This window comes from Podarcis gaigeae, assembly GCF_964106915.1.
Source record: "Podarcis gaigeae genome assembly, chromosome: 2".
Lineage (NCBI taxonomy): Eukaryota > Metazoa > Chordata > Lepidosauria > Squamata > Lacertidae > Podarcis > Podarcis gaigeae.
The window spans coordinates 98,813,100-99,101,457 of NC_139679.1; the positions used below are offsets into that span (position 1 = coordinate 98,813,100).

Below are 288,358 nucleotides of genomic sequence, written 5' to 3' on the forward strand. Positions count from 1 at the left end.
TCCTATTTACTGAGATTGTACATGTGTTTTCTTGCTCTTGGTGCAGGTATGAAGTCGAGCTAGAAAACCTTAAAGAAGAGTATGTGAAAACTGTTGGAGAGGCAAAGAAAGAAAAGGTTTTGATATAATCTTTGATAATAATATTGCTTTAGCAAATTAGGCTTCTCAGTGAATAAATACATCTTTTTTGTTTTCTGCAGACACTGTTAGCTACTCAGCTGGAAATGGAGAAAATGAAAGTTGAGCAGGAAAAGAAGAAAGCAATTTTTGTACAAGAAACTGCAAGAGAAAAGGTGCTTGTTCATGTTAACCACTTTTCATAGTTCTTGGAGACAAAGCAAGCCTTAAATGAGCACACGAAGCAGTCGTCAGGCAAGATGGTAGTTTTCTGGGATCTCCAGTTCTGTGTTTCACTCTTGATATGGCCATACACTATATACAATATAAATTCTGGTTTAGTTGTCTGTAATAACAACACAACTGTTGTTGTTGTTATTTGTATACTACCCTTCATCTAAAGGTCCCAGGGTGGTTCACAATAGAAATTGTCATGGCAGTGGGCCACAACCTCTTATTTTGTGGGCTTTATACTTCCTTCTGCCCTGCCCTGAACCTTCCCTTTCCCTTGGGTTTCCCATTGGCCTTCAATCCTGAGAATATTCCCTCATTTTAGTTCGCTCTTGGACACCTTTGGGGATGCTCCATTTGTTTGTACTTAACTTGAGGATAGTGAAGAAGTCTTTATGTTATATATACAATGTAAATTCCTACACTGACAAAAAATAACAAGCATGCTGCTCTTTCATCAGCAGTGTGTCTGATGCTAACATGACATTAGGGTTTCATTCTGCTCTGTGTGATTACTAAATGAAGTTACTTTGTTTCAAATAACCAGCAAGTTCTGTAGATGATGTGACTTTGGAAGTTGAAAGAGCAGAGTAAGCAGTGCTATCAAGTCCATTTTGTTACTTAATTTATTAAAGTTACAAATGAATTGCATAACAGGAGATCTTGTGTTTGTCATGTTTTTGTCATCTTCTTAGTGAGTATTTCAGAGTAGGTAAATTCTTTGCACTAATATATACATAATATTTATATATAGTTATTCTCTTTGGATATTGTACATTTTCTCTTAGGAGCGTAAATTATACACTTCTTCAACAATGGAAACTGTCTCAAGCACTCCAACTCTGTCACGCTCAAGCTCAATAAGTGGGGTTGATATGGCAGGACTCCAGGCATCCTTTGTATCCCAGGTATCGTTCCATGTATCATTTGACCTTTATTTGCCCCTTCAGTGTCTTTTTTTATTAATATCATTGTGCTGTCTTAATTTTTTTCTTGAATCGAGCAAAACCTCACTGCTAAAATGAGAGCAGGTAGTTTGAAGTAGTTTCACCAGTTCATGTGACGCTATAGGGCAACACATAGAAGGTTAATATATTTTATATTTGCTGGTAATTAGAAAATTAACTTGCTCCTCTTTGCCTATGCGGTACGTTTTGGCTCTCATGAGGAAATTCCACCTTGGATGAAATCTGACGAGAGCTTAATTGACAGGTCTTGGGTATAGCCTTTTATCAATATCAGAAGATGAAATTATTTAAATGTGGTATTTTCTTTCTGGAACATTACTTCTACAAACCACTGAATATATATATTTGCTAACAAAAATTGCAAAGACCATTTTTTAAATATATACATGAAATGCTTTCCAAACATTTCAGTCCTCACAGCAACCCTGTGATGGTGATTAGGATGCTAGATATTGAATGGCCAGAAGTTATCTCATGAACTTCATGGCTGAGCAGGGTTTCGAATCTCCTTGATCCACCATACCAAACTGGCTGTCTTCACTTGCAAGCGCTGTTTAAACAAACAAACAATTGTAGTGTCAATCTTGAAAGTTGTATCATTCTTTAGGTACAAAATAGTAACTTGCATGCTGCTAAGTATTCAGTTTCATGGGTGTATCACAATTTTTATTGCAGGATGACCAACATGATCATTCCTTTGGTTCAGTGTCTACAAGTGGGAACAATCTATACGACGCAATGAGAATGGGAGCAGGCTCAAGCATTATTGAAAACCTACAGTCACAATTAAAATTGCGAGAGGGCGAGATTTCTCACCTACAGGTAACCTGTGTTGACCTGTGTATCTAAACATCAGTAGGAATAGGTGTTCCATATGTGTGATATGCATACTTGATAGACTGGTGTGATCAGTTCATTTTTATGGGCTTGTTTTGCCAGAGTTCAGTCTTCGGCCTAATATATCCAGTATTGTCAGTCCACTGGGGGATCCCCCCAGAGCAAATTCTAGAGGGTTCCCCAACCTCCAAAAAAATTGGGAGCATACCAGGGCTAGCAACAGGATGAGAGGAGCCCGGAAAAGTCTTGTGTGAACACAGACACTTTGATCGCTGTAGAACAAATTATAGAAATGGTTCAGAAACATTTTAGTGGGTAGTTCCAACACGTGGCACAGTAAGAAAAATATAGTGCAATGTTTCTGTCCATCTGCTGTGTAATACTGCAGTAACTTGGAGGAAGTAACTACTGTAAGAGGTTAGCTACCATAACAGGTGTTCGTAAGTTCTTCTATTTTTCAGGCTCATGAGCTGCTGTAATACCTTCTAGTTAGCAGAGTTTCAATTCTCTTATTTTGTCCTCTGAATCCAAATCCTTGTGTATTGATGCTACATCAGAACAAGAGATGGAACTTCGTAATTTATTGTAGGTGCACAATAAATGTATATGCCACAGTTATAATTTGAAACCTTGTGTTGCTTTTGCTTTGTAGGAATGGTTTACCTTAATCCCTTCATTTTATTTGTGTGCTGCTTTTCCACAAAAGAAATCATGCTCATAGTGGCAGAAACAGGGATGCTTTTCAAACAAACACAACAAAACCAGATTCACAATAACGTAGCAAAACAGCAACATAGCAACCATTTCATAACAACGTAACAAAACGAGCAAGAATAATAACACAAAAAAACCACACATTGCAGTAGCATAAAATAAAGCAACATGCAGCACTCAATGGCAAAAATAACAAGAGAGCTTCACAGTTTTACCTTAGTCCTAGAAACACCTATTCCATGATGTAGATCACAGTCCCTCTTCTGCAGCAATTTCTTATAAGGCTTTCAAGGACAAGGGGTGGGGTATCTGGAAACGCCACTTCTATGCATTATTCCTGTGAATACCAGAATACTCGTAATATGGGACATAAGCTTGCAGGCTTAACACTCCTGGTTAATTTTAATGGAAACAGAATTAGTAACTTGGTAGAATTTTAACTGTCAAATCTTTGTTACCTTAGCTGGAAATCGGAAACCTTGAAAGAACTCGGTCGGTAATGGCAGAAGAGCTGGTAAGGCTGACAAATCAAAATGATGACTTAGAAGAAAAAGTAAAGGAGATTCCCAAGCTACGTGCACAGCTAAGGGTAGGTAGCTTGTTTCTACGATGATATCTGAAATGTATTCAGCAGCGTCTGTAAATATGTCCCTGCTGTACATGTAAAGTGAAATCCTTTATTACAAAGTACAGCGAAAAGCAGTGCTTGCATTCCTAAACATACTAATAAATAATTCTCACTGAACACTACAAGAGTTACTTCTAAGTAAACCAGGTTAGGAACCTGCAGCTAATGCAAAATGCAGTTTTTAGAGTCCTTAATGGGACATGCAACTTTGCACATATTACACCAGTGTTGATTTTGACTTATAAAGGCTTATGTGACTCAGGATCCGAATACCCCACAATGATCTTTTGAGGCCCTTCTCTATGTGTCTTCTATGAAGGAGGGTGGCAATGCATGAATTGGCCTTTTTGGTGGCTTCTCATCTGCGGAATGCTCTCCCTGGTGTCGTCATTAACAGCTTTGGACACCAGGCTAAGGCTATAATGTTTTACCAGATTTTAGGTGGCTAATTTTGGATCATACCTTTGTATGATTCTTGCCTCTGTTGTGGTGCTCATCTTTTAGTGGGCTGGACTTTGATAGTACTGCTGGATGAACTTAGGGGAGCGGGTGAAAGAACACTTCAATAAATTTTGTTTGCTTTATTTTGCTTCTTGTCAAAACTGATTTTAGCTGTTTGTGTATTTTACGTTGTTGAAAGTTGCCTTGAGACTTTTGTGTGTGTTTGTGAAGCGGCGAATAAATGCAGTAACTGTGTGTGGTTGGTATTGTTTTGGCTACATAAAGATTGGCACTCAAGAGAATTGACTTTTCTTTTAGTATATTCTATCTTGACATTCTAAAAAGTGTCTTAACAGCTCTTTTATAAATTTGGAGAGCAAGTCATCAATTATTGGGCTGTGTTGTTTCAGGATTTGGATCAGAGGTACAATACCATTCTCCAGATGTATGGTGAGAAAGCAGAAGAAGCAGAAGAACTGAGGTTGGACCTTGAAGATGTGAAAAATATGTACAAGACTCAGATTGATGAACTTCTAAAACAAAGGCATAGTTAATTATTGCTGAAGTTGCAGCTTGCAAACGACGTTGCATTAAACTGTAGAAATGTTTATGTAAATGCAGATGAGTTGTAAAGAATTTGTACTATAGGATGATTATACTATAGAGGGTTCGTACGTTGGCAAGAATGTTATGCTTTTGTGATGGCCAACTATCAGCAATTAAATTATTTGTTAATATTTAAATTTTTATATCCATAGCTGAATGTTAATTAAAAGGCAGACCATTTTGTTGTCAATATAGTAAGTTGCAAATTAGTTTGCATAATGCTGATCATTCAGCAGCAGGAGCTTTTTAATTGCAGTTGCCTCACGGGGATGTAGCTGAATAATTTCACTGACAGTTTTTCATGGATATCCTAATGCTAATTCATTTCTATCAAAATTAATATTTGGCAGAAAAAATATATTGATTTTTAAAATATAAATACCGATAGCAAATAATTGCTATCTGAAATACAAGGCTTAGAATGCCTTTTAAGACTTTTTTAAAACCACCACCACCACCAATTAATATTTGGATTTATTCTGTAGTGTCCTAACCAGGGTACTGGTGCCCACAAAGCAAGATAACTGCCTTTGCAGCCAACAATACAGGGTGACATTTAAAGTCTGGAAATCGGTATTGTATGGTAATAGCAACCAAGCTCCCTCTTATACAATAGATAACAATTCTACTGTTTCTTAAATGTTTGGCTGCATTCCAAAGCATAATCCACTGCCATATAGAAGTGGGCTGCCTAGCAGCTTCAATGGCTTTTAACTGTAGCAAAAGAAAAGAAGCAACATTTGCCTAAAAATCAGCAGTACTCTGGGGGATTAAAAGGAGCATGGTGTTTAAAAGTTTACATGTTGAAATGGTTGCACCTCTTCCTGTCATAGCCTAATTCTCACCATGTGTGTGAGTGCACTTTATTTTCAAAAGTGAATAAACGTCTTCCAGATGTTTCAAATGAATTCCAGTAGTTTAGAAACTATCTTTAGAAGGTGTTTGACAGAACATAAAAAAGGAATAGCATCTTGAGTTGCCTTCCCAACTATTTAGCCTAAGCGAGACAGAAAACTCCCTAGTATCAGCCACATTCATAGGAGGACCTTTACATTATTGTGCTTTCTTAAAGTCATACTTTGTATGACACCTATAATGGGCCATTTCTGTTAAACTGACCTTAAGCTGTTAAAATGTTCAGAAAAATATGTGGCGTTGCTGCATTTATTTAGGATTTTAAAAGGTTTCCTCACAGGAATTGGAATTTTCATAGCTGAATTTACATGAAATTTTTAGTCTGATAAATAGATAAAATTTACGCATCCTGTCATGTTGGTATACAAGACATATTTTCCTGAACCAATTATCTACAGAGCTTTCATCAAGCATAAGGTGCGTGGAAATTCTAAGATTTTATTTGATACTTTGACATTGTATCAACCACCTACCCTTAATTGCTTACCTTTGGTCCATGCCTATTTGGAAATCATGTGCTATAACCTCCTGAGATCATACCACCATGTAATAGGAAATGGGAGTCTTACACTGTTGGTCTGCCTGAGGAAAGCTAGTGTGTCAGGGAGAGAGCATCTACTGTAGGCTTTCCCCTGACATATTAGGATTCTTCCTGATCCACTAATTTTCTGTGTGCAGGATTTCTTTTTTTGTTATGTGACAGAACATTTAATGAAGCAGTTCCTCCCCTATATTCTGAACTGCTACATTATCAGGAGGATTGTATCACTTTAATCTAATGATGGATATTTAAAGCATGCAATAATCTTCCTGATAAGAGACTAAATTACAGTCTAGTGTGCGAATTCTTTGATTCAAAAAGAGGTTTGCATAATAGTTGATACTTACACAAACAAGCAAATGATGGCTGCTGACAGCAGAACTTACCAAGTGTTATTTTCCAAGAAGGCACTGCATATTAGTACTTAAAGCCAATGCAAAATACAAATTGGAATGCTCCTGAAAACTCAATTTAAGACCTGAGAAACTTAAGTGCATGCTACTTTCATAATTTATATTTGGAATAAATTATCTCTGCATTTGAACTGGAGAATACAACCCCTGACTAGAACTTAGGTGTTTGCACTGGGAACAAAAAAGCTTAAGTCTTGCACCCAAAATTTTGCATCTTTTAGACATGCTGCCTCTTCATGTTTAATGCAAGTATTGGTTATGTAGCCCATGTTCCACCATAAAACCTACAGACTTCCTTGTTCCTTTGCAGCCCTTTATCAATTTACCAACTAATGACAATTGGAAAGTGGGGGGGAAAATACTTTTTGCAAGTGAGGTCTGTGAAATTTAGGCTCTCAAACTCTTGAAACTCAAATGCAGTTTTCAAAAGCAACCAGACACTGGACATTTGTTTGCTCAGGACTTCTGGAAGCGCACCTGTATATTTCCCCTCCCTAATCTGCCAACATGCAAGAGCAGTGGGCTTCACAATGTTGGTGCGGAAAGCAGAACTACAAGAGAGAATTCCCTAGTAGACTGCAGAAGGAGACCTTGGTTTCTCAATGCATTGCTAGGCCCTCTTAATACTTTGTGGGAGTAAGTTAAGATCTCTAGTTAATAACTGGAAGAACAGTGCCAGTATATACAGTTGTTTAAATCTTCATTTCAGCTGTGTTAATATGGTTTGCCCTCTTAAGAATTGTTACATTTTTATAAAGGGCTGTAAAGTAGTTTAAATAAAGTATGTAGATGAATAATGTCATGGGAGTTAAGCTGTTAATGTAATGTAAATAATTTAAATATGTTTGACTCTTGGCCTGAGTAAAGTATTTGAGTTACCAGTGTTTTATATTTTTCTTAAATACAAAAATGCATCCTGGTGGTTGAGATGTTGATAATAATAGCTTCCAAACAAAGAAGCAGTGGCAGAACGTAAAGTGAGTTCAACGCCTTGCGAGCCAATTTGCTGAAGGCTTCACCCAGCGGTGAGGATGTGACGTAATACATGAACACAGGTTTACCCATATCAGAGCCAGACCTTATTGGCATCTGCCTATCTTGAGAGACAATGGCATGCACCTCCGGGGGTGAAGTGAAACCACCGTGTAGCAGCACCAAAGTGATCTCCCTGGCCTGAAAACCTGAGCAGTGTATGGAGGTCCTGGGCTGCCCAGACAACAAGAAGCACCACCCCTCAGTCTTGCTGATGTGATCCAAAGGAAAGCAAAGAAATATGTTTGGCACCTGCTTGGCTGCAGGAGTTGCCGGAAGCAAGGGCAATCAGCTGCCCTGTTCTCTTTCAGCATGAGGGGAAGGCAGCCCCTCGCAATCGGCTGCCCTGGTCTCCCTCACAGTGAAGGAAGGCAGCTCAGATCAGCAGCGTTATCAGCTGAGATCATCGTGCAATATCGGAGGTGCCATGAAATTGGCTGCCCTGCTTCACCCTCACCCCCCTGCATGAGGAGCGATATATTGCTGCATATTGCTGGGTCAATACCGTTTATCATGGTGTGATTTCAAAACCGATTTTGGTCAATATATTGAAAAATAACAGCACTAAAATAGACCATAAAATTTGTACAAAAATGACAAAAATTAGTTGAGGCAAGGGATGGAGCTGTGCACCCCCGGGTACATTCTGCAGACCCCTACACCAGTGTGGCGTAGTGGTTAAGTGCGACAGACGCATGTCTCTGCTCCTCCACATGCAGCTGCTGGGTGACCTTGGGCCAGTCACACTTCTCTGAAGTCTCTCAGCCCCACTCACCTCACAGAGTGTTTGTTGTGCAGGAGGAAGGGAAAGGAGAACGTTAGCCGCTTTGAGACTCCTTCGGGTAGGGATAAAGAAGAAGAAGAAGAGTTTGGATTTGATATCCCGCCTTTCACTCCCCTTCAGGAGTCCCAAAGCGGCTAACATTCTCCTTTCCCTTCCTCCCCCACAACAAACACTCTGTGAGGTGAGTGGGGCTGAGAGACTTCAGAGAAGTGTGACTGGCCCAAGGTCACCCAGCAGCTGCATGTGGAGGAGCGGAGACGCGAACCCGGTTTCCCCAGATTATGTGACTACCGCTCTTAACCACTACACCACACTGGCTCCAAGCGAGATATCAAATCCAAACTCCTCCTCTTCTAATTGGGAACCACTGCTCTAGACCAAAATAGTTGGGGACCCTGGACCTACACTCACTGGAAGACCTCAGGCATGTCTTTCCCTGATATTCCTGGAGGTGCCAGGGATTGAACATGGGACAAGGTGCATGCAAAGTGCATGCTCTACAACTGAGCTATAGCTCCTAATGCATTGCATGCTATCGGGTGGGGGGTCTTAAAGGCACATAAAAGTAATGAAAGCCGTTTCTGTGTTATACTCTTAAAAACAAATAGACTTCACTTCATTCACTCTCAGAAGTGCATATATCTCCCAGAATATATTGTTAATAGGCTTTTGCAGTTATTTTACCTTGTTTACAAAACGCCAAGCAGGAGCACAAGTGATTGCTTTGCTACTACAATATAGCTCTTCCTGGGAAACATCAGATGACATTTACATTTTTGAAATGCATTTTAAGATTAGGAAAACGTGTCTAGTAAACAATTACAGTCGTACTACATTCTTAATGTAGTTGCAAAACACCAGAATCTTGTTTTGAAAGATCACAAACTTCCTACGGTGCAATTTTTAATCTTTAGTTTAAAGATTATAGTGTTTAGCTGAAGCAGAAACAAGGAAATGGGTTCAAGACTTTGAGGAAAGAGAACAATGTGTTTGGACTGGTTTCACTTCCTAGCATTGGAAGGAAAAGAGGTTTTCCTGTGCTTGCAGAAACAGCAATATGCTGAAAGCCTTGTCAACAGGCTTTGCCTTGATTAATAGGTTTCCCACCAAGAATTTTCTATATGCATTTTGAAGAGAATTTTTTTTGCTTTTGGTACAAAGGGAGCCATAATTATAAGTGAACCTTTATGACTTAGCATCACTACAATTTTTAAAATGTGTTTAGAAATAATGCCCATTATGTTAATGAACATAACTCTAAAATAAATATTTAAACCCTAGTTACCCAGGTTCTAGCACAACACTTTGAATCACACTGTTTGATTGTCTCATTTTACAGCTATCACTTCTCTGTTTCCCAGTACTGTGGTGCTGTTAAAATTACTGGTACAAGCAAGCACAGTGCTGATAACACCAAGGTTGTAGGTTTGGTCCCCTTATAGGACAGCTGCATATTCCTGCATTGCAGGGGGTTGGACTAGATGATCCTTAGGATCCCTCCCAACTACAATTCTATGAAGCCAATGTTTTAATTTGCAAAAATTAATTTGTTTCAAGATCCCCAAATGCAATGGGCTAATAGACTCAAAGTCCTACACCAGTAACTTCTTTCTTGCATCTCCTTCCCTCTTTTTTGTATCAGCCTTCTCAGAAGCAACAGTTCAGTGAAACTCCCAAAGGTAACATACGTTTCGACTTGAGGCGAAGGAAAGACACGAAGACCCTACTTTGGTGGAATCTAAACACATATGACGCGGGTGGCGCTGTGGGTTAAACCACAGAGCCTAGGACTTGCCGATCAGAAGGTCGGCAGTTCAAATCCCCGCAACGGGGTGAGCTCCCGTTGCTCGGTCCCTGCTCCTGCCAACCTAGCAGTTCAAAAGCACATCAAAGTGCAAGTAGATAAATAGGTACCGCTCCAACGGGAAGGTAAATGGCGTTTCTGTGTTCTGTCTTGTTCGCCAGAAGTGGCTTAGTCATGCTGGCCACATGACCCGGAAGTTGTACGCCGGCTCCCTTGGCCAATAAAGCAAGATGAGTGCCGAAACCCCAGTTGGCCACGACTGGACCTAATGGTCAGGGGTCCCCTTTACCTTTACACACACATTTTTAAAAAACGCTTTTTAAAAGAAGTTTTGAAAAAAGCCATTGAAGTTTGCATAGCTCACTCTCGCCTTCTCGTGTCACATTTGGATACAGTATTGCACTTTACAACACATTTAAAAAGTCTTCTTGGCAGCTGTGTAGCTGAGGACTTTGTGTGGCATTAACTTTGGTTGAAGAGATCTAGATCTGGAGATCTCTAGAACATCTGGAAAGGCCCTCTGCCGGGTAATAGTTTGACTGATCGAGATTCAAGGTTATATGTATATGTATATATGTATTTATATAGCTATGAATTTATATTGCCCTGAATCTCGATGCCAGGCGCGCCTTGAGTCAGGAGGACCCCTTTCGCGAGCTGAAAGCGGCTGCTTTCCCACCCCCTGCGACCAATTCAGTGGTGGATGTGACAGGTGGGTGCTCTGGGCACCCGGGAACTGTAGCACCCTCGCTAGTCTGCTCCCTTCGCCTCCCAGGCTGTCCGCGAGAGGCGCCTTAGTCCCCACCTGGCTCTTCTCCTCGCCTTGGTCGTCTCCAAAAGGTGGCGCAGGCGGCGGCGCGCTCCGGGCCTGGCGCCAAGCCGCTGGGTTTCCGGAGGGCAGAGCCTGCGCCTTGTGCTGGCCCCTCCTTCCTTCCTTCCCTCCCTCCTCCGCTGGCCGCCGCCGCTTCGCGCTCCCCCTTCGGCGCCGGTGGAGGGGAGCTCCACACAGGCGCGGCAGCGGCGTTGGCTTTGGCACCGGCTCCCGGGAGGCACAAGCTGCGAGGCGGCGCGCAGGCCTGGGTCGGAGAGCGCGCCACGCCGCGCCTGGCTTCGCTTCGGGGCGTCTCCGGGGCTGGAGGTGCAACGAGGACGGGGCTCCTTGGCGCGCAGTCTCCTCGCGTCGGTTTGGAGTTTTCCTCAGGCAGCAGGCATAAGAGTTTCTGGTTTCTCTCTCCCCATCCCAACCCCCTTTTTTGTGAGTGTGGCTTTCTTCCCTCCTTTCTTGAGTGCAGGTGCCGCCTCTCTGCAAATAAAATCTCTGGAGAGAGAACCGGGCGGATGGAAGATGGGGCTTAGCTCAATGCGATCCTATCGGGCATGGATCTAGCTGTGCATATTGACCTGGGAGCAAATCCCATTGAGCTCCGCTCTTTATAGTCCAGCGGCCCAAATGAAAGACCGCCCCGGCACTTTTCTCCAAATGACTTCTTTTCCCTTGCAGCCTGAAGGTCTGGGGCTGCCTTTGCAAGCTTTTCAGCACAACCCCTTCCTCTGTCCTCCACATTTTGGGCGACAGCTCCCATCATCCCTGATCATTAGCTATGCTGGCTGGGGTGGGGCTGGTCGGAGTTGTAGTCCCAATATCTGGAAGACCCTCGGTTGACTCCCTTGCTTTTTCCATGCTGCAGCGAAGCCTAAATCAGGGAAGCAACTGTTTCTGCTTGTCGCTGCCTTCATTTCCCTTCCCTTCCTCTGTTGTCTTCAGGTCCTTATACTTTGTAGGTCTTCCTCTCTCCCTGTTCCATATCTCTGACTGCCTGATGTTTCCGCTTGGATACATCAACATTATTGTTATCCTTCTTGTTTGCATGGCACAGCACAAGAGATTCCTGATCTTGGGGAGCTTTTAGTCCAAAATTTGAAACAAGGAAGGAAGCAGGCAGGAGCAATACATGTGATTGTTTAAGTTTCATGTGTTTATGCTTGGCCAAAGGGTTCCTAACTATGTTAAGGCATGGGAACTAGGGGAATGCGCCAAAGGCTTTGTGGAAAAAAGGTGTGTTTTGAAAAGGGATGTGAATGAACTAAGAGAGGGGTCAATACACAGGTATTCTGGGATCCCAGCAATAAGAGGCAGCAAGAGAAAAAAAGTCGGGCTGTGGAATCTGTAGCTCTTTATGTGCAGACCATATCTACTAGATCCAGATTATTCTACGGTGTTGTTTGAAAGATTCCTGCATTGCAGAAGGTTGGACTTAGATGACCATCATGGTCTCTTCCAACTCTGTGATTCTATGTTTCTGTATTCTGCATATGCTCAGAAACACTTTTCTTTATTGTTACAGGTATGAACCCTGGCACTGAAAAATATTGTGACAATGAGCCCTGGTGCAAATTAAGTCCTGTTTGAAAGCTCTGCAGCAGGCAGGGAGGCTGACAGCATCTTTCTCTCTACCTTCCCATTCCTAAGGACCCAGAGCCATTAACCACAGAGGTAAGGTTTGTCAGGTGTCTTCCAGCATAAATGTACATAAGTATCAAAATCCAAGAAGATACAGAGTTGCTGTACTTGATTATGTTTTTCGTGGAGACAGAATATAATGCCAACCCTTTAGCGAAGTTTTGCATTCATAAAACTTTCAGGAGAAGGAAGTTCGGTTTCCAAAAGCTCAAAAATGTCCAGATTATGGTGGAGAGAATTGCGTTAGGCATTGCAGTCAATAATAAACGGTATGCATTGAAGTCAATATATACTTTACTCCAGAAACTACTTGTGTGGTCCTTTTTCTTCCTCTTAGTACATTTACAATGTATTAGTGGGCCATAGACACTTTTTTTTGGATGAATAGCTGTGGCCAACTGGTATGTATTAATTTGGAAAGGAAAAGAGCATGCTCTGAAATTTTTAGCACAGGAAAGGCATAACTGAATACGCACTCTTCTTTAAGAGCAGAGGAAGTACGCGGTGGAGCTGCAGGCACTGAAACAGTTCAGCCAGTAGCTAGAGCACAGAGCTTGGAAATCTCACAGTGAGAGATGAACGGTTTGAACGGAGGTGCAAGTGAATAATTGTACTACGTGGCAGTGGCCAAGAGAGCCCAAGTAACTGTCCAGCTGAGCTTTTTGGGGTTGTGAAAGGGTTGTTCGGTTTGAACTTGTCTTCAGATACAGTCATACCTCATGTTATGTCCGTTTCATGTTACGTTCTTTCAGGTTACGTCCTGTGGTGACCCGGAAGTACCGGAAAGGGTTACTTCCGGGTTTTGTTGCTTGCGCATGCGCAGAAGCACAAAATGACATCCTGCGCAGAAGCGGCGAATCGCAACCCGCGTGTGTGCAGATGCACCGCTGCGGGTTGTGTTCTTTTCATGTTGCAAGCGGGCCTCCGGATTGGATCCCCTTTGCAACCAGAGGTACCACTGTATGTATAGGGTGGTACCCTTGACCTAAGTTGTTGGGTACTTTGTGCCATAGTACAAGAACCCTAAGAATCATAGCATCATAGAGTTGGAAGGGACCCCAAGGGTTAACTTGTCCAACCCTCTGCAATGCAGGAATCTCAGCTAAAGGACCCATGACAGATGATCATCCAACCTCTGCTTAAAAGCCTCCTAGGAAGGAGAGTCCACCACCTCCCGAGGGAGACTGTTCCACTGTCAAGCAGCTCTTACCTTCAGAAAGTTCTTCCCGATTTTTAGTTGGAGTCTCATTTCTTGTAACTAGAAGCCATTGGAACGAGTCCTTCTCCCCCCCCCCCTCGGAGCAGGAGGAAACAAGCCCTTAAAATATTAGAAGATGGCTATCATATTTCCTCTCAGTCTCCTCTTCTCTAGGCTAAACACATCCAGCTCCTTCAACCGTTCCTCATAAGGCTTGGATTCCAGACCCTTGATCATATGCACACATTCCAACTTGTTAATACCCTTCTTAAATCACGGCACCCAGAGCTGGACACTACTCCAGGTGTGGTCTGGCCAAGGCAGAACAGAATGTTACAAGCAGCAACCATTTTAGGCATGTCTAGTTGATGCTCATCTGCTGACGCATGGGCCCTTTTTGACCCAGAAGACAGAGGAATGGGGGCAGGGTAGAGGTGTAATGGGGCGTAACAGGCTTATGCATTGACACACGTGGGGACCAGGAATGGAATCCCTGCTCAAAATGGCACATTGTCTGTACTATTATTTCCCTTGATCTGGACACCATATTTCTGTTGATGCAGCCTAGATTAGCATTGCCTTCAACCTGGCCCAGTAGAAAAAGGTGATCCTCCATGTGGATGATCATCTTTATGGCTTTACGTTTCCATATTAAATTCCCACTTTTTCTTACATGTTGCTTTAGCTATGGTATGATTATGTTCCCATTTACAGTGGTACCTCGGGTTAAGTACTTAATTCGTTCCGGAGGTCCGTACTTAACCTGAAACTGTTCTTAACCTGAAGCACCACTTTAGTTAATGGGGCCTCCTCCCGCTGCTGCGCCGCCAGAGCACAATTTCTGTTTTCATCCTGAAGCAAAGTTCTTAATTTGAAGCACTATTTCTGGGTTAGCGGAATCTGTAACCTGAAGCGTATGTAACCTGAAGCATATGTAACCCGAGGTACCACTGTATTTGCATACACGAGAAACATTTCAAAAACTACTGGGGCAGTGGAAAGTTGTTTCAGAACTGCCTCTCACCCCTTGACTTTTAAGAGGTTCTCAGGGACAGAGTTTGAACCATGAAAGCACTAAGCGCAAAATCCCATGAATTCCACATACACAAAAGGCAATGTGGCTATCTGATCAGGCATTTTCTGCCCTCCGTTTGTTTTGGTTTCCATTCTTTTCTTGGATGCAGAGGAAGCAAATCCCTCGAGAGTCCCGCATGGTTTCCTGACTTGAGTTCCCAGGCATCTCTTGGGAACAAGACTTTGCCTTCGCCTATTGGCTCCGCATCTGCGACAGCGATAAATGCTATACGAACACATGTTTATGCCAAGAGGAGAGTCTTTCTTGCCAAGAGATCTATAGCTGCAAACACACATACACAGACTTTAGGTTTATGGTTGAAATTTAATCAATTAACTGAAGTCGTAGGTATGCCATTCTTAAACCGTTTTTCTGTGTGTTTGCTTTAGGTTTTCCAGATTGCCATGTTAATGCTGCTTGCATTTGGAGTCCTACTTCAAGAAATCTTGGCCAGGACCCAAGGTGAAAGTCTTACTGATGGCAGCAACATTCCACGAGTGCCATTGTATAGCTATGGAAACATCAACTTGCCCGAAGAACATATCCCATACTTTTTGCACAATAACCAGCCCTTTGCCACAGCCTGCAAGAACGATCTTCATTGCCCATATAAAGTAAATACTCCTCTTTTTTTTTTTTTTTTACTGGAGCCTAATGCCGATTTGTTGTGTTCTTAGAATCAAAGAGGTTGAAGGTGATGATAACTGGCTTCTTTTCCAGAAACCATGATGGTGATGATTCCAGACTCCGTGTTAGGTCACTGCCTTTGTTGGGCTATCTAAAATTTCACAAAATAGTGTGCAAGCTTTCAAGTTCTCCATAACGCTTAATCAGGCTTGGTGTTAAAAAAATGTAAGGTGCCAGAAGAGGGCGTGGGAAGAGAAAGAAATACATTTGACGGGTGCCCAAGTTATCTGTGTCTGCATCTGGTAAGAATATTAGCATGGAGTGTGCAGGGAGGTAGCATCAGTCCGAGCCAACAATCAGGGTTGACATCTGGAGGGCACCAGGTTGGGAAAGGCTGCTCTAGAGCCTTTAATCTGATAGATACTTCCATGTGTGTTTAATTTCCTCCGTATTCTCTTCGGCTGCTGCTAACAACATACTTGTTTATCCAAGCCTACCCAGATACATAGGGATGTGGGTGGCGCTGTGGGTTAAACCACAGAGCCTAGGACTTGCCGATCAGAAGGTCGGCGGTTCGAATCCCCACGATGGGGTGAGCTCCCGTTGCTCGGTCCCTGCTTCTGCCAACCTAGCAGTTCAAAAGCACATCAAAGTGCAAGTAGATAAATAGGTACCGCTCCGGTGGGAAAGTAAACGGCGTTTCCGTGTGCTGCTCTGGTTCACCAGAAGCAGCTTAGTCATGCTGGCCACATGACCCGGAAGCTGTATGCCGGCTCCCTCAGCCAATAAAGCGAGATGAGCACCGCAACCCCAGAGTCGGTCACGACTGGACCTAGTGCTCAGGGGTCTCTTTACCTTTACCTTTTACCCAGATACATAGAATGCTGCTGTGTTTTTAATTTATTTCTGGTTTTAACTTTTAGAACGCTTTGATTGCTTTTTCTGACAATCTTAACTGTTTTTTTTAATAGTCTTTATTGATTTAAATAACGCACATATACAAAATATTTGCGAAGGATTTACAATCTCATATTGCAATTATATAAAATCATATTGTACCAACCATACCATATTAGCAGAACTCGAGTGATACCTGTAAATAAAACACATAACAAATATCGCTTTTGGAGTAAATAGGGACAATACTAAAGAATATGAAACTGTGCAACAAAAAGAAGGGCAGTATAAACAGTACAATGAGAATGATCGCAAGTCTCGTTTTGTCAGAAGTCTTTTTATTTAAGTGTTTATTAAGATGTTAATAGGAAGATAATGTATGTAAATTAGTTTCTGTTCTTCTCATCTTTTTCTCCTGCAATTTCTTCTCCTTTTTCTTTCTCAATTGTTTTTCTTTCTTGATAATCTTAACTGTTTTATTCTTTTCATAAACTACCGTATTTTTTGCTCTGTAAGACTCACTTTTTCCCTCCTAAAAAGTAAGGGGAAATGTGTGTGCGTCTTATGGAGTGAATGCAGGCTGCGCAGCTATCCCAGAAGCCAGAACAGCAAGAGGGATTGCTTCTTTCACTGAGCAGCTATCCCTCTTGCTGTTCTGGCTTCTGCGATTCAGAATTTTTTTTTTCTTGTTTTCCTCCTCCAAAAACTAGGTGCGTCTTGTGGTCTGGTGCGTCTTATACAGCGAAAAATACGGTACTTTGAGGTTTCCTACAGTCAAGCGGTATATAGATGTTATGAAATAAACACCTTGATTGACTTACAGCATGTCCATGTGTAGAACTGGAGGCTCAAATCTTTAGAGCTAAAAAGTACATGCAGGTTATTTGTAGATCACACGTGCATTTTTGCAAGCTTGCTCGTTCGGCAACATGGCACCAACATCCAAAACAAATTTGGCATTTTCCTGTGTTTCCAGAAATACTTGAAGAAATTGAAAGCCTGTTGGGGTTATGAGAAATCATGCAAGCCTGAAAACCGTTTTGGATATCCGAAATGTGATTATGCTGAGATTGGATGGTAAGCGTACATTCCATGCCCCCGTGCTTCCTGCAAACTCAGGCCCAGGCCCAGGCCAAACCCAACATTCAGTTGCATATAGAGAACTTCTGCTGGTACAGTATTTATTTATTTTGGTACATGAAACAAGACCCAAAGCCTCCCAATTTATATGCTGCCATTTGTTTTTCCAGAACCACAGGTTCTGTTAACATGTACCAGGGATATAGTAGCGCAACATTTTAATTAGTATATAGATAGATGGATAGATATAGATATGCATATGGGGTCATGAAGAGTCGGACACGACTAAATGACTGAACAACAACATATACATATGTGTGTGTGTCTGTGTGTGTGTGTGTGTGCGTGCGCATAATACTTCTAACATCTCCACTACTGATCTATTCCCATCCCAAATGCCAAGCAGGCGCCCCTGTGCCTTCTTGCAGATCAGTTAAGTGCTACCCTTTTTGTGCATAGGCAGAATATGTGAAAGCTCGCTCTTCTTCGTTGTTACACTCAGTAAACCTAGCTTATAAGGTTGTGCAGCAGCATTTATTAACCCATAGACTGAGTTTATTCCCATAGTTAAAGCTTGATGTTTTCTCAAATGGACACACTTGCATTATTTCACCATGTAAGGGCAAACACCATTGAGGAGGCCCAGCATGTATTCTGGAAGCAAGCTGATTTTGGTTATATTAAGGAGAGGATGAATGAAGTGAAGACTCACTGCAGACCTCAGGCAATGGTAAGCATGCTTGTATGCATTCAGAGAAAGTTGTTTCCTGATGCTATGCTCCACTTCCCTCCCCCCCAATTCTTCTTCTTTTCTCATTTTCTTATAGGAAGATTCTTCACTTCAATGTTCTCGTTACCTCCAGTATTGCAGAGCAACAAATCTATACATTGATTTAAGAAACCCCAAAAGAAACCATGAGAGGTACGTACCTTACTTACATTTCAACAGGAGAAACAGACACACTTGTTGTTGTTTAGTCATTTAGTCGTGTCCGAGTCTTCATGACCCCATGGACCAGAGCACGCCAGGCACGCCTGTCTTCCACTGCTTCCCGCAGTTTGGTCAAACTCATGCTGGTAGCTTCGAGAACACTGTCCAACCATCTTGTCCTCTGTCGTCCCCTTCTCCTTGTGCCCTCAATCTTTCCCAACATCAGGGTCTTTTCCGGGGAGTCTTCTCTTCTCATGAGGTGGCCAAAGTACTGGAGCCCCAGCTTCAGGGATCTGTCCTTCCAGTGAGCACTCAGGGCTGATTTCCTTAAGAATGGATGCGTTTGATCTTCTTGCAGTCCATGGGACTCTCAAGAGTCTCCTCCAGCACCAAAGGCAACAGACACACTAAATATCAATTCTGCTCATCTATAGAAAACTTCTATTTTTTAAAATACTTCTCCAATAGTCATTAACAGATATATGCCTGGACTCAGAAATCTGCATAGGTTTAATCATCCAAGAATGATGTCTAGAAATCTCTTCTTTCTTTTTTTTTTTTTACTTTTTAAAGAATCATTTGCTGGCCCTCATGATTGTAGAACAGACATGGGGAACCTTGCGCTCTCCAGGGGTTGCTGAACTACAGTGCTATAGCAGGTTCTGCAAACATCTTTCTGAATTTGGAAAAACACAGTTATTTTCTAGTTGGCTGATTTTATTCAGTACTTGCTTTAATTCATGAAGCATGCTTTTGTTCATAAGTTTGTTTCGGTTTTATGTTCATACCGTCAAAAGTGTGTCTATATATAGTCATTGTATGACCGTTACGCTTATTTCTCGAGACCCTTAAAACATTTGCAGCTGTGTTGATTGAACTGTAGGCTGGATGCATGTTGAAGCAACGACATCACCATTTTGGTTCACTCGAGACACTTCAGGGATCCATGCAACCCATGTTTCCAGTGTATCACATGCAGTGCAATCCTGCGCTTGCTTAGAAGTCAGTCCCACGATATTCATTGGGGGTCTTATATGGAAGTCATGGTGTTTAGGATTGTAGCCTTTGACTGCAAGCTTGTGCTCAGTGATCTGGCAGTGAGCTTCATTGAATACCACAGAGTTTAATTTTGAGTAAGCATGCTCGTTGTACAGAGTGACAAGTTAAAGCGTGATGGTGAATCAATGCCTTGATGTACATCATTAATCAAGAGAGTGCTCACAAGGTAGTCCATTTTAGAACTGACACTTGATTTCAACTTCTGCTAATAATGTTTCCCCTCTTTAAATAGATTCAACGAAGACTTCTTCCAGAAGGGTGAAATTGGAGGCCACTGCAATTTAGACATTCAAACTTTCCTTGCTGAAGGGCAGCGGAAGAGCCCTTTACAGTCTTGGTAAGATTTGTAGCTGTATGCTCTTTCTTGTTTCTCTACGATAGACATCTTTGTAGAAAAGCTCAGCTCCCAGTACTGTGCTCAGTTGCGTACTCCCCTTCTCTCCCACCAGGCACACCCACCTAGGAGGCCCCCCAATTTTCAATGCGGGGGCCAGGCCCCCTCAGTGTTCCACAGCCAGGCAGGCCCCATTGGGCCCTCCCATGGCACTGCAGGCTGTGTTGGGCCCTCCTGTGGGCCCTATACCACCGTGAGATGCATGATGTCATGCACACTTGCCAGGCCTAGCCCCCCATGTTGGGCAGAACCCGGTGTGCCTGTCTCCCACCACATGTCACAGCAGTAGTTAGGGGTGCAGTTGTTTTTTAAGGAAGAAACAGGCTTCTGTGATGGTGGAGCAAAGGGACAATGACTGAGGTGGTGGTTATTCTAGTCTAGAATGTTAGCAACAAAAAGCAGGTCATTGTGGCTGCATTACATTCTTATCTATGGGAACCGTTGTTTTTTAACATGAAAATCCGCCGGTAATAGGGAAACCTGGGAATTGATGTGGCCTGTTTTGTATAGCCTGTATCAAGGGTGGGGAACCTTTGGTCCGTGAGGTGTTGCTCCCAGGTCCACAAAATCGAGTGTTATGAGAGAGGGAGAAAAACTTCCCTACTTTCTACTTTCCTCATGCCATGTGTTCTTCTGTCATGTTACCTCCTGCTCATCAAACTAAAAAGTCCCAAATGCTGCAGCGGTTCTTCTTAGTGGGGTTGCTCCATCGCTTAGATGATTTTGGTCGCTATTTCCTGGACCTTTTCCAACTGTATAATATCCTTTTTGGGGCAAGACAATCGGATTCCAATCAATTCCTTCCCTAATAATCCCTAGATTTTCCTTTTTCATAGCCACCATGCACTGAGTCAGCATCTTCACTGAGCTTTCTGCTACAACCCATAACTTGATCAGTCCCCACCAATTCAAGCGCCGTGTGTGTATAATCATCATCATCATCATCATCATCATAATTTATTATTTATACCCCACCCATCTGGCTGAGTTTCCCCAGCCACTCTGGGCGGCTCCCAATCAAATGTTAAAAACAGTACAGCATTAAATATTAAAAACTTCCCTGAACAGGGCTGCCTTCAGATGTCTTTTAAAGATAGGATAGCTGCTTATTTCCTTCACATCTGAAGGGAGGGTGTTCCACAGGGTGGTCGCCACTACCGAGAAGGCCCTCTGCCTGGTTCCCTGTAACCTCACTTCTCGCAATGAGGGAACCGCCAGAAGGCCCTGGGCGCTGGATCTCAGTGTCCGTGTATTAAGATTTACAGGCCATTCACTCCATTCGGAAACATGCTTTTGGAGCTCTTCGTCGTTCTAACTACCGTGAACAGTTTGCTGTTGTCAGCAAACATGGCCACCTCACTGCTAACCCCAACTCTAGCTAATTTATGAACAAATTAAAAAAATCCCTTTCTCTATTTAGAGAACTGCCAGTTCATACCTCCTGCTACTGAAACAATACCTGATCCAGAAGAGAACCCTCTCCTCTTAGTTATCATCTTCTAGAAATATATCTTGCAGGGCTCAAGTTCCATTAGCTGAGCCCAGTACAAATGGTATTACGTCATGGAGGAGACTTGCTAGGCTGTTAAATGGATCATGCTAATTGGTCTTGTACCTGCAGTCATGAATAACTTGTGTCTTCGCTGAGATGCCTTTAAAATCATGGTCAGTGCACTTGACATGAGCGTAGATATATTCAAATTAACTGGATATTGGAAACACACGGACAGAGAGATTCTCTCTCTTGAAACTTTCCCCAGCTCTTGATTTATAGATCAAAGATGCAGCTTGCTCCTGAGATCAAAGGCAGAGTTTAACCTTTTGAAGCCTTACTGAAGAAGCTTCAGTTACAATTAAAAATAATTTTAATTGTCAAACTTTTTCTAACTTCACCAGCATTGTGAAGAGAAGTCTGCATGGTGCATTGCTTAAATTATTGTTTTTGGATATGGGTGGTGTTTTTTTTAAATAATTTTTTGCAGCTTCTATTAAATAACTGTAATTACAGGTTTGCGGAGCTCCAGACATATACGGAACTGAACTCCAGGCCTATGGAAGATGGCAGTTGTGATGTTATTATTGACAAGCCAACTTATTTCATGAAGCTTGATGCAGGTACAAGCCAGTGTGGTTTTTGTATGTGCAGATCTGTACGACTCCTGGCAGTCTGTCAGGATGATATGTTTGGAGGTGGTCATGTAAAGGTCATTTATATGCACAGCATTCTGCATGTATTGCATTATCTTGTAGCATGCTCCAGCAAATTGGATATTGCCCCAGCACACTTAAAGGTAAAAGGACCCCTGACCATTAGGTCCAGTCGTGGACGACTCTGGGGTTGCGGCGCTCATCTCGCTTTATTGGCCGAGGGAGCCGGCATACAGCTTCCGGGTCATGTAGCCAGCATGACTAAGCCGCTTCTGGCGAACCAGAGCAGCGCATGGAAACGCTGTTTACCTTCCCGCCGGAGCGGTACCTATTTATCTACTTGCACTTTGACGTGCTTTCGAACTGCTAGGTTGGCAGGAGCAGGGACCGAGCAACGGGAGCTCACCCCGTCGCAGGGATTCGAACTGCTGACCTTCTGATCGGCAAGTCCTAGGCTCTGTGGTTTAACCCACAGCGCCACCTGCATCCCCCAGCACACTTACGGGCAGGCTAAAAGCCAATTATGATATATTCTGTGTGCATAGGCAGCTTACACATGACCATAGGACTTCTATGCATGCCACATGCAGGCTGAAGTCGATGTGGACAAGAACTGCCTGCCATCCCTGCTATAAGTTATTTTGAACTTCTTTTTTAAGTTTCTTAAATTCTAAACTATTTGTGAAGCTACAGAGCTCGGTTCAAAGACTGTTCTCAGTCAGCCCTGGCATTCTGGTCAACTTGGTTCAGTCTTGATGATTTGAATGGAGCTCTTTGCTCTTTAAAACTCAGAAGCAGGGCTGTGTTTTCAAAGTCTTGTTTTTCCTGAGTTTGCAGCAGCACTCTGAGTGAGAACAGTTAAAAGCAAGGGTTCCTGTCCAAGGACATAGAAACGTTTGAAATAAATAAATGGAATAAATCTGGAACAGAGGTGTCGCAGCAATTTTCTTTTTTAACATCTGGGCTGCACCAGTGTTCTTGCACTTCAGTGCTGTAGCCCTTTTCGTTTGCAAAGGGCTTTGCAGTCTTTGTTTGCGCTGGCCTCCTCAAGCAAATGGGATTGGTAGAATTTCCTTTCTCCACTTCCACCAGAAAGAATGGTTCCCAGGGCCATTTAGAGAGACTGGCAGAGGTGGTTCTTGAGCCTGTGGTTTCTAGACCCAAGTCACAGTCTTTGGCATGTACTTGCCGCTTCACCATTCCAGCCTCATGATTAGATGTAAACTGCATGCCGCTCAGGAGATGCATGGTTTAATCTCTCATGGTTTTCTGTTTTAATGAAATGCAGTGTATGTGTATGTGTTGCCAATTTGAATTCAACATTATTCAGGGCTCCCCCCCCCAACTCCATTTCACTTTTCCAGATAAAAACAACCCCATCATGGTTGTTTGCCTTGTGGAGGTCTGTGGGGTAAGTGGTATTGGTAAGGAAACACAGACAATTTGGAGATACAATCAAGACCTGCATAAATTGCGGGGGGGGGGGGGGGGGAGTTTGATCCTTTTATGGCATCTCTTAAATTTCTATCATGTCACCACTTTTGCAACCTTTCCTCATAGGATAGTTGCTGTATTCCCTTGATCATTTTGGTTGCCCTTCTGCATGTACAGTCTTAGTGAGGTTTGTTTCTGGGTTTGTGGCCTGATCTTTTCAGATGTTGCAGATAATTGTCTCACGCAGGTAATGTTGATATGCACACACACACACATATATATACTGTATCTTATGATGGATCTTATACTGTATCTTATCTGTATCAACCATGAAGATCCACAGGGATGGAAGAACAGAATAAAAACTGTTTTAATGTATTAATAGCCAGAAAAGCTCACAAAATCCAAATGGGCAAAGACTCATCCTTGCAAATAAGACTCTGAATGTGACACTCATATTCATCTTAGGTCTTTTGCATTCATAGAAACAGTCTTAAATGCTAAAGATGGCCCTGGTGTAAAATTCTTCCAGTGAAGTGAGGAGAAAGTGTTAAGAGGTTTTGAAATGAGAAACCATGACAAGGTTCGTTTTTCTTTCTTCTCCCAGGTGTTAACATGTACCACCATTTCTGTGATTTTGTCAATCTTTACATCACTCAGCACATTACCAACTCGTTCAGCACAGACACCAACATTGTCATGTGGGATACCGTGAGTAAGATCTTCTGTTCACAACACGCTGGTGTTCATAGGTGTAGTGTATTCACTGTCTGAGGTAAACCACAGTATTAGCAAGGAGCATATTTACTCCTACCTGTGCCAGATGCTCTGTGCATAGACTGGTATAAACCATTGTCACTAGCAAGCTGGATTAAGTGAACTATCCTTCCAACAGGGTTGTATAGGAGGGATACAGTCAGTGTTCAAAATTAGCCAGATGCCAGGCGCGTTTTGCACCTGGCTGTGGACCACTTTGCGACCAAGTGAAAATGCCTGGGTGCCAGGATGGCTCCTGCCATCTCCACCACCGGGGGATCATTGGATCCTGACCGTTTCCACACACTAATACCCCACCCTGTAGAATTCTATCAGCTTTATTTTATCTGCACCATTGGAATGAGTTTCTGGAACCAAATTGCTTTTTCTGTGCCGCAGGAGCAGGAATCACCATTAGGAAAAAGAGGTAGGAATAGGCCAATATATACGTGGACAGTCCCAGGATCAAGTGGCTTTTCTTCTTTTAAGTTCTCAAAGCTCTTAAGATACCTCAAGGTTGCCATCTGAATAGCCAGATGTTTAACTGTCAACCACAGTCATTTGAAAAATAAGACTCAAGAGCCATCTTGTTCCAAAATGGCGACTAGACATTTCGTTTTGGCAACTTTAGCCTTGGTTTTAGGAGCCATTTGATGCCTAGTTTATATAGCTTATATATCAGCCGGAGTGGGTGGCTGCCTTCTGTCTTAGCACTTGAACGTGACTTCCTTATGGAGGCTTCTCTTTTTTTCCTTTTTTTTGGGTACAATTTTATTAAGCTTTTCTATTTTACCTTTTAGAATATTCATTTAAACAACCTTAAAATATTAATGACTTCCTTCTTCTCCTTCCATGGTTCAGTTTTCATGCCGTAGATCAGGCTTCCTCTACCTCGGCCCTCCAGATGTTTTTGGCCTACAACTCCCAGGGTCCCTAGCTAGCAGGACCAGTGGGATGATGGGAATTGTAGTCTCAAAACATCTGGAGGGCCAAATTTGAGGAAGCCTGCCATAGATCCCTGCATATTTTATATAAACTAAACCCTTCAGTATTCCATTTTTACATCCATCAAAACTTATTTACACTGTTGAATTTATCTTAACGCTGCCAACGTTTTCAAATGTACACAATTTTCACCCATATATTCATTAAACGTTTTCCAATCTTCTTTAAATATATATTCTTATTGTTCTCTTAGTCACTTTCCACCCCCCAGCCCCAGCCCCTGTTTTCAACACCACCATTTCCCTCCCACAAAAAATAAAATAAAATAAATCTCTTAGGTTGTAAATATACTACAAATAGATGCACTTGATGATTACTAGCACATTTTTCGTACCTACGGGACCGCCTCTCCTGGTATGCCCCGTGGAGGACCTCAGGGTCCACAAATATCAATACTTTGGAGGTCCCAAGCTGCAAGGTGGTTAGATTGGTCTCAACTAGGGCCAGGGCCTTTTCAGTACTGGCCCCGACTTGGTGGAATGCTCTGTCACAAGAGACCAGGGCCCTGCGGGGTTTGACATCTTTCCACAGGGCCTGCAAGACGGAGCTGTTCCGCCTGGCCTTTGGTTTGGACTCAGTCTGACCCTTACGTTTCCGTCCCCTGATGGTTCTGATTTATGGGCTACTATTAAAATGAGGCTTCATTTTAAATTGTATTTTATTGGTGTTAGCTGCCCTGAGCCCAGCTCTGGCCGGGGAGGGGAAGGTATAAATAAAAAAAATATTATTATTATTTTCTACCCACGAGTCACTAGTTTGACAATGTTTTAAAGACTGTGTGTGTATATTTCTATGTAAAATCATTATGTGAATATCCTGCAGGAAATCACTGCATGAAAGACTGGAGTTTCCTGTTTTTCTTGTGTTATGCTCCCTGTCTCTCGCCCTCCTCCTGTCACCAACTGATGCTTAAAATAACTGTGTCCCTGCCACCTACTGGACAGTTCAAGGAACTGCCTACACCGTTTTGCCAGGCCTACCAATAGACTTCAGGGTTCTTTGCCACCCGCGTTTGCTGGATATTTTCTTTACAAGCCTGCTTATAGCAGATTTTATGCCACTGTAAGAAAAGGATGCTGGACTAGATGGACTTATTGGCCAGTTCCAGCAGACTGTTCTTATGTTTTTTTCTCCCCTCTGTACTGAAGCTGCCTGGTCTACCCATGTCTTTTCCCTATAAAATACATATCTAATTGCAGCTCCCACCAGCCCTAGCCAGCATGGCCTATGGTCATGGTAGCTGGCAGCCAACAATATCTGGAGAGCCACAGTGTAGCTACTCCAGTATTTGGAAAACCAGCAGAACCTGCAGTAGAAGCAACAGGGAACTGATGCTTTATTTGCTAATGATGCAGATCTTTGGCATGGAAAGTGGTGCTCCTGGGTGGAATCTACACACGTATAAAAAAAAAAAGCTGTGAAAATGTGTGTTTTTTAAAAAACAACAACGTTTTGAAAAATACATTGAAATTGCCATAGTGCACTGTCGCCATCTGGTGTCACATTTGTATATTGAACTTTACAACACACTTAAAAACATTTTATTTTGCACCTGTATATCAGAGTCCCTGGTTTCATCCCTACCCAGTCCAGCTATACTTAGGGCTCTCCGTTCTAGGACAGTCAACCGCATATGGCTTGGGTTCCCACCTCACTACCTTTTCTTGGGAAGCGGCACTGTTTAAGAATGTATGCTGCTTCCCCGCAGTCACTCTGAAATTCTGTAATGCCATTCTGATCGGCAAAAGAGATGCATTTAATTCCTTGCATTGCCAGATGGTGGTGCCAAGTAACTGCTTAAACTTGCAGAACAGAGGCAGCGAGGCTTTTCCCCCCTTTATGTAATGCATGTAGCTTTTGGCTCTTGCAAAATTACAGTTCTTACTAAATGTTACTTTCTTTATAAGTGAGTGAAACAAAGCAGGAACTCAGTGGGGGGAAATGTACCCAGTATGTTTCCCAACAAACAAACAAATATGACAAGGTGTACAATGTGTGTGTGTGTTTGGTGGGCTAGGGATCATTTTACAACCCAAGAGCCACATTCCTTTCTGGGTAATCTTCCGAGGGCCAGAGTGCCTGGGGAGGGGGAGGCCAGAGGCAAATGCGGGCAGAGCAATGAAAAGGATGATCAATGTCCCCACTTTTCAAATTTTGTATGAGCCTCAATTTAAGGTTCAGAGTCACCCTTGTTATAGCAGTTGAAAAAGTTTCCCACTGTGTGGTCTAAATTGAGATATTTAATTCTTTATTCCAATCCTCCCTCAGCACCTGTATGTCAAATCGGTTTGCTAATAACAAAGATTTATATATGTTGATGGCTGTTTTTTGTTGTTGCGTAAGAATCAATCAACTGCTTCAATATCTCGGGGGTCTCTGAGGCTGTAAAAGCTGCTGGTCCGTAGGTGGCAGTTAGCAAGTGTTTTATCTGAAGATATTGCCATTGAACATTTGTAGGTAATCTGTATTTGTCTCTTAAGATGGAATATGTATATAAAAAAATCATCCTCTTTGTTTATCAGCTGGTCTAACGTTAATATACCCAAATTCAAAGTTTGGATCTACCCTTTAATTTTGGGAAACGAAAGAGCACGATGCTGGTGATTACAGACTGTTCAATACTATGCATACTTTCTTGGGAGTAAGTTCCATAGGGCTTGGTGGGGATGCTCTCTATTAAAAGAATGGGGAATGTGTGGTCCTCCAGAGGTTGGTGGACTCCAGTACTATCTGGAGGGCCACAGGTTGCCCTGCCCTGCCCTGCTCAGTTGTTTACGATTCTAGCCTTAAGGCAGGAGCATTATAGATAAGCCTGAAAGCTGTGAAAATAATGATCAGTCGTTTCTCACTAAAACCTCACTTGTGCTTCCATATGTTTTTGTTTTTTCACAGAGTGCCTATGGATACGGAGACCTGTTCAGCGAAACGTGGAAGGCATTTACAGACTACGAAATAATACATTTGAAATCCTACGATTCAAAGAGAGTGAGGAATATTTTGCTTTTTTAAAAAAACCACAAACAAACTGAGGGCTGTACCCAGAAGTCAGTGCTTTTGGTTCAGTTTTGTGACCATGTTACCAAATACGTATGGGTCCTTAAGCTACAGCTGAACCACCCTTGCTGTAGAGCAGGGACATCCGACTCCCAATGCACTGCGATCTACTCACAGTATAAAAAAAAACTGGTTGTGATCTACCCATTGTTGTTGAGAGAGGGGGAGGGGATCAGTGAGGGGCCAGAGATCTACCAGGGTCTACCAGGAACACTCCACGATCTACCAGTAGATCATGATCTACCTGTTGGACAAGCCTGCCGTAGAGGGTTTTAAGATTTTCATTCATACTATAAGGTTACACTGCACGGTCCACTTCCGCAGGTGAGAGAAAAGTACCTTGCAGCAGACCTGTTGCACACACACAGGTTTACGTTCATGGTTTTGCATAGGATTAAGTAGGAGATTCAGTAATCCGGACAGAGGAGCACTAAAGGATTCTGCACATTTTATGCTTTCTCAATTTGCCTTTCGTTAAGAGAAATAAATACAAAGGACACTAAAGAATGACTTCTAACCTCCTTTCAAAGAGTGTGGTTTTAACAGCCGTTACCCTGCCTAATTCTAGGCACGTAGTCGTGAGTGTGCTGCGCATATGAGCATAGGCTCAGGACCTCTCAAACCTTTGCACGTCTGTGCTCCAGGAAAGTGTGAGAGGGGCTCCACTGCCATCCAGGGGCAAGCTGCCATTGTTTTCCATTGTGTCTGCTGCGCTTAATTCCCCCTTCCCCTTTTGTTTCATGTAGCCCCATCGGGAAAGTTTTCACCTTGCCCCCCCTCCCATTACAAAGTTTCCTCATCTTACCCTCTCGGGTCTTTGTGTCAGATGCTGTTTCTGTTTCAGTCATTTGTTCAGTGCTTAACGCAAGGGAGTGCTCAGATTGGTGCTGTGATCTGGCTTCTGTTGCAGTATTAATAGGTCCTGCTTTATATTCACCTCTTTTAATTATATATCAGGAGTTCTGCTGTAACTTGTTAATGATCTCCTTTTTCAGGTATGCTTCAAAGAAGCAGTTTTTACACTGTTGCCTCGAATGAGGTACGGCTTATTTTATAATACACCATTGGTGAGTAAATACATTGGGTTCCACACCCACCCACCTTTTTTTTAATAAAAAAAATAAGAAATTTTGAATAAGATTTGTGAGCTTCTTAAATAGATATGTTCAATAAGAAAGGACTTCAATGCCTAAAAGCTTTGTTTGGAGGTGGGGGACGGTTTGTTACTAGCAAAAAAATATTAAAATTTGAGCACGTGGGTGCATTTTATTCCTATATGTCTGTTGTGATTTCAGATATCCAGCTGTCATGGTACAGGATTATTCAGAGCCTTTTCCCAGCATGTGCTGCACAGATTAAATGTCACACAAGAAGGACCCAAGGTATTAGTGATGCTCTGTGCCGTTCTGTAAGAATCGTGAATGAAGCTTGAGTTTGCATGCGCCCTCTCTCTTGCTTCGGATCGTGCTCACAGCTTGAGAAGTTCTCTTTTCCGATGCCCACAGTCCTGAGTTTCATTGTAGTTTTGAGCACTCCTGTTTCCACTGACTTGCATATCTTCCTGACGAATGAAAGCTCCCTTGCAATAGCGAAGGGAATACAAATAATTTAAATACTGAAGGAGATGCCTCTTGCCTGCAGTACTTCTGTGCTCCCTGTGGCATCTTGTACATGCAGGGTGATAAATGTACACCAGCTCTCTCGCTGTAGCGAATTCTATCTCTTTATGAAGACAGGAGGCATTGCTCGGAACCCTTGAGCCATTTCCGCAGTTGCGTGGTTTGCTTGGTGCTGCCAGAACAAGTTTTCTAGCAGCAACAAGCCCAGCAGAGCAGCCCAGTAAACCCTTGGCTAAATCAGGGAGTGACATTTGCTTTTCGTCCAATATCTGAATCCACAGGAAGATGCTGGCTCCATTAGAACTAAAGCTGTAAGTGTGTGTGTGTGTGTGTGTGTGTGTGTGTGTGTGTGTTCACAGGGTGTATACTGGGGGGCGGGAATCAATTTGGCTGCTTTTGAGTTCTTTAAAATATTTTCTGGAGAATATACTACATGCTTATCACAAGGGACTGTTGTTTTCGAGCTGTGTGCAACCATTTGGCCCTGATTTCCTGCTGGTATTACTAGGTGTCATGCAGTTAAACCTTTGTAATTCTTTCTTCTTCTTCTTTTTTTTACACAATTTACCCCCGATGGTTCGATGGATTTTTAAATTGGGAAGGGAAATAATAACCTTGTTAGGTGGGCTAACACCTCCCCCCCGCACCCCAATAATTCATCAACATATAAAGCATACTGTGTCTGTCTGTGTGACTTCCACTTTTTCAGATACTGCAGTGGTTTGTGGTCACGTGGGCCATTTTCTCTTGAATAAAACAAAGGGGTTTGGAAACCTTTGCTGCTGGTAGTGCTATCAAGTTCTCTGTGGTTTCATTGGGAGTTGAGGGACTTGATCAAGTCCATAAGGGGACTCTTAAATGACTTGCTAGTTGTTGGTTGCAAATACTGCTTTCGGGGAAGGAGGATCGACAGAAAGTGCACATTAGAACAATCCATTTTCAAGAATGTGCCTCTCTCCTGTGTGTGATATAAACGAGGTGATTAAAAGGAAAAGACATTTTAATCACTCTGCTAATTGTTTTTACATCAAGGGCACTAATTTATTCATTGTCCGTCAGCTGGTCTTTCTCCTCCCCAGCTTGCAAATGGATTCATTTTGCTACTTTTTGTTTTGCTTGTTCCCCAACAGGATGGGAAAATCAGAGTTACGATACTCGCCCGGAGTACAGAATACAGGAAGATATTAAACCAAAATGAGGTTAGATTATTTTCTGTTGAGTAAAGGCTTCCAAAGAGCAGTGGGCACAAGGAAGTCGTGGTTGGGTACAGGAAATGGGTGGGAAATAAAAACAGCAATTATCATGCAGAAATGTTGCTTTCCCCCCTCCCTCCCTCCCTCCCTCCCTCCCTAGCTTGCCAACGCTTTGAAAACACTGCCGTTATTTGAAGTCCGAATAGTGAACTACAAATACAAGTAAGTACACCTGCAAGGCGTAGCAGATCTGCAGCTGTTCCTAACTTGAGTTTCACCTTTCTGCACCTGCATGACGGGTTGTGGCCCATGGTGGTTTTGCACTAGCGGAAAGAGCTTAAGCTCGCTTCAGATGATGCACTCAATTTTGTCAGAGGAGTTAATTTTGAGGGAGCACAGAGGGCTACAGGAGAACAGTGAAAATGGCCTGCCCCACCTTGCCATAAGGAGAACTGCCTCTTCTGCTCGTGTAAAGCCATTACTGGATACAGACCAATTTCCTGTAAGTAAATGCTGTTGAAATCTTTGGAATGTTTGCAATCCCAGACATAGTTAGACGAGAGAGTAATTCCCACTGAACGTATTATTAGGACTTGCAAACATGCATAAGTGTACGCTGTTAAGGGTCAATAAAGAGAACAATAGAACATTTCCCCCCTTCCAGCCTCAGTGCTTTGTGGAAGGGCAGGGCCACGGCCACAACTGCAGCCCTATTGCTCCCGGTGACTTGGGCAGAAAAGGGGCGGTGAGAGGATTGTCAGCCCCTGGATGGGACCAATAGGGTTTCAGGATCCAGGGCTGTCTCAGCCTTGCCCTTGCCCCTTCCTCTGACTCCTGGCAGCAGCCCACCTGATCACATGTCCCGCAGAATGAACAAAGGAACACCTCTGCTCTGCCTAATCCAGAGCTTTTCTTGTTGGTGACACACTTTTTAGACTTGCATCATTTCGCGACATGGTAATTTAGTTCTCCTAGCGATCTGGAGCTTAAACTAATCCAGCCCCGGGAGGAGGGCAGGGAGTGTTTGTGTGACACACCTGCACACTGCAGCCGACACACTAACATGTCGCGACACACAGTTTGGAAAGTTCTGGCCTAATCTAGTCTCCCCCGCCCCTCACCCAACCCAACATGGAGGGCAGGTCGGATTGCTCTGCAGATTGCCCTCTGAAGTACAGTGGTACCTCAGGTTAAGAACTTAATTCGTTCTGGAGGTCCGTTCTTAACCTGAAACTGTTCTTAACCTGAAGCACCACTTTAGCTAATGGGGCCTCCTGCTGCTGCTGTGCCGCCGGAGCACAATTTCTGTTCTCATCCTGAAGCAAAGTTCTTAACCCGAGGTAATATTTCTGGGAGAGCGGAGTCTGTATCCTGAAGCGTATGTAACCTGAGGTACCACTGTACAAGTTTGAAAACTATGAATGAGCTGTACATTACTGATCTTGAGGCTAATAATGGATTTGAGTTTGAGTAACATTTGTTTTTAATAATGTACATTTCTTTTTTTTAAAAAAAAGACCAGGCGCTGAAGCAGTTTACTGGGTGCATTTACATGGCAACCTTTTAATTTATCCAGTGCAACAATATGCTCTTCTAAGATCTTGAGCATCACCAGGAATTTTATTCCGGTGTATAGCTTATTTCCTCACCCCATAAGAGATCCTTGACCTATCTGAATGATGATCTGTTGTGCTATTCACACATACCCATGTTAGAGTCATTCTTATTATACGTTTTCTCTAGGGAGCTCGAATTTAAGGAGCAGCTGAAAATCACGCACAATTCTGATATATTCATTGGGATGCATGGAGCAGGACTCACCCACCTTCTCTTTCTGCCAGACTGGGCTGTCATCTTTGAACTGTAAGCCTCCATGTGCTCATGTGTTTAATAGCTCCTTTTTTGTATTTGCATGAAAATTGGGCTGCCGTGTCCTGATCCGAAGAAGGGCTTATAAACCATGCTTTTAAGCAAACGCATGTCACAGAGGGTGAGATGGCGCCTCTGTATTTCTGTCAGAGCAGATATTGAACTTCCCTCGGTCATACAGTTAGAAGAAGCATTCCTTGATGTGTACCAGGTGGAGTGTGACAACTCTGTTCATTGGCCAACTTGTTTGGGCAGAGGTTGGCAGCTGGAAACCTCCACGTTAAACCCAGCCAGCAATGTGGAATGCCCCGGTGGCAAAATGAATTAGAGAAATAAAATCATAGAGAGCCGAACAAGTCCTTAAAAACTTATAGTTTAACTCCTTGCCCAAGACCTGTTGATATGAACCCACAGAAGTTCTATAAATATTTCTGCCAGTGTGGTGTAGTGGTTAAGAGCGGTAGTCTTGTAATCTGGGGAACCGGGTTCACGTCTCCGCTCCTCCACATGCAGCTGCTGGGTGACCTTGGGCCAGTCACACTTCTCTGAAGTCTCTCAGCCCCACTCACCTCACAGAGTGTTTGTTGTGGGGGAGGAAGGGAAAGGAGAATGTTAGCCGCTTTGAGACTCCTTTGGGTAGTGATAAAGCGGGATATCAAATCCAAACACTTCTTCTTCACTGTATCAATCTCTCTAAAGTTTTCTTCATGAGGATATGGTTCTTGGATTACTGCTTGTTGCTCTAAAACTGTATGGCAGGTCTACATTTCCCTCCTTGCCATCTTATCTTTAAAGCCATTGCTTCCAGCTGAATTTCACCTTACTAATAGGAAAGGGTCTTTATTATTTGAAAATAATCCTCCATGGTATAGAAGCCAGGCACAATGAAGTGTGCCATCAGGGTTTTTTTTTTTTTTTTTTTTTGAGTCCTACGATAGGGGTAGCTGAACCCTAGATTTGGAGGTTCTTTAAAGCCCAGTTTTATCTAAATGATTGTCCTACGAACTGTAACTTCCATGTTACCAGGCACGTACGCATGTCCTTGACCTCTGAGCTGTATGTTAGTAAGTTCAAAGTTACTGTATTAATTTACAAAGCTTGGATCCAGGTTATGTTAAGGACCACCCAGTCCTTTGTGTCCCTCCCCAGTCACTGAGATCTTGAGGGTGTGGGTGTGTGTTACTGGCCCCCATGCTCAGGTGCATGGCTTGTCTCCACTGTGGGCCTGATTCTTTGGAACGCTTTCCTGGCTGAGATTAGGCAGCCCGCTCCTTCCTCGGTTGAACAAAGCCCTTTCTTCAGCAGGCATTTTAAGGATGTTTTCTGGGGGTTTTGTATGAACCATCATATTTTATCCATTGCATGCTTTTTTTGATTTTTATATACACTGCTTAGCGACTTTGGTTCATAAGTGGTATATAAATAGCTCAAATAACTAGATAGCATGTTTCCAAGCCCACCCAAAAAAAGTCTGAATCAAAAGTTGGGGGCGGGGAGAGAGAGAGACAGCTTGAGTGCATTCCTTAATGCTTGCTGCAGGAAATGCTAGAGCAAAACCCAAGTATCAAGGGGATTTGCTTCCTTGGCTCTCTCTGTAAGGTAAAGGTAAAGGACCCCTGAATGGTCAAGTCCAATCAAAGGCGACTATGGGGTTGTGGCGCTCATTTCACTTTCAGGCTGAGGGAGCCAGCGTTTGTCCTCAGACAGCTTTCCAGGTCATGTGGCCAGCAGGACTAAACCGGTTCTGGCACAACGGAACACTGTGACGGAAACCAGAGCTCACAGAAACACTGTTTACCTTCCCGCCGGAGCGGTACCTATTTATCTACTTGCACTGACGTGCTTTCAAATTGCTAGGTTAGCAGGAGCTGGGAGAGAGCACTCCGTCATGGGGATTCGAACCGCCAACCTTCCGACAGGAAGCCCAAGAGGCTCAGTGGTTAGACCACAGCGTCAACCTGGCTCTCTCTGTAGCAAGAGCTGTAGCAGGGGAAGCCGCAGCCTGTCCATTTCCAATTGCTAGTAGAATGATTACCTTTCTGTTTCCTGCAGGAGAAGAGCAGGCGCTAAAGAGAACCATTGCGCCTTTTGTTAATGAATCCCCATCATTTCCTCTCCAGGTACAACTGTGAAGACGAGCGCTGCTACTTAGACCTTGCAAGGCTGAGAGGCGTCCATTACATCACCTGGCAAAAGAAGGACAAAGTGTTCCCTCAGGATGAGGTATTGGGTGGGATGCAAAGGTGTTTTGGTTCTGTGTTGTTGTTGTTGTTGTTACTTTAAAAATGTTTTAGCCATCTCAGTTCTTCCACATGAAATATGATTCTTCTGCTTCAGCCCAAATTAAATTCTCTGCTCTGATTAAAGGATCATTTTATGTGAATAGCTGGAGGAGGGAGAGAAATGAAATTAATTGGCCATTAGTTCAGACTATCAATAGCAGTGCTGTTAGGTGTTTTCTTACTGACGCTGCTGCTTTAGGGAGGATCGATAAATCAGCGGTTATGAATTAAAATGCGTGCTCAATTTGCTGCTTGTTTTCCAGGGGAAAAGAGCTGACTTGTTTTGCTTCCTTAAAACCATTTTAACTCCCTTTTCTTCAGGGGCATCATCCAACACTGGGAAAACACCCAAAGTTTACAAATTACTCCTTCGACGTGGAAGAATTCGTCCGCCTGGTGCTTTCGGCGGCTGATCATGTATCGCAGCATTCCAAATGGCCGTTTAGGAGAAAACGCGATGAATTCTAGATTAACTGCCTAATTTCACAGGGTATTTTAAATACAGCAGCGTTATAAAATGTCAGTTGTTCTGATACACAATTATAATTTTTTTTTCTCTCGGGAGGAAAAGTGTTAAAAGGATTGGTAGTTGCATATCATGGTTCCCACCCTCACACTGTTATTTCTGTGTGTGTCGGCGGCGGCGGCCCCACCCAATAATGTTCTCACTCTCAATTCCTTTCCTAATTTTACTTGAGAAATTTGCATTTTGCAAGGTGTATTTATTAAGATGACTAATATTTGCACTACTTCCCTCCCTATTTATTTTAGGGGTTTTGCCCCCATTGCTAAAAAGAAGGGTGAAGTTACAAATAAGTGCAGTGGGTCCATTTTCCTTCTCTCTGCTTCTTCTTCTTTTTTTAAGACTTCCAGGTTGAAACCATACTTGGGATTAAGTCCCATTTAACTCATTGAGACTTACTTCAGAGTAGACTTGTATAGCATCACACTCCTGTTTTTGCAAGGCACTCCACAGCACCAAGAGAGACCGTGGAAAGAGAACTCAGCTGAATCTGGGAGGCCAAACTATACATTACAAACAACGTGGTTTTTAAATGCGTGCTTAAACTAAGCACAAGGCCACCAGGGGGCAAGCAGTGGCTCGGGTGAGTAAGTGGATTTTTAGTAGGAACCCAGTGCAGGGCCCTGATCCAGATTAGGAACCCTCTGGCTGCTTTTTCTTCAGAATAAAAGTGGTTACCTAAAGCATGCTTTTAGGAAAAACTGTGTTTATCATAACATGTCGTTTGGCCCTGATGTATTTCTCACTCCTGCAGGTTTTTAAGCAACCCTAATCTGCTTCCTCATCTTTTCGGTTCTGTTACTTTGTTGTTGTTGTTTAGTTGTTTAGTCATGTCCGACTCTTCGTGACCCCATGGACCAGAGCACGCCAGGCCCTCCTGTCTTCCACTGCCTCCCACAGTTTGGTCAAACTCATGCTGGTAGCTTCGAGAACACTGTCCAACCATCTCGTCCTCTGTCGTCCCCTTCTCCTTGTGCCCTCCATCTTTCCTAACATCAGGGTCTTTTCCAGGGACTCTTCTCTTCTCATGAGGTGGCCAAAGTATTGGAGCCTCAGCTTCAGGATCTGTCCTTCCAGTGAGCACTCAGGGCTGATTTCCTTAAGAATGGAGAGATTTGATCTTCTTGCAGTCCATGGGACTCTCAAGAGTCTCCTCCAGCACCATAATTCGAAAGCATCAATTCTTCGGCGATCAGTGTCTACCCATTTCAAAGTTAAGATGAGTTATGTACAAACTGAATTAACTTGGGGCAGGGAGTGAGGTGCAGTCATGGGGCAAATGCCAAATTGCTGCGTCCCCACCAAGAAACCTTGTAATTCAGAACTGCTGAGCTTGATGGGAAGACATTTCCGGGCAAGGAAGTTGGGTATGTCATTGTTTTTCTTGGTAGTGCCTTTATTTTAAACTGTCCCGCTGTTAGGTATGAAAACTATGGCTTAATACATGAAGTATGTTTGTCTCCAAAGCTTTAAAATAATTTAACTTTTCGTAATTCATGCTTGCACTATAATAATGCCTTGAAAGAAATATAACCATGAGTACATGTCTTCACACAATTGCTTTCAAGCAGCTCCTGTTGACTTAATCAGATACAGTCATACCTTGGGTTGAAGTTGCTTCAGGTTGAGCATTTTTGAGTTGCGCTCCACAGCAACCCGGAAGTAACGGAATGTGTTACTTCCGGGTTTCGCCACTTGCGCATGCGCAGACGCTCAAAATGAAATCACGCGCATGCGCAGAAGCAGCGAATCGCGACCCACAGATGCAGGTTGCTTTCGCTTCTGGATGCGAACGGGGCTCCGGAGCAGATCCCGTTCGCATCCAGAGGTACCACTGTATATCTGGTTGAATGCTTGTGAGCCAAGTCCTTATGTGAATCACTGTTATGCCGCAGATTGTAGCGGATTCTCACTTGTGTGTACCAACCCATTGCCCTTGCCAGCTGCGCTTCTATGCCATGGTTCTCCCTCTCTGACATACGTTACATTTCAGCCCGTTCTTAGCTGCAGACATGGCAAGTACCTGGTCAGTGTTCCTTAGCATGTTGCACTAGCAAGCTCAAAGAAGAGCAAGACAAATAGGGCGAATGACAGCAGAAGTGGTTTGTTCCTCACTCGTTTTGCAACTTTTGTCATATAGCTCTGCACTATAACAAAACAGATACTGTTTGTCTCAGTGGGTTGGCTCCAAGTGCATGGGGCAGGCTGGAGGATGCTGAGCTCTTCACCTCATCCCTGCATGGCTCCCCCAGTCCTCCTGAATTCCTCTCCTCAGGTAGCCCTGCTAAATGGGGCTGCAGCATAGGAACTAAGAAAAAGGAAGACTGCCAAAATGAGGTAGAGGCAAGCTGCCAATTTACTTTGGTTTGTGTCCTTTATTTTCCTAGTTTAGGCAAGACTTGCCCCTCTTGTGGTCTTCTGATTTGTCTCGTTAACTGCACTGTTATCCCTCTAGATTTACGTGCCCTTTCTAACTTTTCCCAGAGGCACAGGTGTTTCTCTGTTGTCACAAACGCAGCCAAGAGTCTTGTGCCTAAAAAGATTTTATTTTGGCATAAGTTTTGTGGACTCTACGGTCACTTCCAGACTATCATTATTTTATGAGTGGGGTTCAGTTGCACTCTGATGAATTCATTAAGGTGGGTTTGCTGCTCTTTTGCACCTTTTTAAAAATAAAGAAGGTATATCTGCAGTAAGGAAAGTGAAGGAAATTGCAGTGGAAAACACAGGACAACAATTGTTAGATGCAGTGCTGTATAACCTACCTGAAAACAGATAAGAATGAATGGATGCTCGATAAACAGAGCATCCCAGTCCACAAAAGCATATAGCATAATAAAATTTGTAAGTCTTTAGGATGCCAGAAGACTATTGTTTTCTAACAATTAAGTACATTCTGTTTGGGCCTCTTGTTGCAATAGTTTTACCTAATTGCCAGGTTTCCAAAGAGATCTGACCTTAACTTTACATACGCTCTAATTTGCAATACAATCCCCCCCAACACATATTTTATTGTGAGTTTTTCATTATGCACTGCGGTGTTACAGTGCTGCACCGGCTACTTGTAGCCTAGGAGAGGAGGCTGGTTTAAGGAGATCCCTCAGCACAGAGCTGCTGAGTACTGAGTTGTGTGTAGTGTCCTGGGGGCTAAATACAGCTAGCTGTCAATCACATCATTAGTATAGTTGTCCCTTCAGGATCGAAATACTGTACGGCACGTAACTTGATTTACAGAGCAACCCTGTGCATGTCTACTCAGGAGTAAGGCCCATGAGCTTCAATGTGGGACTTACTCTCAGGTAAGCGGACATAGGGTTGTGGCCCTATGCTACTTTTGTGTGCACAAAAATAGGAGCACAAAACACCCCTCCCCCCAAGAAAGTTATGTTGGTGCAAACGTGCATATGATTTGAGTTTCTGAAGTGAGTTGATCAGGAGATATTGCAGCCCAGAATCAGGGCATTGAGGAAGAGAATGGTATGCAGAATCAGGAAGGAGAGTTTTATAGTAAATGTAAATACTTGAGTGGTATGTACCTGACAACCATGGCTATTACTGACATCCATTTTCTAACAATCATGAGCTAATTTATATACTGTAGGGCCTATTTGCCATCCTGCCTATGGAGGATGAAGAGAATGAATTATTGTAAGAGTAGCTTACACATAGGTCTCTCGTGACTTCAAGTATTGCAGAGGTTGAGCTACAGATCTCTGAAACGTATTTGTCTTCTCCTTGGACCAGGACAGTTGATTAAGAACTTGAAAGGAAGTGTAAAAGTGTATTTTTTTGCATATGGGAAAAAAAAACTTTCTGAAATGCACTGGTTTTTTAAATAAATATATATATATATTGCATTGATCTGTAAGCTTCATTTTTTAAAAAGCAAATTTGTACCATTAATTGTTGGGGGATGGTGGGAGTTTGAGTTCATCTCTGTCTGCAGGGCCACCCTGCAGAGTTGCCTATTTCTAAGGACTTCACTTGCTAGCCTTTGAAGTAGCAATAAATAATGAGCTGCAATGAGAATAAAAACAGGGTAGCATTCAGTTTTTCATGTGTTGGAAGTTTTGTTTGGATGAATTACTGGAGAAGGATGCTGGAAAATGGGTTAAGCATATCTGTGTGTTTAATTAAACACTAAATGCAAAGGATAAGTATTGCCATGCACTTAAGAGTTAAATGGACCACTCTGCCATAGTTTAGAATAGGGGTAAGTCAACCTTTTTATATCTACCGCCCACTAATGCATCTTTATTGATGGTAAAATTTCTCAGTGCTCGATGGAAGGAGGATTCAGCTTGTGCCGTAGAACCCCCTACCATCCACCTAGAACCCTGAAACGCCCACTAGTGGGCGGTAGGGACCAGGTTGACAACCCCTGGTTTAGAAGGATAGATATTTTACAGGGTTATTTTTGCAAAATCATTTACTGTCATGAACAAAGGGCATGGCACTTAATGCACATCTCATTCCAGTGGCGAACTCAATTCCTTGGGAATTGACTCAGTGATGCTTTGGTTAATAATAATAATAATAATATTTCTACCCTGCCTATCTGGCTGGGTTTCACCAGCCACTCTGGGTGGCTTCCAGCAAAATCTATAAAGATAATAAATATCTGCTCTACATCTACAAATATCAATGGTGTCTCTGCTCCAGTGGATTATCTGATGTCAAAATTAGTTCATTTCATCTACAGGGATATTCATGCGCTGCAGTCATGCCTGGAGTGCATGCATCACACTGCATGGTGTGCTGAGTTACCGCATTTGAAGAGAGAAAGGATAGCTTTGGGATTCCACTATGTTAAGGACTGTAAGAATACCTCTTCACCCAGTAGTCTCTGCTGAGGCCAATAGGATGCTTTGCATGTGGCGCTGAACCACTACACAGAATTCTACTTCATATGTTTACACAATCCCCACATAGAAGGAAGGCATAGGAACTGGAAGAGTTAATGTACATATAGATTGCGGTGTGTGCCATCATAACTGCATGGGCGCATGTTGGCACGCCACCGTTAACCACGTTCCCAACCCGTGTACATGGCAGTGATCCAGATATACATAGGATCATGGCTAAGGTATGGTCTACATGCATAAGATAGTGTTCCTTATGTGGAAGTCCCATCTATGCAAATGTTTTGTGATATGTAAACCAATCTGAATCTTTGAGGAATGGAATAGCTCATTTTTTAATTGGTTAGAAGAGGTCATAATGCATTCCAAAAGCAGTGTCCTTGGTTGTCCTGCACAACTTCTGAACAATTCAAATGAACAGAAAGTATTATTCCATGACATTGTCTAATAATCCTTTTGTTTCTTGTTGCTGAAATTTGACTGTTAAATTTTTACTCTGGTTTTGAAATAAAGTTAAATGTTTTATGGTACTTTTCTGTCTCTTGGTTGTGGCATTTAGGATATCTTCTGCTAATGACTCGCTAACTTTTTTGAAATGTCTACAAAGTGTTATTCCGTGAAATAATTTCTCTTTCCTCACTGTAAACCCTGAAATACATCATCTTTTTAATTAAAAAATAATGAATTGATGAGTAAGAAATTTCCAACCGTTGACAGCTTTTCTTTCCAATTTCCAGCTACTTCTAAATCATAGAGGTTAGGACAGTAGGTGGAGCTAGAATACTGTCAAATATCACATCTGTATGTCCAGCATCTTCAAGGAATGAAATTCGGGAGCGAAAAAGCATGCTGTAGAAGCATTAGTAGCTATTCATTCAGTTATTAACTAGCTGGTCATATAGTTCATTTGATGTATTTCAGATTTATGCCCCACCTTTTAACCATCTAGGTCCTCAGGGCGTCTTAGAAGCATAATTTTAAAACTGTAACATACCAAGAATATCAACCAACCGAACAAGATAACAGATTAAATAGCACATTGTAATGTATTTAACGGCAGATTAAAATGCTAGTTTTAATTGGAACTGTCCCTGTGAACAGATGTTCAGGGCTGATAGCCTTGTTACACGCAACTTCTGTACATCTCTTGATTCTCAGGTAGCAAGACTTTCCAAACAATGCCTCAGACCCATGACATACATTTAAAGCACACCCAGCACCCAGTTAATTACCTGACTTTCCCTAAAGAATTCTGGGACTGTATTTAGTTCAGGGTGCTTTGGATTGTAGCTGTGTGTATGTGTGAGAGAACTATAGCTCACAGTATTTTTTTTGGGGGGGGGGGAGTAATATGCTTTGGATACGTGTCACATGCTTTGAATGTTTGAGAGCCCATGTTTACCTTTGTTAAAATAGCTCAACATTCACCTGTGTAGAGGTGCTGTAATAACATTAATCTTAATGTAGCAATCCTAAACATATTGACCACTGAAAACAAAAAACCTGCTTCCAAGTAAACACGCATTATGCTTTTAGAGCAGTGTCAGGGAACTGCCATCGGAGCCAGAGGCGGAGGGAAGGCTCCGGAGGGATGCCGGAGAGGGTCCCAGTAGGGAGAGAGGCAGCCCATCTGCTGGGGAAGGAAATCAGCGTAACACCAGTGGAGAAGGGGGGCAGAAGGGGGAATTGGAGAGGAGGCTCCAGGACTCCTCACCGGAGACCAGCGGGGAGAGCACGGGTACTCCGCTGCCCACACCCTCCCTGCGCAGAAGACTTCCGCGCAGGGAGAGTAGGAGGAGATTTGGCGTCAAAGAACTTCTTTGCTGGAAGAAGTTCAAGAAACGCCCACTGACGGATTCTGCCAGCGATTGAGACAGCCATGGGTGAAAGGCTGTCCAGACAGAAAGGGTTCAACCAGGCAACCTAGCCAGGAGTGGCGGCAACTTACGCACGAGCAACCCCTAGAACCATTACAAGCAGTTTTCAGATAAATTCTTTTCCCCAAGTGTCAGACAACCTGACTGACCTGTGAGCCAAGTGGTGGCTGTTCATTACATGGCTTCTCCTCATAGCCAGATTAAGGGCAGGCAGGTTTGGCCTACGTAACATGTTAGCATTCCATTCCTGTTAGCATTTCCCTCCTCCGTTGCTGATGTGTGACTGTTACATCACATGTCTGTATTTACTTTTTAGGCTTGGAAAGCCTGAGAATGGAAGCTAGCCTTTTCTCTTCCTCTCTGTTGTGTTTTTGTACTTTTTACTTTCTGTTCAGCTCTCGGAGCTGAAGGGAGAGGATGCCATGATCGCTTTGTCCTGTATATACTGATTAATAAAAGCTTAGAATGAGCACACCCATCTCCACTTGGTTTCCGCTAAACTCTGCTGGGTGTGCGTGCACATAGGCAGCTGCTATGTGTCGCTGGAGCGTGCTGGGGCTGATGTTTTATGGATGTCCCGGAGCTGTGCAACTTCAGGAAGATACCTGGAGAGGTTTGTCTCATCTTGGGGGGTTTGTGTAGCCCCCGGCGTATTTTGACATAACATAGTCCCCCAAAGCAACTGCATTGTTTAAAACAACTTGGGTCCAGGATACCTCAGGGAGCTACTGAACCCTTATAGGTAAAAGGTAAAGGCCCCCTGGATGGTTAAGTCCAGTCAAAGGCTACTGGTGTTGCTGCGCACATCTCGCTTTCAGGCCGAGGGAGCCGGCATTTGTCCACAGACAGCTTTCTGGGTCATGTGGCCAGCATGACTAAATCACTTCTGGCACAATGGAACATCGTGATGGAAACCAGAGCGCATGGAAATGCCTTTTACCTTCCCGCTGCAGTGGTACCTATTTATCTACTTGCACTGGTGTGCTTTCTAACTGATAGGTTGGAAGGAGTTGGGACAGAGCAATGGGAGCTCACCCCGTTGCATGGATTCAAACCACCAACCTTCTGATCAGCAAGCCCAAGAGGCTCAAGAGCAAGCTGGTTCCCAGAGTTGGTGAGGCTCGTTTGACAACAACAAGAAATCAATCTTTAGTGTCATTGGTCCAGTCCTGCGGCATACCCTGCTACTAGAGATTCAGCAGGCGCCTTCTGTTCCAACTTTTAAACGCCTGTCGAAATCCCTTCTGTTCTGCAGGCCTATGCAGACAATTCAGACTACATCACCCACAATGGTCTAGTGCTGTTTGTTTTTGGTTTCCTTTTGCTTTTAACTTTTTATGATTTTATTGTCTGGGTTTAGGTTTTTATATTGTTGCGATATATATTTATGATACAGGAGTATTTAATTTTTTTATATATAAATAAAGCATCGGTTGGTTAGCTACCATCTGGATTTGGCCCTCAAGCAGGGACAGGGAACCTGTGAATCTCCAGACGTCTTTGGACTACAACTCGCATCATATTTGACACTTACTATGCTTACTGGGGCTGATGGGGTTAGAGAGTCCAACAATGGGTTTTCCTTCACCTGCATAGTCCCACAGGGTGCCTTGCGGACCAGACCAAAAAGGGTGTCCAGCCACTAGTACTGGCTCTCAACAGGGTAAACTCTTTGGCCAATGGGGGCTATGCAGCTTCATGTGATTCCTCCATTGCTGGATTGGGCCTCCAGAAAAAGAATTACAGCCAATCATCAGATCAGAGTAGATCCTTTACAATTAATGGATGTGACTACCATTATTTCCAGTGGGTTAGCTTGCGTACAGGACTAGCATTGGGTGTAGGCCGAGGGAATTTCATATTTGAATGCTCTTGTCTTTCATATTTAAAACTCCCTGTGCATTCAAAATGAGCATGTTGCAAAGATTTGTTTCGGAACCTTCCTGACATGCCAGCTTTGTATGTGCAATGAATTTTTTATTGGGCCAGGGGAACAGCTGAACATCTGGTATCTCACCTAGAGTCTGCAGTGGAATAATCCAGCAACAGAGACATCAGATGGGGCTTCTGATCATGAGTACTGCAGTTCTTAAAGGGGCTTAAGCATCCTTTGTGAACCACCTCCATCTCCCTCATGAGGTCCTTGTCAGTCAATGAAAACCAAACAGCTGAAGTACCAATCAAAACCCCAAGCCCCAGTATGGTGTATTATGTTGGTGAATGTGTGTCCTGGCTGGCACCAGACTATGGAAACGTGTTTAAATTCTCTGCTTAGCCACGAAACTCTCAGGAATGCCTTGGGGGGCATGCAACAGTCAGCCTAGCCTACCTCACAGGGTGTTGTGAGGATAAAATAGGACACACTCTGCAAACTCCCATTTCCTGCTGCATCCTATTGAAACCCAGTCTGTGCTTGGAAAGGTTACACGATGTGATTCCTTGACAATTCAAGTGGCCTGTTTCTTTGGAGTGATTCCCTTGGGTTATTTTTCAGGAAAGAGTGAAAGTTTGGTGTGTCCTGAACATGCTTTTCAATTAAACAGAAAGTAGAGAGAAAGAACACGGGTGAGAGGGACACGGGTGGCGCTGTGGGTAAAACCTCAGCGCCTAGGACTTGCCGATCGCATGGTCGGCGGTTCGAATCCCCGTGGCAGGGTGCGCTCCAGTCGTTCAGTCCCAGCGCCTGCCAACCTAGCAGTTCGAAAGCACCCCCGGGTGCAAGTAGATAAATAGGGACCGCTTACTAGCGGGAAGGTAAATGGTGTTTCCGTGTGCTGCGCTGGCTCGCCAGATGCAGCTTGTCACGCTGGCCACGTGACCCGGAAGTGTCTTCGGACAGCGCTGGCCCCCGGCCTCTTAAGTGAGATGGGCGCACAACCCTAGAGTCGGACACGACTGGCCCGTATGGGCAGGGGTACCTTTACCTTTACCTAGAGAGAAAGAACAAACAGGTGTTTTTCCAGGTTCTTTGTTAAGGGGTACTACCTGCCCAGCAAAAGAACAAATCCAAAGTTCTAAAAATGTATAAAGTGAATTTAATAGGCAACACTCTTCCTCAAGTTATTCTACTATCAAATGATAGCCTGGGAGATGACAACAAACACTATTCTCTACAGCAGTAAAAATTGCTACAGGATTATAGAATATATTGCAAATTTTGATGGAAATGCTGTGAAAATACATTGGAGTGTTTTGACCATCATATTTGATGTTCTCAGTTGAACCTGTCTTTGACTATATCCAAAGCAGCATTATCCAAATAGCCAGGTTATCAGCTTTAGCCGGTCTCTGCTGTTAGGCTGAATGGGGACTGGCTTTGATTTTTCTGAGTATCTAAGCATTAAGACACACCTAAGGTAACTTGGGGCAGTTGCCAGAACCGAAAGGAATAGAAGTGAGCTCTCCTTTTCATGGCAACAATTTTACAAAGCAAAACGAATTTTTGAAGAAGGCAGTTTGAATATATTTAGTCTTTTGCATTACTCAAGCTTGGTAGATGGGGAAAGCCTGCAGTAGAGAGGGAAGAAAAAGTGAAATCATTAGTAATGAAATGGATTTGCATAGACAGATATCAAGCCTTCATTCGCAGTTGCATAGAACCCAGATTGGTAGAAAATAGCCTTCAAGCAAAAAGTGAATGTTTCTAGAGGAAAGTCAAATGGAAGTCAAGAAATGAGAGAAAGAAAGGAAAAGCACCTGTGTGTGATGGAACTGACTGGACTTTGCATTATCATAAGGGGAAGAGTTGAGCATTGTATGTTAGCAAGGATGACACCAGAGCTCTCCCCACCCCCTGGAGAGTACTGTAATGGCATCTGGGGAGTTGGGATCCATCATTATGTCCAGTTTTTCTATAAAAAATTAGACTTGTTGTGCATTGTTTGCACGGTTTCTTCCCAGACTAGCACCAGGTGCGAATGGCATACCACATTTCCCCAGAACTTGATATAATTTAGGGTGAAGGCTGATGTAATGTAAAAGGAGGACTTGGAACAGATTCTTCAACTGTGATGTGAGCCTGTTTTCTACCTGGATTCTAGTTCAAAGGATGGATGTATATACCAGGGAGTTTAATGCTAATATAGCCATCAGATATACCCCACCTGGGAAGGCTAAAAGTCTTTTATAATTTTTAAATTAAAAGGAGTTTTATTAACTTTTTTTAAAAAAGGAAATGTCTTGGAATAGAAAAACTGGTGCCGTGTGTGTGTGTGTTGCCTAAGTGACATCACAGGTGCTGGCCAATCAGCACTACACACAGCCAGTTTCTGCTACAAACCTGCAGAACAGAGATATTTTTGCATTTTTTTTTTGAATGCCTTCCTTTAATGCAAGAGAGGAAACTTGGATTGGAATAAACGGATAAAAAATGGTTGCATCATCAGGTTGCACTTCTCGTTATTACATTCACCAACCATGTACAGCAAAATCCCGTACAAGTACGCTCTGAAGTGAGTTCGGTTGAGTTAAATGCAGCTTATGAACAGGGAAGTGTTATAAGCTTTGAGCCTTAAGGATGCCATCACTCATACATGGGCCAAATGCTCATATAGACTCATGCAACACCTTCACAACACCTTCCAACGCATAGGCCTGCCAGCAGTTTGTTCCCTCTTGACACTGGAAACCAGCATAACAGAGATGACAGTAGATGTAATGCAAAGAGTGTGACTGGGATGTGGAAGCAGGTAACACCTCTAATACAAAGCACCCCCCCACCATAATTTTAAACACAGTTAAATCACATGGTCCCCCCTCCCCAGAATGCTGGGAACTGCCGTTTACCCCTCACAGCACCTTTAACAAACTACTATTCCCCAGACACTTTGGGGGAAGCCCTGTGCTTTTCATATATGGCTCAGATGCGACCAGAGTCTCTCCAGTCCTTCACAGTCGCAAGTATGATGTAAAGTCACTTTGTGCTGCATAACCTTGACGTTTCAGATGCCACCTGTTCCTCTCCCGCCCACCTCAGGCAGGCTAGATGGCTGCCACAGGGCCCAATCCCAGTTTCACCGGGCTCCAGAAATCACGAGGCTGTCCCAGAAACCAAGTTTCCGTGACACTGTCCTTTCCTGCCACTCTTCATGCGGGAACAGAGCGCTGCCTCCACTTCTTCTGACAGGGCATGCATCTTTAGCCAAGCTTCTGCACACCCTGACGCTGTGTGGCTGCCTGGATGGCTGATTCTGGCAAGGCCCATTGGGTGCTCAGCCTAGCTGGAGATTCCACCCACTTTAATCAGAGCTGCTTAATATTCTTATTACTATTTTTCACTGGGCTCCGAACGCCGCAGGCTAGAAAGCAGAGGTGCCGCCTGCTGGCGGAAGGACGCGCCTGTCACCCTCTGATGATCACAGCTTGAATTGTTTGTCTTTTTGCAGAGCAGGTTAAATAGATTAGCAGGCAACAAGCAGCAGCTAACCTCTTGCAGGCTGTTCTTCGATGAGAGAGATCATTATGGCTGGGACGAGGAGCTTTGCGCAGACTGGGTGTGCATGGAAATGTTTTCATTTATGGAGGGATGTGATTCTTGATGCTGTAATAATTCTGTCCGTTGTCAAAGTCGCCCCAACTGCATTTCTTTGGTTTACAGTGCTACGATTTCATTGAAGGGAAGCAGCAATTGGCCGCGCCGGAAGGGACAAACATCTTAGGTGTTTTATTTTATGTAAAATGCTGCTCTGTCAATTTCAAGGCACTTTCCAGTGAATCGAGAACATGACGAAGGAAAAACCCGGCAGTGTAGTAGGGCACAGCCCTACCAAGGAGAATCGCAAGCAACAATTTAAAAGCCTCATATTGCGAAACGCTTAAAGCCCCAACTCTTTCATGAAACGTCAAAGTTAAACATCAGACAAAATAGCCGCAGCGGTAATCAAAGCACCACGAGCGCAATTTTAAAGTGTGAATAAAAATGTGTTTGTTATTTATGCATTTCTGAGTATCTGTACTTTCACCCTTTCCAAGGCATTTGCATGGCTCTTGTTGCAAGGTACTCCCTCTGAAGAAATAAAACAATAGCATAAAAATGGAAACAGGCTCAGAAGATAAAAAAACAAAACATTATGACATGAGAGTTTCCCCACAGGCATGGGCAACCTTTGGGCTGTCAAGGGATGCATTGCATCTGGAGCAAGCTGTGTGGGGCCAAGGGAAGGGTCCGAGTCAAAAGGGGAGACACAAAGAGGACCGCCTCAGCTGATGATCTGAGCAGACGTGGAAGTGGCTCCTCCAACAAATGGGCCATGTTTCCATTCCTTACCATTGACAGCAACTGTATCTCAAGTAAACAATCCTTTGGCAAGGTACTCAGAGCGGAAAGGCCACCTCATAAGACTATTCAGCCTTCCCCAATCTGGTCTTCTCCACATGTTTTGGACTACAATGCACACCATCCCTGAACACTGGAGACCTCTAGAAGGCAGCAGGAAGGTTGGCTTAACTAGTGTGTCAGCCATGATATTGCTACTATCGATGAGGCAGATCTCAAGAGCGCTATGTAATGCTGGTTCAAGGCCCTGGCATGGAGATTTTCTTCACCACCTTGAAGATCCCAGATGCTTGCCCTGGTTTTAATTTTACTAAAATCTGCTGCGATAAAAAGATTAGAGCTGCCAGTTCTTTGCAGGATTCCTCACCTGCCTCTTCATTGACTTTTCAGTGTGACTAAACGTATTTGTGATTAAAGCTTTGGTTACTACTCCGTGGTAGAAGGCAAAGCCTTCTTTGATGCTTCCTTCTTCAGACCCAAAATAGCTTTTATATTTGCCCCTTACTGATTAAAATCATCCCACCATTAATCAACTCGAGCTTTAGTTGACCAACCTTCAGATTTATACGCCTTAAATGTTGCAGCCCTACAAATACGAGGACGTCAAAGGCATTGTACACTAGTTCTTTGTGGTGACTGGGTAATGCTCAGGTGAGCTAGGATCCAAGGCTTCTTGCCAGAGTTCCTTAACCTGCCATCCAAACAGCCATGCCGCAGATATTTTGCCCTGGACAGGAGAAGAAAGAAAAGCAGGCTGGCTCCGATTGAAGAGCTGTGAGACTTTTTGCACAGACACAGGCAGCAGGAGGCGAAGCTGTGAGTGATCATTAATGCAGGCAAGGCTGCTTTTGTTTCCTACTCAGTCGGGTCATAGGTGGCGTCATAGCCTGCTTCCTGAAGTGCATTAGAGAAATGGAAAGGTACTGAGGAGATCTGAACAAAGGGAAGGCTCTTTAACTGAACTGTGATGCAGCCAAATAAAGCAGCGGTGGGCAGAAAGAGGATTGACATCCTTTGGTAGAGCTCCAGGTGGTTCTCAGTAGATCAGTGTGGGTTTCTGACATGCAATTGTTTCACAATAGCAGCATCTAAAAAGTAGTAATAGGAGTAGTATTAGTAGTAGTAATGGACAGCTGATAAGAAGAGTTGGTAGGGAGTAGACTTTGGAATGAAATAGTTTGTGAGATTGGTTCTGGCTCCAATCACCAATTTGTGGACTGCCTACCTGGCTGAGTCACTGTTTGGCACCTAGTTCTAGCTGATTGGACCCCACCTGGAGTTAAGAACATAAGAATTGTTCTGCTAGATTGGGCCAATGGCCTGTCTAGTTTCAGCATCCTGGCCAAGCAGATACACGTTTCCCACAGGTGAAGAAACCCTTGCAAAGTAGATTCTGCAAGTGAGGTCTGAACATCCCGGTCTTAGCGCCATTCAAATCAAATGTGTTGTGGTAAGAGGACACAATGTTTGTACCCCAAAACCTAAGGCTATAGTGATGTGACAGATTGCACAAAGGTGAGCAGGGGATGCTGGTAGAATTGCATGACTCCAATGACCACATAGGGGCTGTTGACCAAACAGAGAATCGGTCCTCAGATTTCTAAGTCCAAGTGGAGGAACTTATAGTATCTAGAATTAGCTGTGTATTTGGATGGACTCCAAAGTTTCCTGTTGCCATTTGTTTCATTTGAAAGAGACAAAGTTCTTCTTGTGATATATGCTTTCTCAAAAGAGCCTTACCTGCCGCTTTAGTCTGTTGCCTTTTCTGTGTCAGGTGGAGACTGTTTTATTTGCCCAAGGATATTTACTGGTAGTTCTCGCTGCTGCTGATTTAATTAACTTTGTATTCTGCCCTATACCAGTAGATTTCAGGACAGTTTATTGTTTGTAACACTGATCTCATCTCCCACACCATCTATTTTTTTCTTAGCTGCTCCTCTTTAGTTGTTTTGTTTTTACTGCTGTTTCATTGTGTGTTGGATCCTTTTTAGCCATTTGGAGAGTCTTTGAAAAGCGGATTAGAAATTGTCCTGTTAAATAAATGAGAGCTACTCATAGGAGAAGGAGAAAATAGAAGTCATGCTTAATTATTAAGTGCCCGTTTGGAATGGCAGCCAAGGAGGACTGTCTTTCTGGTGATTATTTTTAAAACATTTGCAGGAAGACAGGCAACATTGCATGGGTTGAAGAGGCTGTAACTTCTGCTTGGCCATGGGTTTTCCTCAAATATTCAGCTTTGAATGAGGAATCTGGAAACCCCTTTCAGTAGTCTTCTTGCCCACCCCCTTCTTTGTGCAGCATTAAGTTATAGTCTCAGCTGGAGAAGTGGGCAGCAGCATAGAGCCCTCTTGGATCAGGCCCAAGGTCCACCTAGTCCAGCGTCCTGTTCCCCCAGTGGTCAACCAGAAGCCCAAGTGCTATCTCCATTTGTGATTCCCAGCAGCTGGTATTCATCTAGCCCTATTCTCCACTAATTTGTCTAACCCTCAAGTTGCCAGTTCAGCAGCCGTCACTGCATCCTCTGGCCACTAATTCCGCTGCTTATCTATGTGATGTGTGAACAAGCATTTCCTTTGGCCTGACCTGAATCCTTCCAGCATTCATCTTCACTGGATGAATAAGGTCTCTGCATGGCTGGGGTAGAATTGATTTCATTCAGCAGGGCGGTTGGTTATATATAGAAAACAAAGGGCTGAGTCAGACATAGTGCATATTTTTTGCAGGGTTTTTGTTGTTGTTGTTGTTTCAAGCCACAAAACACCTGCAGAAGGAAATATTGCATGGAACCTGCAAGTTTATCTAGACAGCTCTGTAAGCAGGATTCCAGATTCCCATTATTCATGAAACGGAACTCCAGAAAAAGTAGCCCAAAATTCATTTTTGTGTGTAGAAGGACTCAAAGCATACTTTTTAAATTCTTGGAGTATGAAAATTACATCGTCGCAGGCCCAAAGTTTCCTTCTCACTAACCTCCTTTACATGCAGGGTTGTACTAAACCTTTCTTATAATTTATTTACCATGGTGTTAAGTTACTTTAAAATACCAGATCTGCCCTATCGGCCCTTTTACATCTCTTTCCTTTGATGCATCATTATTCATTATTAAAGAGGCCTGGATCCTACTTGACTTTTTCAAGCTTTCCTCTCCCCTTGTAGTTTAATGCTGTCACTGGGAATTTGCATAGTAATGTTAAAAGCATTTTGGCAAGCAACAAGTCCTGCTGGTTAGTAATGGTCTCCTTCCTTTAACCTATCTGGTCCTGGTGCTCCCACACATATCTCCTGTTAGAAATGATACATCATCAGGGGCCTTTGAGCACATCTCTCTCTCTCTCTCTCTCTCTCTCTCTCTCTCTCTCTCATCGTAACAACTATACACTTGCAAAGGGGTACCTATGGGATGCTCTAGCCTTGAAAAACTCCATGGTGAATGCTTAACCTCATGTTATGTTCATTTGCAGCTCAGTGGTGAAGCATCTGCCTTGCAGACGGACGGTCCCAAGTCCAATCCTTGAGCATCACCAGGTAGAGCTTGGACCCGGGGCCAGCAAGGTTGACCAGCCATGGGCCAGATCACTCCCACAGAGATTGTCCGTGGGCTGGACTGGTGCAACACAACACTGGAAATTGCGTCTGTGCATGTCCGCGGCACCAGAAATCACGTCTGCACATGCCCAGACGTCAAAAATTGTACCTGCGCAGAAGTGATTTCCAGCATCTGGACATGTGCAGATACAATTTCTGGTATCTGTGCATGTGCAGATGTGATTTCTGGCACTGCTTGGCGAGTCCCCGCATTGTGCCGCACCGGTTTAGTGCAGCGCACGGAGGACTCGCTGAGCGGCCGGCTCAGTTCAGGGGCGGCTTGTGGGCCGGTAAAACAGTCTTTGTGGGCTGTATCTGGCCCATGGGCCACACGTTGCCGACCCCTGGCTTGGACTGTCCCCTGTCTGGCATCTTGAAGACTTGCTGCCACTAAGTGTAGACAATATTCAGATTGACCAGTGGCCTGAGTCAATATAAAGCAGCTTCCTATCTTCCATCCATTTTGATGATAAACATCCAAGTCCACAGAATGCTTCCCATCTTTGCTGGGATTTCCCTGCTGTTGTTTTCTTTGTTCCCAAACATGAGCTGCTTGTGCTTTACAGGCTGCTCCTGGGATTCCTCCAAGTTTCAGAGTGTCTTGCTGAAGAGCAAAGAGAAGGACCGTTCTGTGGGAGATTAGCAGCCAACCCTAACACTCTTGCTAGATAGCAGGAGAAGTTCACAGAGCCGTATTGCTGATAGGCAGATACTCAGACCATAGATATACTATTTGTAGAGTGGGCTCTGTGTGATGTCATTTCCCTTGCTCTTCTGGAGAGGAAGGAGCAGCTTCTATCCCCGTAAGGGACAGCTGCATATTTCTGCATTGCAGATGGTTGGGCTAGAAGATCCTCAGGGCCCCTTCCAAACAACTCTGATTCTATGAGAGATGAGCATATAGTACTTCCTGTCTCTCTCTTCTTGTGATGAGCCATGAGGGCAGGTGTGCCGTGTGCTTGCTCCATCTCAGGGAGGTGCCTGAAACTGGTTATATTGACAGCTGGTTATACTTTCAAACTGCCAACCTAGCAGTTCGAAAGCACACCAGTGCAAGTAGATAAATAGGTACCGCTGTGGCGGGAAGGTAAACGGCGTTTCTGTGTGCTCTGGTTTCTGTCATGGTGTTCCATTGCACCTGAAGTGGCTTAGTCATGCTGGTCACATGGGCCGGAAAGCTGTCTGCGGATAAACGCCAGCTCCCTCGGCCTGAAAGCGAGATGAGCGTTGCAACCCCATAGTCGCCTTTGACTGGACTTAACCATCCAGGGGTCCTTTACCTTTTATTTACCTATATTTACAGCATATAAATATACTGTATTTTGTCCACATAGTTTTTACTGCCACTGTTGCTATGAGCCAATGCACAATTATCAAGTAAGCAAACTTATTTTAAAACTTAGTTTTACAAATTGTTGCCTGATTCTTTGTTAGGTGGGGAAGTCAGCTTTCTTCTGTATTTCTGCTGTATTGTTTTTAACACGTGATTGGAAGCTGCCCAGAGTGGCTGGGGAAATTCAGCCAGATGGGTGGGGTATAAATAATAAATCATCATCATCATCTTCATTAGCTAGACTTGTTCAGAACAAGGTTTTATAGCCTAATTCCTTTGCTATTAATTTTGCTGCCATTAAAAAAAAAAACTTCTCTATACAGAATTGCCTTCAAACAGCTTAGGGATTGGATAACTGCATACCCTCCAACATTTCTCCAGTGAAAATAGTGACATCCTAAGGAAAAGTGGGACATTCTGGGATCAAATCAGAAACCAGGACAGCTTCTCTAAATCAGGGACGCCCCTGGAAAAGAGGGACACTTGGAGGGTCTGCAATCCTTGGTCAACAACACTCTTAACCTTCCCTCTTTCTGTGGATCAATAACAGTTTAAGCATGAGTGTTTGGAAATCTCTCCTCCTTAATGCTTGTAAAGTGGACCAGGATCTTTTCAGTGGAAGGCATAGTTATCAGGGTATTAAAAGCATTGTTTTGCTATAATTAATTACTCGGTAAGATAATAAGCATCATCTGAAAGGAGGAGTGGGGGAGAAATGCTGAATGTATGTCTTGTCAAATCTGAGAGCAGTGCATTAGCATAATGCTGGGATTTCACTTAGCAATCCAGGTTGTCTGTTGAAGAAGAAGAAGAAGAAGAAGAATAAGAGTTTGGATTTGATATCCCACTTTATCACTACCCGAAGAAGTCTCAAAGCGCCTAACATTCGCCTTTCCCTTCCTCCCCCACAACAAGCACTCTGTGAGGTGAGTGGGGCTGAGAGACTTCAAAGAAGTGTGACTGGCCCAAGGTCACCCTGCGGATGCATGTGGAAGAGCGGAGACGCGAACCCAGTTCCCCAGATTACGAGACTACCGCTCTTAACCACTACACCACACTGGCTCACAGTGTTGAGCACTATGGCTACATTCATGTCTAACAACTTCCCCCTAACTCTTAAGTTCCACATTATATTGGAGCTTTAACATGGCATAAAAGCCACTTCTGGAAGTACAGTAGAATATAAAGCGGATATATTCATGTGATTTGCTTCCAGAAAAACCCCTGTTTGCAAAGAATATGGAAGTAAGTGCTAAACTTGTGCTGCATTCCACTGTAATTCTGGAAGTGGCTGTGAGAAAGCTCAGATAGAATGTGGAAATTACCTGGTAGGGAAACATAGGCGCCGACTCCATGGGGCCTGAGGGGGCCCGAGCCCCCTCAAAAATTCGTTTGGGGGGCTCTGCCCCCCCAATAATTTAACAAAATTATTAGTTATATTATGCTTTGTAAAATCACAAAATTATGTTGCTATTTTTTATTTTCCTTGTTTGACGATAGTTACCTTTTAAAATACATTCAGTAATGAGTTAAAACAAAGCCACTCCCGATCTAGAGAGGGGGTGGGGTTGCGGGCTCTTGACCCATCAACAATCTCGCGGGGCTGGCGTCAGCCCCGCGAGAAGCGGGGATTCCCCCTAGCTCATTAATATTCACCGCCCATGGCGGCAGCCAATCGGCTGCCGCAAAGGGCGGGCCCTCACAGGTTCACTTAAGGTCGGGGTAGCCCGGGGCTCGCCCCTTTCGTTCCCCCAGCAGCAGCGGTTTGGAGGTCTTGGCCCCCCCCAATATTTTTTATAAGTCGGTATGGGCCCCCGCCCCCCAATATTTTTTATAAGTCAGCGCCCCTGTAGGGAAACGATGTGAGCATGGAATAAACTGCTGTGTGAATGCAGCCTGTGGTTGCATGAGGAACAGAGCTGGCTTTCCTCCAGCGCATAACTTGAAAACTCCACCGGAGACACACATGTAAGAAGGTTTCCAAACTGGATCTGAATCCCCTTACAATTTGCTTCATCTCCTCCCCGTTTTCCCCACTCCGAGAAGAAAGATCTAGTGCCAGAATCCTAGGCAGAATATTAAGCATTTCATTAAAATACTGCTAAGTAAATGCAGAGGGGCACAGATGCTCCGAAACCTCCTTCCAATGCCCTTGGTTACAATATTGCCTTTGATATGATCCGCTCAGCATTTTTAGCATTCAACCCTCAGACAAAAAAATGGGAATACGAGACCTTTTAATTCGGGCTTCAAAGACAACACTTCGGAATGTTATGTAATAAATCAATCATTACTACACTTAATAACCTTAATGCTTTTCTTTGAAGTGAGGAATCCAGGAGAGAGTTTTGAAACACACAAAAAGAGAAGGGGGTGTTATATCATTCTGGTCATTTGATGTAAAGCTGTTTCATCGATCAGATCAGAAGAAGTATTTGAAACTAGCTGTAGGTAACAGCAGCAATTCCTGAACGCTGGAGAAAATGTGAAAATCTACCTATGCTCTAGAACCCGGATCAACAGAGAGTTCAGCATTATCACATCCAGGGGGCGTCCAGACTGTTGCAGTTTAGAAGGCAGGTTTTCAAGTTGTATACTGTAAATTTAAATCAATGCAATTAAAATGGTTTAAGGTGCTCGGTTGCCTTAAGGGCAACACTTTTTGAAGAAAGAAACAAACATTTTGCAGTTAGGAAAGTGACAGGGAAAAGCATTGAAATGGAATGACTAAAGGAAAATTGAAACTGATGTGGAGACCATCTGCTTTTCATATTTCTTGACTTGTATCACTGGAATCACCACTACAGGGTCACTCAAAGTGAGAGCTGCTCCATTTGCAAATAAAATAAAAAAGTGTTCTTTGCTGTTCACCCAGTAGTACCCTTTAATTACTGGATTTTGTTTTGTTACCACCGGAGGCCGTAGAAAAGGATGCAGAGCAGCAGGGTTAGGGGGAGCCCTGCTTTGTTCCTTGATCCCAAGGCATTATTTTCTACCACTTCTGTATTGCTTTGATAAAGTTTGGATAGCGTGCTTATAGACTTCTTCCCCAATTGATACGTTTTCAATTAAAAATCCCCATTCTAAGCAATCAAAGGCTTTATAAGCATTTGTCATTACCAATACTATGAGACTGCTAGTTTGCTTACTGTGATACGTAGACTATATTAAGGACTCACTGAATGGGATTAGAAATTCACTGGTCTAGTATAACCCCAATTTGATGAAAGTGAATACTTGAGGAGATAATTTGATCTAACTGTTTTGGCAGTATTGAAGTAAAAAATGTTTTTATCTTGATTTGATAATGTAATAGGGTGGTAAGAGTCCATGTACATTAAATCCTGGCCAGCTTTGGGAATAACTACAGTGGCACCTCAGGTTAAGTAATTAATTCGTTCTGTAGGTCCGTTCTTAACCTGAAACTGTTCTTAACCTGAAGCACCACTTTAGCTAATGGGGCCTCCTGCTGCTGCCGTGCCGCCGGAGCACAATTTCTGTTCTCATCCTGAAGCAAAGTTCTTAAGCTCTTTCTGGGTTAGTGGAGTCTGTAACCTGAAGCGTATGTAACCTGAAGCGTGTGTAACCCGAGGTACCACTGTATTATGCCCGAAGAACATTCTTACTATTATTATTATTAAAGAAGGGCCTGCAGGATCAGACCAGTGGCCCATCTAGTTCAGCATCCTATTCTGACAGAGGCCAACCAGATGTCTATGGAAAGCCCACAAGTAGGATCTGAGTGCAACAGCATTTTCCTCTCCTGCAGTTTTTGGTAACTGGTATTCAGAAGTGTTAGTGCCTCTGATCATGACTTGCAGACAAATTCATGGAGGTTGTGGGCTCTCCCTCCTTGGAGGTTTCCAAGTAGAGGTTGGATGGCCATCTTTCTTGGATGCTTTAGCTGAGATTCTTGCATTGCAAGGGATTAGACTGGATGCCCCTCAAGGTCCCTTCCAACTCTGTGATTCTATGATTGATCCCAATACCGATCCTTGGGAGACTCCGCTTTCCGCTTCTCTCCATTTGGAGGAGTGTCCGTTTATTTCTACTCTTTGCTTCCTGTTCCTTAAACTAATCTCTGCTCCCCAAGAGGACCTTGTTGGGAATCTGAATACATGCAGCTACTCACACAGAGTCAATTAAGGTTTGGCAGACAGCTAAAAGGTTATGTGAAGGAGTAAGTCTGCCTGGTGATACAGAGGCATGGAGACAGCTCCATGATTGGTCAAGCTCTCTCAAGGGAGTGATAATGCCCTACTAACTGTTAGTTCAGTGTGTCAGTGTAGGAGTTGTGAGTCGTGTATGAGAGAGCAAGCTAAAGATCCGTGTTCTGTTCTGTTCCTGTAAATAGTCCACTGTATATAATAAGCACCTAACTACAAATTCCTGGTTCCTGCTTCGTCCATCCTGTCTGCAGCCAAGTTGCCAATTGCTTCCATGGATTCTGTGTTTACTCTGCTAGGTCTGGCTAAGGTCCTGCAACTAGTCGGAAAGTTGCGAAACACCAAATAGGTTTTGCCAATAGACCTCGCCTCTTATTTCATGACTGTTAAGCTCATTCAGGAGCCTCGGGGAGGTATTCGTCAAAAGCTTTTGCAAAGCCCAGGGACACTATGTCAACTGGATCACCTCTCTCTCTATGCTTGTTGACACTTGCAAATATCTCTAATAGGTTAGTGAGGCAGGACTTACACTTGTAGAAGCCATGCTGGTTCTTTTTCAGCAAAGCTTTTTCTTTCATATTTTTTGTTCTTTTATCTTTAACAATACTTTTCACCCTCTGGGGCAGATGTTTAGCTAACTAACCTGTAACATCCAGCATCCTTTGTGGATGCCTTTTTAAAAATTGCTGTTACACTGGCTACTTTCTCATTCTCAGGTATGGAGGTTTATCTTAGCAGCAACTTTAATATTTTTTGTTAATAATAATAATAATAATAATAATAATAATAATAATAATAATTTTTATTTATACCCTGCCCTCCCCAACCAAGGCTGGGCTCAGGATGGCTAACAAGCAATAATAAAAACAAGTTGAATGAATACAACTTAAAAACAAGATTAAAATACAACATTAAAATATTGAAACATTAAATATTAAAATGCAGCCTCATCACAGGAGGAGAAAGGAAAAAGAAAAAAGAAAGAGGGGGAGGGAATCAAACTGGCTCCAAGCCAAAGGCCAGGTGGAACAACTCTGTCTTACAGGCCCTGTGGAAAGAAATCAGATCCTGCAGGGCCCTGGTCTCATGAGGCAGAGCGTTCCACCAGGCCGGAGCCAGTGTTGAAAAGGCCCTGGCTCTGGTTGAGGCTAATCTGACCTCCTTAGGGCCCAGGACCTCTAGAGTGTTGCTATTTATGGACCTTGAGGCTCTCCGTGGGGCATACCGGGAGAGGCGGTCCCGTAGGTACGAGGGTCCTAGACCGTGAAGATAAGTAGTATCTTATAAATAGTAGATAAGCTATTTCACAAATGACTTCTCTGAGAACACAAGGGTGGATGCCACCCAGACCCACCAATTCACCAGTTTTCAGTTTGTCTAGTAGTGATGTATGGCATAGTATAATAGAGCCTTCTGCTGCACCCCTTTTCCAATGCTGAAAACAGTTTTTGAGGCAGAGTGTTTTCCCCCAAAGCAAATTGCAATACGGACCTGGGGTCTGTTGTTCAAAAGGAAAGGGGGGGGGGAATCGAAAAAGAAAAGAAAATCTTTCTGAGCGTGCACAAGCCCTTGAGTGTGCGCTTAAAGCCATCCTTTGGATCCCAGCTTTTGTGCAAAAGCATTCTGCAGCTTTTAAAAGGCCTGTTTGATCGGCCATGTACATTTTCAATGAATATTTACTTGGGGTGGGGGTTGGGGTGGGAAAGGAAATCTGTGGCTAGTTTGTAATGCTATAAGCATTAATTTCCTGGGGTTAATTAAAAGATAATGTCATTGAAATTGAAGATTGCAACTTAGTAACAGGCTCCAGCCCTGAGATTAATGCAACAGGAATAAGCAAAGGATTTGCAGAAAATTAATGCAGAGGAAAACAGCTTGTTCTCTGAAACACTGAGCTTGGTGCAAGCCACAACGGAGGCTGTGTGATAGCAAAAGAAAGAGGAACAAAAAAGAGGGATGGGAGAAGAAACACAGGCTGCAATCCTAACACTAATTACCTAGGAGGTAATTCAGTTGGACTTGACATAGTTAGGACTGCAGCTTTAGTTTAAAGGGGAGGTGGTGGTGGAAATGCTGTTTCTCTAACATTTTATTTTATTCTGTGAACTGCCCTGAGCTCTTATGATGAAAGGCGGTATATAAATCTAATAAACAACAGCAACAACAGCAGCATGTTTTGCCCAAGATTTTCCTGGCTTTTTACTTGGCAATGAAACGTTCCATTAATATCAGATGGTTTCAGTTGCTAACCACTTGAATATAACTCCATCAAACTTCTTTATTCCAGGACTGGCCCTTCTATGCAGCGCATGTTCCAGCCAGGCAAAAACACTGGGGATGCAAAGCAAGGCTAGTAAAGGGTCTGCCCTGGGGAGACATAGAGGCATGGAAGACTGTGTTTGCCTCCCCAGGTCTGAGGTTCCCCATGCGTGCTTTCAGCTGCCACAAGCACCTTGTTGTTCTTGCTGCAATGGATTAACACTGCGACAACCTGGTTATGGTGTTTCTGGCTGCTGAAAGTTGGTGAGTTATGAGTTCTTTGTGGTGTAAATGGGCATTGTTGTCTTGGAAGATATTTAGTAGGGCCAATTCTGGGGTGATGTCCAGACACTGGAGAGACCTGTCAGGAGTAAGCATGGACCAATGGTACCAAATAGCATGGGAAACAGCCCTACTAGAAAAATTAACCAATAAACTGAAACTGACACGGGGACAAACAGAAGAAGACGCCTTTACCCCGGTATGGCTCCCCTTTATCACATACACAGTCCAACAAGACAACGACAATAATCCACCAACAGCATACAAATCAATGTGGCTAACCTGATCCAAAACACCCACCCACCCCACTCACACACGAAAACAAAGATCACCACAGCCAATCACAAACAACCAACCACACCCTAGGCCAACCCCAACCTCTCTCGCCACCAAAGGAACACAAGTGAACAGCACAAGCAACGCTGACACCAAACCCTACATACATTAAGCATAACAGCAACATCGCCCCCCGACCCCACCCCCACCCATCTTCCCTCCCTCCACCCCCTTTTTCCCCTCTCCTCCCCCAATGTCTCAACAAATGAAACGGATTTGTAAAAATGTTACATGGAAAAAATATGAGAGACATTACACTTACTTCTGTAAAACAAGAAAATCTTTAATAATAATAAAAAAACATTTTTAAAAAACCACTGCGACAACCTTCTGGAAACTATTTCACAATATTTGCATGCTGCTTTTCAGCCGTAATGTTTCTCAAAGCACTTCCCAATAATGAATCCAGTTTTATAAGCAAGTGATATATAAGTATACAAGTTGTAAAAGGTAAAGGTAAAGGTACCCCTGCCCATACGGGCCAGTCTTGACAGACTCTGGGGTTGTGCGCCCATCTCACTCAAGAGGCCAGGGGCCAGCGCTGTCCGAAGACACTTCCGGGTCACGTGGCCAGCGTGACATCGCTGCTCTGGCAAGCCAGAGCTGCACACGGAAACGCCGTTTACCTTCCCGCTGGTAAGCGGTCCCTATTTATCTACTTGCACCCGGAGGTGCTTTCGAACTGCTAGGTTGGCAGGCGCTGGGACCGAGCAGCGGGAGCGCACCGCGCCGCAGGGATTCGAACCGCCGACCTTTTGATCGGCAAGTCCTAGGCGCTGAGGCTTTAACCCACAGCGCCACCTGCGTCCCATACAAGTTGTACAAGTGACAATAAAGTATTTCAATATAGCCCTTAACAGCAACATACCTGGAATACCAGGAGCTGAAGTGGGATCAAGCAATGGAACTAGGGAGTCCTGGCTCTGCTCCCCTGAAAGATGGTGGCAACTAAGAGGCGTGAACTTGGGTTGCCATATTTAGAAAAGCAAAAAAGAGGATGCTATGATGTCTCTCATTTTAAATACCCCTACTATATGTAGGCTGTAGAAGCTACAATATATTGCTGAGTGGGGTAGGAGAAGAGAAGAGGAAAGCAGATCTTCAACCACCAGTTACGCCTCTGTCTCACCCAGAAAGTATAGCCAGAGACATTTTGGCCAATTTTTAAAAATCCACCTGGACAGAAATTTTACCCCTGCAAAGGAGGATGTGTCCTGGAATAAGAGGACACATGGAAACCCTGGACATTCTAATAGACAATGCACAGGGAAAGTTCACTTGCTTAGCAAACATAGGAGCAGAACTGCCAAGTTCAGAGGTGGCGGCATAGAAAACCTCGTTTCATCTAGTTTGCTTTGGTTCCAATCTGATGATATGAAACAAAAGTAAGAGAGGCTTTTGTGCTTAGGAATGCACCAGTACTCATTTTTTTATAATTATACTTTTCACGTTGGTTCTTATGAAAGTATGTAGATTGCACTCCAGCTCAAGAACTTTAAACTTGTGAGAGTCTGAATTGGTGTGTGCGTGTGGGGTGGAAGGATCAGTGCTTGCAATGATCCTTCTAATGTAATCATATGAGCTAGAAACTTTTAAAAACAAAAAATTGAAACCTGAGATTAATTCTAACTCAAGATCCTCACTTATATTCTAACTCAAGAATCGTGAACATGTAAGATTTTTAATTGTGTGTATTGACCACTGGGGGTCTTGAGGTGTTTTTTGTGGGGGGGGGGTTTGTATACAGTGGTACCTCAGGTTACATATGCTTCAGGTTACATACGCTTCAGGTTACAGACTCTGCTAACCCAGAAATATTACCTCGGGTTAAGAACTTTGCTTCAGGATGAGAACAGTAATCGTGCTCCGGCGGCGCGGCAGCAGCAGGAGGACCCATTAGCTAAAGTGGTGCTTCAGGTTAAGAACAGTTTCAGGTTAAGAACAGACCTCTGGAATGAATTAAGTACTTAACCCGAGGTACCACTATATAAGAGATAACTGTAATTTTGTGTGTCCAGCTACATTTAACGAAATGCGAAGACTAATGAAATGCTAGCTACCAGAAACAGCAACAGACTGCCTCATTTTAAGTTCTTAACTAAGATCTCTAGAATTTACTCATGTGCTGGATCTGATGAATGGCTGTATTTAATGAGTTCATGTGTGGTCATTCTCTGTGTGTGACTCATGCCTTGTTTAGTCCCTTGGGATTTTACAATTTTGCAAACTAATGTCTGTACTTAAAGGTATTTTTTGCAGATGCTCTTCCTTTAAAAGGTTGTATTAAGGAGGAAAAAATCACTTGGCATTAAGGTTTGGATTGTGTGATGAATATTTTAATAGTTAAACATCTAGTAAGAGAGAAGAGATGAGGGTTAATGTGGTAAATAAATCTCTTTGTGGCTTTTAATGTGCAAAAATGGACAGTGGTGGTTTTAAAAACTTTCGGCAAGTGCTTAGATCTGTACTCTAGTACCCTCCATATATGTTGCCAGGAATGCTGTAACTTTTAAAAAGTTGCTGCAGGAAAGTCCTGTAGGAACTTTTCACTCTTTGCTTTAGCCAAAGTGGTGCCCTTCAAATGTTGTTCTCCATTAGTCGTGCTGGTTGCAACTGACGGGAAATGGAGTCCAACAGTATTGGTTTTAGGAATGGGCATACAGTGGTACCTTAGATTACATACGCTTCAGGTTACAGTCTCCGCTAACCCAGAAATAGTACCTCGGGTTAAGAACTTTGCTTCAGGAAGAGAACAGAAATCGTGCTCCCGCGGCGCGGCAGCAGCAGGAGGCCCCATTAGCTAAAGCGGTGCTTCAGGTTAAGAACAGTTTCAGGTTAAGTACGGACCTCCGGAACAAATTAAGTACTTAACCTGAGGTACCACTGTACATCCAGGCCCTGTCATGAAATGTCTTTGGACAAAAAAAATAAAAATAAAATGCAACGACGGGCACAATTCTGTCAGAATTACCATCATTATTTTTTGAAATTCCATATATTTTGTTGGGAGATTGTTAAGCACATGCTAAATTTTGTGCTTAGAAGTGTTCAAATGTATCCAGGCATTGGACTGCAGAGCATGCAAGAGGGAAGAGTGGAGATGAGCATGCTAACTCTCACCATCGATGAGTTTGAGGGCAGCCATCTTCAGTGAGAAGCCTACTTGTGGTGTCTTTCCCACATGGCATAGAAATCTGAGTGTTCTGTTTTGTACCAAAAGTTGGGCAGCGCCCCCACTGTGGAGCAGTAGCAAGATTCCAGGGGGTTCCAGGTGCTCCCCCAGCATCTATGTTCCTCTGAGAATCAAGACGTGGCAGACACTGCCGTCGCTTCAGGAAATTGTGAGGTAGGTAAGACATAGAGACAGAGAAAGAAGGTGGCCCAGGGTGACACAGTGGGCTTGATGGCTGAGCAGGGATTTGAATCCAGGTCTCCTAAGCCCTTGCCTTGCTCTCATAAAGGTCTGGGGCCTTCTACCACCAGAGAACCTAAATGGTTAAATGTTCCTCCCTCCCAACCACCATTAATGAATGATAAACTGCTGCTCTCTCCATTAGCTGCATCCAGGGAGACATTGAACAGTCTTTCCGGTTTGCTCTTTCATGTGGGTGTCATGTTGACTGAGAATAACTCATGCAGTTTCATTACGTTCTGTATAGTTTTGGGACCCTCCCTGGAGGAACTGACTAAACCCTGAACAGATGTAGAAGATTAAGATTAAATGCAGGATTAATAGCAAGATAGTGATCTGGAAGAGGGAGGGGGGAATGAAATGGGTGACAACTGGTTTTGTCACATGGCCGGACGATTATATAATACCATTTGATGTTGTACTTAGAATCTGTAAAAGTTCATAGGGAAATGAGATTAAATAATGGCAATATGGTGGATGGGGGTGAGGTGGGGGCTCTTTGTCTAATATCTCAATCACAGAAGAGCTTGTTCTGCAAAGGGGCATATTTAAAACGGTCTGCCTTCCAATAGCGCTTATTCCCTCCCTTTCAGTGGAGTTGCAGTATTTTTTTGTACACGAGGTAATTGAGAGCGGCTTTTGATCCCTGGCTGTTCTCATTATGCATCTCCCTTAAGAAAGGAAGATTGGAAATAATCTTACTTTAAACCAAGCGGCTTTAATCACCCAGGACAGAGAGACCAAAACTGCGCAGAGGGGACAAAAAGCAGATATGAGAATCCTCTAATCTTAGGTTTAGTTGTAATGAAATTGTCCGGGATAAGAAGGGAAGCAGATGGATCCTGATTAATTTCTCACCAGCTCCCCAGCCCCCTGCCCTGCCATACATGGCTCTTGACATCCAGCAGCAACAAGTGTGGCAAATGAATGACCCACAAGCATCCGGAGCACGGATGCTATTGCTGCGATGATACGGCATATTTCATTGGTACATCGGATATTTAACTCTCAAGCGCGAGACTGTACTTACTTATCCTTTGCATTTAGTCATTAATTAAACATCCAGTTGCAGACATAGCTAAACCCCTTTCCGGTGTCTTTCCCCAGTTGTTCATCAAAGCTGGACTTTAATAAACTGAATGAAAAATTGAGTGCTGCCATCTTTGCTTCTCGCTGTGGTTCATTATTTATTGCTAGCTACTCAAAGGCTATCGAGAAGAGAGGTGGCTCCCCCATCTGCTCTCGGCAGTATTTTGTTTTATAGGTAATGGACAAGGTGTTAATAAAAGGTGGTCTGGGAACCTGTGGTCCTTCAGATATTGTTTGGCTCCAACTCCCATGAGCCCCTGCCAGATTGGCCAGTGGTCAGGAATGATGGGAGTTGTAGTCCAATGACTACATGGTGGAGAGGCTACAGCTTCCTCACCATGGATGGAAGAGGTTAGGCAAGGTTGGCCTGAGATCTAACAGAACCTGGGTGGGCTTGAACCACCAACCTTCTGGTTAACAGCCAGATGCACTGAGCCACTGATGACAAGGTTGGTGCCAGGCAGGTCCCCTCAGGGAGATCATTCCATCAGAAGGCACATGACCATGACAGTGTGGCTAAATGGGCAGCCCCATATTGTGTTCATGTTGTTCCTACACTTGAGAGAGCTACTCATGGAAGTAGATTGCTGGGTCTCCCTGGGCAGTGCATCCCATAACCTGGAGGCTGCTGCCAGGAAGGCCTATTCCCTCATCCCTGAGGGAATGAGGGCAACGTTTTCCCTGCCATTTGGGTCTTCTGGCAGGGGGACGTGGAATGGATTCTTTCTTTGTGACTGCAGTGTATCCTTTCATTTTGTGGTTTGAATCACCCTTGTTATTCATGCTGTGCACTGCTTTAGGTACTCGGATGAGAAAAGCACTTAATGGGTGCATTTTATAGAGAAACGTAAACAATAAAGATGTGTGTCTGTTTTGAGGAGCAAAGGAAATAGAGGTTATGACAATAGGGGGCAAATATGCACCTACGCAGTTACACTTATTGAGGCTTTTGTCAATTCTAGGTATTTTTTCTTATGTTGTGATATAACACTGCAGTCCAAATGTAAGAACTGTTGCGTTGATCCATTAATGTTGGAATATGTCCAGCCAAGAGTAACCATGTTGAAGCCAGGATATGATGCAGATGGGCATAAGGGCAAGGATGCTTTGTTCCGTTATCTGAATCATCACACCTGGGTGTCCCAGTTATGCCTCTTACAAGCAAGGAAGAAAACTGTTCTGATAGGAACAAATGGGGTGGGATGCTCAATGTAACGGAGGAACGTCTGTTGATTTCAGTTAGGCTTACAGCATGTAGTTGAATTATTTTTGGGGAAAAGTATAGTTCAAACCTTTTGAATTCTGCCCCTCTGTTCTTAATTAATCAGCCCCTGCTAGTCCTGGCAGATTATTATGCTGTTCATTAGCATTCAGTGAGGCTACAGGAGTCGGGCTTCTGAATAAAATGCCATACAAAAGAGAAAGGATGCTTTTTAGAATCTCCTTTGTTTAGTTGTTTCTTAATTGGCAATTCTTTAATAATTATTGTTTACTTATGATCTGCGTCATTTCATTTAGCAAAGAGAAAAGCAAAATAGAGGCAGTAATGAGTATTATGATCACTCTAACCTTCTTGAAAATAATACCAATAATAATCCCCATCCCTGCAATATGCATGTACACTCTACATTGGGAGCAAAGCAACAGAACTTGCAATAAGTTACCCGTGTGTGTGTGTGTGTGTGTGTGCGTGTGTAGACAGAAAAGCAACATGTTCTTTCTTCTCACTGGTTCCTACTGGCTGGTAAAGTAAATTGCTTCCTTTCAGCTCTTCCTTCCTTCTTCTCCAAGTTTATTTAGTTCAAGCTGATTAGTATGAGATAGTCTGTGTTCGTGCATCCATCTTGGTCACATGTACCTAGAATGGCTTTGCTTACCTCAGTTATAAAACTTAATCTTCCTTTATCCTTTCCACTAGCAGCCTTACCAGACTATTTCTCTCTACACATCGCTACAATACAGTTACCAAACTCCAACACTATATGCCTGCCTTTATATATGGACAGTTACAATCTGTGTTTAGAAAAAGTGGGGGATTCAGAGTAGAATGGTAGCCATTTTGTCAAAGGTGGAGTCCTTTTCCTTTACCTATACAAAAATGAATGTAGGTTGGTGCTTGGTGTTGACCCTGAAACTGTTTCTGACACCTGGCTCCCTGGGCCTGATTCCTGTTTGGGTCCACAATCCCTTTAAAACATGGCAAGGATTTTAGGGAAAGGGAATTGAAGAAGCTCAGCAAGTGAAAAGCGCCTTCCCTTAAATTTAGAGTAAAATTCTGCTAAATTGGGGGCCCTGTGAAGTAAGGAGAAGGGGGAAACAAGCTAAGAGGAAGGCACATTTGGCAAACCCTCAACGTGATCAACTCTTGCCCAGAAACCTATGTCCCCACTGTGGAAGGACGTGTGGATCCAGAATTGGCCTCCACAATCACTTATGGACATACTGTTAAGACCATATTCATGGAAGACCATCTTACTCGGCTAGGAGTGATTGCCAAAGGGAAGAAGAATGTTTCAAGAGGATTCGTTGGCAGAGGCTCCAACTGCCAGTAGTTGGTGCAAATATGCAAAAAGACTCAGTGCCTATTGATGCTATCATGTCTTGAGTGTGCCAGGCATCCAGTGACCCACTTCTCCTTGAACCATGACCCTTGTAAAACCTGTGTGCCTTGAAACATATATTCCAGTGGAGAATATGACTCTGAAGACTCATGCTCTCAATATCAATACACCGCTTGCTAAAAGATGGTGCGCATGACAACGCAAAAGATGCACTTAAGAATAATTTGACAGCTGCATAGATAGTATTGACATAGCGTCTGGGCTCTGATGTTAAGAACACTGAACTATCTAATATTGCGCCATTACTTCATGTCTCGTGTACCCTGTGGTTAGAATAGTCTACAAACCCCTTTTAAAATCCGAAGCATATATGATTGTAAGTGACAGAAGATCAACAACGAACAGCAGCAACAGTCTGCCTCTTTTTCAGTTTTGGACTTCCCAAACCATGATTTATGCACCAGTCGTAATGGTGCAGAGAAAGGTGTGCCAATATGGACGCGATTGCTGTGTTGCGTTTGAGCTATTATCCCATGGAACAGTACAGTGGTACCTCAGGTTAAGAACTTAATTTGCTCTGGAGGTCTGTTCTTAACCTGAAACTGTTCTTAACCTGAAACACAACTTTAGCTAATGGGGCCTCCTGCTGCCACTGCGCCGCCACTGCACGATTTCTGTTCTCATCCTGAGGCAAAGTTCTTAACCCGAGGTATTATTTCTGGGTTAGTGGAGTCTGTAACCTGAAGCATATGTAACCTGAAGCGTATGTAATCCGAGGTACCACTGTATCAGGAAATAGGTTCACATGGTGAAAATCAGGAATGGAGAACCCTCTTCAGTCCTAAATCCTCATGTCTTTAGTGCAAATACTGAAGGGAGGTTCTAAGAGTGTTCAGCAGTTGCCTCCCTGTGATCATGAACCTTGCATTATCATAGGGACACAAGAAGAGCCTCCTGGATCAGGCCCCTGACCCATCTAGTACAGCATCCTATTGTCACAGTGGTACCAACCAGATGTGTGTGAGAAAGCCACAAGCAGGATCTGAGAGAAAAGCCCTCTCCCTTCCTGCAGAAATAGAAGCAACTGGTATTAAGAAACATGGTGACTCCAACTCTGGAGGTAAAACACAGCTACCAGGGTTAGTGGCCATTAATGGCCTCATCCTCCATGAATTTGTCTAATTCTGCTTTAAACCCACCCAAGTTGGTAGCCATCAATGCCTCTTTTGGGGCTCAATTTCATAGTTTAAGCATGCACTGTGTGAAAAAGCACATACCGTATTGGCCTGAATATAAACCACACCTTTCCCCCCCAAATTCCGACCTTGAAAAGTTAAAAGTGCGGCATAAATTCATGACCTTACAAAAATCGGCTTTCACGATATCACTGCTGAAACAGACATATAGTAAAATGGAACAAAAAATATTTTCTTGCCAATTTGTGAGCTTGAGACTGTTCATTTTCCAGTAAGTGCCTACGGAATTGTAGAAAGTGAATAGCAATTTGTGATTTTAGCGATTGTACGGTAACTTTTGTGGGCTTGCACGATCAAAGGTTTAAATTGGCTCAGAGTTACAATTCTACCGACCGCAGATTTTCAGCCTGTAACCCAATTTTAAGGGAGCAGCTTATATTCGGGTATTGTCTTTTCCCCCCTTTCTCCCTTGAAGTTTAAAGGTGAGGCTTATTTGTGGGTGCAGCTTATATTCGGGCCAATACATTACTTTTCTCTGTCCCCAATCCTCCAAATGTTCAATTTCACGGGATGCCAGAATTCAGAATAGCATTTATTGTGTTAGTACATAAACCACAGGCCACAGCAGAGTAAAGCAACAACATACAGGACAATCACAACTTTCAGAATGGTGAAGCGATCACAATTAAATTTAGTATATAAGAATTAGTAATAAAATATCTGCATGCCCTTGATGTAAACAAAGCTTGACTTGTAAAGCAAATGAACATCACTAAAACAAAAATCAGATAAAAACTTGATGGGTGGCATGAACAGATTTTATCGGGATACAATCACGCTGCAGTCACTTCATTGTCATTCCCTTGAGCAACCAATAACCGAACGGGGAAGCATTCTATCTGGCTTGCGCTATGTTATTCTGTTTAAAGATTGTTTCACTGCTTTTTATTCTGTATTCAAGGCTGCTACTTAAGAAAAGCATTGAACCTCTCTCCACCAGCGTTACTGCCACTGAATCCTAAGGAACTCCTGCATTTGGCAAAACAGATGCCTTGTAAAGGATTAGTCCCATTAACAGAGAACATGTCTATCAGTGGTATTAGCAAAAATACCGAAATGGAACTTCCAAGTCCAGAGGCACTATACCCCTAAATTCCAGGCATTGAGGAAAAACAACCAGGGAGGTCTGTTACCTGCATGTTAGGCTTGTAATCTTCTCGTAGGTATTTGGCTGTCCAGTGCTAAAGGATGGGGGACTAGTGGGCCCCTTGGTCTGATCCATCAGGATTTTTTTTAATGCTCTCTGTCATCCGTGGCAGATATATACACTGTTTTTAATTATTTTATGTGTAGATTGCCTTGGCATGGTGGTTTAAGTGGCAATTAATAATAATTATATACATGTGTCTGGGATATTCGAGCCAGGTTTATCCAGCCCATCCTATATAAGTTCCCTGGGTGTTCAGAACAACACAACATCTCCCTATTACTACAGGACAAAAGCCCAGAAGACACATATTCAGTCTCCAGATTCTGCACTGCCATGATAGATACTCCTCAAAGGATGGTCTATGCTACAAATCAGTCCTAAAATGAAGGCCCATATTGTTAGATCTGTATCATTGAAGCCTCACTCCATATACGGTGGTACCTCGGGCTACAAATGCTTCGGGTTATGTGTTTTCAGGTTGCGGACCGTGGGAAACCCGGAAGTACTGGAAAGGGTTACTTCCGGGTTTCACCGCTCACACATGAGCAGAAGCCCCAAATTGCATCACGTGCATGCGCAGATGCAGGTTACGAAAGCTGCGGGTTGCAGACGTGCCTCCGTCACGGATTACGTCCGCAACCTGAGGTTCCACTGTAGCTATTTTAACTGGTCTTTTAAAATTCTTCTTATTAGTTTTTATTCACCCATTATTTATGCTTAATCAAGTATTCTATGTATATGTTTTAATCTACGGTTGGTTCTTGCTCCCATTTATTTAATAATTATTCGCTTAGATTCATACTGTTATGCTGTTTATTTAGATGTTTTGCTTATGCTAGTCTGGGACTGAATAAAGTAAATTAATTCATTCATGTGTCTGGGGAAGGGAGCAGATTGGTTTCAGGAGTGCTCTGCTCTGCCTTCTTGCCTGTACTGCCATTTGAGTCATTCTTTCTGCCTGAACACAACCCAGTGCCCAGAAGTGGAGCAGCACAGGTAGGGTAAGGGAAGTGACAGCATGGGGTGGGAACGGCTATGGAGGGAGAAACGGTACCCTGATCAATTGAGTCCCTTCTTCCTAAGTTCTCTCTCTCTCTCTCTCTCTCTCTCTCTCTCTCTCTCTCTCTCATGCTCTTGTTAATTCCCAGGCTCCAGCATGGAACTGAGCAGCCGGGGGGACATCAAATGATGTAAAACTGTTTAGAAAGAGGGGAAACACTATTCTTGCCAATCTGCTCCCTCTTCTCAAGCAATTTGCAAATTTCAAGTACACGGATCTGGACTGCAAACATATTGCTTCAGTTCTGATAGCACTGTGATTTTTTAAAAAACAGGTAGCAACCCTATAAATGCTGCAAAATCTTTATTTTTGAATTTACCATTTAAGGTTTAAGATTGGGCAACACACTCAGACTTCTGCCATGCAAGCTTGACTTTTGCTATCAAATCCAAGCTATCCAATGGTTAACAGAGAGAGTCGCAAATGCAGAAAATAACTTATACAGCAATCATGGGTTGGGATCAGTAAAAGAACATATCACCATCAGAGGTAAAGTTAATAAAACTGAAGGGTATTTAGAATAAAAATAACACAATTACTACAGTGAGTCATCAGCATATAATGTCCTCAATTAAAATCAGATTAGATGACGCTGGAGAAAATTTCATGCAGGGCTGCAGTCCTGTGCACTCTTATGCAACTCAAAGTGGGACTTAGCATCTGAGTAAACATTCTAGTCTTATTTTCAAAGGACACCCTACAATGTATCTATCGCCTATGACGGAGAAGGGGCAACAGCTGTTGCTGGAATACAATTCCCATCATCCCCACTGGCCAGTGGCTGGGTCTGATGGGCGATGTAGTCCAACAACAATGGGAGGGCACCAGGTCCCCCACACCTGCCCTACACTATATAGTTTCAAGGCAGCTTACATGAAAATAACAAATGCCAAACAATAACCAAGAAAGGGAACCCTGAAAATTGCCACTAAAAGATTAAAGAGGATCCACCTGAACATGTGTTTAGGATTTGGGCTGCAATTCTAAATACACACATAATTGGTAAAGACCCACCTAAATCCATGTGCCTTCCTGGCCTTCCTAATGGAGCTTTGAACAGTTTTAAGTTACAATCCTTAAGCTCACCAACTTGTAAGTAAATTTCTATTGAAACCAACCAGGTATTGATTTCAGTGAAGCTCAATTCCAAATCTATTGGTGAGACGAGGGAGGGAAATTATACAGGGGAGGTAGCAGCACCTTTCAGCCTGGGTACTCCTAGCAACATACTGTTGGATGCCACCCCAATCTCCAAGTAGTGTGAGATGCCAGGGCTTCCAGGCGCTTACCCAATGTTTGGTTTCCTCAGAATGAGGGACAGCGGAGACTGCCTTGTCTTTAGGACATATGGTTTATTTACACATATATACAACCCAAGTTTAGGATAGAGGGGCTCACAGAATCAACACTCCAAAAGTTCTTGCTTCTACCAGTGACAGCCTTAGATTCTAGCAGAAATCAAGCATCTCTTTCTCTCTCTCTCTCCTGGCTGCTCTCAAGCTCTCTCACACAGGTTTCTCTCAGTACCACCCATGTGCCCTCTGGCACAGGGCAACTTCTTTCGTTATAGTAACAATAGTCCCTAAGTCCATTAATGCCAAAGCAATTGCCTGACTAGTTCAACAACAGAAACTTCCATTAGATTTTAACCCTTGCTGGATCCACGACTCCAGGGATTAGTAACTCTGGGATCAAGCCATCAGACTAACCAAACTCACAACATTATATATTTCTTTATCTGACAACAGAAGAGCGCTATAGGCTCATCATGTCCAGTCCTCACAGTGGCCAACCAGAACCCCACAAGCAAGAGATGAGTCCCAGACACTGCCATTTCAAGGCCTGATCCTCACCCCACAGTTCCCTCCCTCGGACTGGACGATCACGGTGACATAGCCACGTGGGTACGCCTGGGGGGGGGGGAGTAGCCTAAGTGGCCGTCCGCGTGGGGTAGAGGAAGATGAGTGACAGCGCCCGGAAAGGGGGCGGGCAGCCCTCGCCCTCCGCCGCCCTATCAGGGCCGCCCGCCTCGCAGCTCCTTGAAACAAGCGAAGGAGAGGCGGCTGGGAAAGCCAAGGAGCCTCGCGGTAGTTTCCAAAGCGCGCTGGTGGCGCTCTCCGGCCGCCGCTCCCTTGCCAGCAGAGCCGCGCTGGGAGTCTCGTGAAGACGCGTGACCCCGTCGAACTTTCCGTCGGGTTTCATTATCCCTCCTGCGTTCCCCACCCTCCAGGCTTGAGGTTTTTTTCTCTTTCTCTTCCACGGATCTTTCTTGCGGGTTCCTCGGAGCCTCGGCTGCTGGCTCAGCTTTCATTCCAGCTCCCCTCCACCCGGCGGGCGCAGGTGGCTCTGCCTGCCTGCGTGTCTCCTGGCCCCGTGAGGAGACATCGCCGGTGGCACATAGCGGTTTCCTAATACTGGAGAAAGAGCGCGGCTTTGGATGGGGCGATCGGCGCGCTTGCCTTGCCTCCGGCGGAGCGGCTAGCCTAGATCCCGGCTCATCTTTGCTGCTGCGCGCCAGGTAAGGTTTGCCGACGCTGCGCTCTCTAGGGCGCACGAGGAAGGAGCTTTTTTTCTTCCCGCCAGAGGGAGGAAAGCGAGCGCCAATCTCCGGGGTATCTATCTATCTATCTATCTATCTATCTATCTATCTATCTATCTATCTATCATCTATCTATCTATCTTTGGTGGTGGTGGGGCTGTGCAGTGCAGCCGGCCGTTGGTTGTCTTGCTCGGCGTAACCTGTGCAGGGAGAAAAGATCGGACGGAGCCGGTGACAGAGAGATCGCCTTCCGCTCAGTTATCCGCTTCCCACAACCAGGTCCGCTACGCAACCTGCTTCTTCCCGATCCTTAGGTGCCGGGAAAGTGGAAATTCGAAACCACGCTCGTGCCGTGGGGAGCGAGGCGGTGAGGAAGTGAAGCGCGCGTGATGCGAGCTGGAAAGCACCAGCAGCAAACGTGTATGAGCGCGGGGGGGGGGGAGGGCGTGGAGTGGCGCCCTTAGGTGATCAGGCTCTGGACTGAAAGGGGTATTTTTTTCTCCCCTGGTTTAGATGGTTATGTGTATTACGTCGCTTACTTCAAAATGCCCTGCTGCACTTGCAGGCCTTCCGCAAACTGGGGCTCTGGACTTCTGTCCCGACGGCATCGCTATTTGCGCTTGGGCGTAAAAAGAGGGAACTTTTGTCGGTTTTTTGAGTCGTGGGAGCGCTCAAACTAGCCTTCCAAGCAAGGGGATGCGAGCAACTCTTACGTTTTGCCTAAGCATGACCGTCTGCCCATCAGGTAGAGCGCTGTAAACTTGACCTATATTAATACTGTAATCCTGTGTGTGTGCGCGCGCGCACACACACGTACTTACCTGGGAGTAAGCCCCATTGAAAAGGGTGAGACATGCCACGTATTTCCGAGGAAGCGCGCACATGGTTGCTCTGTTGTTTTCCCTTTCGCGATTCCAGAGGCTTGAGAGGATTAAATATCTGAGGCGCCGGAGCGCCGGCAGACTTGGTTAGTTTTGGGGACCAGTACTCTGTCGGGTGGCGCATTTGGAGACAAAGCTTCATTCAGAAGTTAATTCCACAAAGTTCAGTGGCACTTGCTCTCCAGGCAAGAGCGCGCGGAAAATAGCAATTCTTCCTAGGGGATTGGATAGTTGCTTGTGGGCAGGTGTGACTGGCAGCTACCCCCCCCCTCTCTCTTTCTTTGTGTGTGTGGGTTGTGTTGTGTTGGATTCTGGGGCCAGATGTAGGAAGCCGTGGGGGTTGTTTTTAAACCTCGAGCTTGGAATAGTTGCTGGAGAGCAGAAGCTGGCGGAGCCAGCCACAGCCGAAGTGGACCTCTTTGTGGGAGAGCCTGGCCAAGCAGCTGCCCATGGGCACTGGGAGGCCGGGAGAGCGTTTGTGCCTCGGCTCTCTGGGAGCCATGTGGCTGGCTAACTGTGATGCCCAGCCAAGTCCTGGCAGGCCAGCGCCTCTTCTGTCGTAGGAAGGGTTTACCGTGCTGATCTCAGTCTGTTTGGAAAGCCAACGCGCCGCATTGCACTAGATCGGAGCGGTGAGACCCGGAGCATGTGCAGAGTGCACTTGATCGCGCGGAACCATTACCGGCCCTCCCACGCGCGGCCGGAATAACGAGCCAAGGTGTTTCCAGTTTACGCAGAGTGCGAGCGCCTTCTGGAGGGGCCTGGGGAAATGATCTGGAGCGCAGCACTTCCGAAAGCGCGACCGTGTTTGTCCGGGAGGCGCGCGCGGGCAAAAAGACCTATCTTCGCTGCCACCTCCCTTGTGCAGTTCCTAGTCTGCTCGAGACGGGGGTGTAAAATAAAGTCTCCTTTGTCCGTTCAGCGACGAAGCGTGGCAAGCCTGTAAAGGAGTGAGGATCCATCAGCGAGAGAGACAGAAAGATGGATGATGTGTCCTCTCTTGTTGGTCGAGATCGGGGTGCGGAGTAACCGGCAGGCTCTGCTCTTCCCATCCTCTGTCACCTTTCCCTCCCTCTACCGCCGCATACGGTCTCATTTCTTGCCTGAAACCTGAAACCTATCCAGGGTAAGTGGAGGTGTGAAGGAGGTGCGTCGAGAGGCAAAGACCCCCCCCGAAAGAGTGAAATAAAACTTTTTTTGGATTCTCCTTTCGCCGCCTGCAGCGCACGAAGTGGGTCTCCTGCTGTTATGCTCCTTTATCCGCAGACAGCCCCAGCCAAGCGTGGTTATTATGGCTGATCACAGGAGATAAAGTGCGTGTTCATTCATTTTATCGGCGAAGAACTGTGCTTTAACAGGAGATCGTTTTAGAAATGTAGTACATGAGACGGAGGTGAGTGTAGAGTTCCCTTCTGTGTGGGTGCGGAGAGAGAAGCCTTCCCGTTTAGTCTTTCCATTTTGTAAGTTAATCACAGCTGAAAAACAGAATAAAACCCACCCACCCGGGCAACTTTTTAGGTGTATGCACATCAAAACTATAGGTTTTTTCTCAAGGGGGAGCAAGACAAATTGTACTGCGTTGCTGCGAGAGATGTATTAAGGGACAACTTCCCTTAACATAAGTAACATCTGGAACCACTAGCCCCAGTTTATTGTGACAGTGACTGATGTCATCATGCCACTAAAGCCTGCTTGCTACCTGGCCTGCGTGAAATAAATTCTGCATGCATCCGTTGGCATTATTTGCAAACTGTGTATTACAACCTGGGAGTAGAATGACTTAAAACGGCAATGTTATGCATACTTACCTGTGAGTAAGCCCAATTTAACATAGTGAGCTATCTAGCTGGAGCAGTGGAAGTGTTGGGAGACAAGAGAGGGTGAGAGAGTGTATGTGTAAATCAGAGCAGCGTATCAAACTAATTGCTAGAAAGTCCAAGCCACAGATATATAGAGACCTGATCAGCCCTCACTTTTGTATTAGCAGTCCGGTACCCTGATCAGCCCTCACTTTTGTATTAGCAGTCCGCTACCCTGACATTAACATGTTTAACTGTGTTAACCTTTGCTTAACGGTAAGTGCAGGTGTCTGTGGCTAGGAAAGCATTTCCTGTCCATCATACTCCTTAGTTTTCAGGTAGCCAGCTGAGATGTTGTGGGCTGCTTGCTCCCCCCCCCCCGATTCCATACGCTGTAAAAATAAATAACCCACGACAGCGTATTCCCAGTATGCCACTCAATATATTCCAAGGTGCGCACACAGTAATTGCATGCAAACCTTTGCACAGATGTGTTTTCAAATTGCTTTGACATACATTTTCCCTGGCACAAGTTGTATTTGCGTAGCTGGCATTCTCCCCACCCCCACCCCTTTGCATGTTTTGATGGGAAGTAACTGAATTCATTTGGTTTTTTTTGTTTTTTTTATAAAAAGAGCATAATGTTTTACTGATATGCTGTAGTCTTCTGGTAAACCTGTGTATATAGAGACCCATGAAAAGGGTATTCTTCTCTCTCTCTCTCAACAAATCATTCAAGAGAGGAAACAGTTACCCCTCAGCCCAGGGAACAATACGAGTGGGTCCATTGTGGCGACTTATATTTATGATGATAATATTAAGTCTAATTAAGGACAGCAACACAGTGACCATCTGGGTGTTTGCAGTCTGTCTGGTCTTTGTATGGGAAAAAAATATTGCGGCAATTCATTTTAGTATTCAAAAAATATACTTAGAATCTTGAGTTTTATCATTTTCTATTTGGAGTAGCCTTGTTTTGTCACCGCCATGTAAAAGCAGTGGTGGTTGATGCCCATTGAGACTAGTGGAGCAGAATTCAGGGAGGACAACAGTAGGCGGAACCGGAGCCAATGAGAGGCAAGGCCAACAAATTCCAGTTTTGTCCTCATCCTTTTCCTTGCTGTAACTGAGCCTAAGTAAGAAGACAGGCAGCTGAGGTTTGGTGGGGCAGTGCCTCATTTGCCCTAATGGACCAGGCCCCACTTTTACACATAGGCCAATGTGCTTGAAAGAATCCAATTTAGAGATTATTTTGTTTATACACAGCATAAGTATACTATAATATACTCCATGCTGCATCGTGATAAGTGCACTGTTAGCCCTTGCTAGAAAAATTGAAATTATGCAAACCTCTTGTTGCGACATGAACTGGCTTCAGGTGCTGAATGTCAAGATTTCTGGAATAGTTGAATTTTCAGAAACAGCACCTCCCCCCAATGAGATTTCTGGAAAGAAAGATGCTTTTACAAATGGCCCTCTTAGCAAAGCACCAGTTCAGTTTTGAAAATGAGGTTTGAAAAACTGCCCTTCTTGTTTCCACATGTTGGTTAAGATCCTGCTACTTATGGCAGAAACTCCTATGCTAACACTTTCCTTGAGGATGAGTGATGTTGAAACTGCATCCACTAGAGATTGAGCATGCGCTTGACATCATCGCCAGCCAATCAGGTGTTTCGGAAACCACGCCCTGGCCAAAGCCATATTGCAATATGCATTTGGTGGTTTTGTTCCACTCCCTGTAATTGTGACAAGTGAACAGAGAACATCTCAGTCTGAGAACAAGTTCTGAGGGCCATTCCCAGCACCACACGGCCCCCTCCACCAAACAAAAATATGCATCTGGCAATTCAGTCCCATTTACATGGAAGTATGTCCTGGGGATTTCTGTACTGCTTCTAAGTCAGTTAAAGTTATTTAATGGTAAGCAAAGTCCTAAAGGTCATGGGATCCCAAAGGATTGCCTCCTCCCAAATTAACCGGTCATCTTTGGAGATCCACTTCTGAGTCCCTTGATGTTAGGCAGATAGTGATCAAAGAGGTCCTGCTTAGTTTATATGGCATCCTCAATGTGGAACGCCTTCCCAAGATAGGTTAACCTGCAACAGAGTCTGATGTGTCTCCCAGAAAGCCTTTGTGTTTACCCAGCAGAACATCCAGCAGTCCTCTACAGATTTTACTGACTCTTCCTCTTTGATCTGGTGCTCTTGTTTTGCTGAGTTAATTCCATGCATTATATTTTGTCACTTTGTATTATGCTACCAAGCCAAGTGTAAGCTCCTTGTATGAATTCATAAGACCCTTAACGGCTTGGGTCCAGGATGTCTTAAGGACTGCCTGATTCCTTACATCCATCCCTGATCAATGGAATCTTTGAAGGAGTTTCTGCTAGTGTTTCCCAATGGCTCAGATCCACCAGGAGCTGTGTGTTTATGATTGTGAGCGCAACTCTGTGCAGCTCTCTTTCAGCTGAGATCAGACACTTCCCCCTTCTCTAGGTGCTTTAATGAAGACCTTTCTAGTCTAGCAGGCATTTTAAGTAAGTTGCATCATGCCTAATTTATTGAATTTGTTTTTACTATTGGTTTTTGTTTGTTTAAGCAACGTATTACTTGACGGATGAGTCCCCCCACCTCCCTGCCCAATCGTTCTGTGAACTGTGTGGTGACCATCTAGGACAAAAAACTGCCTATAAATATTAGAAATAAATAAATATAATTGATTTAATCAGCTATATGTTAAGCACCCTTGGGTTTTTTGTTTAAAAAAGCTGGAGGGTGGAATACCAATACCTTGGATAGAAAGAAGGAAAGTATGGCTAGATCAAAGATTCCATCTTTTGATTTAAGGGCAATCATAATTTTCCTTTTGTCACAGTGATTAGTAAAGTGGACATGTTAAATAACTAAAGATAGTTCCTGACACCATTTCAGCATCCTCTCTGATTCTGTTTATCCATGCATTTTTGTTTTGGAACTAATTAAATTGCACCAGTGCTGTCTGAGCTGTCCTATCTAACCTACGTAGTACAGAACAGATATGTATAGTGTGGCACACTACCTCAATCTCTGAGTAGTGCGAGATTCCAGGGGTTTCCAGCGTTTGTGTTTCTTTCAGAACGAGGCACAGTGGAGACTGTGGTGTCTTTAGGATATATGGTTCATTTGCACATATTTACAACCTCAGCCTAGGATGGAGGGCTTCACAGCATCAACACCCCAAGAGTGTTCTGTCTTTCCCATCTCCATATTCCAGCAGAAATCAGGCATGGCACTCTCTCTCTCTCTCTCTCTCTCTCTCTCTCTCTCTCTCTCCCTCTCTCTCTCTCTCTCTCTCTCTGCCTTTTCATCCTGCAGCTTTTGTATCAAGCTTCTAGCTCACATAACTCAACTCACCACTCTGGCCTTTTGTACTTTATTTTTAATTAGCAGACAGTGGAGGGAGGGAGTCCCACCCATTTGCACCTTGCACAGAGCCACTCCCTTTGTTATCTTAATGACCCATACTATGTGGCAGGCCCTTACCAGGCTGGCCTGGCTATTTCAGCAATTGAATCCATGCTGGAACCAGGAATTAGAAGGGAGGCTCAGGCATATAGCCTACTCCCCTTGCCAAACTCACAACCAAAGTCTGCTGAAGATAGTTTTAAAGGCTATTCCTATAGTGAAGGATCACAGTATGCTTTTACTGTATTGCATGCTTATTTTCACTGCTTTTCTCCAGTTTATTAGTTGACCCTAATATTTATCCTCCCGTTCCCCACTGTAAATTTGGAAGAAAGCTGGAGAGCAGACATTGAAGGAATGGTTCCAAATATCAGCCCAGTTGCGGTGGCCTTGGACAGGTTGCTGTCTTCCAGTGAAATGAAGAGATGGGCTGTCCTCACAAGGTTGATGGAAGCATATAATTAATTAGGACCATGAAAGAAGGCTATTGACAAGCTGGAACATGAGCAGAGCAGGGCAACCAAGGCGATCAAGGGTCTGGAAACCAAGCCTTATGAGGAACAGTTGAGGAAGTTGGGTATGTTTGGCCTGGAAAAGAGGAGACTGAGAGGAGATATGATAGCCATCTTCAAATATCCGAAGGGCTGTCACATGGAGGGTAGAGGAAGCTTGTTTCTCCTGCTTTGGAGTGTAGTACCTGAGCCAATGGCTACAAGAAAGGAGAGTCCGACTAAGCCTCAGAAAGAACTTTCTGACAGTAAGAGCTGTTTGGCAGTAGAACAGACTCCCAAGAGAGGTGGTGGACTCTCCTTCCTTGGAGGTTTCTAAGCAGAGGTTGGATGGTCATCTGTCATGGATGCTTTAGTTGAGATTCCTGCATTGCAGAGGGTTGGACAAGATGACCCATTGGGTCCCTTCCAACTCTGAGATTCTATGATTCTATATAATTCAGGGATAGGGAACCTGTGGCCCTCTAGATGTTGCTAGACTATAACAACTCCCATTGTGAAGGTCTACCTTGCAATGGTTGATGGAGCTTGTTTTTAAAAATAATAATTTGTAAGCCATTTAGAAACTTTTTTTGGCATTAAGCAGTATATACATTGAATAATAATAATAATTCCTGACCACTGACTATGGTGTCTGGGTCTGATGGGAGCTGGAGTCTAACAGCATCTGAACAGCCTATCTGATGTAAAGCTTCATAAAAACAACAATGAGCATTCTACTAAGGAAAGAAAAAAAGAGCTACTTACTCTGAACAAGGTAATACTGCTTTCAACAGTGTGGTGCCCTCTAGATTCTTTGTACTACAATTCCCATAATGCATGTGCTGGAGAGGCTGATGGGAGTTGGAAGTCCAAAACATCTTGAGGGCCCCTTGCTGTTGAAGGCTGAGACTGTTATACCAGTAGCAGAAGATATTAAAGGCTTGCCTTGCTTCCAAAACTGTTCTAGCAATTATAGTGCAACACTACATTTGCTCAATGCACTAGTACATTTCAAGGCCTGCCCCGATCCCACTCTGAGTTCATAGGAAGAAAGATACTAACGATTTTGCAGGCCACAAATTAAAGTGCATTAGACTATAATCCTATGCATGCTCCCTTGGAAGTTAAATATACCTAGAGAATTCACTACTGAAGTGAGAAGAAGACTGTTCTGTCCTCGCCCTCAAACTTTGCAGGGATCTTTTGAAAACATTTACAAACTTACTTTATCTATTCTATTATGAGCTGCCTGGGAGAAGCTCTGGCTTTGAAAAACAGCATTCTATCTGCATATTTATTATTTGCATATTTGTTGTTGATGATGTTTAGCATAACCTATGGGATCATTAGAATTGTTTAGCATTATTAAAGAGGGGTAATTTCCCATCATGCTTTACGTTGCTGCCAATTTATATATATACTGCCGATTTGTATCCTGAAATAAAATGAACCATATGGATGACTGAAATGCTGCCACTGAATTGTCCGGGAGAGAGAGAGAGAGAGAATGTATAATTCACTTTGAGTTGACATAAAATGCAAGATGTGCATGTAATGAATTACTTTAAATTAGAAAACAGTAAGCAACTGTTTAGGGAATTAGGAAATATTCAAATAAGTTGAATAGTAATGATCTTTTGATCTATTGTGGCATTAAAAAAAACACTTAGAAAATTACAAGGGCTCCTGCTGATAAAGAAATCATCAAGAGGATTTAGATTATTTTAAAAGATTTTTAATTGTGGCATACTTTTTTGGTGTTTGGATCTTGTCCCATCAGATTTATGTATCTAATATTGTTGCTTATGATACCCAATGCAGGCTAAAGTCCAATGTGTGTATGCATATGGTGGTGCAAGTCTTAGAAGGGCAGTATTGTAGCTCAGTGGCACTTTGGGAAGGTGTTGGTATGTCTGGATTAAGCCCCTTCCCTCAGCTGAAAATGTTGCAACTCACTTTGCAGTGGTGAGATAAGATTTGTAGTTTTAGCAGGTTGTGCATTCTAGAAAGATTAACTGATTAAAGTTCTTTTTTTTAAAAAAAATCATACAAATGAGCTGGCCCTTAGCGTTATGAAAGTCTGGAAGCCAAGAACAAGAAGGGCATGTTATCAGACATAAGATTATTAGGGATACACGTGGGGGTTCATTCAATAGAAGTGTTACATCTGGATTTCGGCACTGGTGACTTCAAGCTTGGATTACTGCAATGCACTCTATGTGGGGCTTCCCTTGCACGTGACCCAGAAACTGCTGTTGGCACAGAACGTGACAGGAACGAGACCTTGGGAGCATATAACACCTCTGCTCAGAGAACTGCGCTCCTTGCTGATTTTTGCACTTGTAAGAAATCAATATTTTAGTATGGCAACTTTTGTGTGTGTGGGTAAACCGTTTGGAGGTTTTACTGTAATCAAGCGGTATATAAATTTTGATAAATGTAAGCACTGTGCTATTCGTGTACAGTGGTACCTCTGGTTACGTACTTAATTCGTTCCGGAGGTCCGTTCTTAACCTGAAACTGTTCTTAACCTGAAGCACCACTTTAGCTAATGGGGCTTCCTGCTGCTGCCACGCCGCCAGAGCACGATTTCTGTTCTCATCCTGAAGCAAAGTTCTTAACCCGAGGTACTATTTCTGGGTTAGCGGAGTCTGTAACATGAAGCATATGTAACTTGAAGCGTATGTAACCTGAGGTACCACTGTATTTTATTTATGTCCAGAGGTTTCCAACGATGGCCTGGGACCAGGGGTGGGGAACCTCAAGTCTTGGTGCTAAATTTGATCCCCCTGGGAGGAGAAAACTGCAATAGAAGTATCCTGATGCAATCTAATTAAATAAGTCCCTGCCCTCTAACAGTCAGTCAGCATTCCGGGGACCCTGTATACACTCAGGATGCTTCCAGACTCTCACTACTGTCAGGTGGAATTCAATCACAAACCTGCAAATTCAGGTTGTACAATTAAAGTTGATTTGGTGCTCTGGTGGTGAGAGAAAGTATGGGAGAGCAACTGCTTTACACAACGTAGTATGTCTCCACACCTGAATCAGAACAAATGTTTAATCAACAGGTAATCTGAGAGCAACCTCAGTCCTCACTGGGTTGCTTTCCATGTGCTTCCCCCTTTTAGGGGTCCCCCTCTCAAATATTTTTTTGTACTTTAGCAAATCTTGGTGGTTCTCCTGAGTCTGCGGGTACATCCTCCCTTTCTGTGTATTTCCCCATTTTGGCTACAAGACACTCAGAGAATTGAGATAGCAATTAGTAAGTGCCTGTAAGTTGCAAAACATTGAATGTATTGACACTAGTAGTAACTTAAGTTTCTTCTTGTGTTATAAAGAACAAGGATATTTACATTAGGGATGGGTATTTGACCAGTCTAATGTTGACCAAATGTTGCATTTTAAAAGTATTAATATTATAACAAGGAAGATAATCTTCAACAGGTTTGATTTTTTTTTTAAAAAAATAGATATTTGTCAGTGTAAAATGATTACAATAACTAAAAAAACCATAGTTAATTATTTTATTGTATTTTATTTCCACCCTTTCTGCAAGGAGTTCAGGGTAGCACACACAGCCACTTATTTAATCCTCACAACAAATTTGTTAGGTTGGTTAGGCTGGCTTGCGGACCACAAGTTGTGGTTAACGTGTGAACCCAAATACCCTTCCTTAACCATGGCTAAGGAAGCTGCAAAAGCACAAGACAAGCGCAGCAGGAAAACAAGCCAAACTTTGGAGAAACAAACCATGGTTTATGTGATCCTCTGTGGCATTTGTTAAGCAAACCGTGGATTTGTTAAGCAAACCATGGCACAGTGCCTTTGTGGAATTGTGTTCACACAAACAAAGGCAATCCATGCTGAGGATGTGTCTCACATATGTATACTTTGCATTTGCTTTGTGTACAGGCATATGTTTGTCACGTTCTCCTTAAGAGTTCCAGCAAATCCTTGGGAAGATACTCTAGCATCTTCTCTTCTGTTTGTAGCTTTGCACTTCTTTTAAGGCATGCAGGCTGTACCATGCTGGACCATTCATGGGCCTAACGCATATTTAGCCTGTTTTATATCCTATACAGCGATACCTTGGTTCTTGAACATACTCCATTCCGAAAGTCCGTTTGACTTCCAGAAACATTCGAAAACCAAGGCATGTCTTCTGATTGGCTGCAGGAACTTCCTGCACTCAATTGGAAGCCGTGTAAGCTGCGTCAGATGTCTGGGTTCCAAAGAATGTTCGAAAACTGGAACACTTACTTCCAGGTTTTCGGCTTTCAGGAGCCAAAACATACAAGTACCAAGGCGTTTGAGAACCAAGGTACGACTATACTTTCCCCTCACTGAGGGGAAGGTAAGCTTCAGCCCTCACGTGGTAGTTCACAGAAACAGCTTCCATCTGGCTCCCTTGTGGGGCTGTACATGTGAATCTTCCTGACGTGTTGGGAGCTGCTGTAACTGAAGACTTTTGGTTCTAAGCAGGGATGCCAAGAGAATCTGTGGACATGAGGAAAGTGTTTTAACAAACATACCCCAATGCCATCCTTTATCCAGCTGCTTCTGTTCTAGGAGGGGCCCGTCCTGAATCCCAGATGGGGTTGTGGTGGTCAAATGCCTCCTGAAACATTAGAGCTGCCTCCACACTTTGTCCTCTAACTTTCTCCAGAAATGTCTGGTTGGCTTGTTTTTTAAAATGAAAGCTGCCCCTGCTGGTATGGGGTCAGTACAGCTGTACCCCTATGTTAGAGGCCCTGGTTCTACATGAACTGCTGTTTGGAAAATGCTCATGGCAGTGAAATATTCTCAAGCTGTGGTCTGAGTCCTGCCCACTAACCGTTGTGCCCTCCTGAACATGATACAGCTATAAAAGTCTTCCTGTTTGAGCAGGGCCTTGCCTGAGCATCAAGGCCTGCCTGGCTCTGGTGTATTTTTCTGTGTCTCGTGGCCTCTGGCACCTCAGCTCTGTCTCAGCTTCTGGCTCCTGTCCTGCTGCTCACTTCTATGGCTGAGATTGGACATACCTATGGGCTGTTAGCACTGCATATTCCTGGTGGTTATGCCTAGTGCATCACATTCCTGTTGGTTGCTGGAATGCCTGTGGAGACTTGCCTGTATAGAATCAGCCAATGATAGCTCAGTGGGTAGAGCATGAGACTCTTAATCTTAGGGTTGTGGGTTTGAGCCCCATGTTTCACAAAAGATTCCTGCATGCAGGGGGTTGGTCTAGATGACCCTCATAAGGTAAAGGTAAAGGGGACCCCTGACTGTTAGGTCCAGTCGCAGATGACTCTGGGGTTGTGGTGCTCATTTGCTTCACTGGCTGAGGGAGCTGGCATACAGATTCCGGGTCATGTGGCCAGCATGAGTAAGCCACTTCTGGCGAACCAGAGCAGCGCACGGAAACACCGTTTACCTTCCCACCAGAGTGGTACCTATATATCTACTTGCACTTTGACGTGCTTTCGAACTGGTAGGTTGGCAGGAGCAGGGACCGAGCAACAGGAGCTCACACCGTCATGGGGATTTGAACAACCGACCTTCTAATCAGCAAGCCCTAGGCTCTGTGGTTTAGACCACAGCACCACCTGCATCCCTAGATGACCCACATAGTCCCTTCCTATTCTTCAACCCTACAATTCTTAATGTGAGAAATTCCTCAAGGGAGGGAATGAACCTGTCTGTCTGGCCCTACCTCAAATTGACTTCTACCTCAGCTAGCGCCCTAGTTCTGTTTAGATTTCTCTTCAGGCCTAATTTTAGGCCTAAATTTGAGCAGGCAGGTATGTATTCCTGCTTTTCCCTCACAAATTTGAGGATGGGATTCTTACTGTGAAAGCAGTTCTTCGCAAATCGGGGACTTAATCTCATCTCTTGAGAGCAAACTGGGGATGGGACTTCTCTTCCTGGCAAGGAATATACACGGAAGAAAAATCCCCATTGTCTTAAGCATTTTGTTTGTCCAAAGATTGGTCACTAATGTGGAAGTGGGATGGAATAGGGGTACTAATGAACACATGTTAAAGTGATGAGCTGGAGGAAGACAGATTTGTCCAGCCCTAACTGCCATGTGATTATTTTAGCTGGAGATACCAAGGATTGGACTTGGGGACATCATCATATCAGACATGTGTCCTATCACTGGCTGAATTATGGTCTCTACCCATTTAACTGAAGTCAAGAAATGAAACGGTTCTTTGGAATAATCCACACATTTAGAACAACAACATCAAAACAGAATCTGCAGAAAGCCTTGTTGGAAAAGATGAGGAATGAAATGCTTCTTTATAATAATCCACACATTAGAACAACAACAACAACAACAGTTAGAACATAGGAGGTGATTCTCCAGAAAGCCTTGTTGGAGAAGTCATAGCAGCTTTCCTTCTGCAATAGAACTAGGGCTTTTATTTTTTGTAGTCAAGAGTATGGGATGAGAATAGAAAGTCTGAATAAATAAGTTTCAGGAAAAGATTAGATAGGATACATATTTGCAAATGAGTAGAGCGTTTGCAAAAGGAATTAAAATTGTTTGTTTGTGCATGGTCCCCGTGTCGTGTTCTGATGGAGTTAATACTTTATACCCATGTAGTTTCAGTCACAGTAGGGGTCACTTTTCAATTGGCCCCTTGCTGCTTCTCCAGTAAGGATAATATATTAATAACGTAATTTATTTAGATTTACCTCTTTTAAAAGCATGCACAATAGCTGTGAGCGGTCTGACTACAATGTTCCGTAGTGTAACAATGGGAAAATCTCAGCAGGGTGAGGTGCTAATAATATACACAGAAATTAATTCTGCTTGCCTCAAGCATTAAATAATCGGAGGTAATCGTCAAACTCACCCCTCCTGTAATACATTTAAAGAAATAATAATAATCAAGTTTTTTCTTTCTTCATCTCATTCACAATTCACAGTGTCACTTGTTCCAGTGAATTGTCACATATCTTTCAAAATCTACCAGCACTGCAGGAGTAAACAAAAATGTACCCTGAATAGTCCAACTTGCATGTGTGAAAGCCAGGGAGACCAGGGTTCAAATCCCCAGTCAGCCATGATGCTCACCTTGGTACAGTCACTATCTCTCATCAGCCTAACCTACCTCACAGAGTTGTGATGAGTATGAAATATTTGGGAGAGAACAGTGCTTTACAGCTGGAGCTCCTTCAATCAAGTGTGTGGCTTTAATACCTAGGCTATAAGGCTGTGTGTGTTACACTCCCTTGTTCACACCTTGTAATCTTCCAGTATACCCTTATGTACTTCCACCTTGTTTCGGTTCAAGGTGCTAGGAGTCAAGCCATTCTGTTCAGCGGCTAGATCCAGGCTATCATGGTGCTTGCCAGAAAGGGTTGGCCTATCTGCTGTTGGCTCAAGAGGGGTCTGCTGATAGAAGGGATCAATAATCTGATATTAGGCCCTCCAGACTCTGGTGTGACTCCTCAGTTCCAGTTGGGGTGAAGATTAGGGTGTCCCTACTTGCCTCTCAACGTATTGCCTTGCTATTTCTCTTGCTTGCCAGTCTAGCAGTGAGCCAGCTCATGTGTCCCCTCCAGCTCATTCTTTGTCTTGATACACCTCCAGACTACTAGTCCTGGCACTAGGCTCTTGCCCATGGCTCATACTACAATATACCAGTTAAACTGTGATCCTCTACACCAGCCTCCCTTAAACCTGGTTCCCTCCAGATGTTTTGGATCACAACTCCCATCATCCCTGGTCACTGACCATGCTGACTGTGGCCAAAGGACGTTGTTGTCTAAAATATCTGGAGGGTATCTGGTTGGGGAAGAGCAGATCAAGATGCTCTTGCCCAAGTCAAGGGCCACCTGTGTGCCCTGATGCATAGTATGAGGTTCTGTCTATGCTGACATCTGTATTCACTTCACTGGAGAGGGGCATCTCCATGCATACATGTTTTTGCATGTCTGAGATGCCAGGGATGTTAGCTGGAATGCTTTCCCACTGACCTGTGGTCCTTTCCCTGAAAGATGTAAGTCTTTTTCACCTATGTTGGCCTATAAAGTGTGCACATATTGATGGCACTACATAAATGGCAACAATAGGAGAATGATGCCTACAAGGAATGAAAATCACAAGTGTGACATTGCAACTTGGAGCTAGTTCCAGCTCTGGGTTTTGCAGGTACTCTGTCAAGCTGTATATATACTTGCCTGGACCCTGACAACATCTTCAAGTGCCGTTTTCCAGCTGCCCCAATGAGATGAGGTGGGTGGCTACCGAGGAGAGGAGCTGGTTGATGGTGGCACCCCAATTGTGGAAAGCCTTCCCCAGTGTCATGAGAAATGAAAGACTCAATATCTAGTAAGGGAGCAGGAAGAATAGAGGAGGGTACTCTTATCTTACTTCTGGTGGCTGAGAGAAGATCTGAGAGATTAAAGGTAAAGGGACCCCTGACCATTAGGTCCAGTCGTGACTGACTCTGGGGTTGCGGCGCTCATCTCGCTTTATTGGCCGAGGGAGCCGGCGTACAGCTTCCGCGTCATGTGGCCAGCATGACTAAGCCGCTTCTGGCAAACCAGAGCAGCGCACAGAAACGCCGTTTACCTTCCTGCTGGAGCGGTACCTATTTATCTACTTGCACTTTGTGCTTCCGAACTGCTAGGTTGGCAGGAGCAGGGACTGAGAAACAGGAGCTTACCCCGTTGCGGGGATTCGAACCACCAACCTTCTGATCGGCAAGTCCTAGGCTCTGTGGTTTAACCCACAGCGCCACCCGCGTCCCCTCTGAGAGTTTAGGCCTTATCTAATCTCAAATCTACAAATGTTTTATGTTAATGAAACAAGCAGAGAGGATTGCCTTGTCTTTGTGTGGCAGCAGAAGCTACTCTCAGAAGATGTACTGATGACCATAAACTTGGATGGCTTTAAAAGAGGATTAGACAATTTAATGGAGGATAAGCCTTTGTTCTATCTCCACTGTCAGAGGCAGTATGCCTTTGGGTCCCAGTTGTTGGGAGCTGCAAGTGAGGAGAGCTCAGGCTTCCCATAGGCATCTGTTTGGCCACTGTAAGAACAGGATGGCAGACTAGACAGGCCTTTGGCCTGGTCCAGCACAGCTCTTCCAATGTTCTTGCATTGTGGTTTCAATTGTGTTGGGTGAAGACCTTTTTATTTTCTTAGGTTCTTCAGTTTCAAAACACGTTTGAATGCTTTTTAGAACTTGGGCACTTCTGGTTGTTGCTTTTTAAAAAATCATTTTTATTGATTTTCCAATAAAAAACATCCAATTAATATATCCAATCATAATACTCCAATTAAAATAAGAAACTAAAATAGAAAAGTCCAAATTATAATTATCAATTTTTTGGAGCTCCCCACGGTCTGGATCTCTGAAGCATATCTCCACATCTCAGTCCTTCCTCTCCTCGCTGTTTCCATATTTTTCACATCTCAATTTTAACGCTTTATAATTATCTGTCCCTGAGACCACGATTCTCAATCATGTCAAACATCATATACTTTCATCCGTCGAATACAGCTTTATTAGTATATATTTTTCCAACTGCCGTTTTATCAGCGCAGCTTCCTCTGACTCCATTCCAATCCGGGATGTTGTGTAAGTCTGTTATCTGAAGTTTAATGGTGCAGCAACTCCCAATCATTAATTGTCCAAACCTTCCTTTTGAGCTTTATTGAACCAGTACCTTCCAAGGCACTTCTGGTTTATCCTGATGTTGTTTTTAACTGGTGCTTGATTTTATGTTCATGTTGCTGTATCTTTTTTAGTGGGTTTTACTTTGTTTTGTTCAAGATCTACATAGGTCAGAGAACTCACTGTGAATGCGTGGTAAAAATGCCACAAACAAACAATCAGGTGTGTGTGTGGGGGGGCTCTTCTTCCATGCAGTAGCTCACTTAATGTCCTTTTGCATCAGGGCACAATCCCCACTGCTGTCCCAGGAGAAAGATACAGAAAATGAGTGAGCTGTCAATGGCAGCTGCTGTTCCTTCATCACTCCCATTGCTTGCTGTTCACCCAGAGAAATGGAGCCATTGAGCAGGTGGTAGTGGCAAGAGGAGCAGTGGTGCACCCAGGCCATCCAGGTATTCCACAGGGAGACCCCTGCAGATCCTTAACCATGCCAAGCTGTCATTGGCCTTCTCTGGGGCAAGCTGATTGACAAGCAGATCATGTGCTTCACGTTGCCTGTGTGGCTGCAGTACATATATGGATTGTGCTAAAGAAGAGAAAAGGCAGCACATGTCTCTCCTCTGACAATTACTATATTTTTCGCTCTATAAGGTGCACTAGACCACAAGATGCACCTAGTTTTTGGAGGAGGAAAACAAGAAAAAACAATATTCTGAATCTTAGAAGCCAGAACAGCAAGAGGGATCACTGTGCAGTGAAAGCAGCAATTCCTCTTGCTGTTCTGGCTTCTGGGATAGCTGCGCAGCCTGCATTCGCTCCATAAGACGCACACACATTTCCCCTTACTTTTTAGGAGGGAAAAAGTGAGTCTTATAGAGCAAAAAATACGGTACTTGCAACCAGGGATGGGGAACCTGCAGCCCTTCAGATTCTGTCTAATTGTGACTCCCATTGTCCCTGACCATTGGCCATGCTGGTCATGGCCAACAAAAACTTGGCGGTCACAAATTCCCCACCATTCCTGCCTCCTCATATTCTTATTTGCATTTCAATTCGTGTCTGAGCAGCAGAACTGGTTCCGCCACAAATTACTTTACTACTCTTAACTATTTTGCTAGGGTTGCCATCAGTTACACGCCATGCGTCAGCCCTGCTGTTTGCCCCTAGAGTTCAGTCACAATGAGGCTCTGCTGTTTGAGTTTTAAAAGAATCCCAGTTTATTGTTTTTAATGATTCCTTTCCATTTTTGGCTTTAGATTACAAAACCCCCCAAACATCTATTTTGATTTCTGTGCCTATTTCTGTCTGTCTTCCTGTGGAAGAAAGTAGAGTTCCAGTTAGCTTTATTTTTTTTAAAAAAAGGTGTATTTATATGCAAATTTAAATGAAGATTAAAAGAGAATGACAGCAAGGGTTGGACTTATAAAAATGCCGTACTAGGTAGCAGTACCAGGATTTGATCTTGTATACATTGAATCAATACCAAATAATCCACTGATGATGATTAATGGCAATGCGTCAAAATTGCCAACCTACTTCTATTTGCGGGGGGGGGGAGGGGGGAATTCTGACTGCTTAGGGTTAGTAATATTCCTTGGAAACTTGGATCAATTTTGTCCAATAGCTTGGAGTTTGCAGATTTTTTTCATTTGCAGAATTAACACTCATAACACTTCGCCAGGTTACAGAAACTAGTGGAAATGTATTTTTGTTTTCCTTGGCACCTGAATGACTGCCTATGAGTTGAACACACACATTTCTCTCTTAAATTGGACCTTTGGTGGTGAATAAACTATGAATGCTAAGTCTAGTTTGGAACGGTAGCAGATGATGGCTATTTGTAAGAGACTGGCTTTCAGAACATTTCTCTCTCCAAAATAGGATCTTGCCCTTTTGGATTTTCCTCCCTGCCAGATAGAACCCAATTGCTCTATTGAAAATACATTTCCTCCACACAAATAACACTTTGCGGATAAAAAGTACTCTGGATTTGTTGAGAATAATCTTGCTTTGCTTATAAGCACTGGCCTCAAGTAAAAGATGTAACAAAGGACGACACATACTTTGAAATTTGCTCCTGGAATTGCTGTTTGCTTATTGTTGAGGAGGTTTAACAAAAGAGTTGCTGTTAGAGAAATGTATTTCCAGGTGACTTTACTAATAATTAGAGTTTTGCCTGTGTCAGTGGATTCTTTAATTAGCGTGCAATGGCTTTTGAAACATTACAACAACTTTGACTTTATAAATGCCAGTAACCCAATGCTAACTGCATTATTGCAAAGGGAAGCCGGAGGATATTGAGATGATGTAGTGTCTTAATCCCACAAACGGGAGTTGATTTATTTATTGATAGTGAGGACACCTTCCCGTCAGTTTATAGAATTAACAATTGATCAGTTTGTTAGGTCTAAGTCCTTCATAAGCACAGCATGTTTATTCATTATGGTCATTACCTAGCAGGAAACAGCTGAGATCACAATTAGCAATGCAAAATGTCAAAGCATCGAGCTATACTTTAATATTTCAACTTTTTTCCACTGTCCCATTCATCGCATGAAATATATTGATTTGCTCTTTGTACGAATAAGCACGGTTTTTGAGCAAAATGTTTTTATCCATTTGCAGGCAGAGACATGGCATAATTTGTTTTTCCAAATGCTCTAGCCGATGTCACAAGATGTACGGGTGCAAAACCTTCTCTGCAAATTGTATTAAGCAATGTCTTGGTCAGTGTAAAAATATGTAGATGTGTGAAATTACAGCTGATGCACAAAACCATTAGGGGAGGGAAAGGTGTGTGTGTGTGTGTGTTTGCGAGATGGCTTTCCAGCAAATGTATTCATGATTGTTTATTTGTCAATAAATGAAATTTGGTCTAAATCAGCAATGACTTAAAGCTTGATTTTCTTTTTAAACAAGAGGGTCCTAAGAGATTTCTCTCAGTGCATTTGTCTAATACATTAAAGATGATAAATAGTCATTATGACACCCGTTGAATTGAAAACACACACACACACACACACTCAAGCATCTTACAAATATGAAAGTTAAGGTCACCCTGAAAAGAAAAGGACACTTAGCAATGGCTAGGAAGAAAGAAAAAATCTGCTGAAGAAACCAAGATTCAAAGTTTACTGTTTTTCACAGTTTCTTTTACAAAGCTTAAGTATCCCAAGTGTAAAAACCAGAGCTTATTTTGATGTGCAAATATTGCAGAATCCTATAGGGCACACAGAATGAACATACTGGCTTTCAAGCAGAGCTATAGATTAGTTTAAAAATGCCTGATTGTACCTCCGTGTACCAAACCTAATGGTTTTTCTGAAAACTACATTAAGGACAAATGCTGTACTATATTTCATTTAAGAGAATATTTTATTTTATTTGAATATGCCCTTATTAAAGCCAAGAAAGAGCATCATGTTTTAATCATACAAGCTAATATGTAAGCAGAAATACATAATTCAGCCGTCTGGTGGGAAAAAAGAGAATATCTTAAAAACAAAACAAAATGACCCAGAATTTTATTAAGGTTTTGTTAGTGGCACATTCTTTTATTATGGAACTCCTTATCTTAACTAACAATTGCCGACTTATTGAAGCCATAGAAAATCAAGATAATATTGATTTTCCTTAAGAAATGAATAATAGCATTAGTCTTTAGTATGTAGATGAAGATTCCCCCCCCCCAAGCCAAAAGAGGTGGTGTACTAGCTGCTTAACGCAACAGAACTCCTTAAAGTTTGACCCCAGTTTTTGTATTTTCAAATTGAGTTTTTAGGCATCTGCATATTAGGGTTGCTACTTGTTCTGGGTGCCCCTGCCCCAAGAAAAGCCTTGTGCAGCTGCCTTAAATAAAGATGGATACTATTTCAACTAAATTCAATGTGAAACAATGCTGAAATAAATTTTAAATCAGGCTGCATGGGACATGTTAATTGGATGCTTCAACATACACATATTGGGTGGTACCCAAGTAGATATTCTCCCCCACTTTTTAGCTTCATTGAGAACTACAAGAACTGCTAACTGTTATTTTATAACTGGAAAGGTAACTACAGGTACAAACATATACACACTTACCCAGGTGGTAAGACACATTCAACTTAGGCAGGCACAGGGCTGGTACTCAACAGCTATTTCTGATACTTTGTATCATTATTTGTATCATTATGAGTTGTATTTATTGAAATGTATTAATTGTTTTGCGTTATATATATATATGTGTGTGTGTGTGTATATATATATATATATATGCTTTCGTAGATTTTCATGGGTACAGGAATGCAGGTTTTGGTGTCCTCGGGTGTCTTCCCGTGTAAAAGTTGGGGTGTCTAGGCGACGTTTCGACGAGGTCTCACTCGTCATCTTCAGGCTGGTGCTTTCGGCTTCTTGTTACTGGAACAGAGCGGGATCTCAATGTTTGAGTTCCTATAAATACTGTAGAGGGGGTGTGGTGTCTAGCCTCCAATGTTCTGGGCAGAGAGGAAGTTCCCAGGCTAGTGTGCCTTTTCTTCTTTTGTTCCTTAATTACTTGAGAGATACCTTGAGTGATTTCTTGAGTGATATCCTGAGTACCACTTAGGTGGGTCATTAGGTGTGGATTAGTTGCTAAAGTCTTTGTGTCTTGACCTCTTGAACTTTGTGAAGAGTTTTCCTGAGAAGATGGCTGTATTGCACTTAGTTGTGCTTTGGCTTGGCTTCGTGTATAGGGGCGAGCTGTGGTTTTGTGGCTTGTGTCAGCCAGATCTGTGTAGGGATTGCAGGGGGGTGCAGCATCCGGAGGTGCCACCATGGATTGGCTACTGGATGGTGTCAGTAATTCATCTGTGGAGAGGGTCTGGGTTTGGGTCTGGTGTGGTTGATTGGTGTTGGCGTTCTGTGTGCCTCTGGATCTGGTGTCAGTTTTTGTGGGGAGGGCTAATTTCCAGATGTCTGGCAAGCGGGATGTGTCGTCACGCTTGTTCATGTTGTGAGGGTGTTTCTCTATCTCGATGGCTTCCATGATTATTCTCTTGTGGTGATGTTCCGTGTTAAAGAGCAATTTGGAATCTGCAAAATTAATTTCGTGTCCTGTTTCTTTCATGTGTTGGAAAAGAGAGGAAGTTTTTTCTTCTTTTTTGACGGCATTCTTGTGTTCTGCGATACGTGCATTTATTCGTCTGTTTGTTTGTCCAATGTACGTGGCTGGGCAGACTTTGCAGGGTATTTCATAGATCCCTTGGTTTTCCAACTGGATTTTATCCTTGGGGTTTCTGAGGATATTGGCTATTTTTTGGTTGGTGCAAAAGGCTGTTTTGATATTGTGTTTATGGAGGATTTTGCTAATTTTATCTGTAGTGCCCTTGATATAAGGAAGGAGGGCCATGCCATTGTTTTCTTCTGTGTCTTGGTTTTTGGGGGGTGTTTCCTTTTGGATTAGCTTCGTAATCCTGTTTTGCTGGTATCCATTGGCAATTAACACATTTGAGAGATTCTGTAACTCAGTTGTCAAGTGGTCTTTGTCAGCCAGGCGTTTGGTTCTGGAGATGAGAGTCTTGGCTACGGAGTTTATTTGTGCAGGGTGGTGGTGTGATTGTGCATGTAAGTAGCGGTTGGTGTGTGTTTTTTTCTGGTAGATAGTGTGTCCTAGGGAGCCATCAGGTTTTTTGTAGATTAGGACGTCAAGGAAGGGAAGTTGGTTGTTGGCTTCTATTTCCATAGTGAATTGTATTTTGGGGTGTAAGTTGTTGAGATGTGTGAGGAAGCTATCCAGTTTTTCCTTCCCGTGTGGCCAAATTACAAAGGTGTCGTCAACATATCTGAGCCAAAGTTTGGGTTTGTGTTCTGACTTGTCTAAAGCATTGGTTTCAAAGTGTTCCATGTACAGGTTTGCGATGACCGGTGAGAGGGGTGATCCCATAGGTGCTCCTTCTATCTGTTTGTATCTTTGTCCATTGTGGATGAAGTACGTGTTGGTTAGGCAGTGGTTGGTCAGGTCCAAGATGTATTCGGGGGGATTGTATTTGTTTTGAATAGCTGTCAAGGCTTCATTAATGGGCACTTGTGTGAAGAGAGATACAACATCGAAGCTCACAAGTAGGTCATTAGGATGTAGGTTTTGCTTCTTTATTGTTTCTATGAACTGGAAGGAGTTTGGTACGTGTGAAGAGATGGATTCTGCATAGGGCTGAAGTTGCTTGGCGAGAAATTTAGCGAGATTTTGTAGAGGTGAGCCTATGGAGCTGACTATTGGTCTGAGTGGTGTTCCTTCTTTGTGTATCTTGGGGAGGCCGTAGAGTTTGGGGCATCTGGATGATTTTTCTCTGGGGATGATTCTTAGCTGGATTTCTTCACTGATAGGAGAGGCTTTTAAGATACACAAAGAAGGAACACCACTCAGACCATCCTGTAGAATTCTATCCATTATATTTTATCTGCACAGTCAGAATGAATTTCAGGAACCAAAAAGTCTTCTTGAAAAATACAACTTTCAAGCCGCCTGGCCCCCAAATGGCAACTAGGCAATCTCTTTTGGCTCCTTGGTTTAAGGAGCCATTTGGTGCCTCGCTTATAGATCTGAGTTTCTAACATTGTTTATATGCTACTGTGATTTTGATAGTGTTATAGTGTGGATTGTACGGTATAGATTTGTAATCTTTGTTAACTTTTAATGCTATTGTTATTGTGAGTCTCTTTGAGTTCAACACGTTGTTGGAAAAATGGAATACAGATATTAAAATCAAATCAATAAATTAGTGCTAGTGCAGCAGGACTTCCCTCTCCTCCTCCCACATGCAAGCCCCACCCCACCCCAGAATCTGCTCTGGAAGGTTGGGGGAAGTCCAAGAACAGATTTAGAGGTTGTACAGCAGGAGGAGAGAGAGAGAACCTTCTGTTGCACAAGGAGAAATCCTTGTGCTGATAGAACACCCTCCTTAATGCTTTCGTTGAATGCAACTCATTGCACACAACCCTCTTTTGTTGAGCAATAGCATCACATGTAGTTGGCTGTAATGATTAACGTAAGGCTTATTGATCTGAAAGCAGAGTTCATTTCTCTTAGACTGTGCATGATGACTGATATGTAAAGAAAATCCAGTATATTGTATTTTGCATATGTTTGCTCATTGTGTGTAAATGATTATGATCCTCCTAGACTGTGATTATACAGAGTTCTGCATGTGTTGCCAAGGTGGGGCAACCAGCACTTCCAGTTTTGTGGTTGGCATCCATCTGTCTCAGGAGACAGTGGAGGAGTCTTCACCCCTTTGGGGGTGAAGTCAAAACTGTTGGAAGGCTACAGTGCCTGCTGTGGCTGTAGAGACTGATACGAGACAAGACATGTTTTGTTGCAGCTGGGGCAGATGAGGGCATCTGATTGTGCTGCCACTGATGCTCTGCGCTCCTCTCAGTGGTCATTCCTCCTCTGGTCACTGCTAGGGATGCATGGCCTGACTGTCTGTCTCTAGGCACTGCGGTCATCTGCAAAGCATTGCCACAGGGTGAGGTTGATAGGATAACGTAAAGGTAAAGGGACCCCTGACCATTAGGTCCAGTCGTGACCGACTCTGGGGTTGTGGCGCTTATCTCACTTGATGGACCAAGGGAGCCAGCGTACAGCTTCCGGGTCATGTGGCCAGCATGACTAAGCCACTTCTGGCAAACCAGAGCAGCGCACAGAAACGCCGTTTACTTTCCCGCCGGAGTGGTACCTATTTATCTACTTGCACTTTGACGTGCTTTCGAACTGCAAGGTTGGCAGGAGTAGGGACTGAGCAACAGGAGCTCACGCCGTCGCGGGGATTCAAACTACCAACCTTCTGATCGGCAAGCCCTAGGCTCTGTGGTTTAACCCACAGGGCCACCCACGTCCCATTGATAGGATAGTGACCCTCAAATAACCCACAAATCCATGAAAAATGGTTTGCTCTTCCTATGCAATTGCAGCTCAGCATCTCCTACATGCCCACGTTTCATTGGATGCCAGGATTGGACACGCATCCCATCCATTCCGAACAAAGGAGTGGTACAAAGTGGTGCCTGGAGTGGGAGATGGGGGGAGCCAGTGTGTGGGGAAGACTGCTGCAAGCTATTCCACTTGCCTTGCCCCACCCCTCTGCCCCGGACACTTGAAATGTTGTTATTTAAATCCATATTCTTGCTCCCTCTTAATGTTTTCCTGGGGAATGATCTGCTGCATTTTTGGCAGGGAAATGCATGTATTTTAATACTTTGCATTGGCAATTGCTTTCTTATTTGCCTTGCTTGTGAGCTGCTTTGGGGACCTTCTCCGGCCAAAAGGTAGCATATAAATAAATAATAACATAACAAGCACAACACGTGCTTGAATTGTGTAAGCTAAGGAGCCAGGTTGCTGAGACGAACGCTATCAAGCTCCCCATTTCATCAGTGCTTCCGTGAGAGGCAGCAGAGTGCTCATTTTAATAGCTGGAAATCCTCTTCATGCTTTCTTAGTAGTTTCAACACACTGTAATCTAGAGCAGTCCCAGCCCAGGTTTTATTTAACACTCAGGCTCTTTCTAGCTCTCTTCCCAAGCTAGACCTGACCAGGCATCCATTAAGTACTTGCCTCATACTAAAGTTGCTGCGATAAAGCATTTCCCTGCATCCCTGAAGGCTCTCGTGCTTTCTCTAGGCTTGCCCCTTCAGACTTGGTTGAGATGAGGGTAGGAGCTGACAGGCCAACTGTTTAGGGGTTGTTCTCTCACGCCTCCTTTCCTTGTGCAGCTCCTTCACTGGGAACAAAACACAGCCCACCATATCTGCCAGCAACAGCCACAGCAGCCGGCGGGCAGCAAACTCTTGCTGTTGGCTCTGCTTCCATCGCAGCCTGCCAGGCACGGGTACCTGTCCAAGTACCAGAAATCTGAAATTGAGAACTGGCAACTGCAGGCTGCTATGTACCTCATTAGGTATTATTATTATTATTTACAGGGCTGGCCCAAGAAATGTTGACGCTTGGTGCAAAGCACAGGACGGCTCTCCGTTCCATGTACTAAAGCTGACCAAACTGGCAGTCGAATCTGATTTCAGCACTAGGGGACTGGACAGCGTCTTCTGCAGCAGCTGGGGAAAGTAGGTCAGGTTGGGTGGCACACACAGTTTTGTCCTCAGACACCTCATGAACCTCCGCATCTTCCTAACTCTGCCTAATGATAGGGCTGGCCCCCAATGTTTACATTTTGCATCCCTCTCTTCCTCCCAAAAGCTCAGGCAGCACACACAGGACTGGGTGGTGCCAAACTACTACTGTCGTGATAACGGCATTGCCGACACTTATTGGGATGGTGTGGGGGGAAATGTGCTGGTGAGAGCAGGTGGATGGGCAGGAGTGCCAGATTAACGCCACGTGTGCACCCTCACAGCCCCAACCTTGCTGCTTCCCTGCCCCCCCACATCATTTCACTTTGTGGCAGTGATATCACATACCTCTCCTCAGAACACATATCCCCCTCTTTTGTCCAGACAACAGCCCTGTGAGGTTGCTTACCCTTTCTCAACCTGACCGATCCAATTGAGCAGCAAGGCTGTGGAGGGATTTGAACGCAGGCATTCCTGGTCAGAGCTCAACACGATAGTCCCCACACCACGCTGCCTCTCTCTGCCAGTGGGATTAAGGGGCTGAATATAGCTCTGGTTGTTAGTTCCAGCACTGCTTTCCTTCTTCCTCTTTCTATTATGCTGGCACATCTCCCAGCTCTAATTTTGATTAAACATATATTTGGTGTCAGCGCAAAGAAGTAATAAACACCTGCTACTCTAATATGGATTTAGCTACAGCTGAAGCAACAGAATGGGAGTTGATGTTCTTAGTTCAGAGAAACGGAAAACTGCCAGAATCAAAGATGTAAATAGGAGCTGCTGGAAATTAATTGTAAACCTGTCAAGTCTAGTTTGTCACTCCCCCCCCCCCCCAGTTATCGGAAGCACCATTTCACAGATAATGTTAGAGAACTAATACAATAAAGGACCCCCTCTTTCTCTCCTTTCCCCCTAAATATAAAAAAATATAGCTGTACAATAAATCTGTGTAAAGCCCATGAATTGATATCTGCTTAAGGTATTGTTAAGTTGCTTCCTTTTTTAAAAATAGTTTTTATAACACTTCTTTGCTCAAATACCTTGCTGTATTTGTGGATCAGTGTTGTTGGTGAAGAATTAGAGTGGATTATTTTTTCATGAACTAGATGACATTCAGAGAAGTCAGAAAGGCGCCGTGTTCAGAACATAGTCTCTGTGACTGTTAAGAATTGGAAAATCTCTTTAAAAGCTTTACAAAAACCAAGCCTGCTTGCTTGGAGGTAAGTCTCACTGTGCTCAGTTGAGCAATAACTCCCTGGTTAAACGCGTTCAGGGTTGCAGGCTTAATATGATGCACTATTTTGCTCATTTCCCTACCAGAGCAAGGACCATGGGTTGAAGTGGGAAATGAAATATTGAAGAGGGAAGGCTTTATGGCCAGTGGCCAGGGATGATGCGTATGGTGCCAGTGGTGGCTTGTGAGGGTGTACGCATGCGGCAGTTCTGCACTTTTGGGGGATGGGGCAAGGTGACGGCAAGGTCAGGGGATCCCTGGGTTGGTGGCAACCCTGCCAGAGCACACACATCTGCGACTGCTACCAACTTGGTACTTCCCCAAAATTGCTGCAGCCTCATTTCATCCACTTACTGAGAAATGCAGCCCCACTATGGCTGGAAGAATACAGCCACTTCTGTATGGTTCAGTGACATCTGGTGGACCATGAGTTGCCTATCCCAGGCCTTAATAACTTCTTGTTGTTGCAGATATTTGTGGTTACCTACAGTTCCAGGTTTTGAATTATGGTGCTGGAGGAGACTCTTGAGAGTCCCATGGACTGCAAGGAAATCAAACCCATCCCTTCTTAAGGAAATCAGCCCTGAGTGCTCACTGGAAGGACAGATCGTGAAGCTGAGGCTCCAATACTTTGGCCACCTCATGAGAAGAGAAGACTCCCTGGAAAAGACCCTGATGTTGGGAAAGATGGAGGGCACAAGGAGAAGGGGACGACAGAGAACAAGATAGTTGGACAGTGTTCTCAAAGCTACAAACATGAGTTTGACCAAACTGCGGGAGGCAGTGGAAGACTGGAGTGCCTGGCGTGCTCTGGTCCATGGGGTCACGAAGAGTCGGACACGACTAAACAACTAAACAACAACAACACAGTTCCAGGATTTCAAGTATTCTGCCCCTCTGCTAGACTGTCAAGAGGTAGTATGCTTGCTGGAAACTGAGTTCTGTTATGCTCAGGTTCTGCATTTGGACTTCTCACACACATCTGTTTGGGCCTTGTGAGAGCAGGATGCAGAACCAGGTGGGCCATTGGCCAGCAAGCTCTTCATATGTCCTTATATAAAGAATGATGAAGTACATTGAAGCCCATCCTGTATTGCTTAGCCACCTTCTGCCTTTTGAGATATTACAGGCTTTACTACGCATTTTCAAGGCTATCTTAATCATTCAGGTCCCGTCCCCCCGCACACACAACCCAACCCCCTGGAAGCTGAATTTTATTCACAGCAGCAATTTCTCAGCTCAGATCATGGGATATCTGAAAACGGTGAATGGGGTTATCTTTAGTGGTCTTCCCTAAAAGGGTTTCCTTATAAGAACCACAGATTTGTCGCATAAGAACCTTTGTGTTCTTTTTTTATGGGCCATTTACTGGCTGAGGTCAGGTTTGGAGCTCTGTCGGATGTGAGTGTCTGCGTGAGTGAGAGCAGTTTTGGAGTCTGAATATACAAAGAAGAAGAGGTCACAGAAAGAAATGGAAAGATCTAGGGAGATCTAAGGCAGGGCAGTACAGGTGACTGGTGATTTGCTGCCCAGCATAGGAGAGCTTGCTTACCTCCACTGTCTTTCTAAATACAGTCATACCTCTACTTACGTATCCCTCTGGATGTGGAATCTTTGGGTTATGGTCGCGGCAAATTCCAGGTTTTGCCATGCGTGCATGCGCAGAAGCGCTCCTCTATGTTATTTTCAGGGTGCGAACGAAAAGAATTAAGTTTGTATCTGGAGGGTCCACTGTAGTGTCTCCAGGGCTTTCTCAATGAAAGGAAACTAAAATTTATTGCATACAACCATAACACTACTCACCATTCATATGTCAGCGTTGCACCTGGAATACTGTGTCCAATTCTGGGCACCACAATTTAAGAAGGATATTTAATACAAGCTGGAACGTGTGCAGAGGAGAGGAGAGTGACCAAGATGATAAAAGGGTCTGGAAACCAAGCCTTATGAGGAACAGTTGAGGGAATTGGGCATGTTTATCCTGGAAAAGAGGAGACTGAGAGGAGATATGATGACCATCTTCAAATATCTAATGGGTTGTTACATGGAGGATGGGGCAGGCTTGTTTTCTGCTGCTCTAGGAGCAATGGCTTCAAGTTACAAAAAAGGAGATTCCAACTAAACATCAGGAAGAACTTTCTGATAGTAAGAGCTGTTTGAAAGTGGAAGAGGCTCCCACGAAAGGTGGTGGGTGGGTTCTCCTTCCTCAGAGGTTTTTAAGCAGAGGTTGGGTGGCCGCCTGTCCTGTATGATCTAGTTGAGATTCCTGCATTGCAGCGGGTTGAACACAAAGACCCTTGGGATCCCTTCCAACTCTACAGTTCTATGATTCTATACGATAAGGTAAAAAAAAGGTAAAGGGACCCCTGACTATTAAGTCCAGTCGCGGACAACTCTGGGGTTGTGGTGCTCCTCTCGCTTTACTGGCCGAGGGAGCCGACGTTTGTCTGCAGACAGTTTTTCCGGATCGTGTGGCCAGCATGTCTAAGCCACTTCAAGTGAAACCAGAACAGTGCATGGAAACGCCGTTTACCTTCCCACCGGAGTGGTACCTATTTATCTACTTGCACTTGACGTGCTTTCGAACTGCTAGGTTGACTGAGCAATGGGAGCTCACCCTGTCGCAGGGATTCGAACCGCCAACTGCCAACCACAGAGCCTAGGACTGATCGGCAAGTCCTAGGCTCTATGGTTTAGAGCACAGCGCCACCCGCGTCCCTTCTATATGATAAAACCCATGCTGACTTCAATATAGATGGATACAAAGGATTTCCTTTTCAAAATCTCAAAAGACACGGGACAGTTGGGAACCGGAGTGTCTGAAATAAGCGGTGTCATGACAGCCACAACACAGTGTAGGTGCAAGTGTGCCTAATTCCATTTATTTCAGAGCCGTTTTGCACACCAGTATATACTGGATTGTAACCTGTCTTTTAAAGACAAGCACCTAGCAACTGATTCATCAGAGCTCTGGGTATTGTTGAACTAAAGCACTCTATTATTTCTTTTGACGATGGTAGCACATGCCAATGAGAAAGGCATTGATTATGTGCAAGTAGCTTTTATAATGATCTTGCCAAGAGGCCTCTCAAATGTAAGAGGATTTTTTTAAAAAGAGAGAGAGAGAGAAAATGAAAATCTAAAACAATTTACCTGAAGCTTCTTTTTTTACAATTATATTGCTGTTTCACATTTCATTAGCGGCCACAAGTACAGCAGAAGGTTTAACAAATTTCTCTCGCAGTCAGAGACACACAGCTCAGTTTTAATAAGAGCAAATTTTCATTCAAATAGCTTTGTTACACTAATGGTCCTTTCCTTGGTCTGCCACTTGCCTGTATTAAAATGGTACTAAAGTACCTGCACACACGTTATAAACTTTGTGTTTAAGTTGGCGATATCTGCTTCCCAAAGCTTTATTTATTTATTTATTTGCTTTAAAAAAAGAACAAAACAAAACGATGCTCTCTTGCGGAACTTGAGCGTTGAAGGGAATTCAGCAGGGAGCAGTTATAATGTGTAAGAGTTTCACTTTTGCGTTCCACTACATCAATCATTAAAGGAGACAGTGGCAGGTTAAGCGGGCCTAATTGGCTGACTTACAAGAAGAATCACCTTCTTAAAATGAGGGTTGCAGTTCATTTGCAGCATGAAATTAAAAACAAGAAAACTCGCCCACATGCTGGAGTTCCTGCTAGATGGTGAATCAGCTCCAATCTTTGTCTCTCTAAATGATACCGAGCACCAGAACCTCAACATAATATATACATATGTACATACATAATTTTATGTGTATACCACCTTTCCACAGTTCAAACCATGCTCAAGGCAGCAAACAACCTGAAAAAAAATACTGCTACATAACATAGGCACGTCCTCCTAAGGGCTGAGGCAGTTTCAGCCCTCTAATTTATTTTTGAGGGGGCCAGGCCCCTCAATATTTGGAGGGCTTCAGCTCTGCCCCCTGGCTCTTTGTGATGTTGTGTGTGCAACTTCAGAAAGTTGTGTCGGGCTCCCTCAATGCTCTAGAGAAAATGGTGCCTCTGTTATATATCAAAAGTAGTCACTGTGAATCTCACTTTTATTCATTCGTACTGCGTTCACGAGGGTTTAAAATGGGTGAGGTGGTTTTTGAAAACATAACTTGTATATTGGGTTTATATTCTTCCCTGTCTTTAAAACCAGAAAGACTTCCGATGATGCTATATTTCATTGTCAATGTGCTGTAAGACAGTAACATCAAGAACTGTCAATGCAAGACTATTTTTTTAAAAAATTGTTTTTCTCTAGGTCTGATTAACTTACAACCTGCTGCAGGGAGATTGTCAAACACCTAGAAGGCTGCAATACATAGTTGGTAGCCTGTATTTTCTTTGGTGGGCCACAGATTCTTCTGAATGGTAAAATAATGGGTTTTAACATGGATACTATTGACCATGGTCTTCTGACAAGTGGATTGTTGGTAGTATTGAAGACAGACATAAGAAAGTACCAGTTCATATGTTGCATAATCATCCCATGGGATTCAGTAGATGTCCACTGGTTTAAAAACAAAACAGAAAGCAAAAAGATTAGGCCAGAGATAGGTAATGTGGTGACCGCCAGATGTTTTTAGATCCCAACTCCTGTCAGCCCCAACCAATGTGGCTAATGACAATTGATGATGGAGTTGGCTACCCCTGGGTCAGGGAAATTCATGGAGGTTAGCTATATGGTTACTGGTCATGGTGGCGATATGAAACTACTAGTTTCCAAGAAAGTGTGCAACTGAGTACCAGTTGCTGAGGGGAAAACCATAGTTACTGCCTCTCTGTACTGTTTTTGGGCTTTCTGGAGATCCCTGGTTGCCCACTGCAGGAATAGATGGTCCATGTTTTCCATCTGTGCAGGCCTGACCTCTAGGCTGTGTATGTGGATTATTTCCAGGAAGATTTAAAATCTCCCATCTTCAACAAAAGTATCATGACTTTGTGAAAACCCCAGTCTGCGCATTATTATTGCCATGTGAAGGCAACACACAGCATATGGCTCTCTCAACTATGAAAAGTCTCCACGATGGATGATCCAGGTGGAAGCAATGAAGCTCTGTGCAAACAGACTCGATCCATGTGTTAAGGTGCTGCAAATGTGACAGCATATGTATGTGCCACAAGAGGGAGATGTTTGTAAGTACAGTAGCTTCTTTGCAGCAGCTGTATTTAAACCAGACTGAAAGTAAAAGCAGAATGATGTATGGTATTTATTATTATTATTTTTTGCATTTGCATTCATTCAGTCGACCTTCCTAACTGTAATGTTAGCACCCAAAATCCTAAAATGCCTCAGAGTATTTTAAGGCTAGATAGCAGATTTGTCCTGCTTCCTTTGTAAGAGCTAATCTTGGTTAACGTGCACCTTATCTCATGTAAAGCTAATCTTTTGCAAGATCAGGTTTGATATAGTACAGCAGTTCTGGGCTTCTCAAGGTGACCTATAAAAATGACACCGTTCATGGATGATAGGTTTATCATTAGAGATTAGCCACACAGAGCCATACTGAGTCTCTGTTATGAAAGGGACTGGACTTTTAGTTATGGGGTGCTTTGAGCTCACAATAGGGGCATAGATACAGCATCCCGTCTGGGGCTCCCACTCTTGGGGAGAGAATAATGGCTACAGGAGGGGAAACCTGTGGCCCTTAGATGTTGTTGACCTCCACGTCCCATCAGCCCCAACCAGCATGGCCAGTGGTTAGGGATGATGGGAGATGCACTTGAACACAGGTTGCCCATAGGAGCTGTAATCTGACCCAGTGAGACATGCTTTTAAAACTCAGGCTGTATAGAAAAGCTACCAAAGGTTGCATAGTGAATAATGGCTTTGCAGCTCATTTGCAAAATGTGTTGTACCTTAACTTGCGTAGACCTGCAGTCTTGAAAGGAATATGGGTTTGATCATTGTGCAGGAAACCGCAAAGAAGAAACACACAGCTTAGGACTCGGCTACATTTGCAAAGATAAAGCGCTTTATATGCGTTATAGCACTGTGAGACCAGATGGCGCTGTGGAGTCCCGTTTTTCACCAACGGGATTTCCCTGTATGAAGTTTACAACAGTATAGTTTGAGTTCCTCACTTGTAGTTTTATAAATCATTTAATGTGTCAACACGAATAGAAGTTATTAATATTGCAGTTGTTGTAATTATTATTATGACTTGAATGTAATGGAGATTAATTAAGATCTTGGAACGCAGAAATAAAGCAAATAATTAAACCATCAAATCTAGCATTCAGGGGGGCACTTTGTTTGAATTATATACTTCGGTATTTGAACGATGGGTGTTAATAACTGTATTATAAATTGGTATTGTTATAATGAGGCTATTATTGGATTGTAATTGAAAGCTAATAAAATTATTATTATTATTTAGAAAGAAGTTTACAATGTGTTTAACTGAACCGCTTCTTTGGTGTGTCTAGATCCAGCCTTATGGTGCTCTAGCTGTAAGAAGGACACCAGGGCCTAGTCTTAATAGTAGAATGTCTGGCATTTGGTGGGTGGGGCTTTGGCGTTCTGCTCTGGAGTCGGCCTCTCCCTTTGGGTATTCAGTTAATTTCATAGAGAGGCCAATGGTTATTCTTGCCTTATGATGTTGTTTTAGTTTCTCACAGATAGTTGGCCATTGTGTTACAACGATTATTATTATTATTATTATTATTATTATTATTATTACTATAGCTTTGTTTGACGTAGGCGTGAGCTGCTTACTTTGCTGAAATAAAAAGAAATTTTGATGAAAAGTGATGGAATATTCTAAACTGGGTGAGTGAGGGGATATTCCCCGTCTGACAGGAGGATTTATTTATTTATTTATTTATTAATCACCCCACCCTCCACAACACTAGCCAAGTTAGAGGCATAGCTGATGAGCGATCTCTCTCCTTTTTCCTTCGTTCCCAGATCTGTAATATCTACCTTTCACAGCATGAATTCCATAGCTTTCAAAAGTCCTGCATAATGTGTGTGTGTGGGGGGGCATACATAGTTTAGCCTTTTTTTTAAAGACAGGCTTCTATCATGAGTCTATGAAATGAAATAAACTTCCCATTGTCTGCTCAGAAAGCAGCATTTAACGACACACTACTCCTAATTCTAGAGGTTCCATGACTTGCCCAACTTTCAGCTAAAGCAGGTGAGCTAAGTGAAACTCATTCATGAATAGATTCCACTAGTCAAGATTTGTAAACTTTGTGGACTAGTGGCTCAATCCTATTCAGAAGTGAATCCTATTGAATTTAATGGCACTTACCCTCAGGATTGTAGCCTCAGTGGCCTTTGGAGTACCTTCTAATCTTTTGGCTCTTTATTGGTTCCTACCTGAGGTATGATTTTCAAATCTATTTGTCAATGTGCGGAAGTAACCCCAAAGCGACGTTTCCCTGTAGGTTTTTGTGTGTGAAATGAAACTGAATGTGCACCCAAGTGGTTTCCTATGTCTAAGAACACAGTTCCTAGTTTTCTAGACCTTCTTGAAGTTCCATTTTAAAAATAAAACTAAAATCAACTCTGCTGTCCTGCTGTCGTTGGTATACCCCCATGAAACTAATTTGAGTTGAGCTGTGTGTCACAAATACTACCTCAGAGATGGCCACAAACTATTGCATCTATCCTCTGTCTTTTTAAGGCCATGGAAACGTTTCCACTGTCTTCAGTGGGCATTGGATGAAGCCCACTGCATCTTCTTCTCTGCTAGAAAAAATGCCCTAGGGATAGCAGTATCTGCGCTATCAATATTCAGTGTCTGCCTCCTGCAGTTAAGACCCAGGGAAAAATCAATGTTCCAGTGAGCCATAATTTTTGAAAGCACCCATGTAACATTATCCATTGTTGCCCTGTCTGGTATTGGTAAACCAGAAAGAGGTAAAGATCTGCGGGAACCCTTTTCTGAATGTATTTTTAGCTACTTAACTAGGGAAAAGATTGGACGAGATTGGGTTAATCTTTTAAGTGCAATTATTTATTGATCGGGCTTTGAATCATCACACTGGTACAAATGCCCTTCTAGCCTCTTAGCTGTGTTTTGCTTTCAGTCAGTGAATTATAGAAAATGAAGAGTGACATTAAACAAACCATTTTCAGGAATAATTACCAAACTGCAGAAGATGAAGAAGTGGTAGAAATCGCCGTCAAGCCTCCTCCTCCTCCAGTTGCAGAAGATGCAGAGACTTTAGAAAGGCATTTAATTTTCAGAATAATTTTATGAAAGGATCCTCTGAAATGATAAATTATTCCTCAGCGCTAGGAAGAAAACACGTTCCCAGTGAGAGCAGTGCTTCCCCTAAAGAAATAATTTGAAAGGATTTGGGTTGAAAGAAGAGGATAAGAGAGCAGCCGTCTTCCATCATTTGATCCTATGATTTCCTCCTTTCCCCCCGTTGATAACGCTCATCATTGCCACTTAATCAATGTTTTCCTCTGCCACTGAAGAGTCCTTATTGCCCTGTGGAAAAAAATAACAACATATTGTAGCATATATTTTAAGCCCATTCCAGAAACAGGCAAGTGCCCATATTTCTCGAAAGGATGAGAAAGTCCCACTATAACACATATTTGTTATGCTTATTTAAAAAACACAAAACAACCAAGAAAGGACACGCTCTTTAGTGTCTAGCTTTTTCTGCTGAAATGTAATGTGAGGTCAATACTTAAAGGTACTTTCTGATATGCTGGTTTCTCCAGGGAAAGCCAGCATGGCGGCCTCAGTGGAGCCAGTGCTCAGTGCTTTATTAAGTGCTCTGTACTTTATTAAGGGTGGTAGTTAAGATGCTTTATAAAATCCCAGAAGTAGGTTTCATACATTAGCATTACACATCCATTTCCATCTGAAGTATAAAAGTTATCAAAGAGTATGATTATCTTGGGTCCATTGATTTCAGCGGGTCTACTCTGATAGAGCTTAGTTGGAGACAACCCAGTGATTGGTCAAAAAATCCTCAAAACAAAAGTTGACCAGTCTCTAGGGATGCCGTTAGGAATGCTTCCCTGAATTCATATGTGAAAATACTGCAGCATGCCGCCCCAATCTCTGAACATTGTGAGATTCTAGGGGTTCCAGGATTTGGTTTCCTCAGAATGAGGGACAATGGAGACTGTTGTGTCTTTATGATATATGGTTTACAGTGGTGCCTCGGGTTACAGACGCTTCAGGTTACAGACACTTCAGGTTACAGATTCCTTTAACCCAGAAATAATAACTCAGGTTAAGAATTTTGCTTCAGGATGAGAACAGAAATCGTGCTCCGGCGGCACGGCACCAGTGGGAGGCCCCATTAGCTAAGTTAAGAACAGTTTCAGGTTAAGAACAGTTTCAGGTTAAGAACAGACCTCCAGAACAAATTAAGTTCCTAACCTGAGGTACCACTGTATTTACACTTGTCTGGCTATTCTAGCAATTGGATCCTTGTTGGATCCAAGAAGGGACGCGGGTGGCGCTGTGGGTAAAAGCCTCAGCGCCTAGGGCTTACCGATCGAAAGGTCGGCGGTTCGAATCCCCGCGGCGGGGTGCGCTCCCGTTGCTCGGTCCCAGCAGTTCGAAAGCACCCTCGGGTGCAAGTAGATAAATAGGGACCGTTTTCTAGCGGGAAGGTAAACGGCATTTCCGTGTGCAGCTCTGGCTCACCAGAGCAGCAATGTCACGCTGGCCACGTGACCCGGAAGTGTCTTCGGACAGCGCTGGCCCCTGGCCTCTTGAGTGAGATGGGCGCACAACCCCAGAGTCTGGCAAGACTGGCCCGTATGGGCAGGGGTACCTTTACCTTTACCTTAGATCCAAGAATTAGAAGACATTCCCCCCAAATTCTCAAATATTTAAAATATTAGTTTGAGACGGCAGTGGCTTAAAAAGAGGCTGGTGTTAATATAAAAACACCAAGGTGAAAAACTTAGAAAGCAATGAAATTATACTCTGAACTTTTGCAACTGGGCATTATTTATGATAACAATGTTAGGCTACCATAGGAACAATATGACATAGACCCTTCACCCAGGCTTTCCATGACCCATAAGACTGGACCCTCTGTGAATTCTCTGAATTTCTGTTTTATTAACTTTTATATGTTTTTAGAGTGCTGTTTTACTAGCTTTAGGTGCAGCTTTTAATCACACTATATTGCTTTATGGACTGTACATTGTTTAGAGGTTTTGGAAACATTAAGAGGTATATAAGTGCTTTTGATTAAGTAATAAAATAATATAATATCTAGGGGGCTGAATTGTGTTTTTCTTTTGAATAGCAACAGTAGACCAAGTAGTTGCACATTCTGTTGTCAATTCATTAATTGAAATATAGATAGCCGGTGCTCTTTTTGAGGTGGTACACGCCAGTATCCTGAACTGCCACCTCTTTTCTCCTCCCTGCTACCATCTCGCCAACGCCACTCACCCGCCCACTCACGGCATCTTTGCCACTTCCTCTGCTGGTTGCCACCACTTCCCCTGGCTGCAGGCATGGCCTGCCAGAAGCGCTTGGGTGCAACCTTTTTACGATCATCAGGCACCTTCCTGGTGATTATAAAAGGGCCGAGCCAGAGCACCTTTGGGAAGCTGTGTTAGCATCCATGGAATGTGGTGGAAGTGGAAGCAGCAAAGATGTGAGGTGGGGAGGGATCAAGCAGGCGGGCTGGTAAGTGGCCGGCGGGGGATGGTAGTGGCATCCTGCCAGGGCCGGATTTAGGTTTGATGAGGCCCTAAGCTACTGAAGGTAATGGGGCCCTTTATATGTCCAGCTGTCCTTTGTCAACAACAAATTGTCACTGTTTTTGTGTGTTGAATATATGCTACATGGTGATTTATGGACCTACTAGGTATCTGAAGCCATTTGCACAAAACAAAATATGCACAAAATATGCACAAAAAATATCTGAAGCCATTTGCACAAAACAAAATATGCATTTTATCAAAGTAATTGTTGAGCTGAAATACAATTAAGAAGACGTTTATCTTATATTTTGGAAATGTACATCCAGTTCTTTTTCCTTTAATTTTTTTTGGGGCCCCCAAGAGAGTGGGGCCCCAAGCTATAGCTTGTTTAGTTTATACGGAAATCCGGCACTGCATGCTGTGTACCAGCACCTATTTTTATTGGGGTGGTGGGGGGGAACCACTGTAGCTATCTACTGTAAAAATACAAGCATTACCTTTAAAATGTAGCTATGGTCAAAATAATTAGTACAAGGGTTCCCTGCTTTTCATTCATTAAATAAGCACATAAACACTTTGGTTGAAAAAGTTTCCATTCTGGAAATGTTTAATGCATATATTTCAAGTGCTGTGTATAGACTTCTACACTAGTACAACTTTTAAAAATCACTTGTATTAAGATGAATAAGGTTTTAAAATGGGATTGTTAAGAATAAAAGGTTTTATGGACGCGCATAAATAAGAATAAAACAATGGAACCGGGGGGGGGGGGAGTGGAGGATAGTCAATTGAGTTGAGATTTATGATTTGAATTTTTGTTTGTGATTTGTGTTTTTTGTCATAAAATTAATAAATTGTATTTAAAAAGAGGAAGAAAAGGTTTCCATTCTGATTGACAGTTTCTCTGCACACAAGCCCTTCACTGGGTTTGTATCACGACTTGAGAGCAAAGAATCTCTCAGGGAATCCCTCCAATTTGACTCCATAATGAGACCCCTGTACTTCCCAAACATGTCCTCCTGCCTCTTGAAGACTGTGATAGATATACAGTGGTACCTCGGGTTAAGAACTTAATTCGTTCCAGACGTCTTGTACTTAACTTGAAACTGTTCTTAACCTGAAGCAGCACTTTAGTTAATGGGGTCTGCTGTTGCTGCCGTACCGCCAGAGCACAATTTCTGTTCTCATCCTGAAGCAAAGTTCTTAACCCGAGGTACTATTTCTGGGTTAGTGGAGTCTGTAACCTGAAGCGTATGAAACCCGAGGTACCACTGTACAGCTGAATGAACCAAAACCTCTTCTCTTACGATATGCAAATGAGGTGCTGATTTCTGGCATGGCAGCCTTAACAATGAACAGGGGCTATCAGTGTTGACTTCTCAAGTTGTCAACTTCCCATTTGTCTGTAGGATGATGAATTATAGATGTGCTTCTATGGATTAACACTTGAGTCCCCCCCCCCCAAAAAAAAGCACAAATGGAGGTTTGCAGCTTTGAGTCCCATTAACTATCTGTAGGGCCTGATTGCAATTCTGTGATCTTGCCTTTTACTGGGAGAAGATGCACTGGTTTTTGCAGGAGAAGAGGATGCACTTATTTTTGCTTGCCATCCTTATTCTCTTTGATCCCCACTTCCTATTGTTACATAAAACTACTTACTGGAGTTCTGTGTTTTAAAATGGCATATTACTACTTTAAGCACAGTTACAGATAGGTAGCCATGTTGGTCTGCCATAGTCAAAACAAAAAAATTCCTTCCAGTAGCACCTTAAAGACCAACTAAGTTAGTTCTTGGTATGAGCTTTCGTGTGCATGCACACTTCTTCAGATACTTTAAGCACATCACCTTGATGCCTCTATTGAAAGTGGCACGAAAGTTGTTGCTGATGGCAAAAGGGAAGGGGGTGTTGGCAAAGGGAGCAGAAGAGGAAGCAGGAAAACGGGGGGAAGCAGACAGTCTTTCTCTCACTGCCCCACTAAAGAGGATTTCTGGGCTGTCATCTGGAAACCTCAGAGCATACCTGCTATTTGTATGAACTGAGATATGAGTGGTGGAGCTGTTGCCAGGAGATTTGGAGTGAGATGTCAGTGATATATGGATGACACCCAGCTTTAACACTCTCTTCCATCTGGATCAAGAGCAGTGCTATTTTTCAAGAAAAAGAAGAGCCAGAACTCACCATGAACACCTCCCTTGTTCTCTTATAATGGCAATGGCACCCACTTGAGAAGTCCCGTAACTGAGTTCTGGTGAGTTCTGGCTGAAAAAAAGTCCTAATCATGAGAGAGGGTCAAGGTATTTGTTTCCTTCTCATCTTCTGGGCATTATGGCATCCACATACACCCTCCTTGTGCCTGCCAAGACATCCTGCGTATTCCCTCCCCCACCTTTTTAAGAAATGTTCGGGGCTTTTTGAGATGGCCTGCTTTTTTCTCCTTATTCCATTTGTTTTGGTGTATGTCTTGTCTGTTGCTTGGGAGTGAGGGTTCTGAACATTGGAAATTTTTCTTCTGCCGTATGGATATTTTGTGGTGCCTTCATATATTTCCATGTGTGTCCCTGGACTCAAAAAGTTTGGGGAGCCTTCCTTTACTGCACTGTGATGTTTTCCAATCTGTGTATCTGTGCATCTCTCTCCTGTCAGTAGTTTAAGACTAAACATATAGGGCCTGATTAAAACTGATGTGTCTCTCTTACATACTTGCATGTACACACCCCTTCATCATTCCTCCATGCTTTAACAATCCATCCAGGAAAACTCAAATATGATGACAATCCCCAGCCCAGATAGATTGCACATACAGTGGTTACATACGCTTCAGGCTACATACGCTTCAGGTTACAGACTCCGCTAACCCAGAAATAGTACCTTGGGTTAAGAACTTTGCTTCAGGATGAGAACAGAAATCGTGCTCCGGCGGCGTAGCAACAGCGGGAGGCCTCATTAGCTAAAGTGGTGCTTCAGGTTAAATACAGTTTCAGGTTAAGAACGGACCTCCGGAACGAATTAAGTACTTAACCCAAGATACCACTGTACAGTCCACCCAGACTGCATAGTTCCGGTGCAGTGTTTTTAAATGCTCTCCTATCTATACAAAATTTTGAATGGCACTCTAGGATACAGCTTGAAGTTAAGCTGAATAGAAGGAAAATAGCACTGAGTTTTGAAGGACAGAACTAGAGAGAGGTGTTTGAGCTTTAGGAATATCTGGTTAAATATTTGCCAGCAGGGAAGGCATTGTGCAGAGCCCTTATGAGTTCTAACATTTCAACATGCAGGCATTTCCATAAAACATACAAAGCCCTGGGCAGTTGCCTTGTCTGGTCCATTGCTAATCTGGCCTCAAACACATTGTCCGGTTTGGCAGAATTGACTTTTGAGGTTCACCCAATGCCTTTTGGCCTTCAGAACTGGGCCACGTAGATTCCTTTATTACCTAATTTACATCAGTCTCCGTGGGCTGCAGTGCCAATTTATATAGAGAAGCTAAAACGAATTTTGCTTATATGAGCACCACTTCCCTAAACCGCTGGCTGGGCTTCTATAGGGATCTGAAGGGGCTGTGGACTTGGGTAGCAGAGCTGTTGTTGAAGGCAAGGGATAGATAGAGTGGAGGGCGAAGGGACCTAAACATGAGGCCTGCAGTAATTGTGAAAGACAAATTGCTACCTTCTTCCTCCCGCCCTTAATATGTATCCTAACTGGAGTGTTTTCAGCTGCTGCTCATCCTCTGGCTTGTCTACATTGGCTTGCAGCTGCTCTCCAGTGCTTCTAATTGGGGTTGTTCTCCCCCCCCCCCCAGTCCTGCCTGGAGATGCTTAGGGATTGAACTTGCGGCCTCTGTATGCAAAGCAGATGCTCTGCTACTCTGGTGTAGTTCAGTCGGTAGAACATGAGACTCCTGATTTCACGGATATGGGTTCGAGCCCCACATTGGGCAAAAGACCCCTGCCTTGCAAGGGGTTGGACTAGTATGTTTCTGAGCACAATTCAAAGTGTTGGTGCTGACCTTTAAAGCCCTAAACTGCCTTGGTCCAATATATCTGAAGGAGCGTCTCCACCCCCATCATTCTGCCCGGACACTGAGATCCAGCACCAAGCGCCTTCTGGCGGTTCCCTCATTGCGAGAAGTGAGGTTACAGGGAATCAGGCAGAGGGCCTTCTCGGTAGTGGCGCCCGCCCTGTGGAATGCCCTCCCACCAGATGTCAAAGAAATAAACAACTATCTGACATTCAGAAGACATCTTAAGGCAGCCCTGTTCAGGGAAGTTTTTAATGTGTGACATTTTTGTGTATTTTTGATCTCTGTGGAAGCCGCCCAGAGTGACTGGGGAAACCCAGCCAGATGGGCTGGGTACAAATAATAAATTATTATTATTATTATTATTATTATTATTATTATTATTATTATTAATGACCATAGCTCGCAACGCTTCCCCTTTTTAAAAGGGAAATTCCCTTATTCCGAATAGGATTCCTTGCAAGAAAAGGGAAAAGTTGACAGCTATGTAGATGACCCTTGTGGTCCTTTCCAGCTCTACAGTTCTACAATTTTGCGGTTCCTCAGTAGCAATGCACTCGTTTTCAAAGGAGCCTTTTCACAGACCCAGACTTGTCCAGGATTATTTGCAGAGGCGATAATAGCCGTGCTGATAAAGGTACATGTAAAGGGAATCTTAAGTGGTCCAGCACTGACTGGAACATAAGCAGGGTTCCCACTGGGTGAGATTCCATGATGAAGAGTGTGCCTCTTTTAGGGAGCTTGCCATATCTTTTCTTTCTGAAACATCTCCATGACCTTATCTTAGGATAAGATGTGTGCATGCAAATATTTAAATAAAATAAAATAATTAATTAAATTAAATTTATTTTAAAAATAAATTTTAAAAATGTGCTTTCCCCCCTTGGGGTGGGGTCTGTAGAAGCTTAGCCCTTCCCTCTCCAACCACAATCTCAACAAAGTTTGCCTCCCTGAAGCTGCTATTAGTCCCCATCAGTAGCACTGGATATATTTTGTGCCCCCACCCCTTTGCTGAGTGCCTACGGAATGTGTAAAGAACATAATGTTTTCCTAAGGAAATTTACACTTTTTAACTGGTGCGGATTTAAGGTGTTGCTTGGCAAATGGGCAATTATTACGAAATCCATATTGATCACGTTTCCCGAACCAAAATGCATCGTGTGGCATCATCTTGTCTCTTCTTGACCTTCAACTGGTTTTTGCATCTGTCCTGGGATCCCTGTTTTATCTACAGGCCCTCTTGTGGCATCAGTCTAGTACTGTTTTGAAGCAACCTCAAGGATGTTTATAGTGGGGAAATAAGTCTGCTCATTTTCCTGGGCTACTTCCCAGCTGACACTCATGTGTTATTGCGCTATGCCAAGATCTTTCGCTTTTTCTCTTCCATTCACTTTGTTTATTTGATGTGCTTTCCACAAGTGTTGCCTCATCGACTTATCCCAACCAACTCCATCAGAGCATCAGTGTGTGCAGTTGCTTATTACATGGGTTCCGGACATCTACCTCAGAGATGCTGCCTTTTTTTCTGTCATTGAAACTCAGATAGGACTGTTCAGATATTGTCAGCAGACCTTCCACTGAATGGCCGACTTCAGCAGGGGGCAGAGCCAGCTGGTATGTTGCTATTGTGTATGGGACCAGTAGATGTGTCTCCACTTCCCAGTCCAATGAGCAGAGGGAGGGGCACACCTGAAAGGAGTTGTGAGCAAGGCTGATGCCATGACTCTTCCCCATTCAACCAGCCCTTTGGCGGGTGCCAAAAACCTATGCAGTTAGTCCCGTCTTGTGCTGCACACATGTTCTGCATCCATTTGTGACTGCGGCATAGGTAAAATGGCTGCCATGTGGCCAGTTGAGCATGCCGACTGCCCCCATAATGTTTGCGACCTTTTGACAGGAGAGGAGGCAGTAGGGAGAGACAAACACACACCTTCCATTTGTTTTCTGTGTATCCAGAATTCTAAATAGATGCAACCAGTGTGGGGACAACCCTGGGGCCAGGATGCCATAGACCTTATTTACAAGTTGCACAAGTTAGCAGCCATTGCGCAGGAGCCATCTAGTTGCTGCTTTGGGATCGCAGATTCCTTTCTGGCATCGCCTGTCACTGTTTTTTCTGATGGAGGCCAAAAGGTGACGTGCTGGAAGGAAATATGCCCTGTGGACTTGAGCCCAAATGGCTGTTTAATGCTTGCTAAATTTGAGTGTGCTTCCGCTGAGGATAACAGAGGCCAGCGACTCTGAGGAAGAGAGGGAATCTGTTCCCAATAATTGTATTTATTTTGGCGCGGCACATTGAAGACAATGAGCTCTGGGGCTTGGTCAGAACAGAGAACGGCTCTCTCTCTCTCTCTCTCTCTCTCTCTCTCTGTGTGTGTGTGTGTGTGTGTGTAGGCAGATGTGTGGCTGGAATGCTGTGATGCCACAGGCTTTCGTGTCGCAGAAAAGAGGATGAATTGGAGGCATCCGTGACATTGGCACATTAATATGATTAATGACACAGCTTAATTTGCATGGGTGATTCATCTGTACACAAAAGAGAATTCTCAAATTAGTGGCTTTCTGGCAAAGGCAAGTGACTTTGAAAGGATCTGTCTGAGAGGGAAGAGCAAGAAAGGAGGAATTATTATTATTATTATTATTATTATTATTATTATTATTATTATTATTGAAAAATTAAGAAAAGGAATAGTGTTGCTGTGCATTCTTCTGGATGAGATCTAATGAGATTATGACCGAAATTGGAAATATTTAATATCTTTTATCACTATAAATTATGTATGCACAATCTGCTTAGCTGCCTTCCCTCCCGTAAGGGATGACTTAATTTGACTCTAAGACAGGGATTAATATCATTTAGGCCTTTTCTCTGATTACTTTAAAAACACAGCTGAAATTATAATGAACTGCCCAAGCCAAATAGATACAGTCAGTGATGCTGTAACTTGACTGAGAAATCTCTTATGTAAGCCACAAGAGGGCACCCTTGCTACGCTAAACCCAGACATCCACATCACATGCTTGCGGTGTTTACTCTTAAAAATATATATTTTATAGAAATGCAGTTATTTAACCTGCTGTTGATTTTTCTTAAATAAAAAAACCTAATCCTCAGCCCCAGGGTTGTTTGAAACACCAGTGATCATAGAGTTTATAGTTATAGGCTGCCCCTGGGTAGCTTGCTTTCGATGCAATAAAAGAAACCAAACTTTTGTGTGTGGATTCTGTATGGAGTAATGCCTGCTATGTGCTACCAAGGCAGACAACATACAGCAGCACAGTGGGCAGATAGGTGCAAGCTGTGTTCCTTACAAGTGTATTCAGGTACCTTGAGAACAGTGCATGAGATTTTTGTTTCTGCTAAAATACAGAATGGGCTTTCCTTTCACTAGCTCAGGAATCGAACCACCACTGGTGATATCTGAACCATCCTGGAGGTGGAGGAGGGGCACAGCTCAGTTCAGGGGCAGGCAGGCTCATCTGTTTCTGCTCAATTTCAGTTTTGCTTGTGTTCGTAAATCTGTTCCATCCCAGACCTAGTCCTCTCCGTCTCAGCTGAATGTAGCATACTGCATGGCTGAGTGCTAGGCAGAACAACGTAATGTATGACCAAAGGACTTGAGGATTTCAAGTACAACTACTTTTGTACTCATGGAAAGAAGAAGAGTTTGGATTTGATATCCTGCTTTATCACTACCCGAAGAAGTCTCAAAGCACCTAACATTCTCCTTTCCCTTCCTCCCCCACAACAAACACTCTGTGAGGTGAGTGGGGCTGAGAGACTTCAAAGAAGCGTGACTGGCCCAAGGTCACCCAGCAGCTGCATGTGGAGGAGAGGAGACGCGAACCCGGTTCCCCAGATTACAAGACTACCGCTCTTAAACAAAACACCACACTGGCTCTCAAAATAGGACCCAGTAGGAAGCTCAAAATAGGACCCAGTAGTATTTGCTGTGGTAGAAAGTTGCATGCTTTTTGTGCAATACTCAGCAAGGGTACCAAGGTGGGTGGTACACAATGGAATTTATAGAGGACAGAGATAAGCCAAAGAGATAAGCCATGAAGCTGGTGGACTCTTCTTTGTTAAAGGTTTTAACAAGGGAGACAAAGCAGGTGATTTCCTACTTTGACAGAGGCTCAGGCTAGATGCCCTTTGAGATCTCTGCCAACTCTGTGACAGCGGAAAAGAAAGGTAGCCACCAAATTCAAAATAAATATGGCTTTGTCCACTATGTGCTGTGGACCAGCGACCAGGAATTACCATCAGGTTCTACAAGTGAGCTTCTCCAGGTAAACCAGCTGACCATTATTCATGGTAGAGGGCTGGCCCTACCATTGGGCAGAATGAGGTGGCTGCCTCAGGCGGCAGAGGTTGAGAGGCTGGGGAATGGTGGTGAGGTGTTAGAAGACACTGCTACGTGTCCCCTGCATGGCTAGTTTTCCAGTCTCAAATCCAGTGTCCTATCGCCAGTGTTGAAACAACGATTCAGCTGCCAGTTCTGCAGGCTTCCATATGTGCGTTGTTTGTGTGAGGGGCACCTTGCCTTTTGCCGACAAGCAAACAAGACAACACAAGATGTCTTGTGTTGCCCCAACTGGGTTAGATGTAAGCAGTTCTTAAGCGCCTTAATTCCTTGTTTCTACTCAATGGGAGTAGCCACCCATTGAGACAAGAAGTTCTGAAATCTGGTAGGAACATGCAACACTGTCTTACACTGGGCAGATCACTTGTCCTCCCCAACTAGCAGTGTCTACTCCAGCCAACATCACACCCTGTTACTGGACTCCAGCATCCATCTAGTAGACCATCTAACCATGGTTAGAGCATGGTTCTCCTAACTCCAAGGTCGTAGGTTTGATCTCTTTATGGGATGGCTGCATATTTCTGCATTGCAGGGGGTTGGACTGGATGAACCCCAGGGTCTACAATTCCATGATTCTGTGATTAGCCTGCCAGCTGATGATGAGAACTGTAGCCCAACAATAGCTGGAAGAAGAAGAGTAGAAGAAGAGTTTGGATTTGATATCCCGCTTTATCACTATCCTAAGGAGTCTCAAGGGACACGGGTGGCGCTGTAGGTTAAACCACAGAGCCTAGGACTTACTGATCAGAAGGTCTGTGCTTTGAATCCCCGTGACAGAGTGAGCTCCCGTTGCTCAGTCCCTGCTCCTGCCCACCTAGCAGTTCAAAAGCACATCAAAGTGCAAGTAGATGAATAGTTACCGCTCCGGCGGGAAGGTAAATGGCATTTCCGTGCGCTGCTCTAGTTCGCCAGAAGTGGCTTAGTCATGCTGGCCACATGACCCGGAAGCTGTACATCGGCTCCCTCGGCCAATAAAGCGAGATGAGCGCCGCAACCTCAGAGTCGGCCACGACTGGACCTAATGGTCAGGGGTCCCTTTACCTTTACCTTTAAGTAGTCTCAAAGTGGCTAACAATCTCCTTTCCCTTCCTCCCCAACAACAAACACTGTGTGAGGTGAGTGAGGCTGAGAGACTTCAGAGAAGTGTGACTAGCCCAAGCAGCAGTTGCATGTGGAGGAGCGGGGAAGCGAACCTGGTTCACCAGATTATGAGCCCACCACTCTTAAGGCAGCATGTTGGCCTTTGTATGTTCTGACTGGCAATGGCTCTCCAGAGAGAAGGCTTTTTAGGACTCAAGATAATCTGATCAGAAATGCTAAGGATAGAGCCTGAAATCTTTTGCGAGCAAAGTGTGTGCTTCAGACAGTCTGAATCATGTTGTGTTGTGTTAATTGTGTGGCCAAACCCACCAAACAAAGATGTCCAAGCAGTTCAAGGAGGATATAGCAGTTGAACCTGCTTTTGCTACAAGCTTATACTTGATTCAGAAGAGACATTATATTTGAATGATGTTGGTACACGAGGATTACAATGGCAAAAGCGAATAATGCACAGAGGTTGTGCACTCACGAGTTTACTTGTTTACTCACGAGTAGTCTTTCTTGGGCATTCAATGGGATTTATTCATTGTATGTAAATTTAGGGCCAAAGTCCAATTAAAAAAAGCCAGTCCGGTTTTTGTTTTTTTTAAAGTAGAACAAAAACAGGGATAATTAGGCCTTTAGGGATTTATAGCTAAATATCCATTACAGTTCACATTTGTTTAGCCCATTTAAAAGGGCAAACTCGGTTGGACAGCAGGTTAATGGTAAGTGAGTTTCCGTTTTTTAATTCATCACTTACTTGCCTTGATGGTTTTAAAATCTACCTGATCAGCAGCAATTTGAGGTGTTTTGTCTCCCATCCTCTGCTTGTTTCCTCTGAGCTCTTTAGAATGTTTAATTCATTTACATAAAAGTTAAGCATTAATCCATATCTTCTGTGCTCTTGTTTTAACAGCCCTCATTCTGTAATAGTTAAAAACGCAGTGTGCCTGCTTATTTCATTGATATAAATAAGGATAAGTAAGCAGTTCTTAAAAGGGAGAGGGGGAGAAGACGGGGCACTTCTTTTTAAAGAGGCGCACAAACTGGGGAACAATTTAGAATTAAATCCACATTCATAAATTCCTTAATTGGCATAGTCATCATCTTTAATTGCTCATTATAAAGGATACCATAAAATGTGATGGGAGCAAATTGTTAGCAGATGATATTATGGGGGGCTATAAAAATGCATTTTGTAATATGTAAATATTGATGGGGGGAACGTTCGGCATTTAGCGGGAAGAAATAATGTGATTTAGAAAGTGATTGTAATCAAAAACTAAACTGCAGCTCTTCAGCTATGAGCACAAGTCATTTCATTGGAGAACTGGCACCGAAATCTCATGAGCTACATTGCAACTCCATTATCTTTCTAAGGCACAAATGCACAGTTGTTTGTGAATCCCTTTGTCACCTGAATGCCCGCAGCTCTGGTAGGCATGCGATGTCAATGCAAAGGGATACAGAAAACTGTGTCACACGGTCTCTTATGTATTGAGCATGCTGCGCTGTGATCAGGCTTATCGTAAGTAGCATTCTAAATTCCCTGTAGCTGTGGTGGCCAGCCATACAGAGCAGAAGTCTCTCAAAAGTACCAGTAAGGAGAGAATCCAGTCCTCTTATCATGTGATCTCCCAAAGTTTAACTACTGGAGTACGACCTCAAATTATGGTTTGAAGCCATGGATCCAGCACATTGACTTTTCCTGTTGCCGTTAAATCAAGTTGTTGTGCATCTCTGGGTTGGGCTCATGGAAGTTGTGAATGGAGCTCCAGCTTCATATATTTCCATAGGATGGTGCCAAGGCTGTAGGGCAGACTTCCCCAACTTGGTGCCCTCCAGACACTTTGGAGGGTGGCTGCCATCAGCCCCAGCCAGCGCTAACAGCCCCAGGTTATGGACACCTGCTCTAGGGAAGGGCTGTGTTTGCAAACTGCACTGCCCCAGTAGAGTTCTTTGCTATTAAAAGGTCAGGTGTGAGCTTGTTGTTTATGCTGTGTGTTAGTCAATACAGTGGTACCTCGGGTTACATACGCTTCAGGTTATATACACTTCAGGTTACAGACTCCACTAACCCAGAAATAGTACCTCGGGTTAAGAACTTTGCTTCAGGATGAGAACAGAAATCGTGCTCTGGCAGCACGGCGACAGTGGGAGGCCCCATTAGCTAAAGTGGTGCTTCAGGTTAAGAACAGTTTCAGGTTAAGAACGGACCTCTGGAACGAATTAAGTACTTAACCGGAGGGTGGCGCTGTGGGTTAAACCACAGAGCCTAGGACTTGCCTATCAGAAGGTTGGTGGTTTGAATCCCTGCAACGGGGTGAGCTCCCGTTGCTCCGTCCCTGCTCCTGCCAACCTAGCAGTTCGAAAGCATGTCAAAGTGCAAGTAGATAAATAGGTACCGCTCCGGCGGGAAGGTAAGCGGCATTTCCGTGTGCTGCTCTGGTTCGCCAGAAGCCATTAATCCTTCTGGCCACATGACCCGGAAGCTGTACGCCGCCTCCCTCGGCCAATAAAGCGAGATGAGCGCTGCAACCCCAGAGTCGGTCACTACTGGACCTAATGGTCAGGGGTCCCTCTACCTTTACCGCTGTATTGGGCTTCCCCGAGTCACTTTGTCTGATGCAAAGGGCAGCCTCACAGATTGTTAAAAGGAAGGTTTCCCCCTGCAAAGGAAAGAGGCATTTTTAAGGCCAAGATATCTCTCCTCTCACTTTTTTTTGCCTTCCTTAGGTACCTTTATGTAATGAAAATCGAGGGGAGATGCAAAAGAGAAGAGAACTCTTCCACTTTATAATGGCAGAGGCAGATTTAGGGGAATGTGACTGGCTCCCCTGCTCAGGGTGCAGGGACTAAGGGGGCACCTTTCCACCTGCTTCCCAAAGCCTACTACAGTGGTACCTTGGGTTACATACGCTTCAGCTTACAGACTCCGCTAACCCAGAAATAGTACCTCGGGTTAAGAACTTTGCTTCAGGATGAGAACAGCAGGAGCAGGAGGTCCCATTAGCTAAAGTGGTGCTTCAGGTTAAGAACAGTTTCAGGTTAAGAATGGACCTCCAGAACAATCTAAGTTCTTAACCTGAGGTACCACTGTATGTGCTTACCTCTAGAAGAAGGCGTGAGGGCTCTAGGACCCTGCCAGAGCCTTGCGCCTCCATCCCAAATGTATTACTTAGTTATTTTGAAACATTTATCTTACTGTAACTAATTTTTAAGACTTCTGCAGCAAAAGTTTGAAACTCAATTCTTGTGGGTGAAAGAATTCATTACTACACAAGAATTGAGTTGCATACTTTTGCTGCGGAACAGTCTATTGTGTGTTACAATACACAAGCAGAATTTAAGAATGCACAGTATTTGGAGAACGGGAGTCACAAGTTTCAAATGTGCTAACTTGTGAGTAAATGTCTGTTTCAGGATCTCTATGTAATACTAAGCCAGTTCTGGCACCTGCTGTGCTATACAATAGAATATTTGCTTTCTATTGGCTTTGGAAGGAGCCAGAACATGAACATACATTATAGTGCTACAGTAGTTCTGTTGTGGGCATTATGTCTCTGAATACCAGTTGCTGGGATCACAGGTGGCGTGAGTGTTATTGTGCTCTGGTCTTTCTTTTGGGCTTCCCCTAGCCAACCAGTTGGCCGCTGTGAGAAGAGGGTGTGGGACAAGATGAGCCATTGGCTTGATCCAGAAGGCTGTTCTTAGACCAAAGGGGCACCAAGGTTATCTGAGCTGGCTGTAAAGATTTGTTGCATAAAATACATAATCAAGGTGGGCACAGATTGGCAAGAATTACCTTTTTTAAGCTGGGGGGAGTGCATGGTTGCACCCTTTTATTAACTTTGGGAATATCTTTGGGGGTTACGTGGGAGCCGGTTGAAGTTAAATCCTTCGAAGACAGAGGTCCTCTGGTTGGGACGGAGCAATATGGGATTGAGGGGGCAACTCCCATCTCTTGCGGGGGTGCAATTAGTGCCAGCATCGTCCGTTAAGAGTTTGGGTGTAATCTTCGATACCTCCCTCTCTATGGAGGCGCAGATTACAGCTATAACAAAGGCGGCATTTTTTCATCTCCGCCAAGCTAAGCAGTTGGCTCCTTATCTCTCTCGCCCTGACCTAGCCACTGTGATCCACGCGATGGTCACCTCCAGACTGGATTATTGTAACTCGCTCTACGTGGGGCTGCCCTTGAGACTGACCCAGAAACTCCAGCGGGTGCAAAATGCTGCGGCGAGACTCCTTATGGGGTCTTTGCTGCGAGATCATATTCATCCAGTACTATACAAGCTGCACTGGCTCCCGGTGGAGTACAGGATCAGGTTCAAGGTGCTGGTTTTAACCTTTAAAGCCCTATACGGCCTAGGACCCTCGTACCTACGGGACCGCCTCTCCTGGTATGTCCCACAGAGAAATTTACGGTCTGCAAATAAAAACATCCTAAAGATCCCAGGCCACAGAGAGGTTAGGCTGACCTCAACTAGAGCCAGGGCTTTCTCGGCCGCGGCTCCAATCTGGTGGAACGCTCTGTCACAAGAGACTAGGGCTCTGCGGGACCTGACATCTTTCCGCAGGGCCTGCAAGACAGAGCTGTTCCACCAGGCCTTTGGTCAGGGCACAGCCTGACCCCCTCCTCTGGCAACCTGCACAGAATTTTGCTTGATGGTTGCCATTAATTTGATTTTAATTAATTTTATAATGAATGTTTTTAGAATGTTGAACTATTTTGATTGTTGTTAGCCGCCCTGAGCCCAGCTTCGGCTGGGGAGGGCGGGATATAAATAAAATTTATTATTTTATTATTATTATTATCACTGATACAAAGCTCTTTGGGTGTATAACCGGAGTTAAAAATGAATAGGTACAAAAATTGATATTGCCAAGTCACTGACACTGTGCTGTTAAAATAAGGCCTGTAGACTTTCTTCATAGAATGTTGCTGTGGAATTTTCTTGCTCTGAAGATGTGGCACTGTGCAACAATAGTTTTACAAAGTTTTTACCGGCACCTGTCTAAGCCCTCATTAATTGCTGCCTAATTTTGTTTTTTCTCTAGACCCTGGATGTGGAGGAAAGCTTGGGATATGCAGAAATGCTTGTGCCTATTTTCAAATGGGAATTTGGATTTACTGCAGGATATGTACACTGATAAATCTGTTTAACTACAGTCAAAACCTGGAAAAGGGGCTAAGGTAAGGGGAATGCTTCATCTTTTTAATAGACTATGAGGATTCCTGGAATGTCTGATGGGTAATATTAATGACCTTCAATTGACGTTACACAGGTAACTGATTTGGGAAGGTGGAAATACATGATTTGGAATGCATTTTTTTTGGAGCGCTGTTACTCAGCTCTGATTACCTGGTTCTAAAGATTCAATCCTCCTTTTTTCAGAGTTGCTTCTTGTTCCTGAGAGATTTCTCTTCATATTCCTGGGCTACACCCAGTATCAAATTTTGAAAATACCAGTGTAAATCTAGAAATATTCTCCAAGCCCAGATATGCAGGAGCAGTACCTGGCATCCTTGGGCAGTTATCAGAGCACCTGAGGCAGACCCCAACACCAGGATCTGCTGCCCCCATGGATCCTGCTGCCTGAGGCGGTTACCTCACTTTGCCTCATGGGTGGGCTATCCCTGGAGCAACTGATGGGAGTCCTTTAATTGTTTTTCTGGCCTGTCACTCTGCTCCCAACCTAGCATCACTCTGAGGAGCTCTGGGGAAATTGAAAGGTTGGCTAGACTCAGCTGCCTAGTGTTGCCGTCCCAGCCAGGTGTGTCCAGTAGGGTCCTGACAGAGGAGGATGACCACTGGAGGACACTTTGTCCAGGTCTTCTTCCAACCTGGAGCCAGCCCTGTGCATGGACTAGTTACTCAGTGAGGGCAAGGCATTCTGCAGATGTCCAGAGGTGCTTGCACCTCCATTATGGCATTGCGTGCTGAATCCTGGTCTTAAAATGCATTGCAGAGGGGTTGAGCTCCTGTTAGCACTGTCTGAAATTATGTCCCTGGCTCCATAGAGAAAGATTGAGCAAAGCCAAAGCTGGGACTTGCTGGGATTCACAGTATTTATGTTCTCCAGTCAACTGTCTGATACTGCTTAAGAGACAGCAACCTCTTCTATCTAGGGGCCTGACCTCTCATCTCACCACCACACTCATCACAGGTTATAGTTCTGGTTCATGCCATAGAATATCTAATTCATATTGTGGCCACATTGTTGCTTGGATTTAAGCCAGTGTCCTGTTCAGCCAGAAGGTCCAGATGGCAAAGCAGCAATCTTTTGGCCGGGGTCCAGAGCAATGGTACTTTGGATGTTTTCATGCCACACAATTTCCATTCTGTCCTTTTAAAATCTCTTCCCCTCTCTCTTCCCTGTGGCATCATTTCTGTAATTTAAAATCGGTGTTGTTCAGGTTTTCTAGACCTAGGACTAGGGATAATTCAGATGAAAATGGAAACGGGAGCACAAATCCCCCATCTTTAATCGTTTGTCCCATGTCTGGACTGAAAATCAACCCAGTGAACATGATCAGTATTTGCTGCTGCTGCTGCTGCTGCTTTCAATCTGCCACTGATGTTTTTATATGTGTTGGAAGCCACCCAGACTGACTGGGGCAACCCAGCCAGATGGGCAGGGTATAAATAATAAAATTATTATTATTATTAGTGATGTGTAATTGATTGCACCCCCCCATCTGCACTGTGTTTCCTTTGCCTTGAAATGGGTTGGAATAATGTCAAAACTTATGTAATCTATGTCTCAAATTACATATATTATGCTGTTATGTAACTTGTCCACAGCAGACATCAACATAAATAGCATAATTCTTGACGGAATACAAACTGCAGCAGAAAAGAAACAGCGCTGCAAGTGATGAATTTAGGATAGAGTAGAAAATGATGCCCAACCCATAAACCCAACCACTAAAATAAAAATAAAAGTATCTCTCTACATCAGGGGTTAGGTGTCCCTCCAGGTGTTCTTGGAGTACAGCTTCCATCATCCTTGACCATTGGTTATGCTGGCTGGAATGGATGGGAGTTGGGATCCAACCGCATCAGGAGCACCACAAGTTACTCACCTCCCCCCTCTCTCTCACACACAAACCACTTTTCGTCATCTTTCATTTCCCCAGAAGATAGTGATAGCAGTGCTGGTTTGAGCTGCCTTGGCTGATCCGTTCCAGACCAGTGATTTGAATGGTCTGTTCCAAAATGTTACTTAAGAAATCCCATGTATATTATTTGTATGTGTGTGTTGTAAAGATCTCATGCTGAGCCATGCCCAGCCCTTCGAACAGAATCACACCCAGAGACCCTTCCAGCTGTGTATCTGGAGGAAGCATCAGCTGCTATTCTGAATCCCTTCTTATTATGAGACACGGCTGGTAGCGAATTGATCTTGGCTTAGGTGCAAATGTGATTCCATCCCCTTAAGTATTATGTTTTTAATAATCCATTCCAATTAATTTCCAGTCTGTCACCAGCCTTTGCAGCTTTCCCTTTTTCTTTTACATTACTCCCAAATTATATATTGTCCGTCTCACTCATTGTCTTCCTTTCCCCCACCCCTTCCCCGCTGCCTGCAGGATGAGGTCCTGTGCCAAATCAATGCTTCCGTCTCAGTGGCTGTTCCTGGCATATGTGTTAATGGTGTGCTGTAAATTGTTGTCCGCGACTAGCCACCATCCCCGGGGGCACCCAGGTAGGAGCTTTTAAACTCATTACGCGCCGCCGAGGCCAATTAATAACACTCTCTGAATGTTAGCGTCCACTTTTTAGCCATGGATAATTGATGAAGCTGTTGACACTGTGCTGCAATCGGAGCAGGAAAGGTTATGAACACATGTGTACGGAAAAAGAAAGAAAGAAAGGGATGAGTTATTGCTCAGATTTCAAAAGAGTTCATGGTAACGTTTATGTCGGGCAGTTTCCCAAGTGATTTCAAAACATCTTCCCGGTTTGGGGTGTTTTTCTTTGTTTCTCCTTTGTAACCAAAAGCAAAATAGATCTCAGTTTCGTATAGCAGAAAATAAACCCTTTTGTTACAGAAACTGAAGGTAGGTAGGGGAGAGGGGAGAAAAAATAATAATGATAGCTTACTAGTGATGTTTCACACGTTAGTTTCTTCTCCTTCATGTGATAAGCTGATTACTCTAACAAAATAAATTCCATTTTTAGAGCAGCTGTGATGGCCCTGCACAGTTGACAGGCTCTGTAGGATGTGAAAAACAGACCGGGTTTTCCCAGATGAAGAGATCAGTTATGGGAGGGGGGGGGGGGAGATGCAATACCTGGGCTAAGGAATCTTCCGAGAGAGGGTTTAGTGGGTAGGAACCTCCTGAGACCACTGGCTCACCAACCTAGGGATTTCAGCCAGAATCATATGCATGCCCAAATCTGTTGAACTGAAGACTGTGTCTCCCCACAGTGTCTCTTCTGTGGGCTGTCGGAGCTGCCAGCCTGCTGAAGCGTGCTCCCTTTCTGTAAATGAAAGCTACTTGGCTCACCTGAGAATTTGGTGTAGAAGGTTTTGGACTTTGAGCCATAAGTACTTGCCAGGCAGGACAGAACCATTTTGCTTGCTTCCCAGTTGGCGGGTTGCTGTTGCTTACCAGGAGAAGGCAGGGTTAGATGGGTGCTCTGCAAGCACACTGCCAGGAGCGCCAGATTGGCTCTGCTGGTGCATTTGCACCACACTGACCTCCCTGCTGCCATGCCACTCCTAGTAATTAACAGGGACCCCCACCTGCCAGGATGGTAGCATGGCAGCCCTGCCCCACCAGGATTTCTGTATTTCCCCTTCTGTTTGCTTGGCCTTTCCTGGGGTTCAAATCCCTGTGGACTGGTAAAGAGTGTCTTGAGCCTCACTTGAATTGCAGGGGTTGTTGTGGGAATAAACAAGACAGACTTTTCGAAGTCCTTTGTATGGTGTGTGTGTGTGTGTGTGTGTGTGTGAGAGAGAGAGAGAGAGAGAGAGAGGGGAAGTGCAATGCTCACTCCAATATTCTGAGCAGCTCTAAATTCCAAAGGTGCAACACTTTCCCAAGTACGGTTTCTTTCGGACGATGTTCACTGGAGGTTTGTTGTTGTTTGAACTTATTTGTGGAAGCACAGTAGCCACCAATAGCCTTTTCCTCCATTAATTTGTCCAATCCTCTTTTCAAGCCATCTGAGCTGATGATCACCAGTACATCTTGGTAGCGGGAGCAAATTCTATAGTTTATGTGCAGTGTGAGCAGAGCAACTGCCCTGAATCTCCCAATATTCAGCTTCATTTGGATATCTACAAGTTCTAGAGTTAAAAGGGAGAGAGAGAAGTTTTTCTTCTTTCACTTTCTCCACCCCACGCATAATTTTATACGCTGCTATCATGCTCCCTCTTTATGTGTCTTTTCTATAAACTGAAAAACAGCAACCCAAATGTTGTAGCCTTTTCTCATAGGGGAGTTGCTCCATCTCCTTGATCTTCAAAGACGTGAGTCCAGAGTGGTTGTCCTTTTTGTTTGCTAATATGGGATAAAGATGCTTTTGAATTATGGTGCTGGAGGAGACTCTTGAGAGACCCATGGACTGCAAGAAGATCAAACCGATCCATTCTGAAGGAAATCAGCCCTGAGTGCTCAATGAAGGACAGATCGTGAAGCTGAGACTCCAATACTTTGGCCACCTCATGAGAAGAGAAGACTCCCTGGAAAAGACCCGGATGTTGGGAAAGATGGAGGGCACAAGGAGAAGGGGACGACAGAGGACGAGATGGTTGGATAGTGTTCTCGAAGCTACCAGCATGAGTTTGACCAAACTGCGGGAGGCAGTGGAAGACAGAAGTGCCTGGCGTGCTCTGGTCCATGGTGTCACGAAGAGTCAGACATGACTAAACGACTAAACAACAACCAAGCGGCATGATTAGCTTAAGTCAATAAATATGTCCCTTCGAGTGATTATCTCTTTTGAAAAGCCTTTTCATGTAAGAAGGTTTCTTAGATCAGTCCATACTATTTACCTGCTTGGTCTACTATTGTCTACTCTGGCAGGCAGTGACTCTCCAGAGTCTCAGGCAGGGACTAAACCTGGGACGTCCCCCACTGGATGCTAGTTTGTGTTAACACTGAGTGCAGCCTGGGTCCCTATAACTGCATCCTTGTCATAAAAAACATGCTGATGATAAACACTCCGCCCCCCCAAGGAGGAGTGATCCTGTTCCTTGTTCTATGACATAAGGCTGTGTAGTACCTATGAATATAAGGGGACGCAGGTGGCGCTGTGGGTTAAACCACAGAGCCTAGGACTTGCTGATCAGAAGGTCAGCAGTTCAAATCCCCGTGATGGGGTGAGCTCCCGTTGCTCGGTCCCTGCTCCTGCCAACCTAGCAGTTCGAAAGAACGTCAAAATGCAAGTAGATATATAGGTACCACTCCGGCAGGAAGGTAAACAACATTTCCGTGTGCTGCTCTGGTTCGCCAGAAGCGGCTTAGTCATGCTAGCCACATGACCCGGAAGCTGTACGCTAGCTCCCTCAGCCAATAAAGCAAGATGAGTGCCGCAACCCCAGAATCAGCCACGACTGGACCTAAAGGCCAGGGGTCCTTTTACCTTCACCTATACCTATACCTTTACCTATGAATATAGCACTCTAGACCACCTTGTGACTATTTATAAGCATCACAAGTGTTACGCCGCAGCACATTTATTATTTTCTGCATTGCTACCCCATTCTTCAGCCAAAAGGGATCCCAGAGCCAACTTACAAAGGAATAATAATAATAATAATAATAATAATAATAATAATAATAATAACAATAATAATACAGCCCTTGCCCTTAGACATACAATCAAAGAGACAAGGCACAAAAGGAAAAGGGGACAGGGAAGGAGGAGGAAAAAACCAAGCCCAGGGAACAGTTCTTCACAAAGTTCTTAAAACCCAGTTCAGCTGGGTTGGAAATAGCATAGGGTAAGGAGGAGGTAAAAGCAACTTCTGTCTCAGCAGAGCCAATAGACTGGCCCTGCATCTCTTCTGTACCTCTGTTGTGGCTTATTGGAGGAGCTGCTGCCAGGCCAGCATATGAGAATTTGCATTTCTAAACCGCAGTTTGCGTTCCAGTCCAGGGTACCAACCACAGAAAGAAAACCATTTATATAAGATCATATCAACTTAAAACAGGAAAGGTCTTGACATCCTGGTTATTCTGAAAAACCTGGAAAGTTTCTCCATACGCCTAGGCAGTATGGAAGGGGTGTGCTTAGAGTGGCTGCCTGTGTAGGGACCCTTTGTTGTTACCATGGCAGCGAGAAGAATAAACAAAACTCCCAAACTTTGAGCAGTGAATATCTGCCAAACAAATGGTGGGACCAAAATAACCTATGCAAATGTATGCAAATCTGTTTCTTTAAACATTATCTCAGTTGCAGAAGTGGGGGCCCCCAGAATAATTTAGAGCTTAACTTGGCTGCTGCACAAAAACTGTAGTTTTTTCCACATTTGTCATGTTTACATATAGTTTTATGACAATTCAGCATTCAGTTAATTAGGGTGGTTTTGAGTTTTTTTTATATAAAAAAAAATCTGTACCATCTGCTTTGGTACCATTTCCAAAATCACCTCATTTAGAGGCAAGTTTCCATGTTAAAAATAAACTCTTGGGAGCCTCTGTTATTATCACATTGCAACAAAAATATATATGAAATTGCTGGCATCAATTAGCATGGGAATACCTACTACTTTATCCACAAACACTCCACAACTGGGAGCCCAGCGACATGGTGATAAGTTGCTGGCGATTTCACAAGGTGGTGATTGGTGTGTGAACAATGTCTGAATGTGTAAACTTACACGAACCGTCACTTCATGGTCTCGTTTTCCACCCCCTTTCCCCACAAAAAAGTCGATGGTGGCTATTTATTTCTTGAAAATTTCCAGCTACAGTTAATGAGCAAAATTAATTTGCATCTTTTGAGCAGGTCCGCAACCCCACAGCCCATCTTGTTAATCTCAGTTTCCACATGGTCTTCCAATTCCGTTCAGTTTGCCTTTTCTAGCATGCAAGAGAATTAGCAGTGGCAAAAACATGTTGACTTTGGAATTCGTTTCCAACCTAGGATTCAATCACGCCCCTTTAAAATTCATTCTCCATCCATTCCCAGGGGAAATACCTGTGATGGGAAGATGATGATGATGTCTTTTGTGTGCATGCAAGATGAATGCTCATTACACACAGTGCAAATTCTTTAACTTTTACCGCTCAAGTCTTTGCTTGTATGTGGGGTTGTGCTATTATTATTATTATTTTGGTAGGGTTAAGATTGATTTTTAGCCCTCTCAATAGGCACCCTCTTAATATTAAAGTGTTTGTGAAGTGACAACAACTTTATGTGAATGAAAAATAGATGACCGTAAGGTAATTGCTTCTGGAAGCCTCAAGGAATATAACAAGCAATACTTTGTTGTCGTTGTTAATTTAGTTCCTTCTGAAAAATTGAAGCAAACTTCAATTGAAGCAAACTTCCCTTGAACAAAAGGGAAGACTGATGTTTACCTGCCATTTTCTGTCTCAGAGTGTCTGCACCGTCTTGACTAAGCTGCCGTGATGTCACAGAATGTTCACAACATTCTAACTGTTCAGAATGCTGAAAGTCCATGAAACCTTTGCAAATGAGGAGCCCAGAGCCATTGGCAGACAGGAAGTGTGGGTGCTGAGCTATGAGGGAGGCTTGTGGCTAAAGGTTAAGTGAGAAGAGGCCCCAAGATCGAGAGGAGGTAAGGGACAGGGGAAGCGAGGTGGCTGAAGGAAGGGAATAGGGCAGGCTATGGACTGAGAAGCAGGGGGAAAGCAGATCACGGAGGGAAAGGGCAGGAGGCATTGTATGATGTTGGCGAGATCATTGAGGACACGGGAAGGAACTCTGAAAACTGGGGATTTTTGCACTGTGCGCCTAGAGGCAGCAAGTAAAGAGAGGTGATAGTGAAAATGTTAAAAGTCACATTTTGATTTGTATGACTGTAATTACGCAGGGCTACAGCTGTAGCAGGGCTACAGCTCCCGCTGCTCGGTCCCAGCGCCTGCCAACCTAGCAGTTCGAAAGCACCTCCGGGTGCAAGTAGATAAATAGGGACCGCTTACCAGCGGGAAGGTAAACGGCGTTTCCGTGTGCGGCTCTGGCTCGCCAGAGCAGCGATGTCATGCTGGCCACATGACCCGGAAGTGTCTCCGGACAGCGCTGGCCCCTGGCCTCTTGAGTGAGATGGGCGCACAACCCCAGAGTCTGTCAAGACTGGCCCTTACGGGCAGGGGTACCTTTACCTTTACCTTACAGGTCTCTAGTTATATGTTCTGTGGCTGCATATAGCCATACAGATGCAGCAACAGACTTGTATAGCACACTTGCTTGGTACATTGTAATTATCTTCTGAGTATTGCAGCTAATATGCGTAGTAGGGATTTCTCAGGGGTTTGCAATTAGGATTGGGGCAAACACAGTCCTGCTTTGATGGAGATAACTGTATATTACGGACCCCTGTGAAATAGTGTAGTTTAGGATCTTCTGAGAACTACTTCACAGATGGTAACTTGTAAGCAAACACAGTTTGTGACATTGCACAACTGCATTGCTGATAATGGGGTGTATTTGTTAAGGCATTAGCTGTAGCTGCCAATTTCCTGACTTTGTGGAGCTTGTCAAGATGAGATAGACTTAACTCCGCGCTTAATCTGGTGGGCTTTAAAAAAATTATAATTGAGTAGTATCTGATGAGGACTGATCCTTCTTTCTCAAAGTGTTCCAGTGTGTTAGATCAGGGCCTGAAGTGAACTCTAACTGTGTACATATCATATATTTAAAGCATATGATGTCCCTTAAAGAAACCGGGGAACTGCAGCTTTTTAAGGGTGCTTGGAATTGTAGTTCTGTGAGAGGTAAACTACAATTCCCAAAGAATCTCACAGAACCTCTCACAGAACTACAATTCCCAAGATTCTTTGGGAAAGTTATGTGCTTTAAATGTATGGTGTATGTGCAGCCCCAGTGACTGTTTCCACAACATTATGAGGCCGTTCTTCGCAGCCCCCAACACAAAATCACATAATTGGAGAGAGAGGTGTTGGGTAAGAATCCTGTTGTTGATACTCAGGTTTCAAAGCAGCGAACAGAAGGAGGGCTGCTTCAGCAAGACATAAAGGGCACATCAACAGACCTGAACCTATAGCTCAATTCTCCCTTCATCATCTAATCAAACAACCACATCATGACATTGACATCTGGAGATAGGAAATATGTGTCATTTGCAGGGCAGGGGGTGGGGGGAACTGAGCTGCAGTGAATGTCACCTTCCCATCACCCTCCCCTGACTATCTAGAAAAAGTACAAGCATTTGATTTCATAGCCTTTCTCCACCTCCTTACTACCAGTCTGAAGCTAATTTAAAGTAAGAGTTCCACGTGATAATTACACTTCTCTCTCATTTGTAAATCTAGGAGAAAATGCTGTTTCTGCTTCTCTTTTTTAAGGTGGCAATGACATTCTGCGATTTCATGTCATATTTCATGAGCAATAGCAGTCATAACCTTTATAAGGCATTTAAAACACACACACACGACTACTCTAATGTTTGTTGAGTGTTACTTTTTGATGTAGGTTGCTTGTTTTAAAGTTATGTTTTATTATCACATTTTTGAATTGCATTAGATTGTTATAAGATGTACATTTTTTGTTTCTTCAGCTTGTAAACTGCCTTGAGTATTGTAAGATAGAGAGACGGTATACAAATTAAAAATGTTGACGTTGTTGTTGTTGACTACCTGAAGTCTTTAGACTTTAGGCAGTAGAGCTCTTCTGTTACTAAATGCCGGACTAAAACCCAAGGTTCAGGGGATTAGTCTAGCCTGGACTTTGCTTTCTTGGTTGTCAAGAACCATTGTGGTTCCCAAGTTGAAAACCTTCTTTAAAGGGGAGAAGCCTTTGAGATCCCGCTAGAGGGCTCTGCAAGACTAAAAACCATTCACGGGCTGCCAAGGAGAGACAGAGCTCTCTGTCTAATGATGGAAGTCATAGCTCTGCAATTTGCTAATCAGAGTGACGGGTCCTTTGTCTTTTCATGGGTCAGACATGAATGGCGCGCAAATATGTTCTAGCCTTTTGTTACACTTAACTCCACTTATGTCTTAATGTTTTATTCAGTGTGCTCTATTTATGGGTATTATTGCCTTGCTTCCATCTCTCTCGGAGGCTGGCCACAGTGGAAGGCTAGGTCTGTAATCTCTTCAAGTAAGACAGTGAAAAGAGCACATCAGTAGAACAAAAAGGACTCTTTTAAACAATATAATATTTGGCTTGAGAATATGCATGTTGCCAAACAATACAGACATGGTGTGTGTGTGTGTGTGTGAGAGAGAGAGAGAGAGAGAGAGAGAGAGGAGGAAATTCATAGTTTTATCTTCTTTAAATACTATGGGGAACCATAATACACACAGGATAGGTTTTGACAAAGTCTTCAATTTAAATGCATAGGTATGCTTTCCTTTGGGAGCAATTCAATGTTAATTTGGTCTTTTATAATGTAAAATATAGCCCCTGGTATAGTTTCTCCATGAATGTGCACTTTACAAATGCATTCCTGTATGAATGGATTTATGTATTCAAGGGAGCTGGAAACAAATTACAGATTGGATGATTAATGTGTAGCTTTCATGGGCCAGGATTCTTAATGATCAGGAAAAGAATAACATTCCTTATAGAACAGTAGGGTGAACTTCTAAATTATCAAGCCCCAAGCAGCGAATGAATGGCCAATGCTGTTGTCCCCCTGGTGAGTGGACTGAACCAAAGTCCTACCAACCAAACCCGTACACCCCAAATAATATGATCCTATTCCATAACTGCTCCGGGGAAGCTTGGAGAAATGCAGGCCTCTTTGACTCAGTGCACATTTCATCAGTTTACATGGACAGCACTGTTATTGGAGCTTGATATCTGTAGCGACAGGGATGGGGAACCTGTGGCTCTTCAGGCTATATTGAACTCAAACTCCCATCAGCACCAGCCAACATGGTCACAGTTCCAGGACCATGAGAGCTATAGTCCAGGATCATCTGGAAGACTAGATGTTTCTTACCTCTGCTGTAATGGGAGACAGCCCTTTGATGGATATCCTATCCAGAAGTTATGTAGCAGATGTTTCTGCAGCTAAACTAAAAGCATTTATGCCTATGCACTGGCATTTCATGCATTTGTTGTTGTTTAGTCGTTTAGTCGTGTCTGACTCTTCATGACCCCATGGACCAGAGCACGCCAGGCACTCCTGTCTTCCACTGCCTCCCGCATTTTGGTCAAACTCATGTTGGTAGCTTCGAGAACACTGTCCAACCATCTCGTCCTCTGTCGTCCCCTTCTCCTTGTGCCATTAATCTTTCCCAACATCCGGGTCTTTTCCAGGGAGTCTTCTCTTCTCATGAGGTGGCCAAAGTAGTGGAGCCTCAGCTTCAGGATCTGACCTTCCAGTGAGCACTCAGGGCTGATTTCCTTAAGAATGGATAGGTTTGATCTTCTTGCAGTCCATGGGACTCTCAAGAGTCTCCTCCAGCACCAGAATTCAAAAGCATCAATTCTTCAGCCTTCTTTATGGTCCAGCTCTCACTTCCATACACCAATACTGGGAAAACCATGGCTTTAACTATATGGACCTTCATACATTTAGTCATGGAATAAAGACTAGCATGGATGGCTTGGCAGCCAATCATCAAACCTTGTAAGGTACTATAGGCCTGAAGGGCTAATGTGTTTGTTTGTGACTGGCTGGCTTGCTGGCACACAGATATGTCTTTGTAGGGTATGCCACAAAATAGTGAACATGCTAACCCAAAGGTTGCCAATTGTCAACACATTTGGATTTCTGGGTGAGCATCATGGGTGCCATCCCCTCTGCTCATTCATCTCCTTATTTCTTGATTGCTAAGCTGACTCAGGAGTCTTGGGTGAAGGACCTTCTCGAAAGCTTTTTGAAAGTCTAAATGCGCAATGTCATCCAGATCTATCTATATGCTTGTGGGCACTGTCAAAGAATTTTAATAGGTCATTGAGGCAGGACTTAGCATTACAAAAGCCATGCTCATTATACTTCACAAAGACTTATTCTGTGTGCTTGGTAATTTTATGCCTGACAGTGGTTTCCACCAGTTTTCCCAGGGCTGACTTAAGCTAACTGGTCTGTAGTTTCCACATCTAAGAGGGAAGCTACAGATCTAAGAGACGAGTTACATATTTCATTAGCAGATCACCAGTTTCACATCTGAGTTCTAGGATGGATGCCATCTGGATCTGGCTGAGTAAAATGAGATTCTCCCTTGCACATGTGGATAATTACTGGTATAGAAAAAAATGGAACTGCCTCTGCACATAAGAGATTCTTTGTGTATTTGGGGGACTAAGAAAGTTGGGTCACATCCATGGTACATGTAAGTTCAGAGTTCACCAATAGCAGGCTTAACCTCCACAACGCTCCTTAGCCTGCATTGCCAATGGCTGAGATTATGGAGATTATTGGCTACCCTTGTCCTAGAAGTAGCCCACACTTCAGAAATGACCCATTCATCACAACCCTTTCTCTCTTGTCATTTCCGCTTCTATTCCATGGATGACGTCTTTGATACAGTAGGCAATTTATAGCATTCATAGCATTTTGAGTTGGGCTCCCTTCCAATAAATTCCTGTGACATCTTCCCTTAAAGGAATTTCTTGATTTTACTGCAAGCAGCCTGTTTTGTTTCAGAAAAGTGACCAATTGGAGGGCTGTGTCTTCTTAAGGCAGGAGATTAGACATCTCATCTTGTGCTCTGCTGGGTAATCTCTTCTCATCATGCTGGAAATGATACCTGTCAGAACAGAATGGAACCAACATTTGGTATTCATTAACTTTCCAGGATAGCAATCTTTAAGAATGCTCCCAAGAAGAAAAAACAAATTATGAGCGAGAAGCTCAAGGATCAACACTTGCATTGCTTGGCATCAGACCCTTCCTTTCTCTTGTGATTTCATCTTCCATTATCCTGCTGTGCAAGATCCAAAAAGAAGTGAAGCCGGTGATGGCTGTTGTTTCTTTTTCCCATGTTTCAGCCTTCAGCTAAATTCTCTTGGAGTTCATGTGTACGTGACAGGTGTCCAATAGGAATGGAGGAAGCTATCTCATGCTGAGTCAGACTGTTGGGTCCTAATGGCCCATTACTAGCCTTTCTCAGCCTTGGACTAGATGACCCTTGGGGTCCCTTCCAACTCTACAACTCTATGATTCTATAGAGCTTGCATCATCCCTGACCACAGGCCGTGCTGACTAGGAATGATGGGAGTTGTAGTCGAACGGCACCTGGGGACCCAAGGTTGAGAAAGGCTGGTCTATGGAAATGACTGGCAGAATCCGAGACCAGGGAGAAGAGTCGGTAGAAGAAGGTTGGAAGAAATTTAAAGACTATCTACAGAAACACTGTAAAATTAAGGGATGTTAGAAGGATGCTGGAATGAAGTTATGTGGTTTTAGCAGTAATGTTACAAAGGAGTAAGTAAAAATGGATTGTTAACAGGTGAGAATGTAAAGTTACAATATATTAAGATAAATTATTGAGATAAAAATAAAGATGGAAAGGATTTGCTGAATTAACTAATTGAACTAAAACACAAAAAAGGGAGGTGTGAGGAGGTCAAGGAAACAAGCAAATGAAAGATAAGATATGGAAAGATTGACTTGTTTTTAATTGTTTTTATTTTTCTGTATTTTGTATTTTCTGTTTTCTTTTTCTTTCTTTTTGAAATTTTTTGAAATTTCAATAAATATTATTTTAAAAAAAGAAAGAGAAAGGCTGGTCTACACTGACTGGCAGCAGGTCTGCAGAATTTGAATATGGTATCTTGTGAATGTGGGATGCGGGTGGTGCTGTGGTCTAAACCACAGAGCCTAGGACTTGCCGATCAGAAGGTCATGGCAATCCCCGCAATGGGGTGAGCTCCCGTTGCTCGGTCCCAGCTCCTGCCAACCTAGCAGTCCAAAAGCACATCAGAGTGCAAGTAGATAAATAGGTACCGCTCCGGTGGGAAGGTAAACGTCGTTTCCATGTGCTGCTCTGGTTCGCCAGAAGCAGCTTAGTCATGCTGGCCACATGACCTGGAAGCTGTCTGTGGACAAAGCCCGGCTCCCTCGGCCTATAGAGCGAGATGAGTGCCACAACCCCAGAGTCATTCGCAACTGGACCTAATGGTCAAGGGTACCTTTACCTTGTGCATGCAACACAAATGTTCTACCACTGAGCTATAGCAGTCCCCAATAGTGAAGGTGAAGGGCTACTCTGGGCTGTGGGTGGGGGAAGGGCAGGTCCCTGCTCCAATGAATTTACAGTTGAATAGCAGAATTCATGCATGTGCAGTTGGGGTTAAGAAGCAAGCTTAAATATGAAGCAGATTTAAAAACAAAAACAGTATTGCTTATATGGTAGGAATTCCTCACCCACCAACCCACCACTTAAGTGTAGCTTCTGCTCCTTGGCATAGTCCACAAGAGATGCTATATCTTTCTGAATTCTGCCTTCTGTGGGCTTATCCTGTACTGGTTCCAGCTAGCCTTACTGGTATAAATAACAAGACTGTGACAGATTTAGAACAATTTGCAGTGTTTCTTAGTAAGGATCTAATGCAGTAATTATTATGTGCAGAGCTGAGCAACTTCCTCTAGCCAATTAATCTAGCCATAGAGATAGAACTCACTCAATATTTTAGTATGTCTGGGATGAGGGATGGAAGAGGCCTTTGTTTTAAATGGAATTAATCACCGAATTTGGTGGTTCCAACCAAACTGAGCTTTGCTTGCATCAAATTGCCTCTTGCATTGTGCATCTTCATGTCTGAGCCATGGATGCATATTTTTTTCAAAAGCCTAATTATATGCAAAATTATATGGAATAAATTAACATACTATAAATACAATGTTTATAAAAGAGTCAAGTCCCAAGCTGTGCCATATTTCTGCAGCATAATTTTATAAGTATACTAACACATTTATTTTTATATAGTTGTATACATCACTGTAGGCATCTGTTTGTACTAGTAACTTTAGCATCTCTATGTATATCATATGATATGTATAGTAGTGCATATAATATGCAATAATTGTTTGTATTTTTAGTAGAACTGGGGGGGGCATTACTTTTCACTGAAATCAAGGACCAAGACATTAGAAATTAGAAAACAAAAATCTGTTTGAATATGCTTGCCATTGATATTTTCTGAAAATTCAGCCCTTATCTGCAGCGAGAGCTTTTTGCTTCTTTCTTCTGTTCTCTTTGAAAGTTTGTGCTTAGCTACTGCCTGTTGACAATGCATATTTCTTTGTTTTGTCACCTCCCTCTAAAAAGCCTCTTTTGTAGGATGCTTTTCATGCGTCTTGGCCTAAGAGGGTTTTGATCGTTCGAAGGCCCTTGTTGAGTAGTAATCATCCAAGCTTTCCCCAAGCAATAAGTGCCGGCATCTCTGTAATAATGATAGTCCATCCTGCTCTCTTAGCCTTAATTGCTGAGAGCATTTTCCTCTTAACAAAATGCCAGTTGAATTGGAAGGTTTCCCCTTAGCGAGATTCAGAAGCGAAGCAGCATCCCAAGGCGGATCGTCGGTGCCTGGAAAGTTTGGCGAACTTAATTGCTTCCTCGTCCTGACCTCGCCGCTTTGGTTGTTTTGTTGCTTGAGACTGAGAAGCAGGAGAAGAGAATCAGCAGAGATTGGATTGACTTTTCCTGCCAGCCCCCTTCTTGTACTTCACATGACCCTCCTGTCCTCCATCTGAACTCTAGATGGAAGGATATTTGTGTGGTGTTTTTGTTAGCAGATGCTTTGACAGGTGTGGGGGATCCTTCTTACAATTTTTCAGCTGGGTGGGATGCTGCCAGTGAAGGTCCTGTGGAAGCTCAGAAGAAACACCAGCCTCAGCAAAATGCTGTTTATGGCAAATGAAGCTCCAGTCCCCAGACGAGGAGCCAATATAATTAGTCTGCAGCTTGCGAATAGCTCTGTTTCGCTAATGTCAAGAAGCCTTCCATTTTATCAGAATGAATCGCTTGGATGCCGGTGCCAGATGAGGTAGAATGCCATTTGCTCTGAAACATGCTCCCTTGTAGGACCTTATAATCTACCCAAGGAATGTATCTGTGACCATCAGTGGGGCAACAAATCCCAGAAATGTTCCTGCCAATTCCTCTTTTTTTTTTGCTTGCTCCAAGCACTAATTTATCTTTGCTGTTGTTGCTTATTCCTTTCAAGTGATCAGAGTAAATGGATAATAATGCTTCTATAAAGAAACACATAGGGAAGGAAGGCAGGAGCACTACAGGAGAAACACGGCAGAGGAGGAAGAAAGAAACTTACTTTCCATACCAGGGCTGGCCCTACCATTCGGCAAAGTGAATCAGCTGCCTTAGGTTGTGGATGTTGGGGCGGGCGGGCAATGGTAGATGTAGATCAGTGGCAGAGCATCAGCATCAGATGGTTGGACAGTGTTCTTAAAGCTACCAGCATGAGTTTGACTAAGGCAGTGGAAGACAGGAGTGCCTGGCGTGCTCTGGTCCATGGGGTCGCGAAGAGTCGGACACGACTAAACGACTAAACAACAACAACAACAAGAGCTGAGAAGAGAGCCTAACAAGTGAATCATTAAGTGGGGCTGTATCTGTTGGCTCAGTCACATGAAAGAGATACTAATACAAGTCTGTGCATATATAGGTCTTCATTTTGGGTGGAGTGAGTCTTTGTTTCTCAAGCTACTGACCAGAATGGACATGCTAATCTCTTCTCTAGGAAAACAACCTCAGGCCAATGAAGGCTGGAATGGAGAAGAGACAGATCTTTGCTTTTTTTTAGCTCTTGATGGAAGATATCCATAATCTAAGGTATTTTACCTATGCTGGGACCAGTATGCAGCTATCTGGATGTAACTTTGTTTGTTTCAAGTTGCTTTGGAGTAGAGTTCTGTAGTAAAGCTTTTGAACCATATTTTTGAACTGGACACATTTTATTTTAAAGAAGTCAGTTCTTATTCCTCTAATTTGCTCCCATATGTGCAATATTATTAACCTCAATATGAGGTTAATGACCTATCTGTAACTCAATATGAATAACCACTGCACTGTGCAGTGCTGAGTGACACACTGCTTTTGGAAGCTGGAAGAGCAGCAGCTCCCCAACTACACCACCCCACCAGCCGACCGCTACTGCAGTGGAAGAAGAGGTAAATCTCCTCCCCCAACATCACGGTCTTGATCCCAGATTGCTGTCTCTCAGTATGACTTTCGTTGCAACTTAGAAAACCAAAGCCTAATCATTGCACACAGGCATTTAATGTAGCATGTGGTTGTTTGTCCCTAAGTACATACACATGGGTGGCACTGTGGGTTAGACCACAGAGCCTAGGACTTGCCGATCAGAAGGTCGGTGGTTTGAATCCCCGTGATGGGGTAAGCTCCCGTTGCTTGGTCCCTGCTCCTGCCAACCTAGCAGTTTGAAAGCAAGTGCAAGTAGATAAATAGGTACCGCTCCGGTGGGAAGGTAAACGGCGTTTCCATGCGCTGCTCTGGTTCACCAGAAGCAGCTTAGTCATGCTGGTCACATGACCCGGAAGCTGTACGCCAGCTCCTCGGCCAATAAAGCGAGATAAGCGCCGCAACCCCAGAGTTGGCCACAACTGGACCTAACATTCAGGGGTCCCTTTACCTTTACATACATTGCCATCATTAACATCAAACATCTGCTACCCAACTTAGCATCATTTTAATAGCAATATTATTATTTTAGGCTGCAATCCAATGCCCACTCACCGGGGAGAAGGACCCTATGAACTCAATGGGATGTCCTCCCATATGTAAGCTTGCACGATTATGTGATTGGTCTATTCTATCTATCGGCAGAACTTTGCAACCTTAGTTTTAAGAGATCGCTGTGTTGCTGATTTTGCCTGCTTTTTGTCCTTTGATCTGTATTTCCTGCCTTTTGAGGCAGTTAGGCAGGACACTTCCACAATGAACGGGTTTGTGATACTGCAACATGCAGCAAATAAACCACAGACTGATGGGGGGGGGGGGGAAAGACAAGAGAGTATGAAAATATACTGATAAAGCAGGGGACCTTGAAAATGTTCTCTATATCAAGGATGCCGTCCAATTCTGGAGAGCTCTCTGCCACTATAAGAGCCATTCCGTGTTGTAATATTATTATTGTTATTATATATAGTTCTGGCATAAATCTCATGACTTAAACTCTCTGCACTGTGAAATGGAGATAATGTCAAGCTGATTGATAAAGTGAATAGGACATGACAGTCTGCAAGGAGGGAAAAGGGAAAATCATTTTCAGCAGAGACAGGATCTCATGATGTTGTTTAGTGCTTGATAAGCAGATTGAGAATCAGAAAATCAGATTTAAATTACCGGGTGATGAAACGAGATGGAGATAAATAGGTCTGCTCTAGTGATGGCATCTCTTCTTGACTGAAATAAGAGATTAAGGCTGCAGTCCTTATAGCCACTTACCTGGTGGGGAGACTCCTTGAATTTACTTCTGAGTTTTCATATGTAGTATTGCATAGCATGGTTGCAGTCCTATGTCACATGTGAATAAGCCCCATTGAACTAAGTGGGATTTACTTGTTAGAAGACATGCATAGGATTGCGTTGAGAACAATGTACAGTATTGTTACAGTTAAGTCACTTTCCTGGTATGTGTGTTTTCTCTTCAAGAAATTAAGTTTGAGTGCAGAACTATTCTAAAAACAACCTGCGTAAAATGCGCCAGGTTAAGAATGTATTCTGTGTCTCATACTCTGTCTGACTCTTCTGTTAAACACCCAGCCACACAAACGCACTAAAAACAAGGCATGCAATAAAATGTTGCAATATCACAGCACTTTTTCAGTGAAGAATTTAAAATGGAACTACAATGTTTTTCCCAAGCAAACAACATTCTGACCCTTTGCTCTTGCAAAACCAACGACTCACTTGATAGCAGAGTAGAAGACAGCTCTTGAGGTAGTTGACCAGAACGAAGTTCTGGTTCATAGCAGTGGCAGATGTTCTATTTGAACAGCATACCATGAAATAATGATGAAGTCTTATTTCCCACCCCCATCATGGACACAAGTTACATTCATTCATTCATTCATTCATTCATTCATTCATTCATTCATTCATTTTACATTCAGCTACCATTCTTCCATTATGGAACTTCCAGTGGTATACATGATGGCATCCCAATAGTCACCTATCTATATACAGACTAGACCAGGGGTCAGCAAACTTTTTCAGCAGGGGGCCGGTCCAATGTCCCTCAGACCTTGTGGGGGACCTTTTTTTGGGGGGGGGGAATGAACAAATTCCTATGCCCCACAAATAACCCAGAGATGCATTTTAAATAAAAGGACACATTCTACTCATGTAAAAACATGCTGATTCCTGGACCATCCATGGACCGGATTTAAAAGGCAATTGGGCTGGATCTGGCCCCTGGGCCTTAGTTTGCCTACGCATGGACTAGACCCAGACCTGCTTAGCTTCAGTAGGATGGCCTCATGTGTTTGCAGACCATAACCTGGATCTGGGATTGTTGATATTTCCTTCCCTGACCTTCTGCAACAAGGACCAAAATCTCTCTCCTCGCGATGCCACTGGATGATAACAGTTACTTTTCTTATCTATGAAGTTCTCAAAAACAAACATGTGGAAACAATGAGCCATGGAGCAAACCATGGCAGACTTCTTGCTGCCAGACCATAGCTGTCAGCTTTCCCCCTTTTTAAAGGGAAATTCCCTTATTCTGAATAGGATTCCTCGCAAGAAGAGGGAAAAGTTGACAGTTATGTGCCAGACCTTGTTGGATATCGTTCCCATTTTCCTCATGTTCCATGTCTCTTCGGCAGTCACCAACCTTTCGGGGCCTGCTGGTAGTCTGAAAATCAGAAAACTGTGATGGGCACCACAAACACCTTGCAACCAAGCTTACCCTGCAGCCTCTTCCATTGGCTACCATATAAGTCTTATTTCAAGTCAAATATCAGTAGGGCAAGGAAGGCTCCTGTGGATGCCTCTGTGGGATTCTGTGTGCCCGCGAGTGCCACTTTGGTGCCCTCTCATTTTAGACTGAGCCTGAGGGCAGGGACCATCTTAGTACTGTTGTCTGTGCACTGCTCTGACAGCCCTTTTAGGCGGCAGAGGGAGAAGTGTAAATGCCTTAAATAAATAAGTAAATTTAGACCCAGTTTTATGCCTTAAGTCTTAGCTGTGCCAGGTTTGTCACTGACTTTTCCTGATTTCTGATTGCCAGTGGCATGGCCTCATGAAAGGGTTTAATTTGACTTTTTTGAGCACCTTCTAGCTTGGTGATTCACAAAGATATAAAAAACATGAAGAGTTTTTAAGAGGTTTTAATATCAATGAAGTTTGTGCTCAGATTATGAGGCCTGCATTTTTTTATTTTTTTATTTTGAGGACCTGCTGACTTTAATTTTAAAATCCTTTAAAGGCGCAGGGAAGGGGGTAGTGGTGAGAAGGTCTCCATTTCCTTTACTTCCTGTCAGTAATACCGCTCAGTAATCACTGAGCAATCTTCTCTGATCCCCAGAATAAACTCAGCCTTGAAACTTCGTCTAGTAATCCCTGCGCTGAGCCTGAAGTCTCCTCAGAGATGGGATGTGCATATAGCCAGGTCTGAAAGACTGGAGCAGCTGTGGAAGATGTCCTGAAAGCTAGGTATGCCAAACACTGCTTCCTGTACAGTGGTACCTCAAGTTACAGACGCTTCAGGTTACAGACTCCGCTAACCCAGAAATAGTACCTTGGGATAAGAACTTTGCTTCAGGATGAGAACAGAAATCGTGCTCTGGCGGCATGGCGGCAGCGGGAGGCCCCATTAGCTAAAGTGGTACCTCAGGTTAAGAACAGTTTCAGGTTAAGAACGGACCTCTGGAACAAATTAAGTTCTTAACCCGAGGTACCACTATACAGTGCTGCAGCCATATGCAAACAGGACTATTATTATTCCTGTTATTGCCATCAATGTATTAATTACTTTCTAAGCTGACGTCTAAATGTGATTGGCACATAAAATAGTTAAAGCAGTTAAAAACACACAAAAACCAGCCAATACGTCTGAAACAAGACTAAAATGCTCATAAATGGACACTGGTGCTAAACACTCATTCGCCCAGCTGGGAATGAGCTGTGGGAACAAAAACGTTTTCAACTGTTTCTGGAAATTACAGAGAGTGTGCACCTGTCATTTGAGATTCCACATGACAGGGGGCGGCCACACTTAAAGCCCTGCTCCAAGTTACTACAGAGCTGGTTTCTGACATCTTTGAAACTTGCAGGAGAAGCTCCCATAGACCAGAGTGATGCACAGGGTTTATAAGGAAAGGGCGGCTCCCTAAGGAGCCAGGTTCTGAGCTGTATAGGGACTTACTTTCAACTTGGCCCTGTAGCGAATTGGCAGCTGGTGCAAATCCTGCAAACAAGGTATAATATGTTGGTGGTAGTTTCTCCCTTCAGCCAACCTAGCCACTGCATCTGATGCCAGCTGCAGCATCTGAATCAACCCGAAGGGTAGTCCCACTTAATGTGCATTGCATCAATTGAACCATGATGCTACCAGAGCATGAACAACTGTGGTCAAGCTATCCCAATCCAGGAACAGCTTTAGTTATTTTACCAACTGAAGACTATACTACATGCAAATTGGACTATACCATAGTAGCGCTCTTAAAGAGCCATTCTGTTTTCCCTTGATTGTTTAGTGCACAATAATAACATTAAGTCATGCATGTGATAGGGTTCCATATTTTTTTAATAGTGGCAGCCAGCCACGTTTACTTTTATATTCATCCTGGGCAGAAGATGGCAGTAGAAGAACATTCAGAAAGCAGATGCTCTGGGATTTTGTTTCGAGGTGGAATGAAGAGTTTACACCCTCATTACCCCCCCTCCAACTTTATGGGTGATTTTGTTTTTCCTTGCTCCCCCTCCACCCCAGTTTTGGCCCTGTGCATCCATACGATACCACTAATGCCTTAATTTAATAATTGTTGCGAGGATCAGAAAAACAGATATTTCTGTGTCTGTTGCTAAAGACGCAGGTGGCTGAATCATACATCGTCTATTAGAGACATGCCAGGATGCATTTCATGGGTCATACTCCAGAAATGAACAGCCTAGCCTGGTCAGAATCCTACAGGGGGTGGGGAATGGTTTCCTATCTAGGTTTATATCAAGCTGCTTCAATTAAAATGGATAGAGATTTTGTTTCCACTGAGCTCAGACAAATAATTTGATTTTTCACTTAAAAAAAAAATCCAGTAGCATACCTTCCAAGTTGACTTTGTAAATGTATTTGTCCTTCATGTGCCTTGCGTTTCTCATGTTACTTACTGGAGATCCTTCCATTTGCGACAAAATGTTACGCAGCTTTGCACAATCGCATTGCGTCGTAAAATGTTTCACAACTAAAAACGGGTCTTTTTGAAATAAAAATAATAATTTTTATTAAAGATTTTCCTCGTTTACAAAAGCACATACATTGTCTCTTTCTTCTGGTTGTTTTTTCTACAGATCAGTTACATTTGTTGTGAGACACTGGACCACATTCTAGACCATTGGGTGGGGTTAATTTCATAGCCTATGTCGTCCTCCCATTGTTTTTTGATTTCATCAAGGGGGTTTGTGGGGCCTTGGAGCAGTGTTTTGTGTATTATGGATACCATCCCCTTGCCATGTCCCATTGTTGTTAGGAAAAAGTTTCTGAAGGTGGTCAAGGGCCTAGTGGCTGTTGATTTTACTACTGGGTTGCTTAAGAAGGCATGTAGTTAAAAAGGTAAAGGACCCCTGACAGTTAAGTCCAGTTGCAAACGACTCTGGGGTTGTGGTGCTCATCTCGCTTTACAGGCCGAGGGAGCCAGCATTTGTCCGCAGACAGTTTTTCCAGGTCATGTGGCATGACTAAGCTACTTCTGGCGCAACGGAACACCGAAACCAGAGCAGCACACGGAAACGCCATCTACCTTCCCACCGGAGTAGTACCTATTTATCTACTTGCCTTCTGATTGGCAAGCCCAAGAGGCTCAGTACTTTACTGAGCTACCCATGTCCTTTAAGTGCATCAGTGTAGCCTACTGTAAAAAGGGAATAGTCATATCCATTGCACATCACACTTTTGACTTTGGTCCTCCTGTCTGCCACTGGCCTGTGCCCCTCTGCGAAAGGTTCCTCATAAGGAAACTGCTAGGTTGACAGGAGCTGGGACCAAGCAACGGGAGCATACCCCGTCGCAGGGGTTCGAACCACCAACCTTCTGATTGGCAAGCTCAAGAGGCTCAGTGGTTTAGACCACAGCGCCACTCATTTGGGTGTCACCTAATTTGTTTGCTTTGTCAATATGGGTTATTTTTGTAGAAGTCTGCTAGGCGACTTGCCAGGTTTTTATCTGAAGATTTTATGCTGTATCGTGGAATAGTGAGTGGTGAGCTGGGGGATTAGTGGGGATGGGGTTGGGGACAGTTCACCACCTTCTTCCTTCCTTGCTGTAAGCATGGTCTGTGTGAACCTGTTTAGTGTTGTGGGGATTTTCCTTAATTTGTTTTGAAGGAAAGTGTATTCTGTGGTGGGAGTGTTTTTGATTATGTCTCTCTACAACTGTACCCATTGTTTTGTCTCATCTTCTATACAGTGGAACCTTTACTCACATACAGAATCTGTTCCAGAGGTCCGTTTGTGAGTTGATCTGGGTCACTGGGAGAAGCGCCGTTCTGCACATGCGCATTCAGCGACAGCCCCGTTCTACGCATGCGTAGACGGCGGCAGCTGCTTCTGTGCGTGCACGAATCGTGGCAAACCCGGTATTTCCTTCCGGGTTTGCCGCGGTCATGAGTTGGATTGTTCGCAAGTAGGGGTGGTGGTAAGTCAGGGTTCTATTGTAATGTATGGGATTATGTCGCGTACTTGCTGCATGATGTAGTATAGTTCTATGTTGGGGATTCCCCGTCTTCCTTCTGAGTTGGGGTATTCAGGTTTCTTGGGCTTATTCTTGGCTTTTTGTGTGAGAAGATAAACGAGTGTAGTTTTTTTCTACTATTTGCGGGGTTGGGTTGGTGGAATCCAGATTGGAAGGGTTTGGAATAAGTAGGTTAATTTTGAGAAGGTCATTATATTGATCGTGGTTATTCTCTTTTTTAAAAAAAATAATATTTATTGCTTTTAAGGATTACAAAGAAGGAAAAGAAAAGAAAAAAAGAAAAAAGAGAAAAAAGACAATACAATACAATATATAGACAATACAAACACAACCTAAACCCAATAAGCTAAACACATTAAACAAAACAAAACAAAACCCAATCCCTAACCCTAACCCTAAATGAAAAAAACAAAACAAAAACAATTTAAAAACATACATCACATCTTTTCCATACTCTATCTTTCATTCCCTTGTTTCCTCGACCTCCTCTCACCTCCCTTTTTGTATTCCACTTCTGTTAATTGTTTCAGCAAATCCTTTCCATCATTCTCTATTTTTATCATATTATAAATAACATATTTTTTAACCTTATTTTCCATTAAAACTAAAATACTTATATATGCTTAACTCCTTATAACATTTCTGCTAAGGCCATAAAATATCATTCCACCATTTTTCTATCATTAATTTTACAATATTTCTATATATAAACTTTAGATTTTCCAATCTTCTTCCACCATCTCTTCTCCCTGGTCTCAGATTCTGCCAGTCCTTTCCGTCAATTCCATATAGTCCATCCACCTGGAGATCTTATGTCCGATGCTCTTAACTCTTTTCCAGGTCCCTTCTGCAGGTCTTCTTCATATTCTTTAATGCTAAGGAGCAAATCTCGGGAAAACTCCAACCTAACAATACTTTTATTCCTTCTGGACAGGTCAGCCAAATTTCCATAGTTGATGCTGAGATCCATAGAGTATTTCCGGACATGTTTCAAGATTCCTCCAAATCCAAAGGCCCCCAAAACTTCAATCTCCTCCAGACCCAAGTCCATGTTCCAGAAGTCAGTTAATCCCTGCATAGAGGGATCTTTCCAACTTTCCTTCTTCAATCCGAGCCGGGATCCAATCCTCAAAATCTGACTTTTTCTAGATTCAATCATAAACGGCCTCAACTTGTAGTCATCAATTTGCTTCTGTAAGACTAAGGATCCCGCTTGTATTGCTTTAGGTGCTTTCTCCTTCTCCTCCACAATTTGTCCTGCCAAAATAGATTCCTGTACCAAGTCCTGAAATATTTCTGGGTTGGTGCTCACTTTTTGTCCCAAGTTAGTCACTTTCTGTTCCAAGTTATCAATTTTAAAAGTCATGTCATCGGTCTTCTTATGAAGCTGTTCCAGCGAATAGCTTATCTTACATAATACAGTCACAATTGCTTCTCCTGTCAACATTTTTAAATGGTCCAAGGTCAATCTCTGGTTCTCACAATTCCTTATCTTGCAGCTGGTGATTCCTCAGTTACACTCCTGTAACAGTATCAAAAGCTCCCTCTAGAGGGAAACAGTTTCCACTTGTATCAATCCTTTCAAACACAACTCAAACCATAAAAATAGTTTTAATTTTAAGTTACTTTTCCTCCTTTTTAAACGCAGAAGAGGACAATGGAAACAGTATCTTTCTTTTATTTAGCTAGCTGTCAAATATGTTCTGTTCGCAATTAATGAACTCTTTCTGGCAGCCCGTTTCCAGGCTCAGAGCAGTGGTAATTTGATTTTTCACTCTCTCCTGCAGGCTCTCTAGGTCCAAAATTTCCCCCCTATTCTCCTGCTTCCAAGGGGGGTTTTGTAATTTTAACCGATGGAGATTTAATCCTTTGCCAAAAACTTTCAAAGACTTTAGCTTGTAACGTCTTTGCTTCAATCTATTTACAAAAGCGGAAGGCGGACTTCCTGTTTAAGACCTTCCCGCTTCGGTGCCAAATTAAAGTATTTAAAATCCAATTTTTCGTTCTACTCACGGGTAGTTGTTTGAAGTCCAATTGTCCACAGGAAAAAGTCAGCGCTCTCCGGCAACAGCAATGCGGCTTCACTCTGTGAAAGAAGCAGTCAATTTGAAGCACCGCGCCACTCACCCCACGTCGCTCCGGATCCCCAAAACAGGGTTTCCCCGCGAGTAGGGGAGGCGCAAAAGGTGCTAGCTGAATCCCAGGTTCACAAGCTTCTTCCGCTTGTGATTTCAGTGGGTCTCCGCCTTCGCCGTGGCGGTCAGACCCTGCTTTCCACGGAGCAAGTTCCTCCCGATCGGAGGAGCTCCGCCATTGCCGGAGGCGCCAACCCGGAAGTCTGTTCTCAGTTCCATGTCCCTCAGGTTCAATTTTGTTTTTGGACCTTAGTCATCATGTTGTGTGTGTGTGTTGCAATCTCTTTGCCGTTCATCATCTTCCTGGTTGGTGCTATCTCTATTGTCTTGGTGGTCTTGGTTTGGGATGGGGTGTTGTGGTTTGGCATTAAGGTGGTAGTGGTTCTTGGGTATTGTGGAATTTTAGGGGTGTACAGGCGTTGATTGGTGGCTTTTTTCAGAGCATCGGGTTAGGCAGCCATTTTCTTTTTGTCTGGGCTGTGATTTAGTGATTTATTGTTCTCCTGTGGCGGTGGCGGTGGCAGCGGTAAGTTGGTGTGCGACAAGTGGCGGCGGCTCTGCTTCATTATTTGTTTAGCTTCGTAGGCCTCTGGACTCCGGAGCTTTGTTGGAGCACTCTTGGTCCCAGTGGGATCGGGATCATCTGGGGGGAAGGCTCTGCACAGCCTCTTTGCTTGTCATTTTGGGCTCCCCAGGCTCCCCTTTGATCGTGGTGGTGGCAATGATGGTGGCGCAGGGACCAGCCAAGCAGCTTGGTTGGTGCTGGTGGTCCCTAGGAGTTCGGTGCAGCTGTGGCACTTACCATCTTGAAACACGGGTGTTTTATACTGATGGTTTTGCAGTAGTTGTGTTGTAGATCTGGAGTTCTCAGCTATAAAGTACTAGCTTTGAAATGATGGCTTTGTAAGCCTCTGAAGTTAACAATCCATTAAGATGAAAGCTGGGGAGTTCACAATGAAGCTATATTTTCCGGCATCCTGCAGAATCCACAGAACAGTAGGGGAGAGATTGGTACAGTAAAGGCCATCGCCCCACTTACATCAAAAGCTCCCAGTTTCATGAAGGTTAAAATTCAGAGGATTATGTCAAATCTTGGCATTACACACTGACATAGAATTGGAACATATGAAGCTGTCTTGTACAAAGTCAGAACATTAGTCCATTCTAGGTTGGGGTAGCTGATGTAGTATTCTCCAGTTGTTATGGATCACAGCTTTCACCACTCCTGATCCCAGGTCATGCCGCTTGGGGCTGATGGGAGTTGTAGTCTGAAACATCTGGAGGGCACTGTAGACTGTGACTGGAAGCAGCTCTCCATGTTTCCCAACAGAGGTCTTTCCTAGTCTTGCATTGTGTGAACTCCTGGCCAGTTGGCTCAGTTGGATTGAGCATGGTGCCAATAGCGGCAAGGTTGTGAATTCGATCCCCATACAGGCCACCTGCATTGTAGGAGGTTGGACTAGATGGCCCTTGGGACCCTTCCAAGTCTACAGTTCTGTAGTTTTATTATTATTTTAAAAAAGGAATCACAAGAGATTGAACCTAGGACCAAAGCATGTGCTGTATCCCTGAGCTATTAGATAAGGAAATCGACAAACATTGGTGCCATCTATGTGTTAGCATACTTCCGTTCCTTCTAAAAAGGGAGCAAGCTGTTGTGAGTCACAAAGTCTGCGTACTTCCGGCTCACAGGAAGTTTCTGTTTTGTAAATAGCTTTTGTTTCTCTCCGTTGCCTCAACACGCAGGCAGGCAGTCATGTTATTCCTTTGTTCTGACCAACGCTGAATAAATCTGTAAGATATGCTCTCCTGGGTGAATCTTTCGCTGTGGAAGCTCTGCGAAAAGGGCGTTCATGAGTCCTGAAATGTGGACAGCTATTTCTGAGGCTCTTGTTGCTAATTGACTGATACTGTATCTATGGGAGATTGATGGATCGTCCTGAGGCGACGTGGAGGCATGATGGCCTATGTCTCCCTGGCAGTATCCCAACACTATGCAGGTGATCAGCTGTTTGCAGTGATCATATGAGAGACAACTTGCCACACCCTCAAGCTGCAAGTATTCGATGTACTGCCTGCATTGCCTTTGTGACTATGAAAACTGTATGTGCATCTGGTTATACATGAGACTGCACGTGTAGATCAAGGCCAGGCCTGGTTAAACATAGGGCTCAAGAATCCTCTTACTCTTCAGCTGCTTCATAGTTGTAGCCTGGGGAGGTCAACAGGCTCCAGGCATTTAATTGCTTGCTTTTGTTCATTTACTCCTTCTTGTTAGTGCTTTACTTTTTCATCCTCACTTCAATCTTTTGACATATAAACCACCTTTTAAGTATTATATGCATGAAGGGGTTTTCACATGGTTTCAGGGGAGCAGGACATCACTGTTGGTCTTGCCCCCCAACCCTACATTTGTGGAGTACACATGACCATCTGCAGGGAGAAGGTCTAATATGTGAGCCTCTACATTGCTTGATCATGGTTCCAGGTCTTATGGTAGTCTATATGCATAGATGTCCATGTGTTTACCTATGAAGACATCTGTCCCTAATGTGTGGTTGTGAGGATGGGGCTGGTGGAAACTGTGTAATGTTAGGAGCAGGGCTTGGTGTGGCCTAGTAATTGTGTGAAGACCTCTTCATGGATGCAACACATGGATGTCATCCTTGTTTTGCAGGCTGGAGGTGAATACACTTCTCAGGACCATCCAGCTGAACTTTCAGCATGGTATTAGTGGGGAAAATAAGGGAAACAGGTGGCACTGTGGTCTAAACCACTGAACCTCTTGGGATTGTCGATCAGAAGGTTGGTGGTTCAAATCCGGGCAACGAGGTGAGCTCCTGTTGCTCTATCCCAGCTTCTGCCAAGCTAGCAGTTCAAAAGCACATCAGTGCAAGCAGATAAATAGGTGCCACTGTGATGGGAAGGTAAACGGCATTTCCGTGTGCTCTAGCACTCATTATGGTGTGCCGTTGCACCAGAAGTGGTTTAGTTATGCTGGCCACATGACGCTGAAAGCAGTCTGTGGACAAACGCCAGCTCCCTCAGCCTGAAAGCAAGAGGAGCGCTACACACCATTAGCTACCTTTGACTGGACTTAACCATCCAGGGGTCCTTTACCTTTTACCTTTTAGTGGGGAAAATAGCTTTGGGTCAGGAAATCTGATGATACAGCTCAGATTTCTGTTGCAGTGGTAATTCATCCCCAGTTTCACCAGGTAGTTTTGGAACAACTATATTTTTGGTAATGCTAGATATTTTCTTGGATAGAGCAAGTTGGCTATCAGTTGCTGGGAGTCCCAGGCAGGGAGAGTGCTGCTTTTGGACTTTCCACAGGCATCTGGTTGGTCACTGTGAGAACAGGATGCAGCACTTGGTGGGCCATTGGTCTGATCCAGCAGGAATGCTCTTAGGGGTTTGTACAGTGGTACCTCAGGTTAAGTACTTAATTCGTTCTGGAGGTCCATTCTTAACCCAAACTGTTCTTAACCTGAAGCACCACTTTAGCTAATGGGGCCTCCCGCTGCTGCTGCGCCGCCGGAACAAGATTTCTGTTCTCATCCTGAAGCAAAGTTCTTAACCTGAGGTGCTTTTTCTGAGTTAGCGGAGTCTGTAACCTGAAGCGTATGTAACCCGAGGTACCAATGCAATGGGAAAGTAAAACTGACAGAGACCAGGATGAACAGCAAGCAGACATTAACCAGAGCAAGAGATGCTCAAGGGCGATTTTTAAACCTCACATGTGAAAATGCCCTGAGTCCCAGTTTCTACCACCTGCTGCGAGGATTGGTGCAGGCAAATGGGTTTCTAAGACTCCCCCAGGCCTAACATTTCACCCATGGGATCTTCTTATTTCTTCAGATGGCAAGGCAAGTATCACTTCAGCAGGAGGACACCGGGAGGAATTAGCAGATTTGTGGGGCAGATCCCACTGGATAGGAAGTTGGATTTAATTCAGATTCCTAACTACAGCCTGCTTCCTAGTGCCCTCCATATGTTTTGAGGCCACATTGGCCTGGGTTGGTGGGAGTTTTAGTCCAAAGTATAGGGAGAGCACCAGGTTTGGGGGAGGCTGCTGTAGAGCCTGCTGGTTTCTGCCCTCCAGTTTCATGGCAAAATAGGCTGGGCTTCATTATGTGAACCTGTCTCACAGGCTGTCTGGCAGGACAGCAATAACAAATAAAAATAGTGATAATGTTACAAAACTCTTTTTGCGAGAATTTATTGATGTGCAAGAACGTTCTTTGGGCTACATAAATTACCCTGCACTTCACCGTGGAAAGTTGAGCTGTTTGGTATTTAAGACTGTTTGAACTGTCTAGCTCTTCTGATTAATTTAATAAATCCAAAGGTAGAAAGGTGTAAAACACACACACGCACACACTGTTTTGGAAGGGAATGGAGAGAGAGAGAGAGAGAGAGAGAGAGAGAGAGAGAGAATCTCTTTATTAAGATTAATTGTGTCATCCAGCTAAGATAACTTGTTAATGCTATTAATGCTTAGGCTGAGATGGGATCTCTGTTTTGCACATCAAGTGGCAAATGAGGCCCACAAAAGAGAAAGCCTGGCTCTTTTGTAGACAGTAGAAATCTGTATGGAGACACAAACAATATTATTAATAATTTCTATAGTTCTTTGACAATGCAAGGTGCTTTACAATATGTATCTTATTTGTCAGCAATCCGTAAGATAACTAAGTGCTGAGTGCCAATCATGTTGAAAGCAAAATGATTTTAGGCCACCTAAATAACATACAGTGGTACCTCAGGTTACATACGCTTCAGGTTACATATGCTTCAGATTACAGACTCTGCTAACCCAGAAATAGTACCTCAGGTTAAGAACTTTGCTTCAGGATAAGAACAGAAATTGTGCTCCGGCGGCGCGGCAGCAGCAGGAGGCCCCATTAGCTGAAGTGGTACCTCAGGTTAAGAACAGTTTCAGGTTAAGAACGGACCTCTGGAACAAATTAAGTACTTAATCCGATATACCACTGTAGTTGATTCTACATACTCAGGAGACTCCCAAGGTATACAGAAGAATATAAGGGTGTAAGGCAAAAGAAAAATTGTGTGTGTATAGTTTTGAAAAAAAAGAAAGAAAGCAAACCCCAAATGGCCTGACAGGGCTCTGTGAGCTTCCAGACAGAGGATTTGACTTGTCACTTCAGAGGAAAAAGGGAAACTGGAGATGGAAGGTTGCTTCTAGGCAACCTTTTTTTTAAAAAAAGTATTCTTTATTAATTTTCAGTGTTGTATTACAATATGTTTTACTATAACTTCGATAAACAAACAAGCAAGAAAAAAGTCACCCATCACCTTGAATTTGAAGTAATAAAACACCAAACCAGAAAATTGCCAATCCTGATGACATAATAAAAATAAATGATAGATGAAGACATAATAAAAATAAATATGACAATATATTTTTCTGGAGAAAAGAGGAAGTTTCAAAGGGAAAGTGGCGGAAAATAAAAGAAGTATAAAACCAGATAGATATTATTCAACATAAAAACAACATTTAGCATCTCAGCGACACTGAGTTGGGGGACTGTGATCGTGTTCTTTATTGATTATGTACGTAATAAAAGAGTACCAAACAGCAACAAATATGTCAGATTTTGAAATGCCATGCCCCCTTTTGAGTTACTTTCACCATGAATGCTAAATACCACACTTTATGGTGCCAGTATTCTAATGCTGCCCCTTCAAATCTTTCCAGTGTTTCACTATTGGGCAGCTTTTAACAACATTTTGTTATTCATTTCACTACTGGAGCCTGAAAAGAGGGTTAGTAACATTATCCGTGGGGTTCTGTCAATGGGCTATTGTATAATTTTTTGAATTATGTCAAAAACCACGTTCCAAAATATACATGCGCTCGTGGGCAGGACTGCCACATATGATGATAAGTACCAAGAATTGTGTAAGTTGAGACACATTCGACATAGCCATATAGGGGTACAATATCAAAAGTGTGTCAACTTAAACATGGATTCTTTAACTTGGTCAGAGGCCATGTGTACTAGTGGCTTGTTCCAGAAATAAGAGCACTTGCTTTCCTCAATTCACCCCCCACCATCCCACTCCCACATCCATTTAAGACTGGATATCTCCCCACCCCTTAGATAGCTAACATTATTGTAAACAGCCATTATTGTAAATGGACATTATTGTAAACAGTCTAAAAGATTATGTCTTGTGTTCTGTGTTTGGCCACCAGTGTTACTGCTTCAAATGCAGTTCGATGCTTTGAAGTTTGCACCCTAGTTTGGGGGCAAGTGAGGAAATCATGTAGCTGTCTCTATTGGATCCATGTAATTGGGTTTCCCCGCAATTGAGTCTGTAATTTCTGTTCCACGATGGGTCTGTTATTAACAAAAAAATAATAATCTCATAGCCAAAAATAAATAAATAAATCTCCTTTGACCTCCAAGGCTGCCAGGATACTTTCCCTGTGCTTAGTAATATAAGAGAAAGTAGATTGTGCAGAAATCAACTGGGAACCTCTATGTTTCCAAAAGTTAATTAATGCATTAGTAAATGGATTTTCTGCCATTTGTTGCATGCTAAGTTTCTTATTAAGGCCAAAAAAGCAATGCACTAATCGGAAGACCATTTATCACTTTATTCTCCAGCTGCACCCATCTTTCCCTTGTGCTATCCAAGCGGAGGGATATTAGATGTCAAAGCTGATGGGCATCAAAATATGTTGCTTAAATGAGGAACTCCCCACTCACTGCTTTTGTTGATATAACAGTGGCCTTTTAATCCTAGGATTCATCTTTTTCAAACATAAAATCCACTGTTTCCTTTTGCCAAATTGCCAAAAGTGTATCAGATATCCAAACAGGTAATACATGATAAAGCAAAGTAATTTTGAGAACAGCAGTCATTTTCACTGCCACAACGTTTACCAAAAATGTCTGTTTAGATTATTCTAGGCAAGCTGTTTAACAGAATCATAGAACTGTAGAGCTGGAAGGGACCATGAGGGTCATCTAGTCCTACCCGCAACAATGCAGAAATATTTTGCTCAGTGTGGGGCTCAAACCTACAACCCTGAGATTAAGAGTCTCATTATTTACTGACAGAGCAATCGCTGCCATGCTGAAGTGTGACAAGGTGACAAGGATCAGTAAAAAAAGGAAAGCTGAGGGGGGTCAGGGAGAGGGAAAGCAGTCAGCCGAGAGCCCCATTGCATTCTCCTACAGGGAGCCATATAATTTCCATTTTTCTACACACAGATGTCAGCGCATCTCATTGACGTCTATGAAGGACAATCACTGTGCTGTATGTGGGACTATTGAGGGGTAATAGCAAGGAAGGTGGGTCCACAACCTCCTGAGGGAGTTCATTCCACTGTCAAACAGCTGTCACAAAGGCCTTCCTGATGTTTAGTCGGACTCTCCTTCCTTGTAACTTGAATCCATTGGTTTGGGGCCTACTTTCCAAAGCAGAAGAAAACAAGCTCGCTCTAGCCTCCATGTGACAGTCCTTTAAATATTTGAAGACAGCTATCATATCTCCTCACAGTCTCTTCTTTCCTAATCTAGATGTACCCATTTCCCTCAACTGTTCCTCATAAGGCTTGTCTGGAACCCTGGGAAGCCTCTGCCATTCATTCTAGGCCAGGCATAGGCAAACTCGGCCCTCCAGATGTTTTGGGACTACAACTCCCAACATCCCTAGCTAACAGGACCAGTGGTCAGGGATGATGGGAGTTGTAGTCCCAAAACATCTGGAGGGCCGAGTTTGCCTATGCCTGATGTAGACAATATCGAGCTAGATGGACCAATGATCTGATTTAGTCTAATGCAGATTTTCATGTTCTTATGAAACCAGAGGCAGGTGTTCCCACTTTTACCATATTCTTAATAGTAGCCCCTTGCTTCCCCCCTCTCATTAGTTCCATTAAGATCCACAGAAGCAAGGAAATATGTATTTTGTATTGCATATGTAAATAAATATTGTATAAGCAAATAGATAGGTATAGGCTTGCCATATGTCAGGAAAATTCCTGACATGTCCCGGACATATGACAACATGATAGAAAAAACATCGAAAACAGGTTTCCTCTTAAAAGTTCAACAATTTTGGGGGTCTTCCTAAAAAAAAAAAAGCAATAGGTATAGCAATAGGTGGTACCTTGGGTTACATATGCTTCAGGTTACAGACTCCGCTAACCCAGAAATAGTACCTCAGGTTAAGAACTTTACTTCAGTATGAGGACAGAAATCATGCTCCGGCGGCGCGGTGGCAGCGGGAGGCCCCATTAGCTAAAGTGGTGCTTCAGGTTAAGAACAGTTTCAGGTTAAGAACGGACCTCAGGAACGAATTAAGTACTTAACCCGAGGTACCACTGTATTGCATTGACAGCCACTTTGCTAGCAACTGATTAGGTAGTTGATGCTATGGGAACCTCTGTTCAATCAGCCTCATGCCATCTATGTTGATTATTCCAGTTATGTCACTACTCGATCCAAGCTCATCTCTCTGTGTGTTGGGGAGGGGGATGGATGGATGGATGGACAGCAGCCTGTTTGTAACATATTTCCCTTTTAATCAAGCTCGGGCTTTTGTGCCAAGTTTGCAAATTATATTGAACCTCAATGGCACCCATCATTCCAAGACCAGGGCGCAGTCTACATCGGGAGCAAGGAAGGGCTTTCATCTGCTAGGATCGGCATGTGATAACCAGGCTGCAAGCGCAGGAGCTGTGTAATAGCTCCGTGCCACTCTTTTGAAAACCCAGCAGGCAAAAGGGAAAAGCCTACCCTTGGAACCTGAAGGAGTCTAATTTGAGGAGTCTTGCGGATTTCTTTCCGCAGCGGTTCTAAGCATCCTTGCCCCTAGTGACCTAATTATGTCACCTGCATGCCGAACGAAAAACTTTGTTCTTAAGCAAGACTGCCACAAGGCTTGTGGGCTTTGTAGCGAAATTCCCCTGTAAATTGGATTTCAACTGCCTGCAGTTGCTGAGAGCTGCTGACTTCATCAGTTTATCTAAGGTTAGGAAGCTCAGCTGGGGTTTTCTGTTTGTTTGTTTGTTTGTTTTTAGTTTTGCAGTTCTCCTGCTCCCTTCCTTTCCAAAAGGCCAAGGAGGCAATGATAAAACCCATTTGTCTTTTTAATCTTTGCCTTGTAATTAGAGCCAAGAAGAGTAGGGACGGAAGATGCCAAACAAGAGCTTGCTTCCTTCCCCCCTCTTTAAAAGTTCTTTAAGCCTGTCATGGAGCCTCAGGAGAGAGGAATGAAAAGAAGGGAAGACAATCAGGGACAGAAAAAAAGAATCGCCCAGCAAAATGAATATTTAAACACGCTAATTTTATTCCGGTTGGAGAGGGAATCCCCACTTGCACTAAATCCCACCTTTAAAATACAAAATAAACCACTAATAGTTTCTAAGAAGAAACTTCTGATTGTACTTCTCCTTTATTACACACAGCACAAGACCCCAGAGAATTTCATGGTGAGTCTGAAAGGGCTTTTCTATCTGATTTTTATTTAAGAATAAACATTCCTATAAGTATCAAGGGCCCTGTGTTTTTAAGACTTTATGCAGTACAGCTGCTCTGTGGTGCAAAATCTCTTCAGGATGCAAAAGGCCCCTATACTGCCAGCCAGCATGACCATGTACTTCATAGTGAATGTCTTGGAACACCCAATCCATATCATTGATATCCTGGCACAGCAAGCCTTAATTAAAATCTCCATGTGTTAACTAGCTTGAACGGTTTGTTCTGTGGGTTGAGTGATCCAACACAAAATTTTGAGAGATTTTTGTGTGTATTTAAGAGGAGCACTGCCATCAGAATCCAGTCAGGTAACAACTTTTTTAGGACTAACTCAAAACGTCACAAAATAGTGAGCAAACTTTTGATCACTTCAGACCTCAGCATCAATGTCTGTGATGTCGGGGGATGGTTTGGTGTTGAAGACATAAAGTCTGCACTTATTCACAATCTCCTGTGAAATGTATTGTAGTAGTAGTAGTAGTAGTAGTAGTAGTAGTAGTAATACTAATACTAATACTAATACTAATACTAATACTAATACTAATACTAATACTACTGTAATGATAATTTATTCCCCGCTACTCTGGGCAGCTCCCAACAGAATATTAAAAATACAACAAAGCATCACACATTAAAAACTTCCCTAAACAGGGCTGCTTTCAGATGTCTTCTAAAAGTCAGATAGTTGTTTATTTCCTTGACATCTGATGGGAGGATGGGTGCCACTACTGAGAAGGCCCTCTGCCTGGTTCCCTGTAACCTCACTTTATTGTTTTTAAACATTTTTAACCCGCCCTGGTGTTCTGAACAAAGAAAGGCAGGATAAAAATTGGCTCGCAAAACAATTGAGTGCATCCATACATACGGATAGTGGGAGATAAATTCCTAGCCCAGGACATTAGATCTTTCACAAACAGGCTGAAATCCTGACATATCATTTAAAGAACAATATCGCAAGCAGGTTTCATAGGATTTATCTTACCAAATATTATGGTATGCTTGTGTTTGTTTTAGATTGTGTTGTAGATTGTGTTGAGATTGTGTTTCCTTGTAAAAGTGCTAAATACATTTACAAAAAACACCTTAAGGTTTCATTGTTACAGTGCAGTAGTGCAGTTTGGGGTGAGGAGGAAGACACAATCTATCAATAGCTATTAGTCAAAAATGGCTATGTGGAACTTCCACGGTCACCGAATATTAGTTTCTTGGAAGCCCGTTGCTCTGTCCCAGCTCCTGACAACCTAGCAGTTCGAAAGCACACCAGGGCAAGTAGATAAATAGGTACTGCTGTGGCGGGAAGGTAAACGGCGTTTCCGTGTGCTCGGGTTTCCATCATGGTGTTCTGTTGTGCCAGAAGCGGTTTAGTCATGCTGGCCACATGACCAGGAAAGCTGTCTGTGGACAAACGCCAGCTCCTTCGGCCTAAAGTGAGATGAGCACCGCATCCATAGTCAAGTTTGACTGGGCTTAACTGTCCAGGGGTCCTTTACCTTTACTTTTACCTTGGAATCAACAGAGCAAGTGGCAAGGGTCTCTTGCCTTCAAATTCTGTTATTGGCCTTACGGGGGCGGCAAATTATTATTACAGTGGTACCTCGGGTTAAGTACTTAATTCGTTCCGGAGATCTGTTCTTAACCTGAAACTGTTCTTAACCTGAAGCACCACTTTAGCTAATGGGGCCTTCTGCTGCCACCGCGCCACTGGAACACAATTTCTGTTCTCATCCTGAAGCAAAGTTCTTAACCTGAAACACTATTTCTGGGTTCATGGAGTCTGTAACCTGAAGCGTATGTAACCTGAAGCATATGTAACCTGAGGTACCACAGTATTACTATTCATTTCATTTTTATTTCATTTTTAGGAAACATTTCATTTTTAGGGGGAAATCTCCAGTGTGTTTAAACGACACATTAAAACTTCAGATAAAACAATCCAGAATAAAATGTTGCTGAATAACGTCAAATATAAAAGATACATTCAAAGCAACATAACTAACAGGAAGCTAAAATGTTATCTTAAAGATTTCAAAATAAAACCTTGCAAGGGAGGTCAACTACACAGTACACATTTAATGTGCGCCTCCCTAGGCGCCCACTGGAGACAGGCAAATGGCCACAGCAGAAGTGGGCTTCTGGATCAGACAAACCTTTGGCCTAGGAGGGCTCTTACTCCTTGAGAAGGGACTCATGCAGCTAGATGAATTACCTCTGTTGGATGCCACCATACTGTGAGCTCAGTGCATCGCATGTGCACACAACCGACACTATTTGCCAGTTGCCACTTATGAGGAAGCAAGGGCTTAAAAATGCACAGATGTCTGCTGGGTAACATTAACCTCGTTCAGTCTCTGTGCTGAATAATTAAAATAAACTATCTAGCCTTAAACTATATGTATATAGACTGTTAGCAGAAGTCATTATTAGTACACTGTCCTGCCACGCTGGCGTAAACCTTTCTGGACCTCAGCATGCCTGATTAAATATTTAGCGAATATTGTTCTACCAAAAAATTAACAGTTTTCCTCTCCTTCTTTCCTGCAACTGGTAGTCTCCAAAGTCCTTTTAATCCTTAAATACTGGCATCTCTGTGTATGTGTGTGTAAAAGCCAATTTGGAACAACATGTCACACTGAAAAGGCAAGAGTGGCCTTGACTGTCAGGAGCAGACAGCAGGTCTTCTCCACTAACCTAGTTATGTCTGTGAGTGCATCCCTTTATTTTCCCCAAATCGGTGAATGGACGGCATTCATGCCTAAATGGAAAAGTGAAGTCTAGCCTCCATCTTTTAACATTGAAGTCCTTTCCACATGGTCTAGAAAATGTACAATGAGTGCATGGAATATCAGCCGTGGTCTCCACCCATCGTATCTTCATGCTTAGAGGCTTTGTGTGCATAGCGCAGGCATGTTCGGGTTATAGATATAGTTCTTACTGCATACTGTCTTTGAAATATTTTGTTGTAAACACCCCAGGGAATGTGTATTTGTAGATAGCTACATACATAAAACTAATAAATAATGTGTGATAGCCAAAGTGAGTCTTCCTCAAAGTAGACCCATTGAAATCAGTGGGCTTAAGTTATACATGTTAATTTCAGTAGGTCTACTCTATGACTTAGATGGAAATCACAACAACAACAACAACAACAACAACAACGATAGCCTCTCAGAACATTTATTGGGAGAGAAATTGCATTGCATCGACTATCTATGATTTATAATTTATTCTCTGCCTTTTTCTCTTTCTTCTTCTTTTTTGTACCACAGCATTTCCCCTGCATTATTTTCATGCACTCTGATAACTGGCCGATATATCTCCTGTGGTGGCTGGTTCCACTTAATCATCTGGGATTCACCGTGGTATTGAAAATGGTTTTGTAGATTCGGTGTTTGATGGGAGAAAAGGTTCCTCTTTTGGGCACCATTGCGGTTCTGCTCAATCTATTTCCCTGTGTGTGTGTCATCATGGCAGAAGAACCTGAGGCAATTGCATGGTAGATTCTTTGCTTTTTCTTGTGTAGTGACAATTCTAATTTTATCTCTGCACTCCTGGAATGTATTAGAGTGAAAATTGACATTAAAGGATGCAGCAGAAGGAACTGAAATGAATATAACTCGACTAGCCTGTGGCAAAGATCTGTACCTGTGCAGACTAGCTAGCTTCTGACACATCCATGTCATGAGGGGAAGAAGGAGGGAATGGCTGAGGTATTTATTCATTTTCTCTCTCTGTGAGAACACAGTAATTTAGGGGTAGGCCACAAGAAGGCTTCATCTTTGAAGGCTGCGCTCACAGGTTTATTGTTTGTCATGATTAGATCCCCAAATATCCATTGAAGGTGTTTGACGCTTTGCCAAACTAGATCCATATCCTCTTTTGAGCCCTAATGTAATTTTAAATGTTGATCATTGGCATAATATTTATTCAATCCTTGTATAATATATAGAAAATTATTTCAGGCCAACCTTAAATGCCAGCATAGGGAGACAGATGATTGTAGTACTGGACCTGTGGGCACATTACATTCCTTTATGTGGAAAGACGTTTTGAGTGTACACCTTAAAATACAAAGTGTGAATGTGACAAGCACATACACAAATGTCCCTTCAGCTATTGTTACACCTCGATTGGCTGGTGGCTTATATTTTATCTTTCTTTTGAGGGCCATTCATTTGGTGTTCATATCTTCTTGGGTCAGGAGTTGGGTGGCAGGAAATGAACTGCTATGTCTGTAATTTCACAACTCCAGTAAGTCTCCAGAAGACTTGTGTTGTACAGGGAATGTGTCAGTTGTGATTGGTTGCAGGTGCCTTGATTTTTACACCCAGCACCACTTTGTTTAAAGTTTCCATCTGTTTCCGGGCTATGGGTGCACATAAAACAGAGAAGGACTAGCAAGGAGAAGTTTTGTGCTAACTCTCATCTCTAAAAGTCTGACTCTCCACTCCTGTAAACAACCCGAGGGGCATGTGGGGTTAATGACAGTTCGGCAGTGACAGGCTCCACCCTAGCAGTAAATTCAATGCAGCTTTTCTTCCACCATCCCTTCTTCCATACAAATTTGACTTCAAAAACGCTGATGTGTGCTAGAACTTTAGAAGAGCTCTGCTGGATCAAGGCAAAGGCCCTTCTAGTCAAGTATCCTGTTTTTACAGTGGCTAACTAGCTGACAGTGGGACGCGGGTGGCGCTGTGGGTTAAACCACAGAGCCTAGGACTTGCCGATCAGAAGGTTGGTGGTTCAAATCTCCACGATGGGGTGAGCTCCCGTTGCTCGGTCCCTGCTCCTGCCAACCTAGCAGTTCGAAAGCACGTCAAAATGCAAGTAGATAAATAGGTACCACTCCGGCGGGAAGGTAAATGGCGTTTCTGTGCGCTGCTCTGGTTCGCCAGAAGCGGCTTAGTCATGCTGGCCACATGACCTGGAAGCTGTACGCCGGCTTCCTCATCCAGTAAAGCGAGATGAGCGCCGCAACCCCAGAGTCGGTCACGACTGGACCTAATGGTCAGGGGTCCCTTTACCTTTACCTTTTTAACTAGATGACAACAGGAAGCTGATAAGGAAGACCCCACTTACAGTTCCAGGCAACTCGTATTCAGAGAAACATCTTTAGCTCAAGCTGCCCATCGAGGTTTCAAAGTTAAGTGAAGAACATGACATATCTTGTTTTCTTGCTTTGGTCAAGCATTTTGTGTGTTAGCCGTGCTGGTAATACACGCAGTTATCTTTCTGGACGCTGTTCAAATAAGGCCATTTCCTGGAACTTACATATTTATGATAACCTCAGGCCATCTGCTGATTTGCCACCAATCTCACAACCCAGATAAATATATATATATATCTAACAAGAGCCGTTTTTATCATGAAAACACTATTTCTAATAATATGTCTTATGTGCATGAGTTTTTTTTGTTAAATGAACACTTTTTAATCTCTTCACACCCAATTCCAAGCTTGGGGATGGGAATGAAAACTATCAAATTCTTTTCTTGGTCTGTGCAACATAAACAAGCTGATAAACAATATGTAAATGAAGATGTTTTAAGGCACTGCACATGCATGTGTGTGTGTGTATATGTATAAATTATATAAAAATTAGGCATCATGTAAAAAGTCTTGAGAAAGCTATTACATATAAGCCAGACATGGTCTTTAAGTTGACTGATAAAAATATATGCAATTATGTTAATGGGGTTTTGAAGCTTAAAGAAAAATAAATGACTTCTGCTTTTAGATTATGAATAGTAAAAATATGACAGAAGCTGTAGGACTTATGACACACCAGTTCTAAATATTTGACAGCGTGTCTGTCTTTGGGGTATAGTATAGCATCTCTACAATATTAATATGAAATAATTAGTGCATTATAATTAGTGCAACTACAACACAATGGTTAGTGCATCCCATCTTAAGCATTGATGCTGCAAGTTAGGAGATGTAGTGAGTTTGGAGATCAAGGCCTAAAAAGATTATTTTCTAACATATTCAAAAAGAATGTGATTTAAGATATAATAGCTCTCTTTCTCACTCTGCATGGGTGTGTGTATATATGTGTCTGTGTATGTATGTGAATAAACAATACAGTGGTGCCTGGGGTTACGAACTTAATTCATTCCAGAGGTCCGTTCTTAACCTGAAACTTTTCTTAACTTGAGACACCACTTTAGCTAATGGGGCCTCCCGCTGCGGCACGATTTCTGTTCTCATCCTGAAGCAAAGTTCTTAACCCGAGGTACTATTTCTGGGTTAGCAGTGTCTGTAACCTGAAGCATCTGTAGCCCAAGGTACCACTGTATCTTGCCATGCCCATCCATCTTGAAAATGTCCATCAATCTTGAAAAGCTTGAAAGACGCACAAATGTGGGATACTGTCACCTCTCTTGAATGTGTGATGTACACAATACATGGGAGTAGTGCTTCATCTGATATACCTCAAGTGGAGGACTGACTGATTAGTTGAAGCTTTGGCACTGATGGAAGCTATAGCTGTTTTCATAACTTGGGCTGTGAATCTTTGGGTGCAGGGCTGGGAAACATTCACATCTCCTCCTTCCCACCACGTGGATAAGGATGTGGTTGGAAACTGTACCGCTGGAGTCATCTTCATGGCCTGTCGGCTTGCCAGGCTGCCAATACCTTGGCAGCACCATCAAAGCAGGTGCACAGGCATCCAATAGAAAGAATGTAAAGCTCTCTGTTGCCCAGGAGTAAGAGAAACAGAGAAGCCTGCAAGATGCAGGGAGGGAAGAAGGTGTGGAGAAAAGAAAGTCCTTTCTTAGACTGGGTGATGGGAATGAGTGGCGGACAGTTTGGTCACTGCCTTCTAAGACTTCATGTCATTCATGTCAATCTCAGTAGCCCTCTTCACTACAGTGCAGTGTGTGTGTGTATGTGCGCGCACGCACGCGCGCGCGCACACACACACACACACACCATAATTATTTGGGGATAGTAAACCACAGAGCCTAGGACTTGCTGATCAGAAGGCCAGTGGTTCGAATCCCCGCGACGGGGTGAGCTCCCATTTTTCGGTCCCAGCTCCTGCCAACCTAGCAGTTCAAAAGCACACCAGTACAAGTAGATAAATAGGTACCGCTCCAGTGGGAAGGTAAATGGCCTTTCCGCCATTCTGGTTTCACTAGAAGTGGCTTAGTCATGCTGGCCACATGACCCAGAAGCTGTCTGTGGACAAACACCAACTCCCTTGGCCTGTAGAGCAAGATGAGAGCCGCAACCCCAGAGTCGTTTGCGACTGGACCTAACAGTCAGGGGTACCTTTACCTTTACCTTTTAAATAACTTGCAGAGCCCACACAAATAGAGAAGGCTCCCTGCATCATATGTTCAGCCTTCAACTTGTGGAGATGAGGGCATGTGGTGGGGCTGGGGCAATGGATTCATTCTCAAGACTCTGCCTCATACCACAGCATGTGGGTTTATATGCACATAAAGCTGTACACCCAAATAAATCAGAGGTCCAGCTCCAATGGATGTGATTCCATTGCTTTCTCCGCATTCAGTCAACATGTGGAAGGAAAGCGTGAACAGGGCTAGAGTGTCTTTCCTCACACTTCTGGATTCCCAGGACAACAGGCGTTTGGAGCAGCTTCTCGTTTTCTGGATGATGTGTTGGACCAGGATGGTTTCCCCGTTGCCATGATGTCTTGGAGGGAAGAGGCTGTGACCTCTCAGTGGCCCTTGATCCTCTGGCAGGTGGCAGGAGTTGGAGTGCTCTTCTTCTTGCTTCTCTAGTTCTCAGGGCAAACTATATGTTAAAGTCTATCATTTGTTATTCATTCATTAATTGGGAACTAACACATTGTAAGTAGCTAAGCTACCTTTGCAATACTTTTATGCCCTGAAGATTCCTGTGGCTTTGAGAAGCATTTCTGCCATATTAACAAGAACTTGTTATTCCTTAACGAGGCAATCCAAGATAAGCTTCTAAATAAGTGAAATACTTATTTGTGTGGAGAATAGCCATTTTAATTAGATATTTCTAGAGACAGAGGAATAATGTCCATTGTATCAGGTCACCTTTAATCACATTCAGGAAGAGGTGTTCGTAAAGCTTGAGGCAACCCAAGCAGGGCAATGTGTATATTAATGTTCTGCTTCTACATGCCAATTTCTTAACTCCTGCAGCTGTTCCAGAAAAGCACTGTCCCTTAATCTAATCCTAGTTGCCCCTTTGGCCTCATTCTTGTGCCCCATCTATTTAATGATCCTTCTCATTCGTCTCTATCCCTTCTGTTGGTCACAACAGGGTTTTGGGGCGTGAGGGTGGGGAATCCACTCAGTGAGAGAACCTGTTGATTTGAAGGGAACGCAGTGGATGTAGCCTACCTTGATTTCAGCAAGGCATTTGACAAGGTGCCTCATGATATTCTTGTAAAGAAGCTGGTAAAATGCGGTCTTGACTATGCTACCACTCAGTGGATTTGTAACTGGCTGACTGACCGAACCCAAAGGGTGCTCATCAATGGTTCCTCTTCATCCTGGAGAAGAGTGACTAGTGGGGTGCCACAGGGTTCTGTCTTGGGCCCGGTCTTATTCAACATCTTTATCAACGACTTGCATGATGGACTCAAGGGCATCCTGATCAAATTTGCAGATGACACCAAACTGGGAGGGGTGGCTAACACCCCAGAGGACAGGATCACACTTCAAAACGACATTGACAGATTAGAGAACTGGGCCAAAACAAACAAGATGAATTTTAACAGGGAGAAATGTAAAGTATTGAACTTGGGCAAAAAAAATGAGAGGCACAAATACAAGATGGGTGACACCTGGCTTGAGAGCAGTACATGTGAAAAGGATCTAGGAGTCTTGGTTGACCACAAACTTGACATGAGCCAACAGTGTGACGCGGCAGCTAAAAAAGCCAATGCAATTCTGGGCTGCATCAATAGGAGTATAGCATCTAGATCAAGGGAAGTAATAGTGCCACTGTATTCTGCTCTGGTCAGACCTCACCTGGAGTACTGTGTCCAGTTCTGGGCACCACAGTTCAAGAAGGACACTGACAAACTGGAACGTGTCCAGAGGAGGGCAACCAAAATGGTCAAAGGCCTGGAAACGATGTCTTATGAGGAACGGCTAAGGGACCTGGGCATGTTTAACCTCCTTAACCTGGAGAAGAGGAGGTTAAGGGGTGATATGATAACCATGTTCAAATATATAAAAGGATGTCACATAGAGGAGGGAGAAAGGTTGTTTTCTGCTGCTCCAGAGAAGCGAACACGGAGCAATGGAGCCAAACTACAAGAAAGAAGATTCCACCTAAACATTAGGAAGAACTTCCTGACAGTAAGAGCTGTTCGACAGTGGAATTTGCTGCCAAGGAGTGTGGTGGAGTCTCCTTCTTTGGAGGCCTTTAAGCAGAGGCTTGACAACCATATGTCAGGAGTGCTCTGATGGTGTTTCCTGCTTGGCAGGGGGTTGGACTCGATGGCCCTTGTGGTCTCTTCCAGTTCTATGATTCTATGATTTCAAGGGAAACCAAAGGTTCCTCAAACCTGAGGAACTCCTCTTAACATTTAGCCACCAGTCTAGCTTTAGGTTGATGTACTGTCTTTCACCTGTTCTTTTATTTGTGTGTATCAAAGAAGGATATCAGGATCTTTTGATTCTGATTTTAAACAAAGAGCATTTCTATGTTGCATCTGAACTGTGGTTTTAATGTTAGTGACTGAGAACACACCAGGATTGTGCTGTGGTTTCAGTGATAGGGAGCTATAGTTTGTTTAAACATGGGTGTACTTCCTGTGGACAAAAACAAAGAGGTAGCAACAGGAGGGAGAAGTATGCAAACCTAGTGCTCATGCAAACACAGAGCAAGAAACCATGGTTTCCTGCTATGTCAGAACTAGGCCACCAACTAGGAGCCATTGATAGACTTCTACCTTCTCTTGCTGTTGTTCATCTGTGACTGGTTTTCAGAGGCATGGTGCTTTTGGTCTTGGAAGTGGTGTACAGGCATTATGACTTGCAGTAATTGATAGCCTTTTCCTCCACAAATAGCTCTCTTTTTAGAGCCATCTAAGCCATCACCACATCTTGTGGCAGTGAATTCTGTAATTCGCCTCAGGCGCTTCTCTTCTCACCTAAATTACCTGAAGTTCTTTGTAAGGATTTCTGTCTAATATGCATGTGTTAGATTGAATGGATTTTCAGAGGAGGGGGAAATAGGTCTGTGCCCTTGTCAACCTGAGAAAAATAATTTGGTTTCTTCCAAGGTATCACCATTATAAGCAATATTGTGATTCTAAAACTTGTCCTTATTTTTTAAAATCATTTTTATACCACTCTTGATTTAAGAACAAACAAAACCAAGATGGTTTGCAGCACATAAATATCCATGGTATGGAACATGCTCCCTGCTGGCTTTTGTTTAAACAGGCACTCCCTTGAACTGAGCCTCCTGTTTTAATTGCTATGTTGTTTCAGCTGGATTGTTTTATTGCCTATTTTAATTATGGGTGTTCATATTTTAATGTTTGCGTAACTGTTTTTTATACTTTGTTAACCATCTAGAAGCCTGTTTGGCAATAAGTGGAATGAATATATAACAACAACAATAAATATAAAAATCCAATAATTACAGTAAATACTGCAACAGCTGCAGTAGCTGGACAATTCTCAGTAGCTTATTATTGAAGGCCTAGTTGAATAAATGCATTTTTAGGAGGTGCCAGAAACTCAGCAGAGTTAGCACCTGCCTTATTTCAAGGCGGAGAAGATTCCACGAGCCAGCTGCCACAGCACAAAGCCCTGCCCCACAGATGGAAAGTCAAATGGACTCTTGCAGGCTGTGACACAGCCAGGAGGGCCCAGTACACCTGAAGGAGCGTTTCAGTCCCCATCGTTCTGCCCAGACACTGAGGTCCAGTGCTGAGGGCCTTCTGGCGGTTCCCTCGCTGCGAGAAGCAAAGTTACAGGGAACCAGGCAGAGGGCCTTCTCGGTAGTGGTGCCCGCCCTGTGGAACACCCTCCCATCAGATGTCAAAGAAATAAACAACCATCTGACGTTTAGAAGACATCTGAAGGCAGCCCTGTTTAGGGAAGTTTTTAACGTGTGATATTTTAATGTACTTTTAATTTTTTGCTGGAAGCCACCCAGAGTGGCTGGGGAAACCTAGGCAGATGGGTGGGGTAAAAATATGTTGTTGTTGTTGTTGTTGTTGTTGTTGTCATCCTGAAGTCTCACAAATCAGACAGGTCTGTATGGGAACAGGGGCTCCTTAAAGTAACCAGGTTGCAAATTGTTTTAGGACTTATCAGTGACAGAACCTTAAACCTGGTAGAGTAGCAAGTTGGCAGCTAGTGCTGTTCTTTGAATGTCACCTGTTCACAATGCTGCTCCAGTTAACAGTCAAACTGCTGGGTTTACCTCAGGCTGCAGCTTCCAGATCAACCTTCATTTTTACCAGCCATTCTAGAAGGGTGGTTTATAAACTATAGGTGAAGTTAAATTTATCACACACCCCTCCAAAAAATATGCTCCTCAAAAATTTGTAGAATTTTTGCTTTTCATTTAACATTGCGACGGTAGTGAGCTTTTTACAGCAATTGATGGCTAACAATTTATGAAGTTTTGATCCATGCCAGATCAAAGGAATTCAAGACGTGCATGTCTGAAGCTCTTTGTTTTGAGGATAACATTTCACATTTCTGGTTTGAATTCAAATTCCCAAGGCAAAGTGAAATTTCACATCAACATTTTATGTGATGCAGTTGGGTGAATTTACTTGGATTACTTGTGCATTTGTCTCTGGTTAGAACTGATTGGTTTTTCAGGAGGGTTCTGCCTCCATGGTCGGAAGCCAGCGAGGAGGCTAGGGGAAAATTAGCTGTGGGGTCTCAGAGCGGGTAATCTTCATAAAAGGGGAGGGGGAGGGAAGAGAAGGGAAGGGAAATAAAAGATCAGGCTGAGTTCAAATTAAAGGCCAGGCGGAATAGCTCTGTCTTACAGGCCCGACGGAAGGAAGTTAAATCCTGCAGGGCCCTGGTCTCATGGGACAGAGCATTCCACCAGGTCAGAGCCATCACTGAGAAGGCCCTGGCCCTGGTGGAGGATAGTCTGACTTCCTTAGGGCCCGGGACCTCTAAACTATGGTTATTCATGGACCTTAAGGTCCTCTGAGGGGCATACCAGGAGAGGCAGTCCCGTAAATGTTTGTGGAGTTATACTGCGGAATACTGTTTGCCTGTGGCAAACTGTATCCCTTACCCCCTAAAAATATTGCTTTTCAAAACCTCTCTCTTTACACATGCAAAAGAGAGCCCTAGGTTGGTTGGTTACATGGAAAGGAAGCCTTCAGCTGCTCTGCGCTTTGCTCCAGAAGTGGCTAAGCTGTGGCCTGTCAAATTGTTGTTGGACCACTGCCCCCATTGGCTGGCCAGCTGGCTCCATGGTCCTTGGACTACAGCTCCCACCATCTGGAAGGTGGTGGACTTTCCTTCACTGGAAGTTTTTTAACAGAGGTTGGATGGTCATCTGTTAGAGATTCTTTAACTGCCCTTCCTGCATTGCAGGGGGCTGGACTAGATAACCCTTGAGGTCCCTTCCCGCTCTACAATTCTATGATTCTTGACATGCAGACCACAGGTTAACAACCCCTGCTTTTAACCCCAAAGAGGAACAGCTCGCCGTGACCTTTGGATGTCATCGGATCAGCTCCTTGTCCAGGAGCCAATACAGGAACCCTGTAACTTTGGCCACTTTTAAAATTAAACTTCAGAGCCATATAACATTACAACACAGGATTCTGATATAAGCCTGTGAGAAACTGTGGGCTGCTTTTATGATTCCTGCAGCATTATCTGTCTCTGATGATGATTTTATGTAGCTCTTGATTCATGGCTGCAGAATGGGATCCAGTGGAATGTAAAATGCCAGTTATGTTTTTAAAGCCGTAATTCAAGAGCAGCAATAAAGGAGAAAGGTTCGTTTCCTCTCCACTTGCATCTTCACACATGGGCCTGCATGAAAAAGAATATATAAGCATTCAGTCTTCGAATAGCCATGCAAGCAAGGTGCCAATATTAAACCTTTGAAAGTGTTCTTTCAGATTTCTTTTTTAAAAAGTTTTTGGGCTGTTTAGACTTTATGGGTCATTATTTTATGGTAAACAAGTGGATTTTTAAACTTGGAACAGTTGGGATATTGTTCTCATCCGTTTCATCTGAACAAGCCCAAGACAATTGTGAAAAGCGATGTAAGGCCTGCTATAAAAATGAGCAAAACTCTGAAAGTAATTAAACAGCATTTTCAAGGCCGAAGGGCTTTCCGGAGGATTAATGACTAGCTGAGAAGCACTTGATAGCCTCCACCCAGGACATTAAGCCAGCCTGATTGCTTGAAACATCTTCCGGCAGTCCAGTCATCTTAGATTTTAATGCATGCCTCTCATATTAAAATGTCATTTCTTGTTTCCAGACAAAGTAGATTGCTCTCGACGAAGCCACCTCTGCTGCCTTTGCAGTTCTATAAAATGCATTTGCAGATTATCACATCGTTCTTGATGAACGAGGAGGGAGAGAGAGCAGTTGCTCATGTTGTTCCTCTTGAGAAATCAAGAATAACTATGGGCTCCCTTGTGCTGATCTTTGCTACCATTCATCTTGATTTGGTGCAACTTTAGCCCACATTTTTTTTGCCTGCAGTGTCTGCACAAGAAGCACATCTTGGAGGCGGCGTGTTCCATTACGAATTCCATTATGAATTCAATTATTCTCGAAAGAATCCCATTTTGAGAAGAGATCAAATCAAACTTCTAGTGTTACAAAGTATGCACTGAATTATCTTTTTAATTAATACTGGGACTTCTGTGGCTCAGTCATGTCCTTGTGCTCTCCCTCAAAAGGATTTGTCAACTCCCCTTATACAAAAGGTAATGCATGTACTCAGATGAGCCAATGTTCCACTGGTTTGTTTATAGATAATACTCAATTCATCTCTTGATCCTTTTCTCCAGGACTTTTTAAATGGATGATTTGCAGGGTTAAGTAGCAGAGTGGCCCTTTAATGCATCATCATCATCATCATCAATAAATAAATTTATAGACTGATTTATGGCATAAAGCTGTAGGAAGAGATTTACAGGGTGAAAATAGAATAAAACACAGAAACACAAACTCTAAGCACAATAAAGTCTATGCAACAAATTCTAACCCAATAAAGCCATCCATACAAATTCTATAAAAAAGAAAATATTTCATCAAATATAAAATTGATCTTCCATAAATGACTGGGTTATACCTTACAGAAAGCCTTCCTAAACAAAAATGTCTTTAGTGGGCACCTAAACACCACCATGCTAGGTGCCTGTCTAATTTAGGCTGGTAGCAGATTCCAAAGAGCTGGAACTGAGATACTGAAAGCCCAGTTTTTAACACAAGCAACATTCACCTCAAGGGCAATGTCCCATATCATGGGCAAGGCAGTCTCCTAGATACCTGATTCCAAATTTATGGCTTTAAATGGGCTCAAGAGTAGAGCTGAGTGGAATGAACTGTGAGGCAGTGGGGACAAAATGAAGGGGATTTAATAATGGATGTATGGCTCAAGATAGAAAGAAACGGGATCATAAAGTGGCTAGGACTCCTTTCTCAGGTGTAATACAAAAGGATTTCAGATAAAGTTCTACTGTGGTGGTGGAGAGAACTAGAAGCAAGTGAACCATTTTATCCAGAACTTCCATTGGCAAAATGGAAGTGAGGGTGGATGAGGGCTTTCATGCTTCTCCACCTGTTTTGCAGGTTAAAAAAAAAATCAGGGAAAATCTCTGTCCAGTTTGGGGACATGTGTGGCTGATCTAAACCATTCCTTCTGATCCAAACCATTCCTGGTCTTTCCCTGGTATACCCCTGAACCACCCTGATGCCCCCCATTTCCTTGATTCCTACCAAGATCAGAGCTTGGGCATCTGCCAAGACAAGGCAAGTGAGGTCTCTGAGGCAACAGAAGAGAGGTACCAGACATTTCATCTCCCTCTCCGGTGGTGGAACTCACTCCCTGATGTTGTAAAGAGAGATCCAATATATTTTTGGGTGCGGGACATCCAGAAGCCCTAGTTTTGCAGCATAAATTTGGTTTGTGCTTCTAAAGGAAAGAGATTTGGTGGCCTTAGAGAGAGGTATGTGAACAAATTGGTTATGGTCACTTAGGGGGTAGAGGATACAAACCATAGAGGTTTCAGCTTATATGATTCCCTTCTGGAATGTTGTATCCATCCCAGAGCTTTAGGGATAGGGTCAAGTATAAAACCAAACTAAACACATTAACAGATTCAGAATCATAAGAAATGCATAAGGGCTTCATGGTGAAACTACGTACCAAAGAGCCCTGCACCCTTCATACCTGATCTTTTAGAGTAAATATTAGGACCAAAGAGATTAGTAAAAACACCTAAAAAAATACCTGCTTAAAAAGCAGAGATATCACCTTGCCAACAAAGGTCCATATAGTTAAAGCTATGGTTTCCCCAGTAGTGATGTATGGAAGTGAGAGCTGGACCATGAACTGCAAGAAGATCAAATCTATCCATTCTTAAGGAAATCAGCCCTGAGTGCTCACTGGAAGGACAGATCGTGAAGCTGAGACTCCAATACTTTGGCCACCTCATGAGAAGAGAAGACTCCCTGGAAAAGACTCTGATGTTGGGAAAGATTGAGGGCACAAGGAGAAGGGGACGACAGAGGACGAGATGGTTGGACAGTGTTCACGAAGCTACGAACATGAGTTTGACCAAACTGTGGGAGGCAGTGGAAGACAGGAGTGCTTGGCGTGCTCTGGTCCATGGGGTCACGAAGAGTCAGACACAACTAAACAAATCATGACACTTAACTCTATTCAGGATTGCATTGTTACCTGTATACAATAATGTCCAAGATGAATCAAACTGAACCCTTTAAATAAGGGCATTGGAACCTTGAAATAAGATCACAAAACATTGTAGGAATGGATGTCACATGTACAGGACACATTTTGGAACTGGGCCAGCTCCCGGCACCCTGACAAAAGAGATACCTACTTGTGTATTAAGTTCTAGCTGACCTAAGCTGGCAGAGATGTCCTTAGTTTTATTTTTCATTTCTTATGGGTCACTTCCCACCCAATTTCTATTTGTATACAACAAGTCTCCACTTTGCCGGCTTGGAGCACCCACTACTGTCAAAGCCGCTTTGATTAATCGACCACTCCACTCCAGTGCTGTGCTCCTTTTCTTGGTGAAGCTTTTGGCTCGTATCTGATCTAAGGTCACCCACGCTACTTATTTTCAGGGGACTTTAATCTCCATACAGATGTGGCCTCTGACACCAACCAAAGAATTTAGTGTGCTGTACAGTCTGCTCCTGTGTTGTCAGCATTTTCCTTTGCTAGTACACATGAAAGGTCATGGTTTTGATTTAGTTAACTTCTTGGGTCTCTCATTACCAGAACTTGAGGTCGCACACCTTGATTTCAAATACACTTCTAGTTTATTGCACCCTTATGATTCCACACCAATAAATTGCTTGTAAGACGCAGGTGGTTTCCTCAGCTTGTCACTTTTCAGCATGAAGGGTAGCAAAGTGGGTGGGTATTTGTTTTCCACCAATAATACAAGCACATGGTAAATATAAATAAAATCTCCACACCTTTGTCATGCTAGGAACCTTGTCCCTGTCAAACTGTTCTTTTGTCTTTAAACTCCTTCTTGATATTCTTCCACAAAGATTCTGAACTTCACAGACTCTCCCAGCTCACTAAGTCCTGTTTTCAGCTTACTGGAATGCAGTACAGTGGTACCTCGGGTTAAGTACTTAATTTGTTCTAGAGGTCTGTTCTTAACCTGAAACTATTCTTAACCTGAAGCACCACTTTAGCTAATGGGGCCTCCTGCTGCCACCGCGCCACCGCTGCACGATTTCTGTTCTCATCCTGAAGCAAAGTTCTTAACCTGAAGCACTATTTCTGAGTTAGCGGAGTCTGTAATCTGAAGCGTATGTAACCTGAAGCGTATGTAACCCGAGGTACCACTGTAGTACTGGCACTATAAACTTTTTGAGTGCCACTGTGCCATACCATTTAAGAGGTTAATCAAGAACACACTGTCTTCCACCCAATTTTAAGGGCTTTATTCTTCAACATGCGAATTTATAGCGAGCGCCTTCCACTTTCTATCCTTCCCTGTTATCTCACGGAATTCACTCTCTATGATCTTCTCCATTCCTACTTCTCAGCTCCACTGGCTTGCACACTGATTACAAGATGCTTTGAGGCTATTCATGAGCTGGTCTCTCCTGCAGTAAAGCTCTGCCATTCAAAGAAAGAGCTGGAAGCTTTTGTTGCTTGGGAAACGATTGGGTGTCAAATGGGCGGGAGAGGAAACCCACCAGCTTTCTTTTCTGTTCATTCTTTTTGAAACTCTCTGCCTTGGAGCACTTGACTGCAGGCTGCAAAACAGGTAGCTGACATTGGCAGCTAGCCTGTTTACTGAACGGATGGCTTTTGGCATTCAAAGGTTGTAAGCAGTTACTCCAGATCCAGAACAGGGCCTTTTTGAAATCTGAACATGGGTGAGACAAAGGCATGAAGAGCGATTGTGCTGAATCTGGGCTTGCTCACTACAACCAAGTATCAAAGAGTGAACATGAAAAAATCATCCAACCAGGGGAGACTGCAAATTATGACATCTTGGTAGCCACGCGCTAGCTTTTACTAGCCCACCATGACAATGAGTGACTCTAGAGCTCCCAGCTGAGCAGTGCTCATTTCATCTCCTCATTAATAACCTTCGTAAAACCTTTCTGTTTAGCAGGGCTTTTGGAATACAAATGGTTTTAAGATCCTCCATTGATTTGTGTTTTGACTTGCTTTACTGAACAGTTTTTTATCCCTGGACAATGTCTACTTGTTCGAATGGCTGCCTTTCCCCTTTTCGTATTTTGTTCCTTATAGTAAGTTTGTTGTTGTTTCCTTGAGTTTTTAAAGGAAGGAGAGATAGAAATGTTTTAACTAAATGAAATGAGAGCCAGAAATGAAATATTTCCCCATAGGGGAATTACTCTATCCCTTTAACCATTTTGCTTGCCTTTTCCTGCACCATTTCCAGCTCAAAAATATTCTTTTTGAGATGAAGCAAGCAGAACTGTTTGCAGTGTTCCAAGTGTAATTAAACCATGGATTTGTGTAGAGGCATTACAACAGCACCAGTTTTATTCTTTCTCCCTTTCCTAATGACTCCTGGCATGGGGTTTGCCTTTTCTGCATCTGCCACAGGCCGAATCAACATTGTTGTCAAGCTGTCCTCCACAGCTCCACACACTGGATTATGTTTCCATTGAGTTATCCGTTACTACCCCAAGATTTTGGTCTATTGTCACCAGTTCTGAGCCTGCTAGTATGTAGCTAAAGTTGGGTTTGTTTCTTTGTGGTCCCTACTTTACTCTTACTAACACTGAACCATATTTCCCTTTGGATTGACCTTTTCCCCAGTTTGGAGAGATCCTTTTGGAGTGTTTTGAACTCCTTTTTGTTTTTAATGTCCTGAATAATTTGGTAGCATCAAACGTAGCCATCTCACTGTTCACCCCAGAATCTAGGTTATTCCTGAGCAAGTTGAAAAGCACCAGTCCCCACAACTTAGCACACTAGCACACCTCCACTGTGACAACTGCATTCCTACTCTCTGCTCCTTGTTCTTTAACCATTGATAAAGTTGAGCTCCCTTTAATAAGTGAGTTTGTCAAAAAGCCTTTTGAAAGCTGGAGGATATAATGTCTGCTAGATCATCTGTATCCACATACTTGTCAACACTGTCAGTGAACTCTAAGAAGTTAGTGAAATGGGGCAGAGCTTTGCAGAAGCCACGTTGATTCTTCTCCAGCAAAACTTCTTAGCTCAAGCGATCTGGCTGTGTCTTTACTGAAAATGGGGGGAAAGGGTATTTGACAGGGTTTGTGTTGAGTTGGCATGGACGGGCACCTCCTGACAAGCCCAGGGTCTTAGATGGGCCCATCGCCATGCCTACCACCCCCACAACGCCCAGCACTGCTGCTACCTGCAACACCAATACATATCGCCACTGTCAATCATTCACCTCCATCATTCCTACGGGACTGGGGCTTCATCTGCACTATACAGTGGTACCTCGGGTTACAGACGCTTCAGGTTACAGATGCTTCATGTTACAGACTCTGCTAACCCAGAAATAGTACCCCGGGTTAAGAACTTTGCTTCAGGATGAGAACAGAAATTGCAGCAGCAGCAGCGGGAGGCCCCATTAGCTAAAGTGGTACCTCAGGTTAAGAACAGTTTCAGGTTAAGAACGGACCTCCAGAACGAATTAAGTTCTTAACCCAAGGTACCACTGTACATGTAGAGTCGTATCATCCCATTTTAAAAAGTCCTGGCTTCTCCCAAAGTAACCCTGGGAACTGTTCAGGGTGCTACGAGTTGTTAGTTGACTTCTGTTCCTCCCCACAGAGCTATAATCCCCAGAGTTCTTTGGGAAGAGGGATTGACTGCTGAACCACTTTGAGAATGGCTGTTCTGTGATGAGAATTGGGGGGTCTCCTAACAACTCTCAGCAGGCTTATCAAACTACATCTCCCAGGATTCTCTGGGGGACACCACGGCCACTTAAGTGGTATGATACTGCTTTAAGTGTATAGTGCAGATACTGCTCAGATTGGTAGAGTGGAATGAATTTCTCCAGCCTTCCCCTCGCATGTTTCCTTGTACTCTTGTCAATTGAATGCCCTGATAGGACACACCACATGCCATACCGCATACAAGACCCAGCCAATGACATCTTGTTTTCTCCCTTTTGGCACATCTGCAGTTCTCCATTTGTTAGTTTCTCCAGCCGGCTCTCTCCCCCTCCCCACATTACTCTCTGCAGACAGTTGTTTTGAAGTGGCTCTGACTTATGTGAGACCGCAGCTGTCATCTTCCAGCATTCAGCTCTGTGGTGAAGCACAATGCTCCCATTGCTGTAATTTATCTGCACTTTAGCTTTCAATGTGAGTTGTTTCAATTTCATACAATACCTGCCGTAAATTTACCCGGTGCTCAGTGATCATAGTATATATCCGTGTTGATACCAAAATGCATGTGTAGGTATGGTTGGTGCTGGCAGGAGGTAGGGGAGAGCTATTGTCCAAGCGGTGAATCAGTTGAATGGCACATATCTCATAGCCAGGCTTAAGCTTTTCAGTGACCTCTGCGAGCAAACAAAGAACAATGGCTTTACTCAAATTTTGCTTTCAAGGCCTTTCTGAGAGGAGAATAGGAGCAATCAAGAGAAGATTTGATCCCACTGCAGAAAAAATAAAAACAAATGATGGTCCAACTAAACTTATCAATAAGCTCCCCAGTCTCTGAGCAGTGAGAGATCCTGAGGGTTACAGGATCCAGGATCCAGTTCCCTCGGAATGAAGATCATGGGCATCTTTAGGGAATATGGGGTGTATGGGGTGTTAAGGTAGTACCTCTGGCGGGAGACACACCATGCTCCTTCTGGGGTAGTTTGTCCACCTTTGGTCCCCACCCTACACTCTGCTCTCACCTGTGGCTCCCTAGAAGCTGCCAGCATACTACAGCGAACAAACCCCAGGAAACTGCTTTAACTGGCAGGCTAAATCAGGTGAGGGTAGCCAATGAGTCTCAAACCCTTGGTGATTTAGGGACTTCCCCTGCATACAAAGACATGCTCTGCCAGATTGAGCGGATGAGACCAATAGTAGGTTCAATGGTCAAGAAGGCAGTTTCTGCACATGTTGTAGAGGGAGGCGAGGGGCAGATGGGGCTTGTCAACCTGGGAGGGTAGCCCATCTAGGAGAAGGAAGACTTTGATCCTAAACCTCTGCCGTCTTGTGGGATATCTTCAGGAGAAGAAAGGGCTAAGGAGTTGGCTCCTTCAAGCAACTCCTGCAGCCAAGCTGGTGCCAAATGTATTGCTCTGCTTTCCTAAGGCTGAGATTGTCTTGTTGACTGTGCAGCCCAGGACCTCCACACACACTGCCCAGGATTGTGTACCGGAGAGGTTACTTCGGTGCTGCTAACACACCAGTTTGACTTCAACTCCAGAGGTACATTCCATTGTCTCTTGAGACAGATGGATGCCAACAACACTATAGCACCTGAGCCTAATGCGAACGGCATTAACAACCCCCATAGATCTTGCTTCCCCTTCAGGTATCCATGAGAGCTCCCAATTCAAGCGCAGAGCAAACACATCTCTCTCTGCACCTTCAGCCTGCTTTAAGGACCACACCTAGCAGCAACGCTGGCTATTTATTGTTTTTCTACCTAGAATCTGACAGCCTCCAGCCAAGTGAGGGGAGTGGGGGGTAGTCCCTCCAATCTTTCCTGGAGAGCACCAGCACTTAGTTCAATTTGATATGCTGATGAGCACCTTACTGGCCAGCCAAGCCATTACCTGGAGGAAGGAACTGGTTTGACAGCTTCTCCTTTTACACTCTACCCTCAGATACAGGATCACAAGGTCTGGATCCAGGATTTCATGCAGACTGACACCCCATATCACATGGACACTAAGACCCAGTTCGTATGTCTGATGCTGTACTGTTTTTAATATTCAGTTGGAAGCCGCCCAGAGTGGCTGGGGAAACCCAGCGAGATGGGCGGGGTATAAATAATAAATTATTATTTACTATTATTATTATTATTATTATTATTATTATTATTATTATTATGTTAGAAACTGTGGTTCATATGAGAAGTACAATACAATTTTAGAGAAGTCAGTGAAAGAAGATATATAGCCCAGTTTGTTCAAGTTGCCATGGTGGTGCCATGCAAGTTCCTGCCTTGTGTGTTACACTGCTTAGCAAGCAGGCCACTATCATAACATCACGACAAGCACAAATATAGATGTATGGATAATCTCTAACAATGAAATCAGTTCCACTTAAATAGGATTTTCCAAAACTGATACATGATACTGTGTAAGATCTTCTAATCTAGGCAGCACTAATGTTTCATTGTAATTATATTTTCATACCCTTTTTGAGTATCTGGAGGTCCTCATGTATTATGAGGGTCATTAGGACCAGAGGCTCTCAATGTTTCTTTTTTTTTTAAGTACAGGCACCCCCCCACTTATGTGAGGGTCACGTCCCAGGCTCCCGTGTGCATAAGCGGAATTGTGTAAAGCCTCTAAATACCTATTTTTCTCTGCTCTCCAGCTGTCTCTCCAGTCCAGACCAAAATATATAGAATTTAAGGTCTGGAGATTGCTGGAGGCAGTGCAGGAAAGCAGCTGCTCCTACATTAACTCACATGTCAGCAGTTTAGCAGGGAGGCTGAACAGACCAAACAAACCCCACTGCGCCTCTGGTCTCCTTGGGGCTTCCTCCACCCTCAGTGACGTCCTCTTGGGGCTCAGGGGAGAGTCTCCACATGAGCCATGAGGACTCTCCAGCACTCTCCCACCACTTCCTGGCTTGATTCTGTTTATTCCCCCTCCACAGCACCGCATATATGTGGTCACGTGCGAGTAGAATGTGTGTAAATGGGGTGGTGGTGGTGGCTAATATTGTTATGTGTTCCTCACTTTCCTCAGTGGTGGCATCCCAGGGGCATTCTAATAAGTTTAGTTTCATTTGGAGTGCTGCAAACTTCATTGGGTTGTAGCAGCATCTAAAGGTAAAGGGACCCCTGACTGTTAAGTCCAGTTCCGAACGACTCTGGGGTTGTGGCGCTCATCTCACTTTCAGGCCAAGAGAGCCGGTGTTTGTCCGCAGGCAGTTTTTCCGGGTCATGTGGCCAGCATGACTAAGCCACTTCTGGCGAAACCAGAGCAGCGCATGGAAACGCTGTTTACCTTCCCGTTGGAGCAGCACCTATTTATCTACTTGCACTTTTTGGCATGCTTTTGAACTGCTAAGTTGGCAGGAGCTGGGACCGAGCAATGGGAGCTCACCCTGTTGCGGGGATTCGAACCCCTGACCCTTTGATCGGCAAGCCCAAGGCTCAGTGGTTTAGACCACAGCGCCACCTACTTAATATAAACAGATCTTTGTCTACTAGAAGCAGGCGGAATCCTAAAAGCAGGAAGCAATCCTGAAGGTGCTTCAGCTAAAGCCAGCTCACTGCTATAAAACTCCCAGTCTCTGATTCTCTCTTTGAATCCGACATGCAACCTCCTTCAGACTTTCTCTGCCCCATTGACTAAACTGGAGGGTTCCACTTTTCCAAACTCTGATGCCACTTCCGCATCAATCCCCCTTTCCCACCAATTGGAATGCTTTGCCAAAATAGACAAAGGTTTTCATAAAATTTGTATATGCTTGTATATGTCTTGATTAAAATTTAAAAGCAATTACTGTAATTTAAATAGAAACACATTACATCACTCCATACTGGGGAAGAATGTGTGCATACTGTGTTCCCGTTAAGTCCGCCTTGGTCAATCCTTCAAATAAAGAACTCCTTCAAACAGAGGATTGTCCTGCAAGGTAGAAGTCCCTAACTGGGAATTACAGTCTAAAAACTTGAAAGAAGAACTCTCGCTTCTCAGGAATCAAGGAAACATCTCCTTCCATTAGCTCCTATTGAGGAAACACAGGCAGTCATCCTTGACTATGAGAAAGCCATCTGCCTAACAGAATAGTCTCCAGTCTCCATAACAACATCCATTCTTGATAGTCCTATTGTTGTTGTTGTTTGCACAATTTTAATCTTCCGTTTATTAACGCTTGAAAGTGTTCGCTAGAAGATTTTAGGGATTGATCTTTCGGAACAGAGAAGGATGCAGCCGTGATCTCTTCTTATTCATTTCTCAACTTACAGTGGCTCCGTTTCCCAATGGAGCCCTTTTATTGCTATTACTTAGGTATCAGGCGCTTCCATGAAAACACACCGCCTGCCAATAAACATAATACAGTGGCTGTGAGAGACACTTTTATGCTGTGATCAACGTTTTCCCAACTTCCTGTAAAATGCATTATGCATCTCGCAGCTGTAGCATATTTTGTTTAAAAGTACAGTGGGGGCAGGGGAGGGTTGAATAAAATCTTACATTTTTTTAAAATACATTATTCAGCATGAAAACGGAAGACTACATTTCCCCTTGCATAGCTTTCAGCCCACCAACCTTGGTCTGCATGCCAGTTAGCAGATCACACCTTATTACAGATATGGAAGTTATAGAGGCAGAGGATCCCAGTGCCTTGGCATTGGATCTCTGTTTAAATCCCAGAATGGCACGACCCTGCATTATTTTGGGCAAGTTGTTTCCCTCCCCTGCCATACAATTAATATTAGTGTTATAGCATGCACTAATAAGATAAGATAAGATGTTATATATTGTGGGGGAATTCCCCCCTAGAAATTAATAATTAATAAATGATAAGGAGTTTGATGCAATGACGAACCTAGACAGCATGTTAAAAAGCAGAGGCATCACCTTGCTGACAAAGGTCCATATAGTTAAAGCTATGGTTTTCCCAGAAGTGATGTATGGAAGTGAGAGCTGGACCATAAAGAAGGCTGATCGCCAAAGAATTGATGATTTTGAATTATGGTGCTGGAGGAGACTCCTGAGAGTCCCATGGACTGCAAGAAGATCAAACCTCGCCATTCTTAAGGAAACCAGACTTGAGTGCTCACTGGAAGGACAGATCCTGAAGCTGAGGCTCCAGTACTTTGACCACCTCACGAGAAGAGAAGACTCCCTGGAAAAGACCCTGATGCTGGGAAAGATGGCGGGCACAAGGAGAAGGGGACGACAGAGGACGAGATGGTTGGATAGTGTTCTTGAAACTACCAGCATGAGTTTGACCAAACTGCGGGAGGCAGTGGAAGACAGGAGTGCCTGGCATGCTCTGGTCCATGGGGTCACAAAGAGTCAGACACGACTAAACAACTAAACAACAACAACAACAACAACAACAGCAGGTGTTTGATTATTTGGGACGTGAAGAGAGAAATACCAACGGCAGAGGAGTTCCTGAGCTAGCTTCTGCAAAAACAACCTGACCAAGTTAGAGCCATTAAGAAACAACACAGGCCACTGAGAGCCATTGGCAATACATTGGGCTCATGTTTTCTAGTCACAGGACAAGCAGAAATGTAGATAAGCCCAGTGCATGTACATTCCACTATACTGGATTCCTATACATGTCTATGTAGAAGTAAGTTCCATTAATTTCATTGAAGCTTGTTCCCAGGTAAGTCTGAGCAGGCTTTCAGGCTTTCAGTGCTTATTACGCACTCCTATGAATGGATATTCAGAAATAAGTACTTTGGAGTTCACTTTCAGCTGAGTGGGTATAGGGATGCAGCCTTAAGTACTTAGCTCTCATTACGGTTTCCTTTGGTGAGCAGACAGTTAGGGGGCCTTGACATTTTGTTCTGTGTAATGAAAGGCAAGAATAAAAACCCAACAAAGGACATTGCCACAGTTATCCAGCGGCGCACTTACTCGAACAACTCCAGGATGCTTGCAAGACTAACTAGTAACACATTTGGAAGGTGGCTACAGTAATGGAGAACTTCCTTGCACATAAGATAGGAAGTGCTTCTATTTGACGCCCCCACAACAAAACAAAAGCAAGCAATGCTTTTGGCTTAACCTAGCCAGACATCAGTTTAATATGATGTTTTATAATACATTCCTACCACTGAACTCAGGGGGACTTACTTCTGAGATGTATGGCTGTTCAATGCTGTAAGATTAGGGATGGGGGTTGTGCCATAAATTCCAAACACGTTGCTCCTATGAATGGTTTTGTTAGTTGTCAAAAAGAGATCTGAGAGTGTCAGCGTGGGCGTGGCTGTGATAAGATTGCCTAGAATTTGTCACTAAACTGATTTATTTATTTTTGGGTGGGGAAGTTTTTTCGCCTACTCTGCGCCTACTCCAACAGCGATCCAGAGAGTCCCAAATGTTGGATGGCTTCCTCTGGAGGTGAAAAACGAAGTTGTTTACCAACACCTTTCCCTCCCATTCTTGCTGTTCTGATTTTGACTATGTATTCCCACCCCACCCCAGTTTGGTTTAAATAACTGGATTTTGTTGATTATGGTGGGTTAAATCCAACAGTCACTGCATGAGCAGAATGATGTCTGCTCATGCTGTGACATTTTTCCCTTCCCTGCATTCCCCCTAACTCCCAAAATCTTCTCCGGAGGGTTGAGGGAAGCTGCAGAGCAGATAGGATGGGCAGGGAGGAAGTTGAATGAGCTGAAGTTGTTCTGTTTCCACAGTGACTTCACGGGACCCCACTCAGTGTGTTGCACTCCATTTTCTATGTAAACTGCTTGGATAATTTGTCGAAGAGGTGAAAAGTAGCATATAACTTCTCCAAATAAATAAGCAAACAGGGTGCCTTTGGTAACCAACTGCAGTTGGCTCAGCAGAATGTCCCTTTGTCGTCAACAGGCCACCACCAAGTTAAGCAAGGGACCTGTGAAGTGGTGGCAGTGCATCGGTGCTGCAACAAGAACAGGATTGAAGAGCGGTCGCAGACGGTCAAGTGCTCCTGCTTCCCTGGTCAGGTGGCTGGCACAACAAGAGCACAGCCCTCCTGCGTCGAAGGTAAGCAGCTTCAGCCCCATTTGTCACACCAGCTTAGACCCCCCCCCCCCAAATCTCCTTGATGGTTTTGATTTCCTGCTGTCTGGAAAAATAATAATAATCCTCCCCTTTGTTAAATTTGGACACATTTCTCTTTGTTAATGATAATGAGAATGTGCCTGAATCATGGTGCAATTAATCTCCTTAATTTATGTACTCGCCCGTTTGGTGCCAGGAAGATTTCTTGGTCGGTTTTATTTCGTTTCTTGTAGTTTTGAGCTGAAGATTGTAAAGCAGAACTGGAACCAAGGGAATTCAGTTCTCGCTTTGTTGTTCTACCAGGGAGAGGCAGGTGATCCTCATGACACAGGTTTTCTTTGTGCCAAGCAAGGGCAGATCAACCCAAAGGTTAACTAGCCTCAACCAAAATCAGATCAGGGCTATATTTCAATTATCAGTGAGCTGTGCTGTGTGGTGAGTGGGCCTATCCTTGCCCTTATGCTGGAATTTTCCTGAACACATTTTCCCTTGCCACTAATAATAATAAATACCGGTACTTGTGCTTTTTGGAATATGAGAAACAGAACTCTCAAGCTATAAATAGTATTCCATTTTGGGGGCATTAGTAGACCTGTTTTGATGAAGGGTTAATTCACCCTGTGAATTTGTAAATTCTCAGCCACGCTCCTGACATCACACACTCCAGGGCCACATTCATACCATACTTTTAAAGTGATGTGATCCGACTTTAAAAGGTCACGACTCTCCCTCCAAAGAATCCTGGGAACTGTAGGTTTTTTAAGGGTCTGAGAATTGATAGGAGACCCCTATTTCCTTCCCAGAACTACAATTCCCAGAGAGGTTTAACTGTCAATCCCTCATCACAGGGAGATCTGGGAACTGTGCCTCTGCGAATTGCCCCTCTCAGTCCAGGACCTTGTTCCCTTAGAACTAATTTATGCCGTCATGCTACATGCGGAACTGGCATTTCTGTCTCAGCACAGCTACATGAGGAAATGTGGCACTGGCAGAGATGGTGGGACCCCAAAATTTGTTCCATGTAGGTTCCCAGGGCACATTTCATTAAATCTCAAAGCCACGTGCGAAGCTTTTAAAAACACACACAAATGAACAGATGTTATGATGAACATAGAAATAAACAACAGCAGCAATTGTGACAAGAATGAGAGAACGAAAGCCTCTGAAAAGATCAGATACCTAAAGGCAAATGAGGAAAAAAGACACCATTTTGCTTGCGTGGGTACAGATGTCATTACTGCTAATAACGGAATATATGCAAGCCTTGTTATAATTGCTGGTAATCATCACAGTAGTGCTTGGGCAGGTAAACATCCTGATATCATAACTATTATTAGAATTGCTGCACCTGTTTTATCCCTGGCCCCTTTGATGAAAACATGAAGGTGTTCGCTTCCTTGGGTTAAATGCATGTTTATGGCTGAAATTTAGCTTGCTGAAAAGATTCAGGAAATTGCTCAATATTTCACTTTTCCTTCCCGTTCCCCCCAGCAACTACACAGTAGCATATTTCCCTTTTTACGGGATAGCTTTATGTTAAGAAATGGCACCTATAAGTCTTAATTAGGGTTTCTGTCAGCACCAGTGGAAGGAATCTTAAGATGTAAAATGTGGTGAGATTTACATTTAAGGAAAGGAGTGCAATGTTTTAATAGCTTGCCGCTAATTAATATTGACATAGAAATCATATTTGTTAATCCACATGGAAGAGACTTATCTTCAGTTTTCATTGCTTTCCACACAAAACCATGACCTTTAAAAGTGAAATAACAAAGAGCCCCGGGTTTTTCCTAACTTCCCCTGACGTTTCAATTCTGTGAATTAACCCATAAATAAATGGAAACTCGAAACAAACACCCCACACCCCAAACACTGTAATAGCACCATCACCACCACCAATTTGTACATACGTAAAATCCACGTATGAATTGTATTACTGCACAGATTAATTCAGAAGAGAAACCAAATGTGCCTTGAAGCCAATATAGATGAGCAGATGCCTCACTGCACTAAATAAGTGAGGCAAGATTATTGGCAAGTGGATTTTGAGGGAGGGGGATAAATTTGTCAGTACTGGGGCCCAGGAGAAGCCAGCAGGACAAGACCACAGGGAAGGAGCAGGTGAAAGGACGTGGGGCAGAGGGATGAAACGTCAGCTAGACGGGCTTAGGTTGAGCAGAGTCATAGTATCATAGAATTGTAGAGTTGGAAGGGACTCTGAGGATGATCTAATCCATGGGTAGGCAAACTAAGGCCCGGGGGCCAGATCCTGCCCAAATGCCTTCTAAATCTGGCCCGAATCAACGTGTTTTTACATGAGTAGAATGTGTCCTTTTATTTAAAATGCATCTCTGGGTTATTTGTGGGGCATAGGAATTCATTCATCCCCCCCCCCCAATATAGCCCAGGTCTGAGGAACAGTGGACCGGCCCCCTTCTGAAAACGTTTGCTGACCCCTGATCTAATCCAACCACCTGCAATGCAGGAACATGCAGCTGCCTCATACGGGGATCAAACCTGCAACCCTGGTGTTATCAGCACCACGCTCAAACTGACTGAGCTATCCAGTCCCCTCTACTTCCAAGAGTACTGCATGCCTTTTCCTCTCTACCTTGGCCCTCAACAGCTAAGGCATTTTCGTTGAACACAGCCAATTTTCTTCATTGAATTTATGCTGCTCTGTTCCATTTCAGAACTGTTTTACATGCTTTATAACTGGGCTAATTTTTTTAATCTGTTTAATAGTTGTATATTCTATTTGTTGTAACTCACCCTGGGACTTCATTGTGAGGGACAGGTAAATAAATAGTAAAGGAGAAGGGGTGATTTGTGCCTTATGCCTGTTGGATGAGACGAAAGGCCCAGCTAGTCCATCATTCTGTTCTCCCAGCAGCCAACCAGGTGCCTATAGAAAGCCTACAGGCAGGTCAAGGGCACAGTAGTCCTCTCCTACTCTTGCTCTTCAGCATCTGGTACTGGAGATAATATAGACATCACACCAAATCTAGCTTTCATTAAGGAAAAATTCCGGGGTGAGAGACTACTCAACAGCCCAGCTCATCGGGGTGCAAGTCCCCCACGGGTCCATGTGGTCAGTAAAAGAAGGAAGCTCCAGCCAAGTAATTAGGAGCAAAACAGTGGTCAGTAGACCATGATCTTTATTGTTGCGCAACAGGTCCCCACAGGAGTAAGAACCCCAAGCATGGGGTGACATCCTCTATTAAAACTTCCCTCTTTCCCCCAGAATACACTTTGAGCAGCTAAGTTTGTTATTGGTATGAGCTTTCATGTGCATGCACACTTCTTCAGATACGTCAGAAGTGTTCATGCACACGAAAGCTCATACCAATAACAAACTTAATTGGTTTCTAAGGTGCTACTGGAAGGAATTTTTTTATTTTGTTTTGATTACGGCAGACCAACACGGCTACCTAACTGTAACTAGAACTTTGAGCAGCATAATTGATACATCATCACTACATCACTAGCATGTCACAAATGGGGAGGGGTATACAATGATTACACAAGTTCAACATTAGGTCACTTTATCAGACACCTTTCCCAACATCTCTTAAGTACCCATCACCAAAAGAACAATAAAACTCTTTACATATCCTTGCCCTCAGGACATGTCTGAAAATGGAACATCTGACTTGCTAAACTGCCCCTGCAGGTGTCTACTGTTGCCCCCTTGGTCACTCCCTGGGTTTGTTGCAGTGTATGGGCTCTCACGCTTGGGGAATTATGGCGGGATGCTCTGTTCCTGCTTCCTACGTGACTTCCTGAACACTTTTAATCAGTCCAAATTGGTAGCCATCACACCACCTTGCAGTAGTCAGTTCCATATTTTCAACTATGTGATACATGAATAAGTACTTCCTCTTGCCTGCCCTGTATGTTCTTTGGAAAGCTGTTTGTCCCAGCCTTTTGCAATAAATCCCCAGCTGTGTTTGGGGCGTGTCTTTTTGTCTCCTGCTGTTGCTTCCACCCTTCAACCTTGGAGGTTGTGCTACTTGGATATAATCGCACAATAGATGGGCTTCTTGAAGGGGAGGGACAGGGAAAAGGTTGACTGTGTAAGAGGAAGTCTTATATTTATCTGATGATCTAACACAGCTGATTTAAACCTCTTGTGGGGAAACCCCCGTAGCCATGAGAACAGAGGTAAAATTATAGAGTTATTAGGGGGCAGCTGGAGAGCTTCTGCACCTGATAGACCCACCTGGGTCCTCTACCATGTACCCCCATGTGACCTCACTGTATTATGTTGTGCTATCCAGTGCCATAGGCTTCTCCAGCCTTTTACTAATGATCATAGCTGTCAACATTTCCCTTTTTTAAAGGGAAATTCCCTTATTCCGAATAGGATTCCTCACAAGAAAAGGGAAAAGTTGACAGCTATGCTAATGATTCTCCTACAATATGGTATATGGTGATGTCGCAGTGCATAAGGCTGGATACCAATAAATGGTGAAGACCTTCTTTAACATGTCTACTGTTCACCATGGCATCAAACTATGGCGTCTCTAAGCACTGTGGATGTGGCTGTATCCAATGTGGTATGGTGCTGCCTTGGCAGTCTAGATCTCCTTCCTGCACCTACAAAAAAATTTATGAGTATGCTACTCAGGAGTTGGGTGGGAGAAATGTTTTTCATGAGCTGCCCAAGCATTTGCTATTTAAAGACTTTCTTCAGATATTTACATATTCTCTATGCCACATAGCCTCTTCTTTTATTTAGAGATTAGATTTGCCTTGATGCTTACATTTTTCATACCGTATTATGTGTGCATGCAACTCAGATTTAATTACTCAATATACATTATATATATGTGTGTGTGTGTGTGCACGTTCTGAATGCTAGGCAATGCCTGCACATTTTATGCTATGTTCCCTGCAACACTAAAGCAGGACTTTATGGTGGACAGTAAATAGATATTTACTAAAATATGCATCAGCGTAGGAAAGGTAGAGCTCTTGGCTTTTGTGACGATATCCTAATTGCAGGGGTAAACTGGACATTACATCTATTTTGTCAAAACAAATCCTTGCTGAAACAGTTTGGTGCCTGTACTTTAGATTTTAATAAGGAAAGCATTATGGATGCAAGAACCAGAGGTATAAAAGCAGACACCCCTGTATTTCCCCCTGTAGTGTGATGGCTTAGCATACTTTATTTATACTGTAAGCACTGAGGTAATTTATTCAGGTACTTTAGGGCAGAAACCCATGCATGTCCATTTACAGTTTGCATTTTTTTTTTTTGTGATCTAACCCAACCCTGTGGAGGCCTCCATGCTGCAGAAGCCTGAAGGAGGTTTTTAATTAAGCTTGTCTCCGCCTGGCCCCGCTTGTGTAACTAATTATTTTCAGTATCATGAAAGACTTTCATTATTCATTTCCCTTTCAAAGAGCTTATCCCACCCCCGATTTGCACTGTGTAACTTGAACCTATTTTGTAAATGATTTTTTTTAAAGAAAAACATAGCTGTTTGGCTTCTTTGGAATGATTTCATTTTACTCTCTCTCTCTATCAATAAATGTAGGCTATAGTCATGCTTTTTCATATATGGCAGTGGAAATACCTGGAATGCCCCCAATATGCAGGGTTCACAGGCTTTGGATGGAGAAGTCATCTTAGAAACTATTATAGCTGGTGGTAATGGGTGCTCCAAAGCCACTGAGGTTACCTTGGCTTCTAGTGACATGGCTCTAGAACAGCGGTTCTCAACCTGTGGGTCCCCAGATGTTGTTGGACTACAACTCCCATCATCCCTGAGCTCTGGCCTTGCTAGCTAGGGATGATGGGAGTTGTAGTCCAACAACATCTGGGGACCCACACGTTGAGAACCGCTTCTCTAGAAGCACACCTGAGTGATACACCTGGTCCTTCAGAGAGAGTCCAACACTATCCAGGGCAGATGAACAATGCAATTCCTAAACCTGGAAACCAACCATCCATAGGGTCTCTGACTTGTCAGGTTTCACCTTGATCTAACCCATAGCTACAGTTAAAAAGGTAAAGGACCCCTGACAGTTAAGTCCAGTCGCGAATGACTCTGGGGTTGCAGCGCTCATCTTGCTTTACTGGCCAAGGGAGCCGGCGTTTGTTCACAGATAGTTTTTATGGGTCATGTGGCCAGCATGACTAAGCCGCTTCTGGTGAAACAAGAGCAGCGTATGGAAATGCCTTTTATCTTCCCCCCGGAGTGGTACCTATTCATCTACTTGCACTTTGATGTGCTTTTGAACTGCTAGGCACTAGTTTATGATATGCATGGTGTCTCCTGATTCAGATGTTTCAGATAAATAGAGCTGGGTGTCATCAGGATCCTGGTGAAACTATGCTCCTAATCTCCTAATGACTGCCTTTGCGGGCTTTGTAAGGACATTAACTAGCATTGGGGACAAAATCATGCCCTGTGGCAGGGGCGGACTTTGGTCATCTTTTGTAGTATGCCATCCTGTGCAAGGCCAAAATTTGGCATCACCAAATGGATTTTCTCAATTATGGATCTTCTCAACTTTGCGCCCACTCGACTCAGAGCCCTGTGCAGCGGAACTGCCTGCACTGTTCTAAATCCAGCACCCTGCCAGGGTGCAGAGGCACAAGCACCCAATACTCATATAAATAAGAGTGAGCACCTTAAAAAAAAGTGTCCCCAACTTGCAGAGATGGACCAGGAAGGTCCTGTCTCCATCGTTGTTGAGAGATCAAGGGCAGTGAGCAGTATCACACTCGTCCTGTTCCTCTCCCTTCCCCAAACTGAGCCTGAATCCAGATCGAAATGAAGTTTCATCTGAAGGTGTCTATGGCTGAACTACCTGCAGGATTGGCAGGGGTTCAAAATCCAGTTTGTAAGCTCTCAAGGAATTCATGGATTCAAACAGGCCATAAATGCCTAAGCTGGACAAACCTTGGTTACAACCAAAGAGATTTGCACTGTTTTGATTTAAAAAGGATAGGAAACTTTGTTTTAGTAGATTGTCAGGCACTAATAGCACTCACCAGGAACAAACACAAACAGTAATTAAAATTTGAAATCCATCCTGCCCAAAGCCTTGCGTGCCATAAATAAGTGAAACGCCAGCCTTATCCATCGAGTCTTTCCTTAAGAACTATCTCATTTGTGAAATGGGTCTAATAATAGTCATCATGTTGCAAGGCTTAATTGATGTTGGTGCAGCACTTTGCCATTCCCCAGTTCAGCTACGAAATGTAGATAGTGATGGAAGTAAAAGCAGCTCATTAAAAGAAAAAGGATAGCAAGGAACAAAGAGAACAGATGAAAAATTGGGGGTAGTTTGAAACTGCTGGCAGGCCCTATTGATCTGCTTCTCGGAAGGAATTCTTCACCCCCCTCTAAAGATGTTGGGGTCTATGGCATCTCTTTCCCATTACAGGTCTCAGTCTACTCTCTGGCCACGCTCTCCTATGGATTGAAAACAGGCCAGAATCTTGCAAGCTACAAAATATGGGAAAGAAGGGCAGGCGAAAGCATTGACTGAGCAGTGGAACAGGACACGCCACTGTCTCCGAGCTCCTTATAGGTGGACCTACCCCTTTCTGCTTCATAGGGGCTCCTTGAGTCTCCAAAAATGGGCCTGACTCATGCTTCTCCTCCCCACCGGCTGACCCACAGATGTATCGATCTGCTGAGCTCTGGAAGCAGCGTTGCAAATGAAAAGGGAGAATAAAACATTTAACAGAAAGGGAAGGGATCGCAGCAGCTTTTAACTGCCTTTGCGCTGCAGTTGCAGGAGTCCAACAGAGCCACACACTATTGTGTTTCATTAAAGGTCAACCTCTTCTGTGTTACTTAAACAAGCGGCAAACACTTGACTTTAAAGCGATCATCAAGGGATTTGGCTTTATTCCCCCCCCTTCTCTTTTGTGGGAATAAACACTCTCGGGTTAGTACCTGGAACTTGGCTGGCAGCCGCTAGAAGAAGATAAAGCATTAATAAGCCTTGTGTAACTGCCTTCTCCTAGTGTGTAAAATGTGGCTGTGAGTAAATCTTCCCAAGCCGAAGTATTCTGTGTGCCAAAGGACTTTGAAGGGTGGTACACTCTGCACTAACAATAGTTGCTTTTAAAGAAAACTTCTGTTGCATCTAGGGAACTAGAGAAACCCAGAGGATTTAATCCCAGTATACTGGTAAATCTTCGCCTTCAAGATGTAGGCTTTTGTCAAAACGAAAGCAGCCTTCTGATATCTTCATTCCTTAGAAAACCGTAATTAGGAGAGCTTCTCTGAACACTGCTAGCCAGACAAGAGTAGTTCTAAACCCCACCGGGATTCCCTGACAAAAAAAGTGACAACCGATGTTATCCTTAGCTGTGAAAGAAAACACACACACACAATTTAGCCTGCAGTCCTATAGCTGGGAATATGCTATGCTGATCTCAAGAGGACTTACTTCTTTTTTTATTTTTTTATTTATTGATTGATACATAAAAAGGAAAACACGAATACAAAATTACACACAAGAATAACAATAAACACAAAATTTTCTTAACAAACAATAAAACATAAATTGGTCTTAGCACGATAGACCCGACCTCCCGTCTATTCCTTATTTCAATTTTATATTACTTATTGCCAATACGCACTTTCATCATAATTTAACTTTTTCTTAATATATATCTTAACTCTCATGTCAAACTTGCAACTATTACTGAAATTCCTCAGATGCTGTGAGGACGATTTGGCTGCGACATCTGTCACCCCATTGATCACCAGGGTTTATTCAGCTGATCTGGCTGGCTAGGCGGGTGTCCCCTTCCTCACCGCTCCATGTGCGCCCCTCCCGAAGCTGTGCCCTCGGTGGAAGAGGATGACCACCCTAGAGAGAAGGGGTGTACCGTTCTTCGGTCAAGGGTGTACGATAGCTGCGCTCCCCTGCTAGAACCTCCAAACAGGACTTACTTCTGAGTAGGCATTGTTTAGGACTGCACTGCTAAACCGGTAGCTCTTTGCGTAAGCCATGGTACCTAGATGAGAGAACCTGCTCCTGGAAAATTTGATGTTTGTGACATCTGGCAGGATCAGCAAAAGAAGTCATTCAAGAAAAATTGTTTATTTATTGTTTATTTAAAATAGAGTATGTTCCAGATTTAGATTCCCTGTTTTAAAGCAAGCCCTAACAAAGGAGCTTGCAATAACTTAACAGACACAAATATCATTCAAAATGATCGCAACATTTAAACAGTTTAATAAAGGCAACCTAAGCATAAAGCTACAAAAACTAAGTAGCAGCCAACTAAGGAACTGGAATAAATATTTGCTGGTAGCATTATATTATGATCTGGTAGATTGTATGCATATTTTATTAAATGAAACTTCAGGTAACGAAATTACAATACATAATGATAGACTCCCATCCCAAGACACGCCTGTTACCCACATTGAAAATGCATAGCAGAAATGAAATAATTGAATCAATATCAAAAGCTACTGAATTTACCACTGCCAACCTGCTGTTACATAATTTATAGGGGGGCACCCTGTGAGATAATAGTTTTTTTTGTCCTTTATATGTAAGAATTGTGGTTTGGTATGCTACTGTAGAGTAAAGAATCTATGTATGTCTACCCAGAAATAAGTCCCACTAAACTCACTGGGACGGACTTCCAGGTCAGTGGATTTTGGATTGTCACCTTAATCAGCTATACACAGTAAAATCATGTTAGATAACAGAATTAACATTTATTTCCATATTTTAGCTTGAAATTCAATTTAAATTTGTAAAGTAATTTCATATGAATTGATGAATTGCACCCACTGAATCAAATCTAATAAGGGATGTATAAATACGCTTTATGGGGTCTCCCTGCACAGGGGGAAAAATATGAAAATACTAATGATCACATTATGAAAATGAAAGAGAAGACTGATGAAGGGCAACTGTCTTTGCCAGCAATCGTGTACAGAGGCTGCTTGAATCTCACTGAAGTTAAATGGATTTCGGCTGAAGCTCAACACAAGGAAACATACTTGAGTAAAAGTGCACAGGATTGCACTCTTAAGCAGCCTAATATTATGCAGGAAGGCATCATGGGCATACAACAGCATTACTTAAAAGAAAGAGACATATCTTACTAAAATCTCTGTTCAGAATATTTTATTACCGTATTTTTCGCCCTATAGGACACACTTTCCCCCCTCCAAAAATGAAGGGGAAATGTGTGTGCGTCCTATGGGATGAATGCAGGCTTTCGCTGAAGCCTGGAGAGCGAGAGGGGTCGGTGCGCACCCACCCCTCTCGCTCTCCAGGGTTCAGGAAGCTATCTGCAAGACTTGGGAGCCCGCGGGAGTTCCCGCCAGGCTCCCCTAGGCTTTCGGACAGCAGGCTGCATCCCAAAACCCGCGGCACGCTGAGCTCAGTGCGCCCCGGACTTTGGGCAGAGACTTCCCGCCGGGCTCCCTAGGCTTGCGGATAGAAGCCTGTTCTGGGGGCTGGGGTCGGGGGAAGCTCGGGCTTCCCCTGCCCCAGCCCCGTGCCTGGGGGGGGGGGAATAAATTGTTTTTCTTTATTTCCCCCTCCAAAAAACTAGGTGCGCCCTATGGGGCGAAAAATACGGTACTTACTTATTTTGTTCTTTGTAAACTGAATAAAATGTCCAGTGGCTAACAATGGTTCTCATAATAGCTTAGAAATAAAATTAGAGATGTGCTACCATATGAGCACAAGAATCTCCATTGCCAGTCCAGCTGGGTTAGTGCTCCCTGGCTGGTCGATGGATGCACTGAAACAGCTGCAGCACACCAAAACAAGGAATTTCTGACTGGTTCTGGTGGCAACGAATACATCTCCCCACCACCACCACCTGCAGAGGAAAAGAAATGGAAAAGCCTACACACTTTGTCTTGCCATGTTTTATGTTTCTGGCAGGCAAAATAAACCAACAATGGTGTGCAGTAACAGCAGAAACATTAGTCTAGTGCAGGGGTCAGCAACCTTTTTCCACCGTCCCTCAGACCTTGTGGGGAGCCAGACTATACTTTGAAGGAAAAAAATGAACAAATTCCTATGCCCCACAAATAACCCAGAGATGCATTTTAAATAAAAGGACATATTCTACTCATGTAAAAACACGCTGATTCCTGGACTGTCCGCGGGCCGGATTGAGAAGGCGATTGGGCTGCATCCAACCCCCAGGCCTTAGGTTGCCTACCCCTGGTCTAGTGGTTCTGGCAATGGAGATAGCCCTCAGGGACCACCATGCAGACCCAGGGATTGGGGAACCTGTGGCTCCTCAGATGTTGCTAAACTGCATCTCCCATCATCCCTGAACATTTGCCACATTGGCGAGGGATGATGGGAGTTGAAATCCAGCCACACCTGGAGGGCCACAGATTCTCCGTCCCCAATGCAAGAATGTGATTGGCTGCACAGCACCAGTGCCACAATCGCAAGGTGATACTTAATTGGCTGAGATAACAGTAGAAGGGGTTCAGACTACCCCTCCCACACACATTAAAATAATGTGCGAGAAGGTCATGGCGCCACATGGGCTAGCCTTCTGCCATTGTTACTGCCACGTTCCCTGCTCATGAACCCACCAGTCACACATTTGACAAGCACGAGAAGCAATGTACATGAAGAGATCTCCTCTGCATAAGGAGGGATCCTGATTAGCCCATTCCGATGAGACTCATTGCTAAGAAAGTAAAACCAGGTGCTGAATTTGGGGTTTTACAAGGTGTGGCAGAGCTGGCATGGTCCTTGGGTTCAGTTGACTCTGTGCTCAGTCAGGTGGTAGAACTAGGATTGCTGCCTGTTATCATTATTATTAATTTCATTTATATAAAACAGCTACATATATAAAAACAGTTAAAGCAATATATGCAATTTTAGTGACCTACAAAAAGTATCGATTTCCAACATTTTTAATACAATGTTAAAACCTTTTAACACCCCCAAAATAGTTAAGTCAATGATTCATATTTCCTGTGGTTTGGGGTAAGATTTGTATTTTCTGTTACCTGCAGGTATGACTCCTATTTTCAGAAAAGCCTTTTACTCCTATTTACAAAAGCGATTGATAGTCTGACCTTCAACTCCTTTGTTGGTAAAGGTCCATATATTTCTAGCTTGTTACACCAGGCTTTTGCTTTGAAAACCATTCTTCTGCTTCTGGGTTTTCAGTCCTGGCAAGTATGTTTATGTTGACTTTAGCAAGACTTACTTCTGAGTAAAGATGGTTAAGATCCATCTATGAAACTATTTTTGGAGGAGTGATCCTAGAATGACTTTTGCGCGAGGTCTATATACTCAGCTTGAATTAAACATGATGATTGCATTCAGATACCATGTTCTCAGTCTGCCCGGTTCCTGTATGCTGTCAACCTTGGAGGATCAGCAACAGCTTGAAGTATCTCTCCTGCCCCTGCCTTCTCCCCTTGATATAATCCTTTCTAGTTTCATCAAACCACAGTTTCCCATGAGAATTGAACTTACTCTGTTGGCTTTGCATTTGCTTATAAATCAATGTGATGGCACTTGCTCCATTTTGCTCTTTGACAAGCTATTTACTTTTTGTCTTCCAGCTGCCATTGTCATCCAGAAGTGGTGGTGTCATATGAACCCTTGCCTGGATGGAGAAGACTGTAAAGTGCTTCCAGATTACTCAGGTTGGTCATGCAGCAGTGGAAACAAAGTCAAAACTACCAAGGCAAGTTCATGTACCCTTTTCATTCCCTATCAGTGAATACTAGGTCATTCGGTAACATGGGTAGATCTTACCAGTACAATGCCCCAACAATGCCCCCGGCCAAGAGGAGCAATCTGCTTTTCCCTATAGGAGTGAATGGCTTCAAGTACAGGAGCGCACTCAGGGGCATCTTCCTGTTGAGAATGAAGTTTGGGTTTCCAGCGATGAGCCATCGATATGCTTGAAATACTCTCCTTGCCGCATCTGCTGTAGACAAACCTCTCGTGCCTAGTGCAAACTTCTCTGCATAGTATTCTAAATACAATGCAGTCAAACGTAGCATTCTATGCATATTAAAGTTATATCTTTAACAGTGTGGTCATCTTTTGGGTTCTGTTTTGGAGTCATGCTAGAGTAGCCTTCATCAACCTGCTGCTGTTAGCAGAGGCACTTGAATAATGCAGATGGGAGTCAAGAGAGAAAAATAAACATTTACCGAACAAAACGGAATATATCTGCTGAGCAGAAAAGAAAAAAACAACAACAGAGGGGCTTTACTTTTCTGACAGGGCTTGTTGAGAGCAGGATTCAATTCAACTAAACTTCCCCTAAGAAAACTCCCTCAAAGCTAGGCAGCCTATCAGAGTATATTCTACCTCACCAAAGAAGAAGAGAGTTTGGATTTGATATCCCGCTTTATCACCACCCTAAGGAGTCTCAAAGCGGCTAACAATCTCCTTTCCTTTCCTCCCCCACAACAAACTGTGAGGTGAGTGAGGCTGAGAGACTTCAAAGAAGTGTGACCAGCCCAAGGTCACCCAGCAGCTACATGTGGAGGATCATGGAAGTGAACCCAGTTCACCAGATTATGAGTCCACTGCTCTTAACCACTACACCACACCAGCTCTCACCAAAGACCATGCCACTTTCTCTAGTTGCATTGCAACACCTTAAATAAACAGAATTAACCCTTAAACCACACACTGAATGATCTCTGCTGTTTCACTTCCAGCACATTGCACCCTCTAGCTGTTTTACACATACAAAAGCCCTAGGAACAACTAACACAGCACAAATGATGATAGAAGCTACAGGAGCACAGAAGCAGCTGTATTCATGAGAAACATCCAGCAGTGCACCTGGTCACAGAGAGAAAGGAATAAGGAAGGAACAGGTGACCAGAAACAACTGGAAGTCTATGTAGAGCCATTCCAGGGCAGTTGGGGGTATAGGACTCAGCAGAGCTTAGGTTGACAATGAGCAGAAACTGTTCTTCTTCACATGTGTGGAGTATGGAACACAGACATGGCATAGGGAACTTTCCAGTTCAGATTTAGGCCTCTGCACACATTTGATATCAACTACTGTGCTGAATTAGCACCCAGGAGTGCCCTAAACTGGCTTTGCCTCATTAAAGTAACAAGCTATTAACTCCCCTCTTCAAAGAAGAGATTCCCCAAGAGTGCAATCCACATCCCATCGAAGTCAGTGGCAACGCTTACTTTGATCTTAATGGGTTAGCATTGCACCCAAAGGTGCTGCAAGCATCTTTAATTTGATAAGAGGCCTTTTCCATTTTCTTGTTATCTTGTGGAGCATACTTTTGTGGAGTGAAAAAGCAAGGGCAAGGGATATCCAGATAAGGCTCAAAAGCCACCTTTCATAGTGTGAACTCATGTATCTAGGGTATAGAGGCTCCAGCTTGGGGGAGGGGTGAGGAGGGGAAGAGAAAAATAAAATTTTGATTTTACTTTTGACTCCCCAAAGTGCAGCCACTGTATATGGCACTTCTGTAAGTTAAAGAAGGAAACAATTCCCCAAGTCACCATGAAGCAATATAAGGTCTTTATTATCATCATCATTCTCGATTCATTAAAATGTTGCTGTCAATCTAAGCAAAAATGCCCAGCACTGTATACCATGTTTTAGTTCTGTGTAGGAATAAGATTTCCATAACAGTAAATTCATTTGGGTTATGGGCAGTCATAAATAGTTTCTCTCTCTCTCTAAAAATGATAAAGGACGGTACTGCAGACGCTGAATACGGGTGTCTAGTACATAGCTTAAATATATAATGGTATAAAGTTAGCCGGTTTATTGATACATTTATTACTTCACTAGGCCAGCTGCTGGTTCTAAATGAGCTGCCTGGTTGATCTCAGCCAGAACTTGTCAAAACTGCACTTCTAAAACAAGGTTGCAGCATTGGCAGTAGAGAGACAGCGACCATCTCCAGGTGTTTCTTAAATGGGTTGAATAAGCATGCAAGGGGGAGGCAGCAGGGATGAGTGCTCCCACACAAAGGAGGGTGACTGTCTGAAGTGGAGAGCTGGCCTGTGATTGTGGAGGCTCCCCACGTTGAGCAAAGTCTCAGGAAACTGACCTAGGGTACAGAACAACCAATGGCAGGTTGTAGACAGTGGATAACAGGTAGTAGATGAAGACCTGCATGGCGTTTCATATCCCCAAGGAGGACCTTGGGCAGTGTCTGAGGGATCTACAACTGCAATGGAATGAATGAGGCAATGCGCTAGCTAGGACTCAGCAGAAGGTGGAGTTTGAGATGGAGGTCATTCATTGGTGCCTGGGTACAGATCCAACAGTACCAGCAGGATAGTGAATGGTCTTGGGTCACCAGTGGGTTGTTGGGCTTCTCCTCCAAAATGTCTTTCCGACCCTTCCTGGGGTTGGAGCCTGGACGTTCTTTCTGTTCCTCCAGATAAATGTTTATGGTTAATTCCATTTTAAGATTCTTATGTCCAGTGAAGTACGTGATGGCTCTGGTTGGTTTGTGGCACCTGATTGCAAATCACCGCAAATTTTGTGATAATGATTTCAGGACGTTGAATTATTATTTTTTAAACCAGTTTGAAGATTCGGTGCAATAGTTAATAAACTGTGTTCACGGATGTGAAATGCAAAAATGGGGTCAGAATTGTTTTATTGGAACTAGCAAGGGGACATGCTACGGAGGAAGCCCTGACCTCAGTGTGGTTCCGCTTTAATACATACACACAGCACAACAGAGCAATGGCCTATCCCCTCCAACAGCATACGAATCAATATGGCTAACCTGACCCAACAACCTAGCCCGCCTTCCTCACACAAATAAGTCGCATCACAATCAACTAAGCACAACCAACCAAGCTTGGGAATCCCTAACCTCGCAATATCGATAAAAATAAATAAATACACAAACATGCTGACCCAACCCTCCGACGCTAAGAATAGGCAATAGAACGAAAGAACAATATCCCCATCTCTCTCCCCCCATACCTTTTCCCCAACTGCAAGATGTCTATGAAAAAACGACTCTCACCAAACATAAACGATCTGTGAAAAAGACTATGAACTGAAATAGGCATTAGGTATTAGAATTCCTGCTCCATGATTGCAGTCATGGGATTTTTTTGTCGATCACATGGCGGTGTGTGTTTTGACTCCACAGAGTGGGAAGTGACGGAGACAGGATGTTTGGGTTACTGTGTTCGGTGAAGTGGGACTATTGTCCTTTGTTCTTTTTTTCTTTGCTGTCTGATGCTAGAGAGAGAGGGAGCCATGTTGCAGTGCTCTGTGTGTGTTTATATGTAAATAAAGTAGATTAGCCAAAATGCTGAGTTGCTGAGGTCTGTCACCCAAGGTGCGCAAACTCTGCAGATCTCTAAGTGTGCCGGTGTCGGTTGGCATCGGTCGCTGTGATGTTTGGGCTGAAGAAAGCTTTTGAAGCTCCCGAACGATCGACCAAGAGGGAGGGAACATGCCAGTCGGGCATGTGTCTCTGCCAGAGTCCTACTCGAGTGTAGGCTGAACTCCTGACAATAGGTGTGCCTTTCCCTGTTTATCTGTTTGCTTTGTTACAGACACACACACACACACACACACAAAACCCCCTAATAAAAACCAATAAAAAAGAATTGTTTTATTGGAACAAATATCAGTGCAATCCGTGCAATTGCTGCAATGCATAGAAAAAACAACTTGTTGGCATCCATCTCTCCTGGGAGACAATGGAAGAGTGTGCCTCTGGGGATGAAGCCAAATCATTGGAGAGTTACAGTGCCTGCTGTGGCTGTAGAGAGACATGTTTTGTTGCAGTTGGGGCAGATGAAGGCATCCAGTTGTGCTGATGTGGGTGTACCATGGTGTTGCTTCTTTCTGTGCACCTCCCAGCACTCATTTCTCCTGCGATCACTGCTGTGCATATATGACCTGACTGACTGTCTCCAGGTGCTGTGGTCCTCTGTGGTCATACATAGAAAAAACTGTCACCAATTGGCTGTTAATACTGACTTGCTTCCCCAAAGCAGCTCCCTCTCTCTTTTCCTGTTTCTGTATGCATGTAGAATGCTTACTGTGCTCAGAAATGTGCATAATCTAGCAAGTACAGGTCAGCAGTTGAAACCCTGAACGTGTGGGAATTTATGAAATCTCTGGAGAATCCATCTCCTCCTGCCAGTATTTGCCACTATCAAACTATTTATACACAACTGTCACTTTCCTCTTTTTCTTTGTTTGCAGGTAACACGGTAGCAAAATGTAAACATGTGCCAAAGTTGGACTGATGGGATTTACAGCTGCATTGCCCAGAGACGTTCATTTTGTGAAAAAAAGTATCAAGTCTGGACTGCCAACTTTTCAAAACAGCTGGCACAAACTTGAGCAGTGCTCCTTTTTAACAAGGAGACCACACTTCTCAGTCTATGACTTTCTTACAAAGAATGGAATACATTTTAAAGACAGAAGCTCCGAGTCTAACCCTTTCATGCTCAAGATGAACATCTGTAATCAGAACTCCTTCCAAAGTGCAACAGAGATCTCCAGGACTTTTATTCATGACTTTGTAAATCCTGAAACCTTGATTCAAATTACTTGGCAGGAATGGTGAGGTTAAAAACCAAGGGTAATTCGGATGAAGGAGCCTCGCCATGAAAATGATAGGGAAGACAATTGAATTGCTCTTAGAACACCCGCTTCAATATATTTTTACCTGCGATTTACTAAGTATCAAACAAAGTAGGGAAGTCAGTCATGATGTTTAATAAATAAGCACCCCTTGCCAATCTTCATATTCTGTTATAGTGTGTGCAATTATGTTTTCCCTCCATTTGTTCAGTGTTAAGGACAGTAATGAAAACACTCATTCGAAAAGTAGATAGATTTTAGCACGCCAGAGAATTCTGTCCAGCAGAATAGAAACTGTTGCTGCTTTGCTGCCAGAAATTGAAAGAAAATGGAGCCATTAAATTGGTATTTTCACCCAAGTCAATGAACATTTGGGTCACGGCTTCACATTCTCCTACGTACAAATGTGAGGTGTGTCTTAAGCAAGTCTGGTACCATTTTGCTCTAAGACAGCTCCACCAATGGATGGTAGGGCTAGCTAGCTTGCTAGGTCATCTCTGCAGTGAACCTTGTTGGCATTGTGCAGTGGCGCAGGACTGAGGGATGAAGCCCCCTGCCTGCCTGGAGTACAAAGGTCAAAGACACTGGAGCTGCACACCCCACAGGCACAATTAGATTCTTTCCCGCAGCAAAATGTATAGGGCAAGGGAGAAAATGGAGCACGCTATACTACTGCTGTGTGAGTTTCCTTCTAATCTCTTAACTGTCACTTGTCATGTACTTGTATAGATGGCTCTGGAGCATCAAGAAAGTCTTTAGGGTGAGGCCTTAGCATCTTAAGTTCTGTGCTGCGCTAGAATAGTTGTGCACTGGTGCTTTGCTGCATCTGGGTAGGATGGCTTTTCCTAGTGGCTTTTACCTGGCTGCTACGACACTGCAGTATCTCTGTGCTGGTCCCGAGGGCTAACCGTGTGGCGAGGTCTGAGTCCAGTCGAGGGTGCGGTATGGAGGCTGTCCATCAAAGCTGAAGCTGGATCCAAGGCAGGGAGTCAGGTGAGATCAGGAACTCTGGCAGAAGAGCAGGACAGGGTGCAGGCAGGAACAGGCTACCAACAATGTTGCTCCTGCAACCTGGGACTGGGGCTGGCTGGCTTTTATCTGCCCCGAGGCATAGGGCGGCCCCGGTCCACAGGTGACTCGCCTCTCCTGGCCTGGAGGCGAGCACTCCTCCTGCGGGAACTTAGTTTCCTCCGCCTCTCTGCCCTGAGCCTCTGCAGCTCAGGAGAGGCTGGAGGGTTACCGGACCCAGAGGCAACCTCAGCCTCCCCTGATGGGGCTGAGAGTGGAGCACCTGTAGGCAATGGGTCCTCCATCACCTCAGGAGCCAGAGCAGACTCAGCTGGTGCCTGCACCTGAGGATCCAGCACAGGTGAGGACCCTTCAGGCTCAAGCCCCAGCCCCGGCTCAGCTGGTTCTGGAGGCGGGGACTCCTGTGCAGGGTGGGATTCCTCAGGTTCAGCCTCTGAGTCTGAATCCCAGGCCATCACACCCTCACATCCGCTCATGGCACAAGTGCAGTAAAATGGAGAATGCAGGACCAATTGCATAGCACACTAGACTTGGGATCGAATTGTCAAGACTGTACCAAGGAAGATTAGTGGAAGACATCTGGATTTTTGTTGCTCTGACTGCATCCTAATAGGGAGCGTATTAAATGCTCATGAGCAAAGTTCTAGATAGAAAGGGGATCTTCACTCTTGGTTAGCTGCTATTTATAATGATTATAATAATTAAACGTCCAGTTCCTTGACAGACCACATTTTCTAGCTCATACAATTTATGACATGTAATTGTTTCCTATTATTTTAGTTGTATCTCATTCTGGTTTCCATCTCTCTCCTCCCTGCTGCCCCCGCTAAGTGCTACACATTTTTGTTTTGTCATCAGCCTGCATAAGTGGGAATGTAAAAGGAGGTGAATTTATAGCCCGTCTGTTCCTGGTTACATCATTTGACTTTAAGATACGTTGGAATGTATTCAGATTCAGCGATGCACACATATCCCTCTGCAGATGAACTGTCACTGACCCAGCCATTGCTATGCTTTATGTAAATTCCACTGTGTTAACATAAGGCCGATTTTTAGAGATCCAGAAATGCCAAAAAAATGGAGATGGTGTTGCACTAATTTATTTAATTGTGCACAGGATGTCTTCGCTACAATGTGAAGTTGTCTAGAATAATAGTCATTGTTGACTCTTATTCCGTAAGGAACATCTTGAAATATTCATACAATGTTCATTCGGTCAAAGATATTCGTAGAACTTTTCTCTCTCTCTCCTTTAAAACCAGAATAAAGTCCTGCTTTTTTTTTTGTTTCACATCCTTAGTTGGTGATTATTACATTTGTTTATTAAATACTTTCTCTCCACCACAACCCTCCCCGTGTCAAATGCCTTGGAAGATCCTTCCAACCTGGAGCCAAAGTTTTCTGGAGACAAAGATGGCCTTTGGGGAATGGCTATAGCTCAGTGCTGTTGCCCAGGCATCAGGAAGGTCCCAGTCCAATCCTCATATTCTGGAAGAGACCTCTGCTTGAAACTCTGGATAGCTGCTGCCTGCCAGTGTAGGCAATACTGAACTAGATGGTCCAATAGTCTGACTCATATATATAAGGCAGCATCTTGTGTTCCTCTGCTTCTCAGCCTGCACCATCTTTTTAGACTGGTTGAAACTTTTACAAATGACCACTGAGAAATCTATATATAAAAAACTGTATGCTAAAAGATTTGTGTATACCATTTTGCATCACACGTGACCCCCTGAAATATACTCGGAGTCGAGAGTGGATTTCATTCTCTTTATTCAGCTCATAGTAGTGAGGAATGGATGTTTCCCCAAAATATCTGCTTTATATACATTATTTACACAATGGGCCACACGTGATTGGCTAATTCCGGGATTCTCCCATGGGCCAATCAGGTTGCGGATTCACTTCCACCTGGAGCTGGATTAGGTGGCTCCTGCGGACCAATCATACTGCTGTTTTGTTCTAGGACCAATCAGACTGCTGCATTCTGAATCCTATTGTTCTAGCACCAATCAGACTGCTGCCTTTTGGATCCTATTCAACTCAGTACATAACACCCCCCAAAACAGTTTCCATGCAACAAGCAAATCAATAATAATAATAATAATAATAATAATAATAATAATAATAATAATAATAATAAACATAAACACTTTATAAGTTAAGAGCATAAAAAGAGTGTGCTGGATCAGGCCAATGGCCCATCTAGTCCAGCATCCTGTTCTCACAGTGGCCAACCAAATGCCTGTGGGAAACCAGCAAGCAGGATTCAAGCACAAGAGTACATTTCGCTTCTGTGGTTTCTAGCATCTGGTATTCAGGAGCTTTTCTGCCTCTAACAGGAGGCAGAGCATAGCCATCATGGCTAGTAGCCATTGCTAGCCCTCTGTTCCTTGAATGTGTCTAATGGGTTGCCATATGTCTGGATTTCCCAAGACATATGTGGAATACTGAAGTTGGCAGCAGTGTCCAGGCAGAAATCAGGAAAATGGAAAAAATACAGATGTATGGCAGCCCATGTCGGCAATGCCGTTTTTGCTGTTTTTCCATAAAAAAGCATTTTTTGTGATTTTCCCCAAGAAGCTCAACAACTTTGGGCTGGGCAAAACAACAAAAACTTTGGCCAAAAAAAAAAGCTCAACAACTTCTCTGTCCAGATTTTCACTGTTTGAAATATGGCAACCCTAGTAACCCTCTTTTAAAGCTATCCAAGTTACAATTAAAATGTTAGTATCAACAATGAAAGCAAACAATGGAAATAGAGACTAGTGGCTAACTGAACTGAACTTCCAAAAGCACGAGAAAACAAAAATGTAGTCACCATATGAAATATTGTCACCATCTTAGAAGGCGGAGCTCCAAAGCTACAGAGAAAGCCCTTTTCCACGTCCTCATAAGATGAGCTACACTCATTGATGGGACTCCAAGCAGCCCCCTGCCAACTGGTATAAGTGGAATGGCTTTTTCAAGTATCAAAGTTCCAAGTCATCCAGGGTTTGGGAATAAGTCCCACTGAAACAGTGGGATTTACTTCCGAGTAGACATGTAAAGGTTTTCACTATACAAAGCGTATCTCTCACGCTGAATTCCATAGAGGTTTTATTCTCTTGGATCACAGAGGATAGGATTTAAATGTGTGTGCAATTAAATATTTCGGCTTCTATCCAATGTAACTTTTGCACAGAGTAAACCCACTGAATGTCATGGACTTGAATTAGTAGTGGTTCATTCATTTCAAAGGGTAGAACTGATATTGGCTCGAACCCCTCATCCCATAATATTCTGTTTGAAGAAACACAATAAGCCTAAGAGGTTCTGCAAAGTAGCTACAATTGGCTGTGTCATTTCAGTTGGTTCTCAAAGAAAGAACATCGTGTCCCACAAGACTGGTAAGTTTCCACATAAGGAACGCCTCTGTTAATGTTCTTTAAATGGCTGACTTCTGCTAAGTCATATGATCCCGCTAAACTTTGGACAGAATTTCACATTAGATAATAGTTTAAAATAACAGCCTGAACCAACCTTCAGAGACCTTTCTGTTTTATGCACCATTATATAGTTTTATTATAGGCATGAGGGAAAACCTTCCCAACAGAAAGAATTAATATTACAGTTCAAACACTTAAGGGGCTAATCTAGCCTTGATATGTGCACTTTTAACTCTCCATAATACTAACAGCAATTACGTGCCGGTTTTACAAAAGGAAGGAAAAAGCTGTCGGATAAAACAGTGTTTGTGTCAGGAAGCTATACCCGAATAATATGAAATTGAATCTAGCAGATAAAACTGCCAGATTCTAGATGGACCTGGAGATTTCTAGTGCTTGGATATGGCGGTATATTTTCCACAAGGAAGGCAGATTAATGCAATTAATTCTTCTTTATACTCCTGGGTAGGTTAGCAGAGCCACGAAAAGTGCAATCCCATGAACTATGCTCCACGCCATGTAACCTCATATGGATCAATAACTGGTTATTAAAACAGAGAGCAGAGTGTAGGAATAAATGGATAGATTTCACACTGGATGTAAGTAAGCAGGAATCCTCAAGGATTTGAACTGGTGCTAGGTTTTTCAAAAATGGCATGGAGTTAGCCAGGGTTGTGGCGAGCACCAAATTATTCATAACATCTGGAATGACATCTCCAAACTAGGTGGAAAGGAAAGAAAACAGGAAATGAAATTCTATATAATTGCTGTATAATAAAAAAAATAATAATGTTAGGTGTGAAATGGCAAGGATCGTCCAGGGAAAGGATCTTGGGCTCATGGCGAGAAGGTCATTGAAAATTCACTGCGTCGTCCTATAATTGTCTAATTAGCAACATGAATGGTATGGAGATAAGTAGATCTCATAATACTCAAACGACAGCCTTCCAGTTAAATAGGTTTTCAGGAGTTTCCGAAAGGACAAAACGAAAGAGTATTTCACAAAACACACAGTTAACTCTCATAACTGTCATCCTGTGGCGGTAATTCACCATCCAAGGATGTGAAAATGACCACTGACTTAGATTGCTTTTAAGAAGAGGTTAGACAAATTCATAGAGGGCAGATCTGTCAACAGCTAATGGCCATGATAGCAAAGTGGAACTTGGGGGGGTGGAAAGTAGGTTTTCTTTATAGCTTACCGGAGATCTCTGACCTGTTGTGGCGAAAACTTGATGCTGGATTAGATGGGCTGATAGAACAGGGTCCTTTTTATGCTCTTGCAGGGACTGCTGCTGCAAGCAACTTCTCAGTCTAGAACTGTCCAGTCCCGTGAGTGCTGAAGACTCAAGGTGGAAGCAGACAGTGACAAGTCAGGTCTAAGCAGAAGGCAGATAAAAACAAGACCTTGGACAGCTCCAAAGCGGCCTTACTGGCAGACTGGAACCTTATGCAGCTGATAAGACCTGGAGTATGCTAAATAAACCCTGGGACGCGGGTGGCGCTGTGAGTTAAACCACAGAGCCTAGGACTTGCCGGTCAGAAGGTTGACGGTTCAAATCCCCGTGGGGTGAGCTCCCGTTGCTCGGTCCCTGCTCCTGCCAACCTAGCAGTTCGAAAGCACCTCAAAGTGCAAGTAGATAAATAGGGAAGGTAAATGGCATTTCCATGCGCTGCTCTGGTTCGCCAGAAGCGGCTTAGTCATGCTGGCCACATGACCTGGAAGCTCTATGCCGGCTCCCTCGGCCAATAAAGCGAGATGAGCACCGCAACCCTAGAGTCAGGGATCCCTTTACCTTGACCTTTATGCTAAACCCTGCTTCCCTTGAATGGATCGTTAAGGGCCACAATTTCAGTCTCTGACTCCTGCAAAGCTGGAGAGATAGAGGACGAGTCCTCTGCAGTATTTTTTAACCATGGGATGGTAGCAGGGCTGTGGCCCTTGGTCGGGAGGGCCCTGAATAAAGTACCAATGGCTCCCCACCACAGGAAGCAGCCTAAACACCATCCGAGTCCCCTGCCATACACTGCCTGGTACTTGAGTCATAGGTTATAGGTTATGGGTCATCTGTTGTGCTGGTGCATTGGCACAAATCCTTTGTTTGGCACAGTCATAAGCAGAGTGAAGGTTTAGGAATCAAGGGGCTAAGAGGAATGCTTAAAATGACAGCAAGGCTGAGTTCCTCAGAAGGAGAAGAGATGAGAGATGAGAGGGATTCAAGGGTGGCTGAAGAAGGAAGGCATGCCAGGAAATTATCTCAAGTCTGAAAGGGGGACTGTTCCCTTAGGAATTGTGTATCACAGAGTGGCAAATCAAACAGCTTGCAACCACATCACTGTGGATGAAAGTGGCTGGTTCTGTCAGGAATTAGCAACCACAACACTGTGGGGTGAAGGTGCTTTTTCTAGCTAGAGACAAAGCAGCCACCTCACAGGTCTGAACTGCTGCAAAACTAAGTAAAGTGCCATACAGAACGATGGCACTATAAAATAAACAGATATATAACCATCAAACCACCTATCTGAACACAGAGGAACCTGTTTTTGCCAGGTTAGAAAAGTATTCCTCTTGCTTTTATTTAGTGAGTTTTAACACCAGATTTTTATTCTTATTTTTTTACTCCTCACTCCGGTATGCGCCGGGAAAACAGCCGATTTATAAGCAAACACGCCTGTTGTTTGCTTACCCTTTAAATTAAGCAACCCTCAAAGTAATCTACTGTAGTGGCAAAATCAATGTAAAATACATTAATCTAAGTCCCAGTGTAGTAAAAGTAGAGCTCTTTGAAACAACACTTGCATTCCAGATGACGACGTTCTGCTTCCAGACCTCTGCAAGGCACTGAGTTGACTAGGCTTTACTCCCAGGTAAGTGTGCCTAGGGTTATTAGGGAAAAGGCTGGGAATTTATACTGTCAGTATCATAATGCACGTTACAGGTACATAGCCGTGTTGGTCTGCCGTAGTCAAAACAAAAGAAAAAAGTTCCTTACAGTAGCACCTTAGAGACCAACTAAGTTTGTTATTTGTATGAGCTTTCGTGTGCATGCACACTTCTTCAGATACCTTAAGATATCATAATGCAGTTGTAGAAAAGGATGGTTCAGCAGCATTTGAAATAGCGCGTAGTTTCGGCCACTCCATCTGCCAGAAAAGGATATCATACAAGGAGAAAAGGCAGAGCGGAGAGAACTGTAGCCAATGCTGTGCAAAAGGAGTTCTGGTAACACAATTGGGAATTCTCCTTCCACTCCCAAAAGCTGCTCCAGAGGGTCCCCCAGCCCTATGGAACAGATTTTAGGGATGCACAGGAGGAAGGAGAAGACCTATTGCACAAACTGTTGTGTGAGTGGATAAAACCCATGTTAACTAAGTTTACCAGGATGTTTGAGCACCTTCCATGATGAAAGGCTGGAGGATAGTTCTCATTCTTTGAAAACAGTCCCTCGACCAGTGCTTTTTTTTCCTAGAAAAAAGGTGCTGGTGCTCACCATGATCCTTTCCCCTCCGTTTTCTCTCTCACACACACACTCTTGCCCGTCTCCTTTCAATTAATTGTTTTTTTTTAAAAAAAATCTCTTTTATTTGATTTTACAGATCTAAATTTATAACAAAACCAAATACATATCCATAGAGAGAGATTTATCTGAATCTCGAGAGTTCCTCCCCTCACCCCCTCCATGGGTTCTTTTGTCAACGTTTTCAACTGCATATGATTTCATAATCTATCCATATTGTCCATAGTATTTGTTAAATCAAATCCTGCTAATTAAAATCCTGCTAATGGTTTCATCTACAGTGGTACCTCGGGTTACAGACGCTTCAGGTTACAGACACTTCAGGTTACAGACGCTTCAGGTTACAGACTCTGTTAACCCAGAAATAGTACCTCAGGTTAAGAACTTTGCTTCAGGATGCGAACAGAAATCGCACAGCAGTGGCGCAGCGGGAGGCACCATTAGCTAAAGTGGCGCTTCAGGTTAAGAACAATTTCAGGTTAAGAACGGACCTCCAGAACGAATTAAGTTCTTAACCCGAGGTACCACTGTACTTACAGTGGTCTCCATTCTTTCTTGAAGTTATTGTCTTCTTGGTCCCTGAGCTTTCCGGTCAGTTTTGCCATTTCAGCATAGTCTAACACAGGCTTCCTCAACCTCGGCCCTCCAGATGTTTTTGGCCTACAACTCCCATGATCCCTAGCTAGCAGGACCAGTGGTCAGGGATGATGGGAATCGTAGTCCCAAAACATCTGGAGGGCTGAGGTTGAGGAAGCCTGGTCTAACAGCTTGGTTTGACCCTTTCAATTAATTAAAGTCCCACTCTGTATGCCCCCCTTCTTCAACCTCCTCCCCCCACCTTGCCCTGTCAGTTCTTCGCAACCAGACAGCATCCTGCCAAACCCCTTCTCCTTCTCCTCCCTTCTCCCAGCCCCCAGCTGCACCATCCATGATGGCCTCTACTGCTTGCCCCACAGAAGGGAGGGCGGCAGTGCTAGCAGCAGAGGCACTTGCCTCCTCCCCCTCCGCTGCCCCACAGACAAGGAAAAGGTGACCAGAGTTAAAAGGGAACCAGCCTTCACGTTTGCCAGCCGCTCATGGTGCAGTGAGTCAGTGGCATAGCAGCACGTCTGTGGGGAGAGCCACGCACTGAGCGGCAGCCGAGGGGGGAAGGGTGCAACCTGTTGACTGAGAGTGGCAGCGACAGCCTCTAATTTTTCTCGCCGCCAACGCCTCAGTCTCCTGCCTTTTGCAACTCCCCTTTTAGCCAAGGTTGCTTGCTTGCCCACTCTCCATTTCCCATATCACAAGATTTGAGGGAGGGGGAGAAGGTGCCATTATGGTGTACCATCGGCTTTGACTGGACTTAACCGTCCAGGGGTCCTTACCATTGAATAGCACCAGGAAAAAAGCACTGCCCCTGGAGATCAAAAAGAATTAGCAAACCCATTTAGAACATTTGCACCAACTTAAAGGTTTCAAAGGGACACGGGTGGCACTGTGGGCTAAACCACAGAGCCTAGGACTTGCCGATCAGAAGGTCAGTGGTTTGAATCCCCGTGACGGGGTGAGCTCCCGTTGCTTGGTCCCTGCTCTTGCCAACCTAGCAGTTAGAAAGCACGTCAAAGTGCAAGTAGATAAATAGGTACCGCTCTGGCGGGAAGGTAAACGACTTTTCCGTGCGCTGCTCTGGTTCGCCAGAGGCGGCTTAGTCATGAGGGCCACATGACCCAGAAGCTGTACGCCGGCTCCCTTGGCCAATAAAGCGAGATGAGCGCCACAACCCCAGAGTCGGTAACGACAGGACCTAATGGTCAGGGGTCCCTTTACCCTTTACCTTTACAGGTTTCAAAAGGATTTTTAAATGGATCACTTGTTCCCATAAGCACTTTTTGATTCCTTAAAGCCTCTAGGTTGTAATAAGCCTCTAGGTTTTTTAAATAAAAAAAAATAGATCTTGTATTTTTGAGGAGTGATTAAGGTGAACCGTGTCCTGCTAAACTGACAGGTCTGGGCAAACAACTGCTGTTGGATGAGCTGCTATCCTGCTCTCTGTGTTTAAAAGGCTGCTTTTAAAAAATCTGATCATTCAGATATAAAATAGTCCCCTCCCGACCTCTGGACTGCAGCTCTTCCAAGTCCCATTCCTAGACATCATGTTTGCCTTAATTCTGTATCCTCTAGTTCCTAGCTTTGTAGCTGGTTATTTCCATTGCGTATTTACGAGTCAACAAAGGAAGGGTTGGGTTTACTATTGACAGACTCTCCAGTAAGGAATGAGCTGGTGTTTTTTAAGCTCTCTAGAAAGTCTTGCCCAGCATGCAGTTGTCAGCACAACTGTTTGCTTCAAAGCAATGCTGCTGCTGCTGCTAAACACTCTTTGACTTTTTTTGTAGCACACCAGGCATGCCAAAACTCCTCCAAAGCCATTATCCAGCTTCAAATCAGAAACCAAAACAGCGGGAGACAATAGCACAGGGCAGGTTTCCTTTTAGCGATGTTATGGCAAGGCAAGTGCTTTTTGTGACTCTGTTGATGAAATTTTTATTTTGCAAAGCAATTCATGTCTATAATATTCAAGACTTACTTTACAGTTATATTGAGACATAGATCAAGGCTATGTCATTATCTAGCATTAAAATGCAACAAACCGAAATTCAGAGGAGGAGAAAATTATCAGGCACCCATAATTTTTTTAAAAATGGCAGTCAACTAAAGAATTATGGTAAGCTGAAAGCTACAATTTTTACAAAGGCATATTTTGCTTCTTTTAGCTGATTCCATTCCTAAAGTAGATACAGAACCAGCAGCTGAGGAGAAAACAGCTGTATTATAAGAAGAAAATTCAGCTGCAAAGTGAACTGGGCTTTCCCCAATCTTAACAATTTGAATGATGGACATACATATCAATGACTCCAACTGGTTTGACTTTTGGTTTTTTCCCCTCCTTCAAGTTTCAGAAGGCTAATCACTGTAGAATTTGTTAAAATGTGTCACATATATGCTCTCCCCATTATTTGCCTCAATAGTTTTCTTTAGAGACCTTCTTGGTGGCATCATTGATACCAGCCAATCTGCCCAGAACTGGTTTCTATGGCAAATTTGCAGAACTGGATTTCCCAGTGCTTGGCTAATGCAGAGTAAAGGTGTCGCGTGGTGAGTTCCCGCCTCCCCCCAGTGGAAATAACTACACATGACACAATTATTTAGGTTAATGGGCTAAAATGGCCAGAACTTTATTGGTTACAGGTAATGAGCGGTATTGGCTTAGGCATTGGTCCTAACCGACTATCCGGCTTCAGCCTGTCCACTTGAAGGCCAGGAAGGGTTAACCACCAGTAGGGGGAGTCCTGCTGATGCACATCAAATAGGAACTCCCCCGGGGTCACCGCTTGAGGGCGTGCCTTAGGCCCTCACCACCATAGGCTTTGGACAGCCCCCCCCCCCCGGAATCTTTCATTGGACTATCCTTCAATATGCGGGGGAGGTGATGGCGCTTCCTCCCCCCTTCCATCTACATAACAATACCCATAGCAATGCCTAACCGCCAGTGCCGAGGAAGGTGTGATGATTTGCTATGAGGTAGGCGAAAAACCAAGTGGCTGGTGCCAATTTGCCAAGTGGAAAAAATTCCTACCAGGCCCCTTAACGGCAACCAGCTGAGGTCCATTGCAAGGTCGAAAGGAAATCCTTAAAGGGCGGGAGGGTGGGAAACTGGAGCAGCTGAGGCAGCCAAAAGAGGGAGATCCCCGGCCGTGCCAGCGCTAAATAGCACAGGCCACACCCTCTAGGCCAGCCAATTGGCTGGCCAGGGGATGACATGGCCAGGAATTCCCTCAATCGCACGGAGGCTGAGAGCCAGCCCCCACGCACGTGGAGGGGGCATGAAGCCCGCAACCCCACCTCCTCTTGAGGTCAGAAGTGGCTTATTCGGACTGAGCTCGCTGAACTTTCAAATTTGCTCCCATACTCTACAATGTTGATCTTCACCCTGAATTCAGCTGGCACCTGGGGCAGGGGAAATTGATGGAGACACAAAAGGGGCAAATTGCATGCCTAGAGGGAGGTGAGCTTCATCCCATATTTTAGATTTAAGAAAGAAAAATGGCAGTGTATTTCACAATAATACTCCATCCTAAAAATAAAAATAAAAAAAATCTCTGAAGCCTTAGTCATTTTGGTGTGTTCTCATTATAAGAAGCAACATTCTGAGAAAATATAGTTCCCCAGTAACGTTACTAAGTTCATTTTACAGAATGCATGTCATGTATGTTGTTGAATGCCACGTATTTGCCTTGAGAGGAGAGAATCCGCTAGAAAGGCAGTATTTTATTTTTTAACAAACCCTGACTTTTCAGAAGCAGGAAAAGTTAGGTCTGGCTACACAAGTTTGCAAGTAAATAATGGTCTTCTAATGAGCTAACTTATTACTTTCATCTACAGTTAAGATGGAGTACTTAGATTATAGCCAGTTATAGTACAATTGAATTTTGTACAACTAAAGGTCATGTTTTTGAACAGCAGGTCTACAGATCAGCCTGACTGTCAATATTTCATTATAATTAGATTTTTAAAAAGCATAGCATACGGTCCAACATTTGACGGAGGAAAACAAGGGCCCTTGCTGGATTTTTGTGCTTTTTTTTAAAGAGTTAACACAGAATTATTTTTATTACACCAAGCAAGCCGGAAAATGGATTAATTCATTCATGGTAATCTCCAAGAAAGTGTTGGGCTGATGGACCCTTATTGAAATTGTATGTTGGTGCCATTTATATGGAATTGTACATTGGTGATATTATATGAACCTGGAGTGTAGCGGCTATGAAAAAAGGGGTAGGGAATTCATGTAAGGGATCATTAGGAATGGGATTGAACGTTAAATTGCCAGTGTCAGGATGCTGTTACACAAATCTATGGTGCAACTATACTTGGCATCTACAAAAGGCAGCATCCCCTGTATGCTAGGAGTTACCCTGCCCACTTCTGATATGGTGGTGGAAGAAACAAAAACTATTGCCATTGGGGTAGTGACAACATTTCAAAGATTTCTTGGTAGGAAATGCTAACTTCAAAATCCTTCTAACCCAGGGATGAAAGCCCAAAGCCCTCTAGGTCAGGCATCCCCAACCTGCGGCCCTCCAGATGTTTTGGCCTACAACTCCCATGATCCCTAGCTAATAGGACCAGTGGTCAGGGATGATGGGAATTGTGGTCCAAAACATCTAGAGGGCCGAAGAAGAAGAGTTTGGATTTGATATCCCGCTTTATCATTACCCTGAGGAGTCTCAAAGTGGCTAACAATCTCCTTTCCCTTCCTCCCCCACAACAAACACTCTGTGGGGTGAGTGAGGCTGAGAGACTTCAAAGAAGTATGACTAGCCCAAGGTCACCCAGCAGCTGCATGTGGAGGAGCGGGGACACGAACCCGGTTCACCAGATTACAAGTCTACCACTCTTAACCACCTGCTCTAGGTGTTGCTGAGCCAGAGTTCCCATCAGCCTTTGCTCTTGGGAGTTAGTAGGGCTTTGGGAGATTAGGAGAGGAATGTGACAAGACCCTCCCTATGTACAGTGAGGGAAGTGTAGATTGAAGAAGAGATTCTAATATGTGCATATTCTAGTGTGTGAAGGTATTCAACAAATCATGATGTTGATAATGATTCTCCATGGTCAACAAAAGTCTGTTTCCTGTATGCATATGCATGTGTATGTGTGTGTGTGCGTGTCTGTAAAAAAATTGTGTGCAACAGGATATTTCAGCTCTGTAAGCTCTAATGGTTCAAGTGACCAACAGCAAAGGCTAATCTGATCCCTTGACACGGAATGCAAAGATGACAGATGTGCTGTCAAAATGCAACACTGTCAACTTCATCATACAAAGCTATCTAGTGATGCTTTCCAGGAGATTAGAGGGGAAACAAGCATATTAACTCACAGGGTAACCTTGTAAACAGGAACTCTTAACAAGAGGCTGAGGTTAATAATTTATAATTTGCAAGAGCACCGCACAAGCAGACTATTGTCTGGAGATTCTCCCTCCCTCCATATTACAGTTAAACAGTTTCCAACTCCCGACACATTAAAAACAGCTTCTGACATTAACAAACCAAAAAATATTAAAATCATTCAGGTGTGCAACAACACACCTGAAAATCACAACAGCAGCAGACAGCAATGATGTCATGTGACTAAAATAGCAGATGGTAGAAATATCATATTAACGGTGCTATCCATAGAAGTAGGAATGTATAGGATTGCAGTCGAAAAGGCCAATGACAGAAAAATACCAACAGAAATATCAATACTAAGTGGTTGGGGGGTTTGGGGGGGTGGGAAAGAAGTCTTCAAGAGCCATTTAAAGGTCATCAATGTAAAGAAAAAAGGAGCGTAAGACCATTAAATTTGGAGTCTAAAATTACCTAGCAGAGCAATTCTAATTACATGAAGCTGGCATGACTTATCCTTATTCCAAAATATATTCAGGAGCCTCTGGGAGGGGCTACTGTCAGCTGAGCTAGGCCTGAGTTTTGAGGATTGGGCCCTAGGTCACATGGCCAACCTGAACAGGTTTTGGAATAGGTCTAAATCTCTTCTTCTCCCATTCCATGCCACCCTGCCCTGCCACACACCCTTTCCTTTCCTTTCACTGGCTTATGTTATGCCAGCAGACCTGGGCTCAGCTGTGGTGAGCGATTTAGGCCAGCATGGCCCTAGAATGTCTAAGATCTGTCAAATCCAAACTCTCGCATCCCAGCAGATCTTAGGTTTGTTTTGCAATGTAACTGGCAACTTGACCAAGTGTTGCCCCATGCACCCAAATTAACAGGGAAGCCTTTTTCCATTGTGTTCTTTATACCAGCCTAAGACTCCAGATTAGAGCTACTGGACTGGCGTAGCTGACTTTGTTTAAAAAGAACAATACAAAAGTGAATAGAAGACTTGCTGTTGCTTTAAAGCTGCAATTACAGCAGAGAGGCTCAGATTATCTTATAAATGGTTGTTTTTATGTATTTGTAACCCATTCTTTATTGAGTATTTCAATCCCAGAATGAGGAATAAAACAGCACTAAAAAGATACAGAAAAAGGATAAAAAAAATAATTGCAGAAATTACAGAATCCATAAAAACCAAGTTAAACAAAACTAAACAGCAGTGAGGACAAAAGTTGGCATTTCCAATTTAAATTAAATACTATCCAACTGGATAGAACAAGTAAATGGTCTTATCACCTGGGGCAGCCCAATCCCTTCCTCCAAGTATCTCACCTGAGGGCCACACTCTCACCTCCATGGAGATATTGCATGTTCTTTCCTCATGTGGAGACTCTAAAGCAGCCAAGGGTCAGCAGAACATTACCATTAAAATTTGAGAAGCATTGGATCCCTCACAACTTTCAATGATGGTATAAGAACTGATGAAGAATTTCCTGGAAATACGCTGTGTCCCATAATTTCCCATTTCAGAAATAGACTGCTTTGATCATTGTACCTTTATTAAGAGTTCAGATAAAAGCTCTGCTTTTTTTTAAAAAAGCAAACCCCTAGATATCCAACTGGCTTGGTCCTGACTTCAAGTGCTTTGCTTTTATCATTCATTCCCCCCACTTCCCCTATACCTCTACAAACTCCTAAGCCGGGGCATGAATAGCCTCGCTGCTTTTCCCAATGACTGTCAAATGCGGCAGAATCCACTTAATTCAACTGATCAAGGAAGTGAAGATCTAGGGAACGAGAAGCCTTTGAACACAGCTCTGGAGTATTGCTGAGCAATTGTGAAAAATATGTTAGAATCTGCTTTTGCCAATCAATGTGGTTCATTAGCCGAATTTATGTGAAGAATGCACACAATAGACAGCCATTCATGACAGAGGCAGATGTTGAATAATGATGTTGCATAATAAATCAGCTACAGCTCAACAGTATTTCTGCATCTGGTTGCATTTCCAGCGCCAGTGCGGCCCGTTTATTCTAAACAACAGCAATAGAGGAAGCAATCCTATATCACACAAGAAGCTGGTGCAAAGCATGCTGGTGTAAGACCAGTTTAAAGTTGCACCAGATCCAAACCCCATTCAGCAGTGGGGCTGTTGCTCTGTCTAAGCCTTGCCAAGGGAAAACAAGCCTTTAAAATCCAGTTCTCTGCCTGGTTGCCAGGTCACATGAATGAGATGAATGGGCTTAGGATCCAGCCTAAGTCCCCCCTCTCCAGACCCAACCCTCCTCACCCCTAGAACACCACTTTGGGGGACTTTCAGCTGAGCAAGTGATGCTGGTGTATCTCCAGCTGAGGGATGGCAATGGCAATTTAACAATGGATGAGCCAGGAATCAGCTGGCTGAGCTGGAGATCCATTGCATCCTAAGCTGTTCATCCTAGCAGATCTCAGCATAGGATTGTCCTCAGAAGTATGCAAAATAATAATACAGTGGTACCTTGGGTTACAAACACCTCGGGTTACAAACACTTCAGGTTACGGACTCTGCTAACCCGGAAGTTGTCACGGCTAAAATGGCCGCTGTTTCAACTAAGGTTCTAGCAAAAAATTTGACAACTACAGAAACAGATGAGTTCGTGAAAGAAACAGAACTAAATGTGGTTAAAAAAGTAAAACACCTAGGGGTGTATCTGACCTCCAAAAATTTGAATTTGTTTAAAGATAACTACGAGAAATGTTGGTCAGAAATCAAAAGAGATTTGGAAACGTGGTCAAGACTGAAACTTTCCTTGTTGAGCCGAATAGCAGCTATAAAGATGAACGTATTGCCAAAAATGTTATTTTTGTTTCAGACCCTACAGATCGTGGACAAGGTGGAATGTTTTGGAAAGTGGCAGAGGGATGTTTCTAAGTTTGTTTGGCAGGGCAAAAAGCCCCGAATAAAGTTTAAAATATTAACTGATGCGAAAGAAAGAGGGGGATTTGCCCTGCCAGACTTGAGGTTATATTATGAATCTGCAGCCTTCTGCTGGTTGAAAGATTGGATCTTACTGGAAAACACTGATGTCCTAGATCTGGAAGGGTTTGACAATGCTTTTGGGTGGCATGCATATTTGTGGTATGACAAGGTTAAAGTGCACAAATTGTTTAAAAACCACATTGTTAGGAGAGCAATTTTAATGGTCTGGACAAAATATAAAGACTTATTGGAGAGTAAGGCTCCGAGGTGGCTCTCACCGGTGGAGGCCAAGGCACGTAAGAGACCTAACATGGAGGCCAATTGGCCTAAATATGGGGAAATTATTGAAAAGATTGGAGACAATTGGAGGTTGCAGAGCTTGGAAAAATTAAAAAACAAGGTGCGAGATTCGTTGCATTATGCACAAATTCAAGAGGTCTTTAAAGTAGACAAGAAGGTTGGATTCCAGGTGGAAAAATCGAAACTAGAGACAGAACTGTTAGAACCAAAAAGTAAACTACTTTCGAGAATGTATAACCTGCTGCTTAAATGGAATACTCAGGATGAGACAGTCAAATCCGCCATGATAAAGTGGGCGCAGGACTTGGGGCATAACATTATGTTTGAAGACTGGGAAAGGTTATGGAACACCGGAATGAAATTTACGGCATGTAGTGCCTTGAAGGAAAACATTATGAAAATGATATACCGGTGGTACATGACCCCAGTCAAGCTTGCTAAGATATATCACCTGTCTGATAATAAATGTTGGAAATGTAAAGAGGCGGAAGGGACATTCTTTCACCTCTGGTGGACCTGCCCGAAAGTGAAGGCCTTTTGGGAAATGATTCATAATGAACTAAAAAAGGTACTTAGATTTACCTTACCTAAGAAACCAGAGGCCTTCCTCCTGGGCATGGTGGACCAGAGAGTGCTTAAGAAGGACAGAACTTTTTTTATGTAAGCCACTACAGCAGCAAGGATCCTGATTGCAAAACATTGGAAGACGCAAGATTTACCCACACTGGAGGAATGGCACACACAGTTGATGGACTATATGGAACTGGCCGAAATGACTGGCAGAATCCGAGACTTGGGAGAAGAGACAGTCGAGGAGGACTGGAAAAAATTTAAGGACTATCTGGAAAAACACTATAAGTTGTATGAATGTTAAAAAAATGCACCTTTTAGGAAACTCTAGCTTCAGTAATGTTAAACTAAAGAAATGGAAATTAAGGCACAAGAAGTCTGAGATAGAATAAGGAAATAACTTTATTGTGTTTAAATGAAAATGTACATGATTCGGGTTATAATACATTTGAAATTGGGTAACATGATAAAACGAAGGATACAATAAGTAATGAAATAAGTTAACAAATTGCTGATGTTATGTTCACAGAGAATGCAGGGTTGGGAGGATGTGGGGAAGTCCAGTAGATTTGGAAAAAAGAACAAGAAAATTTGTAATCTTCTTATTTTATTCTTATAACATGCTCTTTATTCTTTTTTCTGTATTTTACAAACTTAATAAAAAATATTATATAAAAAAAAAATAAACGATGGGCTGGAAATTTTAGCTCAACTTGGCCCGCAAATTCCAAAGGTAAAAAAAAAATTAAAAAAAATTGCTGCTGTTTCTTTAATGCTTAAAAAGCTGGGTCAGCATGAGTCAGCGGCCTGCACCGGGTTGTATATATAGAGTGAGAAATGTTAGTTTGTTGTTGGTTGGGTTGGTTGGTTAGTGAAAGCGGGTAGTGTTGATGTGTATAGTTGGTCAGTCGCTTTTGCACAAAGACTTTTAAGAATAAAAGCAGAAAGCACTCTGCAAGGATATTCTTGTGGACTCTTTTATGCCGACAAGGGTCTGAGGACCAGGCTGAGGAGACAAAGGGAGGCCAGAACCCTTTCCTTTCCTTTTTTTTTTTTACAAACACTGACAGAAGTAGTACCTCAGGTTAAGAACTTTACCTCAGGATGAGAACAGAAATCGCATGGTGACAGCGGGAGGCCCTATTAGCTAAAGTGATACCTCAGGTTAAGAACGATTTCAGGTTATGAACGGATCTCCGGAACGAAATAAGTTGTAACCAGAGGTACCACTGCAATTCAAAAACCCATCAACTCTACCACCACAAAGGTAAGTCATGTTCTGACTGCAAGTAAATCGTCAAAATGATGTCCCCATGCCTTCACTTTGGGTTGCAGTTCATTAGGGTTGCCATATGTCTGGGAATTCCCGAACATGTCCTCTTTTGGGGGTTGTACATGTCCATCTGGGGGGAATTCTACACTTTAAAGCAAATGCCCTGGATTTTGGTTGTTTTTTTGGCGTGGGCGGCTTGGGCTCAGCGATTGCGCTAAGAAAGCTCAACCACTTTTCATGTCTGGATTTTTACCTCTTGAAATATGCCAGCCCCACAGTTCGTTGAAGGTTGAAGGCAGGACAATTGCTTCATACTGGATCAGGGCCAGGCCGTTCCTGGAATTATAAAAGCTATAGATATCACCAGGTGCTTTCCTTCCAATGTTTTCCCCTCCTTGGCAACCCAAGATCAAAATTCTAGTGGATGGCTCTGCAAATCTTAACTAGTTCTCAAGCATCAGTAAGTGTCTTTATGTCTATTACTGACATGAGGATTTAATCACTGATATGAGATCGTGTCATGGGGTCATGGTTGCAGGGGCCATTTCTGTTGGAAATAATTACCCTGAGCTGCAATATATTGTGTTAATAAAATTGCTTTAACCAGGCAAGCCACCCTATTAACATTTGCCACTGCTCTACATATATCTAGCTGTTTAATTACCAACTTAGTTATCAGTGTTCTGAGGCAGCTCAGAGCTACAGGCAGACTTGGCACATGCCATTTGGCTCCAACCCGGACATTGATCTCCAGCCTTTAGATTTACCCAATGGAAAAGACGAGGGATGCAAAGCATTGCCTGATTCAGAGATAATGTTCTATAACCAGTTTAGCTGCAGCCTAAGCATATGGTCATTTAGACCCCCTTTCAGTTTTGGGAAATACTTACAAATGAGAGTGAGCACACAGGTTGCAGTTACCACTCCAGCGACTAGAAGGTATGTTACGGCTATCTGCAATCGCATGCCCTGCAAGTGTCCCGGAAAAACTGGGACATCCTGTTTCTTCTTGTGAGAGAAAGGTGGCCATTTTGGATGCCACAATATTTTGCACCAAGATTTCCCTTGAAATGTTTTTTCAGAGCCACAATCTTGTTTTTTGTGTGAATTTGTCAGCAAATTTCTAAAATGAAAACTTTGGGCTCTACGTCTGTCTGAATATCACACTGACTGACTCCACATCCTTCCCCAAATCTGGAAGATAGTCACCATAATCTCAGACATGAGAAGATTATGATTACTCCTTGGTGTGATGCACACTGCACATGAACAGAGATTATTACAGTTGTATCTTGGTTCTCAAACGCCTTGGTACTCAAATGTTTTGGCTCCTGAACGCTGCAAACTCAGAAGTGAGTGTTCTGGTTTGCAAATGTTTTTTGGAAGCTGAATGTCCGATATGGCTTCCGATTGAGTGCAGGAAGCTCCTGCAGCCAACTGGAAGCTGCACCTTGGTTTTCAAACAGTTTCGGGAGTCAAACGGATTCCCAGAATGGATTAAGTTCGACAACTGAGGTGTGACTGTGCTTCATATTTTCAGGACAGAGCCATGCATTGCAAATTTGTTTTGCTGTGCTCTGCTGTGCCATGGTTCAAATGAAAGAAGCATTCTTTTGGCTTGTTGATTAGAATACTTTGTTCTTTTAATTTAGAGAAAGATGTGTTTTAGATCATGAAAAGTTACAGTGACTTTCCACATGAAACCACATGTTCCTCATACTGTGTGAGTTTGGTTTTCTGAGAATGGATGCGTTGGTGTAAACAATATATGAATTCTAAAACTTAAGTCATGTGGAATGGCTTAATTTCTAAATAAGAGGTGCAGAGTTTATCTGAGGGGTGCATAAAAATGCATTGCATCGATGAAAACAACTTATGAAGATACATTATATTGAGGAAATTTCCTCGCAAAAGTGTATATAATAGTTAAATTGCAGATGAGGAAGTATCTGTTGTAAGAGATTCCCACTCAAATGCTGATGGATGTTCATGAGGACTTTAAGAAAGAAAAGAATTTGCAAACAGATGCGGAAATGAGGAGAACCGAACTTAGAAGTGGGAAACTTGAAGCTGTGAAAAATGGAAATTGACAGCTTTGCGCATCTCTACAAGAGAGTAGTACATATATTATGGAAGCAACACTGAGCAGAAACCACTGTGGGTGGCAGCCGTACAGTCTGCTGAGCCATGAAGTGGGCCTGCATGAAGCACTTGTAGCTGAGTTGTTATTTTCTCCACCAGCCGCTCAGAAGCCTATTCTGCAACGAGAGCTATCACCCCCCTTGAAAAGCATGAATCTCATTTAATTAAATATGAAGCAATTATACAAAGCATTATAGCTATAATTTGATATTCCCGCAGTACTTTGGTTTTATAATTAGCTTGTTGGCATGAAAATCATTAGCCGATAACATCGAGGAATATTGAGAATTATTTTTTTTTGTCAACGCTGACTACCCAGAGCCATGGCCGCTGTGGTTTTCCATTACCGCAAACAGCTTACTTAGTCCTATCAACAGTGCAAATTAGAGTAAACTTCACAGGCAATTGAGATCGGCTCCTTTCATTGTTCCACATTTAATTCCAGAGGTTTTTATTTATACAGTCATAAATGCCAGAGCCGGGTCTGGCGCAATGTGGGCCTCTGACTGCAAAAAGAGCCGCAATGATAGCACACTGGCCTTAGTGGGCGCACCTCATAAGCTTTTACAGAAACATTCTGCGCACCTGTATGATAGGTGATGGATTGTGTCTGAATTAAAAACAACATGCTCTGAAGGTTGCCACCGCGTTTTCTTTGCCCCCAACATTAGGGCAACAGGAACAGCAAATATCTGAGCTGAAACGACGACGATTGCTGCTGAGTGGCAATGAGTACGTTTCGTCTGAGATTGCCAGTCCCGAGGTTTACGAGATTATAGGGAAGAGGCCTGACCCTGGTGCTCTTGCCGTGAGAATGTTTAAATTAAAATTGCCAGCTCTCTGAGAAAGGGAGCTGTCACGGCTTAATTAAAAGCCCCTTTCCTCTCTCCTCTGCCTTGACTTCTAATTCCAACGTGATGTGGGGGATGCAGCGCTTTGTCTTCCCAGCTTGTAATTAGACTTGGTAATGTGGCCGTCCTGTTTACAGTGCAAATCCCACTAATGATGAATGGAGTAGGCTTATGAAGCGTCCCCGACAGCACTTCAGGCGAGCCAAGTGGATGGGCTTCACAAACATAGCTGCGGTGCGGCAGGTAAATCATTACCTATTAATGACTCCATGGCAGCAGGGGAAGGTCATAGCCTGGACTCCCAACAGGAAGCGGGAACAACGCTACATCAGGATTTCAGGATACCGCTTTTAAATACATGTCATCTGCTGCTGCTGCTTTTAAATGGCTGTCTGCTGCCGGTTTTGATTTCTCTTCATCATTGTTGTTTTACAGTGCAGAAGCTGCCGCGGCAACGTGTTTGGAAAGGCAGGGGTAGAAACGCTGGGAATAAACAAATAAAAATGGCAGGCAGGCAGGTCTAAAATGTCATGTTGAATATCTTAAAGAGATGGTCAGCAACAGGGCGGCAAAGTCGAGAAGCACAAAGGCAAGGAATCAAATGGAGCTGAAAGCAAAACACCAAAAGGAAGATGGAGGGAGAGATAGCTTTGGTGAGCTGTGGCATGAATGTTTTCCCAAGCCTCTTCTCCTTGACCCAGTTGCCCCACTTTCTTTGAAGAAGGAGGGAGGGCGATGGACAAAGCCTGCCAGCCCCATTTTTGTTGTCTACTAAAGTAGACTGCAAGCAGCTCTCATCAGTTCTTTCCACATCTGTCAATTGATGTGGCACTGGCCACTCAGAAGCCTCATAGTGTGTTAGTAGGGTCTGCAGTTGCTGAATCTTAACTTAAGTACAGTGATACCTCGGGTTACAGACGCTTCAGGTTACAGACGCTTCAGGTTACAGACTCTGCTAACCCAGAAATAGCACCTCGGGTTAAGAACTTTGCTTCAGGAGGAGAACAGAAATTGCACAGTGGCAGCGAGAGGCCCCATTAGCTAAAGTGGTGCTTCAGGTTAAGAACAGTTTCAGGTTAAGAATGGACCTCCAGAACGAATTAAGTTCTTAACCCAAGGTACCACTGTATAGAATTATCAAGCATTCAGAAGAACCAGCATTGCTGAAGCAGAACCAGCCTTGTTCCTGCAAGGCCTTTAGGAGTACTTTGGAAGTGTCAAAAAGCACACACATAGATAGAGGGGTCTGCAGTTGACAGAGGATGTAAGAGGAAGAAAGAAAGCCTTTCAAGAAAATCCCTCACCCGACTCCTGAGTATGTTTATCATGGGATATGTTTATCATGGGATATCCTATGATCCTCTTCTGGATCAGTAACTGGCTAAGGAACAGGGGGAAGAACAAGATGGCTCTCTTAATGAAGGGATGCAGAAAGTGTCTACCCTCAGTGTCAGAGACAGTATGCCTCTGTAAACCAGCTGCTGCAAATCACAAATGGGGAGAGTCCTGTTGTGGTGTAGTGGTTAAGAGCGGTGGACTCGTAATCTGGTGAACCAGGTTCGCTTCCCCGCTCCTCCACATGCAGCTGCTGGGTGACCTTGGACCAGTCACACTTCTCTGAAGTCTCTCAGCCCCACTCACCTCACAGAGTGTTTGTTGTGGGGGAGGAAGGGAAAGGAGATTGTTGGCCGCTTTGAGACTCCTTCAGGTAGTGATAAAGCGGGATATCAAATCCAAACTCTCTTCTTCTTGTTGTACTTGGTTCCTTTTCTTAGGCATCTGATTGGCAAATGTGATAACTGGCTGCTGCAGTAAATGGGCCATTGGTCCCATAGCAGCAGGGTTCCTATGTTCTTATGTGATGAGAGCCACAACACATTGTTGTGTGCTTATTTTTGGATGCAATTTGGGAAACATCCTTCACAACATAGGGCCCTATCCAATGCTACAGCTCCACTGGCAAAACAGACTTCTGCGTGCACAAGAAATCTTCATCTTCTTCTCCTGTTCCCTCCAGCCAGGCAGCTCTGGACTGTTGGGGGAACTCCCAGAGCAGATCATGGGGGGGGGGGGCATGCAGGGGAAGGAGAGGAAATAGAAGACCTATTCTGGAACCCCATTGGTGTAGCACTGGATACACAGTTTCCTATTAATTGGCTTATCATTAACAGAATAAGAACATTTAAAACGAATATATAAAACAGCAACTTCTCCCCAAAACAGCAACATGCGATACAATTGTCTTTTGTTGTTGTTAGTGGCAAATGTTGGAGGGCAAAGTAGAGACTGTGACTGTGTAAAGATCTATCAAGTCCTGGCTGATAATCCCACTTCAACCATGTTACATGCCCAGTTCTCACCGCCCTGGTAAACAAGGATCTGAAAGGTACCAGTTTCAGGCTGCACATCATCCCAATATTCCCTCCAGGTAGAAACCCAAAGGAGTCTAGCCTAGCCTTCTTCGGCTCAAGCTATTTTTCTAAGTCCAGAGATTTGTTGATTATTTGTATAGGAGTATCCCATCAAGCGACCTCCAGTCTAAAGCAGTGTTGCCCAGACACACACATGCATCATTTCAGAGGGCCCATCCACAATTCTGTTTGCCCCACCACTTCTGCCCAGGAAAAACTGTAGTAGGGAAAGATCTGCCAAAAAAGCTGAAAAACATCTTCATGTATGCGACAACGGCCGCGAGAGTTTTAATAGCACAAGGATGGAAGACTGAAGAAACCCCAACTAAAGGATCATGGCAAGGTAAATTGATGGACTGTGCAGAACTGGCAAAACTGACATACAAGCTACGGGACAATGATAACTGTGACTTTAAAGATGAATGGGAACCCTTTACAAAGTATTTGAAGAAGCAACAAAGTGAACTGGACTCCTTGGCTGGTTTTGAATAAACATTCACAAACTTTTTATTGATAATAATCAGCTAAATAGTTTGAGGATCTATACAATTGTGTAACATGCAGAAAACAGCATTTTTAGAGAAATCAAAGACTGGAACTGAGGGAAGTTGGGGGGGGAGGGGGGAGGAAAAATGGGGGGGGGGAAATAAGGATGATATGTTTCTGGATAATATGTTTTGTTTTAATTTTGAATAAAAAGTTATTTTTTAAAAAAGGAAAAACTGTGGTGTACCACTGAATCCCAAAGAGCAAGTGAGTTTTCTACAGATGGCCATTTGTTCTGATTCAGCTGTAAATAGTGTGTTTTCCTGGGGAAAGCTGTGGGGCAAACGCAAAACTACTCAGACCCATGTCTAGAAAGCTTGGGACAAGCAGAAAACCTTTTGGACCTATGCATTCTAGGCATGGCACAAACATGTGTGGATGAGCCCAAAGACAGAACAGACTCCGTTGCGAAAGGCATTATCTGACAGTGAATAACTGATGAGAACTTCAGTTACGGGGTGGTTGAAAAAACACTGTTTGAGATGGGTTGAGGCGATAGGAAGGCTCTGCTTGTGGCGTTTGATCTGTGATGTATGTATGAGTCATTGCATATCAAGGGCATGGAACAACTCCCCTATGAGGAGAGGTTATAATATTTGGGGATTTTCAGTTCAGAGAAAAGGCGAGTGAGAGGAGAGACACGATAGAAGTGGAGGAGAAAGTGGAAAGTTTTTCTCCCTCTCTCAGAACACCAGAAACGCAGGGCCTTCGAAGGAAGCTGAATGTTGGAAGATTCAGGGCAGGCAAAGAAATTATTCACACAGCACATAAACCATGGAATTTGCTCCCGCCGGATGAAGTGATGATCACCAGCTCAGGTGGCTTTTAAAAAGGATTTGACAAATGCACAGAGGATATGGCTATTAGTGGCTGCTAATCTTGATGCTTATGTTCTACCTCCACTGTTCGAGGCAGCATTGGAAGCTGCAAGCAGGGAGATGGCTTGTGCCCAGGTCCTGTCTGTGGGCTTCCCATAGGCTATTTGGCCACTGTGAGGAAGGTGGCCTAGGTGGCCTACTGGCCTGATCCAGCAAGCTCTTCTTATGCTCTTACAATATATCATGATGGACACCGATACGTCAATTAATCCTTCATTAAATCAATATTAAGCGCCTCGTGAAATATTCTTGTACTTTACTAATGGGGCTCATTCTTTTAGAGAGCTAAAAGGATGCATGATTCTTACAACCTTTCCACATATATAGACAATGATTTATCATAGTGTTTTAAGCAAAGGGATTGGTTGTAGCGATGGGTAAAGAGTCCCTCTGAAAGATGTTTTTTGACCTGGTTGCTTGAATGGTATGCAGCGTAAGACAGATTAACCGTGTCAAGGTGTCCTAACACAAAACAGATTTATGATCTCATTCACTTAACTCCTGATCTCATCATTATTCTCGATTTACCAACATTAGTCTTTGGATCAGCTGCAGGTCAAATGACCAAAGAATTGCAATGCTTGGATAACTCAACAGCACCTCTGCACAAGACTTGGTACCTTCTACCTTACAGGTGGAAGCTGTTTCACAATGTGTTTATATAAGAATCGGTTTCCTGACTGCAATTTTACACATTGAAATGCTGCCCGTGAAAATAAACCTCCTTGCACACCGAAAATTATTATTTCCGGAGAACGGCTCCTGCCGTTGATGGAACACATTACTTTTCTATGTGAAGGGTGATTTTGGGCAAGGGGAAATTATTATTTTTTCAAACACAAGTGGGGTCTGCAACTGTTGCAGCAGAGAGTGTTCCTGTTAAGTTTCTTCTATTTCCTTTCCTCCAGGTTGTCTGTTTTCTGTCCTCCAGCATTTCATGGCCACCAAGCATGCTTAGCTTGCATTGGACATTTTTGGTGTCTTTGGTCTGGGGAGCTAGCACAGCTATGCAAAGCCAAACTTTAACAACAAATATCTAACATATAAAAATAATTATCAACTGATACCATGACTCAGGCCTGGTAGCACATCTGTGTAAGAGGCTGGATAACTGAACTTTTGTTCATTTGGCTCATTGCAGGGGCACAAAACAAAGGGAACTGGAGAAATAAAGTGGTACATGTGGATTTATGGAGTTGGTTACATGACAATGGGTTTTCCCCTCAAGGTCACCCTGCATAAAATGTATGCTTACAGTGACTCTATAGACGAGTATGCTATAAAAACAATAAAATGTGCAGCAGACAGAGGAGATGTCAGGTGGATTATGACTTTGACACTCTCCTGAGACTCCCAGTACAGGTGCAGCCTAACAGCAACAGATAAAATAAATGCTGACAGCCAGCCAATGCTCCCCAAGAGTAAGAATGGTAATACTCTGAGGAGACCACTCCTTGAGCACACACCATCGGTGCACGCGTGGAAATTGCCAACGGCAACTTGGCTGTAGGAAAGGTTTATAAGGTTGCAGGTGTAATAAAACAGAATACTGTTTAGAAACAGTTTTAATGGCCTCTTGCTCTCGCTCTCTCCCACCTTTTGTCAAACCTCTTCTCAGAATCCATCCGCACTATACATTTAAAGCAGTATAATATCAGTTTAAACAGTCATGGCTCCCCCAACAAATCTTGGGGAAAGTTTTTTTGTTTAGGGTGCCTGGAGTTGTTAGGGGGACCCCTTTTCCCTTCACAGAGCTACAATTTGCAGAGTGGTTTAACAACCAACCCATCTTCCCAGAATTCTCTGCTGGAATTGTAGCTCTGTGAGGGAAATAGGGGGTGGTCAGTGCCTTTCACAAACTACAGTTCCCATGATTCTTTGGTGGAACCCATGACTGCCTAAAGTGGTACGATACTGCTTTAAATGTACAAAACCTATTTCTTTAGCCAGGCATTTCCTGGTATACTTTACAAACATTTCCTGGCTCTTTCACTGCCATTTGGCTTAGGAAAACAGGAAGCTCATAGTGAGTTAGGCCATGGATTCCTCTCATTCCCTACTGTCTGTGCTGACTAAAAGTGCCTCTCCAGGTTTTTGTACAGGAGTCTTTTCAATGCCTACACTGAGATGCCAGGAATTGGGGGTTCTCTCTCTTTCTCTCTCTCAAACATATTTATACTGATTTTAGATGTACAAAAAAAAACATGCAAGGTAACATTAATTAACAAACAAAAGTCAGGTCCCCAATGTTCACATTTGGCAGTAGCATCAGTGGGCATGGGGACTAGGCCGACCCAACTGCTGATGTCTAACACAGGCCTCCCCAGAAGCGGGCAGGAAGCACATTGGAAAAAGAACTGTATCTCTGTTCTTAATGTGGAACGGTTTGTTAGCGAGTATGCCAGAGCCGGCTCTACAAAAGGCAAGAAGGGAGCCATTCTTCTTTCCAGAGATGTTCCTTGCAGAATTATGGCTACTGAAATGCATCCTAAGTGCAGATTTATTTTTATTAAAGCCTCCTTCAGCCGCTCTGTTAACTATTTACTCATTATATACCCTAGATTCTAATCAATGTACATTCATTCAGGCTACTTTGCAAAAAAAAAAAAAAAACCCACAACAACAAAACACACTGAAACCTCTAGTGAAGAGACTTTGCTAATTGGTGGAGATTTTAATTCTGTTATAAATCAGTCCACTGACTGATTTATAACGGAGCTAAAGTCTAAGATACCAGAGACTTGGGGGGGGGGGGCGCCATGAGGTGTCTCTCTTTAGCAAGCTGTTAAAGAGCTACAACTTGGTGGATGTATTTTTCTCCATCCACTGTAGGAAAATGATTGCACTTTCCTTCTTGATGTTCAGCATCCTCGTTTCCATATTGATCATCTTGTTGCTTCCTCTCTTCCCTCTGGCTAGAGCCAGATTTATAATGGTGCAATTGTGACAGAGCTCATGCCTGAAACAGGGTCCAGACTCTGAGGTCTTGAGTTTTTTATTTCTGGCCAATATGGAAAGCTGTCTGTGGAAAAACGCTGGCTCCCTCGGCCTGAAAGTGAGATGAGAGCCGCAATCCCATAGTTGCCTTTGACTGGACTTAACCGTCCAGGGGTCCTTTACCTTTTTTTACCTTTTACATGCTACTCGTTTTGCAGTTATAAGAAATTGATCTTTTGTTGTTGCAGAGTCTACATTTTGGAACTCCCTGCCTATGGACATCGCTGAACTCTTTCTGGCACCTTTTTAAGGATGCCTATCCAGACTTTGGGACGCGGGTGGTGCTGTGGGTTAAACCACAGAGCCTAGGACTTGCCGATCAGAAGGTCGGCGGTGCGAATCCCTACGACAGGGTGAGCTCCCGTTGCTCAGTCCCTGCTCCTGCCAACCTAGCAGTTCAAAAGCACGTCAAAGTGCAAGTAGATAAATAGGTACTGCTCCAGCGGGAAGGTAAACGGTGTTTCCGTGCGCTGCTCTGGTTCGCCAGAAGTAGCTTAGTCATGCTGGCCACATGACCCAGAAGCTGTATGGCAGCTCCCTCAGCCAATAAAGCGAGATGAGCACTGCAACCCCGGAGTCAGTCACGACTGGACTTAATGGTCAGGGGTCCATTTACCTTTACCTTTATCCAGACATCTACATCTACATATTAAGGAAGCCTATCCAGACATGTAGATGTTGATAGGCTTGCTTAAAAAAATGTTTTAAGCATGGACTGTGGAGTAAGGTTAGAGGAAGACATAGCACCTGACAGATTGATATCTGTTCACAGGGCAAATGTATTAGTGTACAGGCAACTCTGATTTGCGTAGGAGTTGCATCCTGGGTCATTGTGCAGTTGGTGGTGCACACATAAGCAGCAGCGGAGTAAGCCAATTGGGCACCTGGGGCAGCACGTGTGCCCTGCTTCCAGGAGCGGGGCCAGCTGCCCATGGGGGTGGGGCCAGCTGTCGGAACCTGCTGTGCTGGTCCCGGGGGGAAGATACCGTGATCGTAGTCAGAGTTCACAAGATGAGAGGCGAGGTCCGAAACAGGGAGCCGGGCGAGGAACAGGAACGCTGGAAGGTCAGGAGCAGGAGGCCGAGCAGGGAACAGGAACGCTGAAAGGTCAGGAGCAGGAGGCCGGACAAGGAACAGGAACGCTGGAAGGTCAGGAGCAGGAGGCCGGGCAGGGAACAGGAACACTGGAAGGACTGAAGCCAACAACGACGTTGCTCCCGCAACCTGGGACCGGGCTGACTGACCTTTATCTTCTTCTAAGGCCAGGGGCGGTCCCGGCCCCCAGGAGCCCCACCTCCTCTGGCCTTAAGGCGAGCACTCCTCCTGGGAGCAACCAGTTCTCTTCGCCTATCTGCCCTAAGCCTCTGCAGTTCAAGAGAGGCCGAAGGGTTACTGGGCCCCGGAGGAGGCTCACCTGTAGACACTGAGTCCTCAAGCACCTCTGGGACCAGAATGGTTTCACCTGGTGCCTGCTCCTGAGGATCTGACACAGGTGCAGGCTCCTCAGAATCTAGGCCTTGCCCCAGTTCAGCCGGCCCTGGAGGCGGGGACTCCTGTGCAGGCCGGGATTCCTCTGGTTCAGCCTATGAATCGGAATCCCAGGCCATCACACCTGCATTCGATCGAGCTACTAATTCTCCGGTTGAGTCCTTCCAAATCGCCTCCGACGATGATTAACGACCTGAGCCTTTGATAAGGCTCCAAGCATGTTCCCATTACGCAGAGTATCAAAGCAGCAGAAGTGATGAGATTTATGAGCTACATCGCAAGGTTTTATTTTCTAGCTACGAAGACAGAAAAGAAATACATCCTCTCTCTGTGAAAGCAGAGAGCGACTGAAACAAAGGAACAGGAAACAAGTAAACACCACATCCATCTCCTGTCTTCCGTGAGACTTCCAACAGTCTGGAATCCCTGGAATGTAAACAGAGTCCTGTGACTCCAAGCAGCTGCACAGTGGCGACACACAGAAACCAACACCAGCTGGGGCAGGATGCTTCGCAGGGCTTCCAAGGAGTCTGCCTGCTTCCTTCCACTCAGCCACCCTACAGCTGAGGGAGAGACAGCAGGTAGACCGTTTGGGGCAGCGTGGAGCCTGCGGGTGCCCAAGCCACCGTGTCACCCCCAGGAGAGACGCTTGGCTCGAGCACACTGCAGACCCCATGGTGAATGCTGCCTGGCATTTTGCCACCCCCCAGTGGTGACACCCAGGGCTGACTGCCCCCACCGCACTGCCCCTGTGCATAAGCTCACTCCATTCTATTACACCTCCTCCCCTCCCCACCCTGCTCTGCCCCCTTTTCTGGCCACTTCCCTGTTACTGCAGTCACATGTCAATTAGACACTTGTAAATCAGTTGTCACCTGTAGTTTTGTAGAAAGCAAAAGAGGAGACTAGAGATAGTTGCTGAAATAGTCACCCTAGAAACTAGACATATGAAGTAATCATATTTTTTTAAAAAAATACACGTTACAGATTATTATTTTCCAAAGGTACAGTGGTGCCTCGCAAGACGAAAATAATTAGTGCTATTAGCGGCTTAGCGGCTTAGCAGCTATTAAAGGCTTAGCGGCTAAAGGGCTATTAGCAGCTTAGCGGCTTAGAAAAAGGGGGGGGGGGCGGAAAAAATCGCAAGACTCGCAAGACGTTTTCGTCTTGCGAAGCAAGCCCATAGGGAAATTCGTCTTGCGAAGAGCATCGAAAAACGGAAAACCCTTTCGTCTAGCAGGTTTTTCGTCTTGTGAGGCATTCGTCTTGCGGGGCACCACTGTAAATGGGTTTTGATTTAAAGTCTCAGTGCTATAACTCACCAGTCATTTTCCAGGCAGAAAAAAACAAATTTAAGTTACTGGAAATAAACAGAGAAGAGTCTGCTTCTTTTCTGAAATCAGAGAGATCATAAGAAAACAGGCAGCGGATAACCTCTCCTGGCTAAAAGCCTCTCTTGGAAAATCGATATGGGAATGATTCCCATAATTAAAAAGCTCAAAGGATACTTACCTGACCAAATCCTCAGAACTAGATGAAGCATCTGCTAATTAATATGCAACCTTGCCTACTTTCCAGAGGCCAACAACTGCTGACATTACAGAGTTTTTGCAAACTAATTTACCTAATACTATCACATCAGAGCAAACTGTTTTCCTTGAACCACAAGTTGCACCTAGAGAGGTCCAAGACATCAGGCTAAAAACACAATAAAATTCCTGGCAGGGATGGACTCCCTGCTGAGTTTAATTCTTCTTTTTTTCAAAAATGTGATCTATTGGTTCAACCACTTCTTTTACTTTCTCTATTGAGCCATCAGGAATAATGCAGAGATCAAAGAGATTTGAAATGATAATGCACATCACAAGGCCAGGCTTTGCAAACACCCCAATTCTTCATTTATCTGAAACTTAAATTTCTCCTCCCCCTATGCACCAACTAGCTGAGCAGTACAAAAATCAATTACATGCCTGGAATCTTGTCATTTAACACCCCTACTCAAAAAGAAGGAACTGAATTCAATTTCATTCAAACAGGGTGACATCATCTTCACATATGATCTAATTCAAGTGACCAGGGCTGAATCCACAGCGGACATTTAAAGCACTGCAATACCACTGTGACAGTCATGGCTTTCCCCCCCAAATCCTGGGAAATGTAGTTTGTTAAGGGTGCTGAGAGTTGTTAGGAGACTCCTATTCTTCTCACAGAACTACACTTCCCAGAGTTCCCTGGGAAGAAGGATTGATTGTTAAACCACTCTGAAGATTGTAGCTCTCTGAAGGGAATCTAACAATTTAACAAGCATCCTTAGCGAACTACAGGTCCCAAGAAGTTTAGGAAACAAGTGAAGAAATATCAACGAGAAACTTGATTTACATCAGTCTTTCTTCTTGTCAATTGAAATTGCTGGTTGAAATTGCTCGCTCAGTCGACCCTGGTAGAAAGTAGGCCTGCTATGGCAGTGGAAAGGACGACAAGTAGGGTTGCTGGCCCTCAAGAGGTGATCAGAAGTCTCCAGGGTTGCCTGCCCCTCTCCTGCTGGCTGGGGGAGGGATTGAATTTCCAGGTGGGCTAGAGTGCCTTATTTGTTTGTTTGTTTGAGTATGACTGCAACTTGCAAGCTTCAGCCCAGCAGAAACTGGCTGCAAATTGGTGCATAGACTCTCTAGGGGGAGTGCTTTGCTTTCCTTTCCTCTCCCAATTAACCTCCATCTCCAGGGTTTAGTGGTGGAATGGAGTGTAGAGGAAGGATTGCCAGAACCTGCCTCCGTGACATCCCTAGGTGACATCTCCTAGGTCTCAGGTTTGGGCATGAAATCTCACAGTCTGGGATGCTCCTGACCTGGCAACCCCCATGACAAGCAAAACCACTCATGGCTGTCGACATGTAGAGGGGGTGGGAGGCCAGCTGGCAAGCCCAAGTTGGACGTCTCCTTCCATTGGCCCGGGCCAAAGCAGCGACCCAGACTTTAGAAGCCAGGGCACGCAGTTAGCAGAGTGTACTGTGCACACAGAAGTAGGCGTGAGGCATATGAAGTCATGCTACAGCTACAGGTTTATTAAACATAAATCAGAACAAAGAAACATGTCGTCTCTCTCTCATGTCGTCTCGGAGAGAACAGCAAAAGCAAAAGCTATACACAAATGGAAGTTCCCAGCACACTGTGTTGGAATGTAAACAGACATATGACATGCAACAATCTCATGCCTGTTCCATAAGGTGGAATGGAAATGTCAACAATGGCAGCATCTTGGGTATCTGTGGTTCTTTCCACTCCTCATTTGGGCTGTATGAAGGATGGATAATGCTGATAATCCATAATCTACCTGCTCCCTCTGCATCTATGGTAATATAGGAGTGTCACTGAAACCTCCTAATAGCAGTTATGAGCAAGCATACATTATATGTACTAGGAAAATGCACACAGTTAACGTTTTCAAGGCCTGACAGCCATCTCTCCCCCTTGCTGTTCCTTAACAACAAATAATGATGCTGCAGCAACTGGCTTTTTCTTTTCAGAAGAAAGATGTGAGGTCTCTGTGCCTGTAGGATCAGGGTGTTTTCCTTTTCTAGGTTAGAACAGGAACTTTCCCACCCATGTGTCCCATAAAAGTGAAATACAGGCGGCAATGTTTTGTTTCCCACCTGAGTGTGATAAAAAGGGAGCCGGGGAGCGTGTGGGGCTGCAAGCTGCTTCCCTCGCTAGTCATGACAAATAGAAGCCTCTGAGGAAACGCTGGGGTTTGTCAAAATGGAATGGAAAGGAAAGAAAAACACCGCCCCGAGTCATTTTCCGTGCATGCGTAATTGCTAAGAGGCAGGGTTTGGAGACAGAGAGAATTAGGTTGCTTCCTAATTTGATGGCATGAACTTCAAAAAGCGAATCCCCTCCCCCCATCTCGAATCCTCCGAAAGAACTAATTAGCTAGAAATGTAGAAGCCAGGAATAAATCCTGGATAAAGCTGTTTCAAAAACATATCCTTTCAGAAGAGCCTGAGTCACACTCGGCTCCATTTGGCAAGCATTGGATAAAGAGGCTTCTCTCTCCAGTCTGGAGCTCCACATAGGCTGAAAGGTGGATGTGGAGCACCTAGGAGAGTGGGCTGGCCTGTTATGGAGACTTATCTCCATGTTGCTTCCAAATGACATGCCCTGTGCTGGATAGTGTTTCCTCAACAATAAAATGATTATTTGCTAACATACCTTGCTTTTCCATCCTGGAGAAGCTACAGGCGACTACCGTGAAGCTATAAAACAACAAAAACAGTAATAACCTTCATTCCCTGAATAGCAAGACTAAATCCACACCAGGTAAATCTGCTTGCTATTTGCTGCTGGTTTAATTGCTCTTGCTCTGTTTAATTGCTTTGTGCTGATATTTTCTGTCATTGTACAAGCTTTTATTGAACCATGGGTGTTCCAAATTTATTTTATTTACTTGTTGAATGTATATACCACCTTTCCTCATAAGATCTCAGGGCAGTTACTGGTTTATGTTATTGGCAAGTGCTCTGGAACATCAATGTTTTAAATGGACACCGTAATGCACACACAGAGGGAACAAAAGTGTTTCCGGATAACCTGCCTATTGAACATTTGTCCTGATTAGTTTGCAGGGAGATTAGACAATGTTGGCTACTTCATAGGCATTTGTTCCAGTTTGTTTGTGGGGAGGTTAGATGACGGAGTGACAAAGCAAGTCTTATTCCACTCATTCCACTGAATTCTCCCATCACTTTCCTCATTGCAAAATCTTGATTATTTCCCATTTCCCACTTCCACCCCCAATTTCTTATTCTCCCAAACAGCATTGGAATTCACATCAACATTTCTTCCCCTTTCCCCCATATCTTGACAATTACACCATAATATTCCACAGCAGTTTTTAATCTCTTCATTTGCATGCCCAAAATCTACACCACTTAACTAAGCAGTTCTGTACAGATCCACCCCCAATTTCCTGTATGTATTCTTTGCAGCAATTTACACTTGCAAATTCCCTTCCAGACCCCATGCTCAATGGGCACCAATTTTCTAACCTCAGCCTGCGTGGGTCTTAAGGGATTTCAGTAGAATAAAACTGGCAATTTTTCTTAAATTGGATCCATCATAATTAAGGAATTGCCCACAGAGAGGTAAATGTGGAGGTAATGCATAGAAAATGCAGAAGTCCTTCTGAGTCAAAGAGAAAATTAGCCAATTCTTGCCAGAGAACCTCAGGGTCAGTAAGTCTAAATGTTCATCTATTCTGCCAAGGTGTTGGGATATTTCTGAGATTCTTCTTTGCAAACAGTCCCAAAGCAACAGGACAAGTGCAGGAAATGGCAAACTTGTAATTTGCAGTTTGAAGGACAGAGCACTGCAATCAAAATACAAATATAAAAAATATTATCAGATACACAAGCTCTGATTCCCCACCCCCTGCTAATTAACCATGCATATGCACACTTCCAATTCACTTTTTCAAAGGTGATAGGAGTCCAGAAATATATAGCCCTCCAGCAGAGCAAGCCGACTCAGTGATTCCACTTCTAGGCTCCCCGCTCCATGCTTCTGCATCAGGCATAGGCAGACGCAGCCCTCCAGATGTTTTGAGACTACAGTTCCCACCATCCCTGACCACTGGTCCTGTTAGCTAGGGATGATGGGAGTTGTGGTCCCAAAACATCTAGAGGGCCGAGTATGCCTATGCCTGTTCTGCATCCTGCAGGATTGAACCATTTCATTCATATGAGTTACACCTGCATAAGGCTTGAGGAGTCTCTGATCCTGGTGGGCTATGAATGGGATCCACGACTTTGAGAATATTCCATATTTAAGATTCTGACCTTGAAATTCCTTGGCAACTGCTGGGCCAGTTTGCTTTCATGTCATAGATGCAGCTGTAGAAGTCAGGAGAATGAAACTGTCTCTCTTTTATCCATTGATACAGATGGCTAGAGTTTCGACCGCCATTTTGATGGGAGTGCATTCTGCATTTAATATAACACCTGCTTCACTGTTTCCACTTAGCGAGAGCTGTTTGCTGTTGAGATCTGGGGATCTTTGTATTTCATGTTTTGAAAAGACCATGTGTATAGAGAAGTCTCTCAAGGCAAAACCACAGCAGCCAAACTTTATGGATCTGATATGAGGGCACTGGAGAAACGGCTTCCTCTCAAATATTTGTACAGCATATATTAGAAAGGGAGGTGTAGACACACACACAGAGGGGCTTGGCTATCTCATTGTCTGCCCTTGAAACAATGTTAGATAGTTTGTGAATGATGAGGATGTTAGCTTAAATGTACTGTTTCAGGAAAGACTGTGCTTGAACAGGGCTAAAGGTAAAGGTAAAGGGACCCCTGACCATTAGGTCCAGTTGTGGCCGACTCTGGGGTTGCAGCGCTCATCTCACTTTATTGGCCGAGGGAGCTGGTGTACAGCTTCTGGGTCATGTGGCCAGCATGACTAAGCTGCTTCTGGCAAACCAGAGCAGCGTACGGAAACGCCGTTTACCTTCCCACCAGAGCGGTACCTATTTATCTACATGCACTTTGATGTGCTTTTGAACTGCTAGGTTGGCAGGAGCAAGGACCGAGCAATGGGAGCTCACCCCGTCACGGGGATTTGAACCGCCAACCTTCTGATCGGCAAGTCCTAGGCTCTGTGGTTTAACCCACAGCGCCACCCGCGTCCCCTGAACAGGGCTAGTTTATGTTAAATTATGCTAAATATTATATTAAAGGAGACAAGAGCACTCCTACAGTTAAGGTGTGTAGCACAAATAAGGTTCCCTCCTTATAAGCCCCAATATTCTTATAGTTTATAAAGCTGACATCTGTTGGACTAAGAACTTGAAACTTGGCATACAAAATCTGATCTAGTGGATCCAGCCAGCAGGCTCACTGCTGATATACCTGATGAGGGCTATGAAAATGTGACATTTTGAAATGATCCAATAAAAATTGCCACAGATATAGGAAGGTTAAAAGGTGCCGAAAACAGATACTTTGGCTGTGCACGAACCATATATTTAAAGCACGTTACTTCCCCCAAAGCATCCTGGGAAGTGTCGTTTGTTGCAGCTGCTGGGAACTGTAGCTCTGGGAGGTGTAAAATACAGTTCCCAGGATTCTTTGCAGTAAGCCATATGCTGAAAATATATGGTGCGTACACGACTTTCAATAGCTTAATCGGTAGAGCACGAGACTCTGAATCTCAGGGTTGTGAGTTTGAGCCCCTTGTTGGGCCAAAGGTTCCTGCCTCTTCAGGCGATTGGACCAGATAACCCTCATGGTCCCTTCCAGCTCTATGAATCTATGACTCATTTCTCCTTGATTTTTAAGAACACATACCGTATTTCTTCCCAATTTTGGTGGAAAACACCGGCGCACTTTATTGAGGCCCTTCCATCCCTGGTCAGTCTTCCACATTTGAAGCATGAACAACTGCATATCCTATGCATGGGGCCAAGACCTCTGCACTGTTGGGACACTGTTGTCCCACTGTTGGGACAGTTGCATATAGTCCAGGCATAGGCAAACTTGACCCTCCAGATGTTTCAGGACTACAACTCCCATCATCCCTAGCTAACAGGACCAGTGGTCAGGGATGATGGGAGTTGTAGTCCCAAAACATCTGTGGGGCCGAGTTTGCCTATGCCTGATATAGTCCCTCATGGGAGCAGATGCTACCCTGTGGGTGTTCCTTTGCAGATGTCCATGCTCAACATGCAGATGTCAGAAGTCAGGAAATGCACCACTGCCCTATTCATGCCTCGGCACACGCGGCGATTACTGTGTGGCTGGATCTCATGAATCTTTGTGGTGGCATTTCAATTCAAAATCAATGCATCAGAGAAAAGGAACGACTGTGCATCGTTTCCCATTCCCTTTGCCTCTTTACGATGACAAAGACTGAATTTAAATCGAGTCTTTCCGAAACCTTGTGGATTATAGCTAAGGTGGAAATTGGGCATCGATGGCTTTCCTTGCTTATACACGTGCCACACCCACCAGCATTAGTTTGCATTTCATTTTCGCTTTTCTGCGGCTTTGATATGACATGTGCAATTTATTTAAAGAGGGAAGGGGTTCTTCCCATCATTTTGCTCTTGATTGATGCAATTTTTCTTTAAGAACAACTTTATAGGGTAATTTGGCATACATGCACTGCAAACCTAAATGGAATGCTTATCAAAATAGCCGAGTTATCGCTTATCATGAGCAGTAAATGCCTAAATCTTTCTTTAAGGTGAATTTAGCTTGGAGATAGATAATAATTACCCACCTCTCGTGAGTCTGAAGGTGGTCTGCAAGTGGAATTAGGGTGAGTGATGAGTACAGTGGTACTTCGGGTTAAGAACTTAATTCGTTCCGGAGGTCCGTTCTTAACCTGAAACTGTTCTTAACCTGAAGCACCACTTTAGCTAATGGGGCCTCCTCCTGCTGCCACGCCTCTGGAGCACGATTTCTGCTCTCATCCTGAAGCAAAGTTCTTAACCCCGAGGTACTATTTCTGGGTTAGCAGAGTCTGTAACCTGAAGCATCTGTAACCTGAAGCGTCTGTAACCTGAAGCGTCTGTAACCCAAGGTACCACTGTACTAGTACAGCTGCCATTTTAAAAGGAGGAGGGTTGGAATTTCTTCATGCTTCCTGCAGACATTGTTCCTTTGGGAGCCTACCCAGTACCTTTTTTGAAACTTGAAGATGCTTTTTCAGGCTACGATCCCAGACAATCAGTGAATATAATATCTTTACAAAACAACTCAGATTAAGCTACATGATGACACGGCAGAGGGCAGACAAAACCCTTGCGTTGCCCTCATTCTGAGTGCATGCATGTCAGGACTTCAATCTAGCTTGAGGTTTGAGTAGCTGCTGCAAGATGTGAATGGGGATGCGCACTTGAATGCATGACCCATTGAAATAAACACACTGTCTCAGCATTGGTATTCAGATGCATGCTCCTATCTGCATGCTACCCCTGATAAATGATACTCAAACAAATACATTCTACTGGATCAACACACAAAAAAGGACAAGCCCACTTGCTCTGGCAATGGGGACACATTCTTTCCCCCTCAACACATGTCCCCTTTAAACCATTCTGCAGGCTTTATCAAATACTGGCAAAAATGGGGCGAGGCATATTCTGTGCAGGAAGAGAATGTTCAGGAAATCCACACATACACCCCCATTTCAACCTGTGCAAGCTCCAGGGGTGGGGGTGGGGCCTGTGGCTCTCCGGATTTGACTGAACTACAACTCTGTAATCACTGACCACTGATGTTGCTTGATGGGGCTGATGGGAGTTGGAGTCCCAGCAACGTCTGCAGAGCTGCGGGCTCCCCACACCTGGTGCATACTCACCCAACTTTTGCCACTGTGAAGCAGATTTTACAGGACGTTCTGAGTTTTCAGCAACCTGTTTGAACCAGATGCAAGAGAAATACACACAGAGAGCTCAAGGAAGCCTTGGATCACCTTCTGTTTGCAACAATTTCTCTCCATTTGTATTTACTCTGAGAGCAAAATACAGTGGTACCTCGGATTACAGATGCTTCAGGTTACAGACGCTTCAGGTTACAGACTCCGCTAACCCAGAAATAGTACCTCGGGTGAAGAACCTTGCTTCAGGATGAGAACAGAAATCGCACAGCGGTGGCACGGTGGCAGCGAGGTGTGCCATTAGCTAAAATGGTTAAGAACAGTTTCAGGTTAAGAATGGACCTCCGGAACAAATTAAGTTCTTAACCCGAGGCACCACTGTATTGGCAAAACTGGGCTCCTCTCTCACCTCTGCCTTTTTATAGCCTAATTGAAAGGCCAGTTCAGGTGTCACATCCACAAAATCTAGTGTGATATTCCCCCTGATCAGATCCTGCAACCCTTTTCTTGCAGAAGTAGCCCTTCCCCACAGCTGCATAGATTTTGCCTACCTGGGCAGCAGAAGTTGTGTGTGCCAAAAATTGAGGCTCAAGTCCCAATGTGGCAAAGAAATGGAGTGAAATTTGTCTCCCCCCTCTTTTTTATAGCGAAACCTCAAGGAGAGCATATTTCATACAATTCTCCACCTCAGATTATTTACTGGGAGAGCCCAGGACTCATTCATCATTAGTGCAGAAAAACAAAAACTACCTGCTATTGATTTGTGTATTTCAGACATGCAGATGGGAAATGGCACGGAAGAGGCTTGCATTGTGCTGACAGCTCTTTTGGCACAAAATGTGCGCTGCTCGCCATCCATTAACAATCCCCAGGTGTCGCAGGGGGACATTTTTCTTCCTTTCCTGCCCACGTCGAGAAGCCCTGCTTTTCCTTTCTCTTTTACGGTTGGCAAAGAGAAGGTGTAATTCTCTTCGCAATGAGCCGGCACAACAACAGCCTTAAGCAAGAAGATTTCACAAAATAGGGCAGAACAAAATCGGTGGCTGTTTCCTCTGGGACGATGCAATCTCCTGCTCCTGGACCTTTTATTACTATTGTTGAGAAAGAAAAGAAAGCACCCTTATTATTAGAAAGACTACAATAGCCCCACGTAGTTTGCAGTAAGCATTTGCAACCATGTTCCCAATCTTGGGTATGGGACAAAGCATGCATCACAGAAATATTGGTTATACTAGCCCTTATTCTAATGGTGACTTATTAAGACACACCATCATCATATGCTTTTGCTGTTTAGTCGTTTAGTCGTGTCTGACTCTTCGTGACCCCCTGGACCAGAGCATGCCAGGCACTCCTGTCTTCCACTGCCTCCCGCAGTTTGGTCAAACTCATTTTAGAAGCTTTGAGAACACTGTCCAACCATCTCGTCTTCTGTCGTCCCCTTTTCCTTGTGCCCTCCATCTTTCCCAACATCAGGGTCTTTTCCAGGGAGTCTTCTCTTCTCATGAGGTGGCCAAGTATTGGAGCCTCAGCTTCAGGATCTGTCCTTCCAGTGAGCACTCAGGGCTGATTTCCTTAAGAATGGATAGGTCTGATCTTCCTGCAGTCCATGGGACTCTCAAGTGTCTCCTCCAGCACCATAATTCAATAGCATCAATCCTTTGGCGATCAGCCTTCTTTATGGTCCAGCTCTCACTTCCGTACATCACTACTGGGAAAACCATAGCTTTAACTATACGGACCTTTGTGGGCAAGGTGATGTCTCTGCTTTTTAAGATGCTGTCTAGGTTTGTCATTGCTATGTTCTACTAAATCCATCATGCTATAATTTCGGGCCAAGATCTAGCAAAGTAGTACACATGTGCATGCTTTGTTTTCCCCTTCAAAAGGAAGAAGCAAGAACAGAAGGAACTGCCTTATGCTGAGAAAGACCATTGATCCATTACACTCTGTATTGCCTGCCCCAGGGATGGGGAACCTGTTAGGCTACCATTCCCAGCATCTTCTGCAGATCATGGCCAATGGTCAGGCATGATAGAAGCAGTCCAGCAACATCTGGAAGGCCACAGGTTCCTATCCATGGTCTACGCTAGGGTTTCCCAAACTTGGGTCTCCAGCTGTTTCTGGACTACAACTCTCTCTCTCTCTCTTTTTTTTAAAAAAATATTTTTATTAAATTTTCCACTTTAACAATCCAATCAAATCACATTAAATATTCCAAATTATACATATACATATCAAATAATCCAAATATTCTGCCAAATTATAATTTTTTTAATAGGACTTTCCATGCTTCAAGTTTGGAGGGTTCTGATCATCTCATACTTCTATTGCTTTTCATAGTCACTTCTGATGGTTCCTCTGTTGCTAACCTTTCATAGTCTTTGAGTTGTTCCCACAAGTGAGTTAAAACAAGCAATGATGTGTTTGTGTGTGGATTTTATGTCTATGATTCCCCTCTATAAGTTCGCAGCATCTCCTCACACTCTGGTGTTTCTGCTGAATCAATCCAAAGGTCTTTGGACTACAACTCTCAGTATTCCTAGCTAGCAGGACCAGTGGCCAGGGATGATGGGAATTGAAGTCCAAAAATGGCTGGAGAACCAAGTTTGGGAAATATTGGTATATGCCAACTCTGCAGTTTCAGACAGGAGTATTTTTGAGGCCTATCTGGAGATGTCAGGGATTAAACAAGAGACTTTATGGACAAAAAACATGTGATGTACCATAGAGTTATGTTTCTTCCCTTAAAAGGAAGCACTGCTCACACTTCAACAAACCAACATTAGATAGTGCTACTTGCTGGAATATGTATTTATACACACACACACACACACACACACACACACACACACATAGGAGGTGGCGGCTGCTAGTTGTTCTGTGAACCTCAGACCTCCAGGTATAGGGCGGTACATAAATTCAGGCAGTAGTAATAATAATAATAATAATAGTGTAGGAATTCCTAGTGATGAAGAGAGAAAAGGTCCAGCTCGCAAAGCGATTTCTCTCTTTGTCCATGCATTTTCCTGAAGTAAAAGCATTATCCTAAACTCTGCATGTCTCCTTGCATCTTCACCTGTAAATGCAGATTGCTTCATTGGGTTCTGGCACTAATCTGTAAATTAATATGGCTTAGAACTGCCTGTTACTGATTAAGAAATGCATCTTCCTTGTAGTGGCTACACACAGGGGCTTATCAAATGCTTACTAGATCCCGCTGATTCATGTAGTATCTCACCATGCTTCTCCTTTCTTTAATACCTCAGTGTTAGGAACACTGCTCTGGTGCCAAACATATTCTTTCTTGTTTTCGTTATATTAGACTAACTCATCCTTACAGCTCCAGAATCCATTCACAGGGGCCTTTTTAGATAATTACATTGTTGGGGTGGGGGGGAGGTCCTTGTTGGATAAAGGTCCTCATTTCTCCAATTTAAAGCACAAGGTAATTCATTTTGTGTTTTGCAAATAAACAAGGCTCTGAAAAGGCCACATGCATTCTCCTTTGAATAATAAGACTGGGGAAACAAAAATAAGTCACTTAGCTTTTAAAGCTCTAGGGTCAGTCAAGTGATTCACTCTAAGGAGAAAGACATGCATTCCAATTGCCCGTCTGGGCTGTATAATACATGCAAAGAAGAAGAAGACGCTGGTTTTCTTGCTGCTGAACATTGTGTTACATACGTAACATGACATGTTAACACAGTTTATGACTCCTTAGATGAGGCTGGAAAGAAATTCTGATTCACTGCCATTAGCAAAAGTGCTCAGACTCCTGGGAGTTCTTCTTGGAAGGCCTGCACATATTCTCCATCCGACCTAATTTAAACAATGTCATGAATTGGAATAGATTGCTATCAGCTCTGTCATGCTTGTCATAACGTGGCAGTTGAACAGAAGACTGCCCTTCCCGAGAGAAATCCCTGCTATGGAACTGTATTATTTAATGGAGTTTAAAGATTTTTCCCTTCAAAGTTTCAGTAGGCTGGCTGGCTAAGAACCCCCAATTCAGAAGAAAAAGTATGTTGGACTTTTTACAGAGGAACTTACGGTCTTCAAATAAAAACATCTTGAAGGTCCCAGGCCACAGAGAGGTAAGGCTGGCCTCAACTAGAGCCAGGGCTTTTTCGGCTGCGGCTCCAACCTGGTGGAACGCTCTGTCACAAGAGACAAGGGCCCTGCAGGACTTGACATCTTTCCGCAGGGCCTGCAAGACAGAGCTGTTCCACCAGGCCTTTGGTCAGGGCGCAGCCTGACTCCCTCCTTTGGCAATTTTTACAAAACTTTAGTTTGTGGTTGCCATCAATTTTGATTTTAATTAATTTTTATAATGTTTTTATAATGTTGCACTGTTTTAGTGTTGTTAGCCACCCTGAGCCCGGCATCGGCTGGGGAGGGCAGGATATATATAATTTATTATTATTATTATTATTATTATTATTATTATTATTATTACATCTTCAAACATAGATAAACTATGAAATTCATTGCCATAAGGCAGCTGGGAGAAACCTTTGGAACTCCAGGGCTGCCGAACTAAAATTCCCATCAGCCCCCACAAGCATAGCTCAGCTAATGGCCAAGGGTGATGGGAGTTGTAATTCAGCAACAACTGAAGGGGCAAAGGTTCCCATACCTGCCATGGCTGGATTGAAAGCACGGATCCAACATTTGTTTCTGTCTAAAACGAGCTGTTTGCAGACAACAGGTGTACCTTTTCACTGATGTAATGTCTCTGTAACACTGCAGAATGAGAGTTCTGTTTGAATGGGAAAGCTGCATAATCTAAATATTTGATATCTTAATTGGCCCACCTGGTGGCACTGTGAGTTAAACCACAGAGTCTAGGACTTGCTGATCAGAAGGTCGGCGGTTCGAATCCCCATGACAGGGTGAGCTCCCATTGCTCGGTCCCTGCTCCTGCCAACCTAGCAGTTCAAAAGCACGTCAAAGTGCAAGTAGATAAATAGGTATCGCTCTGGCGGGAAGGTACATGGCGTTTCTGTGCGCTGCTCTGGTTTGCCAGAAGTGGCTTAGTCATGCTGGCCACATGACCCGGAAGCTGTACGCCGGCTCCCTCGGCCAGCAAAGCGAGATGAGCACCACAACCCCAGAGTCGGTCACGACTGGACCTAATGGTCAGGGGTCCCTTTACCTTTACCTTAAGCCTACAGCAGGTGTCCAACATGGTGGCTTCTAGACATTGTTGGATTCCCATCAGGCCCAATCAACACGGCCAATGGATGGTGGAGGTGGTACTTCATAACATCTAGGTGGCATTGTGCTGGCTTACAGTCACCAATAAGATTTTTTTTTTAAAAAAAAAAAGTTCAGTTCACGCAGTGAATGACCTCAATAGGTAGATTTGGGAAGTGTCTCCAGCTTGTCATGAATTGAGATTTCAGTTTGCTAAATTATTTTACCAAAGTAAAATAAGAATGAGTTAGATGTTCTGGTCTTCTTATTTTTGGAATCTACATCTGTGTTTATGTCAAAGTCTACTTGGGGAGTTCTTCGCACGAACCATACTTTTGTGTCGGAGGCAAATGTGGGCTGATTGCTAACCTACGGTTGTAATTGCTCCAGAAACACCTCACGGCGCATCAAGAGCTCTGCCTCTAGGAATAGAAGGCTGATGAATCATATGGCATTTATATGATAAACAGAAAATGAACATTATGTTTGTTGTACTGAGCGATTTCCAAAATCTGTGAGGGAAACACTAGATTAATGTCTCTTCTGTCAACTCGGATATTAACAACCGATCTTTTACATGTATTTCATATTCTTCTACACTTTATCGTTTTGTTCCATGGAATGCTTTTAATTGCATGTCAAGGTATAAAGCTGCCTTCTACCCAGTGGCAATGAATGTGCTTGCATCTAACTCATCACAAATATGGATGATGGATTCTTGACACCCCTGGAAGGTTATCTCAAATGCATAAGATTAACAGTGAGGATACCCAACTGTCTCAGGAAGGAGCCCAGTTTGAGGGCGGGGAGATCCCTATAACCTCCACAATCAGTGAAGGGGTAGAATTTGAGCAAACTCATAAACTCATGAATTCAGCAAGGGCTGGAAATAAGTCTGGCTAGCTTCCTCATGAGGCCAGGCTTGCAAGGGTGGGGAGGACTCTATGGAGGTAGAACACAGCCATTGTGTTTAGTAGCTAGTAAGCTAGTACTGATACTTAACCTCCATTAATTTGTTTAACACCCCTCCCCACCTGAAGACATCCATCTTGGTAGCCATGCAGGAAAAAATGCTTCCTTTTTTTCTGCTCCAAATCTTTCAACATCTGGCTTCACTGTACGACCCCAGTTTCTAGTATTATGCGATCAGGAAGTAACTTTTCCCCTATCTCATACCCTCCAACATTTCTCCAATGAAAATAGGGAATTGCTATTTACTACTACTACTACTACTAATACTACCCTGCCCACCTGACTGGGTTGCCTCGGCCACTCTGGATGGCTTTCAACATATATAGAAACATACAGGGCTGCCTTCAGATGTCTTCTAAAGGTTGTATAGTTACTTATCTCCTTGACTCAGGGGTCACAGAACTCCATACCCTCCAACATTTCTCCGATGAAAATAGGGATGTCCTAAGGAAAAGCAGAATATTCCGGGATCAAATCAGAAACTGGGATGGCTTCTGTAAACCTGGGACTGTCCCTGGAAAACAGGGACACTTGGAGGGTCTGTGGCTGGATCTACTAGACACATCAAAAAAGCGATTCAGTTAAACATGTTGGAAACTTCATAAAGGGAAATCCCGTTGCAAAAGATGAGACGCCACAGTGCCATCTGGTGTCACAGTGCTATAATGCATCTAAAGCGTTTTTCTTTACCAATGTAGCTGAATCCTGTTATCCATCTTCTCCATGCTGCACATAGTTTTGTACATCTCTAACATGTCTTCCTTTTACACGCCTCCCTTATACAGCCCATTCCCTTATTGTAACCCAACGAAGTCTTTGTAAGTAAAGACAACAACAAAGCTAGATACGGCAGTAGGGTAAGGGACAGAAAAGGGCAAGCAAAATGGATTTGGACTAATGCACAAAATGTAACCAAGATCTCTTGCAGGGCAGAGATTCATAGCCTGTGAGGCCATGTAGGCCAAAGAGGGTGACCACAGCATACAGCTGAGAAAGTATTATAACCTTGACATGGGCAAAGAGAGCAACTGAGATGAATGCTAATGCAAGCAGAGTCCGGATTTTGAAAGCCCTTTAGCTCAGGGGTGGCCAATGTGATACATTGCAGATGCTGTTTGACTCAAACTTCCATCAGCCCCAGCTGGCATGGCCAGAGGTTAGGGTCAATGGGGCTGGCAGTTTAACAACCACAGAGAGGGCAACTCATTGGCTACCCCTTCTTTGGTTGATATCTGCTAAAATGCTTTCACAACTCTGAGCAGAAGCAGGGGGAGAGGCACAACTCAGAGCTGGCAGAATATGACCAGAAATCACATTCTGTGAGCTCAAGGAAAAGTGAGATAGCTGACTTTGTTTTCTATGTTCTTAGAAACAATGTTTTTCAGGCGGACAGCTGTCCTTCTCTTCCTTAGATTTTGCTTTGTGAAGATCTCGCACACAAGTATTTGTACCTCCCAAGGAAGTTACTGGAAAGACTGCCTGGGGCACCAAGGGAGACATTAAACTTTAGGAAATAACCAGGTGAACAAGTGCCACGGGGAAATGTTATTTCTGGGCTATTTGTCAAGATATATGAAGCTTCCTTGGGAGGAGAAGTGCATTGGGAACAAATCGACCCAAGTTCTGGAAAAGTAGCCTCGTAAAAGCCAGTTCATACATGCAAATGTACCACCCAGAAATAGCCCCACCCCAGATTGTACTAGTTCAGACTGCAAAGCGGGTGATTGTTAATCATTTCACTACGTAAATAACTTCCAGCTGCACAGAAAAGAAGACGAGCGTATAAAGGATAGGGATTCCAGCCTAGGTTTCTCCCTGATTTCCTAGATTTTGTTTCTTTATTGCATTTTCAACCCAGCTTTTTCTTCAAGGAGTTCCTGCTCCTCAGTTAACACCCCCCCCCCCACAACAACCCTATGTTGTAGGCTAGGTTGAGAGGCAATGACTGGCCCAAGGTCACCCAGTATGCTTCAAGGCTGAGTGGGGCTTTGAGCCATGGTTGCCTAGGCCCCTCACACTCTAAACACTGCACAACACTGTTGTGGAGAAATTGTTTATATATTTTTTTAAAATTGTAAATCTTCCTTCTTCCCCGCTCCTCACATACTTCCTATTTGAAGCTTTACTGTCCCAGTTATTTTTTGATTATTTCGAGTGATCTGTACTTTTGAATGGTTCCCTAGTTGATAGCAACATTCTAAGAGCAATATTGGTCTGCAGTTACTTTGGCACTCTAGAGATGTGCCCATTTACCTGTTTACTATACTTCTATGCCACCTAGTGCTAACCAAAGTTCCCTGGGCAGTTTACAATGTTGCAGGGCCCGTTTCATTATGGCCATGAACCGCACGAACAAAACCCTGATTCATAAGATGCATGGAATAGATTGACAAATAGGATGGACACTTATGCATTGACACCAGTTTGCGTAAATTGCATACCACCTGTATATGGCATTTGACATGCACAGAGGCAAGTGGAGAACTAACTGCTTCAATTTAAATAGAAACACAATGCATCTTGCTGTAGTGGGGGAGACACCATGTAACACGTAACCCAAATAGCCGTTTCCTCCAATTCTGCTTTAAAGAGCGTGTTTTTGCGGGGAAAGCTCCATAGCAAAGAACCAGGTGCTCTGACGTGGAGCTTTAAAGCATGGGCCTGTGCCTGGACAGAGTGAGACTACAGGCTTTTTTCTGGGGGTATGCAGGGGTATGCATTTCCTTAATGTTTTGTGAATCTTTGTACTTTTGTCCATTTACTGTATGTATTTTTCCCTGATTTAAATTATAAAATGGTGGTTTTCTTGAGTCAAAATGAGAGTACCCCTAAACATTTTTTAAAGGAAAAAAGCACCAACTACAGGTAAGTGTGGAAAAGACCTCAGGCAGAGGCCACCTTCCAACAGAGAATGTCCCCTGACCAGAGGCGTAGCAAGGTCAGGTGGTACCCGGTGTGGAAAATTTATTGTCACCCTCCCCCACATTCAAATTATTAAAAGAAGGAAAAATAAGGTACAGTCGTAGGTGTTAATTTCTGGTTTATTTACTGAACATTGTGAGCATAAGCAGCTTTGGCTTAGCAGCCCAGGAATTCATCTGCTGTGCCCGTGTGTCCCGGAGCCCAACCACTGTTGGTGACCTTGGCGGCCTCCGCGTGTGGGCAGCCTCTGTGGCCCTCTGCTTCCTCAGAAGGCTGCTACAGTGGCCCCCAAAAACCAATCTTTGGGAAGTCAGCCTCGGCAGCATCAGGAAGTCAGCCTTGGCAGCAGCAGTCCTTTCCTTGTCTTTGCCTTGCCCCCAGCCCGCAGCTGATTGGCCAGCGTGGTTGCGGGTGGGGCAAAGATCCCACGACAAGGAGGGTGGCATCTGGGACCCGGGAAGCCCCGCCCACCTCTCGGAGAGGAGCTTCAATAAGTTTATTTTAAAAATACTTATTTTCCCCAGATTGTCACCCCTCTCAGCGGTGACACCCGGGGCGCACCGCCCCTACCGCACCGCCTTTCTAACACCACTGCCCCCGACAGCCTTTTGAAACAGAACACTGGCCTTCACATGGCCACTCCATTGACAAGGCCTTTTGGGGTGGCTGATTGCGACGCCCACCTGATGTGCATTGCGAGCTACTGGATATAAAACCTTCCTCTGGTGAGAGAGCCTAAAAATGTCTCGGGGATGCCTACTCACTTTGAACTAAGTGTAAACGAAGGTCTCCTTCTCTGGATCTTGCTCACCTTTTTGCACCAGTTATTGATGGCTAGTCTGGGTAGGCTGGCTTTCCAATGGTAGCTACTAATCCTAACGACTCCGTGCTACCTCTATTGTCAGAAGTTGTATACTTCTGAATATCAGTTTCTGGAAACCACCGGAGGGGAGATTGCTGTTGGGCTGAGGTCCTGCTTTCAGGCTTCCCATAGGCATCTCTGTGAAAACAGGATGCTGGCCCAGTCCAGCAGGCTGTTCTTCAGTTAAGCTTGTAAGTTCACGGTGGCATTTCTTCAATGTATTCTTCTCTATGATTCTGACAGGCAAAGGCTTCTTGTGCTCACACTGTGAAAGACTGATTCAGGAAGAAGTCAGAATGCCTTCCGCCTGCATATGCCTATTAAAAACTGTCTGCTTCCTTCTGCCCCAGTTCACCAGTCAGTTCCAATACAAAAATCTCAGCCTGCAGGCAAGTTGGAATAATCTGGTTTCTTATATACAGAGATCAGTCCGGATTTATTTGTAGATGAAACTCTCTTGATAGCATAAGGCAACATATTAATCCACTCAGCCCAGGCCTCTCTAATAGCCAAGCCTGTTACTCTCACTGGATAACAAAAAGCATTTGGTTTGATTAAATCCAGGAACCGGGAGGGGGGAATTGTTATATTTCAGTCCTAGTTAATTTTGAAAGACTTTGATATTTCTATCTGAGGCTTAAAATTCCTGCAAGACGACCAGAAGTTTATACTTCAAATAATTAAATGTGGGCTCAGAGTGGTTTTACATCACTGCTCCATGAAGGTCAGCAATGTGGGTGTGTTGGGAGAATCAGCATCTACTGCAGGGAGGGAAAATCTGTGCACCCCCTAAGTGTCATCAAACTCTAACTCCCATGATTCCTGATCATTTCCTTTGCTGGCTGGGACTGGTGAGAACTGGAGTCCTGCCACAGCTGAAGGGCCGCAGATTCTCCATCCCTGCTCTACTGATTCCATTTCACAAAATCCTCCCAGGATTGTGCTCAAGTTGGGATGGGATATTTGGCCATCACTCCCAATTGTGTGAAAATGTACTTTTGTAATAGACTGCCCAGCTCCAGGCTGTGCTGCCCTCCATCTCTCCTGCTAGACTTGGTTCATGTAGGAACCAGCCAGCACATATTGATGTTATTCTTCCAGCTGGCATGTGCTGAACGGCTGTTTGAACTGTCTCTGCCACTCTGTTCCTTGTCACTGAGTTTAGATGATTGAAGTGAGACAGTATCAAATATATATATCAAATCTTTGCAGGACAAAATAGCTAGCCAGTGGTCAGCAGGGGAACACGCACACCTGTTTTCAGACCTGTGATTTCCATGCTAGCAGGGGTGCCAGTTCCTTGGGGGGGGGGGGTGAGCTGTTTTGGGTCCCCTCAATATCTTTTGGGAGGAGGCTGGGCCTCCCCCAATGTTGAGGGGGAAGAGCGCAGAGCCAAATACTACACAGCTCCAGTGGCTGGCTCCTTCTCCTTCTCCTCCTGAAAGTGAAGGATGGAGAGGTGTGTCTGTGCACACAGGTAAGGCTCACACCTGTTGATCTGTCGATATTCCTCATTTTTGCTGCACTTAGTACTCAGGATGAACCTACCATTTCACCTCTGCCTTAGATGTTGCTGCTGTTGCTATCCCAGCTGCTGCTTTTTGAAAATTCCATGGGGACCATGGGGGCCAATAACACCCCAGCCCCAGCTCCAGCTCCAGCTCCAGCTCCAGCTCCAGCTCCAGCTCCAGCTCCAGCTCCAGCTCCAGTCCCAGCCCCAGTGCCTGCTATCTAGAAACTAGGATCAGGTAGGGTCAAATGCTTTGGTCCTTGGGGAAGAGGCACCTCCACCCATGGGCAGCTGGAGAGCCTTCAGATCCTGGCTTACCACTTCCTGATTGCAGGAGGACCCAATGAAGGAATCGCGGGGAAGATGGTGGGAAATGTCCAGACGTGGGGAACCTTTTTCAGCTTGAGGGCCACATGGTCCTGTGGGAAATCTCCTGGGGGCCATGGGCAGGGCCTGAGGTCAATGCATGGCACTCTTACCTTCCCAGATGCCATATGATGGATTCCATTTCTGATGCTAATGCATTGTGGAGCTGCCGTTTCTCTTTAGGCTAACGAGATCTTTTAAAGCCTTGTTGTATTCTGGTCTTATGAGCTTTCTGACACTGTTTGGATGTAATTTTATTTTATTTGCTTAAGTAACTAGTCCTACATATGACCCCTTTCTCAAAAGAACAAAGTCTAACAATGAGCTGTTTTCCATGTTTGCACATATGTGATTGACCAAGACTCCCACATATATCATCATCAGCCAAATAAGCCCATTATATTTTTCCAGCTTCGCCTCTTTGGGACTGATCACAGTGCTTAATAGAGACGTTTTCGGGTCTCTTCTGCTCTGCTTTCAAACCAGATTTGACCCTGTTCTATTTCTCCCCGCTTTCCTTTGCTGTTTTTCATTTCTATATGAAAACATTGGTGCAATGTGGGAGAGTTTATTTCTATGCTTTAAAACTCATTCCAATCATTCTAAATTCTGTTTCAACTCTTTTCCGTTTAATTAGTTCTTCTTGACATGATCCTATATTGCATTTTCCTCCCACGGGGCTTTCACTTCCTGTTCTCAAATCTATCAATTTCTTTGCACAGCTAGGTACGCCTGCAGGTGACAACAGTGGAATAAGCAAGCACTGGAACAGCCTTGAAACAGCCACGCAATGTGTCTAGTGAACTGTGCACAAAGGGGGAGGGGGAGTCTCGGAAGGGGAGGGGGAGATTCACCATCACATCACCAGGTCAGAAATGTCACAGCTTTCTGCGCAATCCGTGCACATTTATTCAGAATTAAGTCTCAGTATGTTTAGTGGGGCTGACTCCTAAGAAAGTTGACGGCAGAGCCACAGATCATTTTCGACGGATAGAAATGCTGCAGTAAAATGTCACTCTCCCCAAAGTATGTGGCTTCTAGTTACCTGAGTTATGCTGGCATAAATATTCACACAAATGCTCAGTTGAATGCTATACATTCAAGAATTTCTCAAAGGAAACAAACAATTGAATCTGGCTTGCAAATCTGAAATGTTTCAGCTGCAGGAAGTACCCAAAGGCACTGCCAGGCCCCAAAATATTAAGTAAATGTCACCAAAGAAATAATGGTATTTTAAACCAATTTTTAAAAAAATATTACAGGGGTTGCTATTAGCAACCTAGCACCTTGCAGTCAGGACTGCATCCATATACTTTACATACCCAGTGCATCCAAGATCATATTTAGAGGAAGATATGGGGCCATAAAGATGGCCACACATGGTTACATTATTGCTTTTGTTTGTCATTGTTACCTTTCGGTACTGCTGTCACTATTGTGTCAATGACAATTACACCCCCTGATGGTTGAAAGCACTGCCCATGTTACAGTAATAACCCACCTGCATCATCTCATTTACTTGCTTGCAAATTAAACCTCAATATGAAAGCACCCAGAGAGTAGAAATGCTGGTAGGCTCACAGCTTATGGATGTATTGAATTTTGTTTTCAGGTGGGTAGGTAACTGGCAACAATCAACCAACCATTTTTTCCCCCTGGAACAACCACTTAGATTAATAAAATCCTATTCACTTGTGTCAGATGGCTGTTGCGGTTGCTCGAGAGTAACCAGGCAGGACTCCAAACCTGTGTTTTACAGGTTTTTATTTTGGTGCAAACTATTTACAGTGAAGAGCCCCAAAGCTCATGTCTGGATCAAACACTTGCAGAATCTGGGAGTGGTCTTTTCTTGGACCTCCCCCAATATAAGTTTTGTTACCCCCAACCTTCTCCTTCTCTCTTTGCGCCTTAGGCTACTGCACAGGATGGGTGATGGCAATGGCGTGTTTCCCTCCTGTCCGCCTTGCCCAGGAGCAGAGTTAAGGCTCCCACCAGCATCCTCTGGTCCTTGCACCTCTTCCCCACTAGAGGTGGGACTTTCCTCCTCCCCGGAAGAGGAACTGCTTCGCAAGATTTTCGGAGGCTCCCTGTAACACAACTGCCCTTCTATTCCTCGCCTCTGAGCCGATGGCAGTTCCCTGACAACCTGTGTCATTCATTCAGCCTTTATTGGCATAATTTAGACAATAAAAATCATAACAGAACAGAGAAAGAAACAAAAAAAAATCATCCATTAAACATTGGTAATTCAGACAAATTAAATGCACAAATATACAAAATAATCAGTATGTCAGGGGCAGAACTAAAGATGAGAGGTGCCCCCCCTCTCCTGAACCTTCTTGAGAACAAGAGGACAATATAGATTAAGAACAGTGGTTTGCAGAAGGTCATAGTTCAGAGGCTGCAGAGGGGAGAAGCTGGGAAATATTGGAAGAGGAACAGCAAGAAGAAGAAACTCCAGGGGAGAGGCAGCTGACAGACTCAGTGTCTTTGGAAAGCATTCCTGACCTGTGCCGCCCCCCTGTTCCTCCCAGGACCCGGCATGCTTTGAGAGTAGTAGAACAAAAAGCTTAGAGGCAGAAAGCACAGATAAGCCGGCGCAGGGATGACGTAGAATAGGAGAGAGGGAGGAAGTGGGACTTCACTCGGAGCAATGGCATTATCTAAGGAAGACTGCATTCCTTTGTCTCTCGCTGTGAATATTGAATAAATTAATTGGTAAGAACTTTTATTGTCTATCTGCTTCTTGGCTGCCACTGTGGGAGGGATAGGATTCCCCAAAGCCTGACCTAGTAGCTACATTAAATAAATCTAAGTAGCTTTGGATTTGATTTTAAAAATCTCAGTTAAATATATTCACCTGTTCTACCCTCTCACCCTCGCATGATTGCTGTCACATGAGGGGCAGGAGTTGGCTCTGCCCAGTCCTGTATGCCCTGCCTGAATGTCTGCAGCAGGGAGTTCCTTCTCCTTGAATAGATTCCCCAAACAATTTAGAACAGTGGACTTCCCAGAGTTATTAATCCTGCAGAGAGAACATGCTGCCCGCTGTAGCCATTTATCCCTCAGGAACTCCGATGGGGATGTGCCGGAGGGGTCTGGGCTGGCTGGGCCAACCTTATTCTCCCCCTCTCATGCGTTGGAAATGGGAAAATGAGCAAATAGGGCTTTATTTTTGTGTGGAGCATGAAGTCCAAGAAAGAATATTTATATGCTTGGGAGAAAGGAGCAAGTACGACTCCTTTAGCCCACCATCTTTCATTATTCAAGCTAATGGGACTGTTGATGTTGCTGCCATTGCCAAGGAAGAGACATTTTAAAGAATAGGGGCCCAGCATATCAAAGGCATCTGAGAATCGTACTTCACCATCATGCTTTATTGAAATGCAGTATATAACTCAGAAACATACTAGGTGCCTCTGCTCTTCGTCCAACTAGCTCAAATATATAATAAATTTCTGGCGAGGGTGTAATGAAAAAGATGCATTAACTTGTGTTTTGTGACTGCCATAAATTATGCCAGGGGAGCGTGGTGGGGGGAAGAGGAGAGGGAATTGATGGAAATGATATAACTTACTGTACGGGCTGTTAGAACTATGCATGCAGAACCTGCTCCTGAGAGATATGAATCTTTAATACACTCTCCCTCTGAGTGCTGGATGCACATTAATGACAAGGAGGTGGGAAAGGAGAGATGAAGCAACTGGGGCAAACCCGCACCATTGAAATACGACTGCGTAGGCTAAATGCCCTGTCTCTGCTCAGAAGCACGTTACGCACCTAGGAGTTTGAGGACTGGTTGTTATGTTGCCCCTTGAATGGTGGAATGCATGCAATAGGCAATCCAGCAATCAGGGCCTCCAACATCTAGGGTTGCCAAGTGCCCTGCTTCACAGAGGATAGTACTCTTGGCTGGATAGCTCAGCTGCTTAGCTGATGATGCCAAGGCTGCAGGTTCAATCCTTGTATAGGGTAGCTGCAACTTCCTGCATTGAAGGGGTTAGACTAGATCAAGGGTCAGCAAACTTTTTCAGCAGGGGGCCGGTCACTCAGACCTTGTGGGGGGCCAGACTATATGGGGGGGGGGATAATACAAGAGAACCACGAGCCCTGGTGGCTGCTTACCTGTGTTTTGTGAGCGGCAGGGACTGGCGGCGGCGGGATGATGGGTGATGTGCAATAGGGCTCCAGAGAGGGGCTGCTTAAAATGGCGGCCGCTCGAGTGCTGCTGCTGGTACCAACAAAGCCCAGCCCCTTCCTCCTCTAGGCAGGGCAGTGAGAAGCCAGGAGGAGGGAAGGAGGAGGCGCCGGCACCGCCACCGTGTGAAGGAGAGGGAGGGAGAGGGAAAGAATGCGTGCACTGGCGAGCCACGCAGTGACTCCTGGACTGTCTGCAGGCTGGATCCAGAATGCAATTGGGTCTGATCTAGCCCGCGAACCTACCCATGGCTTTGCCTACCCATGGGCTAGATGATCCTTCCAATTCTACAATTCTAAGATTCTTTAGGGGTAGCCAATGTGGTGGCTTTCATAATTCTGGGGCTGTCCCTGGAAAATCGAGACACTTGGAGGGTATGGCATAGACAATATTGAGTTAGATGGATCTTGGTCTTACTCATTATAAGACAGCTTCCTAAGATTCCTTCGTAGGCAGGGATTGTACCTCTAGACTGAATCTTTGTTGTGCCCCCTTGCCAAGATGCACATGGGGAGGACTAATTCCAAAGGGGGGGTATTGAAACTAATACAGTGGTGCCTCGCAAGACGAAATTAATCCGTTCCGCGAGTCTATTCATCTTGCGGTTTTTTCGTCTTGCGAAGCACGGCTATTAGTGGCTTAACGGCTTAGCGGCTATTAGCGGCTTAGCGGCTATTAACGGCTTAGTGGCTATTAACGGCTTAGCGGCTTTAAGAAAAAGGAAACAAACTCGCAAGAACTCGCAAGCCCATAGGGAAATTCGTCTTGCGGAACGACTCAAAAAACGGAAAATTCTTTCGTCTTGCGCGTTTTTCGTCTTGTTAGGCATTCGTCTTGCGAGGTACCACTGTATCCCTGAAAACTTCAGGGAAGCCATGGCAACATTGCAGAAGGGTATAAAAAACAAGGGGGGGGGGAAGGCAGAGAGAAAGTTAAAATATGGTTTGTCCTGATATATTCACCTGTATATCAATTACAGTGGTACCTCGGGTTAAGAACTTAATTCGTTCTGGAGGTCTGTTCTTAACCTGAAACTGTTCTTAACCTGAGGTACCACTTTAGCTAATGGGGCCTCCCACTGCCACTGCACGATTTCTGTTCTCATCCTGAAGCAAAGTTCTTAATTCAAGGTACTATTTCTGGGTTAGCAGAGTCTGTAACCTGAAGCGTCTGTAACCTGAAGGGTCTGTAACCCGAGGTACAATTGTATATGGATTGGAGGGAGTATTCACCCCCCTTTTTTTGCAATCAGTCTCTTTAAAAAGTAGAACAAAAGAAATGAAATTGTTTGCCGCATATTAGAAGGGTAAGATGTACGATTAAGCAAGTGTGGGATGCAGGGATCCTTGGGAAAGGCTTTATAAAGGTAAGCAGCAATCTTATTTCACTTAGGAAAGACTCCTACTGTGTTCATTAGGTATTAGATAGAACTCTTTGCGCCTTCAGTGAGACCTGTGAATGGGAGGCCTGTGACCCAACATAACCTCAGCCATTTGGGAAGGTATATGGTTTAAAGTGAAGATCAGTGACAGTATATGGTTTAAAGTGAAGATCAGTGACATGCCATGCTCTAGTTATGGAACATTACAGTTACTAGTCTATGGATGTCTTCTCTTTTTTTTTTTTAATAATAATTTTTATTGGTTTTTTAACAAAAAGACAAACAAAACACAAAACAAAAACATATAAAAACATTTAAAACATGACTTTCCCATACCTCCCTTTCACTGCATCCTTGTTTTACAACTCTTTAGCAACCCTTCAGTCAATTTCTCTAGTAGTTTTCTTTAAATTTCCTTTAACATTTACAGTTGTAATTCTCTATTTCTTACCCCTAGACATCTTGTCAGTCCTCAATTTTACAACAATTTTTAAGATATATTTTAAATTTCTTCCAGTCCTCTTCCACTGTCTCTTTCCCCTGGTCGCGGATTCTGCCGGTCATCTCTGCCAGTCCCATAAAGTCAATCACCTTTGTCTGCCATTCTTCCAGAGTAGGTAGTTCTTGCATCTTCCAATACTTTGCCAACAGGATCCTTGCTGCTGTGGTCGCATACATAAAAAAAGTCCTATCCTTCCTTGGCACCAACTGGCCGACCATGCCCAAGAGAAAAGCCTCCGGTTTCTTTATAAATGTCCACTTAAGGACTTTTTAAATTTCATTATAGATCATTTCCCAAAAGGCTTTGATCTTTGGGCAGGTCCACCAAAGGTGATAGAAAGTACCTTCAGACTCATTACATTTCCAACATTTATTATTGGGCAAATGGTAGATTTTTGCAAGCTTGACTGGGGTCATGTACCACCTATAGATCATTTTCATTATGTTCTCTTTTAAAGCACTACATGCCGTAAACTTAATACCGGTGGTCCATAACTGTTCCCAGTCAGCAAACATAATGTCATGACCGATATCCTGTGCCCATTTAGTCATAGCTGATTTAACCGTATCCTCCTGTGTATTCCATTTCAACAGCAAGTTATACATTCTAGATAGATTCTTAGTATTGGGTTCTAGCAGTTCTGTTTCTAACTTTGACCTCTCCTTCTGAAATCCTAATTTCCTGTCCTGCTTAAATGTCTCATTTATCTGATAGTAATGTAACCAATCTCGAACTTTAAACTTTAGCTTCTCATAACTCTGGAGTTTAAACTTTTCACCATCTTGTTCTAGGATTTCACAATATTTTGGCCAGTTAGGTTCCATGTTTAATTTTTTCACCGCCTTGGCTTCCATTGGTGACAACCACCTAGGGGTTTTACTTTCCAACAAATCTTTGTATCGAATCCAAACATTATACAAAGCTTTCCTAATAATATGGTTTTTAAAGCCTTTATGCACCTTTACCTTGTCATACCATAGATATGCATGCCAACCAAGGTTATTACCATACCCTTCTAAGTCCAAAATGTCTGTGTCTTCAAGGAGTAGCCAATGTTTCAACCAGCAAAAAGCCGCTGATTCATAATAGAGTCTTAAGTCCGGCAGGGCAAAACCCCCTCTATCTTTTGCGATATGGATGTCTTCTCTTGCCTGTGCTCCAGTGCTGGAGAATCTGCAGTATTGAATCTCTGGCAGCCTTTGCAGTCAGCTGTAGGCCACAGACGCATTGCAAAGAAGAGGCACAGATTTGCATATGCTACTTTTTACATAGAGCCACAAATTCAGAAATGGTTGCTAGCACTATTTCATGGGACATTCTTGGAGAAGCGGGGATGCCCTGGAAGAATCCTCACAACATTGAGCAGTTTTCATCTTTCTGCATCAGTGGAACAAGGTTCCCTTTCCCCCCTCGTGCTTGCACCACTCCCCTCCTCAACCAACTTTGGAGGATTGGGGGGACTCCTATAAAAGGTTTAGGGGTGCACAAGGGGAGGAGAAGGGCAGAAAAGTCCTATCGATCAAGCGAACGCCATTCCACATCTGCATACTCCTACTTAGCGCTCTGTTGAATGCAACCCATTCGCTTCAAAAGCTCCTTATCTGTTTTCCAGGATTGCGTTCTGTACACAGTTTACAGAATAAAATTTGGTTAATAAAAGAAGTCTTGCAAGTGTCAAGCAGAAGAGGGGATCTCACTGGAAGTCTTCAAGCAAAGGCTTGATCATAATCTTTAGGAGGGAGATGGACCAGATGGGCCACAATCTCCTCCTCCCACTCTCTGGATGGAATCCATCTTAGTCATTGCACACGCAGAAAGATCTTTGCTTATGCAATTGAACTTCCTTTCCCTCTTCTCTCTCTCTGCTTGCCTTCCACATCCTCCTCAAATCTGCTCCAGGTGGTTGGGAGAACCTCTAGAGCAGATTTTTTTTTTAAGGTGGGGGGCAGGGGCTCACATAGAGGGAGGAGATGGTAGGGAAGTTCCATTTCATGAGCAGAGGACATTGTGTTTGTGCAATGACTTAGTTGGATACATCCCTCTGATTCTAAGCTGACACACTGCCCCTCATGATGTCAACACAAAGCCTACTCTCTGAAAACAGTATTTCTCTTTTTAAAAGTTTGTCTTTTTATTTATAAAGCGAAGCATGAATGAATGTAACACTTTGAAAAATTAAAGCATGTGGATGAGAATCAAGAATGGCTGAGCCAGGTTTCATTTTGCTGGTGTCCATACCTGCAATTTCAGTTGCAATGCAATGTGAAGATTATACCACAGCTGAAGGATTTGTTGTGAATCCTTCATCGTTAGGGGGGAGGTCTAGAAACGGTTGCCAACTCACCTAGCAGCATGCTAGAGTGTCAATCAGAAGGAGTTATAGAAGAAATGGAAATACACTGGATTAATTCAGGTGGATTCAATGCCCAAGCCAGGAAGATTGACCAAAGGACCACTTGAAGCCGTTTAATCTTTCAGGTTGCCCATCAATAGGGATGAAGGTTATCTTACTTTGAGTAGAATAGCTTTGGGCAAAAATCCTGTCTCTGGCAGAAGGCTGGACTTGATAATCTATGAAGTCCATTGCCTCTCATAGAATCATGTTCCTATTATTATATAAAATCACCACTCCACATGGTATATTACTTGCAGGTCCCAGAAGACACAGGATATTTTTTCCCCGTGACGTACTAGGCTTTTCAATAGTTAATTTGCTCATTTCAGTGTATAATGTATCTATGAACTTTCTAAATTTCACACAGAAAATATGAAAAGTGGGCTACATTATCCAGTGGAGGAGCTGTAATAGAAAAACACTTTTGTATCATCAATTTTGTATTAGTTGAATGCAAAAGGATATTAATATATGAATCAATGAAAGCAGCAATATACCAAGGTCCTCTTGGGAACCTGGGTTGATATTGATTAAAGATGCATATTGCCAGTTATGAAAAGTACTTTGTTTTGTTCCTGTATCATTTGATGCACAACTCTACTCTTCTCGGAGTGTGATTATTTTGTTCTAAATACACAAACAAATCCCACTGTTTCCTGCTTATCATTAGTATTAATAGTAGTAGTATTTATCATTTCTACAGCATTACAATACACAAGGTACTTTGCAATCTGGATCTCATTTATGTAGCAGTCTGAGATAACTTAGGGTTCAACCCTGCTATCAGGCTTTAATTAGATTTATGCATGAATAACTGCATGCAGGACTGTGGCATTAATGAATATTTAAAGTATTAACAATACAAAGTTCATCTGGGTTCTAGACAAAGTGTATTGTTTTGAATATTCTGCATTTTTGTGGCAACAACAACAAGAACAACATTTTATCTCAACGCCAAATGGTTAAGGCCACTATAGGTTAATTTCAACACCCTACTCCAGCAGTTCTTAAACTTTTCTGCAGTATTTTCATACTATTAGTATTATTTGGGGTAGTCCCTCCCCCTGTAGACCACATATTTTCTTATGCTATAGGTTTCTGAATGAAATGTCAGTGCCTTCTACACTGCAGTGCAGCTGTACTGAATCTGTAGGGTGAAGGAAATGGGAATTTAGGTAGCAGATTAAAGAAATGGGTGGGGTGGGAAATAGAGAAATGACAAGTAGTGAGAAGGTGAGCCCCCCCATTTTCTTCTACCCCCCACAACAATCCTTCGCATAAGATGGCTGATTCTGTATTGGCATTGTGTGTGTGTTTAGGTGTGTGGTTGGAAGTGAGGAAATCTGGGGGAAATACACAAGGTTTGAGCACCATATGTTGCTAAGACTGAGTGTGAAAATTTCATATTTCCAGAATCTCAGGCAAAATGTAAACACAGCTTTGCACAAAGGAACAGATACTTTCAAAACGGTAAATGGAGAGCAAGGCTTGTTTGTTTATAGCTGCATCCAGAATTAATCATAGCTGCATCCAGAATTATAGCTGTATCCTGTGTTAACTGACAGAGATGAGTGTGGGTGCTGCAAAGAAAAGTTGTGAGTCTCACCTAATATACCTAATTATACAACAGGTGAAGAAATACCAAGAGATATTAAAAGACTCTTTATGTATGCGACAACTGCCGCAAGAATGCTACTTGCCCAGATGTGGAAAGAACAGAAAGTACCAACAAAGGAAGAATGGATTTTTAAAAAATGATGGACTATGCCAAAATGGCAAAATTGACTGTCAGGATCAGACGTCAAGATGACAAAAAAATTAACAGAGACTGGATAAAATTTATAGAATATCTGAAGGCTCACTTTAATTACATAGAAACATTAGTAGGATTATGCTGGGAAAAAACATTTAGATACAAAAATGGAGGAATTTGAGAATTAAGAAAATATAATTAGATGCATGGAATAAAAGTTTTTCTTTATGGAAACCCGGGATGGGTGGGGGGAAGTCTGAGGGGAGGGAAAGTTTTAGTATTGTATAAATGGAAATATGTGAATTGCATGATAAAAAAATGTTGAAAATTTGATAAATAAAAATATTTTAAAAGGAAATAAAAGTTTTGAGTCTCTTAGGGGTTGGTAGATAGCAGGGATGCCTACTTGAATAAAATATTGAAGGGGACAGGTAAGCCCTGTCCCACATAATCACATGACATGGTGCGCAGAAACTATTTGAATGGCAATGCCCACCAACTTGGTGGACGACGACAGCCCCCTCAAATATTTTATGGGGGGGGCAAAAACCCATCGGCCCCTAGGAGTTGGCTCTGATGGTAGATAGCTATGCCTCCATAGGTGCCTTTTTGGCCCAGTGAGCCAAAGGTCTTTCATATTTTTGTTCTCCGGGGACAGTCCATGCTCAAGACCCTAAAAGCAGCTGAGGAGAACGTATAATCTCGTTATACTCATGAGTCTACTCATGGATAATCATGAGCTCCAAGGTGGAGTTTGGAGGTCAAAGCAGAACTTGTCTTGAGATACTTGGGCCAATGGTCACAGGTGGCAAGGCTTCTGAATTCCAGTTGATGGAGGTCATAGGTGGGGAAAGTGCTCTTGCGCTCAGGCCCCACTTGTGGGTTTCCCACAGGCCTCTGTGAGGACAGGATGCTGAAGTAGATGGGGCATGGGCCTGATCCTGTGCACCTAGTAAGTAGGATGGCCATTTACACATCATTAGAAGAGGGCATGCATCACCAGCCAGAGAGAAAACAAGGGAAGGCACTGATTTGCATAAAAATTGCTTATGCAAATTGCTTATGCAAATTTATAGGTAGCTATGCAAGTTTTCAAATTCAATGTCATTTAAAGTGAAATACTACACATCTCGCCATAGCGGAGAATGTAAGAATGGCCTGCTGGATTAGGCTACCCAGTGATGGGCAACTTCAAGGGACCTTTTGTTTGTTTGTTTTAAAAAAACATTTTAGCCAGACTTTTAGCCTTCAAATAGAGAACACTTTCAAACTGAGGAACTGCCATCTCCGAGATCTCTTCAAACAGACGCCTGCCTTCAAAACAGGAACATGGCCAGCTTGCAATTGTGCTCCACAAGCCAAGGGTTAGCTGAGGCCTGACAATGTTAGTCCTAGTGCTGGAGGTGGCAGCAGCTCTCTGTTCAGTGACAAAATCATTTTTAAAAGCTAAGGAAATGGAGTTCAAATCATGGGGCAGTTTGTGTGGAGAGAAATGAGTAACCCCAGGCTGTTTCTTTCCTTTTTAAAAGACAAGTTTACATGTTTTCATCGTTTACCTTATTAAAACTGTTTTAAAAGAGATGAAAATCTGTTTCAGGAATTGTGGGAAGAGTTTGTTGCCTGGCTGCACTGGCAAGGTTAGGCTGGCATATTCCAAAGAAGGAGAAGAAGAAGAAGGAGAAGGAGAAGGAGAAGGAGAAGGAGAAGGAGAAGGAGAAGGAGGAGAGTTTGGATTTGATATTCCACTTTATCACTACCCGAAGGAGTCTCAAAGTGGCTAACCTTCTTTCCCTTCCTCCCCCACAACAAACACTCTGTGAGGTGAGTGAGCCTGAGAGACTTCAGAGAAGTGTGACTGGCCCAAGGTAACCCAGCAGCTGCATGTGGAGCAGTGGGGAATCAAACCCGATTCACCAGATTACGAGTCCACTGCAAACCTGGGGGAAGCAGCGCCAGGAGCCGTCACAATCCCTCCTGGCTCAGGCTTTCTGGCCGTGGGTTGGCTAGGGTTGCCATATGTCTGGAGTTTTCCTGGATATTTGAGCCATTTCTGGAAATTCCACCTGGACGCTATGTAGTATAAACACTCACAACAGAGAAACACTAGCCTGTGAGTGCTCCAATTGGAGAACAGCCTTTACCAAAGGTGTCATGAGTTTTGAAGATGCTCGAACTCAGGACCAAAGGGAGAAATGTGCTAGGAGGAAGGCATGCTTGGCAAATACACAGTGTAATCAACTTCTGCCCAGAAACCTATGTCCCCACTATGGAAGGACGTGTGGATCCAGAATTAGACCCACTGTTAAAACCGTGTTTGTGGAAGACAGCTGGAAGACAATCTTGTTGTTGTTTAGTCGATTAGTCATGTCCGACTCTTTGTGACCCCATGGACTAGAGCATGCCAGGCACTCCTGTCTTCCACTGCCTCCCGCAGTTTGGTCAAACTCATGCTGGTAGCTTCGAGAACACTGTCCAACCATCTCGTCCTCTGTCGTCCCCTTCTCCTTGTGCCCTCCATCTTTCCCAACATCAGAGTCTTTTCCAGGGAGTCTTCTCTTCTCATGAGGTGGCCAAAGTATTGGAGCCTCAGCTTCAGGATCTGTCCTTCCAGTGAGCACTCAGGGCTGATTTCCTTCAGAATGGAGAGGTTTGATGTTCTTGCAGTCCATGGGACTCTCAAGAGTCTCCTCCAGCACCATAATTCAAAAGCATCAATTCTTTGGCGATCAGCCTTCTTTATGGTCCAGCTCTCACTTCCATACATCACTACTGGGAAAACCATGGCTTTAACTATACGGACCTTTGTTGGCAAGGTGATGTCTCTGCTTGGTTGCCTACAATCTTACTTGGCTACAAATGACTGCCAAAGAGAAGAGAAGAAAGAGACTGTACCTGGCAGCATCTTCCTAGGGCTTCAGGCAGGAGATTTCCACAGTGCTACCTGGGGATCTATCACCTGGAAACTTTGGTATATCAACCTCACTGATGCATTTGTTACTGATGATATTGAACTCTCTTAACTAACATTGCATAATAAAGCATATAAACTGCAGACAGAGACTGCCAGTTATTGCCAACCCTGGTTCAGTGCATTGACAAGCCATGTGGCACAAGGGTAAGAAAAAAGTTAAATGAAACTTTTAAAAAGTTTGAGTTGAATACTTACTTATCCTTGAATCAAATCAGAGTTTTATGGTATTTGTAGACTTAACAGTGGGGAAGGATGATATTCCAGGCAAATGCCTACGTGTCAAGAGGGCTGATTTGCTCTGTTCTTGGTGATTTTATGCACCCCATAGCAGGGCCCAGCATGCAGCAATTGATTGGCTGGGAAGAACAATAGACACAATTAACAAACCACAACTCAAATTTGCCTTCTTGCTGTGATCAGGCCTAATAGGGCCTGAATGGATGCTGTGTCTGGAGAGCGGTAATAATACACCCGCAACAGAAGGGCAGCCTTGAGAGCAAACACCTGGACTGTTCAAAAGAAAGCAGCCAGACTTACAACTCTTAAGAACCTGTGATTTGTGTTTTGTAAAGATCAACCTACAACAGGATCTTTACTGATTCATCCATACTCTGTGGACAGCCTTATTTGTGGCTTTCTTCTCTCTTTTTTAAAACATCCATTTCACACTTTTAAATGTCAGCACCATAGTTCAAGAATAAACTAGCCTAAGCAACATTTGCTAATGACAGCGCCTTTCTTTAAAAATGCGAAGTTCCAGCACTGTAAAAGTGCAGTCACATTGCTGTGAATGTTAATGACAACTTCAGATACCTTGCAATCTATCACCATTTACGTGTGATAAATGTAAACTCATAGACAGGACACCTTTGCCTATTTTCAAAATTAGCAAATACCTCCTCTCTTTTTATTTAATTTTTTTAAGTCGTCATTTATGCAAAACGTTTCCTATTTTTCCTTTTTAAAAGTTACTTTTATATTTTTTTTTTCTCCTGCCACATGGCTTGTCAAAACACCAAATTATTAAACCAGGGTTGGCTAAAATCAGCAACATCTGTGAAATATACTCAAGAGTTGAGTGCTGATTTCATGCTCTTTGTTTCAGCTCATGGTAAACAGTGAGTGAGTGCTTTCCCCCAAACCCTCTGACTATATATACATTATTTACACAATGGGTCTCATATGATTGGTTGATTCAATTCCCCTCCTGGAGCCTGATTGGACTGTTCCTGCAGACCAACCGGGTTGCTGATTCACTTCCTCCTGAAGCTGGATTGGGCGGCTTCTGCAGACCAATCAGGTTGCTGCCTTCTAGGATCCTAATTGTCTATTGTTCTAGGATCCAAACTCAGTACATAACACTCTGCTTGCAGTTTATATGCTTTACTTGAAAGATCACCTCGCCCTATGTGCCCGTTTGACTGCTTAGATCTGTGGAACTGCCACGTTTACAAGCACCACATAAAGTTTGTTCTTAACTTTCAAGAACTTGATCCTGTGTTGTGGCAGCATCTAAACTTTGGAACTCCCTCCCTATAGTCTATGATTTTAGACAACATGTTTTAACATTATTGCTTTTATTCTGTATTTTAAACCTGTTTTTAATTGCTTGTTTTGTATTGCTGTTTTTTAAATGAATACTTTAGACTGCTGCAAATGGCATAAAGGTCTTTTGTTCCAGTAAGATGCTTATAAATTCTGTTGAAACAAGCAAACAGTTCCATCGGCCAGTTTCTTTCTGGGCTAGTAGACCTTCTGATTTTTCTAATAGACAGGAGACTCATTCAGAATCATTAGCTAACATACCACCCCCCAACATTTCTCCAATGAAATTAGGGACATCCTAAGGAAAAGAGAAAATAGGGACACTGAGCTTAGCTTGCCTAATTAAAATAGCAGACACAATTCATGTGATGCATCTTGTTTGCATTCACCCGTTTCCATTCATTCTCCTCCATTCTCCGTCCTAGAAGCTGCCTCTGAACCCCTTTCCTTCGCATTAAGCCCCCCCCCCCCAGTTAAAAAAGATGTAGGGTGGATTTGAAAAAAGAGCTTTTCAAAATGCAGCTCAAGGGACATTTAAACATACAAAGATGCCTTTCATAGAGAAGAAGAAGAAGAGGCGGAGGAGGAGGAGTTTGGATTTGATATCCTGCTTTATCACTACCCTAAGTAGTCTCAAAGCAGCTAACAATCTCCTTTTCCCTTCCTCCCCCACAACAAACCCCCTGTGAGGTGAGTGAGGCTGGGAGACTTCAGAAAAGTGTGACTGACCCAAGGTCACCCAGCAGTTGCATGTGGAGGAGTGGGGAAGTGAACCCAGTTCACCAGATTACGAGACTACCACGCTTAACCACTACACCACACTGGTGGATTTGGGGCAGTACGACCAGATCTGCCGCACTGGGTGCCAAGCCTTGGGGGTGCCGCAGGGGTGCCACAACGATGACATAGTGAATTGAGCACAAAGGAAGGCGAAAGGCAGCAGGGGGAGAATTTTGGCCTTGCACAAGTTGCCACTGAAATATGAAAGACCAAAGCCTGCCCCTGGACAGGCTCTGATGTTGTTATGAAATTCTGCATACAAAAGCATACGCTCTGCTCCTTAGTTATTTATTTTTTAAAATTATGCCACTTAATATAATTAAAAATCTCTAAGCGGTTACAGCCTTTGCCAGTAGGGAAAACAGTAAGCTTCCGATTGTGTTTCTCTTTTGAAAGGATTAAGAAGCAAGGCAGATAATATGGCTTGAGCCCCAGAACTCTTCCTTTTAGAAATTGCATGTCATTATTGGATAGATAAGGGGAGTGCACTGTGCCTGCATTTAGCTTGAGATCCCACTGTGTGTATTTTCTATATGTACCTGGATCTGTGCTGTAGGAAGTGAGCCCCAGGGCTGGTTATGTTAAGAAGATCCCTGGTCAATTATGTGTTTCCGGAAGTATGCAGCCTCTTTTGCTCTCTGTAGAAGGAATCGGTCCAAGGGGGTATGTTACTCCTCGCGCGCACTGTAGGGCACTTCATGACATTTCGAAGCAAGAAGGCTTTTCATTATTATTATGCTGTAATAGAGATCTTTACACAAGCTCATCACACTTAAAGCTTTGAAAAATGGAGCAGATAGGTTTTTGAATAGTCAAATGAGAAAAGACTAAGTGGGTCATTCTCGGCAAGGCTGATGCAAGCACAGAATAATTTGCCCGTGCTGCATTTTAATGTCGACATAGCAAGGATGCACAGAACGTTACATGCTTCTGGGCTTTAAGGGGGGAAAAATGGAGAAAGCATCCAATTTGCTTTCTGAGATAAGCTCATGAGCTTATAGCTTCATATAAATCTGTAGATGCTAATAATTGATGATGATAACAATAAGCAAGTGGATTAAATTATATTAGCTCTAATGCCATTTTGTGTTCTGTATTCAGATTAGCTGAATCATATTATTGCTCTGCTCGCTTTTGTAAAGTAAGCTCATACACACACACACACACACACACACGTGGCCTATTATGCATTGCAAAAGGCATGTCTGCACATCGCCAGAAAAGGACAAAAGAAGGGACCAATTTGCATGAAATTTGTGTATGGTAATATCTATGTGAAAATGCAAATTTAAACAGAATTAATATAACTTAGATGGAAATACAACACACTTCATCACAGTGGGAAAGGCACTTGTGTGCCTGCTCGCTCACTTCACTGACCAGGTGCTGCTAACTGCTGATGGGCAAATTCAGGGCTCCCCCACTTTTCCTAATCTTTAAACCAGACTTGGACTGGGTGGGCCTCAGACAGAGGTCACCTTCAAAGAGAAGACTGTTTCCTGGCAGCCTTTCCAACATAAAGTTGGCCACATGGCTACTCTGTCACGTGTGCACGGGCACCTACCCACCTGTGCTAGCTGGCCCTACTAAGTTGAGCATCTCCACCCCTATCACTCAGTCTGGACACTGAGGTCCTCCTTTGAGGGCCTTCTGGCGGTTCCCTCACTGCAAGAAGTGAGGTTACAGGGAACTAGGCAGAGGGCCTTCTCGGTAGTGGTGCCCGTCCTGTGGAATGCCCTCCCTCCAGATGTCAAGGAAATAAACAACTATCTGACTTTTAGAAGACATCTGAAGGTAGCCCTGTTTAGGGAAGTTTTTAATGTTTGAAGTTTTATTCTGTTTAATACTCTGTTATTGTTGTTGTAGTAGTAGTAGTAGTAGTAGTAGTAGTAGTAGTAGTAGTAGTAGTAGTATCTGAGTCTGCCGTACTGGATCCAGTAGCACCCCCAAACTATGGAACTACTCCTTCCAGGAGAGTACAAGCCTTCCCTCCTCCGCATGTCCAGAACAGGCCATCTCCTGCTCCCACTGCTGTATCCCTCTTAAAGAATCTATGAGCTGGATAAACAAAGAAGCAAACAAATAAATAACTGGGGGGATTCGGTCATGTTGTGTAGTGCCATGGGCCTGCACAGGCTGCTGAAAAGTGTTCTGTAATGAGGCTTCAGGAATCACAAAGTTATATTGAAAATGGTGGATTGTTGTAAAGGAAATCTCTTTCTCCTGGACCCCCTCTAATTGTGGCATCTATTCTTGTTTCCCAGCTCTTTAATGCATATGTAGGGAAGGCAAATTATAGTGCTGAAAAACGATGCTTTCTTACCCATTCACACTATTGTATGAAAGGACTAGTCAAAGTAGCACAAAACCTGAATTATTTATAAAGAGCTGCAGCGGGACTGTAGTTAAGGGTCTGTCAGCATTTCCAGAACACCCAGCTTTACAGGAAATTAGCACTTGGGCACTTTAACATTTTATCAAGTGCAAAATGTAGTACAAGAAATGACATAATTTCTCTCTTCTTTTCTTTTTAAGAAAAAGAAAGGAAGGAAGTTGTATCTAATGTTAGTTATATACAGAGGAGACCCACTCATTTCAATGGGTCTACACTGAGTAGAACTTTGTTGACTACGGTCTATGATTGCACACACCACTTGCCTCTTCCTCAAGAGCACAGACTCTCTGCCCCCCCCCCCCAATGTTGTTTAGACTGACTGACCAAATATCCCAAGGATTGGCACCAATATTAATAGTCCTCGCCAGGTACAGTGCTCTAACCACAGTACGCAGTGCTGGATTTATGTACAAGCTAAATAAGCTATAGCTTAGGGGCCCACTCTCTTGCCCCCCCCCCCAAATTTAAAGGAATAAGAAACTGGATATACATTTCCAAAACATAAGATAAAAAACACTATTAATATACTTCTTCTTAATTGTAGTTCACTGTTAATATATTCTTAATTATATTTCAGTTCAGCAATTACTTTGATAAAATACATATTTTGTTATGTGCAAATGGCTTTAGATACCTATTAGGTCTATAAATTACCATATAGCATATATTCAACACCTTCAGTAGTTTAGGACTTCATCAAACTTAACTCCGTCCCTGACTCTACGACACAGGCATGGTGTATCAGTAGGAAACACGGGACAAAGTCACAAAGCATAAATTTCAATTAATGGCACACAAATTCAGGCCACTTTTGCCAGCAATCAAACCACAGTAAGCCCTTTTATTTCAGTGTGAGATATCAGCCACGCTTAACTTTCATGTGGAAATTAATAGGATTTAGCAATTGGCTTGAACTACCCAATGAGACTCCTGCCAACCTAGTAGTTTGAAAGCACGTCAAAGTGCAAGTAGATAAATAGGTACCACTCCAGCTGGAAGGTAAACGGCATTTCCGTGTGCTGCTCTGGTTCGCCAGAAGTGGCTTACTCATGCTGGCCACATGACCCGGAAGCTGTACGCCAGCTCCCTCAGCCAATAAAGTGAGATGAGCGCTGCAACCCCAGAGTCGGTCATGACTGGACCTAATGGTCAGGGGTCCCTTTACCTTTACCTTTACCCAGTCAGAGGAGAAATTTGATGAAGGAGAAAGTCTGGTGGTTGTGTTTTTCAGTCTGAGGAATATACGCAAGCATCGCCCTCACTTCTTGGTTCTAGATGGTACACTAAAATTTTAGGCTCAAGTTCTCTTTTGAGAGAAGCCTTATCAAGAACACATGAATATAGGAAGAATCAAAGGTCCATCTATCTAGATGAGCGTTTTCTCTCTCACACAGTGGCCAATGAGTTCCTTCTGGGAAACGTACAAGCAGGGCATGCCACCATTAATAGTATGTCTCCAGCCACAGGTGTTCAGAAGTCCCTTATACAATCCTGATAGATCATTCAAGACTTCTCAGCTCCTATTGCCTCCCCTTACCCCAAACCAGTTTAAAAGCTACCCTGTGGCCTTTTTGATCTGAAGTGCAACCAGTCTGCTAGAGTGTGTTCCTCAAAAGCACATTCTGTTACAGTCCATGAACCATACATTTTTATAAGATGACCGCAGTCTAGCAAGGTTTGCTATGCCAGCAGCACCTCCTTTGAAATACAGTATACTCTGTATCTTGAAGGCTTGATCCTTGGCAGATCAGCAGACCTCCTGCTTATCTCCCTGTACTTCTCATTCCCTTCTGGTATTATTCAGTTCTTATTACAATAGGGCCTTTTAATCCGCTATAGCCTGCCCAAGACATTCTCTGTTAAAATATACTACTCCTCAGTGTTGTTGTTTTTTTAAAATAACACCAGCTGAACATCAGACTCTTGCATAATCTGGTGAAGGAGACGAAGAAAAAGCTGACCATCAAAAGAAATCACGTTACCAATTTTATCAAGGTGTCATCTGGACGCAGCTAGGAGACTAGATCACTTGTATGCTCAGAGGTGTTTACAATTGCTTGACATCTCTTCCCACCCGAGGCTTGTGGCTTAATGGCTGCTGCTTAAGCATTGGAGCTGCCTGTTCCAGCATCTGAATCAGAGGTTGCAGCTTCCTATTGACCTGTTCGTTAGGAACTCGGTGTTGATTGCCATCGTATCTGACATGTTTGGGGATGTTTTGGATAAGCAGGGGTTGACAAACTGCTAGCTGCCTTACACCTGACAGTTTTGGATTCACACTGTTCACAACAGCTGTTGTTAATACCCGCCCCCCTGCTCCCCAAGGCTTCAGGGAAAGTAAGTAAGCTTTCATATACCGGGGAAGACTAGATCTTGCAGCTGTATGCTAATAGTAGCAGCTGGGATCACAGAACCATAGAATTTTAGAATTGGAAAGGACCCTGAGACTCAACTAGTGCACCCCCCTGCAATGCACGGTGGTGCAATACACATCATGCTGCTTCTGGGTAGTTCGTCCACCGTTGCACTCAGCTCTCACCTGTGGCTCCTAGAAGCTGTCACCATGTGACAGTGGTCACACATGGGGAATGATATTGACTGGCTAGCAAAACCAGTAAGTTAGGGACTTGTCTGTCCTCTGCATGCAAAGACAGGCTCCAGCAGATTGAGAGGACAAGAGCAATAGTGGGCTCAATGGTCAAGAAGGCAGTTTCTGCATGTGCCGTTGAGGGAAATGAGGGGCAGAGGGGGCTCATCAACCTGGGAAAGTAGCCCATCTAGAAGGAGAACTCAGATCCTTGTGGAATATCTTTGGGAGAAGGAATGGCTACGGAGTAAACCCTACACAAATCCAGGGTCCCAAAGACGGTTGGATGGCATCTTGTAGAAAATCAAGACTAGCACCCATCATTACAGAAGTGGTGTTTCATTGGATTTTGGCACCAGGTCCCAATGGCTCTGACACCAAACTACTCTGATGAATTAAAATAGGAGGAATTTCAGAGAATTCTCTCCCTCCCTTCCCCCCACTTCTCTCTCATAGGTCTTGTGTTGATATACAAAACCCTGAACACCTTGGATCCAGGATACTTTAGGGACCACCTGAGCCTGATCACTGAGATCATCTGGAGGAGCACTACTATTTGTCCCCCAAGTTGCAGAGGCCTAACTGGCCTCAACCAGCAGTCAAGTATTTGGTGTTAGTGGTCCCATGCTGTGGAACACGCTTCCAACAGAGATGCAGCAGGCACCCTCGCTTTTGACTTCCATGTTTCTCGTGAAGACTTGATTCATGCCACCAGGCAGTCCTATGAAGGATATTTTGTGTGTGCGTAGCCAGTCATTTTAATGATTGTACATCACCCTGATATTTTGAGAGGGGGGTATATAAGCACACACACACACACACACACACACACACCTGAAAGGCAGGATCTAAATATTTAAAATAAATAAAGAAGTGTGCAGTGTTGTCCCAGCATGAGTGCAGAACTCATTCCATGATTACAAATATGTTTCCACCCACGCTCTCTAAATTATAAATATCTTTATGCAGCAGTGAGAAAGGTGCCAGGATAAGAATTACACCGCCATCCAGATTGGCTTCTATGTCACTTTCCATAGTCCAGCTGTGCAAACCCCATACTTGGGAGTCAAGGGCTTCTCCTTGCAGAGCCAAGAAGCTAATCTCGCAAAGTACTTTGGAACCCAAACTCTCTCTCTCTCTCTTACTGCGAGATTGAAGAATGGAATAAAACTGCTAGTGGGACTAAAATGGGTTTTCAGCATTAGCAAATATATTTGACGTTTGCTTAGGTGACTGGCTGTTTCTCGGATAAAGAAAGCAAATACTTTCCCCTGCTAATTATGATGTATATGAAATCGCAATGTTCTGCTCTGTTTTGGCATGGCCATGGTGAGGGATCATATTTATGATTTTAATAATTGGAGTTGGGTTTCATGCCCTACTTGAAAACCAACTGGAAGAACAGATGTGGATACAATTCTGCTGGGTCTAACAATACGTGACCGATGTTCCACACCACTCCACTGCCTTCTCCAGCTTTCCCCAACCTGGTGCTCTCCAGATGTTTTGGACTACAACTCCCATCAGCCCCAGAAGGCATAGCCAAGGTTTAGGCATGATGGGAGCTGTAGTTCAAAACTAGTGCAGGGTATCAGTTTGGGAAAAGCAGCGCCCGTCCCTTTGCCTCTTTGACTTGCCTACCAACCAGTCCATCTTTATATGTTCTTTGACAAGAACAAATACTAATTCATAGTAGATAGTTGGCCAGGGTAGCTCATCCTTATGCCTACACAGGCTGTTTTGAATGTTAAACTAGGATCAAAATTAAAGGTAAAGGTAAAGGTACCCCTGCCCGTACGGAGTCGTGTCCAACTCTAGGGTTGTGCGCCCATCTCACTTAAGAGGCCGGGGGCCAGCGCTGTCCGGAGACACTTCCGGGTCATGTGGCCAGCGTGACAAAGCTGCTCTGGTGAGCCAGCACCAGTGCAGCACATGGAAACGTTGTTTACCTTCCCGCTATAAAGCGGTACCTATTTATCTACTGGCACTTAGGGGTGCTTTCGAACTGCTAGGTGGGCAGGAGCTGGGACCGAAAGACGGGAGCTCACCCCGCCGCGGGGATTCGAACCGCCGACCATACGATCGGCAAGTCCTAGGCACTGAGGTTTTACCCACAGCGCCACCCGCATCCCTCTAGGATCAAAATTACCATTTGTTTAAGTGTTAACTTCATACATTTCTTCTAATATCTAGAAATTGTTCTAATGGCCTCAGAACCAGAGATGCTATTCTTTTCCCAATGTATTACCCACCCTTCACTCTAAGAACATTTTGGAAGTCCCAGGTCGCAAGGTGGTTAGATTGGTCTCAACTAGGGCCAGGGCCTTTTCAGTACTGGCCCTGACTTGGTGGAATGCTCTGTCACAAGAGACTAGGGCCCTGCGGTACTTGACATCTTTCCGCAGGGCCTGCAAGACAGAGCTGTTCCGCCTGGCCTTTGGTTTGGACTCAGTCTGACCCTTATGTTTCCCTCCCCTTATGGTCTTGATTTATCGGCAACTTTTAAAATGAGGGTGCATTTTAAATTGCATTTTAACCTGTATTTTAAATTGCCCCCCATTATGTTTTTTACTGTGATTTTATTGGTGTTAGCCACCCTGAGGCCACCTTTGGCCGGGGAGGGTGGGGTATAAATAAAATATTTATTCTTGTTGTTGTTGTTGTTGTTGTTATCCCAGAGAATATTACAAAAACTGAAGCTTGGTGTTATGGACAGTTGAAAACAATTCACAATAACACACAAACACACACAAAATTATCACTCAAAGTGAAAAGTGGGTGTGACAAAAGGGGGAGGATGCTCAAGAGAGGCCTCTCACACCCACACCATTGCCCAGCTGCAACACAACAGCCCTGCAGTGCTGCCGCTGGGTCTTACTTACCTGGGATGCGCTGAAGCAATTAATTTTTAAAAGTTTCGGAGCCGGTGCCCCAGCACTCCTCTGTTCACTCTGCACCGTTGTGGTTTACAAAGAGACAACCCGCATTCTCCCTGAGTCTCTCCCAGACCCCAGAAAAGTGAGCTGGTCACTTATAACTCCTGTTCTCAACTCCCAGTACCCTGAGTGCTTAGCACCTAGCAGGGGACATGGGGATTCTAAAACCCTGAGGCTGGCAAGCATGCACACCTCAGCAGCTAAGTTAAGGAACTAAAATGAGCAATAAAAGGTGGGGGACAGCAGGCAGGAGGTAAAGAGTACAAAACAAGCTCAGTATCTGTGGTTCTAAAACGAAACTCATCCTAGCCTATTCATGGCACTCATTCAAGTTTACTCACAAAGACTCAGCAAGGCTGACCAACTTTGTAGAAGATTCTATCTTGGAATCTTGGTGCTGGGATGGACAGGTAGGAGACACCTGACAGCCTCACTGAGAGAAATGGTGGCCCTTTCTTCACAGAGGGCATATATCTGGATCTGTCTTTCCCAACATGGATGGCTCCTCCATCCAGTCATGCCAATTTGGTCAATGATATCTCAAGAGGCATCTGAGCAGAGGGAGAACATATGGAGAGACAGATGACTTTCCAAAACATATAGTAGATGTGCATCCTTGCAAACATTACTTGGCAGACAAATTGCACTGAACAATCCAGAGTAGTTTATATTTGGAAGGACAGTTGTATTTAAGTTTGTGTCTTGTTTCAGAGAATGTGCATTAGACACACTTGCCTTTAAATGCAAATTAATTTGAATACCTCCCTCACCCCTAGGCAGCGGTAGTAGGGTTCACTCATAGAGCATGTGTGTCTTGTGCAGATGGGCCACGTTTTGTCTGGCTGAGTCTAGCCAAGCAAGGGAAACAAAAGCCCAGTTCTCATTCCACTTCGCTTTCAAGCGATTCCACAATTTTTAAAAACCAGCTTTGGACATTTTCTTTAGCTGTCATAGAAGCCATAGCTTTTTCTTCCTTTTTTGTTTTCTTAAAAAATCCAGGCAACACCTGTTGGGTTTAGTTAAATATGGCAGCATACACTCCTCACCTGAGGAAAGGGTTTCCAATTCCTGTTCTCTAATAAGGTCATTTTAAGTACACACTGACAGTGTTTGGGCACTGGGAGCAGTTTTCTCCCTCCCCTCAAGAAGCATCTCTTTGGATCCAGGTTTCTATTTATGATGAAGGAAGAAAGCAATGAAGTAATGAAACAATTAATTGACATAGACATTGTCTGCTAGAGCAACAAAGAGATGGTAGGTGATGGAATCGAGCAAATCCAGGTTTGTATGCGTGTGTTTTTTGTGTGTGTTTTGGAGGGGGAGGAAAACACACACACTCATCCCCCTGCTTTCTCTTATTATTCCTTCTGCCACATTTGCAGTTTTAAAATGCTGATTGTGCTGGCAGGGTTCTCAGTGTAAAGGAGAGGGTTGATATTGTAATTTTCTTTTTCACCCCCACAGGTTCTCCTAGTTCAAACACATATAAGAGATGCAGAGGTAAAAAGTGCAATGAAAATAGTACAAAGTAGGGGCTGAGACTTTTGGATGGCTCTCTGCTCATTAACGAGACATCCGGGAACGAGCAAAAAAGAACTACAGCCAAGACTGACTCACGGGAGATCAGATGGCGGGAACCGCGGGTATTATTACAGCGGATCACTATTTATGATTTGCGCGAGGTGGCAGTGGAAAATGTACGAGTTTTTCTTTAAAAGGGAAGTACTCTTTAAACTACCAGGGCAGTTCGATGTGGGAGCTTTGATGCCAGCAGGCTGAATGGAAGCTTATTATGAAGCAGCACCGAGGCCGGGAGGTGACTATGTAATGCAAAGGCAAGGGCCTGAGGGCCACCTTCCATTCTGTGCCACCTTCTGGAGGCCAGAAATGGGTTGGGCCAGAGTTTAAAGTGGATGCGAGTCTTACAATGGTGCAGTAGGCAAGTCTTTACAGAGATTAGCTCAGTCAGCAGCGCATGAGACTCTTAATCTCAGGGTTGTGGGCTTGAGCCCAATGCTGGGCGAATGGATGGATGATGCTTGAGGTCCTTTCCAACTCTACAGTTCTGTGATTTGATATCCTCTATCCATGCAAGCGTGGGACGTGGGTGGCACTGTGGGTTAAACCACATAGCCTAGGGCTTGCCGATCAGAAGGTGGGCGGTTCAAATCCCCGTGACGGGGTGAGCTCCCATTGCTTGGTCCCAGCTCCTGCGAACCTAGCAGTTCGAAAGCATGTCAAAGTGCAAGTAGATAAATAGGTACCGCTCCAGCGGGAAGGTAAACGGCGTTTCTGTGCGCTGTTCTGGTTTGCCAGAAGCGGCTTAGTCATGCTGGCCACATGACCTGGAAGCTGTACACTGGCTCCCTCGGCCAATAAAGCAAGATGAGCACCGCAACCCCAGAGTCAGCCATGACTGGACCTAATGGTCAGGGGTCCCTTTACCTTTATCCATGCAAGCAAGGTAGAAACACTTGAGAAGGGTATGAAGCAAGGCGAACAAGGGGTGTAACTGGGCAACAGGGAGGATGTGTGACCTGGGCCAGTTAGAGCACCACTGAGGGGCACATTTGGCCCTTGTGCCTGAGGTTCCCCACCCCTGCTATAACATTTTAGGATAGCTTTCCCTCAGCTTGATGCCTTCTTGGTGCCCTTTGGACTGCAACTCCCACCAAGCTGGCTGCGGCTGATAGTTCTAACCATGCCAAAGATCTGGCGAGCTCCAGGTTCAGGAAGGCTGTTTCAGGGTGTGTCAAGGCCAGCGACACTTTGGGACTTCAGAAAGTCCCCATCTGTTATAAAGTGATGTGGAAACGTAAGAAGATTCCTGCTGTATGAGACTGATTGGTTCCAGCATTCTGTGGAAGAGTACTGACGTGCTCTCTTTTAGCTGAAAAACAGAGTTGTTTTTCTATGCTTGTTCAAACAGCTTGGGGGGGGGCAAAGTATTGTGAGCAGGTTGTACAGCTGTGCATTTCCTCATAAACTTCCCCCACAAGCTTTGTCCTATCCAATCTCTCAGTACAATGAAATATTAAATGCTTATGATCTCTGGGAGCTCTTTTCTCATCCTCCAGTGATGGTCTCTCCAAAATATATTGGAACTTATTGGTAGGTCTTGGGAGAGCCAGCGTTCCCACTATTGCTTCAAGGTCTGATGTCTTTCAAACCACAAAGCTCAGTAAATAAGTGTAAGGAAAAAGGGAATCCGACAAGGCAATCTGTCTACATAAGCTTTATTAAAGTAAGCACGGCCATAGATCTTTGTTATTGCCGATACCTCGAGACTAAAGGATGAGATAAACTTCTGGGGGTTTTTTGTGTGTGGTCTTTTTTCCCCTCTTTACAAAAAAAACCCTTGCTCTTTCAAATGAGTCCATCTTTCTGTTTGAGCATCTTCCCAATATATCTGAGTTGGTGTGGTTTTAGTTGATAAGAACTGAGATCAGATGGTTCAAAATCTTAGCTCAAAAGCGATCTGGGTATCCATGTGCAAGTGCCATAAATAAAAGTACTGGTTACAGCCAAAAAAACAGAAAGCAGAGAACAAGCATCTGTGCTTGATGAAATGGATCCAGCCTGAGGTTCCCCAGAGCAAAACCCATGATGTTTGTTTTCATTATTCTTTTGCAACGTCTTTAGCTTATTCCAGTTTAACAAAGGAGACAACTTTGCAAAGGTTTCTATGGGTGACGGCATGAGGAACTATTGCAAATCCCCTGGCATTAGTTCCCAATCGAAAGGGTTCTAGTCCTCATGAATATTAGAAATGTTTTGGGGAAAGAAAATGTCTGATTGTCTGAATGTTTCATGCACCAAAATAGAACCTGTCTTCCAAACTCTGAAATATAACTTTGTGATACATAGATGATTTATAGCAGCTTGTATTATAGGTGAAAAAAGTAAGATCTGCAATTGCTGTACCAAACCTCAGCAAGTAGCCCTTCTGTTTCACTGTGTTGAATACCTATAGTACTTGGAAGTAAGTCCTATTAAACTCACTGAAAATTGCATGGAAATGCACGCTCCTCATTTCCCAGCATCTTGCAGAAAAGTGTTAGTGAACCTTGGATTCCTCACAGCCTATGAAGTAGCAAGGGGAGCACATTACAATATATTATATTTATCCATCTCTTCTTGACCATATATTTTCTTGTCATCTTACTCTTAGTTCTCCTCTCATTGTTACCTTTCAACTGCCTTGGTGCTGTCATGTGTCCTCAGCCCAAAGGCACATAATCTTTTTCATGACCACTCCTTTCATCTTAAACCATCCTTCTCCATCTTGGTGTACTCCAGATGTTTTGGACATCTGAGGGAACCTGCTGGGGAATGCTGGCAAAGTCTGGACCAAGATGTAAGGGTTCTCATTGAGGACAGTGAAGAGATGCTTCCAAATTTGAAGAGGCCTTCAGAAAGGGTCTTCATAAGAACATAAGAAGAGCCTGTTGGAGCAGGCCCATCTAGTCCAGCATCCTGTTCTCACAGTGGCCAACCAGATGTCTGTGGGAAACCAGGAAGCAGAATTTGAGCACAAGAGCATTCTCCCCTCCTGCGCTTTTCAGAAACTGGTATTCAGAAGCATTGCTGCCTCCAGCTGTGGAGAGAGAGCCTGGACATCATGGCCACCTTCAGAAAAGGTGGCCTCCTTTTACATCATACCTCCCCCTCATCACCAGGTGTACTGTATATGGTGCATTCATCATCAGCTGGAATTAGCACCATGACCAGCGCTGGACAGTTGGAAGCTGCCCACCCTTAAAATTTCTCTCCCTGCCCTGACATGGTATCACTCTGGGGCATTGTCATGGTGTGAAATTAAAATGGGAGGTGCTCCTAGACCAAGAAGCCTGGCACAGGATTAGGCCCTTCCTGGCTAGTTGGGGCCTCAGCACCTGCCTGAGGATGCTGGGTGCAGACTCTGGCTCTGAAAGAAAAGTTTGAGACCACACACACAAATAGATGGTTGCTTGTCACAGCTGAAACTTCCCTGCACATTTTTAAATAATACTTTTAATGGTTTTAACATATCAATTATAAAATGTACCACGAAACTTATCACTTATATAATCTTTTTTGACTTCCATCAGCACCTCTGATAATCCACCGTTTTATCTACTTCTTATACATTTCTTAACTTTATATTGCCATTAAGTCTCTTAACAAATTATCCTTCCCCTATCTGTTTTTGCAATTCTTCCAATAATACTCCTCACAGAACTTCTTGCAAAGAAATACCCCTGTACATTGATGGCAGATGCTTTGCATTTTTCTACTTGGGCAACATCTGAGAAGCTCAGGTGACTATCTCCGTTTCTCTTCCACTAGTCCAGTGACTTTTAAGTGGGTTGGATTTCCTTCGGCATCTATCCCCACATAAAATTTGACCTTGGCAATCTGATGGCATTGTCACACCTGTTGTTTGACCCGTGTCTTTCCAAGTGGTTGCTAGATTTAATTTATGACGCATTTCCATTTACGGAATAAAAAATATTGCTACTTTATAAGTCCACGGAGCCTCAGCAGTTTCAGCTCACCAGATGTTCCCTCCCTATTTAAATAGTCCATTGAGCACGGCAAAGTACAATAATTTTAAAACGCAAAGAGGTTGGGGACATATAGTGAAGACGGGACTTAGATAGAGCAGGGGCAGCTCATGCAAACAGCAGGTGAGGTGGCAAATGTGTGTCCGCTGTAGGTTGATGGGAGACATTTGTGTAGTTTGCCTTTTAATGTGAGCCTGTCCTGTTCACACTTCCTGAACCAATGTGTGAACCAAAGCACAGCCATTCTTCAAAACACACTTTTCCTATTTTGCAATGCAGTTTTCTAACTTCTTGCAAAAACCCCCACAACTGCTTACAAAAATACATTTATCGGGGGGAAGAGCAGGGCGAAGTGCATTTATGAATGAAAATATTTGAATAAAGCGCATATCTGAATAAAGATAACAAATAACCTTGGGTAGTTTGTTAAGAACGCTGGGAATTGTAGCTCAGGTCCCAGGAGTCTTTGGGAATGGCTATATGCTTTATATGCTTTTTGGGGGGGGCGCGGGTGGCGCTGTGGGTAAAACCTCAGCACCTAGGAATTGCCGATCGTATGGTCGGCGGTTCGAATCCCCGCGGCGGGGTGAGCTCCTGTCTTTCGGTCCCAGCTCCTGCCCACCTAGCAGTTCGAAAGCACCCCTAAGTGCCAGTAGATAAATAGGTACCGCTTTATAGTGGGAAGGTAAACGACGTTTCCGTGTGCTGCGCTGGTGCTGGCTCACCAGAGCAGCTTTGTCACGCTGGCTACGTGACCCGGAAGTGTCTCCGGACAGCGCTGGCCCCCGGCCTCTTAAGTGAGATGGGCGCGCAACCCCAGAGTTGGTCACGACTGGCCCGTACGGGCAGGGGTACCTTTACCTTTACATGCTTTATATGTATATTTTGTGCGCAGCCTTCATCTGCAGTTCTGCACACAAAGCCTTGGCTTGTGGACTGGGTTTTTCAGAATTAGGACACACTACATTTAGTTCTGTTCGACTGAGACATGTGTCTTTCCACTAAGATTTAGCTTTCTAATTTTATTACGAGCAATTTGGGTGGAGTATTTTTTATTTTATTTTAAAGAAGGGGGCATTTTCTACTTTATAAGCAACCTTTTCTATCCAAATTCTAAATTCTGGGAAATGGTGACATTTAATGAAGACTTGGCCCCATCTTCCTGGCATTTGAATGATCCCTCTACAATATGCACACTGCTAAATGTTTCCTTATCATGCTATAAAGTGTGAATTAAATTATAATATGATGGGGGGGGGGAGAGAAGTTGCAGTTTGTAGTAATTCCAAATGTGGCAATTCTTCAGCAGTGCATAAAATTATTCAGTGAACTGTGGAAAACATCAGAGCAATTCAAGCCTTCAAGCCTTTCCTCCAACAACCCAAAAAGTGCCAAAAACAAGCAGGCATAGCTAAGCATTTCATCTTGGAAGCAGCTTATTGAATTAATAAGACAAGTCAATTAATGTAATGCTCTGTTGCTTCAGGATAAAACATGAAAAGGAGAAGAAAAAATATATATGGAGCTGTTTACTGTAGTGAGATCAAGCAACCATGAAACTCAGAAAGTGAAAGTTGCTTGCTTCTCTAAATCTTAAAGAAAGGATCAGCTTGTATATGTACATATTTTATAGGGGTGGCAATTCTTCTTGGGCAAATGGAGCTGCACCATCTCACCAAAAGAACAGAGCCAGAGTCCACACTCCATCTCTGACCCGCCCCCCAATATATTATTGTCAATTAGATCATTCATTTGGTCTCTCTGAAATCCATAGTCTCTGTCTCCAACGGTCAATGCAAGCCACCACAAACATGCATTCAACGAGCAATTGCTGTGTTTTGCTAGGCCCCATCCCTGTCTCATTCCTCCTCAAGCCATCCCTTCCCTCAGAGAGAAAGTCCCTGTGAATTTAGTCTGATATGCAAAAAAGGAAAAGAAGAAAAAAAGGGGGGAGTAAGCTGATAAGTCCTATGCACTGGCGTAAATCCCCATGATCACAGTGGAACTTACTTCCAAAGGTACCTGCAGAAGCTCAGGCTGCAAGCTTCCCTCATACCATCGATGTCGCCATGCAATGAAGAGCTTCACTGTTTAATTTCAGGCTGCTGTTAAAGGTGCAGGAGTGGGAGCTGTAGAAAAAGTGGTGGGAAAGTGGCTATGTTCCACTTGCTGTTTGCTACACGGTCCTCCACCTGACCAGGTCCAATGGCAAAATCCACCACTATAGACTCATGTCCTTAAGGCTTGTCCTTTGCTTCCTGCTTCCTGCCCTCTCCTTTTGACCTAGCAGGAGAGTGCGAGTGGGTGATGGGGGAAGGAGGAGGAGCAGCGGTTGCTGCTGCCTGCCTGCTTGCCTCTTTGCCCTAGGCAGCACTGACATTGGTCCCAGAGAGGGAGGGGGAGAGAGGGAGAATAAATGGGCGATGGCGGGGATGTGGAAGGAGTCCACTACACATCCTGGAGCTCTGCTGATAAATTTGCATGTTTTTTGTGTGTGTCCCAAATCCTAGATGTGGATTCATCCTGGCTCTGTTGATACATTTGCATGTTTTTTGTGTGTGTCCCAAATCCTAGATGTGGATTCATCTCAAGATCATAGCAACGATTGGACCAAAGGTCCAACTAATCTAATCTGCTTCTTCTTACAGTGGCCAACTAGAAGCTTTTGGGAAGCCCACA

The 288,358-nt window shown here is 43.7% G+C and overlaps 3 protein-coding genes and 1 long non-coding RNA gene across 10 annotated transcripts in view; 3 read left to right on the top strand and 1 right to left on the bottom strand.

Moving 5' to 3' along the window:
* The window catches only part of TMF1 (TATA element modulatory factor 1), a 24,399-nt gene extending 17,110 nt beyond the window's left edge, over positions 1-7,289 (top strand). Inside the window, exons 12-17 of the mRNA XM_083728111.1 lie at positions 47-116; positions 201-293; positions 1,137-1,256; positions 1,992-2,138; positions 3,331-3,456; positions 4,347-7,289. Of these exons, the coding sequence (XP_083584237.1) occupies positions 47-116; positions 201-293; positions 1,137-1,256; positions 1,992-2,138; positions 3,331-3,456; positions 4,347-4,490 (700 nt within the window). The 3' untranslated portion in view covers positions 4,491-7,289. The remainder of the gene's footprint in view (positions 1-46; positions 117-200; positions 294-1,136; positions 1,257-1,991; positions 2,139-3,330; positions 3,457-4,346) is intronic.
* Positions 7,290-10,949: 3,660 nt separating this feature from the next.
* On the top strand, positions 10,950-39,493 carry EOGT (EGF domain specific O-linked N-acetylglucosamine transferase). Of its 4 annotated transcripts, none has more exons than XR_014560589.1 (18): positions 10,950-11,286; positions 12,377-12,525; positions 15,155-15,379; positions 17,266-17,366; positions 17,991-18,099; positions 18,197-18,291; positions 19,592-19,696; positions 21,762-21,868; positions 23,943-24,046; positions 27,989-28,081; positions 29,146-29,217; positions 29,446-29,532; positions 30,900-30,968; positions 31,123-31,184; positions 32,706-32,825; positions 34,952-35,054; positions 35,435-36,572; positions 36,636-39,493. XR_014560589.1 is itself a non-coding variant. In XM_083724496.1 (17 exons), the coding sequence occupies exons 3-17, from the start codon at positions 15,170-15,172 to the stop codon at positions 35,579-35,581; spliced, it is 1,584 nt and encodes a 527-aa protein (XP_083580622.1). In that variant the 5' UTR covers positions 10,950-11,286; positions 12,377-12,525; positions 15,155-15,169; the 3' UTR covers positions 35,582-39,493. The 4 variants fall into 4 exon arrangements, 2 of the variants coding, with proteins under 2 accessions (XP_083580622.1, XP_083580623.1); XR_014560590.1 differs by having other exon boundaries at positions 10,973-11,239; XM_083724496.1 differs by having other exon boundaries at positions 35,435-39,493.
* A 629-nt stretch (positions 39,494-40,122) lies between these two features.
* LOC310838283 lies at positions 40,123-42,752 on the bottom strand. The gene is made up of 2 exons (XR_014560888.1): positions 42,467-42,752; positions 40,123-42,027 (listed from the first exon to the last, which is right to left on the bottom strand). It is a non-coding gene; the product is annotated as an uncharacterized lncRNA (long non-coding RNA).
* Positions 42,753-73,116: 30,364 nt separating this feature from the next.
* Positions 73,117-207,499, top strand: TAFA4 (TAFA chemokine like family member 4). Of its 4 annotated transcripts, none has more exons than XR_014560654.1 (7): positions 73,117-73,656; positions 125,435-125,570; positions 127,971-128,086; positions 187,446-187,601; positions 200,174-200,298; positions 204,796-204,877; positions 204,941-207,499. XR_014560654.1 is itself a non-coding variant. In XM_083725427.1 (6 exons), the coding sequence occupies exons 2-6, from the start codon at positions 125,491-125,493 to the stop codon at positions 204,805-204,807; spliced, it is 489 nt and encodes a 162-aa protein (XP_083581553.1). In that variant the 5' UTR covers positions 73,210-73,656; positions 125,435-125,490; the 3' UTR covers positions 204,808-207,499. The 4 variants fall into 4 exon arrangements, 2 of the variants coding, with proteins under 2 accessions (XP_083581553.1, XP_083581554.1); XR_014560655.1 differs by lacking the exon at positions 73,117-73,656 and adding an exon at positions 123,598-123,775; XM_083725427.1 differs by having other exon boundaries at positions 73,210-73,656; positions 204,796-207,499.
* The last annotated feature ends 80,859 nt before the right edge of the window (positions 207,500-288,358 follow it).

What these genes read in the sequence shown, in the direction of transcription:
- TAFA4 (XM_083725427.1), top strand. Translation starts at nt 125,491, where the DNA reads ATGGGAATTTGGATTTACTGCAGGATATGTACACTGATAAATCTGTTT. An exon ending in AACCTGGAAAAGGGGCTAAG is followed by an intron (nt 125,571 to 127,970) that starts GTAAGGGGAATG and finishes CGCTGCCTGCAG; the next exon opens with GATGAGGTCCTGTGCCAAAT. An exon ending in CCATCCCCGGGGGCACCCAG is followed by an intron (nt 128,087 to 187,445) that starts GTAGGAGCTTTT and finishes TGTCGTCAACAG; the next exon opens with GCCACCACCAAGTTAAGCAA.
- EOGT (XM_083724496.1), top strand. Translation starts at nt 15,170, where the DNA reads ATGTTAATGCTGCTTGCATTTGGAGTCCTACTTCAAGAAATCTTGGCC. An exon ending in TATTTTATAATACACCATTG is followed by an intron (nt 29,218 to 29,445) that starts GTGAGTAAATAC and finishes TTGTGATTTCAG; the next exon opens with ATATCCAGCTGTCATGGTAC. An exon ending in TGGGCTGTCATCTTTGAACT is followed by an intron (nt 32,826 to 34,951) that starts GTAAGCCTCCAT and finishes TTTCCTCTCCAG; the next exon opens with GTACAACTGTGAAGACGAGC.